The 277553-nt window shown below is 39.0% G+C and overlaps 11 protein-coding genes, 4 long non-coding RNA genes and 1 pseudogene across 39 annotated transcripts; 11 read left to right on the plus strand and 5 right to left on the minus strand.

The window, feature by feature from the left end:
- Nucleotides 1-21491: 21491 nt before the first annotated feature.
- Nucleotides 21492-25760, plus strand: LOC126616038 (putative WEB family protein At1g65010, chloroplastic). Of its 3 annotated transcripts, XM_050283984.1 has the most exons (3): nucleotides 21498-21600; nucleotides 22773-23655; nucleotides 23830-25760. In XM_050283984.1, the coding sequence occupies exons 2-3, from the start codon at nucleotides 22810-22812 to the stop codon at nucleotides 25588-25590; spliced, it is 2607 nt and encodes an 868-aa protein (XP_050139941.1). In that variant the 5' UTR covers nucleotides 21498-21600; nucleotides 22773-22809; the 3' UTR covers nucleotides 25591-25760. The 3 variants fall into 3 exon arrangements, with proteins under 3 accessions (XP_050139940.1, XP_050139941.1, XP_050139939.1); XM_050283983.1 differs by having other exon boundaries at nucleotides 21492-21600; nucleotides 22808-25760; XM_050283982.1 differs by having other exon boundaries at nucleotides 22773-25760.
- A 704-nt stretch (nucleotides 25761-26464) lies between these two features.
- LOC126616039 (cysteine synthase 2-like) lies at nucleotides 26465-29272 on the plus strand. The gene is made up of 6 exons (XM_050283985.1): nucleotides 26465-26728; nucleotides 26840-26914; nucleotides 27363-27506; nucleotides 27726-28109; nucleotides 28200-28435; nucleotides 28745-29272. Exons 1-6 carry the CDS (start codon nucleotides 26516-26518, stop codon nucleotides 28965-28967), a joined length of 1275 nt encoding a protein of 424 aa, XP_050139942.1. The 5' UTR covers nucleotides 26465-26515; the 3' UTR covers nucleotides 28968-29272.
- LOC126616046 (uncharacterized) lies at nucleotides 29241-31664 on the minus strand. The gene is made up of 3 exons (XM_050284007.1): nucleotides 31326-31664; nucleotides 29812-29912; nucleotides 29241-29675 (listed from the first exon to the last, which is right to left on the minus strand). The coding sequence occupies exons 1-3, from the start codon at nucleotides 31378-31380 to the stop codon at nucleotides 29394-29396; spliced, it is 438 nt and encodes a 145-aa protein (XP_050139964.1). The 5' UTR covers nucleotides 31381-31664; the 3' UTR covers nucleotides 29241-29393.
- Nucleotides 31665-52632: 20968 nt separating this feature from the next.
- On the minus strand, nucleotides 52633-53674 carry LOC126616051 (uncharacterized). The gene is made up of 2 exons (XR_007620992.1): nucleotides 53156-53674; nucleotides 52633-52980 (listed from the first exon to the last, which is right to left on the minus strand). It is a non-coding gene; the product is annotated as an uncharacterized LOC126616051 (long non-coding RNA).
- A 4721-nt stretch (nucleotides 53675-58395) lies between these two features.
- LOC126616044 (uncharacterized) lies at nucleotides 58396-59582 on the plus strand. Its single transcript, XM_050284005.1, has one exon. The coding sequence runs from the start codon at nucleotides 58821-58823 to the stop codon at nucleotides 59511-59513; it is 693 nt and encodes a 230-aa protein (XP_050139962.1). The 5' UTR covers nucleotides 58396-58820; the 3' UTR covers nucleotides 59514-59582.
- A 1134-nt stretch (nucleotides 59583-60716) lies between these two features.
- On the plus strand, nucleotides 60717-64989 carry LOC126616042 (meiotic recombination protein SPO11-1-like). Of its 23 annotated transcripts, none has more exons than XR_007620971.1 (11): nucleotides 60717-61015; nucleotides 61129-61228; nucleotides 61760-61844; nucleotides 62116-62190; nucleotides 62958-62974; nucleotides 63223-63292; nucleotides 63398-63434; nucleotides 63594-63641; nucleotides 63900-63931; nucleotides 64051-64156; nucleotides 64285-64371. XR_007620971.1 is itself a non-coding variant. In XM_050284002.1 (11 exons), exons 1-10 carry the CDS (start codon nucleotides 60949-60951, stop codon nucleotides 64101-64103), a joined length of 618 nt encoding a protein of 205 aa, XP_050139959.1. In that variant the 5' UTR covers nucleotides 60718-60948; the 3' UTR covers nucleotides 64104-64143; nucleotides 64351-64439. The 23 variants fall into 23 exon arrangements, 7 of the variants coding, with proteins under 7 accessions (XP_050139960.1, XP_050139959.1, XP_050139958.1 ...); XR_007620972.1 differs by having other exon boundaries at nucleotides 64051-64143; XR_007620973.1 differs by having other exon boundaries at nucleotides 64351-64369.
- Nucleotides 64990-65141: 152 nt separating this feature from the next.
- LOC126616045 (uncharacterized) lies at nucleotides 65142-67651 on the plus strand. The gene is made up of 3 exons (XM_050284006.1): nucleotides 65142-66594; nucleotides 66827-66902; nucleotides 66996-67651. The coding sequence occupies exons 1-3, from the start codon at nucleotides 66571-66573 to the stop codon at nucleotides 67532-67534; spliced, it is 639 nt and encodes a 212-aa protein (XP_050139963.1). The 5' UTR covers nucleotides 65142-66570; the 3' UTR covers nucleotides 67535-67651.
- Nucleotides 67652-71236: 3585 nt separating this feature from the next.
- On the minus strand, nucleotides 71237-74149 carry LOC126616050 (uncharacterized). The gene is made up of 4 exons (XR_007620991.1): nucleotides 73890-74149; nucleotides 73687-73788; nucleotides 72474-72542; nucleotides 71237-71575 (listed from the first exon to the last, which is right to left on the minus strand). It is a non-coding gene; the product is annotated as an uncharacterized LOC126616050 (long non-coding RNA).
- A 3855-nt stretch (nucleotides 74150-78004) lies between these two features.
- On the minus strand, nucleotides 78005-78730 carry LOC126617087 (probable ubiquitin carboxyl-terminal hydrolase creB). The gene has a single exon (XM_050285152.1). It carries the CDS (start codon nucleotides 78728-78730, stop codon nucleotides 78005-78007), a length of 726 nt encoding a protein of 241 aa, XP_050141109.1.
- A 4912-nt stretch (nucleotides 78731-83642) lies between these two features.
- Nucleotides 83643-97651, plus strand: LOC126616040 (mitochondrial import inner membrane translocase subunit TIM50). The gene is made up of 10 exons (XM_050283988.1): nucleotides 83643-84056; nucleotides 84449-84540; nucleotides 85411-85447; nucleotides 86515-86576; nucleotides 86694-86807; nucleotides 95543-95647; nucleotides 95735-95833; nucleotides 96169-96325; nucleotides 96450-96552; nucleotides 97328-97651. The coding sequence occupies exons 1-10, from the start codon at nucleotides 83780-83782 to the stop codon at nucleotides 97371-97373; spliced, it is 1092 nt and encodes a 363-aa protein (XP_050139945.1). The 5' UTR covers nucleotides 83643-83779; the 3' UTR covers nucleotides 97374-97651.
- A 15955-nt stretch (nucleotides 97652-113606) lies between these two features.
- LOC126615038 (zinc transporter 11-like) lies at nucleotides 113607-115677 on the plus strand. The gene is made up of 3 exons (XM_050282744.1): nucleotides 113607-114195; nucleotides 114737-114777; nucleotides 114917-115677. The coding sequence occupies exons 1-3, from the start codon at nucleotides 113715-113717 to the stop codon at nucleotides 115430-115432; spliced, it is 1038 nt and encodes a 345-aa protein (XP_050138701.1). The 5' UTR covers nucleotides 113607-113714; the 3' UTR covers nucleotides 115433-115677.
- Nucleotides 115678-117678: 2001 nt separating this feature from the next.
- Nucleotides 117679-126226, plus strand: LOC126615041 (uncharacterized). The gene is made up of 3 exons (XR_007620622.1): nucleotides 117679-119397; nucleotides 124998-125067; nucleotides 125799-126226. It is a non-coding gene; the product is annotated as an uncharacterized LOC126615041 (long non-coding RNA).
- Nucleotides 126227-142562: 16336 nt separating this feature from the next.
- Nucleotides 142563-144704, plus strand: LOC126615039 (zinc transporter 11-like). The gene is made up of 3 exons (XM_050282745.1): nucleotides 142563-143134; nucleotides 143718-143758; nucleotides 143888-144704. Exons 1-3 carry the CDS (start codon nucleotides 142654-142656, stop codon nucleotides 144395-144397), a joined length of 1032 nt encoding a protein of 343 aa, XP_050138702.1. The 5' UTR covers nucleotides 142563-142653; the 3' UTR covers nucleotides 144398-144704.
- Nucleotides 144705-146837: 2133 nt separating this feature from the next.
- LOC126615037 (zinc transporter 11-like) lies at nucleotides 146838-164535 on the plus strand (annotated as a pseudogene).
- Nucleotides 164536-167144: 2609 nt separating this feature from the next.
- Nucleotides 167145-170782, minus strand: LOC126615040 (uncharacterized). The gene is made up of 6 exons (XM_050282746.1): nucleotides 170354-170782; nucleotides 169232-169574; nucleotides 168206-168290; nucleotides 167980-168066; nucleotides 167620-167862; nucleotides 167145-167532 (listed from the first exon to the last, which is right to left on the minus strand). Exons 1-6 carry the CDS (start codon nucleotides 170515-170517, stop codon nucleotides 167456-167458), a joined length of 999 nt encoding a protein of 332 aa, XP_050138703.1. The 5' UTR covers nucleotides 170518-170782; the 3' UTR covers nucleotides 167145-167455.
- Nucleotides 170783-188024: 17242 nt separating this feature from the next.
- On the plus strand, nucleotides 188025-192293 carry LOC126614204 (uncharacterized). The gene is made up of 10 exons (XR_007620309.1): nucleotides 188025-188082; nucleotides 188119-188491; nucleotides 189338-189480; nucleotides 189605-189663; nucleotides 189935-190079; nucleotides 190176-190244; nucleotides 190717-190812; nucleotides 190925-191180; nucleotides 191339-191403; nucleotides 192138-192293. It is a non-coding gene; the product is annotated as an uncharacterized LOC126614204 (long non-coding RNA).
- Nucleotides 192294-277553: the final 85260 nt, after the last annotated feature.

Consider the following 277553-nt stretch of genomic DNA (forward strand, 5'->3'; position numbering starts at 1 on the left):
TTCTCATTTTGAATAACAATGGCAGATAATGGGTAAATTTATTTATTTTTATTTTTATTTTTAGTTTAAAAAAGAGATGGTGACTTTACTCCAGCAGTCCACACCTTTGAGAATCGAAAAAACTCACAGAGACATGTTAACCTTCCCTAACCATCATTGTGTAATTCACAAGCGCCATAATTCGAAAAACGTGCCATGTGAAATACGAAACTAGAATTCATCTCCAACTATTGATCACTGCTTTTTCCTCATTCCGCACTTTTCAATTTATTTATATTAAGTGATTATTCTTTAATTTATTTAATCAAAAGGCTATAAAATAATAAGAAATGTGCTTAAGAAATAAATGAGTGTACAAAAATTATTTTCTCAGTGTTCTTAAACCAATCGGCTTGGACATTGTTGTACCTAAATTCGAATCATTCTTACAACAAATTAAACTATTTTAGAATATCTTCTTGTCAACTATACCCAATATTGAAAGATTAAACCCTTTGAAATTGCTTGATCCGATATTATCAACATTAAACCCAATTCCTAGTGAAAAATCATGAACTCATAAGATTAATAGTTGGATCTAAAAAATAAATCAAGCTAACAATATCAAAAGAAAACAAAATTAAAAGGGACACATACGTCATTGATGGCATTATTCTTCCCAGAATTTTACAGTTGACAGTTTTGTCATCCACAAACCAAGGGGAAGAGTTAGAAATTACAGAGATAACAAAATACAAAATACCAAAAAAATTACAGTTCTGGTTCTTTTTCCTCGACTACTTTACTGCTCTGCTGCGTCTCGGATTTGTAACTTTCTACGATATGGTCCGGTTGCCCGGCTACATAATCCAGGAGCCCTTCACCGGGTTTGTCACCGGAAGCTTCGGAACCCGGCAACGTGGTCTTCCCGAAGACGACGACGGCGAAGAGGAAGAGCGCGGTGGAGAGAAAGAGGGGCCAGAAGTAGGCCAAAAGGGTCAGAAATCTGGGAGCTATTAGGGTTAGGGAGTAGAGGGCAAGGCAGAAAAGGAGGGCAAAGAGGAAGTGGAACTTGAACTTGACAAGCTTTTCTGGGATCTCCATGAGTTGAGTTTTGAGAGGGGATTGAAGTTTTGAGTTCGATTTTGTAGAGAGACAGAGAGAGAGAGAGATTGTGGGGAGGTAATCGCGCTCACTGATTGCAGAGATTCTCTGAAGGAGAAAGGCTTTGTCTCCTGAGCTTTGTTTTGGAGTGAGTAAAATGGTTTATTTTTCCACAAGGGGTAATAATCATTTCATCTTTTTATGTTAATGGTATTTATACATTCTTTTTACTTCTCACACATTTTTATTCATTTTTATGCATTAATCTTTTTTAATTTATTCGATCCAGCGGTAGAAAATTTAAAGAGTTGTGTGAAAGAAAAAAAAATGATGTGCAGATAGCACAACCCATCTTTTTATGATAATTACCTTGCACTATGTTTACCAAAATGCCCATCAAGTGTCAAGGGATTTTCTACGCCACTCAAAGTATTTGATACTTGGTGTTTTTCAACCGCTAGATTTTAAGTTATAAATACAAAATTAAGGTTTAACAGTTTAAAATTTTAAAATATTGTGTACTCTAGAGCACCATAAAATTTTTACGAAGTTTTTGTAATGATAAGGGCTTTGAGGTGGTTTGGATAGAGTCGGACTTCAAATGTCTAATGTTTAACGGGAAAACTCAACTTGATGTGGTGATTGAAGGTGTAAGATCCCACATCGCACAGAGGAGTGGATCATGTAAGCCTTATATGTAAAGCTGGGCACGGGCCGGGTCGGGCCCAAATTTGAAGGAACCTGGCCCTACCCGTTTTAATATTTAACGGGGCGGGCTGGATCGGGTAGAGGGATTTTGTGTTTGAGAACTGGACCTAACCCGACCCGTTTGAAACGGGCCGATTCAGGACGGGTCCACGAATCCAATTACATTTTTTTTTTCCTTTTTCGGTTTTGGGCGTACTGAGGTTGAAGCAGCAAGAGAAGCGGTTCCGGTGCTGCGACAAAAACTTCGTCGCCTAACGAGATTTCACCGGAGCAGTTATGCAAGCTGTATCGCGAGCGGCAAGTTTGCAAGGCGGTGGTAAAGCACCACAATTCCGTTGGGCAAAGGTGATGGGACCTGGAAAATTTTCCTCTGTTTTTTCTCAGCAATCAAAGAGACAATATAAAAAATTAAAAATACCTGATGGCTGAGATTCTGAGGGAGAACTGAACAAGAATGAATAGGTGAAAGAATAAGCAAGGATAAGTTTAATTTGGATATGGGTATTCTCATATTGGACAACGATTCAAAATCGAAGAAATAAAAAAGGACGGCCCCTCAGAATCTTTGTCTTCTCAGACGGAGAAGATGATTGATTCGTTGTTCGACTTCATCGTTCATCCCTTCGAGTTTGACACAGCCTTCGAGTTCGACAGAGAGAGATATTAAGAATCAAGAGGGATGAGAGTTAATTTGAATTCTGGGAGAGAGAGATCGAGAGGGATGAGAGAAGATTCGGTTTGAGTTTGGGAGTATTTGAGAAAGTAAACTGATTGAGGTTAGGTTATGCTTGGTAAGACCCGTGTGTTTGCGTGATTTCAGCATACAGCTCAATGGATACGGTCCGGGCCGGGGGCCCGTGTCTTTAGAACTTTGAACCCGTCCCGCCCCGCTATTTACTTGGAACCGACCCGCCCCGCCTCGTTCTGTATATAAAAAATATGAACCCGTCCCGAACCCGCCCCGAACTGCTAGTACCCGCCCCTACCCGTGGGTCCAAGACCCATTTGCCCACCCCTACTTATATGTATATTCTCATCTCTTCCTAACAAGAGGCCTTTTGGGAGCTCACTGGCTTCGGGTTCCATAGGAACTCCGAAGTTAAGCAAGTTCGCGCAAGAACAATCTCATGATGAATGATCCATTGAGAAGTTCTCGTGTGAGTTCCCAGAAACAAAACCGTGAGGGCGTGATTGGGGCCCAAAGCGGACAATATTGTGCTACGGCGGAGCGGAGCCTAGGATGTGGTGGGGCCCGGGCCGGATGTGACAAAAGGCATCCTTTTTGATGTTCAGTAGTTGAAACAGTAGTTGAGGTACATTTGAGGTCAATAGAATTTATCTCCGCTCCTCATGTTTGCAACAAGGCAACGCATCTAGTGGTTTTTTTTGTTACTTGAGAAGGGAACTTTCATAATTGGGATGGTCTTGAGTCAAAATGACTATTTAATATTTTAGCTTCGAATATAAACATTTTCATTTGAATATAATAAAATTTCTTTCTTTTGAAAAAAAAATTGTTTTTTTCTTTGAATTTGACCAAAAAGTGCTCACATTTTTTCTTGGGGTTAAAACCCTTAATTGCATTTTGCACTATGTGGTTTGGGATCATTAAGAGTTTGGCTTCTGTCTTTTGAAAATTAGCAAAATATCCACCCTGAGTTGATAGTTAACTATTATTTCAGATGTGGCAAATGGTGAACTCATTTCGTATGAACACTACATTGGTGTCATGTGGACACATGAATGCCCTCGAGAGTCGAGACACTAAATAGGAAATTCCTATATATAGATATATCAATTGATGAAAAAGGGCACATGTGACATCAATCCAAAGCCGGATTCTCAGATATTCTCAAATCACATCTATTTATCGTATATCGTACGGTAAAAAATCATTGTAAATTCTTTTATTTAAAATTAAATATAAACAGTACTTGACAAAAATTGTTCACACAACATACGATGAACATATGTGATTTGAGAATCTTCGAAATCTTCACAAAGAGGATCCGGCAAGGATCCTCACTCACAAAAATAAACCTCATCAATGGTCACGTCAACAAGAAGCTAGAATGAAAAAGAAGGACTTTTGGACTTGAGTGCAAAGTAACAGAGCAAGAATACGTTGCTCCACCTAGCTTTGTAAGTCCTAAAAAAATGAGATTGTTTTGTTTGCAATAAATAAAAGGGTGTTAGGGTCATTCTCATTCACCTTGTAATCGGTAAGTTTGGATACTCTTCCTCTAAAGCTTAACTAAGGGTCGTTTGGAAATGTTTTCAAAATAATTGAAAGCGATTTTAGAGAAAATGCGATAGGACTATCTTAGAGTGGGATTCATCTTCTTTTATAATTGCTGTTTGAGATCTTATGAAAAAAAATAAACAAAAAACAAAGGGTGTTATGGTCATTGCCTCGAAAACTTAAATGGACGCGTATGGGTGTTGGTGTGTTTTTTGGACCCAGCTTTTCTGCTCTCCCCCTTCCCATACACTTCTATCCCCTCATATTTTGTGCGGTCACGGTTAAACCACGTCAATATTTTATATTGATTTTTTATAGAGATAATAAGACAAAAAAATAATATGATATAAAATGTTAACGTGGCTTAACCGTGACCGCACAAATAAGAGGAGACGAGATTGTATGGAAAGTGGGAGGGCAGAGAAGCCAGCTCTGTGTTTTTTACTGAAATAGGCAAATTGATGTGCTGCGTCTTTTGGACCAAGTTTTTGTTTGCTTTTGTGGAAGTTAAGATCTAACACATGACTCGGTACTTCGAGGTAGAAAAGTTTTTCATAGAGACAATAATTATTAATTATTCGTTACTTTTTGAAACAGGAAATGAGTAATGATATCTTTACAATATTTTTTTATACGATATTGGACCACTTTTTAATAGAAGTAGGACAATAAACATATGGGTCACATATTTATTAGCAAGATGGTACATATTTAGTATAAAAAATACGGTAAAATAATATTTTGTTTCTTAATATAAATAGTAGTGGTACAGGGTTAAACACATCTGATATAAAAAATAGGGAAATTTTATTTGAACCCATCTAACCTCTTTCTACACCCAACTTACTCTATTCACCCATATTGTTTTTTATTAAAGAATTAATATCTCTTTAAACCCAAATTTGTTACCTAAACTACCATCTTAAACCCAATTCAAAATGTAAAATTATCTTTACACCCATATGCTAATTAGCTTATAACAATGTATGATTGGATTGGGATCAAGATTGTGGTTGAGAATGAGATTGAGACTGAGAGGTGTCGGCTTGCTGTAGGCGTTTTTTCCTGTATCTCCATGCTTACTTGAATGCATCTTTCTGCAAGGCCTCTCCAGTAAGGTGACTCATACCTGCCATAAAAACCAAACTTCAACATCAATGTCTGTCATAAACCATTCCCACATGCATCTTAGACGATTTCTTGCAGACCATGTATGCATATGTCACCAGTCTTCAATCGTGTATGCATACATGAGATATGAATAGCTTTAATAAAATAAACCTTATGGCTCTTTGAACACGTGGTTTGCACAAGTATCTGGAGAAAAACTGGTGACTTCTTCAATGTCAGATGCGGCAATCAATGGAAGAGACCTACTTGGGTGGACTGTTCTCCATAAAGCATGTTTCAAAGGGAAGATAGAAGTCATTTGAACACTGCTTGAAAATGGTGTGGATATGGATGTTAAAGATGAGGATGGATACACCATGTTGCACTGTGCAGCGGAGTCAGGACATGTGGATGTGATTAAGATGTTGGTAAAGAAAGGAGGTGATGTTGAAGCTCCAACTAACAAAGGTGTGACTGCAGTGCAGATTGTTGAGTCTTTGCACTACGTTGGGATTACTAGGATATTTATTCATAGAGGTGCAACAAAAGACAATAGTAATATGGCACATATCTTGACCCAAGCCTCAGTTTCATTTGGGAAAAAATCTATGGGACTAGAGGAGGAGATCATCAAAGGAGGAATGAAAAAGAAGAAATTGAGTTGAGCTAGGGCTCTTCGTGGGAGCTTCGACCGTTCGATGCCATTGGCTGTTCTTTAGCTAGTAAAGCTGGAACTAATATTGGTGCATTGGTATTTTGATAAACATAGGATAAATTGGAGGATTCAAAACTTCAAAATCACCATCCATCAATAAAAAAAAACTTGTTTTTCTCTATGAGAGCTATTAGGGTTTTAGCCAGAATGAACGTAGGATAAACAAAGAGTGATCTTATGGTTTAATTATAGTGTTTGGGTTTATTGATAAATTTGAGTTTTAATATTAATTTTGTTTGTACCATACTTGACCAATCCCGAAACTACTGAGCACCGGTGAACGTTATATCGTCAAGGACCCAAAAGAGTTTCCCTTAAACCAGGAGGCCAATCACAGCACGACACGTGTCGACATCAGAAACCAATCATAGTGCGACACGTGTCAATGTCAGAATGAAACTATAAACTCTCTTCTATAAATAGAGATCATTCTCTCACAATATTTTCTAATGTCATTTGTACTAAATCATTCACTAGTACTCACTAAAGGAGAGCTTGAATCTATGTACTTGTGTAAACCCTTCACAATTAATGAGAACTCCTCTACTCCATGGACATAGCCAATCTGGGTGAACCACGTACATCTTGTGTTTGCTTCCCTGTCTCTATCCATTTACATACTTATCCACACTAGTGACCGAAGCAATCTAGCGAAGGTCACAAACTTAACACTTTATGTTGTACCAAAGTCCTCATTGATTTTGTGCATCAACATTTGGCGCCGTATGTGGGAACGACACTTATTCCCACTCTCTTCAGCTTTGTCAAGCTGGTTTCCACCATTCGTACACTCTCTTTTGACCAGGCATCCCTCTCCAACACGGGGAGCAAATGAAACCACATCACACAGAATGACATCCCTCTTGCACCTAGTGTGAAGCAACAAAAGAATGAAGGAAATAGGGCTGCTCTTCAAGCTAAAGTGGATGAGCTAGAATTTTAGAACAACAAGATAGCAATGAAGAATGAGGTCCTCCAGGAGCAGTATGAGAAGCTCTTTGAAACGCTCCACGAAACTAAGCGTACTCAAACACTCGAGCTCGTTGCCCCTGTAGACATCAACCATTATTTGGGTGCCCCCCAACATGGAGGGTCGCCTTCATTCGATATGGGTATCCTTGATGAGGAGCGAGCTAATCATCAAAACATTGATCAACATGAGACTTCTCTCAACCCAGCTACTTCGGCCCGAAGCAGGAGAAGTGGAGGAAGACACCTCTTTGCAGAAAGGTTGGAAGGATCGAAAGCCGTTTATCGTGACTGTTGAGACTTTCTAAAGCAACGTCGAGAAAATCCTCTCCACATATGCTCGAAGATCAATGATCCAAGGGTTTCTGAAAGACTCGGTCCCCTCCCACGACCCAGGCCAGCTACCAATCTACGGAATGAACGACAGGTCCTAGAGGAACATGAACGTACATGGGACTTTGAGGTATTCCGACAGACTCGCCCTAGAAGTCAGTACGGCGAGTCCAAGGAAAAATCACATGCCCTTGCTCAAACTTTCCTACTTCCAAAAGGCGATGGAGACTTACGAAAGAAAATCCCAGTGGTACATGACTCAATTCAGGACCCTCTTGTCCTACAGCTCATTGAGGAAGTAAACAAGTTGAAAGCCGAACGTCAAGCCGAGATACCTGACTGGAACCAACCCAGGCTTGGCCCTCTCACAAGGAGGATCCTCGACACCCCCTTCAAGGGAAGACAAAACAAAAGCTTGGTTTACAACTCTATACTGGAAGGGAGGACCCAATTGAACACCTTAACCTCTTTAAGTCTACCATGGCATATCGGATGCACACCAACGAAGAACGATGTCTTCTCTTCCCCTCCACCCTCTCTGGCGGAGCTCTAAACTAGTATTGCTGTCTTCCACCTGAGACAGTAGACTCATTTGAGGAACTGAGGAAACTGTTTGTCTCTCGACACATCTTCCAGACCGATCGCTTGCATTCTGCAGATGACTTGTACACTATTCGCCAGAAGCCGGACGAGTCACTACGAGAGTATGTCGGTTGTTTCAGCTATGAGTATTCTTGCTGCGCTGAGGCAGATGACAAGACCGCCCTCAAGGCCTTCACGGCAGGCCTACGTGATTGTTTCTTCAAGTACATGATCAATGCCAACACTTGGAAGACTTACTCTGAGGTGATGGTACATGCTTACAACCATGCCTCCGCCGAGGCAAGGACATATCAAGATAAACCCCCCACAGCTACCCCTTATCAGCAAGTAGGGAGTGGAAGCTAGATCCAACCAAATGAGAAGACCTCGATCTTCCAAACGGTAGCGGTACCTCCCCCTGCCTTACTTAATACTTTGCCAAGTCAACAGACATATCAATCTCAGGGCAAAAGGAAAGATTTCCATCCTCATCAGTCTCATTTTAGTAAAATGAGTAATGGACACTACCGCAATAACCAAGGGTATCGCCATGATAATCCCCGACCCCAAGTAATCAACACAGTGGGTCAAGCAAGTGTCAGGACAGCCCATACCCCGAGGTATGAGGCATACACACCTTTGAACGCCATATGCGTGGCCATTTACCCCAGTATAGCACACCTGATACCGAAGCCAAAGTCGAGGAACACGGGCACGTTTTGCTGCTACCACGAGCATAACGACCATGACGACGAGAAGTGTATCAACCTTCATGATCATATTGAAGCTTTGGCACGTGAAGGAAAAATTGATCAATTCCTCATTCACCCTCTAAGGGGTAACCGTAACCAACACTAGGTGAATGTGATATATTCCATAAGTGATGGCACACCCATATCTAAATATTCCAATATGGCCATGAAAAATAGTGAACGAGCTTTAAGGTCTAGCCACCAAGTGTTTCACATGGAAGACATCAGGGGAGGTAAGTATCAAAAGCCTAACTGGGATCCAATATGTTTCAACCCTGAGGAAGAAAGAGGTATCATCTACCCTCACAACGATCTATTGATCGTGGAAGCTCACATTGCCAACTTTGAAGTACGACGAATCCTGGTAGACACAGGGGCTTCGGTCAATATCATGTTTACTGAAGCTTTCATGACACTTAATGTAGCTGAACACTTGCTCGATCGCTCTATTTCTCCTCTGATAATCTTCTCCGGTGATAACGTGCAACCTTTAGGGAGCATACACTTACCGTTCACCATTGGTACAGGCCCTTACACAACTATCATTACCACTAACTTCCTGGTGGTTGATTGCCTAACGACATACAATGTCATCTTGGGACGGACATGCATCAATGATCTCAAGGCCAAGGTATCCACACGTATGTTGTTGATGAAAATTCCAACCCCTTATGGCAATGGTTACATCAGAAGAGATCAACTTAGTGCACGATCATGTTACAACACTTCGGTCAAGCAACAGGACCTGCATGTGCCCAAGGAAACCCTTTCTATACATAATCAAGTCATAAAGACCAGCCTAGACGAGGCCAACTTGGATCTTCATGGTGGCAACAGTCAACCTGACGATCCTCTAGATGACTCTTTCACCCAGTAAGCACAACCTGCTGAAGAGTTGGAGAAGGTCTCTATCTCAAAAGATTATCCAGATCGCATGGTGAAGATTGGCACCACCTTGTCACCACACATTCAATTGACATTGATCTCTTTTTTGCAAGAGAACACTGAGGTCTTTGCTTGGTCATACGAGGACATGCCAGGCATCTCTCCCGATATCATATGTCATCGCTTAAGTATTGACCCCAAGGCCAAGCCAGTAAGACAAACGAAGATCCTATGACGCTGAACGGTACGAGGCAATGAAGGCAGAAGTTGAAAAACTCAAAGGCATAGGCATCGTCCGCGAAGTCAATTATCCAACTTGGGTAGCAAATGTTGTCCTTGTTAAGAAGAATCCGACTAAGGAAAGTCTCCTGCTCCAAAAGGTCTTGTGGAGAGTGTGTGTCGATTACACCGACCTAAACAAAGGATGCCCGAAAGATAGCTTTCTTCTTCCTCTCATAGACAGACTTATAGACTCTACGGTAGGGTGTGAACTTCTAAGCTTCATGGATGCTTACTCAGGATACATCCAAATCCTCATGAACCCTCCGGACCAAGAACACACAGCCTTCACTACTGACAGATGACTATATTGCTATAAAGTCATGCCCTTCGGCCTAAAGAATCCAGGAGCGACTTATCAGAGACTGGTCAATTTAATATTCGCCGAACAGATTGGGAAGAGCATGGAAGTTTACGTTGATGATATGCTAGTCAAAAGCAAACATGCTGACCAACACATCACCAACCTATCTGAAACTTTCACCATTCTGAAGAGGTATCGAATAAGGTTGAACCCCAACAAATGTGCCTTTAGCGTAGGCTCTGGCAAATTCTTAGGCTTCATGATAAGCCAACGAAGCATTGAGGCTAATCTCGAGAAGATCAAAGCAATCATCAACATGAAGGAATCGGTAACTTCAAAAGACATCCAAAGCCTTACTGGCAAGGTGGCAGCCTTAACTAGGTTCATCTCTAAGGCTACAGACAGATGTGCTCATTTCTTCAAAGCACTTAAGGGAAGTAAGAAGTACATTACATGGATTGATGAATATGCTGAGGCATTCAATAACCTCAAAGATCTCCGCTCTCCAAACCTAAGGTTGGTGACACTCTCATTATCTATCTGTCGGTATCGGCTTCAGTAGTAAGTTTCATTCTCATTCGAAAGGATGGTAATGTCGAACGGCCTGTCTACTACGCTAGCAAAGCCTTACAAGATGCGGAGACACGATACTCCAACATTGAGAAATTGGCTCTAGCATTGGTCATGTCTACTCGAAAACTTCGCCCTTACTTCTAAGCACACTCCATCATCGTGCTTACCAATCATCCTTTTTGACAGATACTCTAAAGTCCTGACACTTTCGGGCGAATGATCAAATGGGCGATAGCATTGGGTGAGTTTGACATCTCCTACCAACCCAAGCCAACTAAGAAGGGCCAAGCAGTGGCAGACTTCATCGCCGACTTCACATATCCTGTTGACATTGTTTATACGCCTAAAGAAGTGGTTTCATTACCCTCGGAAGCTCAGAAAATAGAACCAACAGCCCCAGCATGAAGTCTATATGTTGATGGCTCGTCCAACCAACAGGGTTGTGGAGCAGGACTAGTCTTTACAACCCCTGACAAAGTGGCGATGGAGTATGCTCTTCGTTTCAAATTCAAGGCGTCGAACAATGAGGCAGAATATGAAGCCCTCCTAGCAGGCTTACGTTTGGCCAAACACCTTGGTCACCAACAACTTTAGTGACTCCCAATTGATATCTTCAGTGACTCCCAATTGGTGGTTAACCAGGTCACTAACAACTTTAAGGCTAAGGATAGCTCCATGGCAGCATATTTGGCACAAACACAATTGTTGCTCAAACACTTCCACTACCAGATCACCCAAATTCCTCAAGCGGCAAACAGTCATGCAGATGCTTTGGCTCGCCTCGCCTCACGGTGGAAGACAAGATTGGGAAAAAAATTCAGGTCGAATTGTTGGCAGCACCAAGCACCATAGCTGCGGAAGTGTGCAACTTACAATAAGGGGATAGTTGGATTACCCCAATTTATAGATTCATTGCTCATGGCACCCTTCCAAATGACAAAGTCCAAGCTAAGCAGATTCGATATAAGGCTACCTGTTACTTGATCATTAATGACCAACTCTACAAGCCGGGTTTTAACCTACCATACCTAAGATGCCTTACACCCACATAGGCGGAAACTGTCATTCGAGAAATACATGAAGGAGTCTGCGGAGATCATGCTGGATCTCGATCCCTAGCACACAAGGCTTTTCACCAAGGATATTACTGGCCAACACTCCACCAAGATGCCATCAGAATATCCCGCTCATGTGATAAGTGTTAACGCTACGCAACTATTCCTCACTCTCATCCCGAGCTGCTCACTCCTATGATCAGCCCTTGGCCCTTCACCCAATGGGGACTTGATTTGATCGGCCCAATGCAAGATCCTTGGCCATCCATGGAATGCTGATCACTTGAAGTACTATTACAAGTAAACTCACATTGTACAAGTGTTAAGCTTTAGCCGTTTGGCATCCTATGTAACGAAGACTATTTGGCATGAATTCAATAAAGAGGTGATTTAAACAACTCGGTCCTAATCCTCTTACATTCCTAACAATGAGCGCTTAAGTTCAAAGCTTCAACATGAATGCTTTCAACATGAAACAAAGTCTAAGTATATGTTAACAAGACTATACAAATAAATGAACAGCTTCACAGTATATTCGTTCAATCATACATTCCAACACATTCATGCATAAGCCAACTGTGCTTTGAAAAGGTTCAACATACTTTGTGTCATTTGACACTTGCTACAATGTGCCTAGACACCTTGCCCTTATTCTCACCAACCAGGTGATCAAATGTGAAGAAGAAACTCGTCTTCATGCCACCAACCAAGTGATGAAATGTACAATCTGTACTCTCCTTCATGCCACCAACCAGGTGATGAAATGTACAACCCGTACTCTAATATCATTTAGCAACTTGCCATTCATGCCACCAACCAGGTGAAGAAGGAACTCATCCTCGTGCCACCAACCAGGTAATGAACTGTGATGAAAGGTGATGAAGGAACTCACCTTCGTACCACCAACCAAGTGATGAAAGCAAATCACCATTCATTCCACTTACCAGAAGACGAGTGGTACAACTTGTACATGTGAACTTCTAGCATTCACAAATAATCAAAAACCCTCAAGCTTGACAACTCAACTAGGGGAGCATTTATGCCCAACAAGAGTTATAGTCACCAACAAAGTCTTATTGCAAGCCAACAATAACTTCAGTGCATGGCATACGAAGATCAAGCTATTCAGCCCTCTTGCATCTGCTTCAGACATTTCCCCTCTGTAACAATGCAAACACTATAACTCGTAGAAAGCTTCACACACTATTGATCAAGACAGTGTAAAGCAAAACCAATTTATGGTGCCAACAAGAGCTTCATGAAAAGAGTTCAACCACAATTCTCAAAAACTTCACACACTCTTGATCAAGACAGTGTGAAGCAAAACCAATTTATAGTGCCAACAAGAGCTTCATCAATGAAGGGCAACCACAATTCTCAAAAGCTTCACACACTCTTGATCAAGACAGTATGAAGCAAAACCAATTTATGGTGCCAACAAAAGCTTCATCAAAGGAGTTCAACCACAATTCTCAAAAGCTTTACAGACTCTTGATCAAGACAGTGTGAAGCAAAACCAATTTATGGTGCCAACAAGAACTTCATCAATGGAGGGCAACCACAATTCTCAAAAGCTTCACACACTCTTGATCAAGACAATGTGAAGCAAAACCAATTTATGGTGCCAACCAAAGCTTCATCAATGGAGGGCAACTACAATTCTCAAACCTTCGAAGCAAATTCAAGATTGTTCGAAGCAAATTCAATTTATATGGTTCATCCAAACCTTCGACTATTACAAGGTGTGGCTTGCATTATAATCTCTTGCTCAACAGTGTGGAAGCAAAATTTGTATATGTTGTCTCTCCCACATTTTCAAATTTCTAGTTTCCCAAAAAAAAAAAAAATAAAAGAAGGGAAATTCAACAAAGCTTCATCAATGGAAGACAACTACAAATTCTCAAAAGCTTCACACCATCTTGATCAAGATAGTGTGAAGCAAAATCAATTCATGGTACCCAACAAAGCTTCAACCTACAAAGCTTCACCTATAAATCTTAAAAAAAAATATATATATATATATATATATATATATATATATATATATTTTCGAAAATTCGAAAATTCAAAAATTTGGAAATTCGAAAATTCGAAAATTCAAAAATTAAAAAAAAATTAAAAAATAAAAATTACCTAGGCCTCCTCTTCTTTGGGCTTAACAACTTTCATAACAAATATATATGAAGGAGGAGTTTTAGGCTACCACTTAGAAAGGAAAATGGTGAAGTTTTGTTACTTTGGAAACTTAGCTACTAGAAAGACACCTCATTCGTTAACTCCCTGGACCGGAGATTTTGGGGACTCCTACCATATGCTACTGCACCTTGATACTCGGAAGTCTCACGACCACTCAGTGACTTGAATTTTTTCAAGTCTCAAACCGAGAAGTTTTCCTCACTCGGAAAATTAAGGGAGCACTACCTCAACCTACATACTTCACTCACAAAGCTTCAACATACAAGCTTCAACAAAAGGAAAAATTCAAAGAACTTAGTGAAGAATGTCTTGGTGTATTTAACACAATACGTTGAAATGAAGCAAAGCTTGTTTATTGATATTTCTGCTAAGTTACAAATATGTACATATACATGAATCAAAATAAATAAACAAGAGGGAGCCTTCACAAAAGTTGCTCAGAAGAAGTCTCAGCAGTCTGCAGAGTCCCAGAAAGAGGAGGCACCAGAGGGTGATTATTCGGAGCCTCAGTACTAGGCAAAACCCCAGAAGGAGGAGGCACCGAAGGTTGATCATTTGGAGCTTCATTACACGGTACAGCCCCAGAAGACAAGGCAATAAATGCCTTTGGAACAAACCCATAAATCTCTGATGATCAAGTAAAATTTGACCATCAGATTCCTGCAGCTGGTCGAGCTTCCTCTTCATGTTTGTAGCATAGTCATGTACGAGCCTGTGCAACTGTTTATTCTCATGCTTGAGCCCTCTGATCTCCTATTTGAGACTTATCACTTCAGCCGCCAATTATTCAACTTGGCGGGTTCGAGTAAATAGGCGTTAGGCCATATTAGACACAGAACCTGTACACTGAATACTGAGAGCCAGAGAATCCTTAACAGCCAACTCATCAGACCGTTTGGAAAATAGTCTGTTATCTTTGGGAGTGAGAATGTTCTTGGCCACCACAGCAGCGGTCATATCATTCTTCATCACAGAGTCCCCAACGGTAAGAGGACCAGTAGGGGATAAGAAGGATGGGCACCATATGTTGTCTTGAGAAGGCATGGCTGTCTCTTCACCAAAGTTCAAGTCAAAACGACGGTCGGATGGGCCAGACATTCTCAGAAATGATGAAGGAGAAATGAGGTGCAATAAATCTTTGAAGTAAGGGGAAAATTCCTACAAGTAATAACTCTGTGAATGTATTTCTTTCACACAATTGGTGCCCTTAAAAAAGAAAGGGCAACATGGCCGTTGGTTCAAAAATCGAAGAGGCACCACTCTCTGGATTCCGAAGAGGCACCACTTTCCACACGCAACATCAGCTCCTCAGGTATCACAAATAACTTTGCCAAAGATCTCTGACAAAGTTTAGGCACATAAATTTTGAAGGTCCAGCTACCCTATTATTACACACAAGGGTAAAGGAACAGCACAACTACTTGATAACTAGAAAGTCCTAATGTGTGTCAACCTCCGTGCTCCGTGGTAAGGCAGACTGGCAAAAATGCCCAACCTTTACTCACATTCGAGAAAACACTCCCAACAAGATTGCTTGCTCAAAAATCGAAGAGGCACCGCTCTCCGAATCTCGAGAGCCAGACTCCCAATAGGATTACGTGCTCAAAAATCGAAGACGCACCGCCCTTCGAATCTAGAGAGTCAGACTCCCAATAGGATTACTTTCTCAAAAATCGAAGAGACACTGCTCTTCGAATCTCAAGAGTCAGACTCCCAACATGATTGCTTTCTAAAAAATCGAAGAGGCACCGTTCTCTGAATCTCGAAAGCCAGATCCCCGACAGGATTGCTTGTTCGAAAACCGAAGAGGCACCGCTCTCCGAACTTCGAGAGCCTGATTTCCTTGGATAAAGCTTGTCTGCAATCTTCACACGCAACATCAGCTTTCCAGATACCACAGACCACTTTTTCAAAGTGCTATGACAAAGTTAAAACATGTGAAGCTTGCAGCTCCCACTACATTGCTATGACCAAGAAGGGTAAATGAATAACACTACTACTTGTTGTTAGGGAAACTCCTATATATGTCGACCTTCATCCTCCATAGCCAGGCAGACCTACAAATAAAAAAAATGCTCAACTTTTCTTCACATCCGAGAGGGCACTTTCAACAGAGTCTCTCGAAATACTCAGCTTCTTTTCCCCCCGATAATACCTCTGCAAACAAGCCACACCAGAGCAAAAGTATCTCATATTATCAGGGTTAAAAGCAAGAGTATCCCATATCATGCTTTTTCCCTGTCTTTTCCTTTGGCCTTGTTCTTACCTGCAAGACAATGAGAAAGAGAGCAATCAGTCAGCAATTTGAATCAAGCTTTCAATTAGGAACTGACTGCTTGGAACCCCTTGCCTGATTACTTACCTGGCATTACTCTCGAGAAAGAGAGCAATCTGTTACGCTTGTCTCCATATCATCCGGGTCGAACGTACTCTAGATTTGATGGACTTGTTTTGACCCTTAAATTCTTGAGTCAGCCTTATACTCTAGAGGAAACCAGAAAATCCTTCAGCCCAGTTCAAGAATAAGCTTGTGGAAAATTACTTCTTCAAAAGCAAAAGTATCTCATATCATCTCTTCTCCATTTGCTTCTCCTTATCGTTATTGCTGTTTACGACACAAGGAGAAAGAGAACAATCAACCGGAAGCCGAAGTCGAACCTCCGATCCAGGTTGCTTGCTTAGAAGTCTGATTGCTTACCTTGTTTGTTACCTCCTTCGGTAAATCTCCTAGCTCGACGACTTGGGAGACTCATACTATAGGGTTTGTATTGCACTTGACCAAGCCCGAAACTATAAGTAAGCTTTAAGTGAAATTGATACGTTACCTTGTGCATCTTCATCGGTTAAAGATATCACCCCTGGATGAAGGAAAAGTACTTCCAGAGAAGATGCCACATCTACATATGAGACAGATAAGGTAAGTGAAAATGATACCACACTTCGGTACTTAGAAGTTTCGTGATTACTCAATGGCTTGGATCTTGCAAGTCCCCAACCGAGGAGCTTCCCTCACTCGGGAACTTAAGGGAGCACTGTTTGTACTATACTTAACCAATCCCGAAACTACTGAGCATCGGTTAACGTTATACCATCAAGGATCCAGAAGAGTTTCCCTCCAACCAGAAGGCCAATCACAGCACGACACGTGTCGACATCAGAAACAATCATAGCGCGACACGTGTCAACATCAGAAGCCAATCACAACACGACACATGTCAATGTCATAATGAAACTAGAAACTCTCTTCTATAAATAGAGATCATTCTCTCACAATATTTCCTAATGTCATTTGTACTAAATCATTCACTAGTACTCACTAAAGGAGAGCTTGAACCTATGTACTTGTGTAAACCCTTCACAATTAATGAGAACTCCTTTACTCCGTGGACGTAGCCAATCTAGGTGAACCACGTACATCTTGTGTTTGCTTCCCTGTCTCTATCCATTTACATACTTATCCACACTAGTGACCGGAGCAATCTAGCGAAGGTCACAAACTTAACATTTTCTGTTGTACCAAAGTCCTCACTGATTTTGTGCATCAACAAATTTCATTTTGTACTTAATAGTAATTATGCAATAGGGTAAAATAGACAATTAACATTTAAAATTTAAGTTTGGTGTAAAAAGAGGTTACATGAGTTTAAATAAAATTTTCCTAAAAAATACGGTAAGAATAACATTTTTGTTTCTTAATATAAGTAGTTCCGGTATAGTGTTAACTAATAGCAGGCATTAAATATTAGGAAATTCAAAGCAACACAACATTCTCTTCTTTCTTATCATGCTTGTTGCGTCAAACAAAAAAGGCTAAAGGAAAGTTCGTTTTATTTTCTCTTCTTTATTTTTGTCTTCATTCCATGAAATATATATGTGTGTTGTTATGGATACAAATTTTGTTTAAGGTTGAATTGACGAAATTCTACCTATAAAAAAACATCATTAGCCTAGTTGATGAACATATAAAAAAAAAAGGACCTCCAATGCCTAAATAAAAAAAATAGTTTGAGAGATACTAAACAAAGAGAATTTTGAGTAGTAAGTGACGATTACCGATTTTTTTGTGTGACTTGGTCATTTAGGTAGCGTTTGGTATGGGATGGGACGGGACGGAACGGGACGGGACGAGACGGGACGGAACGGAACAAAGATTCATGTCATGTTTGGTACTGGCAAGATGGAACAGAACGAAACTGGATTAAATGACTAACTTACCCTTTTTATTTGACTCTCTCTCTCTCTCGTTTCTCTGCTTTCTCTTCTTCCATTTGACTCTCTCTCTCTCTCTCTCTCCCGCATGCTCAGATCTCCCAGTAAAAATCAAACCCAGTAAATCAAACCCATACTTTCTCTTCATTTCATTATCTTTCTCTTCAATTCCAGTAAATCAAACTATTTTCCCCAATTTAAAACCAACGATATGAAAAGGCTAAGGGAGGCGAGTGTGGATTCCCAATTTCCATCCACTACCTGGTTTAGCGTAATATCAATTTACCTCATCCATTTGAAGATTTAACATTAAACACACATTACACACACAATGCCTCAATTCCAAAACATGAAAAACCTCGATTTATCTCTCACAATTTCAAGATTAACATTTCAGATCACTGTGATTATTCAAATCAACAAACGGATAATACAAATTTTAAACCCAGAGAGAGAGGGGGTGGGGGCTTACGGAGAAGGGGAAAGAGCCATTGAGGAGCAACAGGGGTTGACGGAAGCCATTGGAAGGTGGACGTGGAGCTGCTGCTTTCAGGCTTTCAGCTTCCCGTTGAATGTTAGGAGCTTGATTTCTACGGGCATGCTTGATGGGGTTCCTGTAAAATATGTTTCCTTGGCACGTGAGGTAAGCTCCTGAGCTTCTTGTCCATTTTTGTTCAGTTAAGAGAGAGAGAGCCAGCGAAAGAAATAGAAGAGAAAAGGAAGAGAGAGCTGACTCAGCCCGGAAAGCCCGAAATCGAGCTCGAATTCATCTGGGTTGCTGGGTAACGAAGCATTTGGGTTGCTGGGTTTATGGTGGAGGAGGAGGCTATAGGAGAGAGGGAGGGTAACGAAGGTACGGGAGAGGGAGGCTGCGGGAGAGAGAGGGAGGGTAGACAGTGGAATTTTTGTGTTCCACATACGTGGAACAACCCGTTTCGGGGGGAGGAGGCGGGACACAAAAACACCCAATTTCTGTCCTGTGGAACAGCACGTTCCACCCATTTTTGGCGTACCAAACGCACCCTTATAGACCTAAGCCCTCACAGGCAGCTGAGGTGGGAGGTTGCGGGCTACACTAGATGGACCGTTATGTTCTGCTAGTGATGGCATAGACTAGTCTCCGCATGTTGCTCACGAGTAGTCCCAAAAGCCATGTTTCTAGGAGCGCAGGAACGTCGGACACTCAAAGGGGGACTCCAACGGATCGGCTTCCTACCACTTTGGGTCGGGTATGCCTAGGTGGGTGGACACCATAGGCCCAATGAGCAACATGGCGACTCGAAAGCCTTGTACCAGGGAAGGCAAATGCCACATCCCTTGAGGTATGTTGTGGTCTGCTCAAGAAGATAAGAGTAAAATTGTCATAGAGAGCTTAAAGTTAACGTGTTCGTCTCTTCTTAAATATGGTTAATTTATGGAGTAATGTTATTCATATCATGTTTTTATACCACAATTCAATACCACCTTAGGTGGCATCTGATGTGGACAGCTACATCATTTGAAAAATTTGCAAAACCCAAGGAAAGAAAAGAGAAAGACTTCTCGTACATCACAATCATAATTTAATTAACTAGTTTTTCTTAATTATTAGTTTATTAAATAATGAACTAAAATTAAAAATTTGATTAATTCAAATGATGTGGCTGTCCACATCAAATGTCACCTAAGGTGGTATGAAAATGTGGTACAAAAACATGGTATGAATAGCATTACTCTAATTTATGTCTCCACAGGTGTGTAGGGTACCATTTTCAAGGCCTACACATAACTTCTCTCTCTTAGTTTTTTTTTTTTTTTGGTTACAAAAAAGGATTAGTGTAGTGAGAAGAAAATGTCATTCTTGTTCTTCTAGACCCCATGATCTAAAAATTTGTGATCACTTACCATTCGATGATATTAATCCAATAGTTGATAAAAATAAATGTTTTGAATTAAGATCGAACAATAGGGGCCGCAATTTTCTTGAACCATGATGTAAATCTAGGAGAAGGAGAGTGCAGAAAATGGATAAGCCATTCAATAAATGTGAAGGATGCAAAATGCATTATGCATCGAGTGCAAATTAGATGTGTAAACCCTGAAGAAGGTGACTTGATTCTAAAGGAGACGTGCGAGGGGATTTGTGGATATACCATTCTAGATCCAAATGCATTATGCATCGAGTCTGGTAGACAAACCTATCTAGCCAGTCGATCATGACAAAATATGAGAGGAGACAACCTAGATAGCAAATTAAGCTTCTTATGTAACAAAGTTTGAGACTTCTGTGAAGATTTTTAAGGTCTTATTTCATCAGCTAAATAATAATAACAATCTTACACCACAAGATTATCACTAATTTATCCACTCTTTTTTTTTTGTCGTCAATGAGTATACTTCACAAGGATATTAGCGATGTTAACGACACACAGTGGATCACAGACGACGATTGTCATTTGTCACAATAAACTTTAACGTGAACTACGTACCTAGGCCATATAGCCACCAAAAGAAGGGGCGGCAAGAATTAATGTGCATGGATTTGGATCTCCTGAGCTCAGGGGGCTGAGCCTCCTGAACAAAACACATGGGCTATTGGATTTTAATCCAACAACTACAATTATTATAACTTTTAGAGGGGCATCCTATTTGTAGCCGTTGGATTTTGATCCAACGGCCCACGTGCTTTGCATTAGGCTCAACCCTCTGAGCTCAGGAGAGGATCCAAATCCTTGTTTACACAACTTGACCTAGAAAACAAAAAACAAAAATGATGAGTTAGCTACTTAAATTTACGGACCATTTGTCGTATAAACACATGTATAATAATGGAAAACTTGATAGAATTGAACCGTATATATGGAGATAAACATAAACACCGTTTTTCAATTTCAAATGTAAAGAACCAAAATGATGAGTTAGCTAAACTTCAAAGATTATTTGTGATAAAAGCCCAAGTTAAAACACCAAAAACACTTTGTCTAGCAATCAATTGTTTGTACGTCCAATCAATTACCATCACTAGTCAAGTTGTATATTATACACTGAGATTTTAGTTTAGCCGTTAGATTCGTGTTCTAAGGTATAAACACCAAGATTTAACGGCTAAAACTTCTGTCATGTAAGAGATACAATGGAACATTGTAAAATTTTCATAATTATATGCCGAAAGTCTTAGAGCTAGAGACATATTGATATTGATATATCGAATGGTATAGGGAGGGGCAAAAGTTGTGAAGCAGTGAGAGGTATTTCTTATTTTTCGGTGTGAATAAATAGTGAGAGGGTTAGTGATGGCTGCCATGCCACGCACAAGTGTTTGATGCTGGAGATAAAACGGCCTTGTGAAGAGGATTACAATGTGATTAGTTATAATTAAGAAAACACTTCCAAAACCCGCCAAATAGCTTCTCTGGAAAACCCGCCAACCTCCCAACTTCTTCTTCACCAAAAATCTCTCTCTCCCTCTCTCTCTCTCTCTCTCTCTCTCTCTCTCTCTCTCTCTCTCTCTCTCTCTCCTCTCTCAGCATTTTATACTTGCATTTTAGTAGCTTTCAGAATATATCGAAATCCATAGCTCCAACAACCTCCATCACCAGCATCAACCATGGCAATTCGAGGCTGAGGTACTTTGTTTAATTAATTTTCTTGTATTCTCCTCCACATTTTCAATGTTTTCTTTTCTGTTCATCTCATGATTCATTAGGCTTTTACCGTTTTTGGGTTATGTTTTTTCTCCACTATTTCATTGCTAGTTCTTTTTATAAAAAATGTGTATTAATTCATGGCTCTCGATGTTGAATCTATGAGATATAACTTGGTCTTCTTTGTTCATATCTACGATTGTCTCCAAAGCCGGCCCTGAGATTTTAAAGATTGAGGCTCTCACGTACATGAATATTTTCATGGATTACGAACTTTGGTTTTCTCTATTACAAAGATGATTTGAAAATTTATATAGGCAACTTAATATGGTAAGTATGATACGCTAAGGTACAAGGAACATAATTTACACAATATGTATCATTCTATATTTCCATAATATTGGATCAATTTATCAAACAAATATACATTCAATTGTACAAGAAACGTGGGCAATGGCAAGGAAGAATTGAGAAACAAAGATTAAAAATGATTACTAGCTATTTACCAGAAAAGAGGAGTCCAAGAGCAGTCGATAGCCTGTTTACAGTACAGTACCATAAGCTTGATTAACAAAATATAATTGTTATCATTTGCACTACAACAGAACTGATCTTTTACGACGCACAAAGAACACCGTAAATGGTTATTCACAGCGTGAACCCCCAAGCAGTAAAAGCCCTTGTCGTAAGAGATGTTTTGTCAAATGCGACGTACTCTAGTAGTTGTCAATAATTTAAGCAAAATACGCCGTAAATGCTCTTCAAGGCGTACCTTATTTGGTATTAGATACAACGTTAATGGAGTGTGGAAATACTGCAAAAACAATTACGGCAATACCAGTGCGTCATAATTTATACTGCGAAAACAAAGCCAATTGGCTGCTGTTTATCCATTTTACTTTTAATTAGTTGTCTTAGGATTAAAATGTTTAACACAACAGCAATAAACCACAACGAAAACGTTAGTGCAGAAGTTAAAAGGGTGAACAAAGTTTTGTTGAATTTTTATCAAAAGTACTATTTTAGAGTTAGAAATTTTTAACATCACATTCATCTAGATAACTGTTTTGAAGGATTCCAAGGGATCGACCTATGCAAATTTTTCTGTACTTTTATTTGCTTGGTTTCGTTGAAATTAATTTTAATTGACGAAGGATGTTTTTGTGAAACAAACCGTTGGAGCTTTCAGAGATGCAGCAACAAAAAATGGAGCAACCCGAAGAGGAGTTGAAGAATGTGAAGGAGCAATTGCAAGCAGTGGAGGTAGAAAGAGATCGAGCTGTCGATGAGCATCAAGAGACGAAAAAAGTGGCAGAAGAGGCCAACATGAGGCTTAGTGAAGAATTGGCAACGCAGAATGATGTCGGGATGCTCTCAGAATTAAGTTTCACGAAGGAGCTGCTGTCGAATGCAAGGCAAGAACTGAAGAGTAGAGCGGAGAATATTGAGTCTTTGAAACTTGAGTTGGGAAAGGCCAAAGGTTTGGAGCTCAAGTTGACTGAGAATGTAAAAACCTTTGAAGCTCAAGCGAAGACTTTATTGTCTCAAAACGAAGAAAGGATTCGGGAATTGGAGATCAAAGCGGACAATGCAAAAACCTCGGATGCTCATGCAAAGGCCTTATTGTCGGAAAGTAAAAAAAGAATTCGCGAATTGGAGATGAAACTGGCAGAGAATATGAAGTCCACTGAGGCAGAGGCTCACACAAAGGCTTTATTATTCACAAAGGAAAAAAGAATTCGGGATTTGGAGCTCAAACTGGCAGAAAAAGCGGAAATCTCCGAGCCTCACATGAAGGCTTTATTGCTCAAAAGTGAGGAAAGAATTCGGGAATTGGAGTTCGAACTGGCAGAGTATATGAAGTCCACTAACGTAGGGGCAGACACAAAGGCTTTACTGTCCGAAAATGAAAAAAAGGTTGGGGAACTTGAGGTCAAAATGGCAGAGAATGCAGAAACCTCGGAGGCTCAAACGAAGACGTTATTGCTCAAAAGTGACGAAAAAATTCAGGAATTGGAGCTCAAACTGGCAGAGAATGTGGAAACCTCTGAGGCTCATACAAAAGCTTTATTGTCAGAACGTGAAGGAAAAATTCGAGACTTGGAGCTTAAACTAGCAGAGAATGTTAGCACCTCCGAGGCTCGCGCAAAGTCTTTATTGTCTGAAAGTGAAGGAAGGATTCAGGAATTGAAGCTCAAACTGGCAGAGAAGGTGGAATCCTCTGAGGCTGAAACGAAGGCTTTATTGTCTGAAAGTGACAAGAGAATTCGAGAACTGGAAATGGAAATAGAGAAAAGGAAGCAATCAGAAGCAAGAATTCTTGATTCATTGATCACCCAAACCAACCAACTTGAACAGACCAAGGTTTTACTTGAAGAGGCAAAGTTTGAGAGTGCCTCTTTTCGCAAGAAATTGGAGAACGAAGATGAATCCGCTGAAAGTAGTCAAGATAGTAGTGCATCTCATGATCATGATCAACCCGAAAGTAATATTTCCATGAAGGAGGAATTAGAGAGTCTCAAGTCTGAGCTTCAATTGACAAAGGAGAATCTGGTTGATGTCCAAAAAAAGGAGCAACTTGCTACGTCGATGGTTGAGAAATTACTTGAGGAGATTAAAGTACTTAAACATGAACTGAAGTTGGCAACCGAAGCTGAAGAAAATGGAGGAAGGGCGATGGATGATCTGGCTTTCGCATTGAAAGAAGTTGCGACAGAAGCCAACCAGTTGAAAGATAAACTTTGCGTGAGCCAAGCAGAGTTAGAGCACTCAAGAGCACAAGAAGAGCGTCTGAATGCAATCTCAAAGAGCAACGAGGAAAGTTACAAAACGCTACTGGATGAAGCAAGGAGAGAAGCCGAAAGACACAAAAACGTTGCTGCCAGGTTGAAAATAGAACATGAAGAGTCGGTTTTGGCATGGAGCGGGAAAGAAACCGGCTTTGTTAATTGTATTAGAGGAGCCGAGGAGGATCGACATGCTGCACAACAAGAGAACTTTAGATTGCACGAGTTGCTTCTAGAGACGGATAATAGAGCCATGTTATCAAAGGAAGAAAATAGCAAGTTGCGCGATATACTTAAGCAGGCCTTAAATGAAGCAAATGTTGCAAAAGAAGCTACCGCCATTGCTCAAGCCGAAAATTCTCAACTCAAAGATACCCTGGCTGGAAAAGAGGAGGCCTTGAATTTCCTTACTCGAGAGAACGAAAATTACAGGGTAAATGAAATAGCAGCTCATGAAAATATTAAGGAGTTAAAACGGTTGCTTATTGAATCGTCAAAGAATGAGGAAAAAGAGAAAATACCAACAAAGGAGAAAGACTGCAAGAAAGAGGAGAAAGAGAAAACGCCATCAAAAGAAAAGGATTCGAAGAAGGAGGCTAAAGAGAAAACACAATCAAAGGAATTGAAGAAGGAGGTTAAGGAGAAAAAACCGCCAAAGGATGTGAAAAAGGAGGATACAGGTAAAGAGAAACCGCCATTATCAGGGGACGCAAAGAAGGAAGATAAAGAGAAAACATCGTCAAAGGATGACAAGGACACTACAACATCTCAAAATGGAAGCATATTTGGCAAAGTTTTCAGTTTCAACCTTAAGGAGCTCAAAGTTTCAAACTCGCATGAAGAAGTTGTGGATCATGACGATGATGAGATTGAACTAGACGAGGCTCTGAAAGACTCGATATTTGAGGTAGACTCTCCAGGGTCAGCTGATCACCGAAGAAATTCTTCTTCTACGTTCACAGACGATGGAGATGGGTTCCAATCAGATGATTATGATCATCTAGATGGAACTCCAGGTGAAAATTCAAGGAAAAAGAAAGCATTGCTACGAAGATTCGGAGATCTTATAAAGAGAAGCACTACTTATAGTACCAAAAAGGAACCATCGCCGGATCCGAAAAAGGAACCATCACCGGATACCAAAGAAGAAACATCACCAACCAAAAAGGAGCCTTCACCAGAATAGTCAAGCTGTATTTTTGCATTGTTCTTCTAGTTTTCAGTTAGATTTTCTGTACATCTTCATCTACTTTGTATGATTTGTACGTACTTTGTTGTAGTTATAACGTACGTATTTAGTTTTTGTTCACACAAAATATACAGCATAATTATCTCTTTCTCACCACAATATTATAACTTGATGTGCATTGTGCGATTATACATACAAGTCATTGTTGTTTCTTATAGGAATTGCACCAAGTATTATTTCACAATATTATACTAATGATCCAATTCATTAATTAATTTACTTATTCCACACATCTTTCCTTCTCATACATATTGATTTCTTCCTAAATGTCTAGCTAGGAACCCTTGGGTTGGTCTAGTGAAAAGCGAGCAAATGTTTGAAATCGTCAAGTCAAGTTTGAAATTGCGTAGATACATTCCTTGAGTCTACCGACTCTGTTTTAACATATACTGTTTCACTCAGAGGACACAAAGTTGTCACCTTTTCTGATACTGCATAGAGAGAGAGATTAATCTGCAACCTATATTCGAAAAGTATAGATGCAGTTGCAGTCCCATTCTTCGTGCCCAAATTAAGCCATATTTTAAACCAATATCTTCAACTTAAGTTACTCAAATACTTTGGGCCCTTAAGGATTTACGTAAAACAATACATCGCCATGGTGACGTTTCCTACCAAAGAAATAAAGATATACGTAAAGTTTTTGTCCACATGTTCTTCTTTAATTAGAATAACATGTTATGTGACGGTGTACTCGTGTCGTGTAAATTGTTCTCTATTTAAATAGTGGGTGAGGCAGGCCTTAGCCCGGGAGCGTGAAATACCACAACCCGGCCCACGTGCGTGGTAGGGACCTTCCATAACCTTCTTCATTTTCTTTCTTTTTCGGTAACAAAAGCTGTCACGGTTCGAACCGCCAAAAATGGCGCCTGTGAGAAGCACAGGCGCTATTGTGGCGGCAGTCTCTGTGTCAATGGCGTTGCTCTCTCTCTTCCTCTACAAGTCCAAACTCTCCTCCAAAAAGACCAAACTAACCCTGCCCTCGAAGAAAAATCACACGAATGGCCTCGTTGGTGCCATCGGCAACACCCCTCTGATCCGCATCAACAGCCTCTCTGACGCCACCGGCTGTGAAGTGAGCAATTGGGGTTTTCTCCAATTATTTTTTCTGGGTTTTCATTTGTTTCTTCAATAATTTTTGTTTCGAATTTTTGGTTTTTTTTTTTTTTTTTTTTGGTTTTTTCAGATTCTTGGGAAGTGCGAGTTTTTGAACCCGGGAGGGAGTGTGAAAGACAGAGTTGCTGTCAAAATTATTGCAGAGGTAAAAAGCTTCTTTTATCTGGCTGACAAATTTGATTGAAAAGAAATTAAAATTATGCATTTCTTGTATTTGTAAGTTAAAACTCGTGGAAAATATAACTGGCACCAGTGGTCATTAGAGTAATTCTTCTGGAAAGTAGAGTTTTTCGAAACTCGAAGGTAAGTTTTGGCAAACTCTAAGGCCCGTTCGATAACCATTTCAGTTTTTAAAAACGTGAAAGCAAAGAAAACTGAAAATAAAGGGGACTTAAAGAGTTGTTAGTGATACTTGAACATTGTTGTTTAAGCTTAAGTCGACTTAAAGAGTATAGCTTCTGAATTTTCGTTCGGTTAAATGAACTTTGTAAATTTATTTATACTGTAATCTTCAGTTGTAATGAGTTGTTGGCTGACTGTGATTGATTGGCTTACTGAGTCGCGCAAATGTTCTGATTTTTGGTTCTATACAGGCTTTGGAATCTGGAGACCTTGCTCCAGGTGGAGTAGTCACCGAGGGGAGTGCAGGAAGCACAGCTATAAGCCTTGCTACGGTCGCTCCTGCTTATGGTTGCAAATGTCACGTGGTTATACCTGATGACGCTGCTATTGAGAAGGTATTTAGAGAATGCATTTCGGATTGGCAACATTGATTCATGAACTGTTTATAAGTTACAGGTACTGTTGGGGTGTATCTGATATGAGCAAACAACAGAAACCCCGCGGTACCAGAAACCATGATCTCCCTCTCCCCAGTTTCATTTTTCCTTCAAAATAAAAAATTAGGTTCTGCGATGTGCTGAAATTTGCTTCTGTGGTGCCAACCTTTTTTGTAGTCTCAAATACTTGAAGCCCTGGGAGCGACTGTTGAAAGGGTAAGACCGGTGTCAATTACGCACAGAGACCACTTTGTGAATGTTGCTAGGCGACGGGCAACGGAAGCAAATGAATTAGCAATGAAGCATAGGAAAGATGAACAAATGAATGGCCAAGCCCTTGAGCAGACTAATGGTTTCCAATGTGATGGAGAGAAACAAAGTGTGGTCTCAAGTTACACTGGTGGTTTCTTTGCTGATCAGTTTGAAAATATGGCAAACTTCCGGGCCCACTATGAGGGTACTGGGCCTGAAATTTGGGAACAGACTGGAGGAAATGTAGATGCATTTGTGGCGGCAGCAGGAACAGGTGGTACAGTGGCTGGTGTGTCCAGGTTTCTCCAGGTCCACTACTGAAACCACTTAAATTGTTTTATTTTACTCAACTTATGCGGAAATGTAGTAGTGTTAACCGCATTTCCTTTTGTTCAACAGGAAAAGAAGTCTAATGTCAAGTGCTTCCTGATAGATCCCCCTGGTTCTGGTTTATACAATAAAGTTACAAGGGGAGTGATGTACACTAGAGAGGAGGCTGAAGGACGAAGGCTAAAAAATCCATTTGACACGATAACTGAAGGAATTGGAATCAATAGAATAACAAAGAACTTTATGATGGCAAAACTTGATGGGGCTTTCCGAGGCACAGACAAGGAAGCTGTTGAAATGTCCAGGTCATTCCATAGACTTGTTTGGTTATTCTTAGTCACCACTTTTTCATAGTGCTTTCTAATATGCCGAGAAGATGAGAAAATGGAAGCAGTTGGGATTGAATTTTTCTCAACGTCGTCTATGATTCATGTGCTGTCTAGTATATTTGTCATTTCGAAATTGGTCAAACGGTATTCTTAGTATGTTCAATCAAATTCCCATTCATGTAAGATAAAAAGTCCCAATTTCTTCCATTCACTTGGCAACGTTAAACCAAGAATATGTAGTTGTTTTTCTTGGCCTTGAGCTTGTATTGGTTAAAACTTGTTCAGGTTTCTTATGAAGAACGATGGGCTCTTTTTGGGGAGTTCTTCAGCCATGAATTGTGTTGGAGCAGTCCGAGCGGCACAGGCACTTGGTCCCGGTCACACAATTGTGACCATTTTATGCGATAGTGGGATGAGACATTTGAGCAAATTTTTCAGCGCTGAGTATCTGTCTCAATATGGTTTGACACCCTCGGCTAGCGGATTAGAGTTCCTGGGTGTTGGATGAGGTTCTGCATCAGCCAAGAGGATCCATTTCTCTCTCTGCAGTTCCATCCAAAGAGCAGCAACACTTTAGCAGTCACATTCAAGAGATTAACATGACAATTCTGTTCGATTAAATTCCCGAAGATTACATAATTTTGTACTGGCAAAATCTTTGCATCTCTTCGATTTTTCATCTACATTGTCGATTTTAGGGCGTTGAGTTCTGTATTGAAATGAATGCTTCTCTTTGAATGTTTCTCCGGGCATCCAAGTAAGTTAATACGACGCAAATCACTTGTTTAAATGACCAAATTCTATTGCGATAAATTCTGGAATGTTATTGTCAAGATACATGGCCTCCAATGTCTCGGAGATACAAAGGATCGAAACCTAACACGGGATGCAAATTTCAAATGTCTCGAGCAATTTATAACATGCGATACTCGGATCACCGGCTGTTCCACTTCTCGAACTCAGACTCATGGCAGTGTGGGTCTAACCAATCCCTGTTAGAACCCTTTGCCATGCTGCTGCTTCCTTTCCCATCGCCCACAAGCTCTCTCAGATTCTCCAACTTATTCTCTCGGCCTGCCCCGGTACTTTTCCTATCCGCTTCCTTCAGTTTCTGCTTGAACTTCTGCTTACGGCCACCAGGGTTTACCTCTTGCTGCTTTGATTGCAAAGGAGGAGCCCCGTGCGGTCCTAAGTATATCTTCTCTTCTTTTTCCGCCTGCACAAAAAGCATATATCTTCAGCAAATAAGAATAACCATTTCCATGGTCACCGAATTCAAGACTTAGGGCCATCAGATGCAAATGTATATTTCCCTTTACTCCATACAAGGAACTAGAGCACTTGCAACTGACCTTCGGAGATGGAGGTTTTGAAGCTTCCACTGTTGGAGCATCCTGATTTTGTTTATCTTGCTCTTCAACCACCAAGCTCGGAATCACGAACCCATCAGTGTCTAATGCAAAAAGCAGTCAAACATTAATCTCGAAACAGTTAAATGCACATCAAACGAATTCAGAAGGTATGTTATATTGCTGAAACCACTAAATGAAGGAAGGTGATTTCAGCACACCCCGTTTCTCCTTCTACAATCCTCTGTTTATTTCTATGTGCCTTTGACTCCATTGATATATTCAAAATAAAGGGCAGAGAAAGAAAAGAAGGTGTGCAGGGGAAGAAAAGGGTGTGCGGAAATCATTTGCCATAAAAAAATCGGTACCAATCAACCATAATGTGCCACACAAGGGAGAGAAACTTGCGCCACAAAGAGTTTCCCTAACCTATATGCCTCTAGATAATAGAAACTATGATCAGTTTATGGCTCACACTTTCCAGATGTAGAAATTGTAAACATTGATGATACAAATCAACAATAAAAAAAAAAAGGTCGTACCCAGTGCACAAAGCTCCCGCTTTACGCAGGGTCTGGGAGAGGTGAATGTCGGCTAGCCTTACCCTCATTTATGGAGAGGCTGCTCCCAAGTCTCGAACCCGAGACCTACCGCTCATGGGCGAAGGCACTTGCCATCGCACCAAGTGCAACCTCTTATACAAATCAACAATAATTGAGTAAAAAATATTTAGAATCCTAAAAGTACATGTGTAAAGGGGCCAATTCGATAACCATTTCGTTTTTCATTTTTGGTTCACCTTTTGTGTTTGTGTTGGACGGGAAATACAAGGGAAATGAGGAGATGAAGAGTGGATGAAGGATGGTCGGAGTAACGTAGAAGAAATGCATAAAGAAAGGCACACAAACTAAAAACCAAAAACTATTTTAAATTGTTTTTACTTCTAAGATTTTGATTTCAATCATTCATCTTTTATTTCTTCCCCTCTCTCCCATCTCCCTTCTTCATCATCCCTCCTTACCCTCATATGTTTTCCTCATATCTCAAGAACAAAAACTGAAACCAAAAACTAAAAACAAAATGATTATCAGACGGACCCTAAGTTCCAATCCACGTTCAGAACTTTGGTGCCCATTTACACTAAAACTCGCGCACAACGCAAAATCCACGTACTAAATACCACAAGTTACTGATCCTGTAGCCAAGAATGTAGCTAACAGACTACGTTGCAATGCCAAAACAACATCTAACACCAAATAATTAGAAACCAAAATGTGTAAGCATAACCCAATTTCAATAGAAGCAACCAATTCCCAGATGCAGCACAATGTGCATAACACAATAAGTGGCTGAGGATAAACTGATTTTTTCCAAAACTAAATGAAACCCATAGAGATTATGCAAAAATATCACAATCTATCTATTAAACTTTCCACCAAATTTTCTCAGTAACCAAACAAGGAGATTATATGAAAAGAAGATGAAACCACAGATGGGAAAAGTGAAACATATCATACCCCACTCATCTTCTTCTTCGAGAGGTGGAGTGGTTCGCACTGGAGAGGGGTCCATGGGACGCTGATGATCATGGATTTGACAAGCCACAGGGCGCAAAAGCCCAGATCAAGATCAATAGAACGGCTCAAATCCAATCACCAACAGCAACACAACTCCCAAATGAGAGTCTTCCGCAAATCTGATGAATCGCAAAACCAGCTTATTGTTTTCAGAAAAACATAAGCAATGCCCAAACGTTTTAAAACCCTAACCCTCTTTTGCCAAAATTCTTCAAAAAATTTTTTTAAGTAAAATTGTTTTCTTTGGTTGGTTGGCAGCTTTGGGCTAAATGATATTTTCGTCATTGACGGGAAGTTGATTTCTCGGATGACTTTTATTATTCAGGCTTTACTTATTATTCTATTATTATTCTATTTATTATCCATTTTTTAGTTAAAATTATCTTTAAAATTATGATAACTTTGGTTTATGATATTTAAAATCGATAAAATTAGTCTCTTAGTTTGTCCATCATCAATCATTTTGGTCATTATGTGAAAAATCTTTGTTAAATAATAATCAAATGACAACAATACTCTTCATTTAATAAACAATTGGTCAAAATGATTTTACAAAAAAATGAGGGGATTTTTGTCACTTTACCTTATTTAACAGAGATTTGTCATGAAATAACCAAAATGATTGATGGTGGACAAACTCAGCAACCCGTTCTATCGATTTTAAATCTCATGGACCAAAGTGAGGACTTATGTCAATCTCAGAGACCATTTTGGTTAAAAAAACCTTTAATACCGTTAGATGAGTTTAAATTTCGAGATCTATATAATGGATAGACACAAATCTCAAAATTAAACTCATCTAACGGTGATAAATAGGGTATTAAGCATTACCACTTCTTGAGGGTTGTGAACAAAAATGCATCCTAAGCAGCGGAGGTTTGTTGAGAAATAATGTTGGCTAGAATATGGACACATGGCACGTCTGTTAAATGGTATTGAAGCCAAGAGAAAAATATTAGGAGTGGTCAGATTGTAGACGACTGATGCTAGCAATACTCTTTGAAGCGAAATACAAAATTGTGGTGAATATGTTGTCTTTAGTCTCTCCACTAGATTGACCGACTCCATAAGTCTTGACATTAGACATGGATCATGGCATGGCTTGACCTTGCACCTTACCAACATGGAAGGAAAGACAATGCGATGTTGGCTTCAAAGAGCAATGCTAGCTTCATTCGAAAGGTGCAGGGCAAGCTATGTTGGACATGTTGGCAAGCTGCGACACTTCGTTGAGACATATATATGTGTTCGGGCAAGTTAGGATGTGAGTTGTACGCAGCGTGTTCATAAGGTTGCAGAAGGCAGTAAGTGTGGAGTGCTTGCAGTTAAAGATTCGATTTTTTAGTTTATGTAAGCAAGCTTCCGCTTTTAATTGTTAATAAATCATATGTTATACTCAAATTATCTGAAATAAGACAAAATTTTCCATAATTCCCTTTCTTTCTCTGCCACATGGACTCCACATAAGCATGTTAAAAAAATTCAAGTAATGTGGGATATTTAGTTGAGTTTTAGAGTGTTAAAGAGAAACGAATTGAATTCTAGAGAAAGAGTTGAAACTAAAATCAAGTTCAAAGGACTTTATAAAAAATAAACCTTAAATTAATAAAAATCAACCACTTGTACTGTTTTCATTATTCTCAGAATCAAAAGTAACAAGAAAATGACACAACACTTTGAATTCAAGACATATTGAATGTCTTTATACATGATTACATTTGTGCACGAGTAAATTATTAAAGTGCACTCAAAGTGGGGAAAATAGTAGGGATGATTGCTAATTGCAATTAACTTTTTATAAAGCATTTGTGTATTGACCTAATTACCATAGAGATGTACTCAACGATTATATAAAAAAGAAAGTTTTGTTGTAGAAATGGATGTCCACTCAAATAATGGGCAAGTTGCCCTTCCACTATTTAGCATGTGATTTACTTGTATAAAAACAAGCCTTATGAAACACAACAAAGTGATAGATAGATGTGAGGAGTTCACGGGAAAGAAAGAGAGGAAGGAAGGAAGAGGAAGAGAGAGAAGGAAGAGGAAGAGAGGGAATAGAGGAAGATGAGAGGAGATAATAGAGAGAGTTATCTTTGTACTCCTATTATTTCAAATTATAATGAAAGCACCGTTGCTGCCCCGAGGACGTACTCCAGTCACACTGACTGTAGAGGAACCTCGTAAATTTTGTGTCTTGTTTCATTTATTCCACTGCACCCACAGTCGATTTTACAACACGTTATCAGCACGAGAAGCTCTCATGTCAGTGGAAAGCACAACGCCACAAATCCTGTTCACCTCCTTCAGCTGGAATCTCATAGATAAGAAACAATTTTCATTTCATCTTCAAATCTCAATACAATTGATTTACTTGAAGCAACTATATATATTGTTGTATGACTGTATATCATCATTTGCAGAAGCAAAAGAGTACATACTCAAAATTCGTAAAGAATTTGACAGCCATGTAAACAGCCTCTGAACTCCAACTTGCGGACCTCGGATTAAAATACTTTCTTCTTGAAAGTTGTTCGTCCACTCAGTATCTACAACATATCAAAATTTCAGAAAACTTTAACGGTGCGATCGTTGCAGATGTCTGAAATACTAAACCAGTTTCCAATTTCCGCAGAAAACTGGACAGCCACCTTATGAGTACCATAACTCTATTTCTGTAGCTCAAATCGAAATTGTTTCTTCACGAAAGTTGTTTGGTATCCTCTTATCCATATCATACTAAAATTTGAACTAAATCTAACGGTTTGATCTTCTCATAAGTTGCAGACACTCTTGACTCCAAAACTTATGGGAACCGTTTCGACTTTTTCGAAACTCACCGGAGGAGGAACACCAATTGGAACTTATTGTTACTTTTACTTCCTGAGTAACTAACAGGACTTGTTGTTGTGAAATGAAAACATTAATAAAATAAGGACAATTTGAATGGGTGCCCCGACAGAAGTGAAGGGAAGAAATAATAAAAAAATAATAATAAAGTTTATAGTGGGAAGTTGATGAGACCATCACCATTATGAAAAGAAATAATAAAATTATATATTTATTTATGTGCATGGTGTTGGTTTAAAGCCCATGTCACAAGTTCTATTTATTTAAAGCAATTTATTTATAGTGGGTAGAATTATTACCCTGCTTTAAAGCTTTGATATTTATGTGAATGGTGCTGAATCAAAGCCCTTGTCACAAGCTTTATTTACTTTAAAGCAATTTATTTACCATGGACGGTTTTACCGCCTATTGCTTTAAGTTTTGATGGTGCTGAATTAAAGCCCTTGTCACAAACTTTATTTACTTAAATGCAATTTATTCATTATGGCTGGAATTACCGTCTATTGCTTTAATTTATTTATTGTACTTATCTTTTGTTACTATGAGTATATACAGGACCTGAAGTTCCTTGATCAGATCAGAACCTGCAGTTTCTTGATCCTCATCATATAAAATGATTGGACCTGAAGTTCCATCATACAAAAGGATCTGGCATGAAGTCCCTTGATCCTGAAGATCAGGACATGAAGTTCCTAGATGAGTACCATAAGTTTGAAGTGCCGCAGTGCCTTAACTTAATTGTAATAAAAGCCATAAGAGTCTCAGTTTACAGACTATTAAATAAGGACCAGAAGTTCCTTATGTCCATACTCAAAATGGTTTAGCAGAAGCCTTTATTAAGCGAATGAAATTGATTTCCCGCGCTCTGCTCATGAAAACGAAATTGCCAATTTTCTACATGGGGACATGTAAACTTTACATGATGCATTATTAATTCGGTTGAGACATGTTACCGACCATCAATACTTCTCAGTACAACTCGGGTTTGAACCAACCAAACATTATACATTTACGAGTTTTTGGTTGTGTTGTCTATGTGCCCGTAAGACTGCCACAACGTACTGAAATGAGGCATCATTGCAGATTAGGCATTGATGTTGAACACCATCTATCATTCAATATTTGGAATTCTTGATTGGGGATATGTTTACCGCATGGTTTGCGGACTGTCATTTTGATAAGACAATTTTCCCGCCATTAGGGGGAGAAAATAACATCGTTCCAGAAGAACAATGAGAAAATATCATTCCAGAAGAATGATGAGAAACGACCGTTCCAGAAGAACGAAGATAATTTGTCTTATTCACGAAACAAACAATGAGAAAATGAAATTGAAATAATTGAATGATGCAACGAAAGTGATGAAATCATATATACTTACTGCAAATGTGCCTACAAGAATTGATGTCTCTGTTGGACAAAATAATGAGACAGTAAATGATTTATCTATTGCACGCCTGAAGCGTGGCAGATTTTTAGACTCAAAAGGTTCAGTTATTCGAAAGAAGAATAATATGGCACTACTGAACTATTGCATTCCCGAAGCATAACTGTTGCATGCCAGAAGCATGACAGTCGCTGCATGGATACACGTCCCAGATAGGACAATCCACAGACATAGGAATATTGATGTCTCATACATGAAGCATAATAGACATATAGGTTCCAAAGACTCAACTCCCGGAAGTGGAGATTAAAATCCAAGCTCTATAATGCTCAAGAGGAGGTTATGATCCACATTCTCTAAATTATGACTATCCTGGAAGAGATAGCGTCATGCCCTTGAAGAGGCAATGGATATCCAAAGAAATGAAAAGTTTTTATGCATGCGCGTGCACATGAGAATATGGGATCACGGATTGATGATAACCAATGGTAATTTTGGTTTTTACAAGTAGCTACTAAATTCATCAATGAGCTGTGTTAATATTGAGTCACGTTCTTTTGTTCGTCGACAAAAGAAAAATTATTGGCAAAAAATGGAGAAAGGCAATTCCATTACAATTTTGTAAGAACGTGGGCAAATGAACCTATATATATTTGAATACAATACAAATAGCCAAAGGATGTTGAACCAAGGAGGTTATATATGGGCATTTGTAATATAGTGTAATACACTTACATGATATGACACAAGGTTGTAAACGAGTTCATATGAATGGAGAATTATATACGAAGGGTTGTGAGTCGCCCACATTATATCTCCATAAGTAAATCCCTCAAGTATACATGGGAGCAAATTGCTCTGTATAAATTCCAAAGAAAAATGTGTCATGAAGTGTAGAAAATCCTTGAAGGATTCAAATTGCTTGAAGGAAGCCCCTGAAGGGTAAAGCATAAAATATATACTCAATATCAATGGATGATATAAATTGCCTTAGTGAGTACTATCATTATGATATTGTTGCAACATACTAAAATCTCTTGCAAGAGTCAATGACATTAAATTATAACTCTTGAAGAGTTGATGATATTAAATTGGGACTCCTGAATAGTCTAGAAAAATTATAAAGTGTTGAAGGAATTATTGTCTCGAGCTGCAGATCGAACAATCTACCAACACGAATCTTATCCATGATATTTATGATATTAAAAGAACCATATGGATTGAAGATTATGAGTTGAATACTCATATGATGAAGACACTAAGAATAATCATTTATCTTCGTGAGGGTAAAGATAAATTAATATTTGGTCCAGAAGTACCATATCTTAGTGAAGTATATGCTTTATTGTATTTGGCACAATACATTGAATGAAATAAAGCTTATTTATTAATATCTCCAAGAAATTACAGATATATACATACACATGAGCTAAAACAAACAAACAGGATGGAGCCTTCACAAAGGTTGCTCATGTGAAGCCTCAGTACTCGGAAGTACCCCAGAAGGGGGAGGCACTGGAGATTGATCATGTGGCACCCCAGTACTTAGCAAAACACCAGAAGGGGAAGGCATCAGTTGCTTTCGGAATCTAGCAACGAACCTCTGGTGATCACTTTGAATCCGACTTTCAGATTCCTGCAGTTGGACGAGCTTTCTTTTCATGCTCGTAGAGTAACTATTTGCAAGCACGTGTAACACCCTATTCTCGTGCTTGAGCCCTCTGATCTCTTGTTTAAGACTTGCCACTTCCGCCATCAATGATTCAACTTGGCGAGTCTGAGCAAGTAGGCGTTGGCCCATATTGGACACAGAGCCAGCACACTGAACACTGAGAGCCAAGGAGTCTTGAACGGCCGACTCTTCAGACCGTTCTGAAAGGATCTTGTTATCCCTTGGAGTAAGAAGATTCCTAGCTACCACAGTAGCGGTTATGTTATTCTTCATCATAGAGTCCCCAACCGTAAGAGGACCATTAGAAGATAAGAAGGACGGGCGCCATATATTATCCTGACGCTGCTCGTCTATATCACTCCTAAGACTCAAATCTAAGCAAATGTTAGATGGGCAAGTCATTTTTCAGAAATGATGAAGGAAAAACAGAGGTCAAATAAAATTTCAAAGGTGCAAGATAGGGGAAATTTCTACAAGCAGCAACTTTCTGAGCATACTCTTGAACACAATTGATGTCTCTATAAAAGAAGAGGCAACAGAGCCGCTTGTTCAAAGATCGAAGAGGCACCGCTCTCCGAATTTCAAAAGCCAGATTTTTCTGAATAAAGTTCGTTGGCATTTTTCAGACGTAATCTCAGCTTTTTCAGATGTCGCGTGCAATTTTGTCAAAGATCTCTGACAAAGTTGAAAACGCGTAAATCTTACTGTTCTATTTACACCACAGTTGCTGACAAGAGTAAAAGCACAGCACCACCACTTGCTATTGAGAAATCTCTATATATGTCGACCTTTGTTCTCCATAACAAGGCAGACCCGCAACACTGCAAGAATACCTAACTCTTCCTCATCTCCGAGAATGCATCTTCAACATAGCATCTCGAAATACTCAGTTTTCTTCCTCTCCGAGAATACCTCTTCAAACATGTCACACCAGAGCAAGATTATCACATATCTTCAGGGACCAGAGCAAGATTATCTCATATCATGCAATCTCCCTGTCCTTTCCTTTGTCCATGTTCTTGCCTGCAAAGACAAGGATAAGGAAAGCAATATGTCGGAACCTCCACTCAAACTCCCGGTAAGGAACCGATTGCCTGGAACCTTTCCTGATTGCTTACCTAGTATTGCTCTCGAGTAGTCATCTTCAACGGTTGGAGTTGGGTCTCCAGTCACCAAGAAGTGATGAACCATCCAAATGCAAGGGTTTGCATTCCACTTCTGCACCAGGGGACAAATCCTACAAGAGAAGATGCCACATATGCATGGGGGGAAAAGCAGTGAAAATACTACTTAAGCAAGGGGAGCAAGTAAGGAAAGTGAAAATGATACATTGAAGCATGTGGAGACAAGCGCAACAAACGCGTGCTGATTCATCCCTGATAAAACTGAAGATCACTTGCCACATGAAGCTCCTCATGGTCCAATTTCATTCAAGATCAAGCCTCGAAGGTCCTTAAAGAAATCACAAGTCCGATTCAAGATCAAGTGTTCACTACTCTTGAATCAAATTCCACTCCAGATAAAAGGAGTAAATTCAGACCTTTGGATGCTAGTCTAGCAGAAAGTCCTACAACCCAGTTCAAGAAAAAGCCTGTGGAAAGTTAACAACAAGTAAAGCAACTCTTTTAGCAACTCTTCTTACTAAGAGACTAAAGCAGAACGATCAACGATCAACCTAAATGATTTGAAATCTGGGGGAGATACTCATCAGGGGGAGCATTCAAAACAAATCAAGATTTTAACGAGTCAATCGAAGACTTGTGGCCATCCAAGGGGGAGTGTTGTAGAAATGGATGTCCACTCAAATAATGGGCAAGTTGCCCTTCCACTATTTAGCATGTGATTTACTTGTATAAAAACAAGCCTTATGAAACACAACAAAGTGATAGATAGATGTGAGGAGTTCACGGGAAAGAAAGAGAGGAAGGAAGGAAGAGGAAGAGAGAGAAGGAAGAGGAAGAGAGGGAATAGAGGAAGATGAGAGGAGATAATAGAGAGAGTTATCTTTGTACTCCTATTATTTCAAATTATAATGAAAGCACCGTTGCTGCCCCGAGGACGTACTCCAGTCACACTGACTGTAGAGGAACCTCGTAAATTTTGTGTCTTGTTTCATTTATTCCACTGCACCCACAGTTGATTTTACAACAAGTTTGATTTGTCTTCTCATTATTCAAATAAACTTTATGTGAATTGTGATAATATTTTGTTGTCCCATTAGAAATTCGGAATCACGATCTTATCTTGCTCCATAATCTAAACTAATCAATCAAATTCTGAATCTAGCAATGGTTTTTTTTTATTTTTTTTTTTGTTTTTTTTCATGTGTCAAAAATCAACTAGCAATTGATTACCGGTAACTGTATCTTTTTTGTTGAATGAGTTTTCCACTTCAACTCACTTGAATATAATAACTACATATTTGAGCCATAGACCCTAACTCCATTAGTGTGGATGAGATCTTGTTGGTATGTTATTTTGCATGTGGTCAATTTAAATACAGTGGCGGATTTAGAATTCTAATCTTGAAAAATTTTACTTGTTTAGGCTGCTCTAAACCCAAAAAACAAAAAAAAAAGGAAGGGGCTAGTGTAAAACATCCAAGTTTTATCTAAATGAAAATTGTGCACATAGCATGCAAATATTTTTAGTGAGAAAATTTGTTGAGCACTAGGTTGAGTCTATCGTCATCTATGTTCGTGTTGAAAAAAATGCCAAAGCAATCTACCGAGTGATGTCGAGACTTTGTGCCAAGTGTTGCAATACATCTTGCCAAATGTTGTCGAAATATTCATAGAAGGCATTTTATCAAACACTTAATAGGCACTAAAAGATCACTTATCTAACATTCAAAGGGTCGCCGAATGACCTTCACATGCTTTTACTTGGCTTTAGGAGGGTCCCAACTCTCTACGTAGATTTGCACATGATTAAACCTATGTTTTTTTTTTTAACAAATGATATTATTTACACTAAAAGGGTGGGCTTAACCTCACAATGAGCTAGCAATAATGTGGTTTAAATTCGTTTTTGGCGAGAATCAAACCTAAGACTTCTCATAATACAAGTGAAGAAGAATGCCACTAAACTGTAGTACTAAATGGCGCTTAAACCTATGTTTGTAAATATTCTAACTTACACATCCCGACCTAGATCGAGGCATGCTGGCCGTCACGTGAGGGTGACATAGCCATGTGCACAGTGCGGAAGCAATAGAGATATAAGGAAATATGAATAGCTAAAAACCAAATCAACTAGAGCACTAGATAAGATAAGGTGCAAGTGTGATATTAAGTGTGAGTTCACAATCAGAGCATAAGTAGCCTAAGTGCAGTCTAGCAAGATGAATACTAATTATACAACCACAAAGATAATCCTACATTGGTGATAATCTGTCAGAGCTGCCGTGAATTCCTCGTAAGCCACCGACAAGCACTCCTAACTAGAACTTGGAGGGGTGCAAAATAGAAAGTGTGAGTGGGCAAAAACAAACTTTTTCAAAACCATTTCATTTAACAAAAGTTTTAACCTCGCGCCATAAAACCTGTATAATTTCTCAAAAAAATAATATATGCTATATCAGAAATTATGCTCAGGATGAAAATCCATAGAAATATACCACGCCAAAGTATCTCAATGAAATGCCATAAGTAATCTAGTTAAAATATATCAATGCCAGTTATTATATCAGCCGGATCCATCTGACGTGACCTACACGGCTGTGCCTATAACTGATAACCAATCTCAATCATATCAAATCCTGCACACGAGTCGAAACCACCTAAAATGGTCTGTACAACAAGACTATGTGTAAAATAAATATGCTCTAGTGCTACGATTACGTGAAGACTGTGCGAATAATTGCGGGTCACCTATGAGTCGAAACCACCTATAGTGGTCTGTACGACAGGACTGTGCACCTAACTTGGATCCAAGGTGAGCGTATGGTGTGGGAGGTGAACATCACATGAAGGCCTGTGCCCTGGCCACGGGCGGGAGCACTAACAGCAGGGTACATGTTTATAAATTCTCAACACATCTCACATAATCATCAATTCACATATAAACAATCTACAACTTACCTGAGCGTCCACAACGTCAAATCACATTATGCATACTATAGTAATTCATACTCTAAATATAACTCAATATGCATGGCATTTCAAAACATAATTTCATTTAAACGCATTTTCTGGGAAAAATACCAAGTATATAAGTATATACTGAAAACTAAAAGCCTACTCACTGATATGTGGAAGGGTCGTAACCCCCGAGCCTTACGTGACTGTGCTTGTCCTCAGGATATGTCTAACCTATATGCAAAACAACTATATAAATGTTATTTAAAGCACACAACCAAAACTAGCTAATAACTTCTTATACAATGGTCAAATAGGGTGTTTGAATATACCAACGTGATTTACTCAACATCATGAACATCCTTATATTTTTAAAATAATTTTTGGATGTCCCACGCGCCGGCCAAGGCACGGCTAGACTCGTCACCACATGTGGCCAAACCCTAACTGAGTGTTGACCCCAAAAACTACTAAGCCTACGTGGCGCACAAGCCGAGTAATTAATAAGTTAACTATGTCCTCTGGTTGCTTGCAATGCGTGCCAACTCGTCAGCCGAGGAGTACAATGTATTGTTGTTGCGTTGAGCGCACAACTGACTTCTCGATCTTGCGACTGCGATCGAGGAAGGAACATTCTCGACCTTAGGGTTCTAGAGCTTGAAGACAAGGCTGCTAGTTCTACGAAGTTCACAAATCGTCAACGCCGAATTCGATCACGATGATTATGTTCATAAGAGTATAAGCACGTCGAATCGATACCGGAGTATAGGGACACAAATACTTAAAACAAATGTACGTCTTGATTGTGAAAGTGGTTCGGCCGTCAGAATGTCGAACTCTAAAACCTACTTGCGAATACCCAATCATAAACAACTCGGCGTTCAATGTGCCAAGCCCTAGTAACACCTCACTTCACAAAGAAGGCTGATGAGATGACCTCTGCCAATAAGGATCCGAAAATTCTTCTTGACCGAGACTTGGATAGATAACCAGTCGACCCTGTTACAGTGTTGTTTATCCAAACTGAAGGTGCTTCAAGGTCGGCTAATTCTACGGCAACAGTGCTGTTTGTCCAAACTAAAGATGTTCGCCGGTTGCCTCCACAGTGTTGTTTATCCAAACTGAAGGTATGTCGGCGGAAAAAGAAAGTAAACATCTCAAGGTTGCTGAGAGGTTTTGCATAGAGCGAGAGTTTGCACATAGCAGTTTGTGTGTTGAGTTAGAGGTGTCCAGTTTCCGTTGCCACTACCTATGTATTCATAAGAGTATAAGCACGTCGAATCGATACCGGAGTATAGGGACACAAATACTTAAAACAAATGTACGTCTTGATTGTGAAAGTGGTTCGGCCGTCAGAATGTCGAACTCTAAAACCTACTTGCGAATACCCAATCATAAACAACTCGGCGTTCAATGTGCCAAGCCCTAGTAACACCTCACTTCGCAGAGAAGGCTGATGAGATGACCTCTGCCAATAAGGATCTGAAAATTCTTCTTGACCGAGACTTGGATAGATAACCAGTCGACCCTGTTACAGTGCTGTTTATCCAAACTGAAGGTGTTTCAAGGTCGGCTAATTCTACGACAACAGTGCTGTTTGTCCAAACTAAAGATGTTCGCCGGTTGCCTCCACAGTGTTGTTTATCCAAACTGAAGGTATGTCGGCGGAAAAAGAAAGTAAACATCTCAAGGTTGTTGAGAGGTTTTGCATAGAGCGAGAGTTTGCGCATAGCAGTTTGTGTGTTGAGTTGGAGGTGTCCATTTTCCGTTGCCACTACCTCTGTATTTATAGTAGCTGTCCTTCACTTGGCATGGTATAGACTTGTAGAATTTGATTTCAATTCAAACTCGTCAGCCAATACTTTAGTCAAAGACTTCTCAAGATAGGCGAGAGCCTATCCTTTAGCCGTCATCATCATCTGACTCTATTTCACCATTATTAAAAAAACACATTTGTTTTTTCTTCCTTATCCTTTGCATGCCTCAAAAGAAACCGTGCCCTCAAACTATCTCCTAGTTCAGTTAGGAACCGTGCCCTCACATCAATGTTTTCCTTCTGTATTTCCACCATGTTGATCCAGGTGGATTTTATGCATGTAAAGTTTCATGGGATAAAATCCCAACAAGCACATTCACGTGGCCACATCCAAAAGCATATACCATTTGGCACCATATTTATCTGCTGCCGCATATCCCAATATTCCATATGTTCAAATCCATTGGGATATAGACAAATATTAGGTTTAAACAATTTAATATATTTTTAAGAGATAATATCATGATTAAAATCACAACGTTATTTCTCAATAATAATTGAAAATCATTTCAACTACCTTGTCATTCGACGGACGTCGATTACTCGGGCCGATAGTGTAAAATCGGGTCCAAACACTGAGCCTAACGACCGTTAGGAATAGTCCGTTAAAACCTTAATAAAAGTTAACGGCGTTACCTGACGCCGTTAGAATATTCCATCAGACTTGACAGAATATTCTTCTTCGTCTTCCTTGGTTTGCTGAAGACCGTCACCGTCACCGGCGCCGCTGCGATCGCCGGTTTCTGGAAAATATTCAAACCTTCATTTCTCACTCATTTTTGCACCAAAATCCATGAAATTTGTCTTAAAATGAAGCTTAGAGTGAGTAGAACACATTCTTACCACTTTCAAGCCTTGAAATCCACGGGATCTCACAGGAGAAACCTCGATAATCTGGCCAAAATTTGAAACTTGTCAAACTAAGCTTCCCGACGTCCAAAACACTCAAACTTTCTTCCCCGAGGTTCGTGAAGATGTTGTAAAGCTTCTTAGGACCTCAAAACTCCTTGAAAAGTCCACAATTACGATCACATGAACATTGCTCAAAATCGGGTTTCTTGGTTTCTCAGGAAAACGAAGGCTTCACGTCCAATGAAAGGTATGGATGGGTACCTAAGCTCACAAGGAACACGAAAGCAGGCTCCTCGACGTCGATTCGGGAAGAAATGGTCTGGTTTGAGGTTTGTCTGTATAGTTGTACGAACTTTCAGAAAAATCCGAGAGCAGGATAGAGAGAAGGGCCAATGGGGTTGTTTGGGTGTGTGTGTGTGTGGTCCTAGTTTGGGCTACCAACCAAAACAAACAAAAGCTTAAGTCCTAAATAGGTCCAAACACTTAGGAAAGATTTTAATTGGTCCGAATCCTTAGCCCAATAACATAGACCACCACCAACACACTTAAGGGCAATTTAGTCATTTCATGCCATCGATAAAAAAATTAATTTGGGATGGACTATGATACTAAAGACTATCAAAAATTAAAAAACAAAATCACGATTTTTATAATTTGGTTAAATTTTGAACCAATCTATCTATAAAACAAAGTTTAAAATAATTTCATGATCATTGACTCTAATTTCATTTTCTCTAAAAAGATATTACTTCAAATTTATCGAACAATCATTAGATTAAAAAAAAAATTGTTGAAAGGAAAAAAGAAAACAAAGAAAAAAGTAAAATATACGATTAAAATGGCAACCAAAAAGCATGTAACTTTTTGTTTTTTTTTCTTTGGATGAAACCGAATGCATGTAGGTACTTGTATTAAATCTATATACATGCATGTATTCCTGGTGTGAACGTGAAGGTAATGGATACCTGACAAGTGCAGTGCAGCCAGCAAAATGGTCCCGAGACAGGAAATGGGTTTCCATTACAACATGAACATGGTAGCTAACCAAATGGACCAAAGTTTTAAAAACATTATTTATCTGTGAGATTCATCATTCATAGCAGACAATATAAAATGGGGCATTATAATTACATACTAATACTCATGTATCTTTCCTTTAATTTTGGAGTCCTGTCTAATTTTAACAGCAGTGGTATATAGAAATTTCTTATAGTGATTCAGTATATAAGATATTTTGAATTTTTTTTACAATTAATTTTTTGTTCAAAAGTAAAAGGTTTAATATCTAACCGTTAAAAAGTATATTTTCACTTGTTTGTACCATACTTGACCAATCCCGAAACTACAGAGCACCGGCCAACGCTATACTGTCAAGGACCCAGAAGAGTTCCCCTCCGACCAGGAGGCCAATCACTACTCGACACGTGTCAAGATTAGAAGCCAATCAGAGCGCAGCACGTGTCAACATCAAGAACCAATCATAACATGACACATGTCAATGTGACAAAGCTACAAGTTTTTCTATAAATAGGGGTCATTCCCCCACAATATTGCCTAATGCCATTTTGTGTTAAATCATTCACAAGAACTCACTAAATTGAGAGCTTGATCCTTTGTACTTGTGTAAGCCCTTCACTACTAATAAGAACTCCTCTACTCCGTGGACGTAGCCAATCTGGGTGAACCACGTACATCCTGTGTTTGCTTCTCTGTCTCTATTCATTTACGTACTTATCCTCACTAGTGACTGAAGCAACCAAGCAACCAAGCGAAGGTCACAAAACCTGACACTTTATGTTGTTCCAAGACCTCCGGTTTTGTGCATCAACATTTGGCGCCGTCTGTGGGAAACGACACTTATTCCTACTCTCTTCAGCTGTGTCAAGCTGGTTTCTATCATTCGTACACTTTCTTTTGACCAGGCATCCCTCTCCAACATGGGAAGCGAAGGAAGCCACAGCACACAGAATGACACCCCCCTTGCACATAGTGCGAAACAACGAAAGAAGGAAGGAAAACGAGTTCTTCTTCAAGCTAAAGTCGATGAGTTGGAAGCTCAGAACAACAAGATAGCAATAAGGAATGAGGTCCTCCAGGAGCAATATGAGAAGCTCTTCGAGACACTCCACGAAGCTAGGCAAGCTCAGACACGCGAGCTTGTTGCCCCCGTGGAGGTCAACCATCAACTGGGTGCCCTCCAACATGGAGGGTCACATGCATTCGACATAGATATCCCTGATAGGGAACAGATTACCCCTCGACTTGATAATCAACATGAGGCTTCTCTTAACCCAGTTGCTTCGACCCGAACCATGAGAAGTGGAGGGAGACACCTCTTTACTGAAGGGGCAGAAGGATCGAAAGCAGTCTTTCGCGATTGTCGGGATTTCCTGAAGCAACGTCGAGAGAATTCCATCCATATAAGCTCAAAGATTAATGACCCAAGGATTTCTGAGAGACTCGGTCCCCTGCCACGGCCCAAGCCGGCCACCAATTTGGGGAAGGGGCAACAAGTCCCAGAGAGACATGAGGGTACAGGGGACTCAGAGGTGTTCCGACAGACATACCCTGGAAGCCAGTACAGCGAGTCCAGGGAAAAATCACATGCCCTTGATCAAACCTTCCTAATTCCAAGAGGAGATGGAGATTTACGAAAGAAAGCTCCAGTGACACATAACTCCGCTCAGGACCCCCTTGTCCTACAACTTCTTGAGGAAGTAAACAAGTTGAAGGCTGAACGTCAGGCTGAAATACCTGACTGGAACCAACCCAGGCCTGGCCCTCTTACAAGGAGGATCCTCAACACCCCCCTTCAAGCAAAGACAAAGCAAAAGCTTGGCTTGCAACTTTATACTGGAAAAGAGGACCCGATTGAGCACCTTAACCTCTTTGAGTCCACCATGGCATACCGGATGCACACCGACGAAGAGCGATGTCTTCTCTTCCCCTCCACCCTCTCTGGTGGAGCTCTAAATTGGTATTGTCGTCTTACACCTGAGACGGTAGACTCATTTGAGGAATTGAGGAAACTATTTGTTTCCCAACACATTTTCCAAACCGATCGCTTGCACTCTGCAGATGACTTGTACACTATCCGCCAGAAGCCAGACGAGTCATTACGTATGTATGCTGGCCGCTTCAGCCATGAATACTCCCGGTGTGCCGAGGCAGATGACAAGACTGCCCTCAAAGCCTTCACGGCAGGCCTACGTGATTGTTTCTTTAAATACATGATCAATGCCAATACTTGGAAGACTTACTCTGAGGTGATGGCGCAGGCTTATAACCATGCCTCCGCCGAGGCAAAGACATATCAGGGGAAACCCCCTACAACCATCCTTTATCAACAAGTGGGAGGTGGAAGCCAGACTCACCTAAATGAGAAGACCTCGACTTCCCAAACAGCAGTGGCACCTCCCCATGCCTTGCATAATGCTTCACCGAATCAACAGACATATCAATTTCAAGGCAAGAGGAAGGATTTCCATCCTCACCACTCTCATTTCAGTAAAAAGAGTAAGGGACACTATCCCGATAACCAAGGGTATCGCCACAATAACGCTCGCCCCCAGGCAGTCAATGCAGTGGGTCAAACCCGCGTCAAGATACCCCCTACCCCAAGGTATGAGACATACACGCCCTTGAATGCCACATGCGCGGCCATTTACCCCAGCATAGCTCACCTGATACCAAAACCAAAGCCGAGGCACCCAGATTACACGCCCCCGAATAACGCGGGCACGTTTTGTTGCTACCATGAGCATAACGGCCATGATAGCGAGAAATGTATCATCCTCCGTGATCGTATTGAAGCTTTGGCACGAGAAGGAAAAATTGATCAATTCCTTCTTCACCCTCAAAGGGATAACCGTAACCAACGCCAGGTGAATGTCATATATTCCATAAGCGGCGGCACACCCATATCTGAATCTTCCAATAGGGCCATGAAAAACAGTGAACGAATTCTGAGGCCTGGTCACCAAGTGTTTCACGTGGAAGACATCAGGGGAGGGAAGTATCAAAAGCCTAACTGGGATCCGATATGTTTCTACCCTGAGGAAGAAAGAGGCATCATCTACCCTCATAACGACCCATTGATCGTGGAGGCTCACATAGCCAACTTTGATGTTCGACGAATCCTCGTAGACACAGGGGCTTCGGTCAATATCATGTTTGCCGAAGCTTTCAGGGCACTCAGTGTAGCTGAACACTTGCTCGATCGCTCGATTTCTCCTCTGATAAGCTTCTCCGGTGATATCGTGCAACCCTTAGGGAGCATACATTTACCCTTTACTATTGGTACAGGCCCTTACACGGCTACCATTACCACTAACTTCCTAGTGGTTGACTGCCCAACGGCATACAATGTCATATTTGGGCGCACAGGCATCAATGATCTCAAGGCTATGGTATCCACGCATATGCTGTTGATGAAATTTCCAACCCCCCATGGCAACGGCTACATCAGAGGAGATCAGCTTAGTGCACGATCATGTTACAACACTTCAGTTAAGCAACAACACTTGCCCGGACCCAAGGAAACCCTGTCTGTACATGACCAAGTCACAAAGACCAGCCTAGATGAAGCGAACTTGGATCTTCCTGATAGCAACAATCAACCCGATGATCCTCGAGATGACTCTTTCACCCAGCAAGCCCAACCTGCTGAAGAGTTGGAGAAGGTACCTATCTCAAGAGATTATCCAGATCGCATGGTGAAGATTGGCACCACATTGTCACCACCCCTTCGGTTAGCATTGATATCTTTTTTGAAAGAGAACACTGAAGTCTTCGCCTGGTCATACGAGGACATGCCAGGCATCTCTCCCGATGTCATCTGTCATCGTTTGAGTATTGACCCCAAGATCAAGCCGGTGAGACAGAAGCGAAGATCTTATGATGCTGAACGATACGAGGCAATGAAAGCAGAAGTTGAAAAACTCAAAGGCATAGGCTTTGTCCGCGAAGTCAATTACCCGACATGGGTAGCAAATGTGGTCCTTGTTAAGAAAAATTCGACCAAAGAAAGTCTTTTGCTTCAAAAGGTCTTGTGGAGAATGTGTGTTGACTACACCGACCTAAACAAAGGGTGTCCGAAAGATAGCTTCCCTCTTCCTCTTATTGACAGACTTATAGACTCTACGGCCGGGTGTGAACTCCTGAGCTTCATGGATGCTTACTCAGGATACAACCAAATCCTCATGAACCCTTCGGATCAAGAACACACAGCCTTCACTACCGACAGAGGACTATACTGCTATAAAGTCATGCCTTTCGGCCTAAAGAATGCAGGAGCGACTTATCAGAGACTAGTCAACTCAATGTTCGCCGAGCAGATTGGGAAGAGCATGGAAGTTTACGTTGATGATATGTTAGTCAAGAGCAAACATGCTGACCAACACATCACCAACCTATCTGAAACTTTCACTATTTTGAAGAGGTATCGAATGAGGTTAAACCCCAACAAATGTGCCTTCGGCGTAGGCTCTGGCAAATTCTTAGGTTTCATGATTAGCCAACGAGGCATTGAAGCTAATCCCGAGAAGATCAAAGCAATCCTCGACATGAAGGAACCGGTAACTTCAAAGGACATCCAGAGCCTTACTGGCAAGGTGGCAGCCTTAACCAGGTTCATTTCTAAGGCCACAGACAAATGTGCTCCCTTTTTTAAAGCACTTAAGGGAAGTAGGAAGTACATTACATGGACTGATGAATGTGCCGAGACATTCAAAAACCTCAAGGAGTACATGAGTAAAGCCCCTCTACTCTCCAAGCCCGAGGTAGGAGACATTCTCATTATCTACCTATCGGTATCAGCTTCAGCCGTAAGTTCCGTTCTCATTCGAAAGGATGGGAATATTGAGCGACCTGTCTACTACGCTAGCAAAGCCTTACAAGATGCGGAGACACGGTACTCTAACATTGAGAAATTGGCTCTGGCATTGGTCATGTCTGCTCGAAAACTCCGCCCTTACTTCCAAGCGCACTCCATCATCGTGCTTACCAATTATCCTCTTCGACAGATACTCCAAAGTCCTGACACTTCAGGGCGAATGATCAAATGGGCAATAGCGTTGGGTGAGTTTGACATCTCCTACCAACCAAAGCCAGCTGAGAAGGGCCAAGCAGTGGCAGACTTCATTGCCGACTTCACATATCCGGTTGACATTGCTTCTACACCTGAAGCAGTGGCTTCATTACCCCCGGAAGCTCAGAAGATAGAACCAACAACCCCAGCATGGAGTCTGTATGTTGATGGCTCATCCAACCAACAGGGCTGTGGAGCGGGACTAGTCTTGACTACACCCGACAAAGTAGCAATGGAGTATGCTCTTCGTTTCAAATTCAAGGCATCAAATAATGAGGCCGAGTATGAAGCCCTTCTAGCAGGATTACGTTTGGCCAAACACCTCGGGGTTAAACAAATTGATATTTTCAGTGACTCCCAATTGGTGGTCAACCAGGTTACCAACAACTTTGATGCTAAGGACAGCTCCATGGCAGCATATCTTGCGCAAACACAACTTTTGCTCAAGCACTTCCACTACCAGATCACCCAAGTTCCTCGAGCGGCAAACAGTCATGCAGACGCCCTGGCTCGCCTCGCCTCGGCTGTGGAAGACAAGATTGGAAGAAAAATTCATGTCGAACTGTTGGCAACACCAAGCACCATGGCCGCAGAAGTATGCAACTTACAACAGGGGGATAGTTGGATCACCCCGATCTATAATTTCCTTGCTCATGGCACCCTCCCAAATGATAAAGTCCAGGCTAAGCAAATTCGATACAAGTCTACCCGCTACCTGATCATCAATGATCAACTCTATAAGCGAGGTTTTAGCCTGCCATACTTAAGGTGTCTTACGCCTGCCGAGGCGGAAATCGTCCTTCGGGAAATACATGAGGGAGTCTGTGGAGATCATGCTGGATCTCGGTCCCTAGCACACAAGACTTTTCGCCAAGGATATTACTGGCCAACACTCCACCAGGATACCATCAAAGTATCCCGCTTATGTGACAAATGTCAACGATATGCGACTATTCCTCATTCCCCTCCAGAGCCTCTTACTCCTATGATCAGCCCTTGGCCCTTCGCCCAGTGGGGACTTGATTTGATCGGCCCAATGCCGGCAGGGAAGGGCAAAGTCTGTTACGCAGTCGTTGCAGTGGACTACTTCACAAAGTGGGCCGAAGTAGAACCCTTGGCAACCATTACTGAGGCAAAGATAGAAGACTTCGTGTGGAAGAACATCCTTTGTAGATTCGGCATTCCCAATGCGATAGTCACTGACAATGGGCGACAGTTCGACAACAAGAAGTTCAGGTTGTTCTGCTCTAAGTTCAACATCAACTTATGCTTTGCCTCTCCAGCTCATCCCCAGTCTAATGGACAAGTTGAGGCCATCAACAAAATAATCAAGCGCACTTTGAAAACCAGCTTGGACAAAGCTAAAGGCTGTTGGCCAGAATTTGTACCCCAAGTTCTTTGGTCATATCGCACTTCATATCGGACTTCAACAGGAGAAACTCCATTCTCACTTGCCTTTGGCACAGAGGCGGTTGTCCCTGTTGAGCTCGAGCAAGCAACATTCCGAGTCCAGAACTACATTCAAAGTGAAAATGACAAACAACTCACCCTCAACTTGGATTTAGTCGAGGAACACAGAAACCAAGCTCACTTGAGGAATGTCGCCTACAAGCAGCGCATCTCCAACTATTATGACTCTAGGGTCAAGCCTCGTTCTTTCAAAATAGGAGACTGGGTCTTAAAGAAACGATTACTCTGCGACAGAGTCCCGAGTGAAGGCACACTTAGTCCAAACTGGGATGGACCGTATGAAGTCATTGGCATCAGTCGCCCTGGCTCTTACACACTTAGAAGCTCCGATGGCAAGACCCTTGGCCATCCATGGAACGCTGATCACTTGAAGTACTACTACAAATAGACTCACGATGTACAAGTGTTGAGCTATAGCCGTTTGGCATCCTATGTAATGAAGGCCATTTGGCAATGAATTCAATAAAGAGGTAATTTAGCCAACTCAGCCCTCACTCTTTTACATTCATAGCAAGCGATGCCGGAACCCTTCTCAATCAGAAAGCAATCCGTCTTCCACAGTCACTACAAAACAAGCAAATGAAGACCGTGTCAAGCGCCAAAAAAAAAAAAAAAAAAAAAAAAAAAAAAAAAACAGCTTCATCCAAAAAGCTTCACCCGAAAAGCTTCACCTCCAAAGCTTCACCTAAAAAGCTTCACCCGAAAAGCTTCATCTCCAAAGCTTCACCCACAAAGCTTCACCTAAAAAGCTTCACCCACAAAGCTTCACCTAAAAAGCTTCACCCAACAAGCTTCACCCGAAAAGCTTCACCTCCAAAGCTTCACCCACAAAGCTTCAACACCAAAGCTTCACCTACAAAGCTTCAACACAAAACCTTGCTCCAAATAAACAAATTTTGTTCACAAAACCCAAGATGCCCTTGAACTTGTACAAAAACACTTGGGTAAACATAAACATTTTTTGTTTTACACCCACAAGGGCCCAAAATTTTCCTTCTTATTTATTCACTTATATATGTTCCCAAACATATTATAATAGATCCAACAACAAGCCAAAGTCCCAAATTTCATAATGGACAAAAGTACAAGCAATTCATCAATAATGAAGGTGCTACAAAAATTGGAATCTGCCCCAAAATAGAAATCCAACCCAGGAGACTTTTTCTCTCTCTCCCTCTTCCGCCTCCTTTCATCTATCAAATTTCTGCAACCTCTGCTCTTCTCCAATGGAGCTGAATTTTGGACACCCTATAGTTCTTGAGCATATGAACAACTTTCAAGAAGGAACCATTTCTGTTTGAGCGACGGAAATTAAAGTGTTGAAGCTCCAAACATGATAGTCGGCTTCTTGCAGATTTCGAAGCTGTTGTGATGTTTCGAAGATCTGGAAATATTTAACCGTTAGTTCATCCTGAATTTTTGATATGTTATGAAAGAGTCGATGAGGAACAACTTCAATGAAGAAAGCATACCGATCTGAACAAGAGAAAATGGAGTTTTGAAGCTCACAACAAATCTGACGGGTTGACAGATAAATAATAACCAGTCATTCATCATACCTGAATTTCTTGAGTTATACAGCTCCGAGGGATCTCAAATTTGGATATGTTGTAGTTCACAAGCTGAGGAACAACTTCAATGAAGAAAGCATACCGATCTGAACAAGAGAAAATGGAGTTTCGAAGCTCACAACAAATCTGACGGGTTGACAGAAAAATAATAACCAGTCATTCATCATACCTGAGTTTCTTGAGTTATACAGCTCCGAGGGATCTCAAATTTGGATATGTTGTAGTTCACAAGCTGAGGAACAACTTCAATGAAGAAAGCATACCGATCTGAACAAGAGAAAATGGAGTTTCGAAGCTCACAACAAATCTGACGGGTTGACAGAAAAATAATAACCAGTCATTCATCATACCTGAGTTTCTTGAGTTATACAGCTCCGAGGGATCTCAAATTTGGATATGTTGTAGTTCACAAGCTGAGGAACAACTTCAATGAAGAAAGCATGCTGATCTGAGCAAGAGAAAATAGAGTTTCAAAGCTCACAACAAATCTGACGGGTTGACAGACAAATGATAAGCAGTCACTCATCATACCTGGATTTCTGGAGTTGTACTGCTCCGATGGCTCTCCAATTTGGATATGTTGTAGTTAAGGAATTAACGAACAACTTTCATGAAGACAACTTTGTGATTCGACCTACAGATGATGGTGTTATGTTGAAAAACAATTCCGGTTGTTAGGGGAAATGAAAAACAATTCCACCAAAGAAACATCATTATGATGTTTCATCATTATGGTGTTTTCATCATTATGATGCTTTCATCATTGTGATGCTTCCATCATTGTGATGCTTCCATTATGATGTTAATGCACCAACGGTTACACCTTCTGCAATTCCACTTATTCGGGCCTAGCAACCTTCATCAACAAAATCTATGAAGAAAAAGTCCGGGGCTACCACTTAGAAAACAAAAGAATGAAGTTTTGGTACTTACGACATGGACTATTAGCAAGACACCTCATTCGTCAACTCCCTCGACTAGAGACTTGGGGGACTCCCACCATATGCTACTACGCCTTGGTACTCAAAAGTTCGTGACTACTCAGTGACTTGGATTTTTCAAGTCTCCAACCGAGAAGTTTTCCTCACTCGGGAAATTAAGGGAACACTACCTCAAACTACATGCTTCACTCACAAAGCTTCAACAATACAGGTTTCAACAAAAGCAAAAATTCAAAGAACTTTATGAAGAAGGCTTTGGTGTATTTAACACAATATGTTGAAATGAAGCAAAGCTTATTTATTAATATTTTCGATAAGCCACAAATATGTACATATACATGAGTCAAAATAAACAAACAAAAGGGAGCATTCACAAAGGTTGCTTAGGGGAAGTCTCAGCAGTCGGTAGAGCCCCAGAAAGAGAAAGCACCGGAGGGTGGTTATCCGGAGCCTCAGTACTTGACAAAACCCCAGAAGGAGGAGGCATTGGAGGTTCATCATTTGAAGCTTCATTACCAGGTACAGCCCTAGAGGACGAAGGCAATAAATGCCTTTGGAACAAACCCACAAACCGCTGATGATCAAGTAAAACCTTACCATCAGATTCCTTCATCTGGTCAAGCTTCCTCTTCATGTTTGTAGCATAGTCATGGGCGAGCCGGTGCAACTGCTTATTCTCATGCTTGAGCCCTCTAATCTCCTGTTTGAGACTCATCACTTCAGCAGCCAATGATTCAACTTGGCGGGTTCTAGCAAATAGGCGTTGGGCCATATTAGACACAGAACCTGCACACTGAACACTAAGAGCCAGAGAGTCCTTAACAGCCAACTCATCAGACCGTTTGGAAAGTAGTCTATTATCTTTGGGAGTGAGAAGGTTCCTGGCCACCACTGCAGCGGTCATATCATTCTTCATCACAGAATCCCCAACGGTAAGAGGACCAGTAGGGGATATGAAGGATGGGCGCCATATGTTGTCTGGAGAAGGCGTGGCTGTCTCTTCTCCAAGGTTCAAGTCAAAACGACGGTCGGAGGGTCCAGACATTTTCAAATGTGTTGAAGAAGGAAGAGGTCAGACAAATCAAGATCTTAGAAGTGCAAGAAATGAGCTTCTACTGGTAGAGATTCAAGTGTGTTGTGGAACTTAATGCCAGCCTCTATAAAAATCTGCACTCGACGGAGCTTCAGAAATCGAAGAGGCGTTTGCTTTCTCAAAAGCTGGGCTGCTCAGAGACCACGAGGGCCGATCTCAGAAATCGAAGAGGCGTTTGCTTTCTCAAAAGCTGGGCTGCTCAGAGACCACGAGGGCCGATCTCAGAAATCGAAGAGGCGTTTGCTTTCTCAAAAGCTGGGCTGCTCAGAGACCACGAGGGCCGATCTCAGAAATCGAAGAAGCACCTGCTTTTTCAGCCTCGTCAGCACCTGTCACATGCACACTCAGCTTTGCGGAAATTACGGGCAATCTGTCGAAGATTTCTGGTGAAGTAGAAAGCACGTGAATCTTACTGTTCAATCACCGCTCTCCATATGCACCATCAACTCCTCGGGTACCACATATAACTTTGTCAAAGATCTCTGACAAAGTTTAGGCACGAGAATTTCGAAGTTCCAGCTACCCTACTATTACCCATAAGGGTAAAGGAACAGCACCACTGCTTGACAACTGGAAAGTCCCTATGTGTGTCGACCTCCGGGTTTTGCGGCAAGACAGGTTGGCAAGAACGTCCAACCTTTACTCACATTCGAGAAAAGACTCCCAACATAATTACTTTCTAAAAAACCGGAGTAGCACCGCTTTCCGAATCTCGAGAGTCAGATCCTCGACGGGATTGCTTGTTCGAAAACCGAAGAGGCACAACTCTCAGAACTTCGAGAGCCAGATTTCCTTAGATAAAGCTTGTCTGTAATCTTCACACGTAACATCAGCTTTCCAGATACCACATACCACTTTTTCAAAGTGCTCTGACAAAATTAAAACACGTGAAGCTGGCAGCTCCCACTACATTGCTGTGACCAAGAAGGGTAAAGGAATAGCATTACTACTTGTTATTGGGAAATCCCTATATACATTGACCTCCCTCCTCAACGGACAGGCAAACCTGCAAAAATGCTCAACCCTTTCTCACATTCGAAAAGGCACCCTCAACATAACCTCTCGAAATACTCAGCTTTATTTCCCCCCGATAATACCTCAGCAAATAAGCCACACCAAGAACAAGAGTATCTCATATCATCAGGGTCGAAAGCAAGAGTATCCCATATCATGCTTTCTCCCTGTCTTTGTCTTTGTCCTTGTCCACACCTGCAGGACAAGGAGAAAGAGAGCAGTCAGTCGGAACCTGAAATCAAACCTCCAATTTGGAACTGACTGCCTGGAGCCTTTGCCTGGTTGCTTACTTAGCATTGCTCTCGAGTACTCATCCTCAACTGCTGTCAAGGTCACGAATTCCACCGGCAAATACCTCATGACAGTTGATCAGATATTGGCTCTTTACACTGAAGCTGCCAAGCGTGGATGAGTCACTATGAAGGAATGTTCTGAAGGACCATTTAAATGCAAAGGTTGCACACCACTTCTGCCATGCAAAAGATTGAAGCAGAAGGTTCAACGGTGAGCTGAAACAGATCACTACAGCACGACACCTTTCCATACCACATTCATTATTCCGTCAACAGCAAAAGTATCCCATATCATCAAGGTCGAACGTACTCTAGATTTGATGGACTTGTTTTGACCCTCAAATTTTTGAGTCGGCCTTATACTCTGAAGGGCACCAGAAAACCCTCCAGCACAGTTCAAGAATAAGCCTGTGGAAAGTTACTTTTTCAAAAGCAAAAGTATCTCATATCATCTCTTATCCATTTGCTTCTCCTTATCCTGGCAGTTGAATGAGAGACAAGGAGAATGAGAACAATCAACCGGAAGCCGACGTCAAACCTCTGATCCTGGGTTGCTTACTTGGAAGTTTGACTGCTTACCTTGTCTGTCACCTCTTTCGGCAGATCTCCTAGCTCGGCGACTTGGGGGACTCCTACTATAGGGTTTGTATCACACTTGACTAAGCCCGAAACTACAACTAAGCTTCAAGTGAAATTGATACATTACCTTGTGCGTCAACATCAGCTAAGTACACCATTCCCGGATGGAGGAAAGGTACTTCCAGAGAAGGGCAGATGAAGATCAGACCACACTTCGGTACTTAGAAGTTTCGTGATTACTCAAGGGATTGGATCTTGCAAGTCCCCAACCGAGGAGTTTCCCTCACTCGGGAACTTAGGGGAGCACTGTTTGTACCATACTTGACCAATCCCGAAACTACCGAGCACCGGCCAACGCTATACTGTCAAGGACCCAGAAGAGTTCCCCTCCGACCAGGAGGCCAATCACTACTCGACACGTGTCAAGATTAGAAGCCAATCAGAGCGCAGCACGTGTCAACATCAAGAACCAATCATAACATGACACATGTCAATGTGACAAAGCTACAAGTTTTTCTATAAATAGGGGTCATTCCCCCACAATATTGCCTAATGCCATTTTGTGTTAAATCATTCACAAGAACTCACTAAATTGAGAGCTTGATCCTTTGTACTTGTGTAAGCCCTTCACTACTAATAAGAACTCCTCTACTCCGTGGACGTAGCCAATCTGGGTGAACCACGTACATCCTGTGTTTGCTTCTCTGTCTCTATTCATTTACGTACTTATCCTCACTAGTGACTGAAGCAACCAAGCAACCAAGCGAAGGTCACAAAACCTGACACTTTCTGTTGTTCCAAGACCTCCGGTTTTGTGCATCAACATCACTCTTCAAAAATTCTATAGTGAATATTTTGAAATTTTAACTGTTAATTTTTTTTCTTGTTTTAAACTAGATATCTAATAAAAAGCTCGGAGTGTCTGATATTAGGAGCGTCATAGAAAATCCCTTCATTCTCCTCAAAATTGTTAGGTAAATTTTTTTTTTTGGATGAAGAAAGTTAGGTAAGTAGAAACTTATGCATTTCAATATAAATATAGTGTAATGTTTCAACTAAATTATACGAGGTTGTTTCTATAATGTGACAAGTATTGAGAGGCAGTTTAAAATCACAAAACACAAGTAAAATATTAAGTCACTCAGAAATGCTAAGTAATAAAAACAGTTAAATGTAAGTGTTTTTCATATAAATTAACTAAACGAACAAGAGAAAACTATAAAAATTCCTAGCTAGTTGATCATTTGTTTATTTGTTACTGTGAAAATTGATACCAAAAACAAAAAAGGGGTGGTCTTCTAGGAAACACTTTCAAGTCACGCTTTTCTTAGTATGCTCACTTTTTGTTGATGGGTTTTGTTTGGTTGCCTAGAAAATGGAGTGAAAAGTCTCTTCGGCAAGCCTAGGCTTATATTGATATTAGCTAGGGTTTACATGCATTGTTTTGTATTCTACTTGAGAGAAAAGTGTTGACGATGTGAAAAATATAAATGGCAGTTCTCAAGAGAATCGACTTCAGATAAGAGCACACTCTCTCTTCTGAAACTCGTCAAATTTGCAGAACATCAGCAGCACTACAGCAAGTGAAAGTTTGTAATTTATCTTCAACATTAACTTCTTTTTTCTTTGTTTGCCGGAATCGTGTCGGGATACAAAAAGATTGAATGCTCTTACCCAACTGCTTACGCATGTCGTTTGCTTTCTTTCTGTGAGCTTTTGGTGCTCTCTGTGAAATGGCTAGGACTAAATTAGTCAGTTCCTCATTGTGTTTTGCTGTCCTAATTTCTTGCCTAGGTCTCATTTTCTTGGTGAACTTTGACTTGTTCTTCGCTTTCCTTGTTACAATTTCTATCCTCTCAACTATTTTGCTCCTCGCCAACACAAATAAAAAGCTGGTTATTTTGGACGAGAAACCAGTCGGAACTGGGAATCTCCCCGGAGGCCAAGAAAACCTGCCGGATGCGGAGCAAGTTAGAGAGCAGCTGCTAGTTCGTAAAGATGTCAAGATTTCAAAGTCGGACCAGCAACTCACTACTAGTTCTTCCAACGTCGACATGGAATTGTTGTATTCTCTAGCACAAGAAGCAGAAAGTGAAAAAGACGTTGTAAAAGAGCTTCATCAACTGGTAGAGACTCTCACAGAAACTGCCCAACAAAGTGACCAAGTTGAAATTTTGGATTCACCATCAGAAATAAGTGATAATTTGGATGAAAAGTTTGAAGTTTCTGATGATTGTTCAGTCTCTGATGATGAAGAAGAAGATAGCCTCATTGAGATTCCGCTGCAGTCAAATTTGCAACAAGGTGTGAAAGAGGTGTTGGGAGATATGAGTGAGATGAATGAAGAAGAAAATCTGATTGAGATTGACATTTCAATGGGCTCCATCAAGTTTCCAAGGTTTCAGAGAGAGATTATTCAAGCATGATATATCGTATCATATCACTTGTAAATTATTTTTATTCTACAGGTCAATTTAATTCATGTTTCAAGTTTTGATCGATGGTAATTTTCTGTTTTTAGAAAGCTGATTAGGTATTTAGCAAGTAGAACCAGACTACTAACTTTTATACAACATATACTTAATTATGAATTAATGAATTGGGTCACACACACACGGATATATATATATATTTAATTCAGTTAACTCAGATTCGAGAATATGTCGAAAATATCCAATAGACAAAAACAAACACCAATATTTATTCCAAAAAATGTGAGAAAATTGTTCAAAAATTAAATTAGAAGGGTAAAATTTCGGCCAATTTAGGCCCCATGTCTAACAATTATAAGCTTCCCTAGGTGCTGATGCCTCTTGGAATTTAGAAATCTTCAATTTGGTATACTTAGGATCACCTTCTTGAGCAAAGTTTGACTTTTGATGCTTTTATGACATGAATGATTTCCGCAACAACTATAGGTAATGCAAAGCAAAGTGGAACCAATGGTCAATTGTATTATGGTGGAAGTACGTCTCAAGGTCTACAGGATCTTGATTTGTGTGGACTTTGTCCTAATTCTTGAAGCTGAAGGCCTTGAGAGCTAGAGAATTATGCTTCAAGGATGATTGCCACCCTAAAGTGGGCCTCTATTATGTCTCCCCTGAGGCGCATGTTAGGGGTTGGAATCCTTGCTGCGTCCCCCACACATTTATGGTGGTTTTGGCCTCAAATACATTCTAATTGGCTTCAGGCAATGGAATGACATTCGAGCTAGTGGGGCAAGCTTGATGGTGTTTCATTAAAATTTGATTGTTCTATCAACAAGATAGAATCAAATCCGAGAACTTAGTGAAGTTCTAAGCCTTTATTGTTCTGGATGACAATATTCGAGATATCTTCTGTACGACACTCAAATTTTACTTGAAGGATTAAGAAAATAAGAAACTAACTCATTAAGCAAGTCTTGTAATCAAACACATGGTATTTTGGATAAGTTTAGAGAAATCTTTAAATGTGGTAAACACGAGAGATTCTTCTATACAACACTCAAACTATGGCCCAAGAGAGGAGGGGGGACTAGAGAAGGGAGTTTGGTTGACCTGAAAATGGGAGGGGGGAGGGGAAAGATGTGATTTTTTGTGTTTTTGCCGTGTTGTTGAAGTGGTTCGGTACCCCGAACCCAAGAATTTCTCGACAAAAACACTAATATGTGATAGTACTAAACCACGTTTTATAATAAAAGTTACGACATGGTCAATGTTTCATGGACTTGTGATGCAATTCAATAACTCGATATACACCACATGACGAAACCATCATGCTAAAATCTTACTAAAGTTTAATACGGTGCACCAAACGAGGCGTTTAAACCGAACCCAAGTGACCTGGCCCAACAGCAACCGATATGTCCAATCCATTATTATGGAGGGAAGGCACTCGAGATGGAGCTCACAGCCACGGCCCCGCGATCTGCTAAGAAAAATCAGAGGTCAGATTACCCAATTTTATCAAAATTTCGAATTTGAAATTCAATTTGTTCGAGTAGACACTAATTTCTCATTTTCCATTTCCTATTTTTTGTGAATTTATTTGGGTGCCCAGAATTTGCTCTAGCTATGATTGAAGATCTCAGCATTGGACGGTCTCCGGAGATTTTCATCGATCGCTTCAGAAATTACTGCACGAATCCCGATTCAAATTGGTTAGATCCTAAGCTTTCTTTCTCGATTTTAGTTGATTGTTCAGATTTTCCTCTATATTCTCAGCAACCAAACAAGCGCCACAGAATTCTTACGTTTATGATTCACTACTTGTTAATGCATTATTACTACGTTTTAAATTTTAGTTATCGAAATTGTTATGCTCTGCGCAGCTACTGTAGTTTTGATTCACCGAAAGGGCAGGAGATTCTCACGCTTCGAAGAACAAGCCATGTGCGTAGATTAGGTAGGATTGTTGTGCTTGCCATGGAACATGATTTTTTTGGCTTCGAAATGCATTTCGTTATTTGTCTTTATTAATGTGCAAACAACTTATCAGAGGCATAGCACGCCGTAGAGCCGTGCATGTATTTTTGTCAGACTATCAATGTCAATGTATATGTGATCATGACTGAGTCTTACAATATAACAGACAATAGAACGTTATCGGAAATGTTTAAGAGATTTTGTGAAGTGCATTTGTTATTGATGATTAACTGGTTCGCGTAATCTGTTTCATATGTTTTTCTCAGGGTTTTGTTGATTATTCAGCAACTTCTGCAAGAAAACAGACATGGATCTAAGGCCTGGTTTGGTACTGAGGTGATTTTGAAAAAAGTGGGTATAAAAAAAAGCTGGGTTGTGTTTGGTAAACATTCAGCTTCGGTTTTTTTTCACAGTTTTGGGTAAAAAAAAAAAAGCCAAAAACACAAAGCTGCAAAACCCAGTTTTGAAAAACCGGTTTTTTTTCACATCTGTTTTACATAAAAGTTTACCAAACACTATAATATTGCTTTTTTTTAAAAAAAATCACTTTTACAAAAAAGTTTACCAAACACGTTGCTACTTTATTTCACAGCTGCTTATTCTCACAGCACAGCAGAAACAGTTTTTTTTAAAGCACAACAATACCAAACCAGCTCTAAGAGGGATATCTATTACATGCATCCTTCTATATTTTCAGGTGATCTGAGTTATCTTTCATTTCCAGTGTCAAAGCATAATCCATACTATATGATATAGTTCGTTAAGGGTGCGTTTGGTACGTGGGACGGGACGCGTTCCGTCCCGCGTTTGGTGCGCCAAAAATGGGTGGAACGGGTTGTTCCACGGGACAGATTTGGGGTGTTTTTGCGTCCCACCTCCCCCCCCTGGAACGGGTTTGTTCCACGTCTGTGGAACACAATGTTTTACCATTTTAAGACAAATATACCCCATATCTTTTTCAAAAATTACATCTTCGTTCCGTCCCGTCCCGTCCCGTCCCGTTCCGTTCCGTCTGCGTACCAAACGCACCCTAAGGGACCTTGAACTTGGATTATGATAAATTGTATTCTTTGTAAATTTAGTAAACCTTGACAAATGCAATATATTTTGGGCCTTATATTTTTCATATCATCATGGAGAACACAGGATTTCTGTTTAGACATGATCTTTAATAATTTGAAGTTCTTGATATGGTATGTTCACGGTCTCTCCATGTAAGTAGTAATATTTTCTGCTTAAATTACAATGCGGATCAGTCAGTCGTAGACCGTGCAATCAATGACATATGCATCCTTCTGCATTGTAGTCGCCACAATTTGAATGTCGTGGGTACTCCGATTTTTTCCATTGCTATTTTATTTATATTATTGTACTCGAGCCTGTTATGTACGATTAGTATAATAGCATTTTGATAAGCCTGCTCATAATTTTTTGGTATTTATTTCATGTTCCTCCTTTTGACAGGTGTCTGTAGGAAAGGGGTACGTATGAAAAATTTCGCTTGATTTTCAAAGAAAAGAAGATAACGGTGTACTTTCCTGTTTGATTTTGTATGAAAATGACTAATGCCAATACTTACACCTTTAAATGCGCGCATTCCTGGTTTTATTGAATACTTTGTTAATCTTGAGTTGATCGACTTCCTCCCCTGTGGTAGCATTAGATTTTCGTGGCATTGATAACAATTCACATATTGTCAAACCAGATTGTTAATTGACATGCTTTATAGGTTGGTAATGGGCTGGTTAAGGTTCTTAGAAGCTGGAAATGTATTTGATTGCATAAATAGGCCCAACACAGTAAGAATGGATCTAATTTGATTTTTTTAAATGATTTGATGATATCTTCTTCATTGTTGCCTTACTGTGTCTGAACTTAAAACTTTGCATCTGGTTCACATACAGGCCTTCCCTGTCCCTATTCATGTTGAAGAGGTTAAAGGTATCCAGATGATTAAGAGAGAATAATTAAATTTCCGTGTTTAGAAACAATGTTATTCAATTTTGATAATCTAAATGTTATAAACGCATTGCTAATCCTTATAGACCAACCCTAAGTGTCCAAAGAAAGAAAACTCAAACCTTTAATTCTAACATGCAGATATTGTCAGTGTAGCTCGGTACATACTTGTTGTGGAGAAAGAATCAGGTATACCATTTTTTTTTTTTTTTTGTAACTCTGACGCTTTAGCATGATAGAGCTTGATTTTGATACGTGCTTCCATCAACAAACCATCATTTGTTTATATATTTGTACAATTTTTCAATGATTGGCAAATGACCAGTTTTGCAACAAAAACCATTGCATCTTTACCACCGTAAGCATACACCTTTTGCTTTGTCCATATTAACTCTCTTGGATCCTTGCAACAGCTTTTATTATTTTTATGGGTGTTTTTCTTCACAGGGGCGTGGCTATCCTGATATTCCCACAAGAAGGTAAAGAGTCCCCTTCAAACTTAAAATGGGAGTAGGCAGTGCCTTGCCTTATATGCTGTTTGCACGTTCGTTTCCTTTTTGTCTATTTAGTTCTTATAATTTTCCGTTATATTTGCTAGGTTTTTGGGGCTCCTTGTTGATACTCTGCATCTCCCTATCTATTGCTTGGTAGATTGTGATCCGTACGGTTTTGACATCCTCTCGATGTATCGGTTTGGTTCTATGGTTAGGCTTGCTGATTAATCCGTTAAATTGTTATCTACTTTTTGCCAAGTTGACTAGCATGTGAACTACCTAGGAAAACTGCACATATTGAAGATTAAGAAGTGCTGAAGAAGTCAATTGTTTTGTAGACTGCTCCTACATTGTAACGAAGCTCAAGTTTATATCAATTTAACGCACTCCCATTGTTATGTAAGCAAATGGTCTATGATGCAAAATTTCTACGCGTCCCCGAGGTACTCTGGCTTGGAGCCTTCCCTTCGGACTCAGACAAGTACGGTCTTCCACAACAGTGTCTCCTTCATTTGACGGTAGAAGGTGAGAGATATGGTGCTTTACATTGGCATTTCTTTGTTTGTAACCTTCCTGAGGTTCTTCATGCCAGACAAGAGGAAAACGGAGGCCATGCTACTTCGATGCTACTTACAGAATGAAGCGCCGCCACAGTGGAGGTAAGACTCTGTAGGTTTCTTATCTCATTCTTCATATGACTGGATTGATTAAATTACATTTCATAGTTTTACTCTTTCTAATGACAGATTGGAGCTACAGTTGATGCTGGAAAGAGGAGTGAAGTTTGAGTTAGAAGCGTTGTCTGTGCACGAACTTAACTATTTGTCGGAGGTGTACATACCATCTAAACTTCAAGGTGGAGTCCACATCTAACACCATCTAAATCTGTATTACTTAGATTGTAGGATAAACGAAATTATCGGATTTCTGCAAAGCATAATCAACATTTGCATTTGCAAACCATTGTTAAGTGGACAAACAATGATCTGAAAACACAAAACTGGAATGCCACAATAATTAGTGATGTAATTCCTTTGTGATTATGGTGCGCTATCGTTTTTACCTTTTTACTTGCATCCGAAGTCTCTGTTTCTCGGTGGGCTAAAATCGTGCTTCGCTTTTGAACGCGATCCTGCACAAACAGAATTCTGACATATTGCAAGGCACTGTGTTTAATTTGGTGAAATGTGATGACCCTGGTGAATACCATTGGATTACTCAATCATCCTAATATGGATCAGGCCTTGTGATTCTATAATATCGCTTGAAAAAACAAAGAAGTAAAAAGACTCTTTTGCTTATATATTTCCAAGTTCCGGGCACACTGTTGACGTGGAGTTCCACCAACTATGACATGACACGTGTGTATTTTTAACATCATGACTTGATGGCTTTTATTAATATAACACCAACCTTCTCCCTTCACTCTCCCTTCACCGTCTCTATCCACACCGACAACGAAGCAATTTCCGACCAAAACATCACCACCACCTTCATCTAAGGTTCTAAAAGACATTAGGCGCTAGTCAGTGGCAGGTTGGGACCTAGCACCTAGGCGGATTTAAGTAAGTATATTATATATCGTATAAATAATTGTCTAATTATACTTAATAATTTCATTGGGATATAAAAGAATTCGATTATATATCTTTTATATTATATATAGAATGAATAAGTGTCTATCTAAGTAAGAGACGTGACCTAGGCGAGTGTCTAGGTGGGTCTGGACGGGCTAGGCGACGCCCTAAGCTAGTCTAGGTGTCATTTCTAAGTTTTCAAACGCCTAGATATTAATCGGGCCGGTGGCTAGCGCCTAGGCGGGGATTTTAGAACAGTGGCCACCACCAAGATCAAAGTTAAGTGAAAGAACACGTGACAGATGATTAGGTGTACGGTAAACATATACTATAGTATATGGTGGTGAGCAAAAATGCTCTCTTCTTTAAATGGTGGGTCTGTGTTAAAATTGTACATGTGTCAAGTCATGGTTGATGGAACTCCAAGTCAACTAATGAGCCTGGAACCTAAAAGCTTTTCTCCAAATGTAGAGGTGTCATGTTATGGTTGGTGGAACCCCATATCAGCTAATGAGCCTTGGAAAAATTTCTTTTAACCAACTAAGAAGATATCAAATTAACTGTTGGTATCTTGTCGATATTAATTTCTTCTTAATCAATTTGAATTTGATCTATTTTTTTCTTTTTGAATGTACTATGACGACTGAATGTCCACATTCACACTTATATCTCTCAATCCGAATTAAGAAGTAAATTCGAATATTAAAAATTACGTGACTTGTATTAGGCAATTCATCCAATAATAAAACGTGGTTTTATTACCTCTTCTGCAAGGTTTTACAGAGTGGAATTGTTGAAACACTAATATTCCTGCTCGAATCAAACTTATATGGAAATATCCGAGACCAGAGATTTTAGGAATTGATCCAGAATGTAACAGCCAAAATACAACTATAAAACATGGAAATTCATGAGTAATTATCTTTTTAAAAATAATATATAAACGACATAAAAATAGGTCAGACTATGAATCGGTTCAGACAACAGTAAGCTGTGCAAGAAAACACCATTCCGAAGAGCTACCAAGAAATTCTATCAGAAGCTCTGATGGATTCTTCTGTTGCACAAATGGTAAGATTATAACACTTTTAATACTTCTGTCTTTGTATTTTTTGTTAACGAGGCAATATTTTGAATTACTCTAATTTATGAAAGGAAGGTTTGAACTGGGTGCTGGTAGTGGGCACAGTGTTGTTGGACAACTGACCTAACTCGCATATGTTATCTTCGTTTGTTTTTAATTGTAATTTATTTTATTTTATTTTATCTTATCTTAATTTGATATGAATTCGTTCTTTTGCAGAGTTGTGTTCTGAAAGTAAGCATCAATTGTGAAGCATGCAGGAAAAAGATCTATGAAGTCTTGCAGAATATTTATGGTATATATTTTTCATTTTCCCCCTCCTTGATTTACCCTTTTATTTTTCACTAATATGAATTTATTTATTTTATTTTGCTTATGTGAAACTTAGGTGTGTATAAAATTAACATAGATGCAGAGGGAGGAACGGTAAAAGTTTCAGGGAAAGTAAATCCAAGTACACTTCTAATGGTGTTGGAAGGGTCAGGGAAACATGCAGAAGTAAAAAGTGTTACGTTCGACGGTGAGGTCAAGAACGATTGGGGTGGGGGATACGATTATTTTGGAGAGGCTGGATATGGTTATGGTTATAACCCTTATGGAGTGGCGCCACCGCCATTTTATCCCTATCCGCCGTATGGAGGGTATGACTACCACTGGTATGATCCCGGTCGTCTCAAAATGATGCCATTGCCAGCGCTGCCCCCACCACCATTGGCGTTACCTTCGTCATCGCCACCGGTACCACAGCAGTCTCAACCACCACTGCCACTACAATTACAATCACAATCAGTGCCACCACAACCACCAAAAACACCGGCACCACCAAATCAGGCGCCACGACCACCGCCACCGGCAGCCAATGCTGCACAGACAATAGCGAAACCAGCGGCCAAATCGGATAAGAAATCTAAGTGTTGTATCATGTAAGGTGCTGAAATAGGTCTAGGATAGCTAGACGGCTTATTGTTCATTCATCATACAAGGATTTCCCTGATAATTATACCATGTAAATTCGGAACTCATTTTTTTTCTCTCCCCTTGACATTTCATGTCGAAAGAATTTTGGTCTAAATGTTTAAGAAATTACATGTGTGTTGTGGCCTATATATAATGAGAGAAAGAGAAGAGGCACGATATGTAGAGAAAGAAAGATGCAAAATAGGCTTGAAGAAATGTGTGTTATTCTCCATACCTCATGCTTTTATTTATAGTAATAATGAGGAGGGAAAACTTGTTTTCCAAGTCATAAAAAGTTTAATAGGAAAGATCTTTTCGATCCCAAAGAATTCATAACTTATTTCTACTTAGGATTTACACAATCACATATGTATGAGAATGTATATCACAACACTCCCCCTTGAGTGTATAAATACTCAAGTAGATGACCCATTAGATCTTTCGGCAAATGTAGAACCAGTTGATCAAGTCACCTCGTCTAGTCGGCACAAGTGACAAATGCGAGTCTCAAAACAAACAGAAGGATGCATAGATAGTCTACTCACAAAACATCGCTATGGTATAATGTATGATGTAGGATGTATGAGAATAAGACTAAATCATGTAGTAGTGTTGTACATAGATGATCATACTTGGTTAATCCACATTGGGGACCATACATATTTTAGGGGTGACTCTGCTTGGTTAATCCGCAATGGGGTTCACTACCTACTTGGTTACACTGTTCTCAGGATCCCCGAGTCATTACTGGTACATTACTTATTTGTGGTAATCCGGCTAGAGTTCTGATTGATTCGGGTGCTACATTTTCATTTGTATCTCCATCATTTGCACAAATTATAAATTCGCAACCTACACCGCTTGGTTTTGATATGCTAGTACAAGTGGCACATGGAGATCTCTTCTATGCGCAGTGGGAATATAGGAATTGCCCAGTGGTAGTTGAAGGGGAACTCATGGAGCCTAATTTAATTCCCTTCAAACTAGCGAAGTTCGATGTTATCTTCGGAACGGATTGGTTATCTAGGCACCATGCTTATGTCGGTTGTAGGGAGAAGTTTGTGACATTCAATCAGCCTGGACGACCGTTAGTCATATTTCAGGGTGAGCGACGAATCCTTCCTAATAGTATTATTTATGATATCCAGGCGACTAAGTTGTTGCATAAGGGATGTGTGGGATTCTTAGCCCACGTAGTGATGAGGGATGAACCTTCTTTGCGTCCTGAAGATGTGCCAGTGGTGAAAAACCTCACCGATGTATTTCCTGAGGATTTGTCAGCGTTGCCACCAGCGACGGAGATCGAATTCACCATCGATTTGCTTTCAAGAACAAACCCTATTTTCTTAGCACCGTATCGAATGACACCAGCATCGTTGAGAGAATTGAAGATACAACTGACATCATCTAAATCTAACCCAACACCTTTTAAGGTCCAAACCCTAAGCCTGAAACGAATCTAACCCTTTGACCTAAATGGAATATTTCGTTAGGGAATATTCCATCCTCAGGGAATGTTCTGTTCGTCAGGGAATATTTCGTCAGGGAATATTCCTGAAATATTCTTTTTGTTGACTTTTTGTTGACTTTTCGATATTTACCTGGGACACTTCTTATAGTAATTCGACGTCCTGAATCCGTTTTTAACATCCATTTTTCCAAATTCAATCGTTTGAATATGATTTTATTAATTGGACCCTTTATGTGCTTATGTGCATTTATTGTGGCGTTTCCGTCTTCGTTAGTTTACGTGGCTCTACGATGACAAAGTACCTGTAACTGGACCCCTTCTAAAATGCATGTTTTAATAGTAGAAATGCATACATGAAAATCATGATTTAATGATTACGTTTTATGAGATATTATGCTTACTTAGAATATTTTGGAATACCATATTTTCTATCGAATCCATGTTCTTTGTAGGATATCTGATGGATAACAATATACTATTTAGAACATGTTTTCACACACTTCTTTATAGTATAGATGATGGATGTCTTTATACTATGAAGATGATTTTGAGATATATGTACCTATGTTTGGAAAGACTATATTCAATGTTTTTGTGTGTATCTAGTGATCACTATTCTGCCTTCGGGTCGATTGAAGATTATTATATTGGCCTTCGGGTCGGGAGATATTATATTGGCCTTCGGGTCGGGTGATGTAGGGGCCTTCGGGTTGATTGAAGATTCATAGGTGATGTAGGGGCCTACAGGTCGATTATGATACCACTAGTTAGCACATTATAAATGAGATTCGTTTTATGAAAGGTTTTATGGTATGCTAGGGTTTTCGGAAAACCTATTACATATTATACTATTGAATTTCCATAAAACTTTGGGGGTTAGTATGCTGATAACTATTTTTATTATATATATATATATATATATATATATATATATATCAACTTGGTCCACTTATGTTGTTTTGCGCCCCCTCATGACTTAGAATCAAGGCGTATAATCCTGGCGTCAAGGTACTTCTGCATTGGCATCTTCGAGTTCTCTCGCTGTAGGACCCATTCTTTTATTCATTCAATTTTATATTATTTCTTTTAGTATTTCTAGTTAGTTGTATGCTCTGAACACGTTCTTCATTCATATATTAATTATATTGAAATTGATAAGTCTTATTTATTCTTGTTCTCATGCATTCTAAATGGCTTGTGTTACCTTCGGGTGTTGGCCAGCACGTACCTATCATGGTGTTCGGAGAATATCGGGGTTGGGGCATGTCAAATTGTACTTGATATATCCGTGATACGTGATCACTACCTAATGTTATATGAATTGGTCATGCTTAATTAATCCACATTGGTAGATTATACACATTATCATGGTGATTCTGTTGAGTTGGTCTGTAATCCTATATCTGATGGATTTCGTTGAGTTGGTCTAGAATCCAACTTCCTCTATGGTTCCATTGAGTTGGTCCGGAACCCTATATCCGAGGGAATCCATTTAGTTGGTCTGGAATCATACTTTGTGCATGGTTCAGTTGAGTGGTATGGAACCCCATATTCTTGGGATTCCATTGAGTTGGCCTGGAATCCTAGTTGTTAGATGGTTAGTTAAGTAGTCTGGAATCTAATGAGTCATGCTCGTTGAGTTCCATTAAGTGGTTATAGAACTCTACGTTTTCCTGCTAGATAATTCCATGAGAAATTGTGGAAGTCATTGCAAATACAAGTTTTTTTAGCTTAACGAAATTGTAAACTACGATTGGCTTGATCCTTCCCAGGATACATAGGCAGTGTAACCCTAAAGTTAGGTGCAACCATAAAATAAGATGAAAATCTACTATATTGTTGAATTAATGATTATTTTCGGTACTTCACTTTGTGGGACTATTTGTTTATAGGTGCTTTATGTGTGTATTTTACTGAAGTATTGAATTTAGCTTAATTTTATGTGGTCATTTCGATACGGCATGTGTTGATTCTAGACGCATCTTGGAATCTGGGCGTGACAAAAACAAGTATTATTCAGAATAAACAATAAAAACAAAGGAAAACTAATGAAAAGGACTTGAAAACTTTGAGTTTTCACGAAAATGACAAAATAAAGAATAAAGTGAATAGTAACATGATTGACTTTTTAGTGTAAAAATGTGTTTTTTCGTTAAAATGAACAGTACCATAAGCTTTTCGTTAAAATTCCCTAAAAACAACTTACATGCCCATGTCCTAGCCCTCCTAAAATGGGTCGAACTACTTTTAGAAAAATATGAAGCAATCTCAGATAGAAATTGGAATTGGAATTCACTTATTCCTGTATATTCTTTCGTTATCCCCACCCACCAAGGGGTCTCTTCATTGAATGGCAAATGGAACTTGACAATCCAAGTAGTCAAATCCATTGGAAATTAACTTCACTTTGAAGGAAGGAGGAGAGGACCAATCATCATATATGGACAAACTACATGCTCTGTGATGTAAATATTCCCAGATAAGGGGTGAAAATGAAAGCTCCAGGTTTCCATCCACACAAATGTAAAGACTTCATCCACCTATGTACCAATACCATTCGACAGTGTGAGACAAATTCAATCCCTTTTAAAAATCAAAACAAAATTTGTGTCTTTTGACACGTGAGAAAGTTTAAGGAAAAATTATAGTTAGCTGTTCCGTTCTCTTAATTTTTAGACTAAATATTTGTAGCTTTCTATTTCTTATTAAGCATTATATTTTCGATTTTAAGTGCTTTAACTTATGTCCACATTAGTTATTTATCTCTAATCATATTAAGTGTTAGAGTATTTTCAAAGGAGATATCAAAAATTTCACATAAGTAATTATGGTAAAAAAAGAAAGCACGCATGTTTCCAATCGAAATGTCAATTTGTATGTGCCATGACATGGAATGGTAGCAGAGGAAGTTGATGTCAAATTTGATAGATAGCAGCTTCAAATCTATTTTTAGTGGATAATAAATACGTTTTATAATTTTTGTTATTATCTTTTGTTTAAAAAAAATACTAATTACAATTATGAAAAGTAAATATTGCAATTAATAATAGTTTAAATTTGACATATAGGGTGGAGAACAAAATTTACAAAAATATTAACGTGCCACATAAGCCTTCAAATTTAAATTTTGTGTTTAAAATTTAACATCTCCTTTAGGGATGGTCTTAGCATTTTATTTTTTTCTCATTTGATTTTGACACACCCCGACCTAGATTGAGGCATGCTGGCCGTCACGTGAGGGTGACGTAGCCATATGCACTGTGCGGAAGCAATGAAGATATAAGGAAATGCGAATAAATAAAAACCAACTAACTAGAGCACTAGATAAGATAAGGTGCAAGTGCGACATTAAGAGTGAGATCATAATCAGAGCATAAGTAGCCTAAGTGTAGTCTAGCAGGACAAATACTAATTATACAACACCAAAGATAATCCTACATTGGTAATAATCTGTCAGAGTTGCCGTGAATTCCTCGTAAGCCACCGATAAGCACTCATAACTAGAACCTGGAGGGGCGCAAAACAGAAAGTGTGAGTGGGCAAAAACAAAGCTTTTCAAAACCATTTCATTATCAAAAGTTCTAACCCCTCGTCGTAAAATCTGTATAGTTTCCCAGAAAATAGAATGCATATATATAGATATATATCTCAAAACCATGCTCAGAAAACGATATTCATAAGTATGCCATGCCAAATATCTCAAAATAACAGAATAAGTAACTCAAGTGAAATAACATATCAGCCAGATCCATCTAAAGTGGCATGTACAGCTAAATCCATAGCTTAACAAGTATGATTGCACATGAATCAGAACCTCCTAAAGTGATTTGTACGACAAGACTGGGTGTAAATAAATAAATACGCTCTAGTGCTACGATCATGTGAAGACTGTGCGAATAATCGCGGGTCACCTACGAGTCGGAACCACCTATAGTGGTCTATACGACAGGACTGTGCACCTAACTTGGATCCAAGGTGAGCGTATGGTGCGGGAGGTGAACATCACATGAAGGCCTGTGCCCTAGCCATGGGCGGGAGCACTAACACCGGGATGCAGGTTTATAAATTCTCAATACATTTCACATCATCATCAAATCACACATAAGCAGTCTACAACTTACCTGGTACTTACCTGAGCGTCCACAGCGTCAAATCATATTTATGCATACTATACTAATTCATACTCTAAGTATAAATCAATATGCATGGCATTTCAAAACATAATTTCATTTAAATGCATTTTCTGGGAAAAATATCAAGTATATAAGTATATATTGAAAACCAAAAGCCCACTCATTGATATGTGGAAGGGTCATAACCCCCGAGCCTTGCTTGACTACGCTCATCCTTAGGATATGTCTCACCTATATGCGAAACAACTATATAAACATTATTTAAAGCACATACACAAAACTAGGAAATAACTTCTCATACATTGCTCAAATGGGGTATTTGAATATACCACCATGGCCTCAGGAACACCTCCATATTTTTAGAAAAATGTTCCGAGCACCCACGCACCCTCACGCGCCGGCCAAGGCACGGCCAGACGTGCGGCCCACGAGCAGGCACGTGCCTGGCACACCAAACGGATTTCCTAACGGCATTAGGGAATATTTTGTTAAAAATAAGTATATACCGTTATAATTACCTGATGGCGTTAGAATATTCCGTCAACTTTGACGGGAATATTCTCCTCCTTCTTCCTTGGTTCGCCTGAGTCCGGTGCCGGTGCCGCTGCTATCGCCGGAAACTGGAAAAATCTTTAAACTTCAATATCTTCTTCGATTCTCAACCAAAATTCATGAATTATATACCAAAATGAAGCTTGTGATGAGAGGAACAATTCCTTACCACTTTCAAGTCTTAAATCCACCATAAATTAGCCGGAAAAACCCACGATAATCCGGCCACCTCTACAACTCCGCGAACTCGGATTTCCCGACATCCAAAATCCTTCAAAATTCTTCTAAAAGCTTCGTGAGGACTATCTAAGGCTTCCAAAAAGCTCAAAACTTCAAGAAACACTCGCGATCACGTCGAGGTCACTGTGCACTTCCTCAGAGCTTCTTGGTTCTCGGGTTTTCGAGAGTTTCACGTCCAACCAAAACCACTACTCGACTCCTGAGCTTGAAAGGAGCACGAAAACAACTACCAAAACCTCGATATGCGATTAGAGAGCTAGGTTTGAGGTTGTCCGTACGGTTGTACGGAAATGGAAGAAAATCCGAGAAGGAAGGAGAGAGAGAGGGTCAACGGGATTGGTTGGTGTGTATGTGTGGTCCAGGTTTGGCCAACCAAGCCAAAAACAAATAAAATCTTAAGTTCCAATTGGGTCCAAATCTTTAGGAAAGGAAATAATTGGTCAAAATATTAAGCTCAACACACAACACAACTCAACGTCTAAGGGTAAATTAGTCAATTCACACCATTGATAAATTATATTTCGGGACGGATTGTCACAAATTTGGTTAGATTGTATATCTAAAATACACCTCATGATTATTAATTAATTTATTTAAGGAATGCTATTCAATATTTAAGGAATTCCGTTCAATCTAAATTATATGGGTAAGTTTTCAATAATTAATGGAGGTACGTTTGCTTGTATAGTTATTTGGTTATATTGTACATTTAGTTTTCTATAACGTGAGTGCGTTTAAGGTTTAGTAGTACACACTTTTTGGTTCCCTTTTTTTTTTTTTTTTTCTAGCAGTTTATCTAAAATACATAGAAGGAATTCGAAAACAAGATCTCAAGTGCAAGAGAACAGTCTTAATCAACTGAGCATTATCTATTAAGATTTTTTCCTGACATGAATTAATTTCTTAGATTATAGGTTGGCACCACAATAATAGAAAGCATTTTAATTAAAATTCTAAAACACATAAATGTATCTAAAAAATAAATATTTGAGGCACCTAAATCTAAACCCTCAGGGTGCGTTTGTTGCACCGGACTGTCTTGGACTGGACTAACTTCAGGACTAAGCTGGACTGGCTTAGACTAGACTAAGCTGGACTAACTTAGTGAAGCGTTTGGTGCAGTATCGGATTAAAAAGCAGGATTATAATATTATATTATTTAATCTATATTTATTAATATTTTATTTTTAATTTAATATATCAATTAATATTTTGTATTACTTTATCTTATTTTTCTAGAGCCATCTTGCTCTCCAATCACTTCGTTCATCTTTTTCTCTGCGTCTCCCTCCCCATTCCCCTTTTCTCCCATTTTTGTCCCTCCTTTTCTTTGTACCAGTCTCCTTCCCCTCAAATTTTTTTTTTCCGATTTTACTTCTGTACCCTCTCTCCCCTCCCTCCCTTTGTATTTATTTTCTATTTTCTTCAGATTTGGTACATGTATTTTCTGGACAAATCATAGTTTAGCAAGAGCCTGAAACACGCAATCCAGGATTTCTTTGATTGATTTGGCTTTGGCGGAGAATTTGGAGAAGGGTTCAACGGCGACGATCTGATCGAGGCTGTTGTTGTCCAGCCACCATGGCTGATGTCGGTGGTGGAAGAATCTGGGTCATCACCTCTGATCAACGATGCCAAGCAGCCCAGCCACCATGAACGTCTGAAGCTTCAAGCAGAGAGAGGAAATACAGAAAGAAAGAGAGACGCGGGGACTGGGTAGGGGCGAAGTGAAGAGGAGACGGTCTTAGCAGTCCCCTCCTTCTCGAGGGGTCTCGCTAAGACCACCTAGCGAGTGTTTTAGTCGGAGCGAATTGTACCTAGTCCCATTAAACTTAGTCCCTCTTGCAAACAAACACTGGACTACACTAGCTTTTAGTCTAATCCAGTCCAGTGATGTTTAGTGAAGCTAAACAAACATGCCCTCAAAGTTTAAAATATCTAAAAATATGGGAAATTATGAGAAACCGGTGATCAGATGTGGAAAACTATGTTAGGGAGATTATATTCATGGACAAGGATTGTCTGCCCTCCTTGTTCCCGTGCCCTCCCATGCCCTCCTGTTTTGTGTGGTCACGGTTAAGCCACGTCAACAAACAATATAAAATGTTGACGTGGCTTAACCGTAACCACACAAAACAGGAGAGCACGGGAACAAGGAGGGCAGACAATCCTTGTCCTATATTCATATACTCCAAATTACTTCCCCAACACTCTTTTAATTTTTTTAATATTTTCTATCAAGTGGTGTGAATATAATCTCTTTTTTATGTTATTGCTTTCATTGCTTGACGAGCAACGTAAGTTATTCCCTTTTTAACGGGTAAATAGTCACATATCCTTTATTGTATTTCTATTTATCTTTCTCATCATATAAATGACTTTAATGAAATATTTCATATCCCTCTAAATAGGTTAATTTTTTTATATTAATAAAAAATTTCTCCTATTACCGAGGTTTCTTAAAGAAGAAGAAAAAAAAAAAACAAGAGAGAGATTCAATGTCGACATGTGTTAGTCTTCATTTTGTCCACATATAGTTCCTGCAAGATGATTACGGTTCTGAAATGGATCATTCAATTTTTGGGAAGCGAATCTTGTATTTTGATGATTTATTTTGTTTGGCTGCATGAGTCAATAGCACGTGTAAAGAATTATTCTGTCGATGGAAACTTCCATGTCTCTGAGTATATTGGATTGCAACACAATTTCTTAATGGGATGGGTTACCCAACATTCCTAAATTCTATATGCTATATTCTTTCTTTTTCTTTTGGGCCACTTCAGTACTGCCTTTATGTGCTATATTTACCTTTTCACTAATTTTTCATTTAAGGTGATTAAGTGGTAAATCCAATTATCTCAACATGTATAGAATTACCTTGAATTTTGTGGCGTAGCCTACTAACCGCATCCATTAGAAAATTAGTTTTACAGCACGTGACTCCATGAAAACTGAAGTAAAATCATTTGAAATCTAGCAAATGTCTTTTAGGGATGGCACGAAGTCTCTAAAGAGTCTTGCACTTCTCAATAATGACTAACTGACCCACAATAAGAACTCTATACGCTTGCGGTTATGTTCTTTGTAAAGTCCGCACTCTACTTCAAATTAATAGGCCTATTTTTCAAGAATGGAGAACCCCTATATAGTTGTTCTCCCCTTGGTGCTGGCTGTTAGGTTGGATTGTTGGTTGCTGTTGTTTTCAACCTTCCTGCATTTTTTGTTTTTAACTTGGCCCTTATTGCAGTTGTTGTGTTTGCTTCTGTTGGTTCTCTTTTAATATAATCATTGAATATACTTAAACTCCTTTGTGTACGAAAACCATTTTCTTTGTCAATTTGCACCAAATAGAAAGATTTTAGGTCAATGGGGCCAACAATACATGAATAGTCCGATACCGAAACCTAAAACACCACAGTACAAGACAAGTTTAGTTAATTGTCATTATATATATAATATATAATGTTTCTAAAAGCCGCAGGAGTCGCTTTAATTAGAGTGCGTGGACAACTTATATTTAATGACATGGAGCACCTAGATCATTGGGTTCAATATATGGAGATAACCTCATTTGATATAACGAAAGAAGTTAAGATTCCACTTAAAAGCTAATTGAAAATAGAGGGAGCGATTCCACCGTTTGTAAGCTTATGCAAGATCCTTTGATTATCCAATGTGAAGTTCATTCTCAATATAGGAGACCACCACCAATTTCATTACATAATTTAAGAGCATTCACCACTCCACTTGAGAATTTCTCTTTGTTTCCTCGTTCTCTCCATTTTAGTTTCTATTTTAAATAGAAGAACATATTCATTGCATCCAAAATTCATAATGTTACACAACTAAGTATGTAAACAATTCAGATTCATTACAAACGAAGCCAACTCCCAGACACATTAGGTAGAAGAGTAAGGAAAAAACAATTAAGGCTCTGCTAATAACACCTAAACTTACAACTAATTATGTAGCAAACTGGAATAATTTTCAGAAAACATAATGTAAAACATCATATCCTGCCCTGGAAACTATAATTACTACCACTTAAACCATAATTAGTTGTCTTTGTGCTTCAATCCTTAATTCTTCCTTCATTCTTCTAATGAAGTCTTCAAATTTCTTGTTCAATTCTTCAGTGCTATTACCAAACCTTCCTGTTCCGTCTTCATCTTCCTCGGCAAGTTTTCCATCTTCTTCTTCCTCTTCTTCTTCTTCTGAAACTAACAACATACTTTCTGGTTCTTGTTCTTTTTGTTCTTCATAGTCTTCAATAACCTCCTTCTCTGCATGTTTTTCTACTTGGTTGATCAAAGGCTCACTTTCATGTTCTTCTTCTGCAGCAACATTTTCTAGTGAGTCCATACTTCCCGCTTTTGCATCTTCCTTTGGCGAAACTGGCTCTTCTGTCTCTAACATTGGCGAACCGAATTCCAAACCACCTTCTCTAGTCTTCAAGCTTGTTTCTTCATGGCTAGGATAAGATGACTGCGCCGGAGATCGGGTTAAGCCAGAGTGTTTTGCAAGGAAAACGAAGAGCAGGTTGCATATGAGGAATATGAAGTTCTTGTCAATGGTGTGGGTGAAAAGTTGGTAAGGGAATGTTGAGAAGTAGAAGTTGAAGGAATGGAGGAATGAGAGCATGGATGAGCGGGAAAAGCAGAATGAAAACACAGAAGCTGAAAGCAAAAACTTGGCAACTTTTTTCAGAAGCTGATTATCTATGGAGTTGTAGTAGTAGTTTATCAAGGTTTGTTGGTTTTGATCATCCATTTTTCTCTTTAGCTAGTTTTAATTGCTAAAGAGGTCTTTGGAAAATTGAGAGAGATAATGGGGTGGTGGAGATGAGTTTGAACTTTCAATTGTTGGAGTCGTCTTTCCAAAGGTGTACATATGCTATATGTGGAAGTTAAGGAATATGGAGAGTTATATATAGTAGTCTAGGCTTAAAGAAATTTTAGGTTGAGTGGGCGGTTTTTCAACACGTGATGTTGTTGATTCGAGCGATATTTTAATTAATGTAATATAAATTATTAAGAGGAGAAATTTAAATTTGGGTATGGTGAAGAAAACATATTATTATAATCAACTTAGCTATGTTCATGTCTGCTTTTAAGATCTTCCTAGTTAGCGTGTATATGTAGCGGTGAATTCACATATTGAGGAGTCATAAATGAGATAACTTACATGGAACAAGTTCATCACTACCGTAGTGTTATGATACAATAATTCATTGTTATGTATAAGTTTAGAGACAAAACGTCGTGGTAAATTTGTTTCATATAAATCATTCTCTTTAAATGCTCATCCATTGCACAAGAACTATCTCTCTGAAAGATAAAAACTTGCATGCAACCGTTGGATAAAGCGGTTGTATCATATTCATATTCATGCACTCACATGATGATGTAGCAATTGTGAAACAATTTCATCTTATACAATGGGTGCATACTATTTTTTCTTCTATTTGGAGGGAGGAGGGATGTTGACATGTTATTTACTCGACTATGTGGAACTTTCTAGCTGTCAGCCCATTGAGGCATCAGGTAAGAGTAATCTTCACGTTCACCATTTGAGGTGCGACTGCTTTATAAAACTTGATTGAGATAGATGGCAACGACCTGAGAGTCGGGACCACGAAAGAAAATAGATATTGATCAAGTGTTGATCAAGTGTTCTATAACAAACCCATGATAGCACCATCGCTTAATTAATACGAGATTGACAGAAGTTAACCTAATTAACATCATTGTCACGCTATGTAGTAATACTTGTAAATTAAAGGTCTTAAGTTTGATTTTAGCGAAAGATAAATTCGAACTAAATTATTATGACTAGTCCACTGTGAGGTTTTATAGCCACTCCCCTACTCTTAATGTAAATAATATCGAATGTATTACAAATATATCATTGTCATAGGTAAAAAAAAAATGATAATTACAGACAAATTTTTCCTCTTATATATATTTTGTTATATTTGACATCATCTTGAATAAATCAAATATATAAAAAAAAGAACAAGATTATAAAGAAGTGTTAAAAAGAAGAAAAAATGTGTTTAGTTATCATTTTAATTAGAAATATATATATTTTTTCTTTCTTCCAATCAAAGATTCGAAATCTCTTCTAACATTGGAAAGAAAAATACAATTAAGCTAAGAGCTACTACCTTGAATTTATAATTGATAACATACAATTTGTACTGGTGCAAATAACATTATTCCTGTGACCCAGAGCAAAAGGTGATAGTTGGTGAAAAATATTGGTTTTTTCGGTTGTTGGAATGAACAGGTTATAGTTGTGGTTGGTTTTGAATTTGTATCGTGTTCAATCCTTCAACTCTAAGCAAATATCATGCAATTTACATTCAGAAATGCTTGGAGATAAAATTTGTAGATAAATTTTTGTAAACTAAATGATATAAAAGTTAACGATTGAATTATTGCTTAAGTGTTGATAAACGTGCTCATTTCTTATTAGTAATACATAATTTGGTTTGCAAATTTTATCTATAAATTTAGTCTCCCTATTATTATCTTCCAGATAAGCTCTTTTAAGTTTCCAAGCTTCATTAATATACACCAAACCAAATCTTCTCATTTTTAAATTAGGATTTACCCTAAGAGTAGTTCCACCGCTGCTCTTAGCCCGGCACCCAGGCCAAAAAATGGACCGGCATCCATGAAATTTGCTCCACCCCAGCCTAAGCCAGGCCACATGCCAGCCCAGAATCGATAGAGGAAGGAGATGGCCCATCTGACACCATGCTGACGTCATGGCTACCGTCTCTCTCACATGCACTGCCCTCCGCGGAACCCCATCCGATCCCATTCCATAACTCCGTTGATCTCCACCTCCATCATTCTCCGCCTCACCTCCGACGCCTCCCAAACCCTGGAACCCCATTTGATCCCTTGCCAATCCTGGGGCTCCGGTTGCTCCGCGCAGGGACCAAACTCGGTAGGTGAAATCGGTTGGGTATGATTGCGAGACGTGTCGGGAAGAAGGTGGTGGGTGCCCGTGTTTAGAGTTTGGTGGGTTCGACGATGTCGTTTCGGAGTGTGGGTTGGGTTCCAGAGAGGAGAAGAAGAAGGGAGTCCAAAGAATCTTACAGAATCCGTGGAATTGGAGAAACTGTGCTTGATCGCATAGTTGGAAAATCAGGGAGGAAAATGGGAAAAGTGGGAAGAAGAAGAAGAAGAAGAAGGGAGTCCAGAGAGAAGAAGAAGAAGGGAAGAAGAAGGAGGAAATTAAAAATCAAATTATTATTTTATAATAAAAATTAATAATATTTTAATAAAATTAACTAGGCTATTTAGTTTTAGAGGTGGAGATGCATTTGGCCTATTACTGTTCATTGGGGTCTATCACTTTTCATTGAGTAGATTAAATGGGCTGGGTGCTGGCGCATTTTTTTAGGGGTGGAATTGCTCTAAATCACTGCTCTTTTTTAAGTTTGACCATGCCCACGTTTGAGTCGCGTACGTGTTTGGCATATAATAATTTTGGAGAATTAGTTGTCTTAATAATTCTACCGCGTCTAAGTGCTAAACTAACTATTTAAATAAAGGAAAACTAATAAAAATGATTTGAAAACTTTGAGTTTTAATGATAAGGACAAAATAAAGGGTAAAGTGAATAGTGCCAGGATTGACTTTTTAGTGTAAAAATATGGTTTTTCGTTAAAGTGAACAGTACCAGGAGTTTTTTTGTTAAAGTTCCCTTTAAATAAAAAGGGTCCATAAGAGTAAAATGATGAGTTTACAAGGATAATATGATGGATCTATAAGGGTGTTTAATCTTTCATGTACAATTTTACTTCAGAATTGCAATAACGCTAATTTCACATCAATAAATCTGAAAAAAAAAGGGAGTCTTAACGAAACACTCATGGTACTGTTCACTTTTGACGTTAAGGACATTTTTACTCTAAAAAGTCACTCCTGATACTATTCACTTACAACACATTTTTGTCATTTTGGTTAAAACTCAAAGTTTCAAGCTTTTTTCATTAGTTTTACTAAAAAAAAAACTTAGTTATTATAAGTCCCAATTAAAGTTACATGTTGCACATGCTTTGTTGGGGAAGATTATTGTAGAACAATTTATTCTTTTCTAGTTGGATGTTTTGACTGATAATTTTGTAGTATGATTTTTATTTATTCGGCAATTAAAATGTTGAGTTCAATGTATTTGGGCTTGGAATTATCTATTTATTAATTGGAACTTCTCATGAAAATGGTTTTCCACAACATATTTTTAATAAAAAAACACTTGATAATTTTTTTTTGTTAATAATAAGAACAAAAATAAGAGGCCATGACAATATTGTAAATAAGTTAAAAGTGATAGAACTATTATAAATAAGTTGAACTTTGGTTGCAATATTGTGAAAAAGTTAAAGTTTGGAGGATGTGGTAGTATCGTAAAAGAGTTGAAGTTTAGACAGTATCGTAAATAAGTTTCACGTTTGTGCCCATCTATTTCTTCATAATCAATTGTTTCATAAGAACAATTAGTAGCGTCTTGAGAAATAGTTATCGATGCAACCAAATTTTAATTTAATTACGATAATGCCAGATTCTTTTGTGCATTATTTAAGCTAGAAGTCAATGTGGGTAGCAAGTCCTAGCAGATAAGGATGGGGACGGTACGGTGCGGTTCGGTGTGGTTTAATCCTCAAATTGGAACCGAAACCGAGAAATATTAACGGTTTCGTTTGGTGCAGTTCCGCTTAAATTTATTAATAGAATCGTATGATTCAGTTTACATTAGTTCCGATTCGGTTCTTGCCATTTTAAGGTTCTGAATACTAAATCATTTGAATACCAAATCAAATTGGTATTCAAAGTTTATTTGTTTTTTTTCTTTCTTGTTTTGCATGCTTGCATTTAAATACGTTTTATAAAATACGGTTTACAGTTTAATAAATTGAAACATGCTATTGTTTTGTAGCAAATATCTTAAAAATATGTAGTCCTTTGGTGTGATGCCTACTCTATTTGTTCATTCGCCTTGTTTATCTTTTTAGGTACCGAGCTTTTAAGTAAAAATACATTAACCATTCAAAGATCAAGCAAACCCAAAAGACCCAAATCATAAGATCAATGAGTCTTTTGTGAAAACAAGAGAGAACCCAAACCTTCCTAAACACACAAAGTAAACCAAAATTCAACAAATTTGAGCTAACATAAACTATATGAAATGATAAACACCCAATTCAACTATTTAATTTAATTAATTATTTATATTTACTGTTTGGTCCGGTTCTAAACGGTTCTACCAATATGAAAATCAAAACCGATATGAACGGTTCGGTCTCGTTCTTGAACCTAAGTTGACTTTCTTTAGTCAACAAGGGATTTTAAAGATTATTTTGTCGCAGTTTGATTTGGTTTAGCAGTTCCACGATTTTTAGGCCCACCCCTACTAGTAGACTCGTTTTTTAGACGAGTCCTGCTAGCATTTCTTAAAGATAAATTACTTCCTCTCAGTCCTAACACTTTTATGGAATTGGAAATTTTTTTAAGTGTTCAATTATTTATATTATTATATTTAACATATTGGACCGTATTTCGGACACATTGAAAAAACCCACAAGTCGGGAACCAAACAGAGAGTCTCTTGACGAAACTAGAAACAACTACAGGATAACCGACGTACAAATACCCCTGGAAATGTTCATAACAAATTCCATTCCAATACCCAAACAGCCCCTTCTTTCTCTCTCTTTCACTTTCAGTCTCTCTCTCCTCAAAACCCTACTCCAATCCCAAACCCCCACACAGCGATCACAACCAAAACCTCTCTAAAACCCTAGCCATGTCCTCGATACTGCTTCGTTCCCGTTCAATCTCCCGGCTATTAAAGGCCAATGGACGCCTATTGAGCTCCGATGTGCCTTCAACGCCTCCCAAAGAACCACTTATCGGAACCCAATCCCTAATCTCCGATCCCACATCTCCACCTCCGCCTCCACCGCCACCACCAAGCGCTCCGGCTCCGAACGCTTCAAGTAGCAAATCCTGGAACTTCCTCAAGTACTCCCTCATTGGCGCGATCACTGGAGCCACTGCTGCTGTTGGTTATGTCTCGTATGGTATGAGCTATATGCTGGTCTGGAAATGTTGGTTCATTTTTGTCTGCTTGCTGTTTTTTAAGGGTTTTGAAGTGAAACTTGATGTGGATTTTGGCTGCAAAGATTAAGAAAGGCTTGGTTTTCGGTGTTTTAGATTATTTCGTGATAAGGAATTTGTATATATCGGCGAATTGATTGAACAATGTTGAATTGCAAGATTTGGGATTTGATTTGGTCGTGATATTTGGGTTTCTCTTTTTTTTTCTTTTACTTTTTGGTTTGTGGAAGAGAAATTTGATGTGGGTTTCTGCTAAACAGGTATTCTCTGTGTTTGTAATATTGGGTTAATGTGGTGGGTCTTATGTTTCTTGGTGAAAGATAGAGTGAATCTTGGATTTGCATTCATTTTGCAGCATACTCTTTGGATGAAATTGACGAAAAGACCAAGGCTCTCCGAGCAGCACCTTCAACTAACAAGGTGGCAGATGATGCGTCTGCTCTTGAAGTAAGTATGACATAGAACTTTGTTTTAGGAACGCAATTACTTAGCTGTCCGCTTGATTTAATAGTGCAGAATAACAATTTTATTCAAGTAACTTAACCTGAAAAAGAGATGAGGAAGAGAAAGAATGTCAGGATTCATTTGTATCGTGATGTGGAACAAGTTTTTAGATGATTACTTTGGTTGTAGTTTTTACAATTATTAATACTTCAAAACATGTTTGATATGAAAATGGAAAATTGCCTGCAAATTTAGATAAATTTAAAACATGTTTTAGATGAGTTTCTGAGAAGAGTGAAAGTAGTCTAAAGCATTTGATTGACATGGTTTGGAAGCAATATCCCGTCATTTTCTTAATATTGAATCCATTCTAGTGGGTTTAATGTGCATCATGTGATTGTCAGACGCATAGGACTTGAAAATTCTTGACCTGTACAGGGGATGTCTTTCAACTGGCATTGGTGTTTGGTCAACTACTTTTGGCCCGGTCATCTGAGCTGACTTTGGTCAGTCCAGTGGGAGGGCTTGAACCATGAAGGAAAGTATTTTGTTAAAAAATGGTCCAAGCCTTTATTTAGGACTGTTTTTCAAGGAGTCAAAACCACCTATCCAGTTTTGGTAACTCTATATGCACCTATTCTATGCTGTAGTTTGCATGAACTGGATTGCTTATTACTAAATCTTTTAACAGTTGTTAGTTTATGTGTTCTAATCTGTCTGCTATAGAAGACAGATAAGTAGTAGGTTGCATTTAGCTTGCGTTGTATAGGTTGTTGGGCCGTGCTTTTTATTATACATTATATTATCATTATTACCTCCACAATTTGATGAGTCTTCAATAGACTAACATTTAGCGATCTATTTCTTCTGCAGAAATTTAAAAGTCGGGTATACTCTTCTACAATTACAGGTGAGGTCCTTAACTATGCAGTCTGAGAACCTTTTCCAGTATTTTTTTCTATCAATGTTGACTTTGTTGGGTTTTTGGCTCAAAATTAGGATGATGCAATAAATTAGGTTTGTGTTACCTATTTGGTTTTGGTGTCCTATTTGAGTTTGGATTTTGACTTCTTAGTTGGTTTCCTTGGTGGAGAGATTTTGTTAATTACCTATTTGATTAGGATTTGGATTTACTTCCTATTAGGATTCTTACTGTAACCTAAGTCCAATGCACTATAAATAGGACCTTAGGGTTAGTGTGTTTGGAGTGGCTCATTTGTGTGGCAATTTGGTGAGAGTCAATTTGTGAGTTTGTGAGTTTGAGAGCAATTTAGGAGAATCTTCTCCGTTTGTTTGAGTTCTCTACTTGTTTGGTTTAGGGTTTGTAATTTGTGGGATTTGGGTTGTGAGAGTTTAAACATTCTTTTGTAATCTCCGTTTGTTTAGTGAAATTCCTTGCCGTGCTTCGTCCGTGGAGTAGGCTTTACGCCGAACCACGTAAATCTCTTGTGTTAGTTTGAGATTGTTTGTTTTAGCTTTCACCTACGACGTTGATATTTGGTACTTTGTTATAATTCATTTCCGTTTGCTCATAAAAGTACAACAGACTTTTGTTAATTTTCTTTATTTTGGGTCCTGTTATGTAGATGATGCATTGAGTTAACTGCAACCTCTTTTTCTTTTACTTTTGTATTTTAGTATACATATGTTATCTCTTGAGCATATAGTTACCTATTTCATTATGACCAACATTAGAAAATGAATGATAGAACTAGTCATTAATCCTTTGATCCAACTCTTTATCACAGAGTAGTGAATTGTTTACCGAAGCATAATGTCTTTATATATTTTGATGATATATTTTCAAAAAAGTATATTGATTGTACACATTCTTTAGTGCCTACTCCACGCTATAAAGTTTGACAGAGCTCATTTGGTTTAACTTCTCATGGGATGAGCCTGACGTTAAGAAGCAGACAAATTAATTCTCATATTGTTGCTCACAGTATGATGATTGTTTTTTGTTTTATATTTCAGTTCCTGCTAAAGCAGTTGAAGCTTACATTGATGCAAGGAGGACGATTGAAGAACAAATTCGAGTATGTTTTTATTTTCTTTTAACCTTTTTTCTCTGCTTCCGCGTTGTGATTTTGATTGTAACTCTTGTCTAAAGAGCTTATGGTTGTTTGACTCAAATGTTTCTTACTCTCATATAGGGATATACTGAACCATATGCGGAGAAGCTTCTTCCAGATTTGCATCCCATGGAGAAACATGTTTTTACCCTTGTTCTGGATCTCCAGGAGACATTACTATACTCTTATTGGACGGTAAGGCTGGTTGAGGCATTTTTATCTCCAACATAAGACATTGCACTCTTATGCTGGCAAGATTTGGCATGTTCTTAGAAGATTTATTTGGTAGTCTTATGTACATGTTTATGCATCTCATGATTTCTAAGCAATGAATTTTTTTCCACATTTGTTCATGTCTTTGTAAAGTGTTCTGCATTGCAGTTTGGTAGTCTTATGTTCATGTTTATGCGATCTCATGATTTCTAAGAACGATTTTTTTCCATATTTGTTCATGTCTTCTTAACTCCGCCTATGTCTTACATGGCCGGTCCCAAGCCCGGATAAAGGAGGAGGGGGAGGGCGTCAGGTAGTCGACAGCCGGCACTCCATGATCACGTCGAATCCTTATGAAAATGAATCCAGAACAAAATCGCGCTAAAGCTAGGGCGTCACCCGTAAGTGGCGCGCTGTGTGGCCCGAGCACAGTGATAAGTGAGCAAGGGTCGCTGTATCTCCATCGGCACCCGGATGCAGTGTTAAATGAGCAAGGGGGCCATAGAAACTTCTTTTCGAACGACTCCACTCAAAGTTGTTTGGGAGCATATGCTCCTATCAACTTTACCCGGGACACACAAAAGAAGTACTTTGATCCTATTAGACGGGGGAGGGTGAAGAAGCTAGGACAGAAGGGTAGAGTTCAAGAGAGCAAAATGCGTTTAGGAACGTGGAATATAGGAACCTTAACGGGAAAATCTATGGAAGTAGTGGAAGTTATGGTGAGGAGAAGGATAAATATTATGTGCCTACAAGAAACTAAGTGGGTTGGTAGTAAGGCAAAGGATCTAGAAAACTCAGGGTTTAAACTTTGGTATTCGGGCACAAATAGAACGAGAAACGGTGTTGGCATCATCGTGGACAAGACCTTGGTACAAGATGTTGTAGATGTCAAGAGGGTAGGAGATAGAATCATGGCAATCAAGATTGTAATAGGACAAGAACTTATCAATGTGATTAGTGCGTACGCACCTCAAGTAGGGTTGGATACGAGTTCGAAGGAGAAATTTTGGGAAGATCTTGGAGACTTGGTGCAAGGAATTGCTCAGACGGAGAAGTTATTTATAGGAGGAGATTTAAATGGACACGTGGGCAGGGAGACAGGCAACTATGGAGGTTTTCATGGTGGCCATGGTTTTGGGGAGAGAAACGAGGATGGGGAAGCTATCTTGGATTTTGCAATGGCATATGATCTCTTCTTAGCCAATACCTTCTTTAAGAAGAGAGAAGAACATGTGATCACCTACAAGAGTGGGTCGTCAAAAACACAAATAGATTTTCTTCTAATGAGGAAAGGGGATCGTATAACTTGTAAGGATTGCAAAGTTATACCAGGAGAGAGCGTGGCTAATCAACATCGCTTGTTGGTGATGGATGTACATATCAAAAGAGTAAGACAAAAGAACAAGACTTGGAAGTGCCCAAGAACTAGATGGTGGAATCTAAAAGAAGAAAAACAAGCCATTTTCAAAGAGAAGGTAATCACCCAATGTGTGTGGGATAGAGAGGGGGAAGCTAGCCAAATGTGGGATTCCATGGCTAGTTGTATCCGAAAAGTAGCAAAAGAGGTATTAGGAGAGTCCAAGGGCTTTGCCCCACACCAAAAGGAATCTTGGTGGTGGAATGAGGAGGTACAAACAAAGGTGAAGGCTAAGAAGGAATGTTGTAAAGCCTTATACAAGGAGAGGACCGATGAAAATGGTGAAAGGTATAGAAAAGCGAAGCAAGAGGCGAAGAAAGCTGTCAGAGAAGCTAAGTTAGCGGCTTACGACGATATGTATAAACGACTAGATACCAAAGAAGGAGAGTTGGATATCTATAAACTAGCTAGAGCAAGGGAAAAGAAGACAAGGGACCTAAACCAAGTGAGGTGCATCAAGGATGAGGATGGAAAGGTTCTTGCTACAGAGAACGCGGTTAAAGACAGATGGAGAGGTTATTTTCATAATCTTTTCAATGAAGGACATGAAAGGAGTGCTTCTTTAGGAGAGTTGAGTAACTCAGAAGAGTGTAGAAACTACTCCTTTTATCGTCGAATCCGGAAGGAAGAAGTGGTTGTAGCTTTGAAGAAGATGAAGCATAGAAAAGCAATAGGCCCAGACGATATACCAATCGAAGTGTGGAAAGTTTTGGGAGAGACAGGTATAACATGGCTCACTGACCTTTTCAATAGGATTTTGAAAACGAAGAAGATGCCAAATGAGTGGCGAACGAGCACTTTGGTGCCTATCTACAAGAATAAGGGCGACGTACAAAATTGCATGAACTATAGGGGTATTAAGCTAATGAGTCATACAATGAAGCTCTGGGAGAGAGTCATTGAGCATAGATTGAGGCAAGAGACACGGGTTTCGGACAACCAATTCGGGTTCATGCCAGGGCGCTCAACCATGGAGGCAATCTATCTCTTACGAAGATTGATGGAAAGATATAGAGATGGGAAAAAGGATTTACACATGGTCTTTATAGATTTGGAAAAAGCGTATGATAGGGTCCCAAGAGACATTCTTTGGAGGATTTTAGAGAAGAAAGGAGTACGAGTAGCATATATCCAAGCTATAAAGGATATGTATGAAGGAGCAAAGACCGCCGTAAGAACTCATGAAGGACAAACCGAAAGCTTTCCCATAACTGTAGGATTACATCAAGGCTCATCCTTAAGTCCTTACCTTTTTGCGTTGGTAATGGATGAGTTAACAGGACATATTCAAGATGATATTCCTTGGTGTATGCTTTTCGCAGACGATATAGTGTTGATAGATGAAACTCAGAAAGGGGTAAATGCAAAGCTTAACCTTTGGAGAGAAGTGTTGGAATCTAAAGGTCTTCGCCTCAGCCGATCAAAGACAGAATATATGGAGTGCAAGTTCAGTGCAAATGGAGGCCAAAACGAGTTAGGGGTGAGGATCGGAGATCAAGAAATACCAAAGAGCGACCGTTTTCGTTACCTAGGATCTATCTTGCAAAAGAACGGAGAATTAGATGGAGATCTCAACCATAGAATACAAGCTGGATGGATGAAGTGGAAGAGTGCATCCGGCGTGTTGTGTGACCGCCGTATGCCACTGAAGCTCAAGGGAAAATTTTATAGGACGGCAATAAGGCCGGCAATGCTGTATGGCACAGAATGTTGGGCGGTGAAACATCAACACGTACACAAAATGGGTGTAGCGGAGATGAGGATGCTTCGTTGGATGTGTGGGCACACGAGAAAGGATAAGATTAGGAATGAGGATATCCGGGGTAAAGTAGGAGTAGCCGAAATTGAAGGAAAGATGAGAGAAAATCGGTTACGGTGGTTTGGACATGTGCAAAGAAGGCCTACTGACGCTCCGATTAGAAGATGCGACTATGGGACAGAGGTTCAGGGCCGAAGGGGTAGAGGAAGACCTAGGAAAACTTTGGAAGAGACTCTAAGAAAAGACTTAGCGTACTTGGATCTAACGAAGGACATGACACAGGATCGAGCACAATGGCGTTCTAAGATTCATATAGCCGATCCCACTCAGTGACTTGGATTTTCCAAGTCTCCAACCAAGAAGTTTTCCTCACTCGGGAAATTAAGGGAACACTACCCCAACCTACATGCTCCACTCAGAAAGCTTCAACATACAAGCTTCAACAAAAGAAAATTCAAAGAACTTAGCGAAGAAGGCTTTGGTGTATTTAACACAATACGTTGAAATGAAGGAAAGCTTATTTATTGATATCCCCGATAAGCTACAAATATGTACATATACATGAGTCAAAATAAACACACAAGAGGGAGCCTTCACAAAGGTTGCTTAGGAGAAGTCTCAGCAGTCGGTAGAGCCCCAGAAAGAGAAGGCACCGGAGGGGGATCATTTGGAGCCTCAGTACTGGACAGAACCCTAGAAGGAGGAGGCATCAGAGGTTGATCATTTGGAGCTTCATTACGCGGTACAGCCCCAGAAGACGAAGGCAATAAATGCCTTTGGAACAAACCCACAAATCTCTGATGATCAAGTAAAACCTGACCATCAGTTTCCTTCATCTGGTCAAGCTTCCTCTTCATGTTTGTAGCATAGTCATGTGCGAGCCGGTGCAACTGTTTATTCTCATGCTTGAGCCCTCTAATCTCCTGTTTGAGACTCATCACTTCAGCCGCCAATGATTCAACTTGGCGGGTTCGAGCAAATAGGCGTTGTGCCATATTAGACACAGAACCTGCACACTGAACACTGAGAGCCAGCGAATCCTTAACAGCTAACTCATCAGACCGTTTGGAAAGTAGTCTGTTATCTTTGGGAGTGAGAAGGTTCCTGGCCACCACCGCAGCGGTCATATCATTCTTCATCACGGAATCCCCAACGGTAAGAGGACCAGTTGGGGAGACGAAGGATGGGCGCCATATGTTGTCTGGAGAAGGCGGGGCTGCCTCTTCAACAAGGTTCAAGTCAAAACGACGGTCGGAGGGGCCAGACATTTTCAAAGGTGTTGAAGAGAGAAGAGGTCGGACAAATCAAGATCTTAGAAGTGCAAGAATGAAGCTTCTACTGGTGGAGATTCAAGTGTGCTTTGGAACTTAATGCCAGCCCCTATAAAAATCTGCACTCGACGGAGCTTCAGAAATCAAAGAGGCGCCTGCTCAGAAATCGAAGAGGCGTTTGCTTTCTCAAAAGTTGGGCTGCTTAGAGATCACAAGGGTTGATCTCAGAAATCGAAGAGCCGTTTGCTTTCTCAAAAGTTGGGCTGCTCAAAGACCACGAAGGCCGATCTCAGAAATCGAAGAGGCGCTCGCTTTCTCAAAAGCTGGGCTCCCTAGAGACCACGAGGGCCGATCTCAGAAATCAAAGAGGCACCTACTTTTCCAGCCTTGTCAGCACCTGTCACACGCACACTCAGCTTTGCGGAAATTATGGGCATTCTGTCAAAGACTTCTGGGGAAGTAGAAAACACATGAATCTTACTGTTCAATCACCCACTTCCCACACGCAACAATAGCTCATGGGTACCACAGATAACTTTGCCAAAGTTCTCTGCCAAAGTTGAGCACGTGAAGCTTGCAGCTCCCACTACATCGCTCTGACCAAGAAGGGTAAAAGAATAGCAAAGAAACAGCACTAACAAAGTTTAGACCCATAAATTTTGAAGGTCTAGCTACCATATTATTACCCACAAGGGTAAAGGAACAGTACCACTGCTGGATAATTGGAAAGTCCATGTATGTCAACCTCTGTGCTTCGTGGCAAGGTAGACTAGCAAACATGCCCAACCTTTACTCACATTCGAGAAAACACTCCCAATAAGATTGCTTGCTCCAAAATCGAAGAGGCACCGTCCTCCGAATCTAAAGAGCCAGACTCCCAACATGACTACTTTCTTAAAAATCGAAGAGAGGGTAAAGGAACAGTACCATTGCTGGATAATTGGAAAGTCCCTGTGTGTCAACCTCTGTGCTTCGTGGCAAGGTAGACTAGCAAACATGCCCAACCTTTACTCACATTCGAGAAAACACTCCCAACAAGATTGCTTGCTCCAAAATCGAAGAGGCACCGCCCTCCGAATCTCGAGAGCCACTCTCCCAACATGATTACTTTCTCAAAAATCGAAGAGACACTGCTCCCCGAATCTCGAGAGCCAGACCCCCAACATGATTGCTTTCTCAAAAATCGGTGAGGCACCGTTCTCCGAATCAATCGAAGAGGCGCTCGCTTTCTCAAAAGCTGGGCTGCTCAGAGACCACGAGGGCCGATCTCAGAAATCAAAGAGGCACCTACTTTTCTAGCCTTGTCAGCACCTGTCACACGCACACTCAGCTTTGCAGAAATTATGGGCATTCTGTCGAAGACTTCTGGTGAAGTAGAAAGCACATGAATCTTACTGTTCAATCACCCACTTCCCACACGCAACAATAACTCATGGGTACCACAGATCACTTTGCCAAAGTTCTCTGCCAAAGTTGAGCACGTGAAGCTTGCAGCTCCCACTACATCGCTCTGACCAAGAAAGGTAAAAGAATAGCAAAGAAACAGCACTAACAAAGTTTAGACACATAAATTTTGAAGGTCTAGCTACCATATTATTACCCACAAGGGTAAAGGAACAGTACCACTGCTGGATAATTGGAAAGTCCCTGTGTGTCAACCTCTGTGCTTCGTGGCAAGGTAGACTAGCAAACATGCCCAACCTTTACTCACATTCGAGAAAACAGTCCCAACAAGATTGCTTGCTCCAAAATCGAAGAGGCACCGTCCTCCGAATCTCGAGAGCCAGACTCCCAACATGACTACTTTCTCAAAATCGAAGAGAGGGTAAAGGAACAGTACCATTGCTGGATAATTGGAAAGTCCCTATGTGTCAACCTTTGTGCTTCGTGGCAAGGTAGACTAGCAAACATGTCCAACCTTTACTCACATTCGAGACAACACTCCCAACAAGATTGCTTGCTCCAAAATCGAAGAGGCACCGCCCTCCGAATCTCGAGAGCCAGACTCCCAACATGATTACTTCCTCAAAAATCGAAGAGACACTGCTCTCCGAATCTCGAGAGTCAGACCCCCAACATGATTGCTTTCTCAAAAATCGAAGAGGCATCGTTCTCCGAATCTCGAGAGCCAGATACCACAGACCACTTTTTCAAAGTGCTCTGACAGAGTTAAAACATGTGAAACTGGCAGCTCCCACTACCGTGCTATGACCAAGCAGGGTAAAGGAATAGCATTACTACTTGTTGTTAGGGAGACTCCTATATATGTCGACCTCCATCCCCAACGGACAGGCAGACCTGCAAAAATGCTCAACCCTTCATCATATCTGATAGGGCACTCCCAACAAAGCCTTTCGAAATATTCAACTTTCTTTCCCCCCGATAATACCTTTGCAAACAAGCTATACTAGAGCAAGAATATCTCATATCATCAGGGTTAAAAGCAAGAGTATCCCATATCATGCTTTTTCCCTGTTTTTTCTTTTGGCCTTGTTTTTACCTGCAAGACAAGGAGAAAGAGAGCAATCAGTCAGCACTTGGAATCAAGCTTCCAGCCAGGAACTGACTGCCTGGAACCCCTTACCTGATTACTTACCTGGCATTGCTCTCGAGTACTCATCTTCAACATCTTATGTTTCCAGGGAAGATTCCGCATCTGCTTGAGGAACAGATAGGGCAAGTGCGAAGGATACAAGGAAGCATGTGGAGACAAGCGTAACAGCACACGTGCCGATACATCCATTACTCTGTCAAAAGCAAAAGTATCCCATATCAGCAGGGTGGAACGTACTCTAGATTTGATGGACTTGTTTTGACCCTCAAATTCTTCAGTCGGCCTTATACTTTGGAGGAAACCAGAAAACCCTCCAGCTCAGTTCAAGAATAAGCCTGTGGAAAGTTACTTCTTCAAAAGCAAAAGTATCTCATATCATCTCTTCTCATTTTTCTTCTCTTTATCCTTCATGCTGCTGCAAGATGGGGAGAAGGTGAACAATTAGTCGGAGCTCTGATTGCTTACCTTGTCTGTCACCTCTTTCAGCAGACCCCCTAGCCCGGCGACTTGGGGGACTCCTACTACATGGTTTGTATCGCGCTTGACCAAGCCTGAAACTACAAGTAAGCTTCAAGTGAAATTGATACATTACCTTGTGCATCTCCACCAGTTAAAGATACCACCCCTGGATGGAGGAAGAGTACTTCCAGAGAAGATGCCACATCTACCTATGAGACAGATAAGGCAAGTCAAGACGACACCACACTCCGATACTTAGAAGTTTCGAGATTACGAGATCATTCTCCCACAATATTTCCTAATGTCATTTGTACTAAATCATTCACTTGTACTCACTAAAGGAGAGCTTGAACCTATGTACTTGTGTAAACCCTTCACAATTAATGAGAACTCTTCTATTCCGTGGACGTAGCCAATCTGGGTGAACCACGTACATCTTGTGTTTGCTTTCCTATCTCTATCCATTTATATACTTATCCACACTAATGACCGGAGCAATCTAGCGAAGATCACAAAAAGCGACCGTTTTCGTTACCTATGATCTATCTTGCAAGAGAACGGAGAATTAGATGGAGATCTCAACCATAGAATACGAGCTGGATGGAAAGAGTGCATCCGGCGTGTTGTGTGACCGTCGTAGGCCACTGAAGCTCAAGGGAAAATTTTATAGGACGGCAATAAGGCCAGCGATGTTGTATGGCAGAGAATGTTGGGTGGTGAAGCATCAACACGTACACAAAATGGGTGTAGCGGAGATGAGGATGCTTCGTGGGATGTGTGGGCACACGAGAAAGGATAAGATTGGGAATGAGGATATCCGAGGTACAGTAGGAGTAGCCGAAATTGTAGGAAAGATGAGAGAAAATCGGCTCTGGTGATTTGGACATGTGCAAAGAAGGCCGACTGACGCTCCGGTTCGAAGATGTGACTACGGGACAGAGGTTCAGGGCCGAAGGGGTAGAGGAAGACCTAGGAAAACTTTGGAAGAGACTCTAAGAAAAGACTTAGAGTACTTGGATCTAACGGAGGACATGACACAAAACCGAGCGCAATGGCGTTCTAGGATTCATATAGCCGACCCCACTTAGTGGGAAAAGGCTTTGTTGTTGTTGTTGTTGTTGTTGTATTTGTTCATGTCTTCTTAAAGTGTTCTGCATTACAGTTCAGACTTCAGAGCCATGAAGGGTTTTTTTATTTTTATTTTATTGTTTTGTTTTGGTTAATGACACTCATGTTTCTTTTTGGCATATAAAGCGAGAAAAGGGCTGGCAGACTATCAAAAGACCTGGAGTTGATGCTTTTTTGGAACATCTTGCTCAGTTTTATGAAATCATCGTGTATTCAGACTATTCAAATATGGTATTCAGTATTTCACTTGTACGTTGTCGTTACTTTTTGTTCTCTTGGAAATTACTGACAGTTGTACTGTTTTTTTGGTAAATGTAGTATGTAGATCCTGTAATGGAGAGACTGGACACCAAGCATTGTGTACGATATAGGCTGGGAAAGGCTGCCACTAGGTATCAGAATGGAAAACATTATAGGGTAAGTTTGTTGGGCACTTGTTTCATTACATGATGTTCAATTTCATCTTTTCTGTACCTTTTTGTTGATTTACAGCTTTGAACATGGTATTTATTTTGTATGTTTTGTGGCTCTAGCATTTGCCAATGCAGTATCTCTCTAAGAAAATTGCTATTAACTGTCTCCTGCAACCAATAAGCTTACTTGTGTGCCATGTCAAACCATGAAATAATTGATGAACTCCAATGTGCATTCATTTGAAACCAGTTTCCTCTCTTACTTGGTTAATTCATATTCTATATCTGATTTTGACATATGTGATTAGTAAAGATATGAGATGTAGTTCCTCTTGGCAGGACCTTTCAAAACTTAACAGAGATCCAAAAAAGATCATCTATCTGAGTGCACACGCACGAGAAAATAGTCTTCAGCCTGAAAATGGTGCCGTAATAAAGCCATATAAGAATGAGTTGGATGACACAGCTCTTGTGGATTTCATACCATTTCTTGAATGTAAGTCATCTGTGATTTTCATTTCTTGTAGCACCAGTGGACTTCACATTATTTCTATGTTAAATCAACTCCTGAAGCTTGTGAGAAATGTGTTACCGCCTCATTGTGCTTGGTTTATGTGCAGTTGTTGCCCGCAATCCTCCAGCAGATATTAGGCAAGTACTAGCATCGTATGAAGGGCGTGATATTCCTGCAGAGTTCATTAGGCGATCCAAAGAGCATCAAAAGTAAGTCTTAGTGTTTGTATTTAATTTTGTGAATAAAAAGGTCAACTGTGTCATTTTCATGTTTATTCACTTAATGCTACATTAACAAGTCACTAACACAATAGCTGTTGTTAATCCTCTCCTATTTGTGCTTAGAAATCCTAGCATCCTCAATATTAGGGTGAAGTGCCGATTTAGTCACTGAACTATTGCCTCAGTGAAAATTAGGTCCCTGAATTTATTTTTCGGTAAAATAAGTCCTTAAATTCATTAAAAATTGCTAATTTCATCCCTACTAATATATTCAAAGCCATTTTATCCATTTTTTCTTCAACTCAAGTCACTTGACACACTTTAGAGTGAAATACCGTCATTTTTTCGCCTATAAGCCCTTCTCATTTCATATAGGTTGCGAATCTAACATCTAATTTACCCTCCAAAGTTAACTTACACTATTTCTTATTTAAAACTACCAATTTACCCTCCAAAGTTAACTCCATACACTATTTCTTTACGAAAAACTACCAATCTACCCTCTAATGTGTATCACATGCAAGTAACGTGACTTAAATTGATGGAAAATTGAATATAGTAGCTTCGAATATAATATTAGGCATGTAATTGGCAGATTTTTATAATCCAAGGACTAATTTTTCTGAAAAAACAGTTTTAAGGACCTAATAATTTTTACTGAAGTGATAATTTAGGAACTAAATTGGCAATTCACCCTAATTCTTATACTACTGATTTTACTATTGTGTGATGTGAGAATCTGTCTCAATCTATGACATTGCAGGCGAATGCAAGAATCGAAGCAGCAGGGTCGATTTTGGCGACGTTGAGATCAGGAGGCCGAGTCAAGAGTATTGTAAAGACTAGGTGATGTTTTCAAGTACAACCGGCTAACGGATTTTCGAGTCAGTGTTAAAGTAGCTATCGAGAAAGTTCCGGAGAAATGAAATTTTGAATCGATCATAATTCTTTTGCGGCATGTATTTGACATTACAAAGTTCCGGAGAAATGATATTTTGGCGTAAAATTTCTATGGACAGCAGAATTTTGGCTCACAGCAATTGATATTTTGTAATGCCCTGGGAACAAAGGATTTGCAACTCGTCTATTTTCGTCGTTTCCAGCATCTGCTCAATTTAGTCACTCAAGCTTATACGTTGTGCCAGATGGGACTTTGTTGTAGTGACGGAAATCAGTTATGCTTATGCAACTCTGGTGCGGGTTTCATCCTCGCCGCTTCCCATTCCCCAATAACTAACAATTTATATTCACACTAATCTAGGGTTTTAGACTAACTCAACATACTCGTCCATTGCAGAATTACCAAGCAAAATCATAGGCATGCATCAAATGGATTGGCCCCCAATGCCGATTAACCAAGCAAGATCATTCATGAGCACCATGTAACCAAGTAGGTAGTGGCCCCCAATGCAGATTAAACAAGTAATCACCCCTAGAATGTGTATGGTCCCCTAATCCGAATTAACCAAGTAAGATCATATCGTATAGTACTAGGTGGTGATCACCCATCACAGATATACCACGCATGATCACTCATAGGATGTGTATGGTCCCTCATTGTAGATATACCAAGCAGAACCATATACATAGTTTAATAGTGTAGGCAGTGACTACTTATTGCAGACATACCAAGTATGACCACCCTTAAAATACAAATGGTCCGCCATCGTGGATATACCGAGCAGAATAGTAATCTATAATACTAGGTAGTGATCACCTATCGCGGATATACCAAGCATGATCACCCCTATAATGTGTATAGTCCCTCATCACGGATATACCAAACATGATCACCCCTAGAATGCGTATAGTCCTTCATCGCGGATATATCAAGCATGATCACCCATAAAATATGTGTGGTCCCCCATCGTGGATATACCACGCATGACCGTAATCTATAATACTAGGTAGTGATCACTCATTACGGATATATTAAGCATGACCACCTTATAATGCGCATGGTTCCTCATCATGGATATACCAAGCAGATAGTGGCGAAGCCATGAATTATATGGGGAAAGGTGATGTGGTAAAAACTGACACACAAATTAAACCCTCTTTTAGATAATTGTAGTATGCGTAAGTAGGGATCGTTCTAGGGATGGATGCTAATCTACACTAACTTGACTCAAAAACTGAAAACTAGACTCAAATACACAAAACTAAGCTAGACTGACTCAAATAACACAAAACAAGCACTAAGGGGTGTTCTGGACGAAAATTGAAGTAAATTGACACGAAATACTAAAGGAGGATACTAAAGGGGGATTTGTTTAGACGAATTTTAAACTAAAACTAAGTAGGTTGCAGAAACAAAGTGAGGGTGGTACGAAACTAAGGTAACTTAAGGGGTGAAAGGCTAGCTAGAGGGTCATTCTCCACACATGACACATATACATACAAATCGATTTCCAGTTATTATTCCTATAAACCATGAATGACAATGCCCCAAATTAATCGTGAAAAGCACAAATTAACTTTCAGATTTTCCTAGATTCATTGAATTGGACTCAGTGACGCAACCAGATTATTCTTATCAAGTTCCCTATATGAACAGCATGATAGAGATACATATCAAAGATCATTGAGTTATGTGAAAATCATAAGCATCGACAAGGCATTCATAATTATGAACTGCATGATACTCCTGCCATGAATTTTACTTAACACAATCATGACTAGTGACTTTTACTACTTGCAAATATAAGTTCATAACGATTAGGTGAAATTCCCTTATATTCTAGCATCAAATCCTTGCATGCAAACTAAGTATGCATCCTTAATCAACACACAAGAACATGTTCTTAATAAAACAGATAAGTAAATCGCATTTACAAATTATGAAACAATAACTGGATGTAATCAATTTATATGAAACATATGATCATGGCTTTGAATTCACCTCTAGCTAAAATGAAATTAGTTCCACATGTTCGTCATAACTAAATAAAAACAATCTAAATTAAACATTGAAATCAAATAAGGATAGAAAGAGCTATGAGATACTCCAGCAATGGAAAATTCGGCTCCTCCTCTAGATGGCAGAATTGGCTCATTTTCTCCTTGCAAGCATGGCTCAAAATCTCTTTCTCTCATCCAGAAACTTGCGGCACTCTCACCAATTTTCTCTCTAAAACTCCCCCCTTGAAAGCTGCGGCAATAACTTGTATTTATAGGGCTAGGGCACGACCTACTTTGTGGTGGAAAAGGATTGAGTTGTTTGCAGTGTTTTAGGACTCCTTAAATCAGATTAGAAGTGGTTGAATGTGATAAGGAATCCCCCTTGCAGCTGGAGATAAGGTAAGATAGAATAAGGATATGATAAGATAAGATAAGATAAGGTTGAGATAAAACAGGACTGGATAAGATAAGGTAAGTTTGGATAAGGATAAGATATGATTAGATAAGGTTTGTTAAGGATAAGGTTTCCCTTTAATTTCCGATTCCTTGTCTCCAAGCCTCACTCTTAATTCTTCCAGATTGTAGCACATTTCTAGCATTATTTAAACACCAAAAAGTCCATCCAAAGTGCTCCATACGCATGCTATCCAATCCAAGTCCAAAACTGCTCCAAATTGCTCCATTTTGCCATTTTTTGTCACCTTTGCCAATTGGACCTACAAACGCACGAAAATAGCTTAAATCACTATAATAAATAGAAACTAACTAAGCAAATGGAAAGAAATAAGCTAACAAAGTCGCATAAATATGCTCCTATCAAATTCCCCACACTTAGCTTTTGTTAGTCTCCAAGCAAAACACACACGAAAAAAAAAAAAAAAAACACAACCTAAACCTTCCAACAATTGCCTCAGGGATTTCCAATGAAATAGACATGTTAAAAATCATTACCCACATAGATTTTAGCCATCCTTACCCTCGAGCTTATACTTAACCGCAGTAACCACTCACTAGCTCGCATTTAATCAATTAAAACAACATTTTGAATGTAGTAACATGCCTTAGAGAATTCACTCAATTCCTTAACGGATATACTCTCTATTTTCACACAGATTTTCTGACTACACTCCTTATACTAAGTATATGTGAGAAGATTGATGTAAACATGTAGACTAGCACTCACATATGTTATATCAAAGAAGGCACTTATTGGAATTATTACTACAAACATGTATATGATCTCATGAACGGAATGCCACTACTTAGAAGCGAGAACCAGGGATTCCATATGCTCGTACCAATTTCAAACACCGCATATTGAATAACATAACAATCAAGATAAAAGTCTAAGGGTTATAATGGGGCTAAGATATTGGCTAACAAAGAAAAGTTAAAGATAAACAAAGGTTCTTAAAGTGATAGTAAGCAAAATAATGAAATCAACACTTAGAATTCAACTTTTTGATTGCAGAAACCAACTTTAAACACAAAGGGGAGATTCGTACAACATTTAGGGTCAGATTCACACTTTTGGACCCTTTCTTCAACAACCAATACTTGTGAGCTCATTTTCACTTATTTTGAATTCTTTTTTTCTTTCTTTTCCGTTTTTTTTTGAAACATAAAACATACACACTAATTCACCAGATTCAAAAGAACAAATCCTTCCCCCACACTTATTTCTCTGCAAATCGTAGATCAAAAGGAATTCCCAATAAGTCATGCTTCACTATTCTCTAAGAACAAGGGTATGGATATTCCTATACTAGGCTAGGTAGGGATAATGCAGGCTAACAAAGAAAATAGGCTAAATAAGGCTCAAAAGGGTTAAACCTACAATACATATGCAAGGGATAAGACTTTTTGGCTCTGGTGGTAACTAAACAACTTTTTTCTTTTCTTTGTTATGCAATCAATTTTAAGATTTGAATGAAACGGACATGAGTTCTAGTATTTGGAACTAAATGATGAAAAAGCATTCTAAGTAGCAAGCAAAGAAATAATGAGATCATGCGAGGACTTTAGAAAACAAGAATATCACGGATTAATAACTCTCGAAACAAAGCATAGGCTCAAGTCTCTCAGGGTTGTAGTGTTAGTTTGAGCTCCTTCTTTCAAGCATGTTACAAAAACTGATTTTTTTCTTTTGTGATTACATGTGAATTCGTTAATGACAACTACAACCAAGTATTAACCAAAGAGCATATCAAACTTCCATCCATGTTTGTAACTTTCTTTAACAGTCATGCAATTAAAAACCAAATCCTCATTATTGTGTTGGAAGATACCCTAAGACACAAACAAACAAAAACGACTCCTTTTGGTATTTTTCTCAAAATTTTTTGATTTTTTTTTCAAATTTTCGAAAATTTTCAAAACACACACACTAAAAAAAAAAAGTGAGTAACAACATTAGCATTGATAGGTGATGAAATTCAAAGAAAATTCATGAAAAGCAATCTGTTTACCCCCCCATGCTTAAACCAAATATTGTCCTCAATGTTTCAAAATAAAACTTAAACAAGAAAGCAACAAAAGACGACTAGAAAACAAGACAAGCATGGCAAAGTAAAAAAATATAAAGAGAAGGGTAAAGGAACGTAAATCTAGTTGTAGGAGCCGGAGAGTCCAAGGTCTCTTTATTCGAACCCATGGGTTGCCTCCCAAGAAACGCTTGCTTTAACGTCTTCCAGCTGGACGATACCTCCATTTAAGCTTTAATAGGGCCTACGGCATGGAGGGGTACATCCTCCATGACACGCTCCTCAAAATACTCATAGTACGGCTTCAAACGGTGTCCATTCACTTTGAATTCGTGTTCTGTCTTTGAAACTTTGAATTTGGACTGCACCATAGGGAAAGACATTAGTAACAACAAAATGACCAATCCATTTAGAACGTAACTTACGTGGAAACAATCGAAGGCGGGAGTTGAAAAGTAGCACTTTCTGCCATACAGAAAACGTTTTACTTCGAATCATCTTGTCATGGGCAACCTTTGTTTTCTCTTTGTAAATGTGAGCGTTCTCATAAGCCTCATTCCAAATTTCCTCAAGCTCATTCAATTGCAACTTGCTATGAAGTCCAACGGTATCAATGTTCATGTTGAAAATCTTGACTGCCCAATGTGCACGATGCTCCAACTCAACTGGAAGATGACATGGTTTCCCATAAATGAGCCGAAAATGAGACATTCCAATTGGTGTTTTGTAGGCTGTACGATATGCCCACAATGCATCATTCAAACGCAAGCTCCAATCCTTTCAAGTTGGTCCAACTGTCTTCTCCAAGATTTGCTTGATTTCTCGGTTAGAAACTTTGGCTTGCCCACTTGTTAAGGATGATAAGGTGTCGAAACCTTATGTGTGACATTACACTTCTTGAGCAGCGCCTCTATGGTTCGATTGCAAAAATGGGAACCTCCATCACTTATAAGTACTCCTGGCATTCCAAATATGGCAAATATGTTAGTTTTGACAAAATCTGCAACCAATTTGGAATCATTAGTACGGGTGGCTTTTGCTTCCACCTATTTCGAAACATAATCAACCGCAAGTAAAATATAATTGAAACCATGAGATAAAGGAAAAGGAACCATGAAATTGATGCCCCAAACATAAAAAATCTCAACAGAAAAGATAGGGATCTGCGACATTTGATCTTTTGAACCTATGTTCCCTGTTCTTTGACAACGATCATATGTTATGCAAAAAATTCTAGCATCCTTAAATATAGTAGGCAAATAAAATCCACATTCTAAAACTTTAAGTGCTGTCCTTTGAGTACCAAAATGACCCCCACACGCATAAGTGTGACAGAAAGTTAAAATTGAATTGAATTTAGAATCATGCACATACCTATGAAGAATTTAATCAGGGCAATATTTCCACAAATAAGGGTCATCCCATACATAAAACCGTGCATCCTTCTTAAGTTTGTCATGTTGGTGCTTGTGTAGGGTATTTGGAACTTGTTTAGACACTAAATAATTCACAATATCAGCATACCATGGCTCACTTACCTTGATGACCAGCAGCTGTTTGTCTGGGAATGCCTCTGGGATAGGTAATGGATCTTCATCATGTACCAAACGACTCAAGCGGTCAGCTACTACATTCTCGCTTCCTTTCTTGTCCCGGATTTCCACGTTAAACTCTTGGAGGAGAAGCATCCAGCGAATAAGCCTTGGCTTAGCTTCTTTCTTTGTGAGTAAGTATTTCAAAGCTGCATGATCAGAATAGATTATAACTTTAGTTCCAAGTAAATAAGAACGAAACTTATCTAAAGAAAACACAACAATAAGGAGTTCTTTTTCAGTGGTGGAGTAGTTCAATTGAGCATCATTCAAGGTTCGAGAAGCATAGTAGATGACATGCGGCTGCTTGTCATTTCTTTGTCCCAAAACGGCCCCTAATGCATAGTCTGAAGCATCGCATATAAGCTCAAAAGGAAGGCTCCAATCTGGTGGAACAATGATAGGTGCCAAAGTGAGCATCTTCTTGAGGTGATTGAATGCCTTCTCACATTCATCATCGAACACAAATAGCACATCCTTTTATAAGAGTCGGCAAATGGGTGTTGAAATTTTCGAGCAGTCTTTGATAAAATGCTTAAGAACCCTATGCCGTCCAATGCAGGTAAAATTCGTTCAAATTCATGTCCTTCTAACCCTATTCCACCAAATGTGCCTTTTACTAGCAGGTTTATGCAATCAAATGTGCCAAAATTTGATGTGGTATTCTTAGGGGGCTGCAACAAGGGTTGTTCTTCCCTTGCCGTGACTCTATCCTCCTCATCTTCTTCTTGCTGCAGCTTTTTGTCCTCTATTTGGCTTTGTTTGGATGATTTTGGGTTGGTTCCAATCTCCTTGCGACTTCTCAAGGTAATAGCCTTAGTAGTTTCAAAACCTCTCTTTGGATTTACAATGGTTGAACTAGGAAGCTTGCCTTGTTCTCTGAATTGTCCCATGAATTCTGCCATCTGCCCTATTTGATTCTTCAATTCGCCCACCTCATTGGCTTGATTTTGTAAGCCCTGTGTCAAAGAAGTTAGTACTTGAAGAATTTTATCATTATCCATTAACGAACCTAAATTTGGTTGGGCAGATGGTGGGTGAGGCTGTGGTAGTGCAAACGGCCTTTGATAGAGCCCAGGAGGTGGCTGTCTATATCCGCCTTGTTGTTAAGTTTGAGGTTCCCTCCACTTCATATTTGGATGATCTCTTCAGCCCGGATTGTAGGTATTGGAGAATGGGTCATTCCTTGGTTGATTTTAGCCTTGATAACCTATAGCATTGACACTTTCCCATCTTCCATTCTCTACCAATTGAGGACATTGATCAGTGGGGTGTCCTTGCATAGAGTACACACCACAAGCACTTGTTTCTTGCACCTTGGATCCTTCAACAACCTGTGATAGAAGAATAGAAAGATTAGCCATTTGAGATTGAAGTTTTGAAATAACACTTACCTCATTAACTTGAGTTTGCCGCGGGGGGGTCTCTTTGTTCAACTCCTTCATATTGTTGTGCATTTAAGGCTTGATTTGCTATCAAGATCTTTGCAGCAACTGGTGTTTTATCAACCAAAGCACCACTTACCGAGGCATCTAGCATTTGTCTCTCAATTGGAAGTAGTCCTTCATAGAAATATTGAATTAAAAGCTGTTCCTTCCTTTGATGTTGGGGACAAGATGCAACTAAAGTCTTGAAACGATCATAATACGCTGGAAATGATTCTCCTTGGCCTTGTTGGATTCCACTAATTCTCTTCCTCAAAAGAATGACTCTTGACGTTGGGAAGAATTGCTCTAAAAACGCTTTCTTCATACTTTCCCAAGAAGTGACGGTTCCAGGTGCTAATTTAAAGAGCCAATCCTTAGCCTTTTCCAAAAGAGAGAATGGAAAGGCTTTCATCTTCAAAATATTGCCATCCACGTTGATTGGTGTCATGCTCGAGCACACCACTTCAAATTCCTTCAAATGCTTGTTTGGATCTTCCATGGACAACCCATGGTATTTGAGAATGTGATGCAGCAAACTGGACTTCAATTCAAACTCATCGGTCTTGCCTTGAGCTCCTATAGGGTATTGAATGCAAAGAGGGACGACATTGTCCAATCCCGAGGCTGAAAGTTCCTTAATTGTTAGATTGTCTATAGCCATGTCTTGTTCCTGTTCCTCTTCTTCAAATTCGGATTCAGAACTAGAACTAGGTGGATTGGATTCTGGTTGCTTCCCTTTCCTTCTCAAAGTTCGTTCAAAATCGTCGTCAATTTCCAATATATGTTCACAATCAGGTTAAGAACTTCGAGTCATAAACTACTACCTAAAACAAAGAAAAGAAAACAAAATAAAATAAAAAACTAAAGAAAAGAAAACATGAACAGAAACAAAGGGGAAGATTAGCAATTTTGCTAATCCCCGACAACGGCACCAAAATTTGATGTGATAAAAACTAACACACAAATTAAACCCTCTTTTAGATAATTGTAATATGCGTAAGTAGGGATCGTTATAGGCCGGGTATTAGGAGGGATGCCATTCTACACTAACTTGACTCAAAAACTGAAAACTAGACTTAAATACACAAAACTAAGCTACTGACTCAAATAAACAAAACTAAGCTATTGACTCAAATAACACAAAACAAGCACTAAGGGGTGTTCTGGACGAAAATTGAAGTAAAATGACACGAAATACTAAAGGGGGATTTGTTTGGACGAATTTTAAACTAAAATTAAGTAGGTTACAGAAACAAAGTGAGGGTGGTACGAAACTAAGGTAGCTTAAGGGGTGAAAGACTAGCTAGAGGGTCCTTCTCCACACATGACACATATGCATACAAATCGATTTCCAGTTATTATTCCTATAAACCATGAATGACAATGCCCCAAATTAATCGTGAAAAGCACAAATTAACTTTCAAATTTTCCTAGATTCATTGAATTGGGCTCAACGACGCAACCAAATTATTCTTATCAAGTTCCCTATATGAACAACTTGATAGAGATATATATATCAAAGATCATTAAGTTATGTGAAAATCATAAGCATTGATAAGGCATTCATAACTATGAACTGTATGATACTCCTGCTAGGAATTTACTTAACACAATCATGACTAGTGACTTTTACTACTTGCAAATATAAGTTCATAACGATTAGGTGAAATTCATTTATATTATAGCATCAAATCCTTGCATGCAAACTAAGTATGCATCCTTAATCAACACATAAGAACAAGTTCTCAATAAAACAGATAAGTAAATAGCATTCACGAATTATGAAACAATAACTGGATGTAATCCATTTATATAAAACATATGATCATGGCTTCGAATTCACTTCTAGCTAAAACAAAATTAGTTCCACATGTTTGTCATAACTAAATAAAAACAATCTAAATTAAACATTGAAATCAAATAAGGATAGAAAGAACTATGAGACACTGCAGTAATGGCAGATTCGGCTTCTCCTTTAGATGGCAAAATTGGCTCATCTTCTCCTTGCAGGCACGGCTCAAAATCTCCTTCTCTCCTCCAGAAACCTGTGGCACTCTCACCAATTTTCTCTCTAAAACTCCCCCCCCGAAAGCTGCGGCAATAACTTGTATTTATAGGGCTAGGGCATGGCCTACTTTGTGGTGGAAAAGGATTGAGTTGTTTGCAGTGTTTTAGGACTCCTTAAATCAGATTAGAAGTGGTTGAATGTGATAAGAAATCCCCCTTGCAGCTAGAGATAAGGTAAGATAGAATAAGGATATGATTAGATAAGATAAGGTTGAGATAAAACAGGACTGGATAAGATAAGGTAAGTTTGGATAAGGATATGATAGGATTAGATAAAGTTTGTTAAGGATAAGGTTCCCCTTTAATTTCTGATTCATTATCTCCAAGCCTCACTCTTAATTCCTCCAGATTGTAGCACATTTCTAGCATTATTTAAACGTCAAAAACGTCCCTCCAAAGTGCTCCATATGCATGCTATCCAATCCAAGTCCAAAACTGCTCTAAATTGCTCCATTTTGCCCTTTTTTGTCACCTTTGCCAATTGGACCTACAAATGCACGAAAATAGCTTAAATCACTATAATAAATAGAAACTAACTAAGTAAATGGAAAGAAATAAGCTAACAAAGTTGCATAAATATGCTCTTATCAAAGGGGCTGAATTTAAAAGGGTAAAAGATTCCAAAAATGACATGTCCCAACCCCGATATCCCTACATACCAGGGTAGGCATGTGCTGGCCGACACTCGAGGGTGATGAAGCCATTTTAAACATGCATGCCAGTAAAGAATAAGTAATTAGACCGATCATGCCAAAGCAGGAATGTGTTCAGAGCATACACCTGTTCATCACTCAAAGTTAAGGAGACTCCAGGAAAATATACGAACAAGGGAATGATATCGATACCGAGAAGATTCGAGGATACCTATGCTATAGAGTCCTGACGCCAGGATTATATACCTCAATCATAACTCCTGAGGGGGCACAAAAATAGAAAAGGTGAGTTGACGAAAGTTTATAATAATACTAATAATAGGAAAACCATTTCTATTTCTGAACATAGTAACCCCCTGTTTTGAAAACACATATATAATACTACATATAGGTTTTATGAAAAACCCTAGCATGCCATACAAAACATTTATAAAACATGTACGTGTAAAATCATGCTCAATAATGCTGAAAACGCCGCGCGAAGGCAAATCCGTCAAATCCGTAAATCTCATCAATGATGTACTCAACTAGGGGTATCATAGTCGCTCGAAGGCAGTACTTGTCCATCACCCGAAGGTGAAGCTATATAAAATAGCATACATCCACACCGACACTAGTCGTGGTTAGTGAAACTGTCTGACACTGCTTTCGGCAGTGAAGCTGGGGGTATGTCATATATCATATCTCACTCCTCCTCATCAAATGTGTCCTATGGCCATAGACATCTATACCCATGGTGTGCGGATGTGCCATATGATAACCCACTAGGTAAGTACCAAAAACATATCTCAAAATCTCGTATCAAACATCAGAGCTCAAAAGCTCAAACCACATCTCAGAAATCCATGATAAACCATAATCATAAATCCATAATAAACATATACGTGAATCCATAGAATTTCATATCTAAAAATCCAATGATTCATAACCTTTAGTAATATATAAATCCGATAAATCATAATTATTCCGTAAAAGCAATCTAAATAAATTATAAGTATGAAAATCCGTAAAACATATTATAAATCATGCTCCATTCATAAAATATGCAATGCATGCTAGGCTATCACTCACAAATATTTTATTGCCCGATAGCCGCTCGAATTAGCTTGAACGGGATCACTTCCACCGATGCACCTAAATGCACATAGAGACCATTTAGTAAAACTCTACTAAAATGGTCGAATTTGGGAAATCAGACGGCGGATTCGGACTCGGCATGTCGAGAAACCTAAGGAGGGACCTCGGGTTCACCCCATGCGCCACCACGGGGAGGCGGCCGGAAGGCACGCGCCGCCGCATGTGGCGGTTTCCGGCGAATGGAAACCTAATTTTTCGACTAACTCTAAAAATTACCAAATTTACAAGCAAGTAGATCTCAATGAGAGGAACAACTTTCATACCTGGGCCGAAGTCCAATTCGGTCAGGAAACACCTCAAATCACCCTCGATCCGCTAGAACCCTATAAATGGGTACTTTCTAATTCGTCCTCAAATCGAACTCCGACGCCCCAAAACTAATGGGTGGTGGTACTTGCAAAAACGGCGAAGTGTCGCCGATCTCCCCACGGTGCTACCGGTGCTATCCCCATGAAACCAAGACAAAAAACTATTGGGTTTGTAGTGGAACTTGAAGAATAAGGGTCGTGGAGTCGAGTGCAGGTGGTGGCAAGCCTTGGATCACCGGAAAAATGACGGAAAAATCAACGGAAACGGTAATCAAGAACCGAGTCGCGACATGGAGCCGGGTCGAGGGATCTGGTGCTTCTCATTCTTTCTCCCTTCCCTCCTTTCTTTCTTTCCTCATTGGTGACTATCTCCTTTCCTCCTTCCTGATTAGGCAGCACCCCCTCCTTTCTTTTATTTCTCTTCTCTCCCATTTGTCCATCTTTCTTATTTCTCTTCATTTCTTTCCATCCCAGCCACAAACGTGGCATTATCTCACAGCTCCAACAAAATCTGGAGCCTTCCAGATTTATGGTCAAATGAACATTTTGCCCTCGACTTCGTTTGTTAATAAATCCTTCGTTATAACTCCAAATTACGTTTTGTTTGCGCTCACGTGTTTGTAACGACGAGTACTACAAGGATACGCCAAGAAAATGGATCTTACATGACACGACAAGGTGGTCAACAAAAGTCAACGTTTTGCCTCGGAGGGCATTTTCGTAAATTTACATATTAAAATTATAAAAACTGTAATTTTTGGGGACGGGTCGTTAGAAAAAAAATTTAGACAACTAAATCCTTTTAGATAATGGACAATATTAATTTCGTTCAACACAAATTTAGACTACCGAATCCTTTTTATATACTCTGATCCACCATTACAAACCAATAGACATTATCGATGAACTTATAATTTCAAAACCCATTTAATAGAGAATTCAGTAGCAACAAAAATTAGCTCGGATATCAACTTCCGCTCAAATATAATCTCTCTCTTACAAAAAACAAATGGACTATCAAAATATCAACAAGTTGTAACTATCCCAATAACAAAAGGCTCCATTAGTAACCGAGTTGAGAAGCAAAAAACGACACCCAAGATGATAGATATGGGTAGAGCTGGCAAAGCTCGATGTTACACTGACCACAAAATAAGAGCGCACTCGAGTCCCGAAATAATGGCAAGATAACACTGTAGAAAACGAAATCCCCTAGACCAAGTTCAATACCTTTGTATTGAACATTTTGCTACCTCCCCTTCATCTCTATTACCCTCACTTTCCTCATTCACTACCTCAACATCAACAACGGTATACTCATAATTACCACCATGTTCATTCCCATTTTGATTCACATTGCCCCTGGAAATTGATTCGTCAGATAATTCTTTGAGGCATTAAATCAAACACGTGGAATGTGTATAAAGTTTAGCAAAAAGCAGTATGAGAGATAGATGGAGGAAGATTATCAAACACCTGGAGATAGGTGGAGGAAGACTATCAAACTCTGCCGGTGACCCACTCCTAATTTCGTTGTTTGACGACGAAACATCAGACGCCTAGAGTTTCAATATTAACTGATCAATTATGCAATTGGGGATCCCAAATGAAAAAAAAAAAATCAAATCTTTCAACCCGAAATTGCTCATGAAACACAAAATTCAAATACCCAGAAAACCCATTTGTGCAAAAACTAATTGAATTAGAAAAGAATGAACCTCTGAGCGTTATGTGCTTTGATTTGTTCTAGAAATAGGGGAACGAGGTGAAAAGGTAACAGGCTAAAGGCTCACACGTCGTCCCACTTACTTTTTTTAGATCACAAAATGAAACAGCGTCATTTTGCTTAAGGATTTAAAAAAAATAAAAAATTAACACACTCTGTTGTAGCAGCAGAAAACCAGAGAGCAGGCTGAGTAACTATCACTTCTGACATGACCAGAGGGGTAGAAACCACGACTCATAGGCTTGATTTCCGGTGAGGATAGGGGTGGCAAGCCCTCCTTGCTCCTCTGTAGCTTTGCCAGTGGAAGCAGAACCATAGGTATAGAATAGTCTAACAGCGTAGGTAGTGATCACTCATCGCAGATATACCAAGCATGATCACCCTTAAAGAATGTATAGTCCCTCGTCACGAATATACCAAGAAGGACCATCCATGTACCACATTGCTACATGGTGCAGTCACATCATCACACATCACACCTCCTACTTCAACTCAACACCTATGATTTACATGTGAGTAAATACACTATCAATCCCACGTGACTAACCAAATATATTGTCATACAAACATATAAGTTCTACATAATACTTCTAATATGGTTTCATGCTCGTCTTTCATACTAGCAATCACACATATCATTATATCATCTAGAAGTTCAATAATCACATAAATTTCAGTAAGGTGCCAATCACATGCAAACCGAAGCATACATCCCATAGGATGGCTCGCTGGCCAAGGTAGACCCACTAGGCTCTATGAGATATCTAGTAAGGTTCATTTCAGTATTTAAGAACGATTCAGAACATTTTGACCAGAATTCAATCCTTAGTCAACGGGGTTAACGGTATGGTCAACAACCCTAGTAATCTAATTCGGAGGATTGGAAAGTCAGATTTCCGTTATGTAAATTTCTAAGGTCCTCATATAATGCGTATAGCAACATACTATAATTTCATAATGATCCAACGGTCAGATCCTCGTATACTACAAAGGTTATTAATCTAAGATTATTCAATCCGGAAGATACATACATCGGATTTATGACCTGTAAATTTCTAAGGTCCTCTCATAATACATATAAACAACATACTATATTTTCATAATGATCCAACAGTCGGATCCTCGTCTACTACAAAGGTCAAGTGGCGGCCATTTACGAAACTATGATCATACAACAGAATCATGCCAAACGAACAACATAAGTGAATTCAGGGCATGAAACTAAGCATAGAAACACAAGGTCAGTTTTTTGTATCCATTAGTTCAGACTATTTATACAGAAACCAAAACTAAAAACGCGTTTATTCTTAAAAACAAATACATGGAACCATAGTTAATGGTAGACTTTGTTCTTGTCGATTTGTTCCTTGAAGAATTCCACACAAGGAATTAGCTTTGCCGTCAAGCAATGCATTTTCACAGTTGTGCCGTTGAGCCAACGTCCAATTGGTACTCCATCAGTTTTTTGGACATTGACATGATGCATACTTTTCAATTGCCATCTTAACGTTATTAGTGATACGTATATTAAACGTCAAACAACCAAGTGTGTATTCAACAATGATTAAACATATGAAAATCATAGATAAGGGGCACATGTTCGGACAAAAATGACTGAAAAATTATAGAAATTGTGTGTTGTGTCCCGACCCTAGGAAAAGTCGGGTGTGTGTCTACATTCTTAGAAAAATAAACCATTATTAAATTGAAAAAAGAAAATATTATAAACATTGTCGGTGTGGCTTGAGCCAGGCCATAGGTTCAAATCCTGTCATATTTCTTGTGGATCATCCCATAGCTTATAGGTGTAAGCTGTGATATTCATCGTAATTTGTAACTATGGTAGATATTATGTTTTAATATAGTAGATTGCAATTTATACTCCACTTTTTTGAATAAATAATATATATCATTGTACGTAAAAAATAAAAATAAAGGAGATTGGGTTTGTCAACCAGTTTTCTCGAAGGTAAAAAACATTTGATTAATTAAAAAAAAAAAAGTGAACATCATTGATAAGGAATACAAATTCATAATAACAAATGCAATATAAAAACAATACAAACCTAACTACATAACATCCAAGCAACAAAAAAAATAACGCTCATAAAGACAAAACTTACATCACTTTCTAAAGAACTTGAAAAAAATGACGCTTTCAATAAAAGATGTTACCTTATGATAATATTCTTATAGAAGTGGTAAGAAATGTTCCATCGAATTATAGAAAACAAGACTGGTTCTTGTGATTTTTTTTTGTTTGATGCTCTTGTGAATTTCTATGTGTGTGTGACAAGATATTTGTCATTTTATAAAAAGTAATGCTATACTAACCACCTGGTAATACCATCAGTTGTACTCTCTTTCTAATCGAGGTAGAGTTCACCAACGCATATGAATCTCCTTTCTATTAGAGATGATACAAATAATGATATAATTTGATGGTTAAAGTAGCATTTTTGTTTTACAAAATAAGGTTCATGGAATCTTCCCCAACAAAACCAAAAAAATAAATAAAAATAAGTAATTCATGAAACTCTCCAGCCCCACACAAGAAACAGAAAGCGATTGCGTACATCGACTCCAAGTCAAGTTGTGGATAGACGTTTGAAAACCAAAATCCACCACCCATTTCTCATACAACAACGTATTGTATGGATTGTAGTACAAACCCCTCTTCCCATATTTACCACTTTCATCTTCTTCGTACAACACTTTTTTTTTTTCACCCAAAAATTTGTACTACAACCAAACCTTCAGATTTCAACCCCCACCATTTATAACCACACCCACATGTAAATCCGTTAAACCCAATCCCCCTCTCTCCCTCCTCTCCAAACCCAAAAGTCAACAACGATGGCTCCACCTCTCCCTCGGTTACTCCTCTTCTGTTCTCTCCTCCTCCTTTGCCTCACCATCCCCGCCTTAGCCCACAGCGGCCACGACGACGACGACGAAACTGAACCCGCCACCAACGACAACGAAACCCCGCATGACCTCCGTTCGAGGCCTCTAATACTAGTCAAGATTTGGTGCCTCATCATAATATTTTTTGGGACGTTCGTACCCGGAGTTTCGCCTTATTTCTTCAAGTGGAATGAAGGGTTCTTGGTTTTGGGTACGCAGTTTGCTGGAGGTGTGTTTTTTGGTACGGCGATGATGCACTTTCTGAGTGATTCCAATGAGACTTTCAAGGACTTGACCGAAAAAGAATACCCTTTTGCATTTATGTTGGCTTGTGGGGGATTCTTGCTTACAATGCTTGCTGATTGTGTCATTTCCTATGTGTTCCTCAAGAATAAGAGTGGTGTGTCGGCTGCTGATCTTCAGGTTCAGGGTAAGTGCTTTTGGTATTTTATATTTTCTTCTCTTTGCTTGCTCAGTGTGTGAAATTTCTTGAACGGGAAATGATAAACACGCACACTTTTCAGCCTTTCACACACCCTCTTTAATCATTTCCGTTGATTTTGTTTGATTCTTTGAAATCCGATGGCCACAAGTATAGAAATATAGGGAGGGTGTGCGAGTAGCTAAAAAAATGTGAAAATCACCTTCTGCCTGTTTTCGTTTGAATTATTCAGTTCGATGACCAGAAATATAAAATTATAAAGGGACTAAAAGTGTGTTGAAAATCAGTCCTTGAATAAACAACTGTTTGATGTTGGATTTTTGTTTTTTAGTAACAAATGTAGTCTATGACATTTGAACTCCGACCTCCTCAAACTTAACAAAGTGGAGACGGGGGTGCCACTAAACGAACTGTATGTGTGTTTTTGCTGAGAATTGTGATTGCGACAATAATTTATGAAGCAAAACTAGGCAGGTAATATTGACTGTAAAACTAAGACAGTCAAGTGATGGTTTATTTTTCACTACAGGTAATATTGAGCAGGGAAAGGGTGGTCAATATGGCACTCAGGTAAGATATATACTTGCTAATTTCATATATCTTCTGGTGGTAATCGTATCAGGATTTCCATACGCATTGCCCCATTGGGGGGATTACTTGGTGGCGGTTCTGTGACTAACTCGAAACTTGTTTTTGGTTGACCCGGCAGAGCCATAACCACTTTGCAAATGCAGTGGTTGCAAGCGCTACTTCACTTGGGGACAGCATCTTGTTGATAGTAGCCTTGTGTTTCCACTCTGTGTTTGAGGGCATTGCAATTGGAGTCGCTGAGACCAAAGCCGATGCTTGGAAAGCCTTATGGACAATTTCTCTTCACAAGGTATTTGCGGCCATTGCCATGGGCATTGCTCTCCTTCGAATGATGCCTAACCGTCCCTTCTTATCATGCGCTGCCTACGCTTTTGCATTTGCTATTTCAAGCCCTATTGGTGTGGCAATCGGAATCCTAATAGATGCGACAACCCAAGGAGCTGTGGCTGATTGGATATTTGCGATTTCAATGGGTCTAGCATGTGGAGTGTTCATATACGTAGCAATAAATCATTTATTGGCGAAGGGCTATAGACCCGACAGAGCAGTTTCAGTCGACAAACCCCAGTACAAGTTTCTGGCAGTTTTGTTGGGTATTGGGGTAATAGCTGTTGTGATGATTTGGGACACTTGAAGTCATTGTTCGTGCACGATTTGTTTCTGGAAGAAAGCGTTCGGAAGTATAGATTTGTTAGTAGCAAGGCAAGGGGTTGGTAGATGTGATTTTGGTTTTATTTAGATTTTTGCTATCATAAGTTATTAGTTCAGGATAGAGAGCAGTGTTGTAATGATCTCCAAATGTTTTTATTTTGTATGCATATGGATACAGTTATAAACAGATGCTTTCCGGGTTTATATATATAAGCAATATTTGGGGAAGAGGATTCGAGCTCGGTACCTCAGGCGCAGGAGTAAACATCCTTAACCATTTTTGACAAGTCCCTTGGCCTTTCCAGGTAAAGCAGCGTATCCTAATGCCATTGAACTACAGCCTAATGCCATCGTCTTGTGTACTCATTTCTTCTGTTTGATTCGCACAAGATTCACTTCTCAAAATCCTTTGATTAGAATCTTCAGATCGTATTGATTCATTCCTAAGATTCTGTCCAAAACACATGCTGTATAATAACACACTGAACTGATCATTTTTCATGCACCACTGCAGAATGGCTTGCTACAATCTTCTTAAGCTCTCTCTCCTCCTCTGCCTCATCCTGGGCCAACAGTGGGCAAGACGACGATGAAAGCAACAAGAGCGACAACGTTCACACCCTTCCCTCCAAGCCTCTAATATTGGTGAAGATTTGGTGCTTGGTTTTGGTGTTTGTACGGACTTTTGGAGCCAGAACGTTGCTCTACTTCTTTAAATGGAACCAAGGGTTCTTGGTTCTTGGCACGCAGTTTGCCGGGGGTGTATTGTGTTCATTCACTTCTTGATGCATGTCAATAACTGTGATCCTATGCTATGTTATTTTATGCTTACAATCCAAACCTTCAACTTTTTCTCATGCACCAGTAGAACATGGCTTGCTACAATTTCCTCAAGCTCTCTCTCTCTCTCTCTTCCTCTTCCTCTTCCTCACCCTCTCCACATTCGCCTGTGGCAGCCACGGCGATGTTGAAAGTGAAACCAACAAGAACAACGACATTCGCAGCCTTTGCACCAAGCCTCTAATATTCGTAAAGATTCGTGCACGGTCTTTTTTTTGGGGACATTTGCAGCCGGAATGTAGTCCTACTTCTTAAAGTGGAACGAGGGGTTTCTGGTTCTAGGCTCACAGTTTGCTGGTGGTATTTTTCTGGGAACAGCTCTAATGCACTTTTCTGATTGATTCAAACAAGACTTTCTGTGGTTTGGTATGTGTATACTAAGCAGGACAGTGACCCTCCAGTTCAATGATTCTGGACCGTCCCTTCTTATCATGCCCGGCATATGGTTTTCTGCCTCCATTTCCAGTCCAACTGGTATCGGAGTTGGGCACAACTCAAGGTAGAAGGCGGATTGGATCTCTGCCATTTCGATAGGTCTGGCATGCGGCGTGTTCATATACGTATCCAAAAACCATCTGCTTTTAAAGGGCGATACAGCTCACATGGCTGTCTCCGTTGACACACCCCATTACAAGTTTCTGGTTGTGTTGTTTGGGATTGTAGTAGTAGTATTGGTTGTCACGATCTGGGACACGATATAATCGTGCCAAGCAAGGAGCTTGCCGTTTAAGTAGTTAACTGCATTCACCCTGTACTCGATGTCTATTTGATTCTATCCTCAATATCGCTTGAAAAATGAATAAAAATAATGCTAAATATTGACAATCCCGTTCACCTTGATTCATGACTAGATTCGGGACCAAACTGTGTAATTTAAAAGGTTCCCACAAAAGCACAGATTCAGAATGGAAAAAGTGGCATATATATGCAGTACAGACAATCAATGCAGTCTGTTCTTCAGCTAATCACACAAATCATGATTATTAACACCAAAGTGAAACAGTCTATTTGAAAAGCTTCACCGTAAACAAACGGAAAGACATAATTTCAGAAAAGGAGAAACTCCCAACGGTTGCGAAACTTCTCCTTCAACACATGTTTTAACTGATTTCAAGCAGGTGGTATTGCTGTTAAGAACTCTGTCATCGTATTGTACAAACTGTCTCCTTTAGCCATTCAAAAAAATGACGCTCCGAATGAGAGATTCTACCTTGTGATATATTCTTATAAAAATAGAGTATAATCAATGGTAGATATAGTGCCACTTGTCAACTCAATGTAGGAGTAGTTAGTTACGATTCCAGTTATGATGTATGGCTTTACTATAAATAACAGTTGTGATGTAATAACTTCTTAGTTAAGCAATAGTAATACAATTTACAATCTCTCTCTAAATTTCATCATTTCTTGATTAATGGCTGATGCTTAACATAGTATCCATCGCCGGTGTTGCTCGCGCATCTTCGATCCTCTAATTGCTTCTGCTACGATTTGATCGCAGAGTACTTCGTCTTCTTCTCACAGCGATTCCTGCTATTGGTGCTATGCTTCTTCAAAGATTGGTATTTTCTAATTCGATTTCTAGGGTTTCTATGACAGTAGTAATCTTTGATTCTCTCAAAGATTGGTATTTTCTGCACGCAAGGTGTTTGTGATATTGTTGCTTGCTTCTGTTATTCTCCAATTGCAATACACAATTATGGTGACTCTTTCTGAACTCCAGATTGTTCAATCTCCCATAACCTCTCTTATTTCCACTGTTTCTACCTCTGTTCATGTGAAATTGGATGATTCCAATTACCTAAATTGGCAATTTCAAATACAATTGTTGTTGGAAGGTCATGGTACTATGGGATTTGTTGATGGATCTACCCCTTGCCCTGTTCGTTTTGTTCAACATTCTACAACTTGTGACAACCCGTCTTATAGAACGAAAGGGTATTTTCGGTAAATTCCTCTGGAGTGAGCTAGATATTTTTGAAAAGTGTTTTTGGGTCTTAATTTGTGTGCCTGGTAGAGCCACTTCTGTTGGGTTTTGTCCCCCCCCGGCCCAACTCTCCTTCTCCTCTCATTTCCCCGTAACCTCCTTCATCACTCTCTTTCTCTCACCTCTCTCTGTCACTCCCTCCTTTCCCTTCTTCAAACACACACAGAAACAACCTTCACACCACCGGCCTCCCCATTCCGAGACACTCACACATAGCCACCACCCCTTGGACCATCCTTTTATCCTTCACCCATCCCCCGATCACTCTCCCTCTCTTCCTAGCCTACATTGGAGCACAGTCACTGTGCTGGCATCTCACTGGCGAGTTTTCAACAATGGAACTAAGGTAAGCCTCATAGGATCCATTTAGATCATGTTTGAGGTTAGTTTAGGGTAGTTTTGAGAACCTTGGTAACGTTTGAACACAGGAACAACTCGGGGAAGCATTCTCCATATTTTCTGAGAAGTACCCGTGGGTTCGAAACCAATTTCCGGCCAACTTCGACCACCACACGTCGTGAAATTGGTATAGATCTTTTCCTTGTTTTTTGGGCTTCATTTTGGTATTTTGTTCGACATGTTTTGGTCACGTTTTGGGGTTGATCGGAGCTTGGAAGCTCCAACTTCTTTTTTCTCCGTCGAAACCAGGCCGTTGGGCCGTGCCAACCCGAAACCTTTTTACCCTGAACTGGCCCAGGTCTTTGGGCCATGGACCTCGGGCCAGACCTTGGCCCTTTAAGTTGAGCCCAACCTAAGTCCTTAACCCATTAGTCCCAACCCAGGAGCCCAAACCTTTGGGCTGGGCTACCAAAACCACTGAGAAACAAGCCCAAACCTAAAAGAAAAATCAGCCCAAACCCAAGAGAGATCTGGCCCAACCCTTTGACTCGACCCAGTTGGAACATTCAGAGGAATATTGACTTTTTGTTGATTTTTTCAAAATTTACCCAGGACCTTTCTTAAGGTAATTCAACGTCTTGAATCCGTTTCTGATGTCTATTTTCCGAAATTCAATCGTTTGAGTATAGCTTTATTAATTGGACCCTTTATGTACTTAGGTGCATTTATTGTGACGTTTCCATCTTCGCTAGTTTACGTGGCTCTTCGACGGTGAAGTATTTGTGAGTGCACCCCCTTCTAAAATGCATGCTTTAATAGTAGAAATGCATACATGAAAATCATGATTCAATAGTTACGTTTTATAAAACGTTTGTGTGTAAGCTAGATTTACATTATATGATTATCATGCTTTACTGAGAATATTTTGGAATACCATACTTTATCGAATTAATGTTTTTTGTAGTATATATGATGGATGACTATATACTATTTATGAACATGTTTTTACACTCTTTATAGTATATATGATGGATGACTATATACCATGAAGTGGTTTTGAGATATATTTTGGAAAGATTATATTCAATAGTTTTGTGCTTATCAAGTGGTCACTGTTTTGCCTACGGGGGATGATACTTATATTGACCTACATGTTGGGTGTTGTAGGAGCCTACGGGCAATTGATACTTATATTGACCTACGGGTTGGGTGTTGTAGAAGCCTACGGGCGATTGATACTTGTGAAGGAATTGTTCTAAAGGAAGAGTTCTATATGCCTTTGGGCAATACTGATACCACTAGTTAGTACACTATATATGACATATGTTTTATGAAAGGTTTTATGGCATGCTAGGGTTTTCAGAAAACCTATCACATATTATGCTATTAGTTTTCAGAAAACTTTGGGGGTTAGTACTTTATTGAATAACTGTTTCAGTATTTATATATATATATATCAACTTGGTCCACTCATGTTTGTTTTGTGCCCCCTTAGGATTTAGAATTGAGGCGTATAATCTTGGCGTCAGGGTACTTCCGCATTGGCATCTTCGAGTCATCTCGGTGTAGGACCCATTCCTTTGCTCATTCAATTTTACATTATTTCTTTTAGTGTTCTAGTTAGTTGTATGCTCTGAACATGTTCCTTAATTGCATATTCCTTATATTTAAATTTCTATTATTTTATTCATATTCATTGTTCTCATGCATGTTAGAATGGCTTCGTCACCTCCGGGTGACGGCTAGCACGTGTCTACCCTGGTGTTTGGGAGAATATCAGGGTCGGGCATGTCAGTCTGGTATTAAAGCGTGGTTTGTTTAGAGCATGCTTAGGATCTTCTGTTACTGTAGTGGTGTGTCGGTCATGACATCATTTGGATGTCATGACTTTCAGATTGTTGTCTTTTGGCACAGTTGTGCAACCTTCATACTGTATGAATAGTCACATGTTATGGAAGAAGAAGAAACTTGTGTCGGGATTGTACCTCATCGGTGATGAATTGGTTTGTTGGATGACTTTCAACATCGAATTGATAATCTGCAACATGCATTCCTTGGGAATTGCCGGTAAAGTTAGTTTTACATTGAAGTGGCATGATTTCTTAATCTCAGTGAGATGAAGTTTGGTTAAGACCAGTTGAAGATCCAAGATGGCAATGCCACTATGCGACATGCGTTCCCTAGGAATTGCGGGTGGAGTTAGATCTACGTAGGAGTTTTAGGAAATGGAAAACATTTGTGGTATGAGTGGATTAAGACCAACTAGAGACCCAAGAAGTGATGCTACTCTGTGACATGATTTCATTAGGAATGGCGGGCATAGTCATGTCTTAGTGGTCATTAGTCAAAACATTTGAAGTGCGTATTGGAGAAAGCGAGTAAGCGCTAATTGTGATGACGTTTAGTAAGTGATAGTTGGTGAGATCGAACCAATGTTCTCGGACATGTTCTTACTGAGGAAATTCATGTGGATCTTCAGAATACGTTTTCTGCGATTGTTCTATTGTTAACTTTCTCGCTTACTCTGACCACGAGGTCAAGTTCACTAAACCTCGATTGTCAGTTGTACGACAAATTCTTCAAACGTTGTTTTTTACTAGAGTATAGAAATGTCTACGATTGCACCATGGTGTACCGCCCCAATTGTGCAAGCGTAGTTGCGGAACACCTCAGTAGAAAGACACACACAAAGCTCAAGGGGGGCATAGGTAGGACATTTTGGCTTCCCAATTTTGAGGCACAGTAGATCAGCAGAGTAACGTAGTTGCATATTGTGACGATTAACCAAATAATCATAAATAGTGACTTCTATTTCTGCATCTTCACCTTCCTTCACTTGTTTGTTCCTCAATGTAAAACTGGATCATTCTGTCGTACTGATGTTTTCTACTACCTTTCACCCAAAGCTCATCTTGATCATCCGAACCTAATTGGACAATTATCCAGTGAGACCATATTGGATTGGAAAAGCTGAAAAGCTGAATCTACTGAACCATATAAATTTGTTAGGAGTTTCAAAACGTCAAATTATTTCATGAGATGTCGGACGAAGTTGTGTGACAAGTGATGTTATCAGGTGTGTGACATTAGATCTTGAACGGTTAATAATCCTTAACGGTCAAGATAGGTACTTGTATGAACTCAAGCAATAGAGTGTATATTCAAATCCAGATATCTTGTATTCTAGATTTAATGGACTTGTTTTGACCCTCAAATCCTAGAGTGTTCTTGTAACTTTCTCGCAAGCTTACTAGACTTATCCAGAAGAGCTTCATGTGGCCCTGAGGTTTGAGCTGTCTTTTAGTAAAAGATTGACGAAGGATGTTGTCCAGGTGGTCAGTGGATTGCATTACCAATCACTATCTTCACGTAGAAATGAATAGTCACATCTCATTATCTTGCTATAATTCATAAACATCATATCGTACTCTAGCAGTTCTTTTCCAATGATATGTGTTTGTCTCAACCCATCTTTCCACTGCTTCACTCTAGGACCTTATTGTTCGTGAATACGGGGATGTCGAAACACTTCTAGCATATCTGATTAGTGCGCTCTAGAATGGTACGACAGTGTGGATGAGGCGAGAATTGGATGAATCTTTGTACACTCTCACGTTGCAGGGCAAAAATGGTATTCGGAAGATCAAATTTTCAATATGGAAAATTGTGCACCTTTGGGAAATTACTGCTTGCTTATCGAGAAAACAAATGTGTGGTCGATATCGTGGGCAGTTGACTGTTGTATGGATAACTTATTCATTGGGTTCGTTAAGCAAGTGGGTAGGAAGACCCGTACAGCAGTTGTTACGAATTTGCTATTGTTGGGGCTCGACCTAAAGACACATCTGTTCTCGGAGTACGTGGTGTTTCGAATGCTTGGGTGAGACCCACTTTCATTTTTGGTTTTGGTTTTCAGCACAAGTATTTAAATTACTAATTATAGTTTTATATTTGTGTTTTCAACATTACAAATGTTTGGTCGAGTCATTTTCACTTTCATTGTTAAGTCCAGTATAAAGTCTTCGACCTCTATGTTATTACACATCTATTTCAGCATTATCGTATAATACGTACATATTTTTTACCTTATGCTATTATATGTTTTCGTCTTTATATCTTCGTAAAGTATATTTCTACTTTTACACTGATGGGGGAAGAAGGTGTGAGCCTGGAGGCACGAAAGATGAAATCATTGCAACCCGATCGTGACGGTGTGACATTTTCCCTTTTGTGCAATCGCTCTGTCTTGATTTCTTCACTACATATATATATATATATATATTTTTTTTTTCTTTTTCTTTTTCTTATTTTTGAATATTTCAGTGCAGCAATTAATTCAAATTTCGGGACGAATTTTATTTAACGAGGGTAGATTATGACAATCAGTCCCAGATTTTATAGAACGAAAGGGTATTTTTGGTAAATTCCTTTGGAGTGGGCTAGATATTTTTGAAAGGTGCTTTTGGGTCTTAATTTGTGTGCCTGGTAGGGCCACTTCTGTTTGGTTTTGTCCCCCCCCGGCCCAACTCTAATTCTCCTCTCCCTTCCTTGTAACCTCCATCATCACTCTTTCTCTCACCTCTCTCTGTCACTCCCTCCCTTCCCTTCTTCCAACACGCACAAAGACAACCTTCACACCACTGAGCTTCTCACTCCGAGACATTCACACACAGCCACCACCCCTGGACCATTATTTTCCCCATCTTCCCTCCCCGGATCATTCTCCCTTTCTTCCTAACCCACATTAGAGCACAATCATTGTGTTTGCATCTCACCAGCGAGTTTTCGACAGTGCAACTAAGGTAAGCCTCCTAGAATCCCTTTAGATCATGTTTGAGGTTAGTTTAGGGTGGGTTTGAGAACCTTGGTAACGTTTGAATGCAGGAACAACTAGGGGAAGCATTATCCATATTTTCCAGCGATTACCTGTGGGTTTGAGACCAATTTCTTGCCAACTCCGGCCACCACACGTTGTGAAATTGGTATAAATCTCTTCCTTGTTCTTTGGGCTTCATTTTGGTATTTTGTTCGACATGTTTTGGTCACGTTTTGGGGTTGACTGGAGCTTGGCAGCTTCAGCTTCCTTTTTCCGTCGAAACCAGGCCGTTGGGCCGTGCCAACTAAAAACCCAAAACCCTTTTACCTTGAACCGGTTCAGGTCTTTGGGCCATGGACCTCGACCCAGACTTTGGCCATTTAAGTTGAGCCCAACCCATGTCCTTAACCCATTAGTCCCAACCCAAGAGCCCAAACCCTTGGGTCAGGCTACCAAGCCCATTGAACCTAGCCCTTTTTGCTTCGGACCTAAAACCCAAATTCAAAAGAGAAACCAGCCCAAACCCAAAAGAGAAACCGGCCCAAACCCAAGAGAAATCTGGCCCAACCTTTTGATCTGACTTGGTTGGAACATTTCGAAGAATATTCCTCAAACATTCCGAGGAATATTCCTAGAACATTCTTTGGAATATTCCCGTGTTGACTTTTTGTTGACTTTTTCAAAATTTACTCGAGACCCTTCTTAGGGTAATTCGAAGTCATGAATCCGTTTCTGACGTCCTTTTCCGAAATTTAATCATTTGAGTATAGTTTTATTAATTGGACCCTTTATGTGCTCAGGTGCATTTATTGTGGCGTTTCCATCTGCCCTAGTTTACGTGGCTCTTCGGTGGCAAAGTATCTGTGAGTGGACCCCTTATAAAATGCATTCTTTAATAGTAGAAATGCATACATGAAAAGCATGATTTAATAGTTACGTTTTATGAAACATTTGTGTGTAAATTAGATTTACATTATATGATTATCATTTTTTATTGAGAATATTTTGTAATACTATACTTTATCGAGTTAATGTTCTTTGTAGTATATATGATGGATGACTATATACTATTTATGAACATGTTTTTACACTCTTTATAGTATATATGATGGATGACTATATACTATGAAGTGGTTTTGAGATATATTTTGGAAAGATTATATTCAATGTTTTTGTGCTTATCTAGTGGTCACTGTTCTGCGTATGGGGGATGATACTTATATTGACCTACGAGTTGGGTGTTGTAGGAGCCTACAAGCGATGATACTTATATTGACCTACGGGTTGGGTGCTATAGAAGTCTACGGGCGATTGATACTTGTGAAGGAAATGTTTTGAAGGAAGAGTTCTATATGCCTTCGAGCAATACTGATACCACTAGTTAGCACACTATATATGACATATGTTTTATGAAAGGTTTTATGGCATTCTATTAGTTTTCATAAAACTTTGGGGGTTAGTACGTTATTGAATAACTATTTCAGTATTATATATATATATATATATATATATATATATATATATATATAAACTTGGTCCACTCATGTTTGTTTTGCCCTTCCTCAGGACTTAGATTTGAGGTGTACAATCCTGGCGTTAGGGCATTTCCGCATCGGTATCTTCGAGTCCTCTTGGTGTAGGACCCATTCTTATGCTCATTCAATTTTACATTATTTATTTTAGTGTTCTAGTTAGTTGTATGCTCTGAACACGTTCCTTAATTGCATATTCTTCATATTTAAATTTCTATTATTTTATTCATATTCATTGTTCTCATGCATATTAGAATAGCTTTGTCACTTCTGGGTGATGGCCAGCACGTGCCTACCCTGGTGTTTGGGAGAATATCATGGTTGGGCGTGTCACAACCTCTAGTGTTGATAATAGCAATGTGGATTGTTCATTTGTTGTTGAAAATGAGGAATATATTGTCTAGAAAATGCATGATTGTGCTTTAATGTAGTTGTATACTGCAACTCTTTCTCCAATAGCTATTTCCTGTACTATTGGCAGTGTTAGCTCTCAAGATTTGTGGACCAGACTAAAAGAAAAATTCTCCACTGTTTCTCAGACTAGTATCTTTCAAATGAAGTATAATCTGCAACAATCAAGAAAGGGTCTGATAATGTGTCTTAATACTTACAAAAGATTAAAGAAGCTTGAGATTATCTTTTTGCTGCTAGGGAGATGAGGATATTTTGATTCTTGCATTAAATGGATTACCTCCCGAGTATAATACATTTCGATGTGTGATTAGGGGCCGTGAGAATGTTATCTCTCTCAAGAAGTTCAGATCCCAACTTCTTGCTGAGGAACTTATTGTTGAAAACAATGTTCACACTCCATTCTTATCTGCTATGGTTGCAGATAGTTCCTCAGCTACCAAAGGTTCAACCTCTCAGTTACATACCAATTATGGTCAATCTTCTAGTCAATCCAGTTTTTTCTCATGAGGGAACATACAATTTAATTACAACAAGCAAAAGGGCAGGGGCAAGTTTAATCAAGGAGCAAAGTTTAACAGATAGTCTTACAATGTGTATCCTAATTCCACCTCAGGAGTTATTGGATCCCCTCCAATTGCATATAATGGTGACTCTTTGTCAATTGTGCAACACATATGGTCATTCTGCTTCTTTTTGTAGATCAAGACCTCCATCAAAACATGGCTTTCATATTTGTGGGAAGACTAACCATTCTACTTGGTTTTGCTTTCATAATGACAAAGGGCCGATTTACATTGGTGCATCTTAGTTTCCTTAATCCACTGCTTCTTATGCACCTTCTTGATATCACTCTCAAGTACCAATGCCTCATTCTAAATCTCCAAATCAGTCTCAATTACATGCTATGAATACTATGGTCTCTCATCAAACACAAGGCTCTTCTCCACATAATTCTGAAGGAAAAATTTGTGAAAACAAGTTCATTTGAGCAACATCTATGCATGCAATTAACAATTAAAGGAGGAATCATGCTTGTATGCACTCAAAAATAAAGCTTTACCCATGAAATTTAAGGCCTAGTAGTTGTGGTGAACTAAGACTCAACTCAAATCTTAAAGAAAAGAGTTGAGAAACTTTTATACCTTTGAAGCACCTCTTTGCTTAGCAAAGGATATTCACCCATATGAGGGCCTTCTTTCCTTAGTCTCATTGCTCCTTGGCTCCATGGATATGGATGGAGGAACTTTGCTTCTTGGCTCCATGACTTCTTGGATATAAATGAAGGAATGGATTCTCCAAGTTCCCAAGAAAGGGAACCTCTAAGTTTCCATACCAAGGAGAGCATTGAGGAAGAGATGAGTGACCTAGGAAGAAATGGATGCTAGTCCATTCTTCCTAAGGTGGCCGGCTAATAAGAGCATATTTATGCGACTTAGTTAGCTTGTTCTTGTGCAATTATGTTGTTATTTCTTAGTTAATTTAGTATTTCAAGCCATTTTCGTGTGTTTATAGGTCCAAATGGCTAAAGTAGCAAGAAAGTGCATTTTGGAGCAGTTTTGGGCTTGGAATGGATAGCACATGCTTGGAGCAAGGTGGATGGACGAAATTGAAGACCAAAAGAGGCTAGGATTATGCTGAAGTTATTAATTCAAAGAAAAGGAAGTTAAAGATGCAATCAAGAAAGAAGGAATGTTAGCCAAAGTTACCTTATTTTAGTCCTAACCTTTCCTAATCCTTCACCACTTAATTTCCAGCTTCAAAGAGGTGTTCTAAACACTTTAGGACACTTAATTACATGTTTCTAAAAGGTCAAACCCAGCTAAAAAGGGATGCCGCACATCCTTCCCTTTCCTTTTCCCTTGCTGTGCAAGGCATCCATTTTTCCTTCCCTTTTTCCTTGTTGCTGCATATCCCATTACCCTTTTCTCTTAGGAATCTGATTTATTACCCTTTTCTTGGAGGATTTGGAGCATTAAAACCTTTCTGAATTTAGTTCCCAGCCATACCTTTCCTTCCCCTATAAAATAAAGCCTTGCCGCACCTATCTAGGATCCACTCTACTCTTCTCTTCTCCTCAGCCATTCCATCCACCTATCTACCCATCCATCCTATATTACCCATCACCACATATTCTCTACACATCCCTAAACCTCTCTACATAATCTGCCGCAACCCTTAAACCATCAATTCACCACTCATACCCTTGTGCCACATATTTACAAGGAAGAAGGATTGCTTGGAGTTGTGCTAGCCATTCAATTTGGATTGCTGGAGCATTCTAGGTGTATTTTACTTTGGTTTTCAATGTTTAATTTCAATTGTTTCTGTTTAATTGCAAGTATGAGGAACTAAACCCCTTTTGGCTAGGGGGAATTTCAAAGCCATGAACATATTTGCAATATGAATTGATTACTTCTAATTGTGATTTGATAAGTTGTGAATGCAATTCAATTAACTGTTTGATTCAAAACTTATTCTTGTATGTTGATTGAGGGTCGACACTTAGTTTGCATGCATAAATTTGATGCTAGGATATAAGGGAGTTTCACCTAATCGTTATGAACTTATATTCATGAGTAGTGAAGGTTGCTAGTCACAATCGCGTTAATTGAATTCTTGGCAAACGTATCATGCATTCATAGTTACGAATGTCTCGTCAACACTTATGATTTTCATAGAACGTAATGATCTCTGATTGTATCTCTATTATGCATTCATGTAGGGCACTTTTGGAGAATGATTTGGGTTGTCGCATGCATTCATCCAATTCAACGAGTAAAGGAAAATCTGAGGGTTAATTAGTGCATCACGGTTAATCTGGGGTGTTGAGCTTCATAACTTATTGAAAAGCAATTGGAAATCGATTCATGTACAAGTGTGTCATGTGTGGAGAAGGACCCTCTAGCTATCCCATCATCCATTCAAATCCTCAATTTCGTGCAAATCTGTCTAGTTCTAGTTTCTGTTTTGTTTTTACTTTATTTTCATCCAAAACCCAATCCCCCTTTACTTTAGTTTGTCTAATTAGTTAGAATCTATTTTAGTTTGTGTTTTTAAGTGTTTTGATTCAAGTAAAAGTCAATTTTCGTCCAAAGTCATTCCTAGTGTCTAGTTTAAGTCTATTTGGTTGTTTTAAGCTGTTTTGAGTATTTTAAGTTTGTTTTGAGTCTTGTGAGTCTTGTTAAGTGTTTTTAAGTTTAGTTTTATGTTTTTGAGTCAGTTTAGAGGTTATTAGCAAGCCCTCCTAATCTCCGGTCCAGAATGATCCCTACTTGCATCTTTACTACAATTTGACAACAAGAGGGTTTAATTTGTGTGTTAAGTTAATTTTCGCATCACTGGCCTCCTAAGAGAAGAGAGAGCGTTTTTGTATTTTTCTCTTTTCTCTCTTGAAAACCCTTTTGAGGGAATGGGTTATAATTTCCTTTCTATAGCCACTTACATTGAGTGGCATAATTGAAATTAAAACCAATTCTCCCTTACACTCTCTATGGCCTGCCATGTGGGTTCATTAGGCTTTCATGCCCTTTGTGTTTTCAAGTTGTCATACAACTTGAGTTATTAGACTTGACCTTCGAAGCCCATTGGGCCTTGAGGCCCAAAACTAACCCGAGGTCTAAAACGAACTTATTCATTTGATTAATTAACATATTAATTAATCATAGCCATAAATAATTAAACTATTTAATTATCTTTACTCATCTCATTTGTTTCTTCAATCTTTACCTTACACGGTGTACGATCCATTAGGTTCATTTTAGCGAGGCAGTGGGCGATTAGAACTCTTAAAATAGATTGTGAATTGAAACTTACTTTTCAATTCTTCCTTTAGTGATTATACACCTTTAAGGTTTCCACAAACCATGAGTGACACCTAGTAATATGTCATGGCTACCCAGCTAATCAGAAGAGGTGGATAACCTATTCAGTTTGGGATTACAAAGCAATATGGTCTTTCTCTAATACAATACTCTTAACCATATTGTTTGATTTGATAGTTTATTCATGTCTACTATCCAATGTGATTCTTTTTTTTTCATGTCTACTATGCAATGTGATTCTCTTACTTATATGATTACCTTGAATGTGATTTGGAACGAATTCCTAAATCTCATTCTTACGCTGGCCAAAGATTCTTAATCATATCATAGAGTATTCTCCCTTAAACAGTTTGAAGGTTAGAGATCCCTTGTTGTGCATTCACTTACCTCCATGGCTAAGTAGCTTAACCCCAACTATGCCATGGACACCCTTTGACGGAGTGACATTGACATAATCAAAGATCAATGACCTAACCATAAGACAACTACGATGCCTCAGGTCAAATGACTACTTTGCAGTATCCCAACCATGAGTTTTCATGTGACATGAGTATGCGAACTCCTTGTTGATTGTGTTCAGTGGACTCATTCTCTATTGAGTACCTACATGCTTGTCTTGGTATTAGTCACACTAATGACTTGAGACCAGTCACTCTCTTTAAGAGAAGACATAGCACGTATTGATCTTAACGGACTATCAATGCCCAATTGGCAATCCTATGATCAGGAACATTTAAGATATGTATACGAAAGAGAATGGTCTCATGAATCTAACTTCTTTAGATCACATTCTCCCAATTACATATTTCTTGGACTTATCGTTTAAGCATATAACATTTATATGAGACGACTTTAAACAATAATCTTTGCCCTTTATATTAAACTAGATTAGTTTAACATGTGAAATGTTCATAAAGTATCATCATACTATTGGCTTTAGGGCACATTTCCAACAATCTCCCACTTGCACTAGAGCTAATCAGCTTGGTCATCAATGATGATACCTCTTCTGAATTCATTTCAAAAATGGCTAAGTAGTAGGCCCAGACAATGGATATCTATATGTTATCCATAGAAACAACCTTGAGAATAACGACGTCACCATTATACATGATTCTCAATCATGTGGTTTAGTCTCTCATTTGAGTTTGAATCTTGATGAGACCTTGATTCCTTGGCTTGAGCTATCGCCTCATTAGTGTCGTAGTGTGGGTACATTAGAGACATTTTTTGGTTGGAACCAAATGGAGAGTTCATAAATGAACTTTCCAATCCAAACAACATTGTTGTAAGCTTCTATATGGCGATATATTTTGCATGCATGATGGAACACACTAAAGTCATTACTTATAACGTTTCCACCCAAATATCTCTTTAGTCATAATAAAAAGATATCCAATTATGTCTTCATTCATAATGAAGAGACGTCCAATGATAGATACGATATTAGATTCATAATCTAATACATTTACGCTTCCATTGCGTTACTCTAGTTCTTCCTCATTCTTAATGACTATATTCTTTAGTATTTATTAAATACTTAAGGACTCACTTGACAGTTGCCATGGTTCTGATCCTGGGCTTGCACTGATATCGTCTTGTACCATTTTTGGGACAACTCATATCAACGTTTTTCATACAATATGAAATACATAAATCACCATTCTGCGTATGCATAAAGGATTCTATTTACGCATTATGCTTCTTTGGGAGTCAAAACGGTACACTCCCTTTTAGAAGAGCAATTTCCCAGTCTGATTGAAATTGTACTTTCATTTGAAGTTTATCATTCGAGAAACTTCCTACATCTATCGTCTATCAATAGGGATTGAGATAATCCAATTACATCTTGAAATCTATCATTATAGATTTCCATCCCATGTATATAGACTATGTCTCCCATATACATTCTATCATTATAGAATGTTTAAAGTCATAACTTTAAGGAAGAAGAATTCCTTTCATTTCCAAAATTAATATATAATATATATGTTCAAATTTAGGAATATGATTAACTCCCACTAATCTTTTGTAAACCTAGTAAACAAAAGATTCATTTACATCTTTATGAGAAATCAAACGATTTGATCTTTCTCTCATAAGACGCTTATAGCTCCCATAAGCTTGCTAAAATTCATGATGGATAGATCTCTACAACTTACATGTCTTGTGATTCCTAGTCTTAGACATATATTATCAGGACTATCTTGATAATGGTTTCGGAAACCCATATTATTTCCAAGCATTGAATCACCGTTTAGTTAAAGCTAGCAATCTTCGAATTTAACGTCAAAGATGGTTTCTTCCAAGTCAACCAATCTCGTTGATTGCAGTCACCTTAAGCTACCAATTAGCTATGAAGGTTTCACTATTTTGGGTCAAATGGTACTATACCATTTCCTTGAGTATATGTCGTTGTAGACATCGAAATTTCGGTGAAATAAATGTTGACAAATGCATTAAAATTACAACCTCCATTCATTTCACCTACATCATACACTTACTTCACCTACAACCTCCACTCATTTCACCTACATCATACACTTACTTCACACACTTACTTCACCTCCACTCATTTCACCTACATCATACACTTACTTCACTTACAACCTGCACTTATTTCACCTACATCACCCACTTACTTCACCAAAAAAAAAAAAAAAGGATGGTGGTGATTCATTCTCAAAGCCTATAAATAGGCTCCTCCATCAAAGGATCAAGGAGGAAAACCAATTCACATCACACCAAAGCCTTGAAGCTTTGAAACTCTAAAGCTCCCAAGCAAATCCCAGGGGATCAAGAAAGCCCTCTTCGTTCTCCGTCAAATCCTCCTTCAAGATCAAGCCCCAACAGCCCTTGAGGAACTTCCACCAAATCCTCTTTCAAGATCAAGCCCCAACGACCTTTGAAGAACTTCCATAATTCAAGATCAAGCCCCGACGGCCCCTTGAAGAAAGTGTTCATCGTTCATCACCTGTTCATCCTAAGATCAAGCCTCGAAGGCCCTTGGATTAACAGCACAATCCACAAATTTACACATTACGAAGATCGAATCAGAGGCTAAATTTGTAGAAGAGATTGTAACCCTTAAATCATTAATACAAATATTATTTTGTACATGTGTTCTTGTCTTATTCATTGCAGGAATATTCATGTTTACAGTCGTATATACACTTAATGTAGTCATAAGGATTTTCATTCTTATTTCTTTCGAATTAAGAGGTGTAACTCTATGACATAGTCATAAAGTTCAAACCATTCAACTGAGACGATTTATAGATCCTTCTCGACTACCTTGGAGCTAGTGGTGTAGGAACTAGGTTGTTATATTTGTTGATTATCATCTTGTCTCTCAAAGAACCCATTCTTTGAGTTCTATCTCTCATTCATTTGCTCTATCTTAGGCAAATCCTATTGTAGGATTACAATGAACTACCCAACAAATAACATTTGTTAGTTGGTTTATAGAAGTGATATCCAAAGGTTAATTTAAGGATATCCCACAAGATTGTTCTCAAACAAATATTGCTTATTAGCACACAAGCCCAAATCTTAACACGATTAAGACTTGTCTTTCTTTCCAACTACATCCTATGGAGTCATGAAAACTTTGGAAGATCTTCTAATTGACAATCATATTGTCTTAGAAGTATATATCCTATATATGGGTAATTGATAACATCCAACGAACTACATCTTATTCGACTTCGTTCTTCTCCCAATGGAGAAATCCATTATCTTATGATGCTATTTTCCTTGATATCTTTCAAGGAAACTCTTCTAAAGTGTTATTTTTCCTTGGATCAAATCTAAGGAGGTAAATACTTTAGACGTCTTATTCATCAACTTACATTCTTGAATTCTTTGAAACCTTTTGCAAAGTATTCGGACTTGTGTTTATTCAAAATAAATGATAGTCCAACCGATAGCGATCTTTGGTGAATATCAAACAACATGAGTAATTTTATGTTGTGGACAAGTGCCACTAACATCTAAGTGAATTAACCTCAACAACTTTGTGATTCTGTCTTCTTTTCAAAAGAATAAAGATTCGAACATTTCGCCTCTATACAATTTTAACAAGAAGGCATTGGATCCGGATTTAACGATCCAAAGCATCCATCTATGACCAACTTGTAATTTATGCTTTAGAGGTATCACAACTTAGTTGGATTAGTCACTACCTTGCAACCTTTTGGGTTTTAAGCATCGTTATATTCTATACAGTTAACACTACCACATCATCTCTACTATAAAGACAATCAATCAAATTACAATAATCCAATCATTCATTAATAAAGAACAATGTTTTGTCAAATAAAACATTCATCCATCTTTTAAAATTATAGTGATGGAATTAAGTTCCTTATTCAACTTGGAATGTAAAGACAATCTTTGTTTTTCCAATTTCTTTGGTAGTTCATATGAAGAAGTAAGTACCATCTGCTTTCGCATAGATCTATATTTTATTCACGTTCCAAATGTGAAGTACTTTCTCTTCTCTCATTAATTTTCTACTTCTTATTAGCCACACTTTTTCAACGATTGTAAAACATAGTTACTAATACAGAATCAAGCATTCAAGTAGAAGAACCAACTGTTTTGAACTATTCAAAAACAATTTACAATACCTTCGAAAGGTGTGTTCTTGACACTTGCAAGACATTTCTTGCAAACACCCCTTCCAATGTCCATCCTTTCATAAAGAAAGTTTGTTCCCTTGGAGTTATTTCGCCTTCTTCATTTGACTTCTCCATTGACTACAATAGTCATGGTCCCTTAAACTCCCACTATCTCTCTTGAAACTTATTTCAATTGTGTTATACACATCAAACGATTTGGAGAGCGTGCGGTTATTGTTCACTATATAGTTTACAATAAAGTTAGTGAACCATTTGGCTCAAAGGTGAAGTCCTTGCCTAGTTTCCATCTCCTGAAGTGGTTTAACACTTCAATACTCAATGATTCAAAATCATCATAAGTCCATGTTGATGGACTATTTTTGTCAATCAACCATTATGTTCTAATCATGATTACAAACTTTCAAAAGTTGTTCAAGACAACTCTCATTTCTTCATACAACAATTTGTAAGTGAAGAATCATGGCACATAAATGGTCCATGCCCTTGTGCTTACTTCTCAAGTTCCTTGTTCATTTAACAAAGAAACAAGCACTAGTGTTGTTTGTGTTGTCTTATTTATGATAGACTTATCTAACATGTTCTTCCAATGATACATTATCAATAGGAAGATTCTGAGGATAAGACTACCTAGGTACATAAACAATCCATTCAAGACAATTTATGGGATTGTGGTACCAAGTCCAGGAACTAAAGTCTTCCGCTTTTCTTTGGCAAGTTTTGGATAGCGTTTGTAAATATATCAGTAAACAAATACATAACGAATATAAATTGATTGATTTTAAGCTATTTGATATAGGTCTTTAAATCAAATAGCACCACCCACTATTTTTGGCAAATTCCCTATCCCTTATTGGAATTTGAGAATTTTGGAGGAAATTCTTAGTGGGGTATGAGAGGCTCACTATTACCAAACCCACCTCACAATGATATGATGTTGGCTAGCATCAATAATAATGAGAGAGTACGCTTACTCATTTACATCTCATGTAAGTACCCATCTTATTTGGCCTCTAGAGAATGATGTCTAACAGTGATATGATGTTGGCTCCATTGCACTTAGTTAAGTCATTCCCACCATGCAAGATCGGGTAAGGGTTCAAGAACAACCTCACAATGATACGATGGTGTGTAAGCACATACTTTGTACTCCCCCATGATAGGATGAAGTCAATGTATGAGTCACAAACGATCAGAGCCTACCACGGTGGAAGGCCACGAAAGAGTGTTCAAAGCACTCTCATGCTTGTCAACTTAATAACGGTTTAGTTGAGGGTTTTTGGGTCTTATCACGTATAAGATTGCATTTTAATCTCATTAAAACAATTTGGTCCTATTACAACTATTGGTCCATGTGATTGATTTAGTAGTATATGATACTCCCACTATGCTTGTAAAACGATTTTTAAAGCAAGAGTATATGGTACTACTAACATAAGCTTTGCATTCATTGATGGACTATATAGTTGCCTTAGGGCCTTAGGATGACTATGAACCTTTGATTCGATCCAACACAAGCCTAGTGTTGGATCTCGGTCTAGGGATGGTGATTGATTTTACTTACGCATTTAATCACATTAAGGCGTGTTTTCTTATTGGGCGTTGGACCTAACTACTCTAATTTCATGCATATCAAATAAAACAAGAGAGGAGTACTTCAAAGTAAACAAAAGCTTATGCTCTTTTACAACATTTGATCATATCAAATTACAACCAAAAACTAATCTACACATTCCCATGGTTCAAACAAATTTGAGAGACGGCCTTTCACATAGCTTAATTATCATAGGCTTAGGTTCATAATCACCATTTCTTTTAACGCTTTAACTAAGTAAACTTGAATGCAACATTGTCATTTGGTTTTTGTATCCATAGAATATTTTAAATGGAGCTAAATGAAATGAAAATCCAATTCTCATTTAAAGAGACAAAACTATTTTGTTCTCAACTAATTTGGGCCAAAATGCAATAACCTCAACTTTTGGGCTATATTGCAAAATAGAAACTTTTTAAGGTCACTTTGTAAAAACACAAAAGTCCACTAGTTCATGTAATTATAACTAGAACCCAAAAATTTTAACAAATACAAAAACTTCATTAAAGGAGCAAACAATTTGTCCTTTAGTGATTTTGGGCCTTTACGTAAAAATGTAAACTTTCGGGTCAAAGTGCAAATACACAAAAATATCAAAACTTTATGTAATTGCATAAAAACCTCAATAGTACCCCCATTATAGGGATGGCCGGTCATGGTGAGTAGTGATGGTGTGTGTGAGTTGATTTGTGTGTTTGAAAGGTGATTGAAAGTTGTATGTGATTGGTATGGTGTGAATAGTAAAAAAGGTATGGGTGTTGTTTGAAAAATCATACACCCTTTTTGAATAAACAACAAACTTTTTGTTCTTGGTATGAACAACAAGAACAAAGCAAGAACATTGAAGAACATCCCTAAAAATCCATAAGAGCTCCATGAATGTTTTCACTCAATAAAACTCAAATTATCACTACTCAAAAGAGGGTTAACATCCCAAGGTACTTAGGGGTTCCTAATGTCACTTTAAAACACTTTTAACAACACAAACAACCCAAAAATTCACCCCTTGGATTTGGCCGAATTTCCCCATAAACATGGCACCAAAGTTTAGCTCCAAAATTCATGCTTAAATGAACTACATCTACAACTTTTGAGATGGCAAATTTTCTAACAAAATTTACATTCAAAGAAGCAAGAATAAAGCTTGTAACAATTACAACATTCAAATCATAAACTATAAAAATACAAGACCCAAAAGGATTCACCAACTACTAGACCTAGGCTCTGATACCACTTGAAGGAAAAATTTGTGAAAACAAATTCATTTGAGCAACATCTATGCATGCAATTAATAATTAAAGGAGGAATCATGCTTGTATGCACTCAAAAACAAAACTTTACCCATGAAATTCAAGGCCTAGTAGTTGTGGTGAACCAAGACTCAACTCAAATCTTAAAGAAAAAAATTGAGAAACTTTTATAGCTTTGAAGCACCTCTTTGCTTAGCAAATGATATTACCCATGTAAGGGCCTTCTTTCCTTAGTCTCCTTGCTCCTTGGCTCCATGGATATGGATGGAGGAACTTTGCTTCTTGGCTCCATGACATCTTGGATATGGATGAAGGAATGGATTCTCCAAGTTCCCAAGAAAGGGAACCTCAAAGTTTCCACACCAAATAGAGCATTGAGGAAGAGATGAGTGACCTAGGAAGAAATGGATGCTAGTCCATTCTTCCTAGGGTGGCCGGCCTCCTAAGAGAAGAGAAAGCTTTTTTGTATTTTTCTCTTTTCTCTCTTGAAAACCCCTTTAAGGGAATGGGTTATAATTTCCTTTCTATAGCCACTTACATTGAGTGGCATAATTGAAACTAAAACCAATTCTCCCTCACACTCTATATGGCCGGCCATGTGAGTTCATTGGACTTTCATGCCCTTTGTGTTTTCAAGTTGTCATACAACTTGAGTTATTAGACTTGACATTCGAAGCCCATTGGGCCTTGAGGCCCACAACTAACTTGAGGTCTAAAACGAACTTATTCGTTTGATTAATTAACATATTAATTAATCCTAACCATAAATAATTAACCATTTAATTATCCTTACTCATATCCGTTGTTTCTTCAATCTTTATCTTACACGGTGTATGATCCATTAGGTTCCTTTTAGTGAGGCAGTGGGCGATTAGAACTCTTCAAATCGATTGTGAATTGAAACTTACTTTTCAATTCTTCCTTTAGTGATTATACACCTTTAGGGCTTCCACAAACCATGAGTGACACCTAACAGTATGTCATGGCTACCCAAGCTAATCAGAAGAGGTGGATAACCTTTTTAGTTTGGGATTACAATGCCATACAGTCTTTCTCTAATACAATACTCTTGACCATATTGTTTGATTTGATAGTTTATTCATGTCTACTATCCAATGTGATTCTCTTACTTATATGATTACCTTGAATGTGATTTGGAACAAATTCCTAAATCTCATTCTTACTCTGGCCAGAGATTCTTAATCATATCATAGAGTATTCTCCCTTAAACGGTTTAAAGGTTAGAGATCCCTTGTTGTGCATTCACTTACCTCCATGGCTAAGTGGCTTAACCCTAACTATGTTGTGGACACCTTTTGAAGGAGTGACTTTGACATAGTCAAAGATCAAGGACCTGACCATAAGACAACTATGATGCCTCAGGCCAAATGACTACTTTGTATTATCCCAACCATGAGTTTTCATGTGACATGAGTATGAGAACTCCTTATTGATTGCATTCAGTGGACTCATTCTCTATTGATCACTTACATGCTTGTCTCGGTGTCAATCACACCAACGACTTGCGACCAGTCACTCTCTCTAAGAGAAGACATATCACGTACTGATCTTAACAGACTGTCAATTCCCAATTGGCAATCCTATGATCAAGAACGTGTAGGATATGTATAGGAAAGACAATGGTCTCATGAATCTAACTTTTTTAGATCACATTCTCCCAATTACATATTCCTTGGACTTATCGTTTAAGCATATAACATTTACATGAGCCCACTTTAAACAATAATTTTTGCCCTTTATATTAAACTAGATTAGTTTAACATGTGAAATGTCCATAAAGTATCATCATATTATTGGCTTTAAGGCACATTTCCAACAAATTCTCCTTAGTTTTGGCTTGTAGATTTAAGGGCCTCAAACCATATGACAGCTGATCTTCAAAATCTGTCTCTGGCTTCTCCATATCCAACCACTGAGCTTGTTTAAACTGCCAATGGTAAAGGTTTGACTGTGTCCCATATTGGTAGCAGTATTATAAAGTCTTCTGCTCATCCCATTATGTTGAATTCCATCTTATATGTGCCTAAGTTGACTCATAATCTATTATTAGTTCACAAAACATGTCTTGATAACAATTGTTGGCTCATTTTTTATGCCTATTGTTTTTTGATCCAGGACAAAGCCATAGGGAGGACACTATACAAAGGCCTTTGCAGTAATGGACTCTATCCCATACCAACTCTTGCTCAATCTCAATCTCACATTCAGCAAGCTATTGCTTGTCTTGGACAACTTGTCAATTCCAGTGTTTGGCACAAATGTTTAGGTCATCCTTCTAATATTACCACCTCATTGATGCTAAATAATGCTAGTATTACTTGTGATAAAGATGTTGTTCCTACTATGTGTCAAAGTTGTTTATAGGGAAAATTTACTAGGTTACCTTTTCCATCTAGAACTCATCAATCTTCTACTCCATTTGAAATTGTACACATTAACCTTTGGGGTCCTGCGCCTTATACTTCCAGAGATGGTTTCAAATACTATGTCACCCTTATTGATGAGTGTACTCGGTTTTGTTAGATATTTCCTCTCATAAATAAATCAAATTTCTTTGCCACTTTTGTGCGTTTCTGTTCATATGTACATACTCAATTTTCTACTACTGTCAAGATACTACAAACTGATGGTGGTGGTGAGTATGTCATTCACAAATTGCAATCCTTTTTACAACAACAAGGAATTATACACCATAAATCCTACCCATATACACCTCAACAAATGGTTTGGCTGAGCGTAAACATAGTCATATTATTGAAACCATAATCACATTACTTCAACATGCTTCTCTACCATCCAATTTTTGGTCTTTTGGTTGTCAAACTGCTGTTTATCTCATAAACAAAATGCCTACTCCCATTTTAGAAAATATATCCCTTTTTGAAGCTTTGTATGGAAAACCCCCTATAATTTCACATCTTAAGATATTTGGCTGCTCATGCTTTCCTTTTCTCAGACCTTACAATGCATCTAAATTACAACCAAAGACCACCAAATGTGTCTTTCTTGGATATGCCTCTCAGTACAAGGGTTATATTTGTTTTGATGTAAATATTACATATCTCGGCATATGGTATTCAATGAGTTGGATTTTCCATATAAATAGTTGGTTTCTCAGGGTCATCATTCTTTTATACCTATGCCCTCTAACAACAATTTCCACACATTAATTCCCACACTTGATGATATTTTGGTTTCTTCATCATCTGGAGGTTCTATTTCACACCATACACATCCTGTCTCTGTAACTCAATAGTCCTTGCCACTTGTCCCCATTTCTCATGCAGCTTCTTTTTCACATTCTCCTCAAAGTCCCCTTGTTTCTCAACCATAGTCACAACCACAGTCCATTACTGCTAGTAACAATTCTTCAGCTACACTCCTTGTGGATTCCATACATAGTCATGAGGATTCTGTGAGCTCATCATTTAGTCCTGAGAACTGCAAGTGGTTCTTCCTATTACTCCCATTAATTTGCATCCTATGCAAACTAGGAGCAAAAGTGGTATTAGCAAAAGAAAGGCATTACTTACTACTTTGGTTGAATCTAGTGAAATGGATCTGTCAGTTATTAAACCTACATGTTATAAAAATGATTTTAAGGTTCTAGTCTGGTACAAGGATATGTAGAAGGAAATAGATGCTCTTCATTCTCAAGGGACCTGGTCTTTAGTATCATTACCATCTCAGAAGAACCTTGTAGGTTGCAAGTGAGTTTTTAAACTCAAAAGGAACTTTGATGGCTCAATTGCATGACACAAGGCTCGTTTGGTTGTAAAAGGTTTTAGTCAAGAACCTAGTTTAGACTTTGGTGAGACCTTTAGCCTTGTGGTTAAGCCAACAACAATGAGATTAGTTTTGTCCCTTGCTGCTCATTTTGGCTGGCCTCTTAGGCAATTAGATGTGAAGAATGCCTTTTTGCATGGTTTTTTTGTAAGATGAGGCTTATATGTCACAGCCTTTGGGGTTTGAAGATTCTAATCATCCACATCTTGTTTGTAAACTTCATAAGTCTCTTTATGGCTTCAAATAGGCCTCTCGAGCATGGAATGAACAGTTCACTGCATTTCTTTTAAAACTTGGGTTCAAATCAACATATTCTGATACTTCTCTATTCATACACACAATTGGCAGTGATGTTGTGATTCTATTATTATATGTTGATGATATTATCATTACTGGAAGTTCAATGGCTATGATTCAACAAGTTATTCATTCTCTTACTTCTGAGTTTGACCTTAAGGATCTTGGGGATTTGCATTATTTCCTTGGCATACAAATCACTAGAACAACTTCTGACAGTCCAAGTATATTCAAGACTTGTTGCAAAAAACAGAAATGCTTGAATCCAAGCCTTGTGACACTCCTTGCTTACCTTATAACAAACTTTTGAAGGATGATGGCATTCCATACAACAATCCCACTGCCTATCGAAGTATTATGAGTGCCTTACAATACCTTACATTCACCCGTCCAGATATCTCATTTTATGTGCACCAAGTTTGCCAATTTATGTAGAATCCTATGTTGTCTCATTTTACTGCAGTGAAAAGAATATTAAGGTATTTGAAAGGCACAATGCAACTTGGACTTACTTATCCGAAGAGTGATCTGACCATAAGAGCTTTTAGTGATGATGATTGGGCAGGCGATTCAAATGATCGAAGGTCAACCACTGGATTGGTGTTGTTTCTCTGTTCAAATCCTATGTCTTGGTCTTCCAAGAAATAGCAAACTGTCTCTCATTCTTCCACAAAGGCTGAGTATAGGGCTATGTTGACTACATTTGCTGAGATTGATTGGATATTACAACTTCTTGCATTTCTATAGGTTAAAATACCTTTTCATCCCGTTCTCTTTTGTGACAACTTGCCTGCTATAGCATTATCTTTTAATCTTATCCAGCATCAAAAGACAAAACATATCGAGATGGATGTTCACTTTGTTAGGGAGAGGATTGCAAAAGCAGCTTGGAGTTCAGTTTGTGTCTTCTCGAGAACAATTTGCAAATTTCTTCACTAGGGGTCTCAATGCACCTTTATTTCAAACTCATTGTAACAATCTCATGCTTGGCTTATCCAAACATGAGATTGCGCGGGGGGGGGGGGGGGGGATGTTAGAGTAGAATAATGGTAGATATAGTGCCACTTGTCAACTCAATGTAGGAGTAGTTAGTTACGATTGTTGGTAAAGCGGTTATGATGTATGGCTTTACTATAAATAATAGTTGTGATGTAATAACTTCTTAGTTTAGTAATAGTAATCGGAATTGTTATTCGTACTTCAAAAATCTCATTTTGCACTCCAAACTTTCTATAATGAGAAAGAAAATTACACTTATGAAGAATGTAGAATGATATTTTTGGAGTGCTAATAATAGTTCCCATAGTAATACAATTTACATAAACCTTTCATTTCTCTCCCCGAGCTCCCTCTCTCTCTCTCTCTAAGTTTCATCATTTCTTGATTAAAGACTGATGCTTAACAATAAATGGGGTTTGTGGAATATTCTTTTGAGAAAACCAAAAAATTAAAAATAAATAATTCATGGCAAATCTACAACCCCACACAAAATACAGAAAGCGATTGCGTACGTTCACTCCAAGTAAGTCGTCGATGGATGTTTGAAAACCAAAATCCACCACCCATTTTCTCTTCTTCTATGTCATCAAATATTCTAATAGTCCTCCGAAATATAGTCGTTAAATCTTAATTTTTATACGTTCTAACTAAAAACTTGGCGTTTAAAAGTTGGAAGTATCCGACAATTCAGATAACCATATTAAATCCTGTCAATATCATACAACTGTATTGTAAATTGTAGTACCAATCCTATTCCCATATTAAACTATCTCTGTTTTTCTTCCCCCCAAAAAGTACGTACTACAACCAAACCCGTTAAAACCAATGCCCCTCTCTCCCTTTTCTCCAAACCCATAAGTCCACAACTATGGCTCCACCTCTCCCTCGCTTACTCCTCCTCTCTTCTCTCCTCCTCCTCTGCCTCACCATCCCCTCCTTAGCCCACAGTGGCCACCACCACGACGGTGAAACCGAACCCGACACCAACGACAGAGAAACTCCGCATGACCTTCGTTCGAGGCCTCTAATACTAGTCAAGATTTGGTGCCTCATCATAATATTTTTTGGGACGTTCGTACCCGGAGTTTCGCCTTATTTCTTCACGTGGAATGAAGGGTTCTTGGTTTTGGGTATCCAGTTTGCTGGGGGTGTGTTTTTGGGTACGGCTATGATGCACTTTCTGAGTGATTCCGATGAGACTTTCAAGGACTTGACCCAAGAAAAATACCCTTTTGCGTTTATGTTGGCTTGTGGGGGCTTCTTGCTTACAATGCTTGCTGATTGTGTCATTTCCTATGTGTTCCTCAAGAACAAGAGTGTTGTGTCTGCTGCTGATCTTCAGGTTCGGGGTAAGTGCTTTTGGTCTTCTAGATTTTGTTCTCTTTGCTTGCTGAGCGAGTGAAATTCCTTGAATGGGAAATTAAAAACACACACGCTTTTTAGCCTCACACACACTTCTTTTTAATCATTTCCGTTCATTCTGTTTGATTTACTCAATCCGATAGCTAAAAATAAAAAAAATTACAAAGTTGTGTGAGTAGCTAAAAGGGTGTGTGAAAATCACATTCCTACCTGTTTCCGTTTTATTTATTCAGTTCGACAATCAAAAATATAAAAATATAAAGGGAATAAAAGTGTGTTGAAAATCTCAGTCCTTGAATAAACAACTGTTTGGTGTTGGATTTTTGTTTCTTTAGTAACAATTGTCGTTTGGTGTTGGATTTTTGTTTCTTTAGTAACAATTGTCGTCTATGAGATTTGAACTCCCACCTTTTCAAACTTAAATAAGTGGACACGGGGGTACCACTAAACGGACTGTATGTGTGCTTTTGCTGAGAGTTGTGATTGCAACCATAATTTATGAAGCAAAACTAGGCTTGAGGTTGACTGTAAAACTAGGGCAATCAAGTGATAGTTTATTTATCACTGCAGGTAATATTGAGCAGGGAAAAGGTGGTCAATATGGCACTCAGGTAAGATATATACTTGCTAAATTCATAATCTTCTGGTGGTAATCATATCAGGATTTCCATACGTATTGGGGGATTACTCGGTGGTGGTTCTGAGACTGACTCGAAACTTATTTTCGATTGACCTGACAGAGCCATACCCAAAACACTGTGGTTGCAAGCGCTACTTCACTTGGGGACAGCATCTTGTTGATAGTAGCCTTGTGTTTCCACTCTGTGTTTGAGGGCATTGCAATTGGAGTCGCTGAGACTAAAGCCGATGCTTGGAAAGCCTTATGGACAATTTCTCTTCACAAGGTATTTGCTGCCATTGCCATGGGCATTGCTCTCCTTCGAATGATGCCTAACCGTCCCTTCTTGTCATGCGCTGCCTGCGCTTTTGCATTTGCTATTTCAAGTCCTATTGGTGTGGCAATTGGAATCCTAATAGATGCGACAACCCAAGGAGCTGTGGCTGATTGGATATTCGCGATTTCAATGGGTCTAGCATGTGGAGTGTTCATATACGTAGCAATAAACCATTTATTGGCGAAGGGTTATGCACCCGACAAAGCAGTTTCAGTCGACAAACCCCAGTACAAGTTTCTGGCAGTTTTGTTGGGTATTGGGGTAATAGCTGTTGTGATGATTTGGGACACTTGAAGTCATTGTTCGTGCACGATTTGTTTGTGGAAGATTGCGTTCGGAAGTATAGATTTGTAAGTAGCAAGGCAAAGGATTGATAGATGTGATTTTGGTTTTATTTAGATATTTGCTATCATATGTTATCAGTTCAGGATAGAGAGCAGTGTTGTAATGATCTCCAAGAATGTTTTTATAGCTTATGTGGCTTGGCAATCATCTGGATGATGATCATCTTACATACAAATATATAAAATTGTAAGTGTATTGATACAGTTATAAACAGATAGCTTTGCGGTTTATATATACAAGCAATATTTGGGGAAAAGGATCGAACTCAGTACCTCGGGTGCAGGAGTAAACATCCTTAACCACTTAAGACAAGTCCCTCGGGCTTTCCAGGTCAAGCAGCGTATCCTAATGCCATTGAACTACAGCCAAATGCCATCGTCTTGTGTATTTTATTTCTTCTGTTTGATTCGCACAAGATTCACTTCTCAGAATCTTTCGCATCATGAAGATTCATTTGTTAGAATCTTTAGATTCATTCCTAGGATTCTGTCCAAACACAAGCTGTATAATAACACCCTGAACCCTTCAATTTTTTCATGCACCACAGAAAGGCTTGCTATAATCTGTTCAAGCTCTCTCTCCTCCTCTGCCTCATCCTGGGCCAACAGTGCCCAAGACGACGATGAAAGCAACAAGAACGACACGTTCACACCCTTTCCTCTAAGATTCTGATACTGTTAAAGATTTGGTGCTTGATTTTGGTGTTTGTTTGGACATTTGTAGCCAGAATGTCGCCCTACTTCTTTAAAATAACAAGGAGTTCTTGGTTCTTGGCACGTAGTTTGCACCGGGGGTGTATTTTTGGGAACAGTATCGTGCACTTTCTGAACGATTCAAACAAGACTTTCCACTAAGCAAGCCTTTTGGATCAATAATTTCACCAAATGTCTAAGGGTTGTTGATTCTATTGAAGGGCCACTGAAACCAGCAAGAACAATGGCATTCTCAGCCTTCGCAACAAGCCTCTAATACTCGTAAAGATTTCATGCACGGTTTTCTTTTTGGGGACATTTGCAGCCCGAATGTCGCCCTACTTCTTAAAGTGGAACGAGGGGTTTCTGGTTCTAGGCTCACAGTTTGCTGGTGGTATTTTTCTGGGAACAGCTCTCATGCACTTTTCAGATTGATTCAAACAACACTTTCTGTGGTTTCGTATGTATACTAAGCAGGACAGTGACCCTCAAGCTCAATGAATCCGGACCGTCCCTTCTTATCATGCCCGGCATATGGCTTTCTGCCTCCACTTCCAGTCCAACTGGTATCGGAGTTGGGCACGACTCAAGGTAGAAGGCGGATTGGATCTCCGCCGTTTCGATAGGTCTGGCATGCGGCGTGTTCATATACGTATCCATAAATCATCTGCTTTCAAAGGGCTATACAGCTCACCGGCAGTCTCCATTGACCCCATTACAAGTTTCTGGTTGTGTTGTTTGGGATTGTAGTAGTAGTATCGGTTGTCACGATCTGGGACACCTGATATAATCGGCCAAGCAAGGAGCTTGTCGTTCAAGTAGTTAACTGCATTCACCCTATAGGCACGTACTGGTTGACACTCGAAGTTGACGAAGCCATATTAGGATACATGAGAACAACAAATATAAATATGACTTATAAATTTAATTGTAATTAATATGCAAATGAGGAACGTGTTCAGAGTATACAACATTTAGAACACTAAAAAGAAATAATATAAATTTGAATGGGTTTTCCGAAAACCCTAACATGCCATAAAACCTTTCATAAAACATATCTCGTATATAATGTGCTAACTAGTGGTATGAGTATTGCCCGAAGGTATATAAAACTCTTCATTCTGAACACGTTCCTTAAATGCATATTCATTATATTTAAATTTCTATTATTTTATTCATATTCATTGTTCTCATGCTTTCTAATATGGCTTCGTCATCTTCGAATGTCGGCCAGCACATGCCTACGTTGGTGTTTGGGAGAATATCAGGGTCAAGCGAGTCAGATTCTACCTGGTGATATATTCTTATAAAAATAGTAAGAAATGGGGTTTGTGGAATATTCTTCAAGAAAACCAGAAGATTAAAAATAAATAATTCATGGCAAATCTACAACCCCACACAAAATACAGAAAGCGATGTTTACTCCAAGTCAAGTGGTCGACGGATGTTTGAAAACCAAAATCCACCCCCCATTTTCTCTTCTTCTATGTCATCAAATATTCTAATAATCCTCCGAAGTATAGTCGTTAAATCTTAATTTTTATACGTTCTAACTAAAATCTTGGCGTTTCAAAAGTTGGAAGTATCCGACAATTCAGATAACCATATTAAATCCTGTCAATATCACACAACTGTATTGTAAATTGTAGTACCAATCCTATTCCCATATTACTCTCTGTTTTTCTTCCCCCCCAAAAAGTACGTACTACAGCCAAACCCGTTAAAACCAATGCCCCTCTCTCCCTCCTCTCCAAACCTACAAGTCAACAAGATGGCTCCACCTCTCCCTCGCTTACTCCTCCTCTCTTCTCTCCTCCTCCTCTGCCTCACCATCCCCGCCTTAGCCCACAGCGGCCACCACGACGACGACGAAACCGAACCCAACACCGACGACAGCGAAACCCCGCATGACCTCCGTTTGAGGCCTCTAATACTAGTCAAGATTTGGTGCCTCATCATAATATTTTTTGGGATGTTCGTACCTGGAGTTTCACCTTATTTCTTCCAAGTGGAATGAAGGTGTGGGAGGATAAAATCCGGGTTTCGACTCATGGGCCAATCCAAGTCACCTAAGGATGGTGTTATGCAAGATAAACCGTAAGGAAAGCCCACGAGGAACAAGCAGGTGGACGTGTCCAGATAACCGCCTCCATTACGGAGGATCACCAAGGAAGTGGGAAAGGAAGGTATGACGTGGTGCTTGTTCCCGAAGCATGCAGTCATACTACGAGGACCACTAAGGAAGTGGGAAGGAGAGAGAGATCGTGGTACTTGCTCTCCAGGCATGCAATCCTACAAAGATGGAGTGGAGCCAAAGAGCAAGGGAGGGAGAGAGGAGAACCCGAGAAAATCCAAAGAGTAGAAATCAATCGACTGACTTGAGCGTCGGAGTATCTTTTGCAGGTACCCGCTCGCCAAACTGCGGAGGAAGATTATTTTGGGACATCTCGAAGAAGGATTCGGCGAACGTGAGCACGAGATGCTGCGACGTCCGAAGTATGCCGCGCGAAGGAAGAGTTGGCCGAGGTTAAGCGAGTGAGGGCCATTGAGCGCGAGATGAATATGCAGCAAATAAGTAAGGAGATGGCTTCCAGCTTCAGGTTCGGTTGGGTGCAAAGCCAGCAGCGCCCAGAACATCGATTTGTAGATGATCCTGACGCGTATGATCGCCATATGGGAATTGAATCGGGTGGATACGAGTGGTACGAAGGGATGGATCCTAAAGATCGGAGACCCTCAGACCAACCTGCTTCTTCTGATCCTATCCCAAGCAGCGGGTTTGTTACTACTTCCGGACCCATCTCGAGTTTAGGCTTTGGAGGCTTTCAATCCGGCCCTCGTTTCGGTGCTCAGTAGCTCTCGCAAACGCGTGGTCTGTTCTTTTGGGCTACACCCCATTTGTGTTGGTGATCCATTCTCGTGGGCTAAAACTCCATCTGTGTTTGTAATATGTTTTTTCCTTTATTATCTCCGTTGTATCTTCGCGCGATTGTCGTTCACAAATTGGGCCTTCGCCCTTCCACTTCCTAACTCTTCTTGTCTGTTCCTTTTAATTTTCAATCGTAACTGAATGTGAACAATTATCCTTTATCTTTAAATTTGAGTTTTCAAACCAAAGAGGTTAACTTATCTTAATAAGACACGATCACCTTAGATTTTGAATTTTCGTTTCTATCAATTTTGAATTGCCTCTATATAAAGGGATGTTTAAGAGCCATTAGATAGTACCTGGATCTTCATGGCTAACAATCGAAAAGTGAAGCTCCACTTCCGGCTCTATGCTGATGTTCCCAAAAAAAGAAGCTCCCGGAGGGGTTCCAGGGGTTCTAGGAATGTAATCGAGCTAGGTTCTAAATCCTCTTCTCGTTCGCCAGGGAAGGCTTCTTATTCTTCTGAAGTCCCTAACACTTTCCGTGAATCCTCATACCGGTCTCGAACAAGATCGGGTGGAAAACAAGCTCTAGACTCCATTGTCGATGGAATGATCTCTCCGGGGCTAAATCATACCATTCGAGCTCTTAATCCTATTACTGACAAAATGGTCTCTCCGGGAGGGAGTCACGCAACTCGAGTTCCTGACTCTATCGCCCGTTCTCCTAACCCTTATGCAGGAGATGAAGCGGGTCCTTCTTGCGCACCTTCCCGTCATCGACCACACTGTCCCCAGTGTTTCGACTACTCTCTACTATTGAATGAGCGTGAAACTCTGTAGGGACACTTACAACGCGCTGAACACCAGGTGGATTGTCTCAGGGGGGAATTAATGGCTACCGATCGTGTTGTGTCTGCTGTTCACTCAGATGGCATATATGATAGTTTTAAGCAAGGCGTCCAATATTTCCGCTCCAAGGCAAAAACGGCATTTCCTTCCGTAAACTGGGATAGTCTCTCTACCCCATTAGACTAGGTGTCATTTTGCTCGTAATAAGTTGGGCCTTTAGTTCCAACCACTACTGGGATGTCTAGTAGTGCTGTTGTCCTTGTTTTTACCTTTTCGCTAGTAGGTTTACTTCTCATTCTTGTCTCTTATCGCACTATGTGTCGAATGTTTTAAATAAAACATATTCTCTTTTACGGCATGAGAGCAACATCCCATAGCCTAAGCTTTTTACCTTTGTACATGTCACGCCTCATTTTCCTTTATTCAATCTTGGATGGGTTTTTGCCCATTGGTTTTCCTTTCCTGCTCGATCTTAGATTTTCGATCTTGATTGGGTCTTTGCCCATACGATCTTGGGTTTCTTTTCCCACTCGATCTTATATTCGCGATCTTGATTGGGTCTCTGCCCATCCGATCTTGGGTTTTATTTTCCCACTCGATCTTTGATTTTCGATCGTGATTGGGTCTCTGCCCATCCGGTCTTGGGTTTTATTTTCCCATTCGATCTTTAATTTTCGATCTTGATTGGGTCTCTGCCCATCCGATCTTGGGTTTTATTTTCCCATTCGATCTTTGATTTTCGATCTTGATTCGTTCCTCATCCCTTAGTTTGTACTCTTCAGCTTTAAACTTTATTTTAAGATTCGAATGAAATGCAACTTTATGTATCAAACAATAGGGAGATGTCAATGGACATCTAGGGATACACCCTTCGATATGCAAGGAAAACGGAAAGGGATTTACCCTTCAACATTACTGGAAACAGAAATTTAAATACGGGAAACATAAATACGAAAAGTTAAATGTGGTACTTTCTCAAATGAATTGCGTTCCACGGGCGCAGCACATACTGACCTGTTTCAACATGCCTGAGTTTATAAGCTCCCTTTCCGAAGGCTTCGGTCACCTCATACGGTCCTTCCCATATGCGTCCAAGCTTCCCTGCATTCAAATATTTTGTGTTTTCCATGACCTTTCTCAACATCCATTCTCCTACCTTAAATCTTTTCGACTTAACCCGTTTGTTGAAGTAAGCGACAACTTGGTTCTGGTAGTTCGCAAGTCGTAGTGCGGCGATCTCTCTTTGTTCCTCGACTAAGTTGAGGTTATAGGCTAGTTGCTGATCGTTCTCGCCATTTTCCACAACTAATGTTCTAACCGTAGGTAGACCGACCTCTGTAGGGATAACCGCTTCAGTACCATAAGCGAGAGAAAATGGGCTTTCACCCGTTGGCTTCCGTTTTGTGGTGCGATAAGCCCATAGTACATTAGGGAGTTCCTCATGCCACTTTCCTTTACGTTGTTCCAACTTTTTCTTTAAGCAATAAAAAATCGTTCGATTCGTCTTCTCTGTTTGGCCATTGCCTTGGGGATAACTTCTGGAAGAGAATTGTAATTTGATCCCTTTCTCAGTGCAATAGCTTCTAAACCTTCGATTGTCGAACTGCGTTCCATTATCCGTCACAATCGCCCTTGGTATGCCAAACCGGCATATAATGTTCCGCCATACGAATCTTACAACGTCATCTTGTGTGACAGAAACATATGATTCTGTTTCTACCCACTTAGTGAAGTAGTCTGTGGCAAGAAGGACGAACTTGTTACTTCCGGGTGCCCTCGGCAACGGGCCTACGATATCCCTGCCCCATTTTGCAAATGGCCAGGGTCCTACGACTGGATTGAGTTCTTCGGCGGGTTGTCTAACAACTGGGGCATATTTCTGGCACTTGTCGCATTTTCTTACATACTGCTCCGCGTCTCGAGCCATGTATGGCAAAAAATAACCTTAAGTTAACGCTCAATGTGCTAAGCTTCTTCCTCCTGAGTGATTCCCACACATTCCTTCATGTAATTCTCTCAAAACCCATTCGGACTGCCTTGGATTTAAGCACCTGAGGTAAGGTCCTGAGAATGACCTCCTATAGAGCGTGTCGCTAAGGATTGCATATCTTACTGCTTTCATTCGGAGTTTTCTCGCTTCCACAAGATCTTTCGGCTGGATCCCTTTTGTCAAGTAGTTTACGATTGGCGTCATCCAACAGTCATTATCCTCAACTTGAGCTTGCTCTGGCAACAGGTTGTTAAATCCCAACCTTTGCCCGCTAATTTGCATCATGTCCGATTGTACTGCTCCGATACTCGAGGAGTGCATATATTCTACTTCGGCTACCTGCAGGTTCCCTTGTGCGGTTGACGCCGTGCACGCTAGCTGATCCGCTCTTTTGTTCATTTTTCTAGGTATTTGCTTCAACTCGAAATACTTGAATCCATTCATCAGCCCTTTAACCAGTTACCGATATGCCTCCATCCTCGCATTTTTAGTCATATATTCTTCAGTTGCTTGGCCGATGATGAGTTGTGAATCATTGTGCACGGTAAGACGGCTTATCTTCAATTGTTTTGCAAGTTCAAGGCCTAGTACCAATGCTTCGTATTCTGCCACGTTGTTTGATGCAGGAAAATCCAACCGAATCGAACACTCTAAGTCTATACCTTCAGGAGAATTAAAATGATCCCTGCCCCAGCTCCTGCTTGATTGGATGACCCATCCACATAAAGCTCCCATTTGATCTCATTAGGGTCGGCTTTTGCAATTTCTTCGCATTCATCCTGCAAACTTTCACGAGGATAACATTCTACAAGAAAGTCAGCAATTACCTGTCCTTTGGCTGCGCTTCGAGGCTGATACTTTATGTCAAAGGAACTAAGTTCGATGGCCCACTTCGTAATCCTTCCTGATAAGTATGGTTTAGATAAGATAGCCCTCATCGGTTGATTAGTTAATACCACAATGGTGTGTGCCTCAAAGTACTGACAGAGTTTCTTCTTTGCGGTTACTAAGGCCAACACCATCTTCTCAGTGGGTGAATACCTCTTTTCTGCATCGATTAAACTTTTGCCCACGTAAAATATGGGTTGTTGAACCGAGCCTTCTTCTCTGAATAACGCAGCGCTTACTGCCCCTTCACTTACAGCTAGGTACATGTATAACAACTCCCCTTGCTTGGGAATGGTTAACAACAATGGGCTCATGAGATATTTCTTCAGTTGTTCGAAAGCTTCCCCTTGCTCATGCCCCCACACATCGCCTTTCCAGTTTCGTATGGCTTGGAAAAAAGGTTTGCATCGATCGGATGATCGTGAGATGAAACGACTAAGGGCAACGATTCGCCCGGTTAACACTTGAATGACTCTGGGTGTTACCGGATCTGGCATGTTACAGAAAGCTTCAACTTTCTCTGGGTTCGGTTCAATACCTCGCTTGTTCACTATGTGCCCTAAGAACTGCCCAGATGATACACCGAATGCGCATTTTGCCGGGTTTAGCCGCATGTTATATCTTCTCAATATGTCAAAGGTGTTGCGTAGATGATCAATGTGTTGGCACCTTTCTTGACTTTTGACGACCATATCATCAATGTAAACCTCCATTGTATTTCCGATTTGATTTTTAAACATCTTGTTCACTAACTTTTGATAAGTCGAGCTGGCATTCTTAAGTCCGAAAGGCATAACGGTGTAACAATACAATCCACGCTCAGTGATAAAAGCAGTCTTCTCTTGATCTTCAACAGCCATATGAATTTGGTTTTAACCAGAATAAGCATCTAAGAAAGACAATAGTGCGTACCCAGCCGTAGCATCCACCGTCTGGTCAATCTTTGGAATTGGAAAATAATCTTTCCGACACGCTCTGTTCAGGTTGGTATAATCCACACACACGCGCCATTTTCCTTTTTCTTTCTTGCCCACCACCACGACATTCGAAACCTAAGTTGGGCACCAGACATCACGAATGAACCCAACTTCGAGGAGCCTATCGACTTCTGCACTGATAATCTGATTTCGTTCTGGCGCAAATCTCCTCTGCTTTTATCTGTGTAGAGGACAACTCGGATCAACATTCAACTGATGGCATGCCATTTCCAGATCAATTCCTGGCATGTCCGTATGAGACCATGCAAAAACATCAGCGTTGTTCCTTAGAAATTTCATCAACTCTTCGACTTCCGCATCAGATATGAGGGAGATAATAAAGGAAAAAACATATTACAAACACAGATGAAGTTTTAGCCCACGAGAATGGATCACCAACACAAATGGGGTGTAGCCCAAAAGAACAGACCAAGCGTTTGCGAGAGCTACTGAGCGCCGAAACGAGGGTCGGATTGAAAGCCTCTAAAGCCTAAACTCGAGATGGGTCCGGAAGTAGTAACAAACCCGCTGCCTGGGATAGGATCAGAAGAAGCAGGTTGGTCTGAGGGTCTCCGATCTTTAGGATCCATCCTTTCGTACCACTCGTTTCCACCCGGTTCAATTCCCATATAGCGATCATACGCTTCAGGATCATCTACAAATCGATGTTCCAGGTGCTGCTGGCTTTGCACCCAATCGAACCTGAAGCTGGAAGCCATCTCCTTACGTATTTGCTGCATATTCATCTCGCGCTCAGTGGCCCTCGCTCGCTTAACCTCAACCAACTCTTCCTTCGCGCGGCATACTTCGGACGTCGCAACATCCCGAGCTCCTTGCAAACTTGTGATCTCTTCCTCATATCCGTGAAGCTTAGCCCGGTACTCTCTGACTTGTTGCTGAGTAAGGCTGAGGGATTCCAACCTGGCAGCTAGTCTGTCTGATTTTTCCCTTTGAAGGAGAGCCATCTGGAAACAACGTTAGGGCTAAAGCTTACAAAAATGACGAAGGCATGAGAGAATAAAGGCATACCTTCATAAGGCAATGCGATTCATAAGAGTCGACATCGTCATCGAGCATTGCCTCAAAACGACCAGCGTCACTAGGGTGAACCAAGCCCCTTGCCACAACAGTAGCGGCACTTGCATTGTCCCATAGATCGTCGCCGAGGGTGACGTGACTCCCATCTCTTTTTGTGAACTCAGACCTCCAAGCTTGAGATGAATTGCTGGAACCATCACCACTAGCCGAGCCGAAGATGGGAGGAGCCGATTGCCATAGCATGGATCTTGGGGCTGTGCCGAAGATAGTCGGCGAACCACGCCTAGACTTTTGGACCTATCTGCCAGAGGACGCTTATCTGACCTGCCTGCAATTCTGGGTATAGGAAGATCACGTAGGCGACGTAACGCAGCGAGACGGTGGAATGTCAAAAGGTGGTGAAGCCATCGTAGGAGAATAATTTAAGTCAGAATTTGTGTCCGATTGCCCTGACTCTTCGTCTTCTCCTCCTTCGTCTTCTTCTTCTGAGCCCTCCATTCGAGAGTCGACCACAAGTAAGGAAGACTCTGCGCTGAACTGAAGGTCAAGATCCAGAGCGAAGATAGATTTGAGTAGGGGGTCTGGGGGCAACAACCGGTCGACCAAACAGTACTGGAAGTAAATGATGGAGTTGCGGAGATAGGTGATTTGAGTGAGGGTGTCGGCAACTTCTCTAAAGCTTCATATCTTCCTCGTCACAAACTTCTTTAGCTAGTATTTTCGGTCTTTAGAAATGATCTGTTCGGGACCATCTGATAAAGCTACGAAAGAAATTCATGGTAAGTAAAGTCCGCATATTTATAAAAAAAATAATAAAGGTAAATTTATATATACCAGGTTTAGGACTGAAAGCAGAAGGAATAGATAGTTGTGATAACTCGGGAGCCTTCCAGTTCCCCGAAATCAGAAGAGGACGATTCTTCCAATCTCTGGCTCTCGAAGGGCCCAATGACAAGAATTTCTTACGATATCTAGGTTTAAAATTAAAGAAGCTAGTTTCACCCTTAATAACCGTCAAGTCAAAGAGATAGAGAAAATCCCTAAAACCTAAGGATACGCCTAGCTTCAAACCCAATGCCAGAAAGGTCGACATAATCAAGTAAGAATTTGGGTTCAGCTGCATAGGGTGAGTATTAGTGAAGAATAAGATGAGATGAATCATAGGGTGGAGCGGGAAACTAATGACCTCTAAATGGTCCGAAGACAAAACGGTAGACCCAGCTGGGATACCGAGGCCTGAATACATGTCAGCTCCGGCAGGAAGTGGGCTAAGGTGTATATCATCTGGAACATGACCTAGGTCACGAGCCTTGACAATTTCGAAGGGTGGTGGAGTACCACCATATTTAGACCAGGGTGTACGTCTCAACATGATAAACGGGTGGGAGACTTATCGTCCAAAATTTGGTTAGATAAGACAGAAGGGGAATTTGTGCTCGTAATGTTTGAAATATTCTCGCAAGAGGAGCTTGAAATGAAAATTACCTGTAAAGTAAGAGGTTTCTGGAGCAAGAAATCACAGGCTTGGAAAAGAAACTAAGCAGAAGAAGTGAAGACAAGCAAAGATGGAGACACAAGGTAATGACACACACACGCACATGTACATATATATACATATATATATATATATACATGCGTGCATAAGATATACACGAATATATAAACAGTACGTGCAAAGATCCGCATGTCAGTATGCAGAGATATGCACACATAAGTTGCTCGTAGATCTGCCTATATATGCCTACGAATCCAAACATATATATGTATACACACATAAAGTACATATGCATACACATACATATATATATATATATATAGAAAAGCATGCAAAAATCTGGACGTGATGTCCACATGGGATATGTGTATATATATATATATATATATATATATAGAAAGGCATGCAAAAGCATGCAAAAATTTGGCCGGGACAGGATGTCCACAAAAGTAAATATAGGGAAACGTGCAAAAGTCTGTCAAGAACGTGAGGTCCTCAAAAGTATGTATATATATATATGTATATATGTATAAAGGTAAGACGAGACAGGACAATGAGTTATAGATAGTACGCATAAGTGTGACATGTCAGACTGCACAGTTAAATTTCGTCAGTCCTCTTTCGTCATGTCAGTCCACTTTCGTAACGTCAGTCCTCTTCCGTAATATTAGTCCACGTTCGTAATGTCAGTCATCATCCACTTTCGCCATGTCAGTCCACTTTCGTAACATCAGTCCTCTTCCGTCATGTCAGTCCACTTTTGTAACGTCAGTCCTCTTCCGTAATATTAGTCCATGTTCGCCATGTCAGTCCATTTTCGTGAAGTCAGTCCTCTTTCGTAACGTTAGTCCACTTTCGTAATGTCAGTCCTCTTCTGTAATGTCAGTCCATAATGTCAGTCTCTTCCATTATGTCATTCCACTTTCCTAATGTCAGTCCTTCGTAATGTTAGTCCTCAGTCCACCTTCGTAATGTTCTCGTAAATCCTCGTTCGTAGATCTTTGTTCGTAAATCCTCGTTTGTAAATGTCAGTCTGCTTTCGTGGAAGGTGTCAGCCCATATTTTATGTGAAGGTGTGAGGTGACTTTCGTAAAGTAAGCAAAGTAGCCTATCTGGCTTTCGAGAGTCAAGCACACGAAACAATGACTTTGGTAAACTCACTGAAGGTAAGTTTACTCGTATAAAAACAACTCCCACAAATGTTGGTCTTAGTAAGAAATGCTAAAAGTTTAGCTTGGTTCAAAAAGCATAGTTTCAAGGCCACATGTGATCGAAAAACTTAGTTTTCCCCTATTTTACATACGTAAAAAAGGGAAAAATGGGGCATTGTGGGAGGATAAAATTCGGGTTTCGACTCATGGGCCAATCCAAGTCACCTAAGGATGGTGTTATGCAAGATAAACCGTAAGGAAAGCCCACGAGGAACAAGCAGGTGCACGTGTCCAGGTAACTGCCTCCATTACGGAGGATCACCGAGGAAGTGGGAAAGGAAGGTATGACGTGGTGCTTGTTCCCGAAGCATGTAGTCATACTACGAGGACCACTAAGGAAGTAGGAAAGAGAGAGAGATCGTGGTACTTGCTCTCTAAGCATGCAATCCTATAAAGATGGAGTGGAGCCAAAGAGCAAGGGAGGGAGAGAGGAGAACCCGAGAAAATCCAAAGAGTAGAAATCAATCGACTGACTTGAGCGTCGGAGTATCTTTTGCAGGTACCCGCTCGCCAAACTGCGGAGGAAGATTATTTTGGGACATCTCGAAGAAGGATTCAGCGAATGTGAGGATTGCGGTCAACAAATCTGTGGAGGTATTTCTTCTTGTAGGAAATCTACTCCAACAGAAGGGTTCTTGGTTTTGGGTATCCAGTTTACTGGGGGTGTGTTTTTTGGTACGGCTATGATGCACTTTCTGAGTGATTCCAATGAGACTTTCAAGGACTTGACCCAAGAAGAATACCCTTTTGCGTTTATGTTGGCTTGTAGGGGCTTCTTGCTTACAATGCTTGTTGATTGTGTCATTTCCTATATGTTCCTCAAGAACAAGAGTGTTGTGTCTGCTGCTGATCTTCAGGTTCAGGGTAAATGCTTTTGGTCTTCTAGATTTTGTTCTCTTTGCTTGCTGCTCGAGTGAAATTCCTTGAACGGGAAATGATAAACACATACGCTTTTTAGCCTCACACACACTTCTTTTTAATCATTTCCGTTCATTCTGTTTGATTTACTCAATCCAACAACAACAACAACAATAGCAACAAAGCATTTTCTCACTAAGTGAGGTTGACTATATGAATCCTAGAATGCCATTTGGCTCGGTTCTGTGTCATGTCTTCCGTTAGATCCAAGTACTCTAAGTCTTTTCTTAGAGTCTCTTCCAAAGTCTTCTTAGGTCTTTCTCTACCCCTTTGGCCCTAAAACTCTGTCCCTTAATCGCACCTTCTAACTGGATCGTCACTGTTTCAGTAGGCATTTGTTTGATTTACTCAATCTGATAGCTAAAAATAAAGAAATTTACAGGTTTGTGTGAGTAGCTAAAAGGGTGTGTGAAAATCACATTCCTACCTATTTCCGTTTGATTTATTCAGTTCGATGACCAGAAATATAAAAATATAAAGGGACTAAAAGTGTGTTGAAAATCACTGTCCTTGAATAAACAACTGTTTGGTGTTGGATTTTTGTTTCTTCAATAACAATTGTCGTCTATGAGATTGAACTCCGACCTTTTCAAACACTAGTACAAAAACATGTTTGCGCTACGTAGGTTTACCTTCGTCGCACAAAACTGCTTTGCGCGACGCTAGGATTCGTCGCGCAAAATTGCTTTGCATGACGTATGTCTTCGTCGCGTGAAGCTGTTTTGCGCGACGTAGGGGTACCCTACGTCGCCCCTACGTCGCGCAAAGTGTTTTTTTTTTTTTTTTTCCTTTGGGGTTCTTGCATTGCCTTTTTCTTTTGTGGTATCCATTTGTGTAAATGTTTTAATTCGTTGATCGAATTAGTTCATAAGCAAAAGGGAAATACATATTTAAAAAAAAAAAAACACTTTGCGGGACGTAGGGGTTCTTGCATTGCCTTTTTGTTTGTTTTTTTTTTTTTTTTGCCTTTTGTTTTTCTTTTGGGGTTCTTGCGTTGCCTTTTTCTTTTGTTGTATCCACTTGTGTAAATGTTTTAAATTGACGATTGAATTAATTCATTGTATTCATATAGGGTTAAGGAATGTAGCTGTAAAAAATCATCAAAATCGGAGTTAAAATAACCGTTAAATCGTGATTTTTCATTTGTCGCATTCGAAAAGGTTTGTCCCGTTACTTGATATCTGAATTTTTTTTTTTTGCAATTTTTGGCATATGCGATCTCGAACATATACAAACAAGTTTGACGGTTGGATCGTTGAAACTAATTTCGTACAATGCGTTTCCCATCAAAACAATAGATTCACTAACACTTGGAGTTTATTTATACTTTCATTAAGTATAACATAAGATTTTGTGGTATTCACTTTTGTAAATGTTTTAATTCGTTGATCGAATTAGTTCATAAGCAAAAGGGAAATACATATTAAAAAAAAAAAAAAAAAACTTTGCGCGATGTAGGTACCCTTGCGTCGCGCAAAGTGTTTTTTTTTTTTTGGGCCTTTTGCTTTTCTTTTGGGGTTCTTGCATTGTCTTTTTCTTTGTGTATCCACTTGTGTAAATGTTTTAAATTGACGATCGAATTAGTTCATTGTATTCATATAGAGTTAAGGAGTGTAGTTGTAAAAAAATCATCAAAATCAGAGTTAAAATAACCGTTAAATAGTGATTTTTCGTTTATCGCCGTCGAAAAGGTTTGTCCCGTTACTTGATATCTGAATGTTTGTTGTTTGCAGTTTTTGGCGTATACGATCTCAAAGCATGTACAAACAAGTTTGACGGTTAGATCATTGAAACTAGTTTCGTACAATGCGGTATCCCATCAAAACAATAGATTCACTAACACTTGGAGTTTTTTTATACTTTCATTAAGTATAACATAAGATTTTGTGATATCCACTAGTGTAAATATTTTAAATTGACGATCAAATAAGTTCATTGTATTCATATAGGATCAAGGAGTGTAGCTGTAAAAAATCTTCAAAATCGGAGTTAAAATAACCGTTATATCGTGATTTTTCGTTTATAACCGTCGAAAAGTTTTGTCCCGTTACTTGATCTCTGAATGTTTGTTTTTTGCGATTTTTGGCGTATGCGATCTCGAAGCATATACAAACAAGTTTGACAGTTGGATCATTGAAACTAGTTTTGTACAATGTGTATCTCATCAAAACAATAGATTCACTAACACTTTTATTTATACTTTCATTAACTATAACATAAGATTTGTGGTATCCATTTGTGTAAATGTTTTAAATTGACGATTGAATTAGTTCATTGTATTCATATAGGATCAAGGAGTGTAGCTGTAAAAAATCATCAAAATCAGAGTTAAAACTACCGTTAAATCATGATTTTTTGTTTATAAACCATCGAAAAGTTTTGTTCCGTTACTTGATTTTTGAATGTTTGTTTTTTACGATTTTTGGCCCATGCGATCTCGAATTATATAAAAACAAGTTTGACGGTTGGATCGTTGAAACTAATTTCGTACAATGCATTTCCCATCAAAACAATAGATTCACTAACACTTGGAGTTTATTTATATTTTCATCAAGTATAACATAAGATTTTGTGGTATGCACTTGTGTAAATGTTTTAAATTGACGATCGAATTAGTTCATTGTATTCATATAGGTTTAAAGAGTGTAGCTGTAAAAAATGATCAAAATCGGAGTTAAAAACCGTTAGATCGTGATTTTTCGTTTATAACCGTCGAAAAGTTTTGTCCATTTACTTGATATTTGAATGTTTGTTTTTTACGATTTTGGGCGTATGCGATATCGAAGTTTATACAAATAAGTTTGACGGTTGGATCTTTGAAACTAGTTTAGTAGAATGCGTATCCCATCAAGTTGAATGGTATATATATTTATTAAGTAGTTTTAAATTTATTTATTTTGTACGTATAACACTTAAGAAATTAAATGGTATATATATATATATATTAAGTAGTTTTAAATTTATTTATTTTGTACGTATAACACTTAAGAAATTAAATGGTATATATATATATATATATATTAAGTAGCTTTAAATTTATTATTGTAGTTTGGATCGGATTTTTGTTAGAAAAATATATTATTGTGAGTTTTATGTAAAAAAAATTGAATTTGAAGGAAATAAAGTTAAATTTTCAGTAAATTTTATAATATATTTTTTAAAATAAAATTACCTTGCGGGACGCACAAACCAATGCGTGGCGCAAGTTGTTAAATTTTGGCTCTCCAAGTGAAAAAAATAGGCGCTGTTTTTAAATTTTTCCCAAATTACTCATAATAGAGGTGCAATTGGAAGAGTCCAAACACTACCCTCTCTCTCACTCGGTCTCTCTCTTCCCTCTCGCCCTCTCTCTCTCACTCTGTCTCGCTCTTCTCTCCCACTCCGTTAGACGAAGACAAAGACGAAGGAAGACCCAGCCACTACACACTCATTTGCTCCTCCTCCGCTCCACCCTCCGTCGGAATTCCTCTCCGTTTCTCAATTCTGAAGGTCCCTTCACATCTCTCTCTCTCAATGTTTTGCTAGGTCCAGATTTCAATTTTAGTTTGTGTAATTAGATTTCAATTTTAGGTACATCAAAATTGGAATTCAGATTTCAATTTTAGTTTGTGTAATTAGATTTCAATTTCTGGAAATAGGTTGCTGTAAATTTATGGGGTAGTAGAATTTGGTATGTTGTAAAGTGTTTCTTGGTATTATGAATTTCTGGAAATAGGTTGCTGTAAAATTTACAGAAGTTCGTTTTGTGAATTGGGTGTATGAATGATTGGGGTTTTGGTTTTGCAGGAGGAAGCTTGGGGTGTGGGTAAGTTGCGGCATCGGCGGCTTGCAAATTTGATTGTGTATTGCTGTGATGGGGATGAGAGGCTGCTTGTTGTTGAGTACATGGCTACTGATACTTTGGCTAAGCATTTGTTCCACTGTATGTCAAACAAAATCTATCTTTATTTACTATTCGTCTTTCGACTTCACCTGGTTTATTAAGAATGCTATTTTTAGCTCAGCTTCTAAGATTTCTCAGTGACCCTTTTGTGAAGTACGTCTAAATACATGGCTTTTTAACAAGCAAACATTGAAATGCAAGATGGTATTGACATTAGTTTTCTACAACATGACACGTTCCATTAACCTTTGTTTTTTTTTTTTTTTTGTTAATGGTTCGGTCATTGATCTTAGTTGGCCAGTAATCTTACGATTCTTACCTTGTAGTTTTGTTAATCCCAGATGATATTAAACATTGCCTTTCATTTGGAGAAGTTGTGGCGAGGTGGTTTTTACTTTTTAGTATACTCTGGTATCTAGTGTACCAGTACTGTGCTTGTCTTTGTACTGCTATTTCATTAAGTTTTGCATAAGCAATCAATTCAATGTTTTGAGGTTTGTTCCTACAAATTGAGAATTAGTTGCTGTGCTCATCAAAAATTAATTTTTGGGCTCTGCTTGTTTATACAGGGGAGAATCAAACCATTGAGTGGGCCATGCGTTTAAGAGTGGCTCTTTATATTGCTGAAGCTTTAGATTATTGCAGTACTGAGGGCCACCCGTTATACCACAATTTGAATGCTTATAGGGTTCTCTTTGACGAGGTATTCGATTCTCAAATTCAATCATCTTAGTTTAAAATGTGTTTTCAGTCACTTCATTGTTCACTACTTTTTAGGGTGATAATGTGGTATCTGAATGGACTTGTAAGATGGTGATCCTCGTCTTTCATGTTTTGGCTTGATGAGAAATAGTAGGGATGGGAAGAGTTACAGCACAAATCTTGCTTACACGCCACCTAAATATTTAAGAAATGGTAATAACTTCTCTAGCCTAGATATCACCTATCCCTTTGATCATTTTTCTTGTCACTATTCTAGTTTTCCTATCTAAACTTCTGCTTGAGATATTCTGACTTTACTGGTTTTTTATTTACTTTGTAGGAAGGGTCACTCCAGAAAGTGTTGTTTATAGCTTTGGCACCGTCCTTCTAGATCTGCTTAGTGGGAAGCACATCCCTCCAAGTCATGTATGTGGACTATTATAAATGTGTGGCATCCACATTTTACAGGTACTGTGTCCTACTCCTTTGCTTACATATTCAAACCAGAGTCTTTAGTGTTGTACTATAGTCATGTTGGAGTGTGTCAACTTGTAATTGTTCGCTCAAAGTTGAAGTTAATTGATTACAAATAATCTTTAGTGGATCTGTTTATACTAAACTTGAGTAGTTCAAAAATAAATGTTAAACAACGTGGTACTCCTTTTGTTTCGTCAATAATGGCTCTGTTTGATAGCTTATTTCAAAGTATTTGGTATGGTATTTATTACAGCTTGTGTATTCGTTTCATGCCAACTACTCCATTTTGATGATGCAATTTACTTTGGATTTATAGCTTGTGTATATAAGGACATGTTATTGCCCTGACGGAGGAAGTGGAATCCCTAAAAGATAAGATTGTGGCCCAAGAAGCAACCTGGGATGCTCGGGAAGCCCATATTGCTGCCCAGTTTTCGGCCCAAGACAAGAAGATGAGCATGATCTTACGGGCCTTACAGATGTCCAGCATCCAAATCCCGATGCCAGCACCTGATCTTGCTCCACCTTTGACATCTTAGCCGCTTCGCCAAACCGATATCTAGTAGCCTAATGTATCAAACCTGGAAGACTATTTGTTGTAGTTTTTTCTTTTTTGATTGGACATCTTGTATGTACATTTTCATATATTTTATAATTAAATACTTTTTCTTGGTTGATTAATTATTGTTTAGAAATTAATTACAATATTTATTAAAAATTAAATAAAAAATATTTTTGCCAAAAAAAAAAAAAAGGTTTGCGCGACGTAGGCTGTGTCGTGCAAAGTATCTTTGCGCGATGTATGTCCTTGAGTCATGCAAAGTTACTTTGCGCGACGCATGTTTCTTCTTCGTCGCGCAAACCTTTCTGTTATTGCCTTGCCGCGACGGTTAGTGCGCGACGAAGGTTCGTTGCGCTACGTTTTGCGCGACATTTTTTTGACTTTGCGCGACGAAGGACCGGCGTCGCGCAAAGTGTTTTTTTTTACTAGTGAAACTTAACAAACTGGAGATGGGGGTGCCACTAAACGAACTGTATGTGTGTTTTTGCTGAGAATTGTGATTGCGACCATAATTTATGAAGCAAAACTAGACTTGAGGTTGACTACAACTAGGACAATCAAGTGATAGTTTATTTTTCACTGCAGGTAATACCGAGCAGGGAAAGGGTGGTCAATATGGCACTCAGGTAAGATATATGCTTGCTAAATTCATAATCTTCTGGTTGTAATCGTCTCAGGATTTCCATACATGTTGGGGGATTACTCGGTGGTGGTTCTGAGACTGACTCGAAACTTATTTTTGATTGACCTGACAGAGCCATACCCAAAACACTCTGGTTGCAAGCGCTACTTCACTTGGGGACAGCATCTTGTTGATAGTAGCCTTGTGTTTCCACTCTGTGTTTGAGGGCATTGCAATTGGAGTCGCTGAGACTAAAGCCGATGCTTGGAAAGCCTTTTGGACAATTTCTCTTCACAAGGTATTTGTGGCCATTGCCATGGGCATTGCTCTCCTTCAAATGATGCCTAACCGTCCCTTCTTATCATGCGCTGCCTACGCTTTTGCATTTGCTATTTCAAGTCCTATTGGTGTGGCAATCGGAATCCTAATAGATGCGACAACCCAAGGAGCTGTGGCTGATTGGATATTCGCGATTTCAATGGGTCTAGCATGTGGAGTGTTCATATACGTAGCAATAAACCATTTATTGGCGAAGGGCTATATACCCGACAGAGCAGTTTCAGTCGACAAACCCCAGTACAAGTTTCTGGCAGTTTTGTTGGGTATTGGGGTAATAGCTGTTGTGATGATTTGGGACACTTGAAATCATTGTTCGTGCACGATTTGTTTGTGGAAGATTGCGGTGGGAAGTTGTTTGGACCCAAAATTACATCATCGGCCTGTGCAATCAAGGTCGTTGAATGGACATAGCTCCCAACCGTTGGATGAAAAATGAAGATAATTTTGTTATTATTAAAGGATAATATTATGGTTTTTATCATAATTATCTTTTAGTGATTTATCTTGACACTTTCTTATGAAAGATGAAAATATATCTCCAACTGGAAACATGGCAGCATGATTCGAGCTGAGTTGGATGTTTGGCATGTGGATGTGTGGTTTGGATCGGTTTTGGTGGACAGATATGCATGCATATGATAAGGGTGAAGTAAAAATGGTGATAAGATGGCAACACAATCTGATTAGAATCGTAGGGATACATGGTCTTCATGCATGCTTTGGTGACTTGTAGATGGGATTGTTTTGGGAAGTGAACTGCCATGTGTGACCTTCTAATTAATTCATGGATGGGATTGGTGCACGTAGGCTTTATCTAGGGGTATGGCGATTATATGAATTACCTTTTAGAGTTGAAGTGGATGAAGGAATCATCATGCATGCACGCGGTCTTTGGTGGAAGGTTATTGTACATGCATAGATAAAGGTTCTGATGGTGGAATAAAAGTATCATTGAATATTCTTGGCAGGATGCCAATAATCTAGCTCATCAAGATTGCATCAGGTTGCAGGGTAACAACAAGTTTTGATTGATGCGATAAGACGTGAGGATGGGAGCAAATAAAGATTCAGAGTCACAGTGCAATTAGGATTGGTTTCTGTGACTTGGGCATGCAAATTTCTATAAATACCAAGCGGCAGAAAACTAAAAAAGCCCCCTCAAATTCAACATACAAACTGCCTTGCGCAAATCCTCGCTCTACGCGAAACCTCTCAACAACCTGAGATTTTTTATTTTCCTTTTTCGCCAACACATCTTCAGTTTGGATAAACAACATTGTGAAGGCAACCGGCGAACATCTTCAGTTTGGATAGACAGCACTGCGACAGGGCCGACTGGTTATCTATCCAAGTCTCGGTCGAGAATGATTTTCGAATTCTTATTGGCAGAGGTCATCTCATTAGCCTTCTCGGCGAAGTGAGGTGTTACAAGTTACTACATTCGGCACATTGAAAGCCAAATTTGATATTGAACTTTGCAGAACTAGCAGCCTTGTCTTCAAGCTCTAGAACCCAAAGGCCGAGACGTGTTCCTTCCTTGGCCGCAGTCGCAAGATCAAGAAGTTAGTCATGCGCTCAACACAACATCAACACATTTTACTCCTCTGCCGAGCTCGGCCGACGAGTTGGCACACCCCGCATCAACCGAAGGACGTAGTTAGCTCATTAGTTACTCGGCCTGCGCACCACGTAGGCTTGGTAGTTTTTAAGGTCAACAGAAGTTTAGATTTGTAAGTAGCAAGGCAATGGATTGATGGATGTGATTTTAGATTTTTGCTATCATATGTTATTAGTTCAGGATAGAGAGCACTGTTGTAAATATCTCCAAGAATGTTTTTATTGCTTATGTGGCTTGGCAATCATCTGGATGATGATCATCTTACATACAAATACATAAAATTGTATGCGTATCGATACAGTTATAAACAGATCGCTTTGCTGTTTATATATACAAGCAATATTTGGGGAAGAGGATCGAACTCAGTATCCTTAACCACTAAAGACAAGTCCCTCAGGCTTTCCAAGTCAAGCAGCGTATCCTAATGCCATTGAACTACAGCCAAATGCCATCGTTTTGTGTATTTTATTTCTTCTATTTGATTCGCACAAGAATCACTTCTCTAATCTCTAACATCATGTCTACCTCTGAATGGGCGCGGAGGTTGCACCTTTGTAATAGTACCATGATCAAAGGGATATAGCATTTCCGGCTTTTGATGTTGCTGCGGAAGCTGTTAACCTAGTAGAAAGCGTGAGGAGATTCGACCAAATGAACTTGACTTCTTTGCTTTCTTTTCTAGTTTATTTGCAAGTTAAGTATTGTGTTCATTCACTTCTTGATGCATGTCAATAACTGTGATCCTATGCTATGTTATTATATGCTTACAATCCAAACCTTCAACTTTTTCTCATGCACCACTAGAACATGGATTGCTACAATCTTCTCAAGCTCTCTTTCTCTTCCTCTTCCTCTTCCTCACCCTCTCCACATTGGCCTACAGAAGCCACGACGATGATCAAAGTGAAACCAACAAGAAACAACGGCATTCGCAGCCTTCGCACCAAGCCCCTAATACTCGTAAAGATTTCACGCACAGTTTTCTTTATGGGGACATTTTCAGCCGGAACGTCGTCCTACTTCTTCAAGTGTAACGAGGGGTTTCTGATTCTAGGCACACAGTTTGCTGGTGGTATATTTCTGGGAACAGCTCTCATGCACTTTCAGAGTGATTCAAACAAGACTTTCTGTGGTTTTGTATGTGTATACTAAGCAGGACGGTGACCCTCAAGTTCAATGATTCCGGACTGTCCCTCCTTATCATGCCCGGCATATGGTTTTCTGCCTCCATTTCCAGTCCGACTGGTATCGGAGTTGGGCACAACTCAAGATAGAAGGCGGAATGGACCTCCGCCATTTCGATAGGTCTGGCATGCGGTATGTTCATATACGTATCCATAAACCATCTGCTTTCAAAGGGTTACACAGCTCACAAGGCAGTCTCTGTTGACACACCAATTACAAGTTCCTGGCTGTGCTGTTTGGAATTGTAGTAGTATCGGTTGTCACGATCTGGGACACGATATAATCATGCAAAGGTAGGAGCTTGTCGTTCAAGTAGTTAACTGCATTCACCCTGTACTCGATGTCTATTTAATTCTATCCTCAATAGCGCTTGTAAAATTGTAAAAATAAAAATAATGCTAAATATTGATTATCTTGTTCACCTTGATTCATGATTAAATTCAGGGACCAAACTGTGTAACTTTAAAAGGTTCCCACAAAAGCACAGAATCAGAATGGAAAGACATAATTTCAGAAAGGAGAAACTCCCAACGGTTGTGAAACTTCTCCTTCAACACCTGCTTTAACTGATTTCAAGCAGGTGGTATTGCTGTCAAGAACTCCATCATCGTAAAGTTAAGAACTGTCTCGTTTAAGCCACTTAAATTTGCCCATGTGCAAACAATACGTCAGACAAGTCATCCCGGGACTCAAAGTTCTCCATGGTAAACTCTCCCAAGGCAAGCTGTTACAATAAAAGGCCCTGCCAAATCCCCCAAAAGACAGCCTGCGAAAAAAAGAAAGAAAAATTACATATACACTTACAGATGATTCACTTAATAATAGATACAGACCAATTAGGTAATTCACTTACCAATCCACTGGCCAGATGAAGGGCGGATAAGGGAGGCACCAATACCGGCCCCAATGGAAGCAAAAACTAGTGATGCACCACACCTGATGGTAGTAACTGTAACCCTCTTCCCAAGAATCCTAACTTGTTCTGCCGTATCGATGTCATCAACCTCTTCTCTAGACTTTATTGTACGAGATATATATCGGTAGACTTCAATGCCAACTTGGATGAGCCATGACGCTGCCACACCTAGAAAGTGCCCTGAGTAAACAAGTAAACATGGACAGCACAGTGAGAATGAAAGCTCAATCAACCAACAACAGTGACCACGCCATTTTTTGGTTTCATATTTGACAGAATACATGATTAGAATATTACCTCTGAAAGTTGTTTTGCTAACACTAAAGAAGAAAACTAAAGTAGGCAATCTTCTTCCAGCTTTCCGCATGGCAGACTTAGGAACATCTGTAGATTTTGTTTGTCAGTCGCGTATTTGAAGAAGCAAAACATATAACTAATTAATTAATCATATTTACACGCTTGTTTTTTAAACTTAATCTTCTCAAATAAAAGTAGATTTGGGATTATTGTGGAAAGAAATTACCTTTGAGAAGTTTCCATGCCATTCTCTCTGATACATAATGGACACAAATTCGTTCCAAAATCCGTCTAGTGGTTACAACAGAAGTCTGCAATGGATGCAAAACGTAACTCAATTGGAAGATGCAAAACTTTGTTGAGTTCAACAATAGAAGTGCAAAATTTTGTATGCTGTTTAATTAAGTAGTTATATTTGGGCAAAAAGAAAACCCTAGAACTGCTTCAGGTGAAAGCTGTATTGTGTGATGTGGGTGGTGGCGGGGAGAGAGAGAATAAATTTCCTGTGCTAAAAAGTAAATAAAGAAGAAAAAAAATCGAAAGGTGAATGCAAAGAGGTAAAATCAACTGGTTGTTGATTCAACAACTAATGAACATTTCCATCACATTTCAGAAATAACTTGTTTCGTGATCAAATTGACTTTCAAAATAAATATGATTAGTACACACTTGCATCTGGTCTATAAACCAGCAGAACTATACACATCGACGAACAAGACAAAAACAGCTGAGCACCTAATTCTGTTTAAATTTATCCACCTTTAAAGATCCATAGAATTCAAATAACTTATGATGTACAAGCAGCGCATACTGATTTAAAAGTATAAAAAAAAAAAAACATGAAAATAAGCACCTAACTGTTAACATGGAATCCTCCTTCAAAGATCCATCAATTGCTAATAACTATTGTGGATACTTATGATGCGTAGTGCATACGGATTTAAAAGTATCATAATTTCAGTAAGGCGTTCCTCAAAATTAATGTTATCTTCGCTGGACAAAATTTCCAATAAGGTATCTTCATTCTACAATGAGTCGTTCACAGAGGGTTGAGTCAACTATCTGAGGCATATCATGTCTGGTGTTATGACCAACAAAGTATAAAAAATAATCATTACGGTTTTTAATTCCGAAAACCACTGTTCAGAGACACCATGGAACCAACGGAAATAATTTAAAGACGACGTGTATGAATGGAGCTTCTTAAACTAAATTCAAAACAGAAACAAGAACGTCGGAAAAAACAACTGACCTCACGAATAATCTGCACTACTGATTTTTTGAGAGGAACAACATAATCTATAGGTTTCTTTTCTTCAGTGTCCGGCAGGAAGTCATCATCATCCTCTTCCAAGTTTGTACGAGGCTCCAAAAGAGGTAAAAAGAACATTAAAAATGACCTCAAGGTTGTCATAGTTAGAGTTCTCAATTCAAAAGCCGAGAATAGAGGCTTTAACTCAATTTTGTATTCCTTGGTACTGTAATTATGAGAGTCGCTCTGAAAGATTCGTTGAGATGCACTTCGTATATTAGAAACATAATCTTCAGACCATGCTGTCCCAGCATCACAATGGGCAACCGGCACCCTGAAATTACTGTTGCATACTAAAAAGTTAGTACACAGTCAAACTTCAGCCGACAACAATCCTCAAAGTAATAATGAAATAACATTGACATGGGAAAGTAAGAAAAGGAAAGTATAATATGAGCTGTTGATTTTAAATTTATGCAGCAAGCTCAAGAAAGGATATGAAGGCAGAATCAACTGAAAACGAAAACCAATAGCGCAAAAGTTTTAGTGTCCTGATATCAACATTTTGTACTACCTACACCAGAAGAACAATCCCAAATATATTTCTCCAGCTTTAACCATATAAAATACCAATAATGAACTATACCCCAGAAGGTTATTAATCAAACACAACCAACCATAATCACAGAGGCCAACTCTACAGCTTCGAAAAGTTTAGAACTTCCCCGAATTGTTCGATTGAAAAATTAGCCGACTGAACCTTTATCCGCACTCAAACTTGTTCACATCCTATAGTTTGTCATCAACCAATGTGAAACCCATCGGAAATCAAGTTTCAGGGTATGATCAAATCCCCACGCTCACCATACAATAACCACCATGAATACTAATGGCGAAATAACAAAAAAAATTGAGATCACTGATTTCCGATTCTCAAATACAAATGCACCAACGGGCTATAGCACTTACCCAAATCGTATCTAAATTTCATATCAAAGAATTCAAATCAGAATAGCATTATACAATACAAAATCAACTCCATATCATCGAAACCGAATTCATCGTAACAAAAACACACACAGATATATAAAAGAAAACACAATTGAGAGAGAGAGAGAGTACCCGAATAATGCCTTATAAGCATAAGGAGCACCGGCGGCGACAGACGCAGCAGCGGCAGAAGCGGCGGCTTTGGCCGAAAAATACCCAGCAGAGTGTAATGCTTGGACTGTACTGGGACTTGGTTTTTTCCGCAACAGATCTAGGATTATTGCTACTCCCGCCATTGTTACACCCTCCAAAGCAAAAACCAATCCGACCCCACCAACACTCTCAAACCGAAACTACCATAATTAAACAAAATAAAACACGCTTTTTATACCTTCTCGCTCAAATTTTCCCGGAAAATTGACTGGATTATATGTCGCATGATTAAGAAACCCAAAAGATGGGATTTTATTTAGCAGGGAAGGTGATAGAGAGCAGCGATAGACACAGTGCTTGGGGCGGAGAGAGAGACAGCGCGTGAGTCCTTGGTGTTTTACAGACCAATCACCTAGCTACCCTATACTACATAATTAAAAAAAAAAAAAAAAAAAAGGGAAATACCTCAAAATGAGACAATTGTTATAACCATAATTTACTGAACAATTATGAAGGTCATAGAGATAAAAATACGGCAATAGTAGAGAGAAGAGAGAGACGTGTAACTGTGAGTGTGTTCTATTTCACTCCATTGTGCATTTATTTATAGTAGTAGACAAAGTTAATTCATTACCCTTTTAGGATTACAACTTAATAGGATATTAACTACGGGAATATAAAAGATATTCCTAGATATGTTAGGATTTACACAATCATATTCTTATTCCAATAGGAATGCAACAACAATTTCTTAATCTTGGGATAGAAATAGATTTTTTTTAATATGCATACAACATGCACACGCTAGGCCTTGTGTTTTGCGTCGTGTTCGTGTAATACATGTTATCTTAAAAGGCCGTGTTGTGTCACACCCGTTATCTTAACGGATCCTTAACAAGTCGGGTCACTTTACCAACAAGTAAAATGACCTAACCCGTGAAGAAATTTTTCTTTTTCTTAAATTTGCACATACCACATTGCCACATAAATATTACTTCAAAGGATAAAATCACATTTATTGTTAAGTACTACATTTACACTTGAAAATAAGAGCTTAATCAAAAAGCACCAATACACTACTAGTCTACTGCAAAATATCAAATGTGCAAGGATATGCAAAATGAATGAATTTTTTTTTCAAAGTTGTGAAGCCTTTCTCAAAAGTAAAAACTTTGTCATTGAAACTCACAACCTTGCATGTTATTCCTTTTACAAAATCCTTCAATTTTCATCGATCATCATGCAAAAATTGTATTGAAACTTTTGCTTGATCTATTGTCTTCAAGAGTTATGTTGATGATGTTTTCAGTAAGGTTTTTTACATCAGAACTCTCTTCCACATAAACTAAGTATAGAAAAACCAAACATTATAACCATTCAAATTATGAGAATTTTACCAAAATAATTATGAAAAGAAATAAAATAATAATACTATACCATATAAAAATGGGAATTTTAACGAAAAGCTCACAGTACTGTTCATTTTAACAAAAAACCACATTTTTACCAATGTTCGAAAACGTGGCCTAGGCATTGGGCGGTGGTTCGTCGCCATGATTAAACCAAAATCATAGAAGAAATCGGAAAGGGTATTAGGTGGCGCCTAGACGGGCGTTGGGCGGGTTAGGCGGCCTCGGCGACCGCTAGGCGATTTTGATGGTAAGTCGATTACAATGCCATTTTTCTGCTGTGGTAATGAGGTTGGATGATTGGGCGACCATCCTGATGGGTTTTGGTCTGCAATTGCAGAGAAAAAGAAGTGAGATGATTTGGCTGGGATGAGAGCGATAGACATCGATATGCAATTAAAGGGTAAAGATGTGGGACGAGATAGTGGATCGGCAATTGCAAGGTAAAGAAGAAAGAAGAGGGACGACTTGGCTGGGGAGATGGAGAGGGAGAGGGAGAGAGAGAGAAAGCGAAGTAGGTATCTGCAATTGCAGATAAATGGGGCGACAGTGCAATTTTGCAATTAGAGTTAGGGTTTATTTTGGTTAGCGATCTGCAATTAAATGGGGCGACAGTGCAATTTTGCAATTAGAGTTAGGGTTTATTTTGGTTAGCGATCTGCAATTAAATGGAGCGGTAGAAGTATTTGCAATTAGAGTTAGGGTTTATTTTGGTTAGGAACTTAGGTGGCATTTCTTTAAAACAAGGCCCAATTTATTTTTAATGAAAAACAAAGGCCTTGTTTATTTTTAATAAAAAAACAAGGGCCCAACAATGATTAAAATAAAAGGAAAACTAATGAAAATGGCTTGAAAACTTTGAGTTTTAATGATAAGGACAAAATAAAAGGTAAAGTGAATAGTACCAAGATTGACTTTTTAGTGTAAAAATATGGTTTTTCGTTAAAGTGAACAGTACCGGGTGCTTTTCGTTAAAGTTCCCTAAAATAAATGGGCTGATTAAATGTTACAAAATCAACATAAAAAGTTCTAAAATTTGACACATATACTTAAATCCACATCGGCCACCTAGGGGCTAGGCCCTAGCTGGCCGCCCGACTAGAGCCTAGCTTTTTTTAGAACCTTGTTTTTTACATTAAAAAATCAAACTCAAACCCACTATATTTAAATTAGTATATTGCATTATGTGTTTCCTGCAAGAACCTCTCATTATGAACTCATTGTTCATAAAACTAAATTGAACCTGTAGTTTCAAATTTAGTGCCTTTGAAACCCGAAGTTTTCATTCAAAACAATACTATTCATTTTACCATTTATTTTGTCCTTATCTTTAAAACAAATTTTGCAAACCCTTTTCACTAGTTTTCCTTATAAAAATATATTACCTCATTTTTTTCCAAATTTTATAAAATTTAATATATATATATATATATGATATAGTATTTTTAGGGTATAAAATTATTAAATTAATATTTTACTTATCGTGTTTACTTATGAATATATCCGAACAAACCCGTTATCTTAACATGTGCTTATCGGGTTATCCGATAACGACCCGATTCGTTATCATATCAACCCGATAACCTGCTCGATAACCTGTTAATTTTGTGTCATATCATGTCAGATTAACATATCATGTCAAAAATTGCCAAGCCTAGCACACACCACGCATAATATTCGGACACAAATATGATTTTTTTCTACATCTTGAAATAATCAAATTGCCATATATGAGTTAATTCTTCACATTTTCTTATTTCTCTCTCCTCTCTTCTCTCTTCTCTCTTCTCTATGACATCTACACACTCTCTTCTTCTTCTTCCCAACCATGGTTTAAAATATCCATAATATCCCGATATTTTCATCGAAATTTCCGTGTTTTTGGACTACCGATATTTCCGATATCATCGATATTTTAGACCTTACTAAGTCACTCATGTATCTTACCGTGCAATGTATAAAGTGTAAAATATTGTACTAATTCATTATATATAAATGATTATAGTGTGTTTAAACTTCTTTCATTAATTACTACATATTTTCTACACTCACAATGTTTGCTAGCTCGCTATATAATCAACTTAAATCAGTTATATCTATCATGCAATGCATTTCCTTCCAATTTTTTGTGATAAACTAATAGATGATTGACTAAATAAACATCCTGCAAAGTTTCAATAAAAATTTCCAAGTTTTTCTTACAATTTTCGTTGTTTTTATTCAATTTTTATCGATATCGATAATATCCCGATATTTCCATCGAAATTTCCGTATTTTTAGACTACTGATATTTCCGATATCATCGATATTTAATACCTTGTTCCCAACCCGCATTCAATTTCTTCACAAATTACTAACCCTAGCCCTAACCCCTTTCGATCTGCGATCTAGGTTTTAACGTGCAAGAGTTGTACTTGAGTTTGATAGCAGATAGCGACCTGCAAAGTTCAAACCAATTTCCAATTTCTGTGAAGGCTTTAGAGTCTCTCTCTCTATCTTATTCTCCGAAGGAAAAAGACAATGGAGTCCACCGAGTCCTCCTAGATACCGTCACCGGAGGCCTCACGGAAACGCTTATCGCCGTCGCCACCCAAATCACCTTTAGCAATTACATTCGTTTTCATATGAGTACATCTCCCGATTCTCCCATAATCGCTTCTTTTTCCCCAATTCTTACATTTTGCTAAAATTAAGTTTCATCCTAATCTGATCCAATTTTGTAAGTCTGAGCAATCATATTTCTGTGAGTATTTGAGTACCTAATTGCGGTGTTTGTGGGTGGTTACTTTTGTTGTTTTCTTTAAGAATTTAACATTGAGAAGCTGCATGTGGTTAGAGGTTGAGAAGAGAAGATTGAGCATAGGTTTGATAAATCTTTTTTTTTTTTTTCTGTCAAAAGTAAAAGCATGTGATTTTTGTTACTGTGTTAACTCTCATTCGGCATGTATAATTGTGTTTATTTTAAGTATTGATTAGTTTTAATTTTAAGTATTGTAATCAAACTTGTTAACTGCACTTGTGCTTGAATGAGTTGAGGACATAACAGAACAAATTCAATAATACTTTAACCAAGTACAGATTATTTGTACCGGTGTGCCACATGGTGATTGGCGTGATTATTGTTGTGTTGCATGTTTATTCTTAACTTTTAGTGTAACGACCTGTCCCTAATTACTACGATTTTTATAATTTTAAAATGTGAAATTTCAAAAATACCTTTCGAGGCAAATGTATTAACTTTTGTTGACCGTTTTGTCGGGGCACGTAAGATCTATTTTCTTGGCGTATCTTCGTAGTACTCGTCGTTACAGACGCGTGAGCGTAAACGGAACACAATTTGGAGTTATAACGAAGGAGTTATTAACGAACGAAGTTGAGGACAAATTGGTCAATTGATCATTTTCTGGAAGGCTCCAACATTGTTGAAGAAAATCTGGGAAGCCACGTCTGTGGCTGTGAATGGAAAGATAAGGAGAGAAATGAGGGATTTGGGGCTGCCCAATTAGAAATAAAGGAGGAAGTGGGAGGCCAATTGAAAAGAAGAGTTTTGGGAGAGAAAAGAAGAGGTGGTTGTGGCGAATCGGGAGAGGAGAGAGGAAGAGGAGGCTGATCAATGGGGGAGAAGAGAAGGGAGAAACATGAGGGAAAGGAGGAAACGAGAAAACCAGGGGATTCGGGTGACTCGTTTTTCCCCTCCCCATCACTACCCGGTTGCCCGACGAAAATTCTAGCGCTCTTCCATCGTTTTTCTTGCGAATTTCACCAAACCATCACCTAGAAACTTTCCACCGGCCTTCCCTCTCCATTTTGCTTGGGGTTTTGACCTATATCGCGAAGAACATAACCGTGGGTTCCAGGGACAGCACGGCGGTGATCTGCTCTATTTTGAAAGCAATCACGTCGATCTCCACCACCATTAGACTCCCCTTGAGCCCAGGAACAAGGCCTAAACAACCTTAGGGGTGGTTGAGCACCCGTGACAGCGAATCAAAGCTACCCATTCTAGGGTTTCCGGCTGGTTTGAGTGAAATTTGGGCTTTTCTCAGCCAAATTGGACTTGGCGATAGGTATGAAAATTACTCCACTCGTTGAGATATTCATTCCTATAAAATTTGAGAATTTTTGGAAATAGTTGAATTTTCCAACGAGTCGGGGTAGCTGGCCACCGTGTGCGGCGGCGCATGGTGGCGGCGTGTGGATAGAGACACCACTTGACCTCCCTAGGCTAAAATGGGTGCCCCAATTCCATATTAGACATCCGATTGACGAAATTCCGTTTGGTTATATTTTTGTTAAGGGCCGCCACTTGATTATTATATGATTCGACGATCCGACCATTGGATCGTCACCAAACTTTAATACGTAATAGTACATAATATTTAAGGATATTAGGAACTAACGGATCAGAAATCTAACATACGGATCTTCCCGGATGAGTTTTCTAAGTTCGTAAATCTAAACATCGATTGCCACTTAATTTTAGCCATTGGCAGAGATCCGACCGTTGGATCATTTTGAAACTTTAGGATGTTGTTCTAGAAGCTTGTTGAAACTCTTGGGAGTTTCGGATTGGAAATCTGAGGTGCGGATCTTCTGGATCGACTTGCGTAGGGTTGTGGACCCTATCGTCGACCTTTGATTGACAATTGACTTTTGGTCAATGGGTTACAAATCATTCTAGAACGTCATTGGGATGTGTTTTATGTAAGTTATGTGTTCTATCCATAAGAATTCTGAGATGTGATTTAATATTTGTTCTAGGCGACGAACGTTCGTGATGCCTCGATATTCGTGCTAAGGAGTTGTAGCGTGGACTTCAGGTGAGTGGGTCTTTTCTTTTTATATATATGTATTAGTTAGTCTTCATATATACAAGCATTAATAAATTCTTTATGCGTATGCCATGATTAAATAATGTTATAAGAAATGTTGTACTGTTGTGAAATGCTAAAATAATACTACGGGATGCGTAAGTAAGTTTATTATGTTGACTAGAATTATTGAATCGTTATGGCATGCTTATATTTATGTAGTCTGCTCATCATTGTTGCACTTGGTGTTAGTGCTTGCCCAGGGCCATGACTAGTCTTTCACGTGTATGTTCACATCCGCAACGCACGCTCGCCTTGGATGCAAGTAGGTGTCAATCATGTCGTACAGGTTGCAATAGGCAACTCCGACATCTTGTTGTACAAGTTGCAATAGGCAATTTCGACTTGTATGTGACCGCGAATAGCGCCAATTTTCATGTGATTGTATCACTAGAGCGTATATTATGATTACACCCAGTCCTGTCGTACATGTTGCATTAGGCAACTCCGGCTTGTGTGCTAGCATAGATTGATGAGCATCAGTCCAGTCATACAGGTTGCATTAGGCGACTCTAACTTGTGTGCTAGCATAGATTGATGAGCACCTAATTCTATTATGTTACTGTTGAGATGTTACGATTGGCATATGTCTGAATTTATTGTTGATTTGCATTAATTTCATACTTAAACGTAGTATGATTTTCTTGAAACTATACATGTTTTACGGTGAGGGATTATAACGTTTTGAAAGGTTTTTACTAAAACTTTATTTTCAGGCCCACTTATCCTTGTTTTTCGCCCTTCCAAGTTTTAGTTGCTGAACTTTTGTATCGGCGATGATTCTTGGCAAATCTCAGTATAGGTGGCTACCTTTGAGGGTATAATCGTTATCCTATCTTACTGTACTTTACTTATGCTCTGACATCACGTGTGAAATGGGTTCATTCCTGGTCACCACAGACTCTTGTATTTAGGCACCTTTAGGTTTAAATTTATTCACATTTTCCACATCACTACACTTATGGTTTCGTCACCTTCCAAGTATCGGCTAGCACAACTTGATTCGGAGTCCAAGTGGACATTCCGGATCGGGATGTGTCATTTAGTTCTTATGGATGGAGAATTATGGGTTTTTTTTTATTATAAGTGGTCCTTGAACCAGTTTTATGTTTATATGTGCCTGATCTGTAGTTTAATGAACTTTCTAGACTCGTACTGGTTCTTTATGAGCTGATATGGTTTTCATAATGGTGCATGTTATTCATTTCGGTTCAATAGAATGAGCATTGGTGTTATAAGAATGCAATATTTACCTTAATAATCTCAATAGTAATAAGGATATTATCTATTCTAAAATTGAGGAGGGATTTGACTGTAGCTTAGCTACAGTCAAATGATTGACCCTCGATTTTGCTTTATTTACATCACTACCACCATATCTCTGGCTGGGTTGGAAGGGTAATTATTACAACTTAGAAGGGTAATTTTGTCCGTGGGTTTGAGCCAAATTTCACTTTATTTACAAAATTGCCACCGCCTTTTCCTTCCCTCTCTCTCTCTCCCGACTCTCTCTCGGTAACCATCCATCAAATCCCCATCCTTCCCTTTTCTCACTCTGTAAGTCTCATTTCCTACAACCCTAGTGTTTGGAATAAAATCTGAACTTTGGGCCAGAGAGAAAGCCGGCCCAAACCCAAGGCCCAGAGGAAAACTTAGGAGGCAGGAAAGAGGCTTTCGGCTGGGCACAAGTTACAAAGGCCACCTGCTTACCTGCTCAAAGACCACAGGGGGTAGGTCATTCAGTCACTGCACAGCCCAATAAAGTACTTTATTGGTGGCATTCATGTAAAAAAGCTAGTGAGTCATCACCAAACCGCATTCGGGCACCGCTATTTGCTACAGGAACCCAAGCTGAAGTCGTCTATAAAAGGAGGAAGAGAAGACAGAATTAAGAACACTCAAACAAACAAACAAAAGCCAAAACTCTGCTCAAGCCAGATTTGCCTTCAACAAAGCTGTAGTCAGCACAAGCCTTCATCCCATTCGGGATAAACCTTCCCAAACCCCTGTAATAGCTCTGCTACCTTGTTCATGGTGGTATCGATTCATTTTGTATCCTCTTCTCCCCCGTCAACCCCTCTAAAAGCTTTCAGACCTCTGACAGAACCACAAAGATAGATTTTGTAAGAAGTTCAGCCTTGGCCGATAAGGTTCAAACTTACCCGACTATCTTTGCTCTGTCTTTGTCTTTTCTTTCTTTTAAAAGCACAATAACATGTTATATATTCCCAGTTATATACAAGTTATTTCTAGCAAAGTCATAATGAAAATGAGTCTTCAGCACTTGGATCCGATCTGAATCGCGTCAGAGTTCAAATCAGATCTAAGTCTTAAGCCCGGCGGGCATGTAATTTAAAGATCAGTTTAAAAGTCCTTGGCCTCAAGGCATAAAAAAGAACTCTATGTGGACTCAACCCATCCACGACAATCCTTGATAAGCGAGAAGTCCGAAGTTACTTGGGGCGCAAGTAATCAATCTATTTCTCCGTTTTGTTGCTATTATATCTTGATTCGTAGAAAAGGCTTAAGCATGGAGTGAATTCTGATAGAAAGCCTCAAGGCCTACACCTAAGGCCCCACGAAGGCATCTATTTAGCTTCATTTCATGTTGTGGTCTAGTTGGTCCGAGTATAAGGATTAACTCTGATGGGAAGCCTCAAGGCCTATACCTAAGGCCCTACAAAGGCACTCATTTGGGTTCGTCCTACCTCTTGGATTCAGATAATCAAAAGTATAATAGTGATAAGACTCTGGCAACCATAAAAGACCAAATATGATACATCCAAGCGCTGGTTTAGTTTGACAGGAAGCCTCAAGGCCTATACCTAAGGCCTCACAAAGGCACCTGTTATATCTAACTTGGTTTCTCGGGCGTATACATATTCAATCAAAGCTTAACACCCATTCAACATCTGCCATACTGAAGATGGCAGTGGCACGCTTGAGCACGACAAAGTTAATCTTGATTGTGAGCCTTAAGGCCTACATCTAAGGCCCCACGAAGGCACCCTTTCAAATTAACTCTGTCCTTCTCTTTCAGAACTGTCCGACGAGCCTTGCCCGAAGTGTGTCTTGCCCGACCAAGATCTGCCCGACAAAGGCTTGCCCGAGCGAGCCCAAGAAGAAAGCAGAAGTACGACAGATACCCTCAACCGACGCCATTCTCCCAGGGGAGCTGTGTGCTCGTCCGCCAGGAGATTCCTGCGACGAACATAGTTTTGGCACGCCCAGTGGGACCCTCTGATCTGAAGATAAAGATAAACATGCCAGAAGATTTACAGAATACATTGTTTCAAATGCTACAGAGACTGAATGAAGCCTCCCTAGGCTCTAGAAATGAGACAGGTTTGGCTCATCCCAAAGGAGAAAGACACAGGACTACCCAACCAGATGAGATAGTCATAGTCAACCCTGTGTTGCCCTTTTCTGAAGCCCCGGTAAACATGCTCAACATGACCTGGGCAGAGAAAGGAAAAGGGAAAATTATAAGGGAAGAAGAAGAAGGGAAACTAGCCAAACGACCTACGGAAGGGATAGGCAAACCATCCGAGTACCCAAAGGCTGCCATAATCAAAGGGCTGGTTATGTGTAGTAAATGCCAGTGTGAATGTGAACTCGAGATTCCCCCAGCTGGAGTCCTTATTGATCACGAGTTAATTAAAAGAGAAACCCGCGAAAGGCTCAAGAAGGCAACAAGAAAAAATACTTCCCGAAGCGTTTTTCAACGTTTAGGAGGTGATTCCCAACCCAAGGCGTTGTCAGAAGTATTTCAAAACTATGAAGTTTCTGACGAGTTTCGAAACTATGAAGTTTCTGACAAGGCAGAGGACATGGAAGCCAAACTCCAAAGAAGTACAGAGCAGCTTCAAAATGGCCAAAAGGGGAAGGAAGTCAGAAGAACTGATGGGATAGCTAATCCTGTTAAGAAAGCAACTCCTGCATATCGTGGGCGGAAATGGTATGTAGTTGGAAAAGATGGGCAGCCCACCAGACCAATGGGAGCATCCATGGTCAGAAGGGTTCAAAGGCAGCACAAAGCCTACATGAATTCCCTGATGACCCCCATCACCTCTGAAGCCTCAAAAAATCAAAAGCCAGAGAGGGCAACATCTGGAAGTAGTAGTCAGCTTCGTTGGCGAAGTAAGAAGGAAGTAGAAAGGGCCAACGGTAAGACGGAGGGTATGGGGAATCATGTGCCACAAAGCCAACATCCTGGCAAGTATAGGATCTTAAGAAGGGCTCAGGAAGATCTGACTATGATGCCAACACCTGGTTGGAGGCCAGGGCCCACCCATGAGGAAACTGTTGCATCTGAGAGGAGACCAACCTTTCTGCCTTTGGATCCGTTTGGTGAAGTTCCAAAGCAAGCGCTGTATGGAGACATGAATCAACCACAACAGGAAGGGATACCAGAGCCCTTACTACCAGCCGATGCAATGGCCTGGTTAGACGAGTTCATGGATCACATTGGGAGTAAGAAGGAGGACTTGCTCGAACCTAGCAACTTCCACATCAACATGACGTATGTATTATTCGCCATGTTTGGCGCCAGGCCTGACCAGCCCGCTACCATGGAAGGTGATTATTTAACAACTGAGCCGATGATGGCTCACGTCAATGTGGAGGTAGTTACAGAGGAGGACTCAGGCAAGGTTGAATCCTCAAAAGTACCTAAAGATGGTCCCCTACGGATTTACACAGATAAAATGGTGTTCAGCCGCCCAAGTATTTCGTTGGCCAACCACCTGAAGCCTATATACGTTTCAGCTCATCTGGAAGGTGTACCTTTCAAAAGAATTTTGATTGATGGAGGAGCGGCTGTTAACATATTGCCAGCCAAGCAGATGAAGAGGATGGGGAGAAGCACTGAAGATCTTATTCCCACAAACCTTACAGTCTCGAGCTTTTCAGGTGCCATCACCAGGACTCATGGGATATTACCTTTGGAGGTAGATCTGGGGTCCAAGAAAATAATGTTGGCGTTCTTTGTAGTAGACTGCACTTCCACTTACGGGGCCCTACTTGGAAGAGATTGGATTCATCAAAGTTTAGCCATACCTTCTACTCTTCATCAACAAGTGGCTGTATACCACGAGGCAAGTACTGAAGGATCAAGCTTTTGGGAGTTGGTAGAGGCCGAATCACGGCCGTTCCTCCCCTCAGCTAATGTTGCAGAAGCAAGTTTCTACAATCCCAACGTGGGAATCTTGAAATGTTTAGGAGCTGATGAGAACGGCCGCCCTACCAAGGTGACGGCCCGAAAGCTTCTAGAACAAGGGATGCTCCTTACCAAGGAGGAGTGGGAGAGACCCTGTCTTATACCAAACTCTCTATACCATCAATGATCGAACAAAAGAAGAAAGATCAGGTCATGGCAGTCAAATCCCTGATTAAAAGACTGTTGGTGTATGGAAAGGGAAGAAGACAGGAAGAAAAGCTCTTGGATAAAGAAGAGCAGGAGTGGCAGGGGAAAGTTTCTACCAGCCAGCAGGAAAATGAGGAAGAATCTTGCACAGAGGAGTTAGATAAGGCCATTCAAATGGCCGAATGCGTCTACGATATAGACGAGCCAGACGGTCTGCCCGAGAACCCGGAGTTAGTTGAATTTTTGTGTGCAGAACCTGATAAGCCACCTCCAGAAGTCCAGGATCCATTGGAAGTTATTGATCTAGGCACAGAAGAGGATCCGAGACCAATTCAAATCAGCGGTTTATTAAGGATTGAAGATCGGGCCAAGATTATCTCTCTTTTGCAAGAATTCAAAGATTGTTTTGCTTGGCATTACACCGAGATGCCAGGATTAGACCCAGCCTTGGTGGAACATAGAATGCCCATCAAGGAAGGATATAAACCTGTCAAGCAGGCACCACGAAGGATGTCAAAGGAGATAGAAGAAAAAGTCAAAGAAGAAATTGAAAGGCTGGTGAAAGCTGGCTTTATTAGACCAGCCAAATATGTAGAGTGGCTAGCCAACATTGTACCCGTTTTAAAAGCTATAACAAAAGCAGTACGGTGTTGTGTTGATTATAGGAATATTAATAGCGCCACACCAAATGATGAATATCCCATGCCCATGGCTGACTTATCCATAGATGCTGTAGCAAAGCATAAAGTTTTATCGTTTATGGATGGAAATGCCGGTTACAATCAAATAAAGATGGCGCCAGAGGATATTCATAAGACAGCTTTTAGATGTCCTGGTCATGTGGGGGCATATGAATATCTGGTCATGCCATTCGGGCTCAAAAATGCAGGCGCCACGTATCAAAGGGCAATGAATGCCATTTTTCATGATTTAATTGGCCAAAGCATGGAGGTGTATATCGATGACATTGTGGTGAAATCTAAGACAGAAGAGCAGCATCTCGTGGACCTCAAGCAAGCATTGATAAGGATGCGGATCCACAAGTTGAAGATGAATCCAAAGAAATGCGCTTTTGGAGTAAGAGCGGGCAATTTTTTGGGATTCTTGGTGCATCAGAGAGGTGTGGAGGTGGACAAAAATAAGTCTCGGGCAATATTAGAGTCACTTCCACCTACCAACAAAGTACAGCTTCAGAGATTGCTAGGTAAAATCAACTTCTTAAGAAGATTCATTGCCAATTTGGCGGGCAAAATCCAGCCACTAACTCCGCTACTGAGATTGAAGGATAGGGAGAATTTTGAGTGGGGGCCTACCCACCAGCAGGCATTTGATAGCATCAAGGCTTACTTAACTTCCCCACCAGTGCTGGTGCCACCTCAAAGGGGAAAGCCATTGAAACTATATATTTCTGCATCAGAAAGATCAATTGGGAGTCTACTAGCCCAGAATAATGAAGGAGGAAAAGAGCAGGCTGTGTATTACCTCAGCAGAATTCTGACCGAGGTAGAAACAAGATATTCTCCGGTGGAAAAACTGTGTTTGGCTCTATATTTTACTGCCAGCAAGCTAAGGCATTACATGCTACCTTGTCATGTGCACATTATCGCCAAAACAGATGTGATAAAGTATATGTTGTCAAGACCTATGCTAGCAGGGAGGATTGGAAAGTGGATTCTAGCATTATCAGAATTCAGTTTTCAGTACATACCCCAGAGGGCAGTCAAAGGCCAGGCAATTGTTGACTTCCTGACCGAACATCAGGAGTCTCAAAGCGAGGAAATCAATATCCCGGGAAGTTTAGAAGTTGCTAATATATGGATCCCACCAAGAAGTGATGTTTCGGTCAAAGAAGATTGGATCCAGCAAGAGATAAGGAGAGTAGCAGGTCTTTGGATTACACCTTGGAAGCTATATTTCGATGGATCCTACACTCAGAGGGCAGCAGGAGCTGGAATTGTGATTATAAACCCTCAAGGGGTTTATCATTACTATTCCTTCCTACTTGATTATCAAGAAAATACCAATAATCGGGCGGAGTATGAGGCATTGATTATCGGCCTAGAAATCCTGATGGACTTGGGGGCAACTGAGGTAGAGATCTTTGGTGATTCAGAGTTAGTGATAAATCAACTAAATGGCGAGTTCAAATGCAGACATATCACTATGGCAGGGTACTATATGGCAGCAACACAACTGCTAAGTTTGTGGGAGTCTGAGATATCAGTCAATCACATTCCTAGGGGATCTAACTTGGCAGCCAATGAAATGGCGCAACTAGCTTCAGGAGTGCCAATGCAAGAAAGGAGGTATGGTGTTGATGTTGAGATCCAAACAAGAAACCTTCCCTCTATCTTAGATCGGAGGTTCAGTCTGGATGTAATGGTTCTAGAGACCGAGGTGGAAGATTGGAGGACACCTATTACTCAGTATCTGAAAGATCCTTCTTCACCCACAAGTAAGAAGAACAGGCAGCAAGCAACCAAGTATGTCTTGTGGACAAAAAATCTGTTGAGAAAGACCCCAGATGGGTTGCTATTAAAATGCTTAGGCCTAGAGGAATCCATGAGAGTAATGGCCGAAGTACATGAGGGAATATGTGGAGCACATCAAGCGGGAACAAAGATGAGATGGCTACTCAGAAGGTATGGTTATTTCTGGCCCGACATGGAAAAAGATTGTAAGTCCTATGCCCGCGGATGTGAAGAATGTCAGAGACATGGACCTCTCCAGCACGTACCATCAATACCTCTCAATCCAGTGGTCAAGCCTTGGCCGTTCCGAGGATGGGCAATGGACTTCATCGGGCAGATTTATCCGGCCTCTAGTAAGGGACATACTTTCATAATTGTGGCAACGGATTACTTCACCAAATGGGTAGAAGCATCGGCAGTAAAATCCATAACTTCAGCCGTGGTCAAGAATTTTATTGAGACCAAGATCCTGCACAGGTATGGGGTGCCTGAAACTATAGTAACGGATCGTGGGCCATCTTTTATTTCAAAGGAGGTTGAAGAGTTTGCAAGCAAGTACAAAATAAAGATGATCCAATCCAGTCCATACTACCCTCAGTCAAATGGGCAAGCAGAGGCTAGCAACAAGATCTTGGTCAACATTATTAAAAGGATGGTGATTGATAGTCCAGAAAGGTGGCATGAGATGCTAGGGAACACGTTGTGGGCATACCGGACTTCTAAAAGAGCGGGGACAGGCACGACTCCTTATGCCTTAACTTTCGGGTAAGATGCGGTGCTTCCTATGGAAATCAACGTCAGTTCCGTAAGAATTCAAAACCAATTTGGGTTGCATAGTGCAGAATATATCGAAGCCATGTGTCAAGGTATTGAAGATCTGGATGCAGCCCGAATTGAAGCCTTGAACCAGATTCAAGAAGGAAAGATTGTTGTTGCCCGAGCTTATAACAAAAGGGTGAAGTTAAAGTCTTTCAAGGAAGGAGATTTAGCGTGGAAAACGGTCCTCCCGCTAGGCGCTCAGCTGCGTGGCTTTGGGAAATGGAGCCCGACATGGGAAGGTCATTTTATTATTAGTAGGGTTTTGAACAAAGGAGGATATTATCTAGCAGACCTCGAAGGCAATGAGCAGAAACACCCTATTAATGCAAAATTCTTGAAGAAATATTGTCCTACATTATGGGATGTTAGGGATTGTTATATCGAAGAGGGAGCAGAGTGGGACGGACCTTAGAAATTCACATACGGTATTTTGTTCATCCAAACATTTAAAGAAGACAGAGGTGCAGAAATAGATAAAAATACTTATTTCATGTCGACAAATTGATGAGATTACAAGATACCAAATCTTATGTATTACATTTGATCCTCTCTGAAAGTGTTGGTGTCTTCAACTGGTTTCCCGCTATCTTCTTGGTTGAACCCAATCAGGTGATCGGGTTGTGCGGCCAACATGAGCTTGGTAGAGGACCCTCCCACAAGATCTTCACCATGTATGATGATGAAGCCCGACTTATCACCACAAGTTGTGGGAAGATCAGTCATCAAGGGGAGACCTCCTGACCAAGGGTGTTGGAGGTAGAGGGGTGATCGACCAAAGGTGTTGGAGGTAGCAATCATCAGGTGAAAACTTTCTTTTTTCTCACGAAGGGGGAGTTTCAGGAAACTCCACTCAAAACCTGAGGAACCTATTTCTCAGTGGGGAGACGGAAGGATTCAAGGTGGATGAAGGGTGAAGACCAAAATGAAGAGGAGGTGATGATTTGAAAAGGGTTTCCAAAGCCAGAATTTATAGAGAACCAGAAGGCAGTTTAAAGGTCGCAAGAAGCTCAAAGGGCACGCATGCTGTTATTCATTTAATGTTGGCGCTTGGGATCCCAACCTTAACATCAATTGAAGGGGGCACTGTTTGGAATAAAATCTGAACTTTGGGCCAGAGAGAAAGCCGGCCCAAACCCAAGGCCCAGAGGAAAACTTAGGAGGCAGGAAAGAGGCTTTCGGCTGGGCACAAGTTACAAAGGCCACCTGCTTACCTGCTCAAAGACCACAGGGGGTAGGTCATTCAGTCACTGCACAGCCCAATAAAGTACTTTATTGGTGGCATTCATGTAAAAAAGCAAGTGAGTCATCACCAAACCGCATTCGGGCACCGCTATTTGCTACAGGAACCCAAGCTGAAGTCGTCTATAAAAGGAGGAAGAGAAGACAGAATTAAGAACACTCAAACAAACAAACAAAAGCCAAAACTCTGCTCAAGCCAGATTTGCCTTCAACAAAGCTGTAGTCAGCACAAGCCTTCATCCCATTCGGGATAAACCTTCCTAAACCCCTGTAATAGCTCTGCTACCTTGTTCATGGTGGTATCGATTCATTTTGTATCCTCTTCTCCCCCGTCAACCCCTCTAAAAGCTTTCAGACCTCTGACAGAACCACAAAGATAGATTTTGTAAGAAGTTCAGCCTTGGCCGATAAGGTTCAAACTTACCCGACTATCTTTGCTCTGTCTTTGTCTTTTCTTTCTTTTAAAAGCACAATAACATGTTATATATTCCCAGTTATATACAAGTTATTTCTAGCAAAGTCATAATGAAAATGAGTCTTCAGCACTTGGATCCGATCTGAATCGCGTCAGAGTTCAAATCAGATCTAAGTCTTAAGCCCGGCGGGCATGTAATTTAAAGATCAGTTTAAAAGTCCTTGGCCTCAAGGCATAAAAAAGAACTCTATGTGGACTCAACCCATCCACGACAATCCTTGATAAGCGAGAAGTCCGAAGTTACTTGGGGCGCAAGTAATCAATCTATTTCTCCGTTTTGTTGCTATTATATCTTGATTCGTAGAAAAGGCTTAAGCATGGAGTGAATTCTGATAGAAAGCCTCAAGGCCTACACCTAAGGCCCCACGAAGGCATCTATTTAGCTTCATTTCATGTTGTGGTCTAGTTGGTCCGAGTATAAGGATTAACTCTGATGGGAAGCCTCAAGGCCTATACCTAAGGCCCTACAAAGGCACTCATTTGGGTTCGTCCTACCTCTTGGATTCAGATAATCAAAAGTATAATAGTGATAAGACTCTGGCAACCATAAAAGACCAAATATGATACATCCAAGCGCTGGTTTAGTTTGACAGGAAGCCTCAAGACCTATACCTAAGGCCTTACAAAGGCACCTGTTATATCTAACTTGGTTTCTCGGGCGTATACATATTCAATCAAAGCTTAACACCCATTCAACATCTGCCATACTGAAGATGGCAGTGGCACGCCTGAGCACGACAAAGTTAATCTTGATTATGAGCCTTAAGGCCTACATCTAAGGCCCCACGAAGGCACCCTTTCAAATTAACTCTGTCCTTCTCTTTCAGAACTGTCCGACGAGCCTTGCCCGAAGTGTGTATTGCCCGACCAAGATCTGCCCGACAAAGGCTTGCCCGAGCGAGCCCAAGAAGAAAGCAGAAGTACGACAGACCGACGCCATTCTCCCAGGGGAGCTGTGTGCTCGTCCGCCAGGAGATTCCTGCGACGAACACCTAGAGCACCGTTTCTCTCAAATTTGACTCAGGGAGAGAGAGGGAAGGGGGACAGAAGGGTTGACAGGTTGGAGGGAGGGAAGGGGGACAGAAGGGTTGACAGGTTGGAGGGAGAGGATCGTCGGGATTTAGGGGAGAGGATTTTCGGCAGGGAGGTATGGGTTTAGGGAGAGAGAGAGTAAGGGAGAAGTATGGGGTAGGCGGATTTCCAGGGATTTCTTTTCACCCCTTCACTCACCACGAACCCACCTTTCCCTTCTTTTCTTCAGTCCTCAAATCTTCTGATTTCCCTCTCACAAAATACCCACCAAGGAAACCCTACTTTTGGTTTATTTTGGGATTTTGTTTGCGCTCTCGATTTTCAGACGACGGGCCAATTGGTTGAGATTTGGATTTCTTCTCCTTTTGTCGAAACGCACAAATTTTGTTTCGGTGGGATTGGTCTCGAATAGCTGCGTGTGTCTACCCTTTCCAAGGTATGGTGTTCACCGATGGCATGTTTTAGTGTGTTTCTGTTTTTTTTTCTTTGTTTTGTATTTCTAATTTATCGTTTGCTGCTTGACAATGGTGATTGTATGTTTTAGTTTGGATGTTTTTCTGATTTTGGGTTGGTCAGTTTTTTTGGGCTGCTTGAGAAAATGTGATCCCATGTTTTGACCGAGTGAAATAATTAATAGATAAAAAGAGTGGAGAATTAGTGTCAAGAGTAGTGATGGAAAAAATGAGGAAAAAAATATAGATGTGGAAGAAAAAGGGGGGGGGGCTGGAAATCGAGCAAGGTGAAGAGAAAAAAAAATACGGGTTAAGTGAGCAGCCAAAAGAGAAAAAAAATGAGGGGAAAAGGCTTAATGTGGGGAGTGGGCAAAAGAGAAAAGCAAGGGAAGGGAGACAGAACAGGAACAAGGTGTGGTTTTGTTGTTGGTTTTATCCAAATTTTTGATTTGGCATTGGTTTGAAGCTTATGTGTTATTAGTATAGTCTAATTTAGTGTTGGTTTATCTAGGTTTGTAGCTAATTTAATGTTAATGTTGATCTAGGCGTTTTAATTTGTTGTGAACTTATATGAGTTTCGTTTTTTAATTGTTATTTTACAGTTGCTAGGGATGACTTTGGCTTTTATATTGGTTTGGGTATTTTTTTTTTCATTTGAAGATTTAGTGTCATTATACACCTTTGCACCACTGTTTGTTCTGTTTTTCTCGGTTTCTGTATATATTGGACTGTTCTTTTTAACTTAATTAAAGTTTTTGAGACTTAATTGAATGAAAGTTTAGTGTGTGTTTTGGACTAATGGTTTTGTGTTGTTATGTGGGTTTGTGAAGATGGATAGATGTGTGGCTCGGTTGCAGGAGCTGCAGTACACAGTTTCGGGCGGTACGAAGGTGATCTCAGGAGTGAGTCTCAGCCCTGGGAGTTCAAGAGGTTATCTCAGGGCTAGCCTCCGATGCAAACAAGAAACTGCAAGGTAATTGAGAATCTGATTTTAATTTGATTTGTACAAACCAGGAACAAAAAATCCCAGCTTTTGCTTGAATTTGAAGTTTTTGATTTTGATATTGGAACTGAAATGGGTCTTTTGATTTATGCAGGATTAAAGGCTCAGCCCCTAGAAAATCTCCTGTTGGCAAGTTTCCAGTAAAGGCAGGAGGTATCTCCCTCTCTCTCTCTCTCTCTCCCTAAAATCATAGACGTATGGCCAAATGTGTTTTTTGACAAGAAAGTTTATCCTTCACTTTTTTTCAAAGAACAAAATTGAGTTTAGATTCAAAATCTGAACCTTTTGTTTTTGAAAATACGACATTCTAAACAACAGAAGCTCATTACTTTTTGTTTTTTAATAAAGCCATTACCAGTTTCTGAATTGATTCTACATTTTACTCTGTTTTTATGCCTAATACCGTTTGTTTTCCATTGGGTAGCTGTATAAGTTTTCCATAAGCTTCGATCATCTCCCCAATAAACCCAGAGCCTCCTTCTCTCCCGCTAAGCAAAAGAAAATCAAGGAGGCCTGCAACTTCGTATGCAGTCCGCCACTGCAAATCAGTCTGGAAACTGGATTCAAAGGTAAAACACACCGATGTCTTTGATTTTGGTCTCTACTGCACAGTTTGACAGACAAATGATAAACCTAACACATGCATGCTTTGATTTCCTTGGTAGGTCATATTTTTCACTTTCTGGATGTGCAAAGTCTGGATAGTACACATCACCGGACCAAACCTTTATCAGGTAAGGAATTCCATCGCGTTTGTTGAAAATATTTGCTTCCTTTCCTCTCATGTATGTGTATGTATGATTGTATGTGTGTGATTTTAGATTGTAATGCATCACAAATTTGTGGCATAAAAATTGACATTTGTAGACTTACCCTTTGTTTGGTGACTGTGATAATTGAGAGAAAGGAAAATAAAATTTCGAAGATTGATGCTTTTATGTGATTTCTTGGCTCTTTTTTTTCATATGATTTTCATTGTATGTGTGCCGGTGTATGTCTCTTCTTGAAAAATACATGTTGAAAATGGGAGAATTTTGGACATGACACGTTTAGAAGTGAGGTTTTCTGAATGAAGACACTTTTATGATTTGTTTGTAATTTGTTTTGCAAATGGGTAGGAATGTCATTCTAAAAGGATATTGGCAGGAGAGGGTGGAATGTCATTCTAAAATATGTGTAATTCAATTCTCTCATTTTCTATAGCAGAATTGCGGATTTCTAAATCGAAAAGGAGAAATAAACACTATAGAAGTTTATGCAGAAGGAGCATGTAAAAGAGAAGCACAGGTAAAGGTTTATGAGGTCAGTTGGCTGTTTTCTTTTTAGTGTTTTCAATTTGTTCCTTTTAGTCTGGCTGCAATTTTTTAATCTCTGGTTATGCATCAATTTCTCTGCTTCTTTGTAAATCTTGCAGGTGAGGACAACACACTTATCAGGGCAATGTCGGGATGTTTAGGCTTGGGTGGAGACATGGACTTATGGAAGAGGTGAAGTAGCTTAGGTTTCTGTCATTAGCTTTATCTGTTCTATGCATCTCTGCAATCTTACAATGCTCCTTTATTTAATTGCAAGATGTTGGGGACCGGTTACTGGAATACAAGATTTGGAACAAAAGTGGTTGACAATGCAAGAGTCGAAAGCAAGTGTGAAATTCGCATTGAAAATGACAGGTGAGAATGCTAATCATATTCTAAAAAAATGTTGGGTTTCCTGATGAGTTCTCTAGCTGAATTCAAGAGGCTAATTTAGTGATTTGGAGTTAATTTTGTAAATTTATTGAATAAAGTTATTTGTTATTTAGCTTATCTTGCGTTTGGTTTGGTTTTAGGAGAGGGTTACGCATGATCCGTAGGTTCATTCAACCTCGCTGTTTTCGTTAGAATCACAATTAAGGTCAGTTTTTCCAACATTTTTTTTGCTTTTTGCTGCATGTTTGTGCATGTTTGGTCTCTGAGATTTTGTTTTTATTCACTGTTGATTTGTAGTTTATGTCTTCCTTTAGCTACATATTGACACATGTTTATTCTCAGCATTTTTTTGTTATGGCAAGTGGTTTGGGGAGTTCTGTATTATTATATAATCTTTGGGGCTATTTTAAGTAAAAATGAAATGTTGACATTGATATAGCATACGGCACACTTAATTCACACTCCTATATTCGGTTTTCATGTTTCCATTGCAACACTCTGCATTTCCGAGCCAATGAATTTTTTGATAAAGATGTACTTAAAGCAATTACATGCTCTATCAAGTATGTTTTATATGTGGTTGTGGTAGTTGCAAGGAAATGAAATATTTGTGCTGATAATTGGTAGTTTAAATATATAGAAATAGAGAAGAATTATAAATGGAGCACCTAGGATATTTAACATTGTTTTCTTTTCCATGTATTTTTTCTCATGTTTAATATCTGCTTTTGCTTATGCATATGATTCAAGTGCTATTTTTATTAGTGTTAATTTTGGGTTGCATATCAACAAACTAACCCAGTTAATTTTGCTTAGTGTTCATGTATAACGAGAACTCTCATTGCATCAACTTGAACAAACATTCTTCTACTTAGTTGCTTAGCTGCTGCAACCAGAACGAAACACTTTTTATGTTTTTTTGTTTAACTGCTAAAACAGGTGACTGGCCTCCAGGACATATATTTTGCCATCTTAACTTTAAAGGCAATACATATGTAAAATGCATGTTGCTTAGGGAAACAGAGCATTTTTTGCAACCACATCTTTTGTAATCAGCTCGGTTGAATGTATATAAAAGTTAAGCTACTTATCTTACCTACACCGATCACTCATCTATCCTTTTTGTTCGTTCATGATTATGTTGAATTTTTTTTCAGGTTAAATGTGTCTTATTCATGTAGTTAAGGCTGGTGCATTCAAGTCCCGTAGCAACGCGCGGGCATTTTTCTAGTGACTTCTAAGTTTGGGGTGATGCAAATGACTAAAGCTTATAGTTTTCTACTTGTTCCTTATCTCTATGTCATTTGTGATGGACCAACCTTATCAACTTTTAGGAGTAAAGACCTTCTGACAATCATCAAATATCAACGGTCAAGACTTGGTTAGTTTCTTATATGTTAGAGTCAATGTTATTAAAAGAATATGTTAGAGTTTGTTAACTTTGTTTAGCTGTGTTGTCTTCTAGTTAATCTATGTATATCTGAGTATTTAATCAGCTTTGTAACCATTATTCTCCCGTAATGTAAAAATCATCTATCTCACACGTTTTGACCAGTTGAGTTTAATATCAATAACTCGATCATCTCCCACCGAGGGACTGCTACATGGTTCAAATGAAGCATGTAATCTGAAAGAGATTGTTTAATCAGGAAACCCGAAGCCACCTATGCACGAGCGTACCGGAGCGTGCTCGTATGCAGAAGGTAAGGATTATGTATATGTAAAGTGTGATTAAGACTTAGTTGAGTTTATATTGCTTTTTATGTCTGCTACTTTCTGGGGGACTGATGATTTCATTTTTCCTCAAGTCCGGATAATAATATTTTATTTCCATAAATGGGGGTAAGGCTAGCCGACATTCACCTCTCCCAGACCCTGCGTAAAGCGGGAGCCTTGTGCACTGGGTACGACCTTTTTTATAAGATTTCTTGTGCATGTAATTCATGTTTTATAACTTCTATATGAATCTAATTGAAACATGTTGTGTTGTCACATAGGATGGCGGTAGTGTGAGTTCAAATGGACGACTCCAGAGGCGCCTTGAAGTTTCTAGGGCCCTTGGAGATTGCTAGTTCAAAAAGGCTCAATTTTCTCTTCTTTAACGCTTTCCCTCTCATTATTTGTTTCCTTTGTTTATTTGTTTCCTTTGTTTTGAATGTAACATAAAACAATTGTTTAAAAAGGTCGTACCCAGTGCACAAGGCTCCCGCTTTACGCAGGGTCTGTGAGAGGTGAATGTAACATAAAACAATTGTTTATAGCTATATATTGAAAAATATCAAATCTGCAAAACTTGTGCTATTATAAATAAATATAGCTCAAGTTATTATAAATTGGGAATTTTATTTTTAGAAAGAAAGCATGTGTAAATGGTTCATTTGTAATTACTAAATATGCTTAAGTTTATCCATCCACTTCTCTGGGGACAAAACCATATTACTTTACTATGCAAAAGATCGTTGAATTGGATGTTAATGTACTAGATGCTTTGATTGTATTATCTCTGTTTTTCCATTGAATGAACTGCTGAGTAACTTTAGCTGGATGCGTCGGGCTGTGACAACTATAAATTATCAACAACTACTAGAATGTTAAGCAAAGTAACATAGTTGTGCAATGTATTTGCTAACTATTATATAATACATAAACATGAGGACTATGTATCTATGTTATCTTGAGCGCTTACCATGTCCTAAACTATGTACCAAATATGTAAATACGCACTATATACATTGTATGTACACGACATGCATATGATATGCACACCATGTGTACTACATGCACATGATATATATACCATATATGCTCAGTTTCCTGTCAAAACATACGTTTTCAGTGATTCTGTTTTATTTTGGTTTACAATGTATAACTAACCTTTCAACTTCCATATACATGTTAGGTCTTGGATTTGTAACTTCAATTACATTCATATTTCTCGTTAGGGTGCATCTGTTCTGGGACTTGAAAAAATGATATTTTGTAACTTGATTATGTAATGTCCAATGTTGACTATTAAGTATGGTTACACTGGTAGAACGAGAACCTGCATTTAACAAGAAAACTTTGGGTGCATTTGTAGGGCAAGTATTTTTGCGAAGTGAGTGGTGGATTTGTCATTTTGTTTCTCTAGTGTATCTAACAAATTTTATTTGATTGCTGTAGGCAAACTATGATCCACAATATATGGGCAAGGCTTGTAGGTGTTGAGAGTGTTGGCAATAAATATTATGAGAAGCTTGACACTCAATATGCTTAGTGTTTTCTACGTTTCCCCCCCCTTCAAATTCAGTATAATTTCAATGACGTTCTTCTTCTTCAAATTCTATTGCAGCATTTGATGCTAAAACCAAAGAGGTACGACATAGAACACCGAGAAAATTTCACCGGGGAAGGTGATGAATTTATTTACCATTCCAAAGGGCAAGCCTCAATCCAAGGCAGAGGGGCTGGACCACGCACTAGCCTTGGGAACTAGCCAAGGAGTGAGTAGTTTCTATGACAATTGGATACATGTTTAATCTGGCCATAATTGTGGAAAGAACGAGTAACATTTGATTTTCTTAGAAAATGATCCCTTAGATGCAGTTGAACTTTGACGCAACACTTATAATGGATGAGGCAAATGTGCGAGTCATTCGAAAAATGAAAAACGCATTTTCCTTTAAAACTACTTTAGCAATGTATTTATTGATGTGAGGTATCAAATATGAGAGTTTCTAATTTGGTATTTATTTTGGTGGCACAAACGCAACTTACAAGTTCCCATAAATTGTTTAATTAATCTCAATAATCACATAGCTATTTATTATTTCGCACAAATATAACTTGTTTGCAAATTAATTCAATGACTAGTTTATTACAACAGAGTTTGCGAAAACCGTGAACGAAACTTGCATGTTGTGTTAGTGACTATCGTTGCGTGAAAAAGAGATGACAAGCAGGAAAAAGAAAATGACAAGCCATAATTGTTCTGCAGTAAATGAAGAAACATATTTCTCCAGCATTATTATTCCTACTATGTCAATATGAAAATTTGACGTAAGAGATTAAATTGGTTAAGAAGTGAAGAATTGTTGAAGTACAAAGTAAATGAGCACCTCTTTCTTGGTAAATTCATTTTAGCACAAATATTATGTCGCACCCTACTGCGTACGGTACAATACTTATGCCCCACACGCCCGAATATAACGTTAACAAGCTACAATTGCGTCAATAATAAGTTTCAAATCATTCAACAAATATTCAAGCTTTGGTTATTCAGACCAAAGAAAAAAAGGGTAAAAAAAAGAAAGAAAAAGATACGGAGAGGTGCGCAAAATGAACACACTTTTACAAAGTGTACCATGTTCATAACAACTTGAACAAAAAGGCCAATAGGAGTCAATCAACAGCCTTTAATAAGCCTATTTCAATATCGTTTTAAGAATTTTGCACAATATGGCATGGCAAAGTTTTCATCTTTCTCAACTTGGACCCGGAAACAATGAAGAAGACATGTATGACTGTTACTAGGAAGATCGTGATCATACAAGCAACGTAAGCTTCTAGAAAAATAAGCATTACACATCAATATGCAGTGTAGCTGCAATAACCAAACGGTATGCACATGTAAAGGTCAAACAAATGTAAAATTTATCTCTATTACTTACAATGTTTCACGAAGTTTTTTAAGTTGGTGTGGTAGTTGTTTTGTTACTATTGTTCATTCCTCAATCATTTAGATAATGTTTTACAACTCAAAGCAACAAAGTGAAGTCGTAACAAGGCATCAAGCAAATACATCGAAATTTTATTCTGACACATGAAATATCCCACAAATTTGTTAGCCCTAGACAAGTTCAATTCTTTGCTTAAGATAGCGAAGAATGAGGTGGGACGGAAGTTGCAATTATACAACGATTAAATACTCGGTCAGCTCTAGCTTGAATGGTAGTTCTGTTTCCGGTGTGCTCATAAGTAAAGGTGCTGTTCACGAAAACATTATGGCATGGTCTTCCCAATGCCATAAGGGCCCGGCAACTAAAGTCACCAATTTTCTACCCTTTGAAAACATAGTTGTACACGTCAAATGCATACTTTATGCTGAAATGTTTTTTGCACTCAACCACGGCCAGCGAGTCATCCAAATGCGCCAACGTTGGAAGTGCACAATTCGCCAAAAGCAAAATGACCATAATTGGAAACATGTTTAGTTCAGCCATAATGGGGGAAAGAATGACTAACTTTTGATTTTCTTAGAAAATGATCCCTTAGATGCAGTTATACTTTGACGCAAGGAGTTGTACATTTATAAGGGACAAGGCAAAGGTGCGGTCATTCGTAAAATGAAAAACGCATTTTCCTTTAAAACTACTTTAGCAACGTATTTACTGATGTGAGGTATCAAATACAAGAGTTTCTAATTTGATATATATTTTGGTACCATAAACGCAACTTACAAGTTCCCATAAATTGTTTAATTAATCTCAACAATCACATAGCTATTTATTATTTCACACAAAAATTATTTGTTTCAAATTAATACATAGACAAGTTTGTTACAATAAAGTTGCGAAAATCGTGAACTAAACTTTCATGTCGTGTTAGTGGATATCGTTGCGTGAAAATGAGATGTCAAGCAAGAAAAAGAGCGCGACTAGCCTTAATTGTTCTGCAGTAAATGGACAAACGTATTTCTCGGCATCATTATTCCTACTATATCAAAATGAAAATGTGGAGTAAGAGATTAATATGTTAAGAAGCGAAGAATTGTTGAAGTCCAATAGATTAAGTAAATGAGCAAGAAGCGAAGAATTGTTGAAGTCCAATAGATTAAGTAAATGAGCACCACTTTCTTGGTACTCATTTTAGCACAAATTAGTATTATATCGCACCCTACTGCGTATGGTACAATACTCATGCCCCACAAGCCCGAATATAATGGTAATGAGTTGCAGTTGCATCAATGATAAGTTTAAAATTATTCAACAAATGTTCTGGTTTTGGTTATTCAAACCAAAGAAAAAAAGAAGATACAGAGTTATAATAATTTTTATGACTGGAATTGTACCTCTTATATATATAAATAATTTCTTTGGAGTGGAGTTCCATAAAGCATTGTACATATTATTTTTCTTGCTTCCCTTTTTGCGGTGCAAAATGAACACACTTTTTATAAAGTGTGGCATGTCCATAACAACTTGAACCAAAGGGCTAATAAGAGTCAATCGAAAGTCTTTCATAAGCCTATTTCAACGTCGTTTTGTAAGAAGTTTGGGCAATACGCCATGGCGAAGAGCAAAATAAGTTTCTAGAAAAATAAGCATTACATGTCACATCCCGGCCCAAGCTCCCACCACATTCCGGGATTGACTCCACCGTAGCACGATATTGTCTGCTTTGGGCCCCGACCACGCCCTCACTATTTTTTTTTTCTGGGAACTCACATGAGAACTTCCCAGTGGGTCACCCATCATGGGATTGCTTTCGCACGAACTCACTTAACTTCGGAGTTCCGATGGAACCCGAAGACAGTGAGCTTCTAAAAGGCCTCGTGCTAGGTAGAGATGACAATATACATATAAGCCTTATAGGATCCTCTCCCTTGGGCGATGTGGGATGTTACATTACACATCAATATGCAGTGTAGCTGCAATAACCGAACGTAATGCACGAGTAAAGGACGAACAAATGTAAAACTAATCTCTATTACTTACAATGTTTCGTGACGTGTTTTTAAGTTGGCGTGGTAGTTGTTTTATTACTATCGTTCATTCCTCAATCATTTAGATAATGCTTTACAACTTAATGCGACAAAGTGAAGTTGTAACAAGGCATCAAAGCAAATACATCGAAATTTTATTCTGACTTAGGAAATATCCCACAAATTTGTTAGCCCTATAGAAGTTCAATTTTCTGCTTAAGATAGCGAAGAATGAGGTGGGACAGAAGTTACAATTATACAATGATTAAATACTCGGTCAGCTCTAGCTTGAATGGCAGTTCTGTTTCCGGTGTGCTCATAAGTAAAGGTGTTGTTCACGAAAACATTATGGCACGGTCTTCCCAACGTCACAAGGGCCCGGCAACTAAAGTCACCAATTTTCTTCCCTTTGAAAACATAGTTGTACACGTCGAATGCATACTTTATGCTGAAATGTTTTTTGCACTCAACCACGTCCGGCAAGTCATCCAAATACGCCAACGTTGGAAGTGCGCAATTCGCCAAAAGCAAAATGACCATAATTGGAAACATGTTTAGTCCGGCCATAATGGTAGAAAGAATGAGTAACTTTTGATTTTCTTAGAAAATGATCCCTTAGATGCAGTTGAACTTTGATGCTAGGAGTTGTGATGCGAAAATTAACTTAACACACAAATTAAACCCTATTGTTGTCAATTGTAGTAAAGAATGTAAGTAGGGATCGTTCTAGGCCGGGGATTAGGAGGGATTGCTAAAACACTTGAAACTGACTTAAATATGTGAAAACAAACTTAAAAGCATGAAATTAAACTTACAAGACTCAAAACAAAGCCACAAAACTCAAAACAAATTATAGAGACTCAAAACTGCCTAAAAACAACTCTAAGGCAGTTTCTGCCACTAACATAAAGTTTGGATGAAAATTGATGTTATCTTGATTTAAAACACTTAAAAACACAATCTAAAACAAGTACTAACTAATATGACTTTAATAAAATAAAGGGGATTTTGGTTTTGGACGAAAATAAGGAAAACAAAGCAAGAATAATTTAAACAGATTTTTAGGCAAATTTAGGTGAATTGATGGGTGATGGTTAAACTATGGATGATGGGCTAGCTAGAGGGTTCTTCTCCACACATGACACACTTGCACATAAAACGATTTCCAGTTGCTTTTCAATAAACCATGAACCTCAACACCCCAGATTAATTAGGTACGCTTAAATTAATCCTCAGATTTTCCTAATTTCATTGAATTGGATGATTGCATACAACAACCCAAAGCATTCCCCACAAGTTCCCTACATGAATTGCATAATAGAGATACAAGCAAGAATCATTAAGTTCTATGAAAATCATAAGCATTGACGAAACACTTGTAACTATGAATTGCATGAAACTTATGCCAAGAATTTACTTAACACGGTTGTGACGAACAACCTTTACTACTTGTGAATATAAGTTCATAACGATTAGGTGAAACTCCCTTATATCCTAGCATCATATTTATGCATGGAAATTAAGTGTGCACTCTCAACCAACATACACAAATCAATTTTAATTCAAATGGATAAGTAAATTGAATTCACAACTTATGAATCACAACTGAAAGTAATCAAATCATATTGTAAGAATGAACATGGTTTCAAATTCCCCACTAGCTAAGGGGGGTTTAGTTCCTCATACTCACAAAGTAAAGATAAACAAATTTAGACATTGAAAACAAAAGAAAGAAAATACCTAAACGCTCCAACGATCCAAGTTGGAAAGCAAGCACATCCAAGCACTTTCCTTCCATTCCTTTGCTATGGCACAAGGTGTTAGTGAGTGTTTGAATGTTTGTTTGTATGGAGGAATGGATGTGAGGATGAATGGAAGTGTTTGGATGAAGGTTGTAAGATATGAATGTAGTGTCTTTTGAATAGATCTCCGCCTCACATTATGGTGAAGGGTGGATGTATTTATAGGCTAGGGAGAGGAGTGTATGAAGTTGTAATGAGTGGATGTAATGGGTGTAGTGGGTGAGTGTTGTGGTAATGAGTGGATGTAATGGGTGTAGTGGGTGGATGTTTGGTAATGAGTGGATGTAATGGGTGTATTGGATGAGTGTTTGGTAATGAGTGGATGTAATGGGTGTAGTGGGTGAGTGTTGTGGTAATGAGTCGATGTAATGGGTGTAGTGGATGAGTGTTTGGTAATGAGTCGATGTAATGGGTGTAGTGGGTGGATGTTTGGTAATGAGTGGATGTCATGGGTCTAGTGGATGGATGTTTGGTAATGAGTGGATGTAATGGGTGTAGTGGATGGATGTTTGGAGTTGTAGGTCAACAGACTTGCACACACACATGCTGATTTCTGGCCTTCAAATCTTCAAAAACGTCCATCCTCATGTCTCCATGCTTGTACTATCCAACCTTGGCTCAAAAATGCTCTAAAATGCTCCAAAATGCACTTTCTTGCCAACTTTGTTATTATGACCTACAACACACGAAAATAGCTTAAAATACATAATTAACTAAGAAATAACAACACAAATGCACAAGAACAAGCTAACTAAGTTGCATAAATATGCTCCTATCAAATTCCCTTACACTTAGCTTTTACTAGTCCTCGAGCAATACAAAAGAAACAAAACAAACAAAACATAACCTAACCTTCCAACATTTGCCTCAGGGATTTTCAATGAAACATGACATGCCAAAGATCACCACTTACATAGAATTAAGCATTCCTTACCCTCGAGCATACTTAATCAAAGTCACCATTCAGTAGCTAACATTTAATCAATTAAAATAGCATTTTGAATATAGTAACATGCCTTAGAGAATTTCCTCAATTCCTTACTAGATACACTCTTATTTTCACACAAGAATTTATGACTACACTCCCTATACTAGGTATATGTGAGAAGATTGATGTAAACATGAAAACTGGTACTCACATATGGTTTTCAACAAAGAAGCAATTTCTGGAATTATTAATTCATGTATATATATGATCTCATGAATGGAATGCTACTACTTAGATGCGAGAACGAGTGACACCATATGCTCATATCAATTTCAAACTCCACAAATTGAAACACACAACACTCAAGATAGAAGTCAAAAGTTGTAACGGGGCTTGGGGTATTGGCTAATAAAGAAAGGATAGGAATAACAAATGTTCTTAAAGCGATAGTAAGCAAAGCAATGAAATAGACACTTTGGAATTCACTTTAGAATGCAGAATCAACTTTTAAATACAAAGGGAAGATTCATGCAACACTTAGGGCTATTTTTCACAACTTTTCTTCTTTTCATTCTATATATATGATCTCATGAATGGAATGCTACTACTTAGATGCGAGAACTAGTGACACCATATGCTCATATCAATTTCAAACTCCACAAATTGAAACACACAACACTCCATATTGAAGTCAAGGGTTGTAACAGGGCTTGGGGGTAATGGCTAACAAAGAAAGGATAAGAATAACAAACGTTCTTAAAGCGATAGCAAGCAAAGTAATGGAATCGACACTTGGAATTTACTTTAGAATGCAAAAATCAACATTGAAACACAAAGGGAAGATTCATGCAACACTAAGGGTCGAATTCAATGTTTTGGACCATTTCTTCAACAAACACTTTAGAGCTTTTTCTCATAAATTTTTCAACTCTTTTCACAACTTTTCTTCTTTTCATTATATTTTTCACGAATTTTTCTTTTTCTTTTCCTTTTCTACCCATGCCTTATGAAGGACTTTGGCACACATACACACAAGAATCACTTCCCCCACACTTGTTTTTCTGCAAGAGTTCAACAAAAGGAATTCCTTCTAAATTATGCTTTACTATGCTTCAAGAACAAGGGTATGGATGGTCCTAATCTAGGCTAGGTGAGGATAGTGTGGGTAACAAAGAACATAGGCAACACAAGGCTCAACGGGGTTAAACTTAAACACATAATGAACGGGATAGGCTTTTTGGCTCTTGGCTCAGTAAACAACTTCATCTTGAATATGTGTTATGCAAATCAATAACATGCTTTGAATGAAATAGGCATGAGTTCTAGCATTTGGAACTAAATGATGAAACGCCTTCTAAGTAGCAAAGAAGCAAAGAATAATAAGATCATGCAACGACTTTAGAAAACAAAAAAAATTGCACAGATTAATAATTCTCCAAATAAACGTTTAGGCCCAAGTCTCTCAAGGCTATGACGTTAGTTTGAGTTCCTTCTTTCAAGCATGTTACAAAAAAAAAACTGATTTTCCCTTTTATGATTGCATGTGAATTCATAAATTATAACCACAACCAAGCATACACCAAAGAGTAAATCAAATTTTCATCCATGTTTATAACTCTCTTTAACAGTCATGTAATTAAAAACCAAATCCTCATCATTGTGTTGGAAGGTACCCTAAGACACAAATAAACATACAAAAAACAACTCTTTTTGGGTTTTTCAAAACAGTTTTTCAAATTTTTAAGAGATTTTTGGATTTTTATGTCAAAACACACTGAAACACTCCAAAACAGCTTAAAACACTTAAAACAGCAAGGTACAACACTAGAAGTAATGGGTGATAAACTCCTACGAATTTCATGCAAAACAATGGTTACCCCCCCACACTTAAATCAAACATTGTCCTCAATGTTTCAAGCATAAACTCACAAAAAAAAAAAAAAAACAAGCAAACAAACAAACAACTAATAAACATGACAAGTATCGCATAGTAAAAACTAGACAGAGTAGAGTTTAAGAACGCAAATCTGGTTTTGGAGATAGATGATCTTATTGTCTTTCCACAGCTTTGATCTCGAATTGGTTTGGAATTCTGAGCGAGGAATATGAGAGTTCCTTAGTTTCAAATCAGACTCCTTCTGCTGGGTTGATTTGATTGTGCACTTTGCATTCTTCTCTGCTTGTTTCTTCTGCACGGTAGGCAGGCACGAGGTAGAGGTGTTGGTCTGTTTCTTTCTTCAATCTTTCCAAGTGCCCACCTCTTGCTTTCTTTCTCCTTGTCCCTAGCTGAGGATGAATTGGCAAATTGTCTCCACATGCTTTGAGGTATCATTTTCACTTTCCTTATTTGTTCCCCATGTAGATGTGGTAGACGAAGAGGAAGCATAAAATAATGAAGATGAGTACTCGAGAGCAAGGCTAGGTAAGCAATTAGGAAGGGGTTCTAGGCAGTCGGTTCCAGCTCGAAAGGTTGATACCAAGTGCTGGCTGATTGCTCTCTTTCTCCTTGTCCCAACACAACGACAAGGAGAAAGACAGGGAGAAAGCATGATATGAGATACTCTTGCTTTCAACCTTCATGATATGAAATACTTTTGCTTTGGATGAGTTGTTTGCAGAGGTACCCCAAGAAATAAGGAACACTGATTGACTCGAGAGGGTTTGTTGGAAAGGCATTCTCGGAGAAGAAGAAAGGTGATGTATGTTGATGCGAAAATTAACTTAACACACAAATTAAACCCTCTTGTTGTCAATTGTAGTAAAGAATGTAAGTAGGGATCGTTCTAGGCCGGGGATTAGGAGGGATTGTTAAAACACTTGAAACTGACTTAAATGTGTGAAAACAAACTTAAAAGCATGAAATTAAATTTACAAGACTTAAAACAAAGCCACAAGACTCAAAACAGATTATAGAGACTCAAAACTGTCTAAAAAAAACTCTAAGGCGGTTTTTGCCACTAACACAAAGTTTGGATGAAAATTTGTTTTAACTTAACTCAAAACACTTAAAAACACAACTAGGACATATTCTAACTAATTAAACACTCTAAAGTAAAGGGAGATTTGGTTTTGGATGGATTTAAGTAAAAACAAGTAACTAAAGACTTAAAACAGATTTTGGACGAATTTGGTGATTTGAATGCATGATGGGCTAGCTAGAAGGTCTTTCTCCACACATGACACACTTGCATATAAAACGATTTCCAGTTGCTTTTCAATAAACCATGAACCTCAACACCCCAGATTAATTAGGTACGCTTAAATTAATCCTCAGATTTTCCTAATTTCATTGAATTGGATGATTGCATACAACAACCCAAAGCATTCCCCACAAGTTCCCTATATGAATTGCATAATAGAGGTACAAGCAAGAGTCATTAAGTTCTATGAAAATCATAAGCATTGAGGAAACACTTGTAACTATGAATTGCATGAAACTTATGCCAAGAATTTATTTAACGCGATCGTTTATAAGCGACCTCCACTACTTGTGAATATAAGTTTGTAACTATTAGGTGAAACTCCCTTATACTCTAGCATCATATTCATGCATGCAAACTAAGTGTGCACTCTTAATAAACATACACGAATAAGTTATCAATCAAGCAGTTAAACAAATTGAATTCACAACTTATGAAATCATAACTGAAAGTAATCAAATCATATTGCAAGCATGAACATGGTTTCGAATTCCCCCTAGCTAAGAGGGGTTTAGTTCCTCATACTTACAAAGCAAAGATAAACAAATTTAGACATTGAAAACAAAAGAAAGAAAACACTTAAAAACGCTCCAACAATCCAACTTGAATGGCAAGCACGTCCAAGGGTCCTCATTCTTCTTTTTGTTGCGGCACAAGGTGTGGTTTGATGGATGAGAGGTAAATTATGGTGGTGGATGGATATAGGTGAGTTATGGTGAAGGGTGGATGGGTGGAAGTGTATGGAGTTGTGAGATGTGAATGTAGTGTCTTTCGATAGATCTCCCCCAAATTATGGTGAAGGGTGGATGTATTTATAGGCTAGGGAGAGGAGTGTATAAAGTTGTAATGAGTGGATGTAATGGGTGTAGTGGGTGAGTGTTGTGGTAATGTGTGGATGTAATGGGTGTAGTGGGTGGATGTTTGGTAATGAGTGGATGCAATGGGTGTAGTGGATGGATGTTTGGTAATGAGTGGATGTAATGGGTGTGGTGGATGAATGTTTGGTAATGAGTGGATGTAATGGGTGTAGTGGATGAGTGTTTGGTAATGAGTGGATGTAATGGGTGTAGTGGGTGGATGTTTGGTAATGAGTGGATGTAATGGGTGTAGTGGATGGATGTTTGGAGTTGTAGGTCAACAAACTTGCACACACACATGTTGATTTCTAGCCTTCAAATCTTCAAAAACGTCCATCCTCATGTCTCCATGCTTGCACTATCCAATCTTGGCTCAAAAATGCTCTAAAATGCTCCAAAATGCACTTTCTTGCCAACTTTGTTATTATGACCTACAAACACACGAAAATAGCTTAAAATACATAATTAACTAAGAAATAACAACACAAATGCACAAGAACAAGCTAACTAAGTCGCATAAATATGCTCCTATCAAATTCCCCCACGCTTAGCTTTTGCTAGTCCTTGAGCAAAACAAAAGAAACAAAACGAAACAAAACAAACAAAACATAACCTAACCTTCCAACATTTGCCTTAGGGATTTTCAATGAAACATGACATGCCAAAGATCACCACTTACATAGAAGTAAGCATTCCTTACGCTCGAGCATACTTAATCATAGTCACCATTCACTAGCTCACATTTAATAAATTAAAACAGCATTTTGAATATAGTAACATGCCTTAGAGAATTTCCTTCTTTCAAGCATGTTAGGCCCAAGTCTCTCAAGGATGTAACGTTAGTTTGAGTTCCTTCTTTCAAGCATGTTACAAAAAAAAAAAACTGAATTTTCCTTTTATGATTGCATGTGAGTTCATAAATTATAACCACAACCAAGCATACACCAAAGAGTAAATCAAATTTTCTTCCATGTTTATAATTCTCTTTAACAGTCATGTAATTAAAAACCAAATCCTCATCCTTGTGTTGGAAGATACCCTAAGACACAAATAAACATACCAAAATAACTCTTTTTGGGGTTTTGAAAACAATTTTTCAAATTTTTATGAGATTTTCAGATTTTTATGTCAAAACACATTGAAACACTCCAAAACAGCTTAAAAACACTTAAAATAGCAAGGAACAACACTAGAAGTAACGGGTGATAAACTCCTACGAATTTCATGCAAAACAATGGTTACCTCCCCCACACTTAAATCAAACATTGTCCTCAATGTTTCAAGCATAAACTCACACAAACATACAACGAATAAACATGACAAGTATGGCAAAGTAAAAATTAGACAGAGTAGAGTTTAAGAACGTAAATCTGGTTTTGGAGATAGATGATCTTGTTATCTTTCCATAGCTGTGATCTCGAACTGGTTTGGAATTCTGAGCGACGAATATGAGAGTTCATTGGTTTCAAATCAGACTCCTTCTGCTGGGTTGATTTGATTGTGCAGTCTGCATTCTTCTTTGCTTGTTTCTTCTGCATGGCGGGCAGGCACTAGGTAGAGGTGTTGGTCTGTTTCTTTCTTCAGTCTTTCCAAGTGCCCACCTCTTGCTTTCTTTCTCCTTGTCCCAAAACAAAGACAAGGAGAAGGACAGGGAGAAAGCATGATATGAGATACTCTTGCTTTCAACCTTCATGATAAGAAATACTTTTGCTTTGGATGAGTTGTTTGCAAAGGTACCCCAAGGAATAAGGAACACTGAGTGACTCGAGAGGGTTTGTTGGAAAGGCATTCTCGGAGAAGAAGAAAGGTTATGTATGTCTGCCTTGCAATGGAGGGTGAAAGGTGACATTTATAGGAATTAATAACCGATACTATTCTTTCACTCTAGTCAGCAACCGTTGGATGATTTAATAGTAAACTTCACGTGCTTTCTACTTCACAAGAGATATTTGACAGATTGCCCGTAATTTTCGCAAAGCTGACTGTGCATGTGACAGGTGCTGACACATCTGAAAAAACAAATGCCTCTTTGATATCTGGAAACGACGCTTTGACAAACTACCCGTGATTTCCGCAAAGCTGACTCTGCATGTGACAGATGTTGACACGTCTGGAAAAACGCTTCGAAAAACCACCCGTGATTTTCACAAAGCTGACTCTGCATGTGACAGATGTTGACACGTCTCGGAATCGGCGCTTCGACAAACTGCCCGTGATTTCTGCAAAGCTTACTCTGTATGTGACAGATGCTGACACGTCTGGAAAAGCATATGCCTTTCCGATATCTGGAATTGCCTTTTCAATCTTTGAAATCCCGTCGAGTGCAGAGGTTGCATGTGACAAGTGCAGACAAATCTGGAAAATAAGATTGGCCGTGGTTTCTAAGCAAGCCCAACTTTTGAGAAAGCTAGCGCCTCTTTGATTTTTGAGTTGGTCTCTTCGATTTCTGAGCTCGCCTTTTCGATCTCTAAAAAAGCACACTTGAATTTCTGCCTGTAGAAACTCCCTTCTTGCACTTCTACGATCTTGACTTGTCCGACCTCTTCTTTCTTTAACACCTCTGAAAGTGTCTGGCCTCTCCGACCGTCATTTTGACTTGAACCTGGGTGAAGAGGTAGTCCCGCCTTCTCCAGACAACATATGGCGCCCATCCTTCATATCCCCTACTGGTCCCCTTACCGTTGGGGATTCGGTGATGAAGAATGATATGACAGCTGCGGTGGTGGCCAGGAACCTTGTCACTCCCAAAGATAACAGACTACTTGCCAAACGGTCTGATGAGTTGGTTGTTAAGGATTCTCTGGCTCTCAGTGTGCAGTGCGCAGGTTCTGTGTCTAATATGGCCCAACGCCTATTTGCCCGAACCTGTCAAGTTGAATCATTGGCGGCTGAAGTGATGAGTCTCCAGCAGGAGATTAAAGGGCTTAAGCATGAGAATAAATAGTTACATAGGCTCGCACATAACTATGCTACAAACATGAAGAGGAAGATTGACCAGATGCAGGAATCTAATGGTCAGATCTTACTTGATCATCAGAGGTTTGTGGGTTTGTTCCAACAGCATTTGCCTTCGTCTTTTGGGGCTGTACCGCGTACTGAAGCTCCAAATGATCAACCTCCGTTGCCTCCTCCTTCTGGGGCTCCGCCGACTGCTGAGGCTCCGCCAACTGCTGAGGCTCCGCCGACTACTGAGACTTCTCCTAAGCAGCCTTTGTGAAAGTTCCCTCTTGTAATTTTCTGCTTAATGTTCCTTTTTTTCATGAAAATGAATGTAAGAATACCTTGCATATATGTCAATGTTTCAAAAATAAACCCACACCCAAAAATAATTAAATAAAAAAAAAAATGACAATCATGGCAAAATAGAAATGCAGAAAAGGGAAGGTTTTTAGAAACGCAAAACTGATTGTCAAGCGATTCAAAAATCTTCCTTATTTGAATACATGGGTTGCCTCCCAAGAAGTGCTGGCTTTAATATCCTTCAGCCGGACGAAACTTCCTTCTAAACTTAGATAGGGCCCATAGCATGGAATTAATCCTTGAATGGAAGGTGATACTTGACGTGATCCGGCAATGGTTTAAATTCTAGTTTAGGTGCCTGAATCATTAAAATCAGCAAGTTAGTATAAAATAAAATCGAAGTTGGAGAAGATGGCTTACTTTCTTGCTCCAACACAAACTCAATTACGAACACCACATCTTTAAAGGTTGCAGGGATATGGGACTTGGCCAGATTTGGTGTTTTGAGAGTTAGGACTTTTCCCGTGTCATAAAATCCAACTTCTTTGGGAATTTTCGTCTCAAGTGTATCTTCTTTGATGAATTCTAGACATTCCCCATCCATTTCTTGCTCTTGATTCTTTGGAAATGTTTCGAAGATGCCTTTCTCACCTTTTTCTTCCTTAGATTGCATGATCCTGCAAGGAATAAGGACAATTAGTGAAACGGGGTCAGTACGAATTTAATTTAGGCTTACCTTGGTTGTAGTGGACGGCATAGAGGCCATATGGGGCTGTGGCAAGGGTGGTTTTTTCCTTGTCGTGGCCTTGTTACTCTCCTCCTCTTCGAGCAGCAGCTGTTCATCCATGTTTTGGCTTGGTTTGGATGTCTTCGGTTCACCTCCAACCTCCATAGCACTTCCTAAAGTGATAGCATTATGGATTTCAAAATCTTCCTTCAAATTTTCAACAGTTGAGTTGGAGAATTCACTTTGCTCTTGAATTTGTGCCGTGAACTCCATAATTTGCCCAAATTGCTTTTCCAATTCACCCGTCTTCTTGGCTTGATTTTGCACCTCTTTGTTTCGGTTTTCTACATCCTGGTTCAAAGAGGTGAGTAACTTATTAAACATATCATTATCCAAAGATGTACCTGAATTGAATTGGGCAGATTGTTGTGGTGGCTGTGATGGTTCATATGGCCAGTGATAGAACTCATCTTCTTGCTGCTAATATCCATCTTGTTGGAATTGTTGCGGTTCTCCACACATGTAATTTGAATAATCTCTCCAATCCGAATTGTAAGCGTTGGAAAACATGTTGTCCCCTGATTGGCCATGGCCTTGATAACCCCAAGCATCTTCATTCGCTGCGAATTGAGAACATTGATGAGTTGGATATCCTTGCACATAGGACACACCATCTGTAGGGACACTTTGCATTGTGGTCCCTTCGGCATATTGTAACAATTGAGAAGTAAGTTTCGCCAATTGAGCTTGAATGGTACCAAAATCCATGTCTTCCTTCTCTAGTACTTGAAATCAAGGAAACAAAACTAAATCAAATATCATAAGTAAAAACAAAAGACACAAATAGAAACAAAATCAGTAACTAAAAAAAAAAATGAAAAAGAAACAACGGGGGATTAGCAAAGTGGCTAATCCCCGACAACGGCGCCAAAAATTTGATGCGAAAATTAACTTAACACACAAATTAAACCCTCTTGTTGTCAATTGTAGTAAAGAATGTAAGTAGGGATCGTTCTAGGCCGGGGATTATGAGGGATTGCTAAAACACTTGAAACTGACTTAAATGTGTGAAAACAAACTTAAAAGCATGAAATTAAACTTACAAGACTCAAAACAAAGCCACAAGACTCAAAACAGATTATAGAGACTCAAAACTGCCTAAAAACAACTTTAGGGCGGTTTCTGCCACTAACACAAAGTTTGGACGAAAATTGGTTTTAACTTAACTCAAAACACTTAAAAACACAACTAGGACATATTCTAACTAATTAAACACTCTAAAGTAAAGGGGGATTTGGTTTTGCATGAATTTAAGTAAAAACAAGTAACTAAAGACTTAAAACAGATTTTGGACGAATTTGGTGATTTGAATGGATGATGGGCTAGCTAGAAGGTCTTTCTCCACACATGACACACTTGCATATAAAACGATTTCCAGTTGCTTTTCAATAAACCATGAACCTCAACACCCCAGATTAATTAGGTACGCTTAAATTAATCCTCAGATTTTCCTAATTTCATTGAATTGGATGATTGCATACAACAACCCAAAGCATTCCCCAAAAGTTCCTTATATGAATTGCAAAATAGAGGTACAAGCAAAAATCATTAAGTTCTATGAAAATCATAAGCATTGACGAAACATTTGTAACTATGAATTGCATGAAACTTATGCCAAGAATTTATTTAACGCGATTGTTTATAAGCGACCTCCACTACTTGTGAATATAAGTTTGTAACTATTAGGTGAAACTCCCTTATACTCTAGCATCATATTCATGCATGCAAACTAAGTGTGCACTCTTAATAAACATACACGAATATGTTATCAACCAAGCAGTTAAACAAATTGAATTCACAACTTATGAAATCATAACTGAAAGTAATCAAATCATATTGCAAGCATGAACATGGTTTCGAATTCCCCCTAGCTAAGAGGGGTTTAGTTCCTCATACTTACAAAGCAAAGATAAACAAATTTAGACATTGAAAACAAAAGAAAGAAAATACTTAAAAACGCTCCAACAATCCAACTTGAATGGCAAGCACGTCCAAGGGTACTCCTTCTTCTCTTTGTTAAGGCACAAGGTGTGGTTTGATGGATGAGTGGTAAATTATGATGGTGGATGGATATAGGTGAGTTATGGTGAAGGGTGGATGGGTGGAAGTGTATGGAGTTGTGAGATGTGAATGTTGTGTCTTTGGATAGATCTCCCCCAAATTATGGTGAAGGGTGGATGTATTTATAGGCTAGGGAGAGGAGTGTATGGAGTTGTAATGAGTGGATGTAATGGGTGTAGTGGGTGAGTGTTGTGGTAATGAGTGGATGTAATGGGTGTAGTTGGTGGATGTTTGGTAATGAGTGGATGCAATGGGTGTAGTGGATAGATGTTTGGTAATGAGTGGATGTAATAGGTGTGGTGGATGAATGTTTGGTAATGAGTGGATGTAATGGGTGTAGTGGATGAGTGTTTGGTAATGAGTGGATGTAATGGGGGTAGTGGATGAGTGTTTGGTAATGAGTGGATGTAATGGGTGTAGTGGATGGATGTTTGGTAATGAGTGGATGTAATGGGTGTAGTGGATGGATGTTTGGAGTTGTAGGTCAACAGACTTGCACACACACATGTTGATTTCTAGCCTTCAAATCTTCAAAAACGTCCATCCTCATGTCTCCATGCTTGCACTATCCAATCTTGGCTAAAAAATGCTCTAAAATGCTCCAAAATGCACTTTCTTGCCAACTTTGTTATTATGACCTACAAACACACGAAAATAGCTTAAAATACATAATTAACTAAGAAATAACAACACAAATGCACAAGAACAAGCTAACTAAGTCACATAAATATGCTCTTATCATATGTCTGCCTTGCAATGGAGGGTGAAGGGTGACATTTATAGGAATTAATAACCGGAACTATTCTTTTACTCTTGTCAGCAACCGTTGAATGATTTAATAGTAGACTTCACGTGCTTTCTACTTCACAAGAGATCTTTGACAGATTGCCCGTAATTTCTGCGAGGCAGAGTGTGCATGTGACAGGCGCTGCCACGTCTGGAAAAATAAGTGCCTCTTCGATATCTGGAATCGGCGCTTCGACAAACTGCCTGTGATTTCCGCAAAGCTGACTCTGCATGTGAGAGATGTTGACACGTCTGGAAAAACGCTTCGACAAATTACCCGTGATTTTCGCAAAGCTGACTCTGCATGTGACAGATGTTGACACGTCTCGAAAAGCAAATGGTTAGAATCGGTGTTTCGATAAACTACCCGTGATGTCCGCAAAGCTTACTCTACATGTGACAGATGCTGACACGTCTGGAAAAGCAGATGCCTCTCTGATATCTGGAATTGTCTCTTCGATCTCTGAAATCCCGTCTAGTGCAGATGTTGCATGTGGCAAGTGCGGACAAATCTGGAAAAGAAGATTGGCCGTGGTTTCTAAGCAAGCCCAGCTTTTGAGAAAGCTAGTGCCTTTTTTATTTTTGAGTTGGCTTCTTCGATTTCTAAGCTCGCCTCTTTGATCTCTGAAATCCCATCGAGTGCTTATTTTTATAGAGGTACGCAGGACATTCAAAGCATACTTGAATTTCTGCCTGTAGAAACTCCCTTCTTGTACTTCTACGATCTTGACTTGTCTGACCTCTTCTTTCTTTAACACTCTGAAAATGTCTGGCCCCTCCGACTGTCGTTTTGACTTGAACCTTGGTGAAGAGGCAGTCCCGCCTTCTCTAGACAACATATGGCGCCCATCCTTCATATCCCCTACTGGTGCTCTTACTGTTGGGGATTCGGTGATAAAGAATGACATGACCGCTGCGGTGGTGGCCCGGAACCTTGTCACTCCCAAAGATAACAGACTACTTTCCAAACGGTTTAATGAGTTGGTTGTTAAGGATTCTCTGGCTCTCAGTATGCAGTGTGCAGGTTCTGTGTCTAATATGGCCCAACGCCTATTTGCTCGAACCCGTCAAGTTGAATCATTGACGGCTGAAGTGATGAGTCTCAAGCAGGAGATTAGAGGGCTCAAGCATGAGAATAAACAGTTGCACAAGCTCACACATAACTATACTACAAACATGAAGAGGAAGATTGACCATATGCAGGAATCTGATGGTCAGATTTTACTTGATCATCAGAGGTTTGTGGGTTTGTTCCAACAGCATTTGCCTTCATCTTCTGGGGCTGTACCGCGTACTGAAGCTCCAAATTATCGACCTCCGCTGCCTCATCCTTCTGGTGCTTCGCCGACTGCTGAGGCTCCGCCGACTACTGAGACTTCTCCTAAGCAGCCTTTGTAAAGGCTCCCTCTTGTAATTTTCTGCTTAATGTTCCTTTTTTCATGAAAATGAATGTAAGAATACCTTGCATATCTGTCAATGTTTCAAAAATAAACCCACACCCAAAAATAATTAAATAAACAACAAAAATAAAAAATGACAATCATGGCAAAATAGAAATGCAGAAAAGGGAAGGTTTTTAGAAACGCAAAACTGATTGTGGAGCGATTAAAAAATCTTCCTTATTTGAATACATGGGTTGCCTCCCAAGAAGCGCTTGCTTTAACGTCTTGCAGCCAGACGATACCTCATGTTAAGCTTGAAGAGGACCCACGGTATGGAGGGGTATGTCCTCCACAGCATGCTCCTTAAAATACTTATACATTGGCTCTCTGAATGGAAGGGAATAATAATCCTTCCTGATTGGGGCGTTGAGCATCCTAAAGTCAATATATTCATTCCCACCAACTCAGATTCGATTGGGGACCTGCACCATACAAGGTAACAACCTATTAGTGGAAATGGGAATCGAAATTGAAATAGGTGGCTTACCAATGTGTTGCAATGAAGTGGCAGCACTGTCAACATATTTTCCAAATGTGCCTTCGGCCAAATTATGCATTTGGAGGTCAGTGGTGTGTTCTTTGTGCTCCACTCCAATTCCCTCTTCGTTGGTGGTTGGAAATTCATCCTTCTTGGTTGGTGCTGAAGGTTCTTGCCCTATATCTTTAATTACATCAATGGCAAAACAAGAACGAACATCAGTAAGATTCACATTAGATTCAGGAATTTTAAAGGGAATCATATCACCACCAAATGCCATTGTTAATGCTCCCTTAGCCACATCAATCTTGGTTTGAGCTGTTTTCATGAAAGGTCGTCCAAGCAAGATTGATGATGGTGAAGAGTGGGCTGCATCCTCCATGTCCAGCAAATAGAAATCTGCAGGAAAAATTAAGTGGTCTACTTGCACCAACACATCTTCCAAAACTCCTTTCGGGTAGGCATTAGATCTATTGGCTAGTTGAATAACAACACCATCATGTTTATGCTCTCCTAGATTCATAGATGCATAAACAGAATATGGCATGACATTAATTGATGCACCTAGATCTAGCATAGCATGTTCAAACCTTGTATTACCAATTACACAAGGAATTGTAAAACTACCCGGATCTTTGCATTTGGGTGGCAGCTTTCTTTGTAACATTGCAGAGACATTCTCGTTTACATGTACCACTTCTTTCTCCCGAATACGTTTCCTTGTTGTACAAAGCTTCTTAAAAAACTTGGCATACTTCGGGATTTGCTTTATAGCATGAAGGAGTGGGATATTGACATGCACCTTTCTAAACGTCTCCAGAACATCTTTTTCCTCCTCTTCGTTCTTGGCTTGCAAAAATCTGCTAGGAAAGGGTACATTGGGTGGAATATGGTTAGTATTAACCAAAATTGGAACTTCCTTACCTTTGTTGGCCGAATTGGATGGTTTAAGAGCATTTGGGGCCTGCGGCAAAGGTGTTTCCACCCTTTCCGTGGGGGTGCTTTGTTTCTTCTCTTCAATTATCAACTCTTCAACCTCATTGGAACGTGATTTGGAAGGTTGGGGATCATATCCAACTTGTTTTCCACTCGCAAACTCATGGCTTTGGCAAATTGGAATCCTCCCTTTGGGTTGACAACGGTTGAACTAGGCAACTTACCTGGCTCTCTGAATTGTCTTACAAACTCCGCAATCTGCCCAATTTGCTTCTCCATTTGGTCCACCCTTTTGTCTTGTTTTTGCATTGCTTTGGCTTGATTTTCTTGCCCCTGAGACAAATTGGTGAGTAACTTAAGAAGTGTCTCATTATCTAAAGATATACCTGAGGTGTTTTGGGCAGGTTGTTATGGGGCTTGTGTTGGTGCTTATTGCTTGGTATAGAAGCCCGGAGGTTGTTGCCTAAAGCCTCCTTGTTGTTGGGGTTGTTGGGGCTCCCTCCACCTGAAATTTGGATGGTCTCTTCAACCTGGATTGTATGTATTAGAATATGGATCGTTCCTTGGCTGGTTTTGGCCTTGAAATCCAATTACATTGGCGCTTTCCCATCCACCATTTTTAATCAATTGAGGGCACTTTTCAGAGGCATGTCCTTGGATAGAACAAACACCACATACACTTGGTTCTTTCATCCTCATTCCTTCGGCCATCTAAGACACAATGGAAGTAAGATTAGCTAATTGCAATTGAATGTCGGATGTGGAACTTACCTCATTCACTTGTTGCCGTGGGGTGTCCCTTTGACCAACGCCTTCATATTGTTGAGCATTCAATGCTCGATTAGGAATTAAGGTCTTGGCAGCCATAGGTGTTTTGTCCACCAAAGCTCCTACCGCTTCTCCCGCTGAGGCGTCTAGCATTTGGCGTTCAATTGGTAAAAGCCCTTTGTAGAAATATTGAAGAAGAAGCTCCTCCTTCATCTGGTGCTGTGGACATAAAGCAACAAGGGTTTTAAAACGCTCATAGTACGTGGGAAATGATTCACCTTGGTTTTGCTGAATGCCACTAATCCTTTTGCGTAGTAGAATGACTCGAGAAGTTGGGAAAAACTTCTCAAAAAATGCCCGTTTCATACTCTCCCATGATGTGACAGTTCCGGGGGCTAGCTCATACAACCAATCCTTAGCCTTTTCTAAGAGAGAAAAGGGAAAGGCCTTCATCTTCAAAATGCTCCCATCAACATTCACGGGAGTCATACTCTAACAAACAACCTCAAACTCCTTCAAGTGTTTATTAGGATCTTCCATGGACATCTCGTGGAACTTAGGAATGTGATGCAACAAACTTGATTTCAATTCGAACTCGTCCGTCTTCCCTAGGGCAGCCATGGGGTATTGGATGCATAGGGGAGCGGCATTGTCCAATCCTGAAGCGGAAAGCTCCTTGATTGTTTGATTATCCGCTGCCATGTTGGGATGTTCCTCTACAACCTGTGCCGTGGGCTCCTCTTGCTCTTCTACTTTGTCTTCTCCAAGATCTAGTGCAGGTTGAGATGGTTGGGGTTCTTGTTGATTCCTTGCTCGTCTCAAAGTTCATTCAAAATCGTCGTCAAAGTCACGGATGTGCTTATGAATAGGTTGAGAACTTCGAGTCATAAACCACAAAAAACAAGAAAACAAGTTAAGTCATCAACTAGGAACAAAAATACATAAAAATAAACAAAAAGAAATAACAAGGGATTAGCAAAATTGCTAATCCCCGGCAATGGCGCCAAAAATTTGATGCGAAAATTAACTTAACACACAAATTAAACCCCCTTGTTGTCAATTGTAGTAAAGAATGTAAGTAGGGATCGTTATAGGCCGGGGATTAGGAGGGATTGCTAAAACACTTGAAACTGACTTAAATATGTGAAAACAAACTTAAAAGCATGAAATTAAACTTACAAGACTCAAAACAAAGCCACAAAACTCAAAACAGATTATAGAGACTCAAAACTGCCTAAAAACAACTCTAAGGTAGTTTCTGCCACTAACACAAAGTTTGGATGAAAATTGATGTTATCTTGATTTAAAACACTTAAAAACACAATCCAAAACAAGTACTAACTAATATGACTTTAATAAAATAAAGGGGATTTTGGTTTTGGACGAAAATAAGGAAAACAATGCAAGAATAATTTAAACAGATTCTTAGACAAATTTAGGTGAATTGATGGGTGATGGGTTAAACTATGGATGATGGGCTAGCTAGAGGGTTCTTCTCCACACATGACACACTTGCACATAAAACGATTTCCATTTGCTTTTCAATAAACCATGAACCTCAACACCCCAGATTAATTAGGTACGCTTAAATTAATCCTCAGATTTTCCTAATTTCATTGAATTGGATGATTGCATACAACAACCCAAAGCATTCCCCACAAGTTCCCTACATGAATTGCATAATAGAGATACAAGCAAGAATCATTAAGTTCTATGAAAATCATAAGCATTGAGGAAACACTTGTAACTATGAATTGCATGAAACTTATGCCAAGAATTTACTTAACACGGTTGTGACGAACAACCTTTACTACTTGTGAATATAAGTTCATAACGATTAGGTGAAACTCCCTTATATCCTAGCATCATATTTATGCATGGAAATTAAGCGTGCACTCTCAACCAACATACACAAATCAGTTTTAATTCAAATGGATAAGTAAATTGAATTCACAACTTATGAATCACAACTGAAACTAATCAAATCATATTCCAAGCATGAACATGGTTTCAAATTCCCCCTAGCTAAGGGGGGTTTAGTTCCTCACACTCACAAAGCAAAGATAAACAAATTTAGACATTAAAAACAAAAGAAAGAAAACACCTAAACGCTCCAACGATCCAAGTTGGACAACAAGCACATCCAAGCACTTTCCTTCCCTTCCTTTGCTATGGCACAAGGTGTTGGTGAGTGTTTGAAGGTTTTTTTGTATGGAGGAATGGATGTGAGGATGAATGGAAGTGTTTGGATGAAGGTTGTAAGATATGAATGTAGTGTCTTTTGAATAGATCTCCCCCCCCCCCACATTATGGTGAAGGGTGGATGTATTTATAGGCTAGGGAGAGGAGTGTATGGAGTTGTAATGAGTGGATGTAATGGGTGTAGTGGGTGAGTGTTGTGGTAATGAGTGGATGTATGTAATGAGTGTAGTGGATGAGTGTTTGGTAATGAGTGGATGTAATGGGTGTAGTGGATGAGTGTTTGGTAATGAGTGGATGTAATGGGTGTAGTGGGTGAGTGTTGTGGTAATGAGTGGATGCAATGGGTGTAGTGGATGAGTGTTTGGTAATGAGTGGATGTAATGGGTGTAGTGGGTGGATGTTTGGTAATGAGTGGATGTCATGGGTGTAGTGGATGGATGTTTGGAGTTGTAGGTCAACACACTTGCACACACACATGCTGATTTCTAGCCTTCAAATCTTCAAAAACGTCCATCCTCATGTCTCCATGCTTGCACTATCCAACCTTGGCTCAACAATGCTCTAAAATGCTCCAAAATGCACTTTCTTGCCAACTTTGTTATTATGACCTACAAAAACACGAAAATAGCTTAAAATACATAATTAACTAAGAAATAAAAACACAAATGCACAAGAACAAGCTAACTAAGTCGCATAAATATTCTCCTATCAAATTCCCCCACTTATAAGGGATGAGGCAAAGGTGCGAGTCATTCGTAAAATGAAAAACACATTTTCCTTAAAACTACTTTAGCAATGTATTTACTGATGTGAGGTATCAAATACGAGAGTTTCTAATTTGATATTTATTTTGGTATGATAAACGAAGCTTACAAGTTCCCATAAATTGTTTAATTAATCTCAACAATCACATAGCTATTTATTATTTCACACAAAAATTACTTGTTTCAAATTAATACACAGACAAGTTTGTTACAATAGAGTTGCGAAAACCGTGAACTAAACTTTCATGTCGTGTTAGTGGCTATCGTTGCGTGAAAATGAGATGTCAAGCAAGAAAAAGAGCACAACTAGGCTTAATTGTTCTGCAGTAAATGGACAAACGTATTTCCCGGCATCATTATTCCTACTATATCAAAATGAAAATATGGAGTAAGAGACTAATATGTTAAGAAGCAAAGAATTGTTGAAGTCCAATAGATTAAGTAAATGAGCACCCCTTTCTTGGTAAACTCATTTTAGCACAAATTTGTATTATATCACACCCTACTGTGTATGGTACAATACTCATGCCCTACAAGCCCGAATATAATGGTAATGAGCTGCAGTTGCGTCAATGATAAGTTTAAAATCATTCAACAAATATTCTAGTTTTGGTTATTCAGACCAAAGGAAAAAAGATGAAAAAAAAGAAGATACGGAGATATAATAATTTTTATGATTGGAATTGTACCTCTTATATATATAAATAATTTCTTTAGAGTGGAGTTCCATAAAGCATTGTACATATTATTTTGCTTGCATCCCTTTTTGCGATGCAAAATGAACACACTTTTTACAAAGTGTAGAATGTCCATAACAACTTGAACCTAAGGGCCAATAAAAGTCAATCAAAAGTCTTTCATAAGCCTATTTCAACGTCGTTTCGTAAGAAGTTTGGGCAATACGCCATGGCAAAGAGGAACATAAGTTTCTAGAAAAAATAAGCATTACATGTCACATCTCGGCCCAGGTTCCCACCATATCCCGAACTCGACTCCACCGTAGCACGATATTGTATGCTTTCGGCCCCGACCACGCCCTCACAGTTTTGTTTCTTGGAACTCACACGAGAACTTTCCAGTGGGTCACCCATCATTGGATTGCTCTCGCACGAACTCACTTAACTTCGGAGTTCCGATGGAACCCTAAGCCAGTGAGCTCCCAAAAGGCCTCATGCTAGGTAGCGATGGGAATATGCATATACGACTTACAGGATCCACTCCATTGGGCGATGTGGGATGTTACATTACACATCAATATGCAGTGTAGCTGCAGTAACCGAACGTAATGCACGGGTAAAGGCCGAACAAATGTAAAACTAATCTCTATTACTTACAATGTTTCGCGAAGTTTTTTAAGTTGGCGTGGTAGTTGTTTTATTACTATTGTTCATTCCTCTACCATTTAGATAATGGTTTACAACTCAAAGCGATAAAGTGAAGGTGTAACAAGGCATCAAAGCAAATACATCGAAATTTTATTCTGACTTAGGAAATATCCCACAAATTTCTTAGCCCTATAAAAGTTCAATTCGCTGCTTCAGATAGCGAAGAATGAGGTGGGACGGATGTTACAATTATACAATGATTAAATACTTGGTCAGCTCTAGCTTGAATGGCTGTTCTGTTTCCGGTGTGCTCATAAGTAAAAGTGTTGTTCACGAAAACATTATGGCACGGTCTTCCCAAAGCCACAAGGGCCCGGCAACTAAAGTCACCAATTTTTTTCCCTTTGAAAACATAGTTGTACACGACGAATGCATACTTTATGCTGAAATGCTTTTTGCACTCAACCACGGCCGGTGAATCGTCCAAATGCGCCAATGTTAGAAGTGCGCAATTCGCCAAAAGCAAAGTGACCATAATTGGAAACATGTTTAGTCTGGCCATAATGGTGGAAAGAATGAGTAACTTTTGATTTTCTTAGAAAATGATCCCTTAGATGCAGTTGAACTTTGACGCAAGGAGTTGTACACTTATAAGGGACGAGGCAAAGGTGCGAGTCATTAGTAAAATGAAAAACGCATGTTCCTTTAAAACTACTTTAGCAACGTATTTACTAATGTGAGGTATCAAATACGAGAGTTTCTAATTTGATATTTATTTTGGTAGCATAAACGCAACTTACAAGTTCCCATAAATTGTTTAATTAATCTCAACAATCAAATAGCTATTTATTATTTCACATAAAAATTACTTGTTTCAAATTAATACACTGACTAGTTTGTTACAATAGAGTTGCGAAAGCCGTGAACTAAACTTTCATGTCGTGTTAGTGGCTATCGTTGCGTGAAAATGAGATGACAAGCAGGAAAAAGAGCGCGACTAGCCTTAATTGTTCTGCAGTAAATGGACAAACGTATTTCTCGTCATCATTATTCCTACTATATGAAAATGAAAATGTGGAGTAAGAGATGAATTTGTTAAGAAGTGAAGAATTGTTGAAGTCCAATAGATTAAGTAAATGAGCACATGTTTCTTGGTAAACTCATTTTAGCACAAATTAGTATTATATCGCACGCTACTGTGTATGGTACAATACTCATGCCTCACAAGCCCGAATAGAATGTTAATGAGTTGCAGTTGCGTCAATGATAAGTTTCAAATCATTCAACCAATATTCTAGTTTTGGTTATTCAGACCAAAGAAAAAAAGATGGGAAAAAAGAAGATACGGAGGTATAATAATTTTTATGACTGGAATTGTACCTCTTATATATATAAATAATTTCTTTCGAGTGGAGTTCCATAAAGCATTGTACATATTATTTTGCTTGCCTCCCTTTTTGCAGTGCAAAATGAACACACTTTTTACAAAGTGTAGAATGTCCATAACAACCTGCACCCAAGGGCCAATAAGAGTCAATCAAAAGTCTTTCATAAGCCTATTTCAACTTCGTTTTGTAAGAAGTTTGGGCAATACGCCATGGCGAAGAGCAACATAAGTTTCTAGAAGAAATAAGCCTTACATGTCACATCCCGGCCCATGCTTCCACCACATCCCGAACTCGACTCCACCGTAGCACGATATTGTTCGCTTTAGGCCCCGACCACGCCTTCACAATTTTTTTTCAGGGAACTCACACGAGAGCTTCCCAGTGGGTCACGCATCATGGGATTGCTCTCGCACGAACTCAATCAACTTCAGAGTTCCGATGGAACACAAAGCCAGTGAGTTCCTAAAAGGTCTCATGCAAGGTAAAGATGGGAATATGCATATAAAGCTTACAGGATCAACTCCCTTGGGCGATGTGGGATGTTACATTACACATCAATATGCAGTGTAGCTCCAATAACCGAACGTAATGCACGGGTAAAGGCCGAACAAATGTAAAACTAATCTCTATCACTTACAATGTTTCCCGAAGTTTTTTAAGTTGGCGTGGTAGTTGTTTTATTACTATTGTTCATTCCTTTATCATATGTTTCACGAAGTTTTCTAAGTTGGCGTGGTAGTGGTTTTATTACTATTGTTCATTCCACTATCATTCAGATAATGCTTTACAACTCCAAGCGATAAAGTGAAGTCGTAACAAGGCATCAAAGCAAATACATCGAAATTTTATTCTGACGTAGGAAATATCCCACAAATTTTTTAGCCCTATAGAAGTTCAATTCTCTGCTTAAGATAGCGAAGAATGAGGTGGGACGGATGTTACAATTATACAATGATTAAATACTCGGTCAGCTCTAGCTTGAATGGCAGTTCTGTTTCCGGTGTGCTCATATGTAAAGGTGTTGTTCACGAAAACATTATGGCACGGTTTTCCCAACGCCACAAGGGCCCGGCAACTAAAGTCACCAATTTTCTTCCCTTTGAAAATATAGTTGTACACGTCGAATGCATACTTTATGCTGAAATGCTTTTTGCACTCAACCACGGTCGGCGAATCATCCAAATGCGCCAACGTTGGAATTGCGCAATTCGCCAAAAGCAAAATGACCATAATTGGAAACATGTTTAGTCTGGCCATAATGGTGGAAAGAATGAGTAACTTTTGATTTTCTTAGAAAATGATCCCTTAGATGCAGTTGAACTTTGACGCAAAGAGTTGCACACTTATAGGGGACGAGGCAAAGGTGCGAGTCATTCGTAAAATGAAAAACACATTTTCCTTTAAAACTACTTTAGCAACGTATTTACTGATGTGAGGTATCAAATAAAAGAGTTTTTAATTTGATATTTATTTTGGTACCATAAACGCAACTTACAAGTTCCCATAAATTGTTTAATTAATCTCAACAATCAAATAGCTATTTATTATTTCACATAAAAATTACTTGTTTCAAATTAATACACTGACTAGTTTGTTACAATAGAGTTGTGAAAGCCGTGAACTGAACTTTCATGTCGTCTTACTGGCTATCGTTGCATGAAAATGAGATGACAAGCAGGAAAAAGAACGCGACTAGCCTTAATTGTTCTGAACGTATTTCTCGTCATTGTTATTCCTACTATATGAAAATGAAAATGTGGAGTAAGAGATGAATTTGTTAAGAAGTGAAGAATTGTTGAAGTCTAATAGATTAAGTAAATGAGCACACGTTTCTTGGTAAACTCATTTTAGCACAAATTAGTATTATATCGCACGCTACTGTGTATGGTACAATACTCATGCCTCACAAGCCCGAATATAATGTTAATGAGTTGCAGTAGCGTCAATGATAAGTTTCAAATCATTCAACCAATATTCTAGTTTTGGTTATTCAGACCAAAGAAAAAAAGATGGAAAAAAAGAAGATACAGAGGTATAATAATTTTTATGACTGGAATTGTACCTTTTATATATATAAATAATTTCTTTGGAGTGGAGTTCCATAAAGCATTGTACATATTATTTTGCTTGCTTCCCTTTTTGCGGTGCAAAATGAACACACTTTTTACAAAGTGTAGAATGTCCATAACAACCTGCACCAAAGGGCCAATAAGAGTCAATCAAAAGTCTTTCATAAGAATATTTCAACTTCGTTTTGTAAGAAGTTTGGGCAATACGCCATAGCGAAGAGCAACATAAGTTTCTAGAAGAAATAAGCATTACATGTCACATCCCGGCCCATGCTCCCACCACATCCCGAACTCGACTCCATCGTAGCACGATATTGTCCGATTTGGGCCCCGACCATGCCGTCACAATTTCTTTTCAGGGAACTCACACGAGAGCTTCCCAGTGGGTCACCCATCATGGGATTCCTCTCGCACGAACTCAATCAATTTCAGAGTTCCGATGGAACACAAAGCCAGTGAGCACCCAAAAGGTCTCGTGCAAGGTAGAGATGGAAATATGCATATAAGGCTTACAGGATCCACTCCCATGGGCGATGTGGGATGTTACATTACACATCAATGTGCAGAGTAGTTGCAATAACCGAACGTAATGCATGGGTAAAGGCCGAACAAATGTAAAACTAATCTCTATTACTTACAATGTTTCGCGAAGTTTTTTCAGTTGGCGTGGTAGTTGTTTAATTACTATTGTTCATTCCTTTATCATATGTTTCGCGAAGTTTTTTAAGTTGTTGTGGTAGTTGTTTTATTACTATTGTTCATTCCACTATCATTTAGATAATGCTTTACAACTCAAAGCGATAAAGTGAAGTCGTAACAAGGCATCAAAGCAAATACATCGAAATTTTATTCTGACGTAGGAAATATCCCACAAATTTTTTAGCCCTATAGAAGTTCAATTCTCTGCTTAACATAGCGAAGAATGAGGTGGGATGGATGTTACAATTATACAATGATTTAATACTCGGTCAGCTCTAGCTTGAATGGCAGTTCTGTTTCCGGTGTGCTCATATGTAAAGGTGCTGTTCACAAAAACATTATGGCATGGTTTTCCCAACGCCACAAGGGCCCGGCAACTAAAGTCACCAATTTTCTTCCCTTTGAAAACATAGTTGTACACGTCGAATGCATACTTTATGCTGAAATGCTTTTTGCACTCAACCACGGCCGACGAATCATCCAAATGCGCCAACGTTGGAAGTGCGCAATTCGCCAATAGCAAAATGACCATAATTGAAAACATGTTTAGTCTGGCAATAATGGTGGAAAGAATGAGTAACTTTTGATTTTCTTAGAGAATGATCCCTTAGATGCAGTTGAACTTTGACGCAAGGAGTTGTACACTTATAAGGGACGAGGCAAAGGTGCGAGTCATTCGTAAAATGAAAAGCGTATTTTCCTTTAAAACAACTTTAGCAACGTATTTACTGATGTGAGGTATCAAATACGAGAGTTTCTAATTTGATATTTATTTTGGTACCATAAACGCAACTTACAAGTTCCCATAAATTGTTTAATCAATCTCAACAATCAAATAGCTATTTATTATTTCACATAAAAATTACTTGTTTCAAATTATACACTAACTAGTTTGTTACATTAGAGTTGCAAAAACCGTGAACTGAACTTTCATGTCGTGTTAGTGGCTATCGTTGAGTGAAAATGAGATGACAAGCAGGAAAAAGAGCGCGACTAGCCTTAATTGTTCTGCAATAAATGGACAAACGTATTTCTCGTCATCATTATTCCTACTATATGAAAATGAAAATTTGGAGTAAGAGATGAATTTGTTAAGAAGTGAAGAATTGTTGAAGTCCAATAGATTAAGTAAATGAGCACACGTTTCTTGGTAAACTCATTTTAGCACAAATTAGTATTATATTGCACCCTACTGTATATGGTACAATACTTATGCCTAACAAGCCCGAATATAATGTTAATGAGTTGGAGTTGCATCAATGATAAGTGTCAAATCATTCAACCAATATTCTAGTTTTGGTTATTCAGACCAAAGAAAAAAAGATGGAAAAAAAGAAGATACGGAGGTATAATAATTTTTATGACTGGAATTGTACCTCTTTTATATATAAATAATTTCTTTGGAGTGGAGTTCCATAAAGCATTGTACATATTATTTTGCTTGCTTCCCTTTTTGCGGTACAAAATGAACACACTTTTTAGAAAGTGTAGAATGTCCATAACAACCTGCACCAAAGGGCCAATAAGAGTCAATCAAAAGTCTTTCATAAGCCTATTTCAACTTCGTCTTGTAAGAAGTTTGGGCAATACGCCATGGCGAAGAGCAACATAAGTTTCTAGAAGAAAGAAGCATTACATGTCACATCCCGGCCCATGCTCCCATTGATAGGAGCATATTTATGCGCCTTAGTTGAGCTTGTTCTTGTACATTTATAGTGTTTTTGCTTTGTAAAATAGTCTTTTAAGCTAGTTTTATGTGTTTTCAGGTTCTAAGGGCAAAATATGAAAAAGGATGCATTTTGGAGCCTTTTGGAGCAAAGTTAAGCTTGGAATGGATGTCATATGCTTGGAGCCAAGAGGATGGACGAAATTGAAGATTTGAAGATGATGTTTCCTACTTGAACAAGGTTTCCTAGTCGAAGTAGGAAAGCGCCTAAGTGAAGATGGAATCCTAGTTGAATTAGGATTCCTAGTCAAAATGGGTTTCCTAGTTGAATTAGGATTCCTTGAAGATGAAGATTCCTACTCAAACAAGGTTTCCTACTTGATGTAGGAAAGTCAAAATCCAAATGGTCTCGAGTGAAGCAACAAAGAAGTTTTCCAAGTCCAAGAAGGAAAAGGAGTCCAAGATGAAGAAGGAATGACAAAAAACAAGGTTTCCTAATCCTAATAGGCAAAGTTTCCAAGTGCAATGAGGAATCCTTATCCATTTAGGGCACCTTATCCATTTAGGACACCTCATCCTTGTTCTAGAAACCTTATCCATCCTTGCCGTGAGTTTTCCTTGCATTAGAAGGTTTCTAGAAGCCCAAATCTGCCCTATCCTCTAATGCCGCACCCTAGGCCTTCTAGAAAACTGATTTCCTTGCCTTGCAAGGCCATCTAGAAGCCTTATCCCTCTAATCCATTCCTGCCGCACCTAGGAGGACCTTTCCTACCCAAAATCTGATTGTTTTAAGCCCTTTCCTGATGGGATTTAATCCTCCAAGTCCTAATCTGATTTGCTAGACTTTTAGGACCCTATAAATACATGGTGCCGCACCCATTCATTCACACCACCTCTCATACACATTCATTCATTCCACAAAGTCAGAAATTCGTCCAAGCACCTCTCCACACCTTTGCCGCACCATCCCCATCCCCTAAACACTATTACATCCATCCATACCCATGCATCCATACACCTAAGGTCCTAAACTAGTCCCTAAGTCCTTTGCCGCACCAAGGAGGAGGAGAAGGAAGCTCGGAAGTTCATGCAATTCAAGTTCGCGTCGCTGGAATTTCTAGGTGTTTCTTTTCCTTTGATTTCAATGTTTAAATTCAATTCTCTTTGTTTTGTGCGTATGAGGAACTAAACCCCCCCTTGGCTAGGGGGGGATTCGAAATACATGTTTATGCTTGTGTTATGATTTGATTACTTCTAATTGCGTTTCATAAGTTGTGAATTCAATTTACTTATCTATGAGAATTACATTGAGTTGTGTGTGTTGGTTGAGAGTGCACGCTTAATTATCATGCATAAATTGAATGCTAGGATATAAGGAAATTTCACCTAATCGTTATGGAATTATATTCACAAGTAGTAAAGGTTGATGATCTCAATCGCGTTAAGTAAATTCTTGGCATAAGTTTCATGCAATCATAGTAACAAGTGCTTCGTCAATGCTTATGGTTTTCATAGAACTTAATGATTCTTGCTTGTATCTCTATTATGCAATCATGTAGGGGACTTGTGGGGAATGTTTTGGGTTGTCGTATGCAATCATCCAATTCAATAACGTTAGGAAAATCTGAAGGTTAATTTAAGCGGACCTAATTAACTTGGGGCATTGAGAATTCATGGTTTATTGAAAAGCAATTGGAAATCGTTTTGTATGCAAGTATAACATGTGTGGAGATGAACCCCTTAGCTAGCCTTCCATTCACCCATTTAAATCAAATTCGTTTTTACAATCTGTTCTAATTACAAAGTTTGTTTTGTTTTAAATTCGTCCAAAACCAATCCCCCTTTGTTTTAAAGTGTCAAATTAGTTAGTAAGTGTGTTACTTTGTGTTTTTAAGTGTTTTGATTCAAGTTAAAACCCAAATTCGTCCAATTTGGTGCTTAGTGTCCAAAACTGCCCAGATTGTGTTTTTAAGGCAGTTTTGAGTGTTTTGGTGCTGTTTTGAGTCTTTTGGTTTGTTTTGGTGTTTTAAAGTTTAGTTTTGCATTCTTTGAGTCTATTTTAGTGTTTTAAACTTGTTTTTACGTTTTTGAGTCAATTCCAAGTGATTTTGCAATCCCTCCTAATCCCCGGTCTAGAACGATCCCTACTTACATATATTGCTACAATTGATAAAAAGAGGGTTTAATTTGAGTGCTTATATATTTCACATCACCCATCACATCCCGAACTCTACTCCACCGTAGCACAATATTGTCCGCTTTGGGCCCCGACCATGCCCTCACCATTTTGTTTCAGGGAACTCACACGAAAGCTTCCCAGTGGGTCACCCATCATGGGATTGCTCTCGCACGAACTCAATCAATTTCAGAGTTCCGATGGAACACAATGCCAATGAGCACCCAAAAGGTCTCGTGCACGGTAGAGATGGAAATATGCATATAAGGCTTACATGATCCACTCCCTTGGGCGATGTGGGATTGTTGGAAATATGCCCTGAAAGTCAATCTTTGGAAGAAACCTTTCTGGACAAATGAATCGATGTATAGATGACTCTTATACATCAAATGACAAAGATACTATTTAAGACTATCTCAATAAACGATATATGTCCTAAATAATGAATCCATGGACAATGGATCGATTGAAGAAGTAATCTAGTGATGTTAGACTACAGAGACCTTCTTCATATAACCATAATGTCCAAAAAGGTTCCTGGTCATTGGATTGTCGGAGGGATACTGACAATGCTTAGACCGGTACATACTGTGTCCGCTTCAAATGGAAGAATGGAAAGTCTCATCCCATTTGTGTAGTGACACTAAGACAAGTATGTAGGTGCTCATTAAGGGAATGAGTTCACTGAACACAATGAGAGTACTTGCATGGAGGTCTACACACATGTCAAGCAAGTAACTCTAATGGTTGGAATAATGTAAGTAGTCATTTGACCTGAGGCATCGTCGTTGTCTTGTGGCTAAGTACTTAATCTTTGATTATGTCAAAGTCACCCCATTCGTGGGTGTCCACGGCATAATTGGGGTTAAGCCACTTAGTCATGAAGGCAAGTGAATACGCAACAAGGAATCTCTAATCCTCGATAAGAGAGGAAGAATACTCTAAGATATGATTCGGGAACCTTCGGCCGAAGTATCGAGCGTAATAAAGGAAAGCGTTCCTATACGACTCAATAGAATCATATAAGAAGGAATAATCACATTAGGGGTTTGACATAATATATCCATACCCTAGTAATGTGATTGAGAGTATTGTTTTAGAGAATGATCGAATTACATTGTAATTCCAACTGAATGGGTTCTCCGAACAACTTCTACATTAGCTTGGGTAGCTATGACATATGGTTAGATGTCACTCATAGCTTGTGAGTTCTTCTAGATGATTAAATGTAGTCATCAAAGAAGAAAGGTGAATTAAAAGGAAGTTTTAATTCACTAAGTGATTGGATTAAATATGATCAATTGGATTGATGTCAATCACCTCACTGCCTTGCTAATTAGAACCTAAAATGATTGTACACCGATACACTCTTGTAGTGAGTAATTAATGGATGATGGAAATAATTAATTGGATTAATTAAGTGTTGTGATTAATTTAGAAAGTCTAAAGAAATCATAAAAGCGATAAAAGATCGTTTTGGGCTTAAAGAAACGTTCGGGTTTAATTGGGCCCATTGGGCCTAAACCCATTGGGCTTTTATTCAAGCATTGGATGACTTGAAATAAATAAAAGCCCAAAGCCCAAACAACACAAAGGGGGCCGGCCACATTAAGTGAAAAGGAGAGATATGAAGTCAATTTGTTGAATAGGTTCCCTTTTGTCTATATAAGGAACTTTATAGAGATTTATTCCTTAGGGTTTTTGTGTGTTTTAAAACAACAAAGAGGCAAAAGAAACATCTCTCTAAAAACACCAAAGGCCGGCCACCTTGAGGGTGATTTAGCTAACAATCTTTCACCATTTTGGTTATTCCTCCATCCATCTCACTACACTAGTGGGTGTGGATATTTAGAGGTCTTCTCCTTTGGAGACTAAAGGAGAACCTTGGAGCACTCTTACTAACAAAGTGGAGGAGGCAAGGAGGGAGGCTAGGCTCAAAGCCTTCAAGGAGCAAAGGACTTGGAGGTGGTCCATCCTTGGTCTAAAATCAAGATCAAGAGGTATAGATCTATTCCTTCACATAGTTCTTAACTTGAATGTTTTAGATGCATTATATATAAACCTATGAACCTTGAAGGGGATTTGCAAGACTATAGCTTTGATATTATTCGATAACATGCTTCCGTTGCTTATGTATATAAATTTTTTAATTGTATATGCATGCTAGTCATTTCAAAATCCCATGTCTTAAACTCATAGTTTTCCCTTCAGGGATGTTACATTACACATCAATATGCAGTGTAGCTACAATAACCGAACGTAATGCTAGGGTAAAGGCCGAACAAATGTAAAACTAATCTCTATTATTTACAATATTTTGCGAAGTTTTTAAAGTTGGCGTGGTAGTTGTTTTATTACTATTGTTCATTCCACTATCATTTAGATAATGCTTTACAACTCAAAGCGATAAAGTGAAGTCGTAACAAGGCATCAAAGCAAATACATTGAAATTTTATTCTGACGTAGGAAATATCCCACAAATTTTTTAGCCCTATAGAAGTTCAATTCTCTGCTTAAGATAGCGAAGAATGAGGTGGGACAGATGTTACAATTATACAATGATTAAATACTCGGTCAGCTCTAGCTTAAATGGCAGTTCTGTTTCCAGTGTGCTCATATGTAAAGGTGTTGTTAACAAAAACATTATGGCATGGTTTTCCCAACGCCACAAGGGCCCGGCAACTAAAGTCCCCAATTTTCTTCCCTTTGAAAACATAGTTGTACACGTCGAATGCATACTTTATACTGAAATGTTTTTTGCACTCAACCACGGCCGGCGAATCATCCAAATGTGCCAGCGTTGGAAGTGCGCAATTCGCCAATAGCAAAATGACCATAATTGGAAACATGTTTAGTCTGGCCATAATGGTGGAAAGAATGAGTAACTTTTGATTTTCTTAGAAAATGATCCCTTAGACGCAGTTGAACTTTGACGCAATGAGTTGTACACTTATAAGGGACGAGGCAAAGGTGCGAGTCATTCGTAAAATGAAAAACGCATTTTCCTTTAAAACTACTTTAGCAACGTATTTACTGATGTGAGGTATCAAATACGAGAGTTTCTAATTTGATATTTATTTTTGTACCATAAACGCAACTTACAAGTTCCCATAAATTGTTTAATTAATCTCAACAATCAAATAGCTATTTATTATTTCACATAAAAATTACTTGTTTCAAATTAATACACTAACTAGTTTGTTACAGTAGAGTTGCGAAAACCGTGAACTGAACTTTCATGTCGTGTTAGTGGCTATCGTTGCGTGAAAATGAAATGACAAGCAGGAAAAAGAGCGCGACTAGCCTTAATTGTTCTGCAGTAAAGGGACAAACGTATTTATCGGCATCATTATTCCTACTATATCAAAATGAAAATGTGGAGTAAGAGATTAATATGTTAAGAAGAGAAGATTTGTTGAAGTCCAATAGATTAAGTAAATGAGCACCCTTTTCTTGGTAAACTCATTTTAGCATAAATTTGCATTATATTGCACCCTACTGCGTATGGTACAATACTCATGCCCTACAACATCGAATATAATGGTAATGAGTTGCAGTTGCGTCAATGATAAGTTGAAAATCATTCAACAAATATTCTAGTTTTGTTTATTCAGACCAAAGAAAAAAAGACGAAAAAAAAAGATACGGAGGTATAATAATTTTTATGACTGGAATTTTACCTCTTATATATATATATATATAAATAATTTCTTTGGATTGGAGTTCCATAAAGCATTGTACATATTATTTTGCTAGCTTCCCTTTTTGCGATGCAAAATGAACACACTTTTTGCAAAGTGTGGAATGTCCATAGCAACTTGTACCAAATGTCCAATAAGAGTCAATCAAAAGTCTTTCACAAGCCTATTTCAACGTCGTTTTGTAAGAAGTTTGGGCAACACGCCATGGCGAAAAGCAACATATGTTTCTAGAAAAATAAGCATTACATGTCACATCCCGGCCCAAGCTCCCACCACATCCCGAACTCGACTCCACCGTAGCACGATATTGTCCGCTTTCAGCCCCGACCACGCCCTCACGGTTTTGCTTCTGGGAACTCACACGAGAACTTCATAGTGGGTCACCCATCATGTGATTACTTTCACATGAACTCACTGAACTTCGGAGTTCCGATGGAACCCGGAGCCAGTGATCTCCCAAAAGGCCTCGTGCTAGGTAGCGTTGGGAATATACATATAAGGCTTATAAGATCCAAATGAATATGTAGTGTAGCTGCAATAACCGAACGTAATGCACGGGTAAAGAGCGCGGCTAGCCTTAATTGTTCTGCAGTAAATGGACAAACGTATTAAGTAAATGAGCACATGTTTCTTGGTAAACTCATTTTAGCACAAATTAGTATTATATCGCACCCTACTATGTATGGTACAATACTTATGCCTAACAAGCCCGAATATAATGTTAATGTGTTGTAGTTGCGTCAATGATACGTTTCAAATCATTCAACCAATATTCTAGTTTTGGTTATTCAGACCAAAGAAAAAAAGATGGAAAAAAAGAAGATACGGAGGTATAATAATTTTTATGACTGGAATTGTACCTCTTATATAGATAAATAATTCCTCTGGAGTGGAGTTCCATAAAGCATTGTACATATTATTTTGCTTGCTTCCCTTTTTGTGGTGCAAAATGAACACACTTTTTAGAAAGTGTAGAATGTCCATAACAACCAGCACCAAAAGGACAATAAGAGTCAATCAAAAGTCTTTCATAAGCCTATTTCAACTTCATTTTGTAAGAAGTTTGGGCAATACGCCATGGCGAAGAGCAACATAAGTTTCTAGAAGAAATAAGCATTACATGTCACATCCCGGCCCATGCTCCCACCACATCCCGAACTCGACTCCACCGTAGCACTATATTGTCCGCTTTGGGCCCCGACCACGCCCTCACCATTTTGTTTCAGGGAACTCACACGAAAGCTTACCAGTGGGTCACCCATCATGGGATTGCTCTCGCACGAACTCAATCAACTTCAGAGTTCCGATGGAACACAAAGCCAATGAGCTCCCAAAAGGTCTCGTGCAAGGTAGAGATAGGAATATGCATATAACTTTTACATGATCCACTCCCTTGGGCGATATGGGATGTTACACTACACATCAATATGCAGTGTAGCTGCAATAACCGAACGTAATGCACGGGTAAAGGTCGAACAAATGTAAAACTAATCTCTATTACTTACAATGTTTCGCGAAGTTTTTTAAGTTGGCGTGGTAGTGGTTTTATTACTATTGTTCATTCCTTTATCATATGTTTCGCGAAGTTTTTTAAGTTGGCGTGGTAATTGTTTTATTACTATTGTTCATTCCACTATCATTTAGATAATGCTTTACAACTCAAAGCGATAAAGTGAAGTCGTAACAAGGCATCAAAGCAAATACATCGAAATTTTATTCTGACGTAGGAAATATCCCATAAATTTTTTAGCCCTATAGAAGTTCAATTCTTTGCTTAAGATAGTGAAGAATGTGGTGGGACGGATGTTACAATTATACAATGATTAAATACTCGGTCAGCTCTGGCTTGAATGGCAGTTCTGTTTCCGGTGTGCTCATATGTAAAGTTGCTGTTCACAAAAACATTATGGCACGGTTTTCCCAACGCCACAAGGGCCCGGCAACTAAAGTCACCAATTTTCTTCCCTTTGAAAACATAGTTGTACACGTCGAATGCATACTTTATGCTGAAATGCTTTTTGCACTCAACCACGGCCGGCGAATCATCCAAATGCGCCAACGTTGGAAGTGCGCAATTCGCCAAAAGCAAAATGACCATAATTGGAAACATGTTTAGTCTGGCCATAATGGTGGAAAGAATGAGTAACTTTTAATTTTTTTAGAAAATGATCCCTTAGATGCAGTTGAACTTTGACGCAAGGAGTTGTACACTTATAAGGGACGAGCCAAAGGTGCGAGTCATTCGTAAAATGAAAAACGTATTTTCCTTTAAAACTACTTTAGCAACGTATTTACTGATGTGAGGTATCAAATACGAGAGTTTCTAATTTGATATTTATTTTGGTACCATAAACGCAACTTACAAGTTCCCATAAATTGTTTAATTAATATCAACAATCAAATAGCTATTTATTATTTCACATAAAAATTACTTGTTTCAAATTAATACACTGACGAGTTTGTTACAATAGAGTTGCGAAAGCCGTGAACTGAACTTTCATGTGGTGTTAGTGGCTATCGTTGCGTGAAAATGAGATGACAAGCAGGAAAAAGAGCGCGAATAGCCTTAATTGTTCTGCAATAAATGGACAAACGTATTTCTCGTCATCATTATTCCTACTATATGAAAATGAAAATGTTGAGTAAGCGATTAATTTGTTAACAAGTCAAGAATTGTTGAAGTCCAATAGATTAAGTAAATGAGCACATGTTTCTTGGTAAACTCATTTTAGCACAAATTAGTATTATATCGCACCCTACTGTGTATGGTACAATACTTATGCCTAACAGGCACGAATATAATGTTAATGAGTTGTAGTTGCGTCAATGAAACGTTTCAAATCATTCAACCAATATTCTAGTTTTGGTTATTCAGACCAAAGAAAAAAATATGGAAAAAAAGAAGATACGGAGGTATAATAATTTTTATGACTGGAATTGTACCTCTTATATAGATAAATAATTCCTCTGGAGTGGAGTTCCATAAAGCATTGTACATATTATTTTGCTTGCTTCCCTTTTTGCGGTGCAAAATGAAAACACTTTTTAGAAAGTGTAGAATGTCCATAACAACCAGCACCAAAAGGCCAATAAGAGTCAATCAAAAGTCTTTCATAAGCCTATTTCAACTTCGTTTTGTAAGAAGTTCGGTCAATACGCCATGGAGAAGAGCAACATAAGTTTCTAGAAGAAATAAGCATTACATGTCACATCATGGCCCATGCTCTCACCACATCCCGAACTCGACTCCACCGTAGCACTATATTGTCCGCTTTGGGCCCCGACCACGCCCTCACCATTTTGTTTCAGGGAACTCACACGAGAGCTTCCCAGTGGGTCACCCATCATGGGATTGCTCTCGCACGAACTCAATCAACTTCAGAGTTCCGATGGAACACAAAGCCAGTGAGCTCCTAAAAAGTCTCGTGCAAGGTAGAGATGGGAATATGCATATAAGGCTTACAGGATCCACTCCCTTGGGCGATCTAGGATGTTACATTACACATCAATATGCAGTGTAGCTGCAATAACCGAACGTAATGCACGGGTAAAGGTCGAACAAATGTAAAACTAATCTCTATTACTTACAAAGTTTCGCGAAGTTTTTTAAGTTGGCGTGGTAGTTGTTTTATTACTATTGTTCATTCCTTTATCATATGCTTCGCGAAGTTTTTTAAGTTGGCGTGGTAGTTGTTTTGTTACTATTGTTCATTCCACTGTCATTTAGATAATGCTTTACAACTCAAAGCGATAAAGTGAAGTCGTAACAAGGCATCCAAGCAAATACATCGAAATTTTATTCTGACGTAGGAAATATCCCATAAATTTTTTAGCCCTATAGAAGTTCAATTCTCTGTTTAAGATAGCGAAGAATGTGGTGGGACGGATGTTACAATTATACAATGATTAAATACTCGGTCAGCTCTGGCTTGAATGGCAGTTCTGTTTCCGGTGTCCTCATATGTAAAGGTGCTGTTCACAAAAACATTATGGCACGGTTTTCCCAACGCCACAAGGGCCCGGCAACTAAAGTCACCAATTTTCTTCCCTTTGAAAACATAGTTGTACACGTCGAATGCATACTTTATGCTGAAATGCTTTTTGCACTCAACCACGGCCGGCGAATCATCCAAATGCGCCAACGTTGGAAGTGTGCAATTCGCCAAAAGCAAAATGACCATAATTGGAAACATGTTTAGTCTGGCCATTATGGTTGAAAGATTGAGTAACTTTTGATTTTCTTAGAAAATGATCCCTTAGATGTAGTTGAACTTTGACGCAAGGAGTTGTACACGTATAAGGGACGAGGCAAAGGTGCGAGTTATTCGTAAAATGAAAAACGTATTTTCCTTTAAAACTACTTTAGCAACGTATTTACTGATGTGAGGTATCAAATACGAGAGTTTCTAATTTGATATTTATTTTGGTACCATAAACGCAACTTACAAGTTCCCATAAATTGTTTAATTAATCTCAACAATCAAATAGCTATTTATTATTTCACATAAAAATTACTTGTTTCAAATTAATACACTGACTAGTTTGTTACAATAGAGTTGCGAAAGCCGTGAACTGAACTTTCATGTCGTGTTACTGACTATCGTTGCGTGAAAATGAGATGACAAGCAGGAAAAAGAGCGCGACTAACCTTAATTGTTCTGCAGTAAATGGACAAACGTATTTCTCGTCATCAATATTCCTACTATATGAAAATGAAAATGTGGAGTAAGAGATGAATTTGTTAAGAAGTGAAGAATTGTTGAAGTCCAATAGATTAAGTAAATGAGCACACGTTTCTTGGTAAACTCATTTTAGCACAAATTAGTATTATATCGCACGCTACTGTGTATGGTACAATACTCATGCCTCACAAGCCCGAATATAATGTTAATGAGTTGCAGTTGCGTCAATGTTAAGTTTCAAATCATTCAACCAATATTCTAGTTTCGGTTATTCAGACCAAAGAAAAAAAGATGGAAAAAAAATAAGATACGGAGGTATAATAATTTTTATGACTGGAATTGTACCTCTTATATAGATAAATAATTCCTTTGGAGTGGAGTTCCATAAAGCATTGTACATATTATTTTGCTTGCTTCCCTTTTTGCGTTGCAAAATGAACACACTTTTTACAAAGTGTAGAATGTCCATAACAACTTGCACCAAAAGGCCAATAAGAGTCAATCAAAAGTCTTTCATAAGCCTATTTCAACTTCGTTTTGTAAGAAGTTCGGTCAATACGCCATGGAGAAGAGCAACATAAGTTTCTAGAAGAAATAAGCATTACATGTTACATCCTGGCCCATGCTCTCACCACATCCCGAACTCGACTCCACCGTAGAACTATATTGTCCGCTTTGGGCCCCGACCACGCCCTCACCATTTTGTTTCAGGGAACTCACACGAGAGCTTCCCAGTGGGTCACCCATCATGGGATTGCTCTCGCACGAACTCAATCAACTTCAGAGTTCCGATGGAACACAAAGCCAGTGAGCTCCCAAAAAGTCTCGTGCAAGGTAGAGATGGGAATATGCATATAAGGCTTACAGGATCCACTCCCTTGGGCGATCTAGGATGTTACATTACACATCAATATGCAGTGTAGCTGCAATAACCGAACGTAATGCACGGGTAAAGGTCGAACAAATGTAAAACTAATCTCTATTACTTACAAAGTTTCACGAAGTTTTTTAAGTTGGCGTGGTAGTTGTTTTATTACTATTGTTCATTCCTTTATCATATGCTTCGCGAAGTTTTTTAAGTTGGCGTGGTAGTTGTTTTATTACTATTGTTCATTCCACTGTCATTTAGATAATGCTTTACAACTCAAAGCGATAAAGTAAAGTCGTAACAAGGCATCAAAGCAAATACATCGAAATTTTATTCTGACGTAGGAAATATCCCATAAATTTTTTAGCCCTATAGAAGTTCAATTCTCTGTTTAAGATAGCGAAGAATGTGGTGGGACGGATGTTACAATTATACAATGATTAAATACTCGGTCAGCTCTGGCTTGAATGGCAGTTCTGTTTCCGGTGTGCTCATATGTAAAGGTGCTGTTCACAAAAACATTATGGCACGGTTTTCCCAACGCCACAAGGGCCCGGCAACTAAAGTCACCAATTTTCTTCCCTTTGAAAACATAGTTGTACACGTCGAATGCATACTTTATGCTGAAATGCTTTTTGCACTCAACCACGGCCGGCGAATCATCCAAATGCGCCAACGTTGGAAGTGCGCAATTCGCCAAAAGCAAAATGACCATAATTGGAAACATGTTTAGTCTGGCCATAATGGTGGAAAGAATGAGTAACTTTTGATTTTTTTAGAAAATGATCCCTTAGATGCAGTTGAACTTTGACGCAAGAAGTTCTACACTTATAAGGGACGAGCCAAAGGTGCGAGTCATTCGTAAAATGAAAAACGTATTTTCCTTTAAAACTACTTTAGCAACGTATTTACTAATGTGAGGTATCAAATACGAGAGTTTCTAATTTGATATTTATCTTGGTACCATAAACGCAACTTACAAGTTCCCATAAACTGTTTAATTAATCTCAACAATCAAATAGCTATTTATTATTTCACATAAAAATTACGTGTTTCAAATTAATACACTGACTAGTTTGTTACAATAGAGTTGCGAAAGCCGTGAACTGAACTTTCATGTCGTGTTACTGGCTATCGTTGCGTGAAAATGAGATGACAAGCAGGAAAAAGAGTGCGACTAGCCTTAATTGTTCTGCAGTAAATGGACAAACGTATTTCTCGTCATCATTATTCCTACTATATGAAAATGAAAATGTGGAGTAAGAGATGAATTTGTTAAGAAGTGAAGAATTGTTGAAGTCCAATAGATTAAGTAAATGAGCACACGTTTCTTGGTAAACTCATTTTAGCACAAATTAGTATTATATCGCACGCTACTGTGTATGGTACAATACTCATGCCTAACAAGCCAGAATATAATGTTAATGAGTTGCAGTTGCGTCAATGATAAGTTTCAAATCATTCAACCAATATTCTAGTTTTGGTTATTCAGACCAAAGAAAAAAAGATGGAAAAAAATAAGATACGGAGGTATAATAATTTTTATGACTGGAATTGTACCTCTTATATATATAAATAATTTCTTTGGAGTGGAGTTCCATAAAGCATTGTACATATTATTTTGCTTGCTTCCCTTTTTGCGGTGCTAAATGAACACACTTTTTACAAAGTGTAGAATGTCCATAACAACCCGCACCAAAGGGCAACAAGAGTCAATCAAAAGTCTTTCATAAGCCTATTTTAACTTCGTTTTATAAGAAGTTCGGTCAATACTCCATGGCAAAGAGCAACATAAGTTTCTAGAAGAAATAAGCATTACATGTCACATCCTGGCCCATGGTCTCATCACATCCCGAACTCGACTCCACCGTAGCACGATATTATCCGCTTTGGGCCCCGACCAGGCCCTCACCGTTTTGTTTCTGGGAACTCACACGCGAGCTTCCCAGTGGGTGACCCATCATGGGATTGCTCTCTCACGAACTCAATCAACTTCAGAGTTCCGATGGAACACAAAGCCAGTGAGCTCCCAAAAGGTCTCGTGCAAGGTAGAGATGGGAATATGCATATAAGGCTTACAGGATCCACTCCCTTGGGCGATCTGGGATGTTACATTACACATCAATATGCAGTGTAGCTGCAATAACTGAACGTAATGCACGGGTAAAGGTCGAACAAATGTAAAACTAATCTCTATTACTTACAATGTTTCGCGAAGTTTTTTAAGTTGGCGTGGTAGTTGTTTTATTACTATTGTTCATTCCTTTATCATATGTTTCGCGAAGTTTTTTAAGTTGGCGTGGTAGTTGTTTTATTACTATTGTTCATTCCACTATCATTTAGATAATGCTTTACAACTCAATGCGATAAAGTGAAGTCGTAACAAGGCTGAAGAAAAAATTTTGTCCTAGCTAAGAACAAGTAAGAACATTTGAATACATATGCAAACTATTAACACATTAAAGTAGGCATGCATTAAAAAACAAGTCAAAAAACCCATGACTTTCAAAGCCTAGTATATGGTGAACCAAAAGACTCTTTATCAACATTAAAGAGAAGGAAGAATTTAGAGATTCTTTACCCTTGATGCTCATCCTTGTTTACACAAGGGATTCACCCAAGTGGAGGGCCTTCAAGTCACCTCCAAGCTCCTTGGATCTTGCTTGTGATTTTCTTCTCCTTTTGTGCTCCTTTGGTCCTTGAGGATGTGAGGAAAGGATCTCCAAAACACCAAAGGTTTGGTGTCTCTAAGTCTCCACACCAAGGGTGAGGTGTGAAGATGAAATGGATGACTTAGAGAAGAAAAGATTGCTAGATAATTCTCCTCTAAGTGGCCGGCCTCCTTGTTGAAATAGAGAGAATAGGTTTCACCTCTTTTCTACAAGAAAAAACCTAATGAGAAATAATGCTATAAAGTTGCTTTTATAACACTTTTCTTAGGTGAGTGGCAAACTTGCAATTAAGCAAGCCTTCACCCTCTCCTCACCATGGCCGGCCTATTTGTTGTGATTGGGCTTATTGCCCATTTTGTTTTAGTTGTCATACAACTTAAACACAATGGGCCTTGTGGACCAAAACACTTTTGGGCCCGAAACCCAAAACCAACTTAAAAGCCCAATACGAACCTTTCGTAAAATTAATTAACTAATTAATTAATCTTGACCATTCTCAATTAAACCATTTAATTGCTTATCCATCTCATTTATATTTCTTCACTTTCACCCTTACTCGGTGTACGATCCATTAGGTTCCAATTAGCGAGGCAGTGGGCGATTGTTACTCTTAACGATCGATTGTGAATTGAAACAACATTTCAATTCTCCCTTTGATTAGTGTTTGCTAATCTTCAAGGCTTCCACAAACCATGAGTGACACCTAGCAGCATATCATGGTTACCCAAGCTAAGTAGAAGTGGTTGGAGAACCTATCCAGTTACAACTACAATGCAATACGGTCTTTCTCTAATACAATACTCTTAATCACATTGTTTGAGTGATAGTTTGTTTCATGTCTACTATCCAATGTGATACTTCTCTATATGATTCAATTGAATATGATTTGGAACAAACTTCCTAAGTCATATTCATATGCTTTGGCCAAAGACTCTTGAATCATATCTTAGAGTATTCTCCTTCCACCATGGAAGGTTAGAGATCCCTTGTTGTGCATTCATATGCCTACATGACTAGATAGCTTGACCCCAACAATGCCGTGGACACTCCAATGGAATGCCTTTTACATGATCAAAGGTCAACGACCTAACCATTAGACATCTATGATGCCTCAGGTCAAAGGACTACTTTGCATATTGCAACTATCGAGTTCTTACATGACATGTATGTTCGAACTCTCTTTTAATCGTTGTTCGGTGTACTCGATTACTCTTTCGGGCACCTATGTGTTTGTCTTAGTGTCCAACACCAAATGACTTGAGACTAGTCATACTCACGCTTGAGTCGACATAACACATACTAACCTTAGCGGATTGTCAATGCCCAATTGGCAATCCTATGGCTAGGAACGTTTTAGGAATGAACATAAGAGAAAGGTCTCGATAATCTAACTTACTTAAATCACTTGTCACTTAGATCAAATACATTCCTTGGATTCCCTTATTGCTTAAACACATGAAACAATAAATAGTGATTAACAAAGTTTAATACAATAAGTATTCCAAAAGCTATTACATCAAATGATTGGCTTTGTGGGCATACTTCCAACAAAGGCATCAAAGCAAATACATCGAAATTTTATTTTCACGTAGGAAATATCCCACAAATTTTTTAGCCCTATAGAAGTTCAATTCTCTGCTTAAGATAGCGAAGAATGAGGTGGGACGGATGTTACAATTCTACAATGATTAAATACTCGGTCAGCTCTAGCTTGAATGGCAGTTCTGTTTCCGGTGTGCTCATATGTAAAGGTGTTGTTCACGAAAACATTATGGCACGGTTTTCCCAACACCACAAGGGCCCGGCAACTAAAGTCACCAATTTTCTTCCCTTTGAAAACATAGTTGTACACGTCGAATGCATACTTTATGCTGAAATGCTTTTTGCACTCAACCTCGGCCGGCGAATCATCCAAATGCGCCAACGTTGGAAGTGCGCAATTCGCCAAAAGCAAAATGACCATAATTGGAAACATGTTTAGTCTGGCCATAATGGTGGAAAGAATAAGTAACTTTTGATTTTTTTAGAAAATGATCCCTTAGATGCAGTTGAACTTTGACGCAAGGAGTTGTACACTTATAAGGGACGAGCCAAAGGTGCGAGTCATTCGTAAAATGAAAAACGTATTTTCCTTTAAAACTACTTTAGCAACGTATTTACTGATGTGATGTATCAAATACGAGAGTTTCTAATTTGATATTTATTTTGGTATCATAAACGCAACTTACAAGTTCCCATAAATTGTTTAATTAATCTCAACAATCAAATAGCTATTTATTATTTCACAAAAAAATTACTTGTTTCTAATTAATACACTGACTAGTTTGTTACAATAGAGTTGCGAAAGCCATGAACTGCACTTTCATGTCGTGTTAGTGGCTATCGTTGCATGAAAATGAGATGACAAGCAGGAAAAAGAGCGCGACTAGCCTTAATTGTTCTGCAGTAAATGGACAAATGTATTTCTCGTCATCATTATTCCTACTATATGAAAATGAAAATTTGGAGTAAGAGATTAATTTGTTAACAAGTTAAGAATTGTTGAAGTCCAATAGATTAAGTAAATGTGGACACGTTTCTTGGTAAACTCATTTGAGCACAAATTAGTAATATATCGCACCCTACTGTGTATGGTACAATACTCATGCCTCACAAGCCCGAATATAATGTTAATGAGTTGCATTTGCGTCAATGATAAGTTTCAAATCATTCAACCAATATTCTAGTTTTGGCTATTCAGACCAAAGAAAAACAGATGGAAAAAAAGAAGATACAGAGGTATAATAATTTTTATGACTGGAATTGTACCTCTTATATATATAAATAATTTCTCTGGAGTGGAGTTCCATAAAGCATTGTACATATTATTTTGCTTGCTTCCCTTTTTGCGGTGCAAGATGAACACACTTTTTACAAAGTGTGGAATGTCCATAACAACCTGCACGAAAGGGCCAATAAGAGTCAATCAAAAATCTTTCATAAGCCTATTTCAACTTCGTTTTGTAAGAATTTTGGGCAATACGCCATGCGAAGAGCAACATACGTTTCTAGAAGAAATAAGCATTACAAGTCACATCCCGGCCCATGCTCCCACTACATCCCGAACTCGACTCCACCGTTGCACGATATTGTCCGCTTTGGGCCCCGACCATGCCCTCACCATTTTGTTTCAGGGAACTCATGTGAGAGCTTCCCAGTGGGTCAACCATCATGGGATTGCTCTTGCACGAACTCAATCAATTTCAGATTTTCGATGGAACACAAAGCCAGTGAGCTCCCAAAAGGTCTCATGCAAGGTAGAGATGGGAATATGCATATAAGGCTTACAAGATCCACTCCCTTGGGCGATCTGGGATGTTTCATTACACATCAATATGCAGTGTAGCTGCAATAACTGAACGTAATGCACGGGTAAAGGCCGAACAAATTTAAAACTAATCTCTATTACTTACAATGTTTCGCGAAGTTTTTTAAGTTGGCGTGGTAGTTGTTTTATTACTATTGTTCATTCCTTTATCATATGCTTCGCGAAGTTTTTTAAGTTGGCGTGGTAGTTGTTTTATTACTATTGTTCATTCCACTATCATTTAGATAATGCTTTACAACTCAAAGCGATAAAGTGAAGTCGTAACAAGGCATCAAAGCAAATACATCAAAATTTTATTCTGACGTAAGAAATATCCCACAAATTTTTTAGCCCTATAGAAGTTCAATTTTCTGCTTAAGATAGCGAAGAATGAGGTGGGACGGATGTTACAATTATACAATGATTAAATACTCGGTCAGCTCTAGCTTGAATGGCAGTTCTGTTTCCGGTGTGCTCATATGTAAAGGTGTTGTTCACGAAAACATTATGGCACGGTTTTCCCAACGCCACAAGGGCCCGGCAACTAAAGTCACCAATTTTCTTCCCTTTGAAAACATCGTTGTACACGTCGAATGCATACGTTATGCTGAAATGCTTTTTGCACTCAACCACGGCCGGCGAATCATCCAAATGCGCCAACGTTGGAAGTGCGCAATTCGCCAAAAGCAAAATGACCATAACTGGAAACATGTTTAGTCTGGCCATAATGGTGGAAAGAATGAGTAACTTTTGATTTTTTTAGAAAATGATCCCTTAGATGCAGTTGAACTTTGACGCAAGGAGTTGTACACTTATAAGGGACGAGCCAAAGGTGCGAGTCATTCGTAAAATGAAAAACGTATTTTCCTTTAAAACTACTTTAGCAACGTATTTACTGATGTGAGGTATCAAATACGAGAGTTTCTAATTTGATATTTATTTTGGTACCAGAAACGCAACTTACAAGTTCCCATAAATTGTTTAATTAATCTCAACAATCAAATAGCTATTTATTATTTCACATAAAAATCACATGTTTCAAATTAATACACTGACTAGTTTGTTACAATAGAGTTGCGAAAGCCGTGAACTGAACTTTCATGTGGTGTTAGTGGCTATCGTTGCGTGAAAATGAGATGACAAGCAGGAAAAAGAGCGCGACTAGCCTTAATTGTTCTGCAATAAATGGACAAACGTATTTCTCGTCATCATTATTCCTACTATATGAAAATGAAAATGTTGAGTAAGCGATTAATTTGTTAACAAGTCAAGAATTGTTGAAGTCCAATAGATTAAGTAAATGAGCACATGTTTCTTGGTAAACTCATTTTAGCACAAATTAGTATTATATCGCACCCTACTGTGTATGGTACAATATTTATGCCTAACAAGCCCGAATATAATGTTAATGAGTTGTAGTTGCGTCAATGATACGTTTCAAATCGTTCAACCAATATTCTAGTTTTGGTTATTCAGACCAAAGAAAAAAAGATGGAAAAAAAGAAGATACGGAGGTATAATAATTTTTATGACTGGAATTGTACCTCTTATATAGATAAATAATTCCTCTGGAGTGGAGTTCCATAAAGCATTGTACATATTATTTTGCTTGCTTCCCTTTTTACGGTGCAAAATGAACACAATTTTTAGAAAGTGTAGAATGTCCATAACAACCAGCACCAAAAGGCCAATAAGAGTCAATCAAAAGTCTTTCATAAGCCTATTTCAACTTCGTTTTGTAAGAAGTTTGGGCAATACGCCATGGCGAAGAGCAACATAAGTTTCTAGAAGAAATAAGCATTACATGTCACATCCCGGCCCATGCTCCCACCACATCCCGAACTCGACTCCACCGTAGCACTATATTGTCCGCTTTGGGCCCCGACCACGCCCTCACCCTTTTGTTTCAGGGAACTCACACGAGAGCTTACCAGTGGGTCACCCATCATGGGATTGCTCTCGCACGAACTCAATCAACTTCAGAGTTCCGATGGAACACAAAGCCAATGAGCTCCCAAAAGGTCTCGTGCAAGGTAGAGATAGGAATATGCATATAAGTTTTACATGATCCACTCCCTTGGGCGATATGGGATGTTACACTACACATCAATATGCAGTGTAGCTGCAATAACCGAACGTAATGCACGGGTAAAGGTCGAACAAATGTAAAACTAATCTCTATTACTTACAATGTTTCGCGAAGTTTTTTAAGTTGGCGTGGTAGTTGTTTTATTACTATTGTTCATTCCTTTATCATATGTTTCGCGAAGTTTTTTAAGTTGGCGTGGTAATTGTTTTATTACTATTGTTCATTCCACTATCATTTAGATAATGCTTTACAACTCAAAGCGATAAAGTGAAGTCGTAACAAGGCATCAAAGCAAATACATCGAAATTTTATTCTGACGTAGGAAATATCCCATAAATTTTTTAGCCCTATAGAAGTTCAATTCTCTGCTTAAGATAGCGAAGAATGTGGTGGGCCGGATGTTACAATTATACAATGATTAAATACTCGGTCAGCTCTGGCTTGAATGGCAGTTCTGTTTCCGATGTGCTCATATGTAAAGGTGTTGTTCACAAAAACATTATGGCACGGTTTTCCCAACGCCACAAGGGCCCGGCAACTAAAGTCACCAATTTTCTTCCCTTTGAAAACATAGTTGTACACGTCGAATGCATACTTTATGCTGAAATGCTTTTTGCACTCAACCACGGCCGGCGAATCATCCAAATGCGCCAACGTTTGAAGTGCGCAATTCGCCAAAAGCAAAATGACCATAATTGGAAACATGTTTAGTCTGGCCATTATGGTTGAAAGATTGAGTAACTTTTGATTTTCTTAGAAAATGATCCTTTAGATGCAGTTGAACTTTGACGCAAGGAGTTGTACACTTATAAGGGACGAGGCAAAGGTGCGAGTTATTCGTAAAATGAAAAACGTATTTTCCTTTAAAACTACTTTAGCAACGTATTTACTGATGTGAGGTATCAAATACGAGAGTTTCTAATTTGATATTTATTTTGGTACCATAAACGCAACTTACAAGTTCCCATAAATTGTTTAATTAATCTCAACAATCAAATAGCTATTTATTATTTCACATAAAAATTACTTGTTTCAAATTAATACACTGACTAGTTTGTTACAATAGAGTTGCGAAAGCCGTGAACTGAACTTTCATGTCGTGTTACTGACTATCGTTGCGTGAAAATGAGATGACAAGCAGGAAAAAGAGCGCGACTAGCCTTAATTGTTCTGCAGTAAATGGACAAACGTATTTCTCGTCATCATTATTCCTACTGTATGAAAATGAAAATGTGGAGTAAGAGATGAATTTGTTAAGAAGTGAAGAATTGTTGAAGTCCAATAGATTAAGTAAATGAGCACACGTTTCTTGTTAAACTCATTTTAGCACAAATTAGTATTATATCGCGCGCTACTGTGTATGGTACAATAGTAATGCCTCACAAGCCCGAATATAATGTTAATGAGTTGCAGTTGCGTCAATGATAAGTTTCAAATCATTCAACCAATATTCTAGTTTTGGTTATTCAGACCAAAGAAAAAAAGATGGAAAAAAAATAAGATACGGAGGTATAATAATTTTTATGACTGGAATTGTACCTCTTATATGGATAAATAATTCCTTTGGAGTGGAGTTCCATAAAGCATTGTACATATTATTTTGCTTGCTTCCCTTTTTGCGTTGCAAAATGAACACACTTTTTACAAAGTGTAGAATGTCCATAACAACTTGCACCAAAAGGCCAATAAGAGTCAATCAAAAGTCTTTCATAAGCCTATTTCGACTTCGTTTTGTAAGAAGTTCGGTCAATACGGCATGGCGAAGAGCAACATAAGTTTCTAGAAGAAATAAGCATTACATGTCACATCCTGGCCAATGCTCTCACCACATCCCGAACTCGACTCCACCGTAGCACTATATTGTCCGCTTTGGGCCCCGAGCACGCCCTCACCATTTTGTTTCAGGGAACTCACACGAGAGCTTCCCAGTGGGTCACCCATCATGGGATTGCTCTCGCACGAACTCAATCAACTTCAGAGTTCCGATGGAACACAAAGCCAGTGAGCTCCCAAAAGGTCTCGTGCAAGGTAGAGATGGGAATATGCATATAAGGCTTACAGGATCTACTCCCTTGGGCGATCTAGGATGTTACATTACACATCAATATGCAGTGTAGCTGCAATAACCGAACGTAATGCACGGGTAAAGGCCGAACAAATGTAAAACTAATCTCTATTACTTACAAAGTTTCGTGAAGTTTTTGAAGTTGGCGTGGTAGTTGTTTTATTACTATTGTTCATTCCACTGTCATTTAGATAATGCTTTACAACTCAAAGCGATAAAGTGAAGTCGTAACAAGGCATCAAAGCAAATACATCGAAATTTTTTTCTGACGTAAGAAATATCCCACAAATTTTTTAGCCCTATAGAAGTTCAATTCTCTGCTTAAGATAGCGAAGAATGAGGTGGGACGGATGTTACAATTATACAATGATTAAATACTCGGTCAGCTCTAGCTTGAATGGCAGTTCTGTTTCCGGTGTGCTCATATGTAAAGGTGGTGTTCACGAAAATATTATGGCACGGTTTTCCCAACGTCACAAGGGCCCGGCAACTAAAGTCACCAATTTTCTTCCCTTTGAAAACATAGTTGTACACGTCGAATGCACACTTTATGCTGAAATGCTTTTTGCACTCAACCACGGCCGGCGAATCATCCAAATGCGCCAACGTTGGAAGTGCGCAATTCGCCAAAAGCAAAATGACCATAATTGGAAACATGTTTAGTCTGGCCATAATGGTGGAAAGAATGAGTAACTTTTGATTTTTTTAGAAAATGATCCCTTAGATGCAGTTGAACTTTGACGCAAGGAGTTGTACACTTATAAGGGACGTGCCAAAGGTGCGAGTCATTCGTAAAATGAAAATCGTATTTTCCTTTAAAACTACTTTAGCAACGTATTTACTGATGTGAGGTATCAAATACGAGAGTTTCTAATTTGATATTTATCTTGGTACCATAAACGCAACTTACAAGTTCCCTTAAACTGTTTAATTAATCTCAACAATCAAATAGCTATTTATTATTTCACATAAAAATTACGTGTTTCAAATTAATACACTGACTAGTTTGTTACAGTAGAGTTGCGAAAGCAGTGAACTGAACTTTCATGTCCTGTTACTGGCTATCGTTGCGTGAAAATGAGATGACAAGCAGGAAAAAGAGCGCGACTAGCCTTATTTGTTCTGCAGTAAATGGACAAACGTATTTCTCGTCATCATTATTCCTACTATATGAAAATGAAAATGTGGAGTAAAAGATGAATTTGTTAAGAAGTGAAGAATTGTTGAAGTCCAATAGATTAAGTAAATGAGCACACGTTTCTTCGTAAACTCATTTTAGCACAAATTAGTATTATATCGCACGCTACTGTGTATGGTACAATACTCATGCCTCACATGCCCGAATATAATGTTAATGAGTTGCAGTTGCGTCAATGATAAGTTTCAAATCATTCAACCAATATTCTAGTTTTGGTTATTCAGACCAAAGAAAAAAAGATGGAAAAAAATAAGATACGGAGGTATAATAATTTTTATGACTGGAATTGTACCTCTTATATATATAAATAATTTCTTTGGAGTGGAGTTCCATAAAGCATTGTACATATTATTTTGCTTGCTTCCCTTTTTGCGGTGCAAAATGAACACACTTTTTACAAAGTGTAGAATGTCCATAACAACCCGCACCAAAGGGCAACAAGAGTCAATCAAAAGTCTTTCATAAGCCTATTTTAACTTCGTTTTATAAGAAGTTCGGTCAATACTCCATGGCGAAGAGCAACATAAGTTTCTAGAAGAAATAAGCATTACATGTCACATCCTGGCCCATGCTCTCACCACATCCCGAACTCGACTCCACCGTAGCACAATATTATCCGCTTTGGGCCCCGACCAGGCCCTCACCATTTTGTTTCAGGGAACTCACATGCGAGCTTCCCAGTGGGTCACCCATCATGGGATTGCTCTCTCACGAACTCAATCAACTTCAGAGTTCCGATGGAACACAAAGCCAGTGAGCTCCCAAAAGGTCTCGTGCAAGGTAGAGATGGGAATATGCATATAAGGCTTACAGGATCCACTCCTTTGGGCGATCTGGGATGTTACATTACACATCAATATGCAGTGTAGCTGCAATAACCGAACGTAATGCACGGGTAAAGGTCGAACAAATGTAAAACTAATCTCTATTACTTACAATGTTTCGCGAAGTTTTTTAAGTTGGCGTGGTAGTTGTTTTATTACTATTGTTCATTCCTTTATCATATGCTTCGCGAAGTTTTTTAAGTTGGCGTGGTAGTTTTTTTATTACTATTGTTCATTCCACTATCATTTAGATAATGCTTTACAACTCAAAGCGATAAAGTGAAGTCGTAACAAGGCATCAAAGCAAATACATCAAAATTTTATTCTGACCTAAGAAATATCCCACAAATTTTTTAGCCCTATAGAAGTTCAATTCTCTGCTTAAGATAGCGAAGAATGAGATGGGACGGATGTTACAATTATACAATGATTAAATACTCGGTCAGCTCTACCTTGAATGGCAGTTCTGTTTCCGGTGTGCTCATATGTAAAGGTCATGTTCACAAAAACATTATGGCACGGTTTTCCCAACACCACAAGGGCCCAGCAACTAAAGTCAACAATTTTCTTCCCTTTGAAAACATAGTTGTACACGTCGAATGCATACTTTATGCTGAAATGCTTTTTGCACTCAACCACGGTCGGCGAATCATCCAAATGCGCCAACGTTGGAAGTGCGCAATTCGCCAAAAGCAAAATGACCATAATTGGAAACATGTTTAGTCTGGCCATAATGGTGGAAAGAATGAGTAACTTTTGATTTTTTTAGAAAATGATCCCTTAGATGCAGTTGAACTTTAACGCAAGGAGTTGTACACTTATAAGGGACGAGCCAAAGGTGCGAGTCATTCATAAAATGAAAAACGCATTTTCCTTTAAAACAACTTTAGCAACGTATTTACTGATGTGAGGTATCAAATACGGGAGTTTCTAATTTGATATTTATTTTGGTACCATAAACGCAACTTACAAGTTCCCATAAATTGTTTAATTAATCTCAACAATCAAATAGCTATTTATTATTTCACAAAAAAATTACTTGTTTCAAATTAATACACTGACTAGTTTGTTACAATAGAGTTGCGAAAGCCGTGAACTGCACTTTCATGTCGTGTTAGTGGCTATCGTTGCATGAAAATGAGATGACAAGCAGGAAAAAGAGCGCGACTAGTCTTAATTGTTCTGCAATAAATGGACAAATGTATTTCTCGTCATCATTATTCCTACTATATGAAAATGAAAATTTGGAGTAAGAGATTAATTTGTTAAGAAGTGAAGAATTGTTGAAGTCCAATAGATTAAGTAAATGAGCACACGTTTCTTGGTAAACTCATTTGAGGACAAATTAGTATTATATCGCAACCTACTGTGTATGGTACAATACTCATGCCTCACAAGCCCGAATATAATGTTAATGAGTTGCATTTGCGTCAATGATAAGTTTCAAATCATTCAACCAATATTCTAGTTTTGGCTTTTCAGACCAAAGAAAAACAGATGGAAAAAAAGAAGATACAGAGGTATAATAATTTTTATGACTGGAATTGTACCTCTTATATATATAAATAATTTCTCTGGAGTGGAGTTCCATAAAGCATTGTACATATTATTTTGCTTGCTTCCCTTTTTGCGGTGCAAGAGGAACACACTTTTTACAAAGTGTAGAATGTCCATAACAACCTGCACGAAAGGGCCAATAAGTGTCAATCAAAAATCTTTCATAAGCCTATTTCAACTTCGTTTTGTAAGAAGATTGGGCAATACGCCATGCGAAGAGCAACATACGTTTCTAGAAGAAATAAGCATTACATGTCACATCCCGGCCCATGCTCTCACCACATCCCGAACTCGACTCCACCGTTGCACGATATTGTCCGCTTTGGGCCCCGACCATGCCCTCACCATTTTGTTTCAGGGAACTCATGTGAGAGCTTCCCAGTGGGTCACCCATCATGGGATTGCTCTTGCACGAACTCAATCAATTTCAGATTTTCGATGGAACACAAAGCCAGTGAGCACCCAAAAGGTCTCGTGCAAGGTAGAGATGGAAATATGCATATAAGGCTTACAGGATCCACTCCCTTGGGCGATGGGGGATGTTACATTACACATCAATATGCAGTGTAGCTGCAATAACCGGACGTAATGCATGGGTAAAGGCCGAACAAATGTAAATCTAATCTCTATTACTTACAATGTTTCGCGAAGTTTTTTAAGTTGGCGTGGTAGTTGTTTTATTACTATTGTTCATTCCTTTATCATATGTTTCGCGAAGTTTTTTAAGTTGGCGTGGTAGTTGTTTTATTACTATTGTTCATTCCACTATCATTTAGATAATGCTTTACAACTCAATGCGATAAAGTGAAGTCGTAACAAGGCTGAAGAAAAAATTTTGTCCTAGCTAAGAACAAGTAAGAACATTTGAATACATATGCAAACTATTAACACATTAAAGTAGGCATGCATTAAAAAACAAGTCAAAAAACCCATGACTTTCAAAGCCTAGTATATGGTGAACCAAAAGACTCCTTATCAACATTAAAGAGAAGGAAGAATTTAGAGATTCTTTACCCTTGATGCTCATCCTTGTTTACACAAGGGATTCACCCAAGTGGAGGGCCTTCAAGTCACCTCCAAGCTCCTTGGATCTTGCTTGTGATTTTCTTCTCCTTTTGTGCTCCTTTGGTCCTTGAGGATGTGAGGAAAGGATCTCCAAAACACCAAAGGTTTGGTGTCTCTAAGTCTCCACACCAAGGGTGAGGTGTGAAGATGAAATGGATGACTTAGAGAAGAAAAGATTGCTAGATAATTCTCCTCTAAGTGGCCGGCCTCCTTGTTGAAATAGAGAGAATAGGTTTCACCTCTTTTCTACAAGAAAAAACCTAATGAGAAATAATGCTATAAAGTTGCTTTTATAACACTTTTCTTAGGTGAGTGGCAAACTTGCAATTAAGCAAGCCTTCACCCTCTCCTCACCATGGCCGGCCTATTTGTTGTGATTGGGCTTATTGCCCATTTTGTTTTAGTTGTCATACAACTTAAACACAATGGGCCTTGTGGACCAAAACACTTTTGGGCCCGAAACCCAAAACCAACTTAAAAGCCCAATACGAACCTTTCGTAAAATTAATTAACTAATTAATTAATCTTGACCATTCTCAATTAAACCATTTAATTGCTTATCCATCTCATTTATATTTCTTCACTTTCACCCTTACTCGGTGTACGATCCATTAGGTTCCAATTAGCGAGGCAGTGGGCGATTGTTACTCTTAACGATCGATTGTGAATTGAAACAACATTTCAATTCTCCCTTTGATTAGTGTTTGCTAATCTTCAAGGCTTCCACAAACCATGAGTGACACCTAGCAGCATATCATGGTTACCCAAGCTAAGTAGAAGTGGTTGGAGAACCTATCCAGTTACAACTACAATGCAATACGGTCTTTCTCTAATACAATACTCTTAATCACATTGTTTGAGTGATAGTTTGTTTCATGTCTACTATCCAATGTGATACTTCTCTATATGATTCAATTGAATATGATTTGGAACAAACTTCCTAAGTCATATTCATATGCTTTGGCCAAAGACTCTTGAATCATATCTTAGAGTATTCTCCTTCCACCATGGAAGGTTAGAGATCCCTTGTTGTGCATTCATACGCTTACATGACTAGATAGCTTGACCCCAACAATGCCGTGGACACTCCAATGGAATGCCTTTTACATGATCAAAGGTCAAGGACCTAACCATTAGACATCTATGATGCCTCAGGTCGAAGGACTACTTTGCATATTGCAACTATCGAGTTCTTACATGACATGTATGTTCGAACTCTCTTTTAATCGTTGTTCGGTGTACTCGATTACTCTTTCAGGCACCTATGTGTTTGTCTTAGTGTCCAACACCAAATGACTTGAGACTAGTCATACTCACGCTTGAGTCGACATAACACATACTAACCTTAGCGGATTGTCAATGCCCAATTGGCAATCCTATGGCTAGGAACGTTTTAGGAATGAACATAAGAGAAAGGTCTCGATAATCTAACTTACTTAAATCACTTGTCACTTAGATCAAATACATTCCTTGGATTCCCTTATTGCTTAAACACATGAAACAATAAATAGTGATTAACAAAGTTTAATACAATAAGTATTCCAAAAGCTATTACATCAAATGATTGGCTTTGTGGGCATACTTCCAACAAAGGCATCAAAGCAAATACATCGAAATTTTATTTTCACGTAGGAAATATCCCACAAATTTTTTAGCCCTCTAGAAGTTCAATTCTCTGCTTAAGATAGCGAAGAATGAGGTGGGACGGATGTTACAATTCTACAATGATTAAATACTCGGTCAGCTCTAGCTCGAATGGCAGTTCTGTTTCCGGTGTGCTCATATGTAAAGGAGGTGTTCACGAAAACATTATGGCACGGTTTTCCCAACACCACAAGGGCCCGGCAACTAAAGTCACCAATTTTCTTCCCTTTGAAAACATAGTTCTACACGTCGAATGCATACTTTATGCTGAAATGCTTTTTGCACTCAACCACGGCCGGCGAATCATCCAAATGCGCCAACGTTGGAAGTGCGCAATTCGCCAAAAGCAAAATGACCATAATTGGAAACATGTTTAGTCTGGCCATAATGGTGGAAAGAATAAGTAACTTTTGATTTTTTTAGAAAATGATCCCTTAGATGCAGCTGAACTTTGACGCAAGGAGTTGTACACTTATAAGGGACGAGCCAAAGGTGCGAGTCATTCGTAAAATGAAAAACGCATTTACTGATGTGAGGTATCAAATACGGGAGTTTCTAATTTGATATTTATTTTGGTACCATAAACGCAACTTACAAGTTCCCATAAATTGTTTAATTAATCTCAACAATCAAATAGCTATTTATTATTTCACATAAAAATTACTTGTTTCAAATTAATACACTGACTAGTTTGTTACAATAGAGTTGTGAAAGCCGTGAACTGAACTTTCATGTGGTGTTAGTGGCTATCGTTGCGTGAAAATGAGATGACAAGCAAGAAAAAGAGCGCGACTAGCCTTAATTGTTCTGCAATAAATGGACAAACGTATTTCTTGTCATCATTATTCCTACTATATGAAAATGAAAATGTGGAGTAAGAGATTAATTTGTTAAGAAGTGAAGAATTGTTGAAGTCCAATAGATTAAGTAAATGAGCACACGTTTCTTGGTAAACTCATTTTAGCACAAATTAGTATTATATCGCACCCTACTGTGTATGGTACAATACTTATGCCTAACAAGCCCGAATATAATGTTAATGAGTTGTAGTTGCGTCAATGATACGTTTCAAATCATTCAACCAATATTCTAGTTTTGGTTATTCAGACCAAAGAAAAAAAGATGGAAAAAAAAAGAAGATACGGAGGAATAATAATTTTTATGACTGGAATTGTACCTCTTATATATATAAATAATTTCTCTGGAGTGGAGTTCCATAAAGCATTGTACATATTATTTTGCTTGCTTCCCTTTTTGCGGTGCAAAATGAACACACTCTTTAGAAAGTGTAGAATGTCCATAACAACCAGCACCAAAAGGCCAATAAGAGTCAATCAAAAGTCTTTCATAAGCCTATTTCAACTTCGTTTTGTAAGAAGTTTGGGCAATACGCCATGGCGAAGAGCAACATAAGTTTCTAGAAGAAATAAGCATTACATGTCACATCCCGGCCCATGCTCCCACCACATCCCGAACTCGACTCCACCGTAGCACTATATTGTCCGCTTTGGGCCCCGACCACGCCCTCACCATTTTGTTTGAGGGAACTGACACGAGAGCTTCCCAGTGGGTCACCCATCATGGGATTTCTCTCGCACGAACTCAATCAACTTCAGAGTTCCGATGGAACACAAAGCCAGTGAGCTCCCAAAAGGTCTCGTGCAAGGTAGATATGGGAATATGCATATAAGGCTTACAGGATCCACTCCCTTGGGCGATCTGGGATGTTACATTACACATCAATATGCAGTGTAGCTGCAATAACCGAACGTAATGCACGGGTAAAGGCCGAACAAATGTAAAACTAATCTCTACTACTTACAATGTTTCGCGAAGTTTTTTAAGTTGGCGTGGTAGTTGTTTTATTACTATTGTTCATTCCTTTATCATATGTTTCACAAAGTTTTTTAAGTTGGCGTGGTAATTGTTTTATTACTATTGTTCGTTCCACTATCATTTAGATAATGCTTTACAACTCAAAGCGATAAAGTGAAGTCGTAACAAGGCATCAAAGCAAATACATCGAAATTTTATTCTGACGTAGGAAATATCCCACAAATTTTTTAGCCCTATAGAAGTTCAATTCTCTGCTTAAGATATTGAAGAATGTGGTGGGACGGATGTTACAATTATACAATGATTAAATACTCGGTCAGCTCTGGCTTGAATGGCAGTTCTGTTTCCGGTGTGCTCATATGTAAAGGTGCTATTCACGAAAACATTATGGCACGGTTTTCCCAACGCCACAAGGGCCCGGCAACTAAAGTCACCAATTTTCTTCCCTTTGAAAACATAGTTGTACACGTCGAATGCATACTTTATGCTGAAATGCTTTTTGCACTCAACCACGGCCGGCGAATCATCCAAATGCGCCAACGTTGGAAGTGCGCAATTCGCCAAAAGCAAAATGACCATAATTGGATACATGTTTAGTCTGGCCATTATGGTTGAAAGAATGGGTAACTTTTGATTTTCTTAGAAAATGATCCCTTAGATGCAGTTGAACTTTGACGCAAGGAGTTGTACACTTATAAGGGACGAGCCAAAGGTGCGAGTTATTCGTAAAATGAAAAACGTATTTTCCTTTAAAACTACTTTAGCAAAGTATTTACTGATGTGAGGTATCAAATACGAGAGTTTCTAATTTGATATTTATTTTGGTACCATAAACGCAACTTACAAGTTCCCATAAATTGTTTAATTAATCTCAACAATCAATTAGCTATTTATTATTTCACATAAAAATTACTTGTTTCAAATTAATACACTGACTAGTTTGTTAAAATAGAGTTGCGAAAGCCGTGAACTGAACTTTCAGGTCGTGTTACTGGCTATCGTTGCGTGAAAATGAGATGAGAAGCAGGAAAAAGAGCGCGACTAGCCTTAATTGTTCTGCAGTAAATGGACAAACGTATTTCTCGTCATCATTATTCCTACTATATGAAAATGAAAATGTGGAGTAAGAGATGAATTTGTTAAGAAGTGAAGAATTGTTGAAGTCCAATAGATTAAGTAAATGAGCACACGTTTCTTGGTAAACTCATTTTAGCACAAATTAGTATTATATCGCACGCTACTGTGTATGGTACAATACTCATGCCTCACAAGCCCGAATATAATGTTAATGAGTTGCAGTTGCGTCAATGATAAGTTTCAAATCATTCAACCAATATTCTAGTTTTGGTTATTCAGACCAAAGAAAAAAAGATGGAAAAAAAATAAGATATGGAGGTATAATAATTTTTATGACTGGAATTGTACCTCTTATATATATAAATAATTTCTGTGGAGTGGAGTTCCATAAAGCATTGTACATATTATTTTGATTGCTTCCTTTTTTGCGGTGCAAAATGAAAACACTTTTTACAAAGTGTAGAATGTCCATAACAACCTGCACCAAAGGGCAATAAGAGTCAATCAAAAGTCTTTCATAAGCCTATTTTAACTTCGTTTTGTAAGAAGTTCGGTCAATACGCCATGGCGAAGAGCAACATAAGTTTCTAGAAGAAATAAGCATTACATGTCACATCCTGGCCCATGCTCTCACCACATCCCGAACTCGACTCCACCGTAGCACGATATTATCCGCTTTGGGCCCCGACCACGCCCTCACCATTTTGTTTCAGGGAACTCACACGAGAGCTTCCCAGTGGGTCACCCATCATGGGATTGCTCTTGCACGAACTCAATCAACTTCAGAGTTCCGATGGAACACAAAGCCAGTGAGCTCCCAAAAGGTCTCGTGCAAGGTAGAGATGGGAATATGCATATAAGGCTTACATGATCCACTCCTTTGGGCGATCTGGGATGTTACATTACACATCAATATGCAGTGTAGCTGCAATAACCGAACGTAATGCACGGGTAAAGGCCGAACAAATGTAAAACTAATCTCTATTACTTACAATGTTTCGCGAAGTTTTTTAAGTTGGCGTGGTAGTTGTTTTATTACTATTGTTCATTCCTTTATCATATGCTTCGCGAAGTTTTTTAAGTTGGCGTGGTAATTGTTTTATTACTATTGTTCATTCCTTTTTCATATGCTTCACGAAGATTTTTAAGTTGGCGTGGTAGTTGTTTTATTACTATTGTTCATTCCACTATCATTTAGATAATGCTTTACAACTCAAAGCGATAAAGTGAAGTCGTAACAAGGCATCAAAGCAAATACATTGAAATTTTATTCTGACGTAAGAAATATCCCACAAATTTTTTAGCCCTATAGAAGTTCAATTCTCTGCTTAAGATAGCGAAGAATGAGGTGGGACGGATGTTACAATTATACAATGATTAAATACTCGGTCAGCTCTAGCTTGAATGGCAGTTCTGTTTCCGGTGTGCTCATATGTAAAGGTGCTGTTCACGAAAACATTATGGCACGGTTTTCCCAACGCCACAAGGGCCCGGCAACTAAAGTCACCAATTTTCTTCCCTTTGAAAACATAGTTGTACACGTCGAATGCATACTTTATGCTGAAATGCTTTTTGCACTCAACCACGGGCGGCGAATTATCCAAATGCGCCAACGTTGGAAGTGCGCAATTCGCCAAAAGCAAAATGACCATAATTGGAAACATGTTTAGTCTGGCCATTATGGTTGAAAGAATGAGTAACTTTTGATTTTCTTAGAAAATGATCCCTTAGATGCAGTTGAACTTTGACGCAAGGAGTTGTACACTTATAAGGGACGAGCCAAAGGTGCGAGTTATTCGTAAAATGAAAAACGTATTTTCCTTTAAAACTACTTTAGCAAAGTATTTACTGATGTGAGGTATCAAATACGAGAGTTTCTAATTTGATATTTATTTTGGTACCATAAACGCAACTTACAAGTTCCCATAAATTGTTTAATTAATCTCAACAATCAATTAGCTATTTATTATTTCACATAAAAATTACTTGTTTCAAATTAATACACTGACTAGTTTGTTAAAATAGAGTTGCGAAAGCCGTGAACTGAACTTTCATGTCGTGTTACTGGCTATCGTTGCGTGAAAATGAGATGAGAAGCAGGAAAAAGAGCGCGACTAGCCTTAATTGTTCTGCAGTAAATGGACAAACGTATTTCTCGTCATCATTATTCCTACTATATGAAAATGAAAATGTGGAGTAAGAGATGAATTTGTTAAGAAGTGAAGAATTGTTGAAGTCCAATAGATTAAGTAAATGAGCACACGTTTCTTGGTAAACTCATTTTAGCACAAATTAGTATTATATCGCACGCTACTGTGTATGGTACAATACTCATGCCTCACAAGCCCGAATATAATGTTAATGAGTTGCAGTTGCGTCAATGATAAGTTTCAAATCATTCAACCAATATTCTAGTTTTGGTTATTCAGACCAAAGAAAAAAAGATGGAAAAAAAATAAGATATGGAGGTATAATAATTTTTATGACTGGAATTGTACCTCTTATATATATAAATAATTTCTGTGGAGTGGAGTTCCATAAAGCATTGTACATATTATTTTGCTTGCTTCCTTTTTTGCGGTGCAAAATGAACACACTTTTTACAAAGTGTAGAATGTCCATAACAACCTGCACCAAAGGGCAATAAGAGTCAATCAAAAGTCTTTCATAAGCCTATTTTAACTTCGTTTTGTAAGAAGTTCGGTCAATACGCCATGGCGAAGAGCAACATAAGTTTCTAGAAGAAATAAGCATTACATGTCACATCCTGGCCCATGCTCTCACCACATCCCGAACTCGACTCCACCGTAGCACGATATTATCCGCTTTGGGCCCCGACCACGCCCTCACCATTTTGTTTCAGGGAACTCACACGAGAGCTTCCCAGTGGGTCACCCATCATGGGATTGCTCTTGCACGAACTCAATCAACTTCAGAGTTCCGATGGAACACAAAGCCAGTGAGCTCCCAAAAGGTCTCGTGCAAGGTAGAGATGGGAATATGCATATAAGGCTTACATGATCCACTCCTTTGGGCGATCTGGGATGTTACATTACACATCAATATGCAGTGTAGCTGCAATAACCGAACGTAATGCACGGGTAAAGGCCGAACAAATGTAAAACTAATCTCTATTACTTACAATGTTTCGCGAAGTTTTTTAAGTTGGCGTGGTAGTTGTTTTATTACTATTGTTCATTCCTTTATCATATGCTTCGCGAAGTTTTTTAAGTTGGCGTGGTAATTGTTTTATTACTATTGTTCATTCCTTTTTCATATGCTTCACGAAGATTTTTAAGTTGGCGTGGTAGTTGTTTTATTACTATTGTTCATTCCACTATCATTTAGATAATGCTTTACAACTCAAAGCGATAAAGTGAAGTCGTAACAAGGCATCAAAGCAAATACATTGAAATTTTATTCTGACGTAAGAAATATCCCACAAATTTTTTAGCCCTATAGAAGTTCAATTCTCTGCTTAAGATAGCGAAGAATGAGGTGGGACGGATGTTACAATTATACAATGATTAAATACTCGGTCAGCTCTAGCTTGAATGGCAGTTCTGTTTCCGGTGTGCTCATATGTAAAGGTGCTGTTCACGAAAACATTATGGCACGGTTTTCCCAACGCCACAAGGGCCCGGCAACTAAAGTCACCAATTTTCTTCCCTTTGAAAACATAGTTGTACACGTCGAATGCATACTTTATGCTGAAATGCTTTTTGCACTCAACCACGGGCGGCGAATCATCCAAATGCGCCAACGTTGGAAGTGCGCAATTCGCCAAAAGCAAAATGACCATAATTGGAAACATGTTTAGTCTGGCCATTATGGTTGAAAGAATGAGTAACTTTTGATTTTCTTAGAAAATGATCCCTTAGATGCAGTTGAACTTTGACGCAAGGAGTTGTACACTTATAAGGGACGAGCCAAAGGTGCGAGTTATTCGTAAAATGAAAAACGTATTTTCCTTTAAAACTACTTTAGTAAAGTATTTACTGATGTGAGGTATCAAATACGAGAGTTTCTAATTTGATATTTATTTTGGTACCATAAACGCAACTTACAAGTTCCCATAAATTGTTTAATTAATCTCAACAATCAATTAGCTATTTATTATTTCACATAAAAATTACTTGTTTCAAATTAATACACTGACTAGTTTGTTAAAATAGAGTTGCGAAAGCCGTGAACTGAACTTTCATGTCGTGTTACTGGCTATCGTTGCGTGAAAATGAGATGAGAAGCAGGAAAAAGAGCGCGACTAGCCTTAATTGTTCTGCAGTAAATGGACAAACGTATTTCTCGTCATCATTATTCCTACTATATGAAAATGAAAATGTGGAGTAAGAGATGAATTTGTTAAGAAGTGAAGAATTGTTGAAGTCCAATAGATTAAGTAAATGAGCACACGTTTCTTGGTAAACTCATTTTAGCACAAATTAGTATTATATCGCACGCTACTGTGTATGGTACAATACTCATGCCTCACAAGCCCGAATATAATGTTAATGAGTTGCAGTTGCGTCAATGATAAGTTTCAAATCATTCAACCAATATTCTAGTTTTGGTTATTCAGACCAAAGAAAAAAAGATGGAAAAAAAATAAGATATGGAGGTATAATAATTTTTATGACTGGAATTGTACCTCTTATATATATAAATAATTTCTGTGGAGTGGAGTTCCATAAAGCATTGTACATATTATTTTGCTTGCTTCCTTTTTTGCGGTGCAAAATGAACACACTTTTTACAAAGTGTAGAATGTCCATAACAACCTGCACCAAAGGGCAATAAGAGTCAATCAAAAGTCTTTCATAAGCCTATTTTAACTTCGTTTTGTAAGAAGTTCGGTCAATACGCCATGGCGAAGAGCAACATAAGTTTCTAGAAGAAATAAGCATTACATGTCACATCCTGGCCCATGCTCTCACCACATCCCGAACTCGACTCCACCGTAGCACGATATTATCCGCTTTGGGCCCCGACCACGCCCTCACCATTTTGTTTCAGGGAACTCACACGAGAGCTTCCCAGTGGGTCACCCATCATGGGATTGCTCTTGCACGAACTCAATCAACTTCAGAGTTCCGATGGAACACAAAGCCAGTGAGCTCCCAAAAGGTCTCGTGCAAGGTAGAGATGGGAATATGCATATAAGGCTTACATGATCCACTCCTTTGGGCGATCTGGGATGTTACATTACACATCAATATGCAGTGTAGCTGCAATAACCGAACGTAATGCACGGGTAAAGGCCGAACAAATGTAAAACTAATCTCTATTACTTACAATGTTTCGCGAAGTTTTTTAAGTTGGCGTGGTAGTTGTTTTATTACTATTGTTCATTCCTTTATCATATGCTTCGCGAAGTTTTTTAAGTTGGCGTGGTAATTGTTTTATTACTATTGTTCATTCCTTTTTCATATGCTTCACGAAGATTTTTAAGTTGGCGTGGTAGTTGTTTTATTACTATTGTTCATTCCACTATCATTTAGATAATGCTTTACAACTCAAAGCGATAAAGTGAAGTCGTAACAAGGCATCAAAGCAAATACATTGAAATTTTATTCTGACGTAAGAAATATCCCACAAATTTTTTAGCCCTATAGAAGTTCAATTCTCTGCTTAAGATAGCGAAGAATGAGGTGGGACGGATGTTACAATTATACAATGATTAAATACTCGGTCAGCTCTAGCTTGAATGGCAGTTCTGTTTCCGGTGTGCTCATATGTAAAGGTGCTGTTCACGAAAACATTATGGCACGGTTTTCCCAACGCCACAAGGGCCCGGCAACTAAAGTCACCAATTTTCTTCCCTTTGAAAACATAGTTGTACACGTCGAATGCATACTTTATGCTGAAATGCTTTTTGCACTCAACCACGGGCGGCGAATCATCCAAATTCGCCAACGTTGGAAGTGCGCAATTCGCCAAAAGCAAAATGACCATAATTGGAAACATGTTTAGTCTGGCCATTATGGTTGAAAGAATGAGTAACTTTTGATTTTCTTAGAAAATGATCCCTTAGATGCAGTTGAATTTTGACGCAAAGAGTTGTACACTTATAAGGGACGAAGCAAAGGTGCGAGTCATTCGTAAAATGAAAAACGCATTTTCCTTTAAAACTACTTTAGCAACGTATTTACTGATGTGAGGTATCAAATACGAGAGTTTCTAATTTTATATTTATTTTGGTACCATAAACGCAACTTACAAGTTCCCATTAATTGTTTAATTAATCTCAACAATCAAATAGCTATTTATTATTTAAATTACTTGTTTCAAATTAATACACTGACTAGTTTGTTACAATAGAGTTGTGAAAACCGTGAACTGAACTTTCATGTCGTGTTAATGGCTATCGTTGCGTGAAAATGAAATGAAAAGCAGGAAAAAGAGCATGACTAGCCTTAATTGTTCTGTAGTAAATGGACAAACTTATTTCTCGGCATCATTATTCCTACTATATCAAAATGAAAATGTGGAGTAAGAGATTAATATGTTAAGAAGCGAAGAATTGTTGAAGTCCAATAGATTAAGTAAATGAGCACCCCTTTCTTGGTAAACTCATTTTAGCACAAATTTGTATTATATTGCACCCTACTGCGTATGGTACAATACTCATGCCCTACAACCTCGAATATAATGGTAATGAGTTGCAGTTGCATCAATGATAAGTTTAAAATCATTCAACAAATATTCTAGTTTTGGTTATTCAGACCAAAGAAAAAAAGATGAAAAAAAAGAAGATACAGGTATAATAATTTTTATGACTGGAATTGTACCTCTTATATATATAAATAATTTCTTTGGATTGGAGTTCCATAAAGCATTGTACATATTATTTTGCTTGCTTCCCTTTTTGCAATTCAAAATGAACACACTTTTTACAAAGTGTAGAATGTCCATAATAACTTGAACCAAAGGGATAATAAGAGTCAATCAAAAGTCTTTCATAAGCCTATTCCAACATCGATGGAACCCTAAGCCAGTGAGCTCCTAAAAGGCCTCGTGCTAGGTAGCGATGGGAATATACATGTAAAGCTTATAGGATCCACTCCCTTTGGCGATGTGGGAAGTTACATTACAAATCAATATGCAGTGTAGCTACAATACCGAATGTAATGCATGGGTAAAGGCTAAACAAATGTAAAACTAATCTCTATTACTTACAATGTTTCGCGAAGTTTTTTAAGTTGGCGTGGTAGTTGTTTTATTACTATTGTTCATTCCTCAATCATTTAGATAATGCTTTACAGCTCAAAGCGACAAAGTGGGTAACCCACTGGGAAGTTCTCGTGTGAGTTCCCAGAAACAAAACCGTGAGGGCGTGGTCGGGGCCCAAAGCGGACAATATCGTACTACGGCGGAGTCGAGTCTTGGATGTGGTGGGGGCCTTGGCTGAGATGTGACAAGTTTGGGCAATACACCATGGTTAAGTTTTCATCTTTCTCAACTAGGATTCGGAAACAATGAACAGGACACATATGACTGTTACCATGTTACCAGGAATATCGCGATCATACGAGTAGCCATATAGCGGACAATAGTTCTATACAAGCTTGAAATGGGACAAGCAACATAAGTTTCTAGAAAATATGCATTACACATCAATATGCAGTGTAGCTGCAATAACTGAATGTAATGCACGGGTAAAGGCCGAACAAATGTAAAACTAATGTCTATTACTTACAATGTTTCACAAAGTTTTTTAAGTTGGCGTGGTAGTTGCTTTATTACTATTGTTCATTCCTCAATCATTTAGATAATGCTTTACAACTCAAAGCGACAAAGTGAAGTCGTAACACGGCATCAAAGCAAATACATCCAAATTTTATTCTGGCTCATGAAACACCCTACAAATTTGTTAGACCTAGAGAAGTTCAATTCTCTGTTTAAGATAACGAAGAATGAGGTGGGACGAAAGTTCAATACTCATGCCTCACACGCCCGAATATAACATTAACGAGCTACAGTTGCGTCAATGATAAGTTTCAAATCATTCAACAAATATTCTAGTTTTGGTTATTTAGACCAAAGAAAAAAAGATGAAAAAAAAAAAAGATAAGGAGGTGTGCAAAATGAACACACTTTCCACAAAGTGTAGCATGTCCATAACAACTTGAACCAAAAGGCCAATAAGAGTTTATCAAGTGGCTTTCATAAGCCTATTTCAACGTCGTTTTGTAATAAGTTTGGGCAATACGCCATGGCAAAGTTTTCATCTTTCTCAACTAGGACCCGGAAACACTGAGCAAAACACGTATAACTGTTACCAGGAATATTACGATCATACGAGTAGCCATATAGTGGACAATAGTTTTGTACATGCTTGAAATTGGACGAGCAACATAAGTTTCTAGAAAAATAAGCATTACACATCAATATGTAGTGTAGCTGCAATAACCAAGCGTAATGCATGGGTAAAGGGCGAACAAATGTAAAACTGATCTTTATTACTTACGATGTCTCATGAAGTTTTTTAAGTTGGCGTGGTAGTTGTTTTATTACTATTGTTCATTGCTCTATCATTTAGATAATGCTTTACAACTCAAAGCGACAAAGTGAAGTCGTAACAAGGCATCAAAGCAAATACATTGAAATTTTATTCTGACTTAGGAAATATCCCACAAATTTGTTAGCCCTATAGAAGTTCAATTCTCTACTTAAGATAGCGAAGAATGAGGTGGGACGAATGTTACAATTATACAACGATTAAATACTCGGTCAGCTCTAGCTTGAATGGCAGTTCTGTTTTCGGTGTGCTCATAAGTAAAGGTGCTGTTCACGAAAACATTATGGCACAGTCTTCCCAACGCCACAAGGGCCCGGCAACTAAAGTCACCAATTTTCTTCTCTTTGAAAACATAGTTGTACACGTCAAATGCATACTTTATGCTGAAATGCTTTTTGCACTCAACCACGGCCGGCGAATCATCCAAATGCGCCGACGTTGGAAGTGCGCAATTCGCCAAAAGCAAAATGACCATAATTGGAAACATGTTTAATCTGGCCATAATGGTGGAAAGAATGAGTAACTTTTGATTTTCTTTGAAAATGATCCCTTAGATGCAGTTGAACTTTGATGCAAGGAGTTCTACATTTATAAGGGATGAGGCAAAGGTGCGAGTCATTCGTAAAATGAAAAACGCATTTTCCTTGTCTGCAGTAACTGGACAAACATATTTCTTGGCATTATTATTCCTACTATATCAAAATGAAAATGTGACGTAAGAGATTAATTTGTTAAGAAGCGAAGAATTGTTGAAGTAATAGATTAAGTAAATGAGCACCCTTTTCTTGGTAAACTCATTTTAGCACAAATTAATATTATATCACACCTACTACGTATGGTACAATATTCATGTCCCACACACCTGAATATAACGTTAACGAGCTACAGTACTGTCAATGATAAGTTTCAAATCATTCAACACATATTCTAGTTTTGGTTATTTAGACCAAAGAAAAAAAATACGGAGGTGTGCAAAATGAACACTGTGGATGCAAATTTCTTCCTCCTTGCTTATGGACAAAATTGCACCTACAAAACAAATAACACATTAGGTCAAGGCCAAGAGCCTCACGTGCCCATGATGAATTTTGGGGGGGGGGGGGGCATGAGGTAGTATTTATATAGGTGTGGCTGACCCCTTTAGGAGGAGGAGGATCGACCACTTGGTTGGTATTTTGGCTGAGGTTCATGATTTGTAGCTAATTAGGAATAATTGAATAATAAATCAATTAATTAGCAAATTAATAGAATAATTTCCTAATTGATTAGCTAATTAATATAATAAACGAGGAATGATTTGGGAGTAGTTCCCTTGTGGAGAGGATTTGATGAGGATGGATGAAATAGGTTTTCAATTGTTACCTATTTTGGGCACTTTTGACTTGGTTAAAGGATGATTGCCCACTGCTTGCGCATATGAATCCCGATGTGCCTCGAGGGTAATTTTTTCACCTAAAAATCCATGTGTCGCCTCTTGATTATTTTTGGCTCCACAAATGCCCCCACACCTGTTGGGCTGCTCGCAAGAAAGGGCAGCAGATGTAGAGATCTTCTTGATTTAGGAAACATAGACTTGTTTTCTATTTTGAAGTAGATTCCCTCTTTAATTGGAAATTAGGTCCTTCTAGGAAAAGGAAATAAATTTATCTCAAAGCTTATTTAAGTCCACCTTAAGTTTAAATAAACTTTGGAGAGCAATTTATTCTACCCTACAAGAGAGAAAAAGCTAGGGGTTATTTGTTCCCCCACCCCTAGCAATCTCTTACACTTGCCTGTGCAAATGATCGTCTTTTGTTTCTTTTTTCATCTTCTTTGCGCCACACCAAGGTAAGAAAAATTTAAATTTCCTTGTCTTCTTCTCGGATAGTGTTGTCGCGGGGCAGCCGTTGGGGTGGTGCGGCACGTTAGCTGGTAGGGGCCAGAAGTCAGCTCGGTATGGGCTGAGGAGGTGTTGTGGCAGGGACCACTGCTTGGGCTGCTCGGCTTGGCTAGATCCAAGGATAGCTTGTGAGGTTGAGTTTGCGGATTGAGACACTAGAGCGTAGTGCTAGGTGAGCCGCATGACTCATGTCCTTTGGGCTCTTGGACTTGACGTAGGCCAGGCAGGCGATTAAGAGAAATAAGGAGGTCGTGGGCCTAATAGCCTGCTAGAATGCTAGGTATACAGGCCTCCTGCTTGCTGGAATGCTGGGTTGAGCTCCCATGTTGAGTACTATGAATGGTGTTGGCTGCTTAGTTCTCTTCGCTGAGAGAAATGTGGGCTGCTCCCAAAAGAGGAGGTAAAGAGGATCAAGGCGGATACATTGGCTTGTCTGATTGTTGTCGTGGAGCTTACTATAAATGAAGGTGGAAAGAAGAGATCTTCCCTGCTTGCTCAAGAGATGTCGGTTGAGAAAAAATTGAATACTTCATTCGTTACTCATAAGGATCCACCTGCTGCGGAAAACCCTGTGATTAGCATCTTCTTCCAATGGGAAGAAAAATGAGGCTGCCATGTCGAGAATGGCTTGTACGATTGCTGATAGGATTGCTCAGCGTAAATGTCCTATCATGCCCCCAGTACCGAAGTCTGTACCAAGTCGTCTGTTGGGAACCAAGTCTGGTTCACCTTTGGAGAAGCTTGTTATTATGAAGAGCGATAAGGTGGACTCTGCTGCTAAAGTGGTGCCAATGCCTACTCCTTCTCCTGCTGAGACTAATTCGCCCGCTGGGAAAGAGAAAACTATTCGCATGGGCAGTTGTGAGAAATCCACCAAGCCTGCTTCTAGGAAGGCTGATGAGATCTATGTGCTCTTGAAACCAGGTCTGGTTAAAGACATAAACGCTTATGCCAAGTTTGATGATGGCATTAGAAAGGTTTGTTTGCCCAAGTTTCTTTACAAAGCATACGACCCAATATAGAAATACTGATCTGCTTGCTATGATGCAGATATAGCAAGGCTGCCAAGAAGATGGCAAATACTATGGCAGCTAAAGCTTATTCCTCGACCGAGGAGATCAAGAGGTTGGATTATGAGCTCCACTTCTCTCAAATTTAAGATCTTGAGTTTGCAGTTTCTGAGCTTCGTTTCTCTGCTTATGCAAAGGATGAAGAGTTGATTCCTGTTTATAATCAAGTGATCCACTTCAAGGGAATCATCGATAGACTTGAACCCCAAGTGTTGGAACTTCAAGGTGTACTGAAGATCAACGAAAGTCTAAAGAATGAAGTGGATGAGTTGTAGCACGTCCGTGTTGGTCTGCTCGAGGAGGATGAGCAGCTGAAGGGTGAGAATGATGGGCTCAAGGTTTCAAGACCTTCTCTATTTCTCTGGAAAACTTGCTTGCTTTTAATTTTAAGGCTTCCATTAGTGAGGTAGTTGGAGAAATTGGTGCCCAGGCTGAGGCAGCCAGAGGTAAAGCGCTGGATGATACCGCTGCTAAGATCGTTGAGGCTGCTGAAGGTGTGGCAACCAAGTAGTCGTGGGATATCCAAGCTGTTGAAGTGTAGTATTTTAGGTAGCCTTTAGGATTTTCTTTGTTTTTCCTTGTAGCTCTTGTTTTGATTGAACTCCTTCGGCCTTTGCTAGTTGTTTATAAACATGTTTCCTTTGCTTTTCTTCATCTTCGCTTCTTTTGTTCATGCCCTAACCTTTAGACTTTATAGACCAGTGGCAGGCATGTTACTTTTCTATAAGCAGACAGGCCTGCGTAGCCTATGCAGTTGTAGGTGTTGGTGTAGAACTTTGCAAAGTTGTTAGCCATAGGGTTAGCAGCCAGATGCCTTACTTATAAAAGCAGACAAGTCTGCATAACCATTAGGCTGTTAACATTGGCTTTCTCCAATTTCGTAGGTTGCATAGCAAGTATCACAACATTTTAGAACTTCGTGTAGGTTGTTCCGTGCTTGCAGAGGTGAAGCTTATCGACTACATAATATGTTGGCAGTGGATAAAGCTTCGTATATACACGCTAGCTTGTTTAACCTTTCACAAAAATGTGCGGTTGTATAAGTTTAGCATGGTTTTACTGCTCAAAGGGCAAGCCGTAGGTAGTCTTCCGAAAACTGTAAGCTACCTTAGTGCATTCGGTAGTAGCTTTAGGATTCCAGGGCAGCCGTCTGCAGAGCGTACTACGTAATGTGCCCCTTCTGTCTCTAAGGCCCGGTTCCTCGCGAATTAAGCCAAGAAACCCAAAATCCTTCAGTTAGCTAAGCTTTGAAAAAGACCAATATGGCTACTTCTAGGAATCCCGATGCAAGCCATCGTGCATCTAGTTATACTAGGGCAGCCAAGCTCATCCATGTCTGGATATTCGGAGTGTAGAGTTTATCCTCCCATCTTGGAGAGCTGACCTATGTGTGTGTCAGGGAATTAGTTTACCCTCTCGTACTGGAGAGCAATTAGTTTACCCTCTTGCACTGGAGAGCTTGGTTGGTCAATTGGGGGGTGCAATTCCTACGATGAGTCCCTAAGAATGGCGCGATCTTTTTTTGAAGTGCAGGAATGATCAGTTGTTGTAAGCATACAGCCGAGCCAAGTTGTGATTACTTCTGAATTCCTCATAAACAAACGAGAACTTAGCTATAAGGTAGGAATTGCATAACAACTGGATAGTTCTTGGCTTGTGAGGTGGTGCTCGTCAAGCTGTTTGAGTCTTCAGGCTTTGATATAGTGGGAGGTCACACATGGTACTTCCTCAGATTGTAAGCGCTTCATTATTTTTTAATCTTTTTGTTGTTTCTTGGTGGTGAGGGTGTAATTACTCTTGCCGTCTACTCTACTGATCTTGTACAGACCTTTCTAGATGGGATCTATCTTTTTGGAGCATTCTCTGCGGGCAATGATGAAGGTTTTTCTTAGAACTAGATCTTCGAGTTGGAATTGCCAGATCTTGGCCCTTTTGTTGTAGCTGGAGAGGAGCTGCTGCTGGTAGGTTGCGATGTGGGTGATAGCCTGCTCGTGCTTCTTCTCTACCAGATCTAAGCTTGTGGCCATCTTCTTACTGTTCTACTCAATGCTTGGTAGTAGAGCGATGATACTTGGCTTGTTGACATTAGGATGAATAATTGCTTCTGAGCCAAATGCCAAAGAGAAATGAGTCTCACAAATTGCTTATCTTTTGGTTATTTAATATGCCTATAGATATCCGGGAAGTTCGTCTGGCCATTTTCCTTTCTTGTTAGTGAGGGATTTCTTGAGGCAATCGAGGATCATCTTGTTGGATGCTTCGACCCACCTATTACCTTGAGGATATCTCAACGTGGATATGTGCTGCTTAATGCCATACTTTTGGAAGAACTTTGCCACATTTTTGCCCACGAATTACGGGCCGTTGTTAGTGATGATGGATTTAGGGATGCCAAATCGGTAAATATGTTCCTTCATATGAAGTGCTCTATGTCCATCTGAGTCGTGGTCATCTTGGGCTCTGCTTCTACCCATTTGGTGAAGTAATCGGCAGCCACGATCATCATGCCTCTACCCTCAGTAGCAGGAGGCATAGGTCATACCAGGTCGATTGCCCACTGCATGAATGACCAAGGATTTGTCTGCGGGTGTAGCTCGCTGGCAGGCAGTGTTGGTACCGGCTTGTAGCATTAGCAGTGATCGTACTTTTATACTAACTACTTAACATCTTAGTGTATGGTAGGCCAGTAATAGCCTGTGTTAAGAGCCTTCCGTGCTAAGGATCGACCTCTAGAGTGGTTTCCACACACACCTTTGTGGATTGAGCTTAGAACCTTTAAATCATCGGAATGCGCTAGGCAACGAAGACGTGGTCCGGTGTAGGATTTACGAATGAGAATGTCGTCTCATATGTAGTAGCATGCTGCCTTTATGTGGATCTTTCTAGACTCCAACCTTTTTGTAGGGAGTGTGCCGTTGACCAGGTAGTCTATAATAGAACTTTGCCAGTTGGGAGTTATACTAAACTGTGACACTTTGGCTACCGGCTCCGCTTCTATGCTTAGCTTGTCTAGATACTCCACCAGAATAGAGCATTTGAGTTGGTGGTCGAAGGCGGAGCCTAAGCCGACTAGCGCATCTACGTGGGCGTTGTCTGACTGCGGAACTTGAGTGAAAGTGTAAGTCTGAAATGCCTCAAGTTGTTTACGTACCTTCTCTAGGTAATGTGCCATCCGTGGAGGTTTTACCGTGTACTCCCCAATAGTCTAGCTGGTGATTAGTTGGGAATTGAAATGAATTACAAGCTTTTTCACCTCTAAGTCTTTTGCCATTCGAAGGCCTGCTAGTAAAGCCTCGTACTTTGCTTTGTTGTTGGATGTTTTGAAGCCTAGAGTGATCGCTTGTTCGAGCATTGAGCCATCTGGGGTGACAAAGACCACGCCTGCTCTTGAGCCTTTGTAGTTGGATGCGCCGTCAACATGCAAATGCCAAAAATCTCCATTGAGGGAACAAGTGTGGCTAAGGTGTGCTTGGCTGCCACCGGGGCATCATTAGGCTGCTCTGTTGCGATGCCTAGGCTAGGCGTGAAGGCACGATAGGGAGTTGTGGAGCTGGGGCCATGTTACACGTAGCAGAAGATGCTCAACTGATGGTATTGGGCCACTCTAGAGTTGAATTATGGAGCAAGGGTCGGCTGGGGCCGTGTGACACGTAGCAGGAGGTAGTGTTCAATTTCTGGTACATGTTGCTCCTATGTAGAATCTTTTAGGGCGACGATGACAAAACTTGCTTCCGAGTGTGTCCTTCTAGTATTCGTTTGCTCTTGGTATGCCTTTTGGGCCGAGCTGTTGCATTCGTCAAAAAACTTTGCACCACCAATGTCTGCACCTTTATCGTCGTGCGTCTAGATTGGGCAGAACAATGCGTCATAAAGATGACTGCATAGGTTTGAAGGTATAACTTGAGCTTCCGAGTTGCAACAACTGTCATTGAAGTTAGCTTTTGAATTTCTAGTAGCTAATTTCCTCATTGAGGAGAGCTTTTGAATTGTAGAATGCAGGTAGTCAGACTCTCAGCTTTTCTCGTGTGAGGGTAGAGCTTATTGCTGCTTCAGATACTATCAAGCATGCGAATAAGTCATCCGCTGCTTCTGGTTTAGATAGTAAGAAAGTGATGTCGGGTACATCTTTAAGTCCTTAAATATGCATCGACGAGCCTCATCCCAAAGTGCATGCTTCTCTGCCAGAGTGAAAATGTCTGCCAGAGTTAGATCCTCTTTCATAATCAATTTTCTGAACAACGGGTGGTCTGCTGGAAGTCCTTTTTGAAAGGTTGCTTTAGCTATCCTTACCTTCTCTGCTTTGAACCTCTTCACATAGTCCCGAATAAACTCCTTTGGGTTCTTCTTGACGTTGAACAAGTGGTCGAACTTCTTCTTGATTGAGCAATGAGATGAATATTCTTTGGGGAAAGCCAAGGAAAGCTCGTCGAAACTCCGGATGGATTGTGGTGGCAGGGTGTATAACCAATGTTGTACCTCACCTTGTAGAATGGTGGCGAATATCTTGCACATGAGATCGTCGTTGTTTTGATAGAGGATCATTGCGCTTCAGTAATGCTTTAGGTGTCTCTTTGGGTCCCAATCCTCTTTGAAAGATGTGAAATATGGCATGCTGAACTCACGTGAAGGCTCTGCCTACTCAATCTCGTCTGTAAAGGGTGACCTGCTTATATTGGTCATGTCCTGTTGTAGTGCCTCGTCGACTACTTCATTGCATTGGAAATCACGCAATCGCTTGTTTAGAAGCTTCTCTACTTCTTCCTGAATTTGCCTTTGCTGGGGTGGTGGAGCTTTCGGCTGCCCCCAGTTTTGACATGCTGGTATAGGTTGCTCTTGTACGTGCTTGGCTAGTCTATGTCGTGGCAGCGGTGCATGTGGTCCATTCTTGGCAGGCTGCCAATTGAACTTGAGCCAGATTGAGTGATTGCTTCTCTCCGTCCGTCGTGCTGCCTACTCTGATATGAGGTGGAGGATGCTCCTTGTGGGCTTAACCGCGAATGAACACTTCACCTGGAAGGTTGCTCATGTTCACTATTGAAGTGTGGTCTCAACTGTGAGCGTATGCTCGTCCGTGGGCCTAACCGAGAATGCACGTTCCTTCACGTGCTAAGACGGGAGTATATGCTATCTCGAAGGCCCAATCTGGAGTGTACATTGTTGGAATACTCGGTTCGTGGCTGCTTGCCGGGATACTACTGGATAGGTTCTTAATATGCCCTTGTCCTTGTTCGGGACACCTCATTTGGGGCACATAGCCATGTGCACAGTGCGGAAGCAATTAAGATAAGAAATATACAAATAAATAAAAACCGAAAGCTACTAATGGGCACTAATAACCAGGAAGTGCCAAGAGTGAGATACAAGTGTAAATACTCCTGATCAGAGCATAGAAAGTCTAGGTGCAGTCCAGTAGGACAAGTACTAGTTATACAGTACCAGAAGATGTCCTACAATTATTTTATTATGCTAGAACCACCTAAATCCTCATATGCCACCAACAGCAAGTCTACCTAAAACCTGGAGGGGCGTAAAACAAAAAAATGTGAATGGGCAAAAAAAAATGTTTTCAAAATCATTTCATTTCTCAAAAGTTCTAACCCCTCGCTGTAAAACATGTATAATTTTCCCAGAATTAGTGGAAGTTTCTTCAAGGGCCGTTAGGGCTTGATCTTGAAGGAGGATTTTGACGAAGAAGGAATAGGGTTTTCTTTATTCTTCGGGATTTGGTTAAGAGCTTTTGAGTTTCGAGGCTTCAAGGCTTTGGTGTGGTATGAATTCTCTTTTAATTTGGAAGTAGAGAAAATGTATATGTCTTCCTCCTCTTTGCTTGATAAAGAATCCTATTTATAGGCTTTGAGAATGAATCACCACCATCCATTTGTTTGGTGAAGTAAGTGGATGTTGTAGGTAGGATGAGTGTGTATTGTAGGTGAGGTGAGTATATGATGTATGTGAAGTGAGTGTATGACATAGGTGAAATGAATGTATGATGTAGGTGAAATGAATGGGGGGTTGTAATTTTAATACAATTGTCAATACTTATTTCACCAAAATTTCAATGTCTACAGCCCACTCACTGATATGTCGAAGGGTCGTAACCCATGAGTCGCCCTTGACTGCGCTCGTCCTCTAGATAGATCTCACCGATATGCGAAATAACTAAATAAACGTTATTTAAAGCGCATAGATAAAACTAGCTAATAACTTCTCATACGTTGCTCAAATGGGATGTTTGAATATACCAACGTGATCCACACCACTCCACGAACATCGCCATATTTTTAAAATAATTTTCCGACCACCCACGCGCCGCCACGCGTCGGCAAGTGCACAGCAACATGCGCCGCCACGCGCAGGGAATCCTAACGGAATCCCTAACTTCCGTTAGGAATATTCTGTCAAAATAAAGGAATATTTCGTCCAAATTACCTGTCGCCGTTACTCTCTGTTAAGAATATTCCGTCAAATTTGACAGAATATTCTTCTGTCTTCTCCGGTGAACCTCGTCAGTCGTTGCTGTAGTTGGAAAACTGGAAAATGATTAAACCTTGATATCTCAATCATTTCTCAACCAATTTCATGAAACCAGTACCAAATTGAAGCTTTTAACTTGTAGAACATTTCCTTACCTGTTTAAAGTCCCAAAGATCACGGGATCTCGCTGGAGAAATTCGAGAAAAATCGGCCAAACTTGAAATTCACAATCCCGACGTCCAAAACTACCCAGCGAGCTACCCCGAGCTTCGTGAAGACCTTCTAATGCTCCATGTGAGCTTAAAATCCTCTAAAAACTCATCATTTGAACGTGCATGAATAGTGCCAATTTCAAGGTAGCGTTTTTCACAAGTTTTCCAAAGCTTCCAAGTTCTAAAAATGGTATGGTTGAGTTCGTGATGATGAGATGAAAGTGATGGTACTAATCATGAGCTCGATCTTTGCAAAAATAGGTTGGTTTGAGGTTCGTTCGTACGCTTGTACGGATTTTCTGCAAAAATCCAAGAGGAAGAAGGGAGAGAAAAGGCACGGGAAACAGGGAGAGTTTGTGGGTGTGTGTGTGGTCCATGTGGGTCGCCAACCAACCAAAGAAAACACTTTGAGTCCTAAGTGTTCCAAAACTTAGGAAAAATTTTAGAATTTGTCCAAATAAAACTCCACCCACATAACCACACAAAATGTCCAAGGGTAAATAAGTAATCTCACGCCGTCGAAATTATATATCTCGGGATGGGCTGTGACACAATTCGTCGTAGTGAAGTTTTCATCTTTCTAAACTTGGACCCATAAACAATGGAGAAGACACGTATGACTATTACCAGGAATATCGCGATCATACGAGTAGCCATATAGCAAACAATAGTTCCGTACATGCTTGAAATGGGACGAGCAACTTAAGTTTCTAGAAAAATAAGCATTACACATCAATATGTAGTGTAGTTGCAATAACCGAAAATAATGCAAAGGTAAAGGCCAAACAAATGTAAAACTGATCTCTATTACTTACGATGTTTCACGAAGTTTTTTAAATTGGAGTGGTAGTTGTTTTATTACTATTGTTCATTCCTCAATCATTTGAAAATGCTTTACAACTCAAAGCAACAAAATGAAGTCGTAACAAGGCATCAAAGCAAATACATCGAAATTTTATTCTTACTCGTGAAACATCCCACAAATTTGTTAGCCCTAGTGAAGTTCAATTCTCAATTTAAGATAGCAAAGAAGGAGGTGGGACAAAAGTTGCAATTATACAATGATTAAATACTTGGTTAGCCCTAGCTTGAATGGCAGTTATGTTCCCAATGTGTTCATAAGTAAAGGTGCTATTCACAAAAACATTATGGCATGGTCTTCCCAGCGCCATAAGGGCCCCGCAACTAAAGTCACCGATTTTCTTCCCTTTGAAAATATAGTTGTACACGTCGAATGCGTACTTTATGTTGAAATGTTTTTTGCACTCAACCACTGCCGGCGAGTCATCCAAATGCGCCAATGTTGGAAGTGCGCAATTTGCCAAAAGCAAAATGACCATAATTGGAAACATGTTTAGTCCGGCCATAATGATGGAAATAATGAGTAACTTTTGAATTTCTTAGAAAATAATCCCTCAAATGCAGTTGAACTTTGGTGCAAGGAGTTCTACACTTATAAGGGAAAAGGCAAAGGTGAGAGTCATTCGTAAAATGAAAAACGCATTCTCCCTTAAAACTACTTTAGCAACGTATTTACTGATGTGAGGTATCAAATACAAGGGTTTCTAATTTGGTATTTATCTTTGTACCATAAATATTTTAGGATCACTTTCAAGCAAAATGGAGAAAAGGAATTAATAAAAACAAATAAGAGAAATGGAAGTGGAGCTTGTCTCCACGGGGTGATGTTTTGAAAGGATCATTGCCTTATTGTTTAAAGCAAAAGATGGCAGACAAGAAAAGTGGAAGGAAAAGAAAGAAAAGAAAGAATTAAAAAGATAAGAAAAGATGAAGAAAGGCACAATGGACAAGGACAGTGGGGTGGAAAGACAGAGCGGGCTGACAGAGAGGAGTAGAAGAACCAAAAAAAAAAAAGAATACAAGAAGCAGGAACAGCAAGGATAGCACAGCAGAAAGGAAAAGGGGAAATAACATAATGGAGACTGACAGAGAAGGCACATGGACTAACAGAAGGAAAAGAAAAGAAAAAAAAGAAAGGAATAAGAGAGGAGAGAGACACAGACAGAATGAGATAAGAGAGGAGAGAGGAGGGCAGTGCGGAAAGAAAGGAAACACAAGAAGCAGAGGTGCAGAGAAAGAGGCGCAGAGAGAGGGAGAGCACGGCAGGAATAGAGGCACAGGGCAGTGAGCAGAGAACATGCGCAGAGAAAGAGGAAGTCAGGAGAGGAAGAAAAGGGAACGGAGAGCTCGTCTGGAAAAAAAACGAGTGTTTTCGATCTTTGTTATTTTTTTATGGATAATTTCTTATGTATTAATACATGTATGTGTAACTAATTTATTTTGCTAGAGTGAGGCCATGAGCCGCAACATGATTACGTAGATTTCTCTTTCAATTGCTTAAGTGTTGTTAAATGCTTGCTTTGATATTTTCAATCTCTAAATTAAACTATCTATGTGTCTTGATGCTTGATCACCATTAGGATGTTTAGAAAAGTCATTAGATGCAATTTTGAACGAATGTCACGTTAAAATTGGTTATGCTTCTTGTGATTGAGGATTGTAATTTCTCCTAAGGTAAATATCATACTCTTAGGGATTACATGGTTTAACAAAAGGATTTTCATCAAGATTAATGAATCATTCATGTTTATATTTGATCCAAATGTCATGGATAAATTGCATGTAGTGGTATGCGTTTTAGCTTGAATGTCACAAGTAAAACATACATAAGGAAAATCCAACCTTCAAAGAATAGGTATTTTCAATTATTTAAGCAATTGGAAGAGCTACGTAGGAGTGTTGTTGGTAAAGGTTGAACTCTAGCACCTTGTCAATCTAATTTTCTTAAATTAATTGTATTATCTTGAGTTTATATTTTTAATTGTTTTGTTAAGTTGAAATGAACTGCGTGCCTCTATAAAAATCAACACTCGACGGGATTTCAAATATCGAAGAGGCGAGCTCAGAATTCAAAGAGGCCAATTCAAAAATCGAAGAGGCGCTAGCTTTCTCAAAAGTTGGGCTTGCTCAGAAACCACGGGCCATCCTTTGTTCCAGATTTGTCCGCACTCGTCACATGCAACCTTCGCACTGCCCTCCTCTCTCCTCTCTTATCTCCTTCTGTCTGTGTATCTCTCCTCTCTTATTCCTTTCTTTTTTTTTTCTTTTCTTTTCCTTCTGTCAGTCCATGTGCCTTCTCTGTCAGTCTCCATTATGTTATTTCCCCTTTTCCTTTCTGCTGTGCTATCCTTGTTGTTCCTGCTTCTTGTATTCTTTTTTTTTTTGGTTCTTCTACTCCTCTCTGTCTGCCCGCTTTGTCTTTCCACCCCACTGTCCCTGTCCCGTGTGCCTTTCTTCATCT

The sequence above is a fragment of the Malus sylvestris genome, chromosome 3, assembly GCF_916048215.2.
Source record: "Malus sylvestris chromosome 3, drMalSylv7.2, whole genome shotgun sequence".
NCBI lineage: Eukaryota > Viridiplantae > Streptophyta > Magnoliopsida > Rosales > Rosaceae > Malus > Malus sylvestris.

Coding starts and splice junctions, on each gene's coding strand:
- LOC126616045 (XM_050284006.1), top strand. CDS start 66,571: ATGGATTCTTCTGTTGCACAAATG. Junction 66,595..66,826: donor ATTCTTCTGTTGCACAAATG/GTAAGATTATAA, acceptor GTTCTTTTGCAG/AGTTGTGTTCTGAAAGTAAG. Junction 66,903..66,995: donor AGTCTTGCAGAATATTTATG/GTATATATTTTT, acceptor TGTGAAACTTAG/GTGTGTATAAAATTAACATA.
- LOC126615039 (XM_050282745.1), top strand. CDS start 142,654: ATGGCTCCACCTCTCCCTCGCTTACTCCTCCTCTCTTCTCTCCTCCTC. Junction 143,135..143,717: donor TGCTGATCTTCAGGTTCGGG/GTAAGTGCTTTT, acceptor TTATCACTGCAG/GTAATATTGAGCAGGGAAAA. Junction 143,759..143,887: donor GTGGTCAATATGGCACTCAG/GTAAGATATATA, acceptor TTGACCTGACAG/AGCCATACCCAAAACACTGT.
- LOC126616039 (XM_050283985.1), top strand. CDS start 26,516: ATGGCGCCTGTGAGAAGCACAGGCGCTATTGTGGCGGCAGTCTCTGTG. Junction 26,915..27,362: donor CTGTCAAAATTATTGCAGAG/GTAAAAAGCTTC, acceptor GGTTCTATACAG/GCTTTGGAATCTGGAGACCT. Junction 27,507..27,725: donor ATGACGCTGCTATTGAGAAG/GTATTTAGAGAA, acceptor CCTTTTTTGTAG/TCTCAAATACTTGAAGCCCT.
- LOC126615038 (XM_050282744.1), top strand. CDS start 113,715: ATGGCTCCACCTCTCCCTCGGTTACTCCTCTTCTGTTCTCTCCTCCTC. Junction 114,196..114,736: donor TGCTGATCTTCAGGTTCAGG/GTAAGTGCTTTT, acceptor TTTTCACTACAG/GTAATATTGAGCAGGGAAAG. Junction 114,778..114,916: donor GTGGTCAATATGGCACTCAG/GTAAGATATATA, acceptor TTGACCCGGCAG/AGCCATAACCACTTTGCAAA.
- LOC126616040 (XM_050283988.1), top strand. CDS start 83,780: ATGTCCTCGATACTGCTTCGTTCCCGTTCAATCTCCCGGCTATTAAAG. Junction 86,577..86,693: donor CGATTGAAGAACAAATTCGA/GTATGTTTTTAT, acceptor ACTCTCATATAG/GGATATACTGAACCATATGC. Junction 95,648..95,734: donor ATTCAGACTATTCAAATATG/GTATTCAGTATT, acceptor TGGTAAATGTAG/TATGTAGATCCTGTAATGGA.
- LOC126616046 (XM_050284007.1), bottom strand. CDS start 31,380: ATGGACCCCTCTCCAGTGCGAACCACTCCACCTCTCGAAGAAGAAGAT. Junction 29,913..31,325: donor CGAAGAAGAAGATGAGTGGG/GTATGATATGTT, acceptor TTTTTGCATTAG/ACACTGATGGGTTCGTGATT. Junction 29,676..29,811: donor CAAAACCTCCATCTCCGAAG/GTCAGTTGCAAG, acceptor CTTTTTGTGCAG/GCGGAAAAAGAAGAGAAGAT.
- LOC126616044 (XM_050284005.1), top strand. CDS start 58,821: ATGGCTAGGACTAAATTAGTCAGTTCCTCATTGTGTTTTGCTGTCCTA.
- LOC126615040 (XM_050282746.1), bottom strand. CDS start 170,517: ATGGCGGGAGTAGCAATAATCCTAGATCTGTTGCGGAAAAAACCAAGT. Junction 168,291..169,231: donor TAGTGCAGATTATTCGTGAG/GTCAGTTGTTTT, acceptor CATCCATTGCAG/ACTTCTGTTGTAACCACTAG. Junction 167,863..167,979: donor TAGCAAAACAACTTTCAGAG/GTAATATTCTAA, acceptor TTGTTTACTCAG/GGCACTTTCTAGGTGTGGCA.
- LOC126616042 (XM_050283997.1), top strand. CDS start 60,949: ATGGAGGGAAGGCACTCGAGATGGAGCTCACAGCCACGGCCCCGCGAT. Junction 63,932..64,050: donor CCTGATATTCCCACAAGAAG/GTAAAGAGTCCC, acceptor TATATTTGCTAG/GTTTTTGGGGCTCCTTGTTG. Junction 64,606..64,692: donor GAAGCGCCGCCACAGTGGAG/GTAAGACTCTGT, acceptor TTCTAATGACAG/ATTGGAGCTACAGTTGATGC.
- LOC126616038 (XM_050283983.1), top strand. CDS start 22,810: ATGCAGCAACAAAAAATGGAGCAACCCGAAGAGGAGTTGAAGAATGTG.
- LOC126617087 (XM_050285152.1), bottom strand. CDS start 78,730: ATGGATGATCAAAACCAACAAACCTTGATAAACTACTACTACAACTCC.